The following is a 288,358-nucleotide window of genomic DNA, read 5'->3' as shown; positions in this document are numbered from 1 at the left end:
GAGCAGACTGGGGTGGGCAAGAAATGGGGAGTGGACACAGCTGGAACAACTGACCTGAACTGACCAAAGGAATGTCCCATAATGTCATCCTCAGCAAATGTAATGTTGACTCCTCCAATGTGCCAGTTATCCATGTGTCCACTAAATCCATTCTCTACTACAGAGTTAGTCAATTTTCACAGCTGAGTCCTCAGATTTACTGCTAGGTAGTCCCCATGTTATCCTTCAGGATCCTTGATGTCAGGTTATGTATTTTCATAGCTTGTAATACAGAAACATTCTGGCTTGGCAGGGGTAATCACTGAGTTCCTTTAAACTCACTGGTAATTACCATCTAATTATAGAGACTCAGTGATTTTTGTAATTTTTTTCCTCTTTCTTGAACAACATAATTCACTCAACTCTAGCTTGAGACTGTTCATGCTCTGTGCAAAGATTTGACACAGGAGCCTCCCTCAAGTTCCTCAGTATTTCCATGATTGTCCTAAGTGTTCCTTCTCTATTTCTGCATTATAGTCTTCCAGGCAAGCTGTTCCACTTCTGATGCTTCATGTTTCTTTCAACTTAGAGAAGTTATTAATCAAACTAATCAGATATTATTCGACTTTTTTTCCACTTTTCTATTTGAACACAACCTCAGGTTTTTGAAAGACACCTCACTTCTTCATTTTATGATATTTCTTGTCAGAGTTTCCTGTAGCCTTTTCAAATGGAGCTTTGAAAATAGAGGCACATTTGCAGAAAGCTTGCCTCTTTAAGTGGCCATTCCTGAAGCTGGACCCAAATATAACATCTTATTTCCTTTTACTTTGTTGTTTGACCATAAAGACAGTGTGTTATTTTTATCATTTCATTATCATCATCCATCCCCAGGGTCATTCCCTTTCACAGAAACTGGTTGTAATGCAGGATGTGGATAAGGTCAAGTATGCCTTGAAGCATAAACTATGTTGAGGAGAGCTGTAACCCCATTATTTTCAGATCTGGGTTCCCAGTAAAAGAGTGATATGGATATATTGTAGTGAGCACAGAGAACTTTTCAATAACAATCACTAAGGTGATTTGGGAGCAGGACAATCTGACATATGAGGAGATTGTGAGATAGCTAGAATTGTTTACCCCAAGGAGGAAAGGCTCAGTGGGGATCAAATCAAAGTGAATAAACACTAGATAGGTCCAAACTCTTCTCAGTGGTATCCAATATCAGGATAAGAGACAGTGGGAACAAATTAAAATAAAAGAAATCCCATTTAAACAAGATTTTTTTAAGAAGTGTGATAAAACACTGGAGCAGGTTGTCCAGAGAAGTTGTAGAGTCTCCATCCTTGAGGGTATTAAAGGCTGATTTGACATGGCACTTAACAATCTGCTCTAAGTGACCCTGCCTTAAGCAGCAGAGTGGACTAGGCACCTCCATAGAGCTCTTTCAGTCTCGGCTATTCTGTGTCTCTGTGATTCTATTATTTTCCCTATTCATCCTGCCACCCCTCTAAAAAAAAACCCAAAAGCAAAAAAATATCAACCTTACCCTTTTCCCATGTTACTTCATTCCCCCTCTCCCTCCTGAATTCTCTCCCCACCTCAATGGTAGACACACAGAAAAATGCCTGTGAAAAGAAAGAGGAAAGAGCCCCCCCCTTAGCCTGGCTGCAGCAACCCTCTCCCTCTCCCTCTCCACCACTGCTGTGGTCATTACCATCAAGCAGGCATCAGGAAGAGGCACAGGCAGGAACCTGCTAGCAGCTGGTAGAGATTAATTAATCCCTTTTTCTTCCTTTTCCTCTTACTTTCTTCCTGAACACATTTCTCACAGGAAATGGTGAACCTTGTGCTTGCCACAGGCAACATTCTACCTTAAGAGTGCTGTCACCTTTGGAGCAATGGAGAGATGGGGGAAATACATGTAAAATAGACCCTTTAGAGGTCAGACCAAGGGCATTGGCTTTATCTCTATCTGAGGTGCAGATGCTGATGGATTCAGAGTGTCTACAAATCTCCTGCCCCTCACTATGCAGTGGTAGTGTAGTATTTCAGTTACAGCCTCACTGAGGTCCCAGGAAGCCTGATGTTATTGCTTTCCCTCCCTTGGGAATACCAGGTGGTGCCAATCTCTGTTAAGGGCTTAAACAATCTGGCAAGCAGGCAGTGCTGAACTGAAAGTGATGTAGGAATGCCTCAACTTGTAGGGCACAAGGTGACAGGGAGTTGACTCCTCAGCCATGCTGATATTAGGAGATGAGCTGCTTTGCTCCCAGGAAGAAATTAATTGTTTTAGTAGAAAAGGAGGCCAGACGTCCCTGAGCGGTGGGATGCTGACCTCACTCCCTTGTCTGTAAAGGCTTCACTTGAGGAAGGGAAAGTACACATTGCTCTGTCTCAGCAGACCCACAACTTCAACATGTGTGTCCCTGCCACCGGTGACAATTACAAACTGCATGGCACCACCATGACCAGGGACAAGACTGTCCATGACCACGGGGACACTAACATCTCCTTTCACCCAGTGATATACCTGAAAAAAAAATCTTCTCCATAATGGGATCTCTTGGATTCTTCTCAAAGATGAGGTACTCTCTAAGCTTTGGGAAGGAGAGAACTCTTACATTTCTGCAGGATACTTGCAGCAACCTAACTATGAAGCCTGGGTAGAAGCCAGTCACCTCATCCTCTGTTGTAGAGTGCTAGCTTGTTATTGCCCAAACATTTACTCAAAAGTTCTGGTTTTTTGAATTTATGTGCTGTGTCATGCCACACTTCCTTGCAAAGCTTTTTGGAAATTCAAGTAGCATATATCAACCACATGGACATAATTTTCATGTCTTTCTAACACTTGACAGAACTCAAGGGCAGGATTATTTGTGGGAGCAATCTTGGCTGAGGGGTTTGTATTTCTCCCAGCATCCCCTAATTCAGTCATTGCACAGATATTTCACATATATTGTCCTTGCCCATGGCAAGGGGCCTGGAACTAGATGACCTTTGAAGTCTCTTCCAACCCAAACCATGCTATAATTCTAGGATTTCTACTAATTCACCTTGAACATACATAGGGCCTAGCGACATGTACTGCTCTGGGACTCTACTGCAATCCTTTTCATAGCCTGGCACCAAGATTTCTATCATGAAGTCTTCAGATACCAAGGCCAGTTTGGAACAGGAGGTTACACACTACCGCAAGCGATTTGGCTTCTTCATTCATGAGTTAGATGAAAAAAAAAAAAAACAAAAAAAACAAAAAAAAACCAAAACAAAAACAAAACAAAAAAAAAAAACACAAAAACCCCAACACAACAGGGTGAGCCACTTCGGTATTTTTAGGGTTCAGCGTGTTCACTTCCACCACAACCTCTCCTAGAGCTGTTCTTATTTCAGATGGATCCTCAATGGAGTGCAAGTCCTGAGGGAAGAAGGCGTTCCTCGCAGAGAAATCTCCCCGCGGCGTCCGGGCCGCCGGAGCTGGACAGCGGCCCCGGCCCCCGGCCCCGCCCGGCCCGGCCCGGCCCCGCCCCGCCCGCCGCCTCTCCGCGGCCACGCGGGGGGCACCGGCACGCCGCGGCTTTAAAAGAATGGTTTGCCTGGCTTCTTTTTCCTCCCGCCTCTCGATCTGATGTTTTTATGTATTCATTCATTCGCCGCTAAGCAGCTGCTCCGCGATGCCCGGCGGGCGAGCGGCGCGGTCGGAGGGGCGCCGCGGCTGCGCCAGGTGGCCCCGTGCCCTGTTTGGCCGCAGCATGGCGGGCTTGGAGCCCTTCACGGCCGTGCTCTCCGCTCTGCGCCGCTGCTACGCCGAGGCCGTCCCGCTGGAGACCTTCGTCCGGCGGCTGGGGGACGGCGGCGCCGGGGACGCCGAGGTGCTGCGGGCCGACGACGGCCCCGGCTACCGCACCTTCGTGGGGCAGTGCCTCGTGTGCGTTCCCCGCGGCGCCCGCACCATCCCGCGGCCCTTCACCTTCCAGCAGGTAGGAAGGGGCCCAGCGGCGAGGGGGCTGCCGCCCTTGCCGAGCACGGAGAGCCCTGTCGGGGCTTCCCGGGGACAGCGCTTCCCGCGCCCCGTGCGTGCGGGGGCGGCGCGGCGGCCCTTGGCCCCTCGGTGCCGGCCGGGCCCGGCCCGCTCCGCTCCCTCAGCCATCCGCCGCTCCGTGCTGGCCCCAGGGCCAGCGGGGAGCCGTGGGAACCAGCCCCTGCCTCTCCCTGGGGCTGGGAGAGGAAGGCCCAGGTGCCGGCCCCGGGCGGGCGGAGAGCGCTGCGGGTCTGTGTGCGTGGAGCTCCCTGACTCCCCGCCTGCCCGTGTGGCTGGGGATGATCTAGCCCGATGTGGTCGGGGAGCGACTGGCGATGGAGAGTGCCCCACTCGCGAGAGATTAGAGAAGAGGCGGGTGGAACGGGCTGCTCGTCGCGGTTTAAGTGGAGGAAAAGTTTTTCAGTGAGGGAAGACCGCTTTTTTCTTAGCGCCGTATGGGCAAAACTGTGCTGTGGTAGGAAGCAGATGTCGCAAACCCAGGACGACTTGTTAAATGGATTTTGGAATTGTGTGCCGAGTCGCTGAAGTTGGATTTTCCTTCACATAAAAGGAAATGGAGGCCTCAAGAAAATCAAGAGTTAGTTCCCTGGAGGTTAGAGCCTGCGCGAGCATGTATATAGTATGGATGTGTGCCTGCAAACGTGGATCTGCGAACACGGATTCACTGGAGGCATTGGAGTCTGAGGGACTCAAGGGGAATAGTGCAGGGCGTTTCCTGGGTGTAAAAGCCAGGATCAAAAGGGCAGATGTTAAAAAGACTTCCTTCAAGTCATCGGCTAACATTGCTGCACGTTAACATTGTTAACATCTTTCATTGCTCTTGGAAAATCTGAATTTTTTGAGTATGATGCTTGTGAATCATTAATACTGTTTAGGAAGCTGATGTCTGGGACTGTGTATCTTTGCATGTTTTTATATAAAGGGTATCTTGTGGTTTATGGAGGAGTAAGTGAAGAAAGCTAATTTTCTTTTTCCTTTGTTTCTTCAGTTATCTAGTCAGAGTGAAGTTACCTCAAGAGTCGTTCAGAGGCTGTGTGAAAAAAAGAAGAAGAATGTCCTTGCATATGGATACTCCTTGCCAGATGAAAACAGTTCTCAATTCCCAGTCGTTCCATTTTCAAAGATACACAGCTACCTACCCAATACTGCCACAGAAACTCTTTGTATCAGCGGCTTCTGGGAAACGCTGTTGAGCCGGATAGGGGATGATGTGATGATGTATTTGTTGGAACACTGTGCAGTCTTTATGCTGGTTCCCCCTAGTAATTGTTACCAAGTTTGTGGTCAACCACTTTATGAACTTATTTCATATAATATAGACTCATCCCTGGTATTCTTTAGACAAAGGTTCTCAAAGTATAAATGTACTACCTTGCTTAAATATGTGCGAAAAAGGATTATGTTTCATAGAAAATATCTTTTAAAGTCATATGACTGGAAATACAGACAAAGATATGAAGATAATGTCTCCAGAATGAGAAATGAAGGAATGAACAAGAGACAAAGCTTAGTGCCCACTGACCAGTGTTCTGCAAAAGCTTTTTCTAAAGCAAGCAGACAGAGCAGAATGGTTACTGAACATCAGGAAAAACAGAGTAGCTCTGGGTCATGTGTTTCAGCTGCAGCTCCATCTCGAAAAAGGAAGATTCACAGAGAACAACCTGAAATTCCAGCCAAGAGGGCAAAAACTGGGGAGAAAGTGAGACAGGAAGAGGCTTGTAGTCTTGTTCCTGATCTAAACCAAAGCAGTTCTGAGAGATCTGAAACTGAATATGTAGCACCATGTTCTGAAAGTGTCATTAAAACCCCCCAAATTCCTGAAAGAAGTAGCAGTGGTGTGTCTGGTCCTTCTTTAGTTCATGCATCTCGTGGCAGGAAGAAGTTTGTGGAATTTGTGGCAGGTAAAAGCTATCTTCTGCAGGGACGTCAGCATAACAAACCTGTAGGCTCCAACACTGAAATGCAAGCAGATTCCCACAGAAAAAGAGTAGAGATGCATACCTGTGAATCTCAGTTGCCTTTGGGACAAACCAAACCTGTGGAGGGCACTTCAAAATGCAGAGGGCAGCAAAGTCCCCAACCTCATTTATCAAAGAAGTTACCAAATAGACTTCTGAGTTCTGCAGTATACATTGAGAGGAAGTCTCTTCTGTATTCTTGCAGGAGTTTCCGTGAATGTTTTCCTAAATCGTTTATATTGGATCGCTTGCAGGGCTCTCAGGCAGGTGGAAGACGGCTGGTAGAAGCTATATTCTTAAGCCAAAATCAGGTGCAGCAAAGGCATAACCAAAGTCTGCCAAAACGCAAGCGGAGAAAGAAGAGGTTGCCCAAACGCTACAGGCAAATGAGGGATACATTTCAACAGCTGCTAAAGAACCATGGAAAGTGTGCTTACTTTGCTCTCTTGAGAAAAAATTGCCCCATTCGGATATCTGAAATCAGTATGAGAAAAATCAATCTGTTTTGTCAGGCACCTTTGCCTGGGGAAGCAGAGGTTCAGAAGCAAGCACAGCATTTTGGGAAAGAGCCTGCTGAGTGTGTGACAAGCAGCAGATGTGAATCTGGTCACACTGATGTGCCAGACAAATTAGGAGCTCCCCTTGCAGAATCTGTGCATGGGGAGTCACTGCCGAGTGAGGAGCAAAACCCAGGAGAGGCATGTGATTCAGTCCTCAGGGAGCTCCTCAAGCAGCACAGCAGCTACTGGCAGGTGTACATGTTTGTGAGGGATTGCCTGGAGAAGGTCATCCCTGCTGAGCTTTGGGGTTCAAACCACAACAAGTGCCGGTTCCTGAAAAATGTCAAAATGTTCATTTCCAGGGGGAGGTTTGCTAAGGTTTCGTTGCGGGAGTTGATGTGGAGGATGAGAGTGAATGACTGCATGTGGCTTCGTCTAGGCAAAGGTACTTATATTAATTAAGTGGTGGGAGCTGTCAGATAATTGGTCATCATGTTTAAGGTGGAAAGGGGAGGATATTGAATCTGAACTGAGAATTGCTGAGTTCGTTGGTAATAACCCTAGCTGAGAGAGCAAACTTGACAGTGTTTGTAACTGATGGTAGGACATTTAAGGTTGCCTTTCTTCCAAAATTTGTTTGCATTCATGCTGTTTGTGTTTAATAGAATGATGCTTTCATAAACATGAATTTGGAACCTGGGCTAAACAAAAAACAAAGCTTTCATATCCACTCCGACTATCCAAATTGCAGTAACTCTGGAAATCCATTGAAGTCTGACCTAAGCATGTTAGGGATAAACGCTGTCTGCCTGTTTGTTACTTTAAGAGTTCAGAAAGAACTAAAACCAAATCAAGACACTTGCAGTGGCATGTGTTCTTCTGCTATGGGAGTGAAAAAAAACCCCAGGTTTGTTTACTCCCTCACACTCACATCAACCCTATGAGAAAGATGTGAGTATGAGACCTATCCAATATAGGGATTTTCTACTATAGAATCACAGAATGGTTTGGATTGGGAGTGACCTTAAAGATCTAGTTCCAGCCTCCATGCCATGGGCAAGAACACCTTTCACTAGACCAGGTTGTTCAGAACCCCATTCAGCCGGTCCTTGAATGCTTCCAGGGATGGGACCTGTGCAACTCTGGGCAAACTGTTGCAGTACCTTACCACCCTCACATGAAAGAATTTCTTCTCAACATCTAATCTAAACATACTTTCTTTCAGTTTAAAACTTTTCCTCCTTGTCCTATCATTGCATGTCAGTGTAAAAAGAGCTGTCATCATCTATCACCTTTTCAAGAGCCTCTCTCTAGGATAAACAGAGCCTTACTGAGCATTGCTTCAGCCTGGCTAATTGGTGATGCAGAAGTCCCCAGGTCAAGCGGTCCCTAGCTAAAAAGCTTTCATGTGGGAAGCAGCTGATTGCTCCAGAGTGTGTATGAATCCATGTCTGTGTAGTGTTCTTTTCAAATGACAGGTGAATCTTCCTTTCCTTGAGTTTGTTCTTCAGACACTATCCTATGATTTAAATCTAGGCTGAAGCCATGGTTCTGGGGTTGGTTGCTGTAGGATCTAGTGTGTATTTTAATTTTTCTGTGCTTCTCTTCTTCATCTACTCATTATGGATTGCCCTGCTTGGCTGGTATGCTTCCAGTGTTTATTCTTCCCTAGTATTGTACTCGGATCCTACAGTAATGTGAGCTGAAAATGGTATTCTTTTGGTAAAAGGTGCAATAAATTCTGAAACTGTTACAGGTTCTTTCAAGTGTAGGAAAAAAATCAAAAGTCTGATGTTTGAGAACTGATGTCAAAAATAAGGGGGTCTATAATTTCATAAGAAACTCTTAATTCTAGGAAACAGTATTTATTTGTTCAGAAACTGTTGGTCAAAACCATACTTTCCAAAATGCTGAGGAATTAAATATTTAAAAAGACTATTGTAAAATATGTGTTTGATTCATAGTAATTTGGAGCATGTTATCTTTGGAAAATATAATGCTCTCTTCTTCTCTGGCCATGTTCCATGTAAAGCAATACATAGGCTTATTTTAATTTTCATGGAAGTACTCCCATGTGCTTGATGTTTAAACATGCTCTGAATTGCTTTGCTGCACTGTATTGTAGGCAGTGTTGCTTTTTCCTCCAAAAGTAGTAGTGGTTTTTTTGACAATTTCCTGAACTGTAGTCATTGTTCACATCTGTTGTCAAGAACTTAGAAAAGAAATAATGTATTTCCAGGGCAGTTACCTATCAGTTTCCTGATTCAATATGCATATTGCAACTGCATTATTGCAATTCTTGATTTACAGAGTTTTCCAACTCTGAAATTTTTCCCTGATGTTAACTGGCTTCTATTGAAGTAGTACTAGTCTTATTTTAAGTGCTGTAAATACATGAAAATGTCTCTGCCCTGGAGCATGCAAAAACCAAACAGATTAGAAAACTGAACATGTAGTAAAATATATAAAATTAAAATGTCAGGTATGTTGCATCAAAATTAAGCTGTTTTTAACACACTCATGCCATAACCATGGTTTGTACTAAGTAGCTAAACTAGTATTTCTGTGTAGTTTATTTAAGAATCCTGTTCCATTTGTGCTAAATTCTACTCTTTAAATGTAATTAGAAAAAATATTATTGGAGGTTGGCCAAAACTGTTGTAGCCCAGGGTCTTATTCCCTGTTCATCTGTATTTAGACATAATTACAGATCTCTGTGACCTTAAATTCAACAGTAGTTAGGAATGCTCTGGGTTTATAATTGTTCTCCCATCTAAATGTGGGAAGTACTGATGCACTTTGGGTGAGTTGAATTTTTTCTTTGACTGCAGCAATACATTTTATATAGGATGTCTGAATAAAGCCTAACCCTGTAGTTAAGTAATTTTCATGTAACTGGGAAATCTGAATATCATTCTTATCCCCAAATCATACCAGTTTAATTTTGCTAATTTTTACAGTATACCCGAGTTATTTTCAGTCTTTTTCTTCCCCCTTTTTTTTTTTAAAGTTTTATATTGTAGTAGACGTGTTTCTTTTTATTTTACATCTCCTTTCACAATAATCTTTAAGCATTAAAAGATCTTGCACAATCAGTATTGGGGGAAGAAAGTAAGTTTTTGGGCTACTGTCGCATGTATTTGTATCTTCTATGTCAGTTTGTCACTGCAGATTAGTTCCTGTGTTTATGCTTTAAGCTTGGGTCAGTTGCATTATTTAATACCCTGAAAATTTGGAGTGGCATCTGTGTAATTGTACCTTTTTTCTTTCTCACATCCTCAAGCTAAGGCAAGAATGTTGTGCAAGTTTCTTGTTTTTGCATTCTGTTCTTTAATCATGCTAAGAATTGATAGTTGCTATAACTACCTTTGAATTGTTTATTGAAGGTGATTACTTTGTTCCTGCTGATGAACACTGTTTCCGTGAAGAACTTTTGGCCAAATTCCTGTACTGGTTGATGGGTACCTATGTTGTTGAGTTGCTCAGATCGTTTTTCTATATCACCGAGACGATGTTCCAGAAAAACATGCTCTTCTACTACCGAAAGTTTATCTGGGGCAAGTTACAGAACATTGGAATTAGGTAACACTAGAAAACTAATTAAACATTAATGTATATGTAGAAATCGTGTGTTTTGTAGTGTGAAGGTATATCTCTGCTTTTATTTAGTGCCCATTTATCTTCACTTTATTTGCTTCATTTCCCAGAGGAAAGTTCAGCCTGTGATTGTAGCATGCACAGTGTGTAATTTCAGAAATATTTTTTGTGTCAAAGCTAATTCAAATTTAGATTTCTTTATTAGAAGATAAATCCTTGCACTAATAAAATGTAGTATGAAGAGGATTTTATGATAAGTCCATTTTTTATACCTTTTAACAATGAGTAAAGCACAGTGATAGAATCCCAAGTAACCTTGTGAAAGTTCATTTAAAAAATATTCAATTTGCTTTAACTACTTTAATTTAGAAACAACAAAACAAAAAACCAGGGCTCTGCTGAAATGCTGTGCTACTCTATTCATAAAAATTAGACTGTAGCCTAGTGAGTTTAGGGATTTTTTTTTTTAAGGGATTTAGAATCTGCAGCTCCTTTTTTAGTATGGCTGGAATTCTGTGCTGGTTTTTTGTCTTAAAAATGCATGCACTTAAGTTAGAGTGTTATTTAAGGTAAAATTTTAAACAATTAAGAAAATAGGAAAGGCAATTTTAATGAACAGTGTTGTGCACCTGTCTCCGTAGTTCACATCTTTCAGGTTTTCATTATAAATTGCTGGTGTCTTGAGAGAGCTTTGGACTGTGAAAAGTTAGCCTACTTTGTCTTTGTGTATTATTGGCTGTTTTGTATGGTGAACCTTTTACTTTTACTCTGATTTCTTGGTCCACAACGTTATGTGTGTGATTTTTGCCCTCCTGCCCTGTCACTCAGCATTTGTATCTTCAGTGCCACTCTTTGCATTTGTGTTTGCAGTTAATGGGCTTTTGATCTTGTTTGCAGTTGTAGCATACAAAATGCACTTTGAATAGCAGTAGAATGTAATTTTCAGTCCCACACATTCTGTTTGTCTTGTCTTCAAATTAACAGCTGTAGTGTTGCAATTAGTGTTTTAATGTACTTAAAGACTATTCTTTGGGTACAAAATATGATCAAGTATTGACTTTCACATAATAGAGATAGAATAAAAAAATAATAGAAGTAGCGAATAATAGATTTTTTTTTTTGTGGGGTTTGTGATTAAAAGAAAGCAAATAACTGGGGATTTAGTTCTTTTCTTCATGTTCCCTGTTTTCCAGAAAAGGACAAGGTACTTTGAACTCATAGGACCTTAATCTAGGATTTGTTTCTTCTGATTCCCTCCCCACGTATTTCCTTACCATGCAGGAAGCCCCTTCTCACCTTTGGCTTGGAAGGTCCCTAAACTGCAGGTAGTTGGAAACTGGAGAAGCATTCCAAGGAAGTGTTGCCAAGTGCTTGCAAAAGGCTTATTGTAAGAACAGGATGTTTGCTCTTGGCTACATCAATCATAGTTTATAAGGACTTTGAGTCTGATCACAGCAGCTGCAGTTAAGCTTCACTGACAGGGCTTTCAGCGCTGCTCTTTCAAGTGTGATGTGTTATGTGAAGTCTGCCACGAGTCCAGCTTTGTGCATTCATACAGGTGTCTAGCTGCCAACTTCACATAGGAGGAAAGAAATTGAGATACTTGGATACAGGTGCTTCTGGCAGCCTTAAGCCATTTTGAGGCTGTTCAGACACCAGCCAGGCACTGCTGGTGAAGCAGTGCCAAAGGCTGTTGAGGTGCTTCTGTCTTCTCTGGAGGAAGAGTGTCTGGTGACCTCAGTTGTTGTCGTAATGGATGTTCAGTGGTCTTTTCTGGTTCTCCTCAGCTGGAGCTGCTCAAGGCAGTAGCTCTGAGCTGTTTTGCAGGAAGGCATTGGTAGCCACTGATCCCTGTTGAGTTCTTTTGCATCCTCCTTTGGAGGAAGAGAATGGATGGAACCGGCTGGACTTGAGTGGACCTGGACTTTACTTGTGAGCTTAACGTTGCAGAGACTGTGTTGTCATTAGGGAGTTAATCCTCATCTTGAAGGACTGTCCTTTTGAGTTAATCATCCTGGGCACAATCCCACTCAAGGATATTGAGCAGTGTTCTGAGAGGGACCCTGGATATCTGTATTAGCCTTTCTGTATTGGGGGAGATCAAGCGTGTGCTGTCATTGTACACAGACAATTTCGTATTAATTTTTGAAGCTGTACCAAACTTCATTCCCCAAATTAAAAGCAGAATTTACTAAGAAAAACTCAGTATTTTGAGATACAGTTGTTTAGAGTTAAATAACCTGCAGAATATAAAGCTGTGTTTTAAAGATAATTAATCTGGTGTTGCAGTGAGAGCACCTCTTTTTCTGAAGTTCATGCCCTCCCTGCCCTCCCAGCCACACAGAGTGGCTGCTGAGGATTAAAAACAGTACAGAAATTCTGAATCTTCCCCATCAGATTGATGTGAGATGTCAAAAGACAACAGGACCATCCAGTCAAGTTCCTTGAAGTTTCAGTGTTTACCAGCATTGTGAGTGCCAGTGAGGGTAGCATGGTTCAGTGGCTGCTGGATTAGTGTACATTCAAAATCATCAGCACTGCTATCAATGCCATGAAATAAGCAATGAATGTTGCTACAGGCAAAATGACATCTACTTCTCCAGCTGGCCAGAGGTAGTAGTGAAGATCTGCCAGTAACTGGCCTTTCTCTTCACTTTCAAAGGAAGACATATGTGTTTAATACAGTCATAGAGGTTCATTGGCTGTTGGGTTTTTTTTTTCCTTCCAGTCTTGAATATGAGCTGTGAAGGGTTGGAAATTTGATCATTAAGTTTTTTTCTGTTGGAGTTTCTTGTTTTGTCCTGGTTATCTTTCTAATAGTATGGTAGATGTTGTGTTCAGCAAAGAATGTAGTTCTATAAAGAATAGTGATCCCTCACTGTGGGAAAGTAGTCATTTCTGCTTTCCTTTGGGCAGCATCTGTACGGAGTTTAATTTCAAATTTTGGATATAAATCCTCAAAGCATTTTTCAGTAGCTCAACTCACTGACCCTACATAACAGCATGCTTTCTAGGTGTCATGCTCTGTATCCCTCAGACCCCAAGCAGCTGGATCATGAGCTTGTATTTGAGTTGTGTAGGTATACAAAGTAAGTGCTTGTGTGCCTCTTATCTGCATTTTTGGCTTCTCAGGTGTCTCTTAGAGCATCTTTGCCAGGTTTCTGCCATTCACCCACTGTGTTTTGTAATTAGTGTGGCCTCCTTTTGCTAAACCAGCCTGTTGGAATGTGTGGGATGTAAAAAGTCTTCATGCAGATTTAGATTGATGTCCCATCTTTTGTGAGGACTTGAATTGCCTCGCTTGCTTCCCAGGGTAATATCATAACCATTAGTCTGTAGGGCACATTTTGTACATCTGAACAATAGAAGCAGTGCAGGAGGTTGATCCAGGTCATTTATGTTGCAGGTAGGATATTTTTACATTGCATATATTTAACTCTCCATCTTAAGTAAAAACGGGCTTTTGCTCCACTGCTATTTCCTGATTCATTGCATGGAAAAGTATTTGCTTTGATGAAGCTTTGTAGAACTGTAAATCTTGAAAGGAGAATCTGAGAGGAAAACACATTTCCCATTAAGGTGAACTTGGGAAGCTCAGAACTTGATTTAGGTGCCTTTGGTTTTACATTATTTTCTGTTGTTCGCTTCAACTGACACTTCCTCGTCAAAGTCCTGGATACCTAAAGCCCTTATGTTGTCTGTGTATCCCAGCACCTGAATTAACTATAATTCCTAATAAGTGGTAGATCCTCTAACTCTTGGGAGTAAAACAGCCATTACAGTTTTTAAGTCCTTCCCAGGAGCTGTTTTAGAATAGTTTTCAGAAGTTTCTTTTCAACTTTGTTAATGTCTTTTAAACTCCTGAAACCATGAGCAATATCCAGCTTCCTGTTTCTTACATAAAACATACTTCATAATGTTCATATATATATTCCACTAATCTGTGCTTAAATTCTAATTTGTGTTAAGAGGGGGTTTTATTTGCATCAAGCAGAAATGTATGGTCTCTTATTGTATTACATTGTCATTAAGATACACTGTGGTATTGTTCTGAGATTTGGAATTTCATGTCACTTTCTGTAGAGGTTAGTATTTGTATTATCTTAGTATTTTTCTTTAGTTATCATAAAGACAGTAAATGTTTTAGTTTTCTGCCTTTCCTGTTGCTTACACTAAGTGTGTATTTGTATTTTAGAAACCATTTTGTCAAAGTACAGCTACGGCCTCTGTCTTCAGAGGAGATGGAAACTATCCGTCAAAAAAAATTTGTTCCTATGGCATCAAAGCTCCGGTTTATTCCCAAACCAAATGGGTTGAGACCCATAGTAAAAGTGGGCGGTGTTGTTGAACCACGAGCACTCAGCAAGGAAAGCAGAGAAAAGAAGGTTTTTATTTACTTCATTGTTTTATGTGTATTTGATGTAGGTTACTAATAAATAGAGTAAGGATTTTTGTTACATAAAGCTAGTTTTAACATGGTGGACTGTAACATTCTGATCAGAATGGCTGAATGCTTAATTACTACAAGCCTCCAGTTCCAGAATTACAAACTTTTGTTTGCCAACCTATCTTAAGGAAATGAGCCCAATAGAATGGCATGGCTTGTAAGGTAATCCCGTTATTTTGATATGGGTGAGTGTGGCCTGTTGGGATTTGCCTGAAAAATGATAGTACATGTTGATCTGTGAAGTTGCCTGTGGAGCCAGTGAACAATGGTGAGCTGGGTGCATTACGGAAGAAGGTCTTAAGGAAGGGCAAAGAAGCTGGAGAAAGCACAGTAGAGAGATTGGAAGGAAGGTGAGAGTAATTGCAGTGTGGGAACAGAGACAGAACACTCAGTGCACAGAATTATTTTTTTTAACAGGGCAGTTAACCAGAAGACATAGTGGCAGCCCATCACTATCTTGCATGGCTGCATTAAGTGCTTTTCCTTAGGGCTGAGTCTCATTCACAAGATTGAACTTTCCCCAAATGGGTAAGGTGTCAACAGCTTCTTAGCACTAACTGTTCATACCATGTGATCCCAGACCAGATGAAAAGAGCATCAGCTAAAAGCCCTTCTGAACTGTGAAGTGTTACTTCACATAATATTCCACATTATGGTATTTACAGAGCTAATCGACCGGCACACTATCCCCACAGCTGAGTTAAATCTTTGCTCAATTACTTGGATAAAATACCTCTAGAGGCCCAGTTGATGGTGCAGCTGGACTTAGCATAGAATCTCAGAACACACCTCTTGGCTGTTCTTGTCAGTATCTCCAGCAGTGAGAATGAATTATATTTACAAAGTTATTTTCAGTTCAATGGTGGTTTTATTTGCTGTGTTCATCTGTTTCTCACTGTAACTATTGCACCTTGATTTCCAAGCGTCAAGGATAGGAACTAAAACATTTTCGATAGGATTTTACTGTACCAAAAAAAAAAAATATCTGAGACTGTTTTGCCACTTTGAAGTAGTTACTGCAGTGATATTCAGGCTTTCTGAAAGCTACAGTTGAACAAAATAATATAGTAAGTGCATAAATTTAATCCCAAACTTCATGTAAATTTGTCATCTTTGTATTGCAAAGAATTTAATGTGTTTCAGCATAATTTAAGGTGATTCTCTTTGGTCTCTTTAGATGAATCATTACAACACTCAACTAAAAAATCTGTTTAGTGCATTAAATTATGAACGGACTCTAAACACCAGTTTTATAGGCTCGTCAGTGTTTGGGAAAGATGATATCTACAAGACATGGAAGCAGTTTGTTACAAAGATTCTTGAATCTGGTGGTGGAATTCCTCATTTCTACTGTGTAAAGGTATGTATTTTTAATTGCATATTCAAACCAGCTTTTCAAAATCAGCTTGTGCAGATACTACTTTACCTGTATTAGCTGTAAACTGACTGCAATTTTTTTTTTTCCCCTAAATAAAATTTTGTGCATACCTTACAGACTGGTAAGTTTTTTGATGGGGGTGGTTGATTGCTTTTTGTGGATGGGTCTCCCTACAGTAGAGCTTCCTTTACTTGGGTGTTTTTCTGTCCATCTTTGTCTTGCAGGAGCTCCTGCTTTGATGCATGCATTGAATTTTTTGCAGTAACATTTAGCTGGGTATAAAAGTGGGAGAAAGATGGATAGAAGCTCAGATAGCCTTTTGAGCCATATGAAAACTATAAAAAGTTTTTCTGTGTGCATTTGAATAAACAGTGTCTTTTAAAAAAAATTAAGAGTCTCTTTTATCTCAATATCATTAGTTTCTGTTGAACATACGACTTCTGGTTGGTGTCTATCCAAGAAGTTTCTTCTCCCACTTCGAAAAAATTAGTGCTTGTGGTAGCCAGCTATTTAAAGGAGTTTGTTATCATCTTCACACTTTCGACAGTTCTGTCTAGCAGGCAACATTTTGTTTGATTTCAGTTCATATCTTTGAACTGGGGCAATGTATACAGAAATACGTAAATTACAGAGATTTGTGTGTGTTGTAGGGGGGGCTCTGTTCTCATCTCTCCTGTTGCTTGTCATCCTGCCTTGAAATAACTTTCATAATTTTGTCATGTTACCTTTTGAGCCAAAGGGTCATGTCATTGACATAATTTGTGTTATAATAATCCTCAAATTGTTGCTTCTACAGAATGATTTCTGGTTTTACTACAAGTAAAAGCAGAGGTAGGTTTCTAATATGAAAAGGAAAGGTAAAATATGTAGGTTTGCTGCTTTCCAAAATGTCTAAAGTGTCATCTCCCTGGCCATATGGTGAGGCAAGTTCCTTAAAATACTTAAACATAAGAATACCAGCTATTAAGTTAAATGACTGGGGGTTCAGTGTTAGATTTAAGGTTGCATATGGTATAATCTTCTGTTAATAACAAGAATTGTTGAAACTGATGATTTGGATATTCCTTTCTAAGGGAATACTCGATGAGCAGGAAGTGTTTTTTCAGGTAAGCGCAGTGAGTTTTTAGTTTGTCACAGATTTGGCCTGAAATTCTACTCCCATGTGATCTATCCTTCAGCCTTGCTTACATATTACAACAATACTTCTTCTATACTACCACAATGTTTGCAGCAGTATAGATGAATATGTAGTGGAAGATATTTCTTCTATTTCAGGCTGATTTGTCCAGGGCTTATGATACCATTCCTCACAATAAACTTGTGGAAGTGATTTCGCGGATCCTGAAGCCTGAGAAGAGAACTGTGTACTGCATACGGCGCTACGCTGTGATAATGATTACCCCAAGTGGAAAAGTCAGGAGGCTCTATAGGAGACATGTATGATTTCCTGGTTGCTTCCGTTTGCTGTTGCAAACTTATTTTGGTCCAAGGAAAACTTTTTCCATTATAGCTTTTCTTTCACAATTTGAATGGACTAAGTACTTAATAAACCCTTTTAAAATACTGTTAGATATTTTCCAAGGGTAGAAAAGCTTGGTTTTAGTATATAACTTTAAAGTTTTTATTCGCTCTTAGTAAAAATAAAGGTAAATGTGTTGTGGAAATAGAGATTTGTGGGTGAGACATTTCATTTTAATGGTAGAAGAACTGTTGGATTAAAGTAACACAATAAGGCTGGTCCTTTGACCTCCATTGAGTAGAAGAGTCAGTTACTGAATTTTCTGTTGCTTTTATAATTTGTTTCTTTACAATTTAAACAATTATACAGGTTTCTACTTTCAAGGACTTTATGCCAGACATGAAGCAGTTCGTGTCCCAGCTTCATGAGAATGGCTCATTGCAAAATGCAATAGTAGTTGAACAGGTAAGTATTCTGAGGCTTCTTTTCAACCAAAAAAGAAAACTACAGAAGAATTGGAGGAAGATTGGGTTTTTTACTTGTATGTACATATTATGTGGTGACATTACTTCTCATCAGTTAACCAGCACCTTCTGTAGAAAGACTTCTGACATCTCTTCATTGATGTTTGTAACAGGCTGAGTGTTCAGTGGGAAGAGTGAACCAGACAAGAAATCTGACAAAAAATCCTTCTAGACTTTTCCCAGATTTTCTCATTATTTTGCCAAACTTGTATTTTAACCAATGTTTTCTTTTTCCTTTCCTAATTTCATTGTTCCTTGCAACAGTCCTCAAGTGAGAAATTATCTAGTACAAGCGGGCATCAACGCTTCCTATCTCATATGCAAGTAAAAATGAGCAAAATGTATTATAAGCCAAGTAGCTAAGGATGTGGGATCTTGACTTGCAAGCTGCACAGCTTTTTTGTTTTAAGATCTTATTTTAGGACTAATTAAAAATATTAAAAAACTGTTTTTAAGGATTGCCTGTCAAGGTTGATGAGAAGGAGCTCTTTAGGGGAGTGAAGTGCAACACAAACAAAATCAACTCTTTAAGTTTGTGTTTAAAGAGATTTCTTGCTTCCAGTGAATTAAATAAAGTATTAAAAATTACAAGTATTTTAAATACACTCTGTCTGATGCTTCTTTGCAAGAAGCTTCGGTTTTAATCCTTGTGATACAAGTGTTTGTTCTCAAGACTTCCTTATGTGCAAGGAGAATGACAAAGGCATAGAAGTAAGTGATAGGCTCAGACAGTTTCTTCATGCATTTCCTTGCTTGCAATCATGGTGTTCCATAATAGCAACCTACAAGATTTCCTGAGCATCAAATGAGCACATTCTTCCAGGCTAGTAATTCCTCTTTAAATTTTTCTTCTCTAAATCTGGCAGTGGAAAATGACAAGGTTGGCAAAAGGTGATTTCTGACATATAAGTGAAATACAAGAATGTGTATCTGTGAACATAAGAGTAGACTGTATGGTGTGACTGGTGTACAATTCCAGGATCCTACAAAAATAAAGTCTGATGAGTACCTGGATGAAAATAGAAACTAGCTGGATCTCTGATGCATAAGTACATTTTGTTATCTTTTTCAAACTGATTCTGAGAACTATGCTAGATATTGCATGAGCAGCATGTCCTGTTTAAAAATACTCTTTGAAAACAATTTGTGTGTCATCTTAAAAGAACAAAGCATTTTGAGCAAAGTGTCATGTCAGGCTGGGTGTCTTGTCGTTGGTACATCACGCTATGAGTAATCGTGATCTTGCATGGCTCTGTCAAAAGCTGGGTGCATTTGTCTGCTGTCTGATCTATGCAAGTAGTAAGTAGTTTATTCTAATTTAAATTAACTCAGTGTTAAGTATATTTAAATTGTTGCAAATGGATTTTTTTATCTTATAGTTTTAAACAAAATGTTTCATAAATATTGTGTGGACAGCAGTGCATGGAAGTGTTGGTAATACCTGGAGAAATGTGTGTTTTGCAACAGAATGGGCAAGTGAGTGTATCAAGACTTTGGAATATTATGAAGATTGTGACATACAGAAATTGTCCTGCAGGATAGAAAGTGGCCGAAAGGTCTTATATGTTGTAATAATCCAATATATTATGCCAGAACTTAAAGTGGGTTTAGATGTTATATTTGATTTTTCCTAACACAAAACAGAAAAACCACCAACATCCAATAAAAATTAACTTGTTGGATGTGAGCAGCTTTTAAGTATGTATGTTCAGATCTTGGGTTTAGGGTTTGTCTTTTCATTTACGTAGAGTTTGAGCTGCTACTGTCTACTTCTTAAAAGATTTTTGTGTATCTTCAAAGTTATAGTGTATTTTTTATTTCAAATCTTGTTTTGTCACATTTCTAGAGCTTAACTTTCCATGAGACAAGTGCCAGCCTGTTTAATTTTTTCCTTCAAATGATACGTAACAGCATCCTGAAGATTAGGAACAGGTAAAAAAGAAATTAGTTATTTTTTATATGGCATGCTTGGATGGTTTGTTTGTTTGTTTTCTGTTAATAGGATACCTTTAATTGACTCTTTGATAGCTGTCTTAAAGATTTTTTTATTTCATATTAATGAGAAATTTGTGTATTGGTTTAGGCTCCAAAAAAGCATGAAGAGTCAACTTTATATTGAATAAAATTTCTCTTCCCTACCTGGATGATGTTAACTATTTACATAGAATATGGAATAACCTTCATAATGTATTATTCCATAGAATTTGGAATAACATTCATTTAAAATTGCAAGTGTAATTCCGAAAGGAATATACTTTAAAATGATGGGATCCATAGTGGTAAGCAAAAGCAAGGGTAACATCCAAGCAATCCTGCAAAGCCTTGCCAGCTGTTTCCCTGTAGTGCAATAAAAATAAAAGGCAGTAGCAATAGGAATTTAAATTATTGGCAAGTCCAGAATTAAGATTGAGATGTTACAGAAGGTAGTAGTGCAGATTGCTTCTTGTGTTGGTAGATGCACTTAGTGCTTATGTTTTGCCTCTAGGTGGCAAATATGTACCATGTCTAAAAAAGGAAGTACTTATATGATCATTATTTCTAAATTCAGAGTGATTTATATTAGAATGAATGGCTTCTTGCTCTGGAAAAAATACCTTTGTTTTAGAATATTTATTTTAGAATCTCACAGGACTGAGGGAGACTGAGAAATGCTCTGAGTCACATAGAAGCGTGTTTATATTTTTTCCTACCATTGATGCTTACGCTCCCTTCGGCAGGATCATAAGAATGCTCTTGTGGCATACTTTAATAATGACTAACCCTTAATAATGACTAAATTTAATAATGACGTATGTTTCATGGAATTTTAATGGTTTCAGAGAAAGCACACCCTGACAAAATTAGCTTCACACTTTCAAATTCAGTCCCAACTTGACTGACAAAATATTGTTTGTCCTGAAATGAGCTTAGCCCTCTTAAGTAGCTTGTTCTTCTTTGTCCAAAAAAACCCCCCATATGTTCAGTAAATAAATACTCTTTTTCTTATTTAAAAATCAGTCAACATTAACTTGGTGTTTTAAGAAAAATGCAGATTATTGAGCTGGGGACCTCTAAGGAATCTTTTATACCATTTGATACATTTAAATAAAGTCTGTAAAAAAAAAAATTGCTCCAAGGAGTATTTTCAGATGGCTGAAAATACAGGTTAGATCAGTGCTCTAACATAGTATGTGGTCTGAATTTATTCTCTTCAGCTTCACCAAGTCTTTCATGTAATAGTGGTGAAATGGACATTTTAATTTCTCACTGATTCAAAGAAGTGTTGTGAAAATAATTCCCTTGGGTTTTGTGATCCATACCCATTTGGTTGAAGCCAGCATAGAAAATTCTCCCAGTGTGCTTTATTTTATGTATAAGAATGCTTCTTTTGAAGCTGTCACAGTAAGATGTAACATAAAGAATTAAAAAAACTTCATTGAAGGATGTGTCTGCAGCAGAAGGAGGCCTTGTGATCTGACATCAGTTACATAATTACTTTCATTTAAAGGCAGTTAGCTCCTGGAGTTTATTAATACAAAAGGAATATGTATGCTAGTGGGGTTTTTTCACCATTAAAGTTAAAACTAGAACGAACAAAAAAACTTAAGGCTAACTGGCAAGCATATAGCATATTTCTTAGGTTGTACTTGGAAAAAATATTTAACAATTTTTGTGATCTTGTTGAATGTTTTGATTTTTTTTTTTCTTTTCTTTTTTGGTAGGTACTACTTACAGTGCTGTGGAATTCCACAGGGCTCCATTTTGTCAACCTTACTTTGCAGCTTATTCTATGGAGATATGGAAAACAAATTGCTCTCTGGAGTAAAGCAGGATGGGTATGGATTCTTTGTTCTGTGCTCTGTTACAGTAATTCATAGTATGTAGTACATGGGTTAGTCACTTTCTCTGACATTTAGTTTTGAATTTTAAGGATTTCCTCCTGAACTTCATTAGTTCAGAAACTAGTTCAGAAGAATGCACTCTTTAATGTAGCAGCTGTTTTTATGTAGAACAGATTTTAGAATGTTGCTTAGGTGTCTGTTGAATGATCTTGATAATTTGATTTGTCCTTTAAGTCAGAAGAATAAGATGGATATTGACTTGGTTGGGCCAAGGTGCAGCTGGTCTGATCAATGATGGCAAAACTCTTGCTTTGAAGATGAGACTGTACATCATCATCTCCAGAGCTACTTCTCTGTGATCTGCTAGGCAGGATTTGCCAGGAAAATAATGGGCATGCTTGGGGTCTGAATTCTGTTAGATGATTTCAGCCTTTACAGTGGTAGATGGTATTTGTTTTACATTTAAGCTATAGCTTCATAAACAAGTTATTATGTGGTACACGAAGATAGAGTTGGAGCCCATCAAGAGTCTACTTTTGTACCTGGTCTGGCACCTCTATTCCTTGTCTTGTAGAGAAAGACACTGCAAATTCTCCCTTGGAAAAGTGTAAACCCCTGTGTCCAGGGAAGCCAATGCGGAATAGTTTGTGTATTGTAAATTCCTTCACATTTCATCTAGCCAGTCTCATTGCTTTTTTATTTTTTCATTTATGTTTAGGAAAGAATCAAAACTGAGAATTTCTTCATGGGTGTCAATTTGGAGTTCATATCAGCCTCTACCATCTTGTGAATTACAATAGGCAGGCACATTGTTGCTCTGAAGTGTATGAAAAAATCTTGAAAGGATTACGTGTTGAAAAATCTAACATTGGTTTCTTCTTGGTTACAGAATGCTAATACGTCTCATTGATGATTTTTTGCTGCTTACACCACATTTAATGAAGGCAAGAACTTTTGTAAGGTATGCTATTAGAGACAGTCTTAAAAGTAGTAAGCATTGTTACCTTTTATGTAATTCTTTTTGCATCTACGTGCATCTTTATGCACGTAGGTGTATTTGTTTTATTAGTTAACAATCAAGGGCTGTTTTGGAGTCCTTGGTAATAGCCTGTGCTTGGGAAAAGTCCTAAAACTGCCTTCTTGATAGCCAGTTGAGTCTGCTACAGTTCATATGGTGGGCTATTCCTACTTAAGTTTGAATTAGGGACCTACTTACTAACGTTGGTGGAGCTTGAAGCAAAAATTAGTATTGCAGCCTGACCAAAGCAGCTGACAGTTGTCTTTCAAAACCATTTTCTCTGAGATTTTTGTGATGCCTTATTTGCATTCTTGAAATGTTTTAATTGGGCACTCATGGTACTGCTTTCTGTTCCCAGGGAAGGAATGCAGTTCTGGTCTGATCCAATATTGCTAAGAATTTTCTAGTCATTAACATTCCATGATGTTTACCTGAAGATACCATTAGCATGGTAGTATGCAGTTCACACAGAAGTTTTAAAACAGTAATTCTTTGTTGTGCTTCAGAACTACCTTTTCTTTAAAGATTGAATCTCAGAAGAGGCTCCTGGTTACTGTGGGTAGGAGTGTACAGTCAGTCCTAAGGGAGTTCTGCTGATGCCAAAATCAATTTAAATTGATCCAGAGGACAGGTCTTGAAGAAAAACTTAGCATGTGCAGTGTAGTCAGATGCATCATGTTTTTCAGTAGTCAGAAAGTTGTGAGCCTGAAAGGTTATGAAGCAATCAGTTAAGTATGGTTTGAAGTATAAATTATATGAAATAGTGGGTAGTGTATTTTGAAGACTTGTTGCCCTCATTTCCTTATCAAAACACAAAGAAGTTTCTAGAGACCTGTGGGTTTACATTTCTGGAAACCATAAATCAAACTAACAATGAGGGCCTCAAGCTATTAATCTTTGTAACATCTTTTCAGCACAGTATCACTTGAGTAGCAGCGCAGATATTGTTCTTCTTGCCCTTTGAAGCTGTTTGCATCTCTGTTCTGTATCAACTTCAGCTGTGTTGATTTTCTGTAGAGAAGTAGCCTTTTCTGTGAGAGATTTCCAGAACTGTTTACAGATCAGATCCTATCAGCTCTCTGCCACAAATGCAGTAGTACCAGTGTTTCCTCATGTACTATTAGAACTGGGGGACTCAATAAATTAGTTTTAAGAAGACGGCATTATGACTATGACTCCCCAAGAAGAAGAGCCTACCTATTCTTCTCTTTGAGAGGATGAAGCCGGCATATAAGTGCGTTGCCAAGTAAGACAAACTGCTCCTTGTCCATGACACTGCTGATCCAGTATGTCGCAGGTAATTGGCAGGCATTCTGGCAGTGAAAACATTTTTGGGGAAAATGTTCCTCTGAAAGTTCAAAACTTTTCATCAGATAAGTGAGGTTCCTGTTACGTGGATTCTCCTTAGTTTTGTTGACCTCCAAAAACAATAACTTGTCATCTGTCTTTTTCCAGTGATTTTTGTTTCAGAGATTTCTGTGAGTGTGGTTTATACAGTTTGTCTCAAGTATTGCATTGCTGATGTGCTTAATTTGCATTAATCTGTAAAATTTTTTATCCATAATTCTCAAGTTTCTGTATTTTGTGTATTTACTTACCTCTAATGTCTTCACTGTCTTTATTTCTAGCTGCGTTCCTTAACCTGAAGAGTTGGCTGTGGTTCCCTTTATTCTTTGATTTCTGCCTTTTTTGTTCAAGATCTTGTCTTGCAGCATGGTGCCAGTTTTTGTCTGCTTTGCTTGGGGGGTGCTTGGCCTAACTGTTTATATCTGTTTTAGGACTCTAACATCAGGTATTCCTGAGTACGGCCTTTTAATAAACGCAAATAAGACAATGGTGAATTTTCCTGTTGATGACATCCCAGGATGTTCCAAATTTAAACAGCTGCCAGATTGTCGTTTGATCCCGTGGTGTGGTTTGTTATTAGATATAAAAACACTTGAGGTTTACTGCGATTACTCCAGGTAAATAGAGTTGTATGCTCCAATGTCAGCTTTCCAGTATCTTGTGCAGAGTGGGAGAAGCACAACGGTGTGTTGGGAATTGTGTAGTTGAATTAATTGCAAAATAGATTGGGATTCATTTGGTATAGAGGGACTTGGCAATCCTTTTGACATCACAGGTGTTCCCTCTGGTACACCTCAGATGGGAAAGAATATGGGGGGTAGAGAACTTCTCTTTAAACAAGCAACCTTGTTCATTTAGATGAAACAGTCTGAAGTGACATAGAACTCAGGACAGGATAATGTATCTTACTGAAAATTTGTGTAGATCCTTTACATAGACTACTAGAGATGGCATTAGACATTTGCTAAAGATTGAAAAGAAAGAACTGTTTAAAGTCAAGGATAATATTATTGCAGTATTGACCATTTTTGGTAGAAACAGCCCTTAAATATTTAGGTGGAAAATTAGGAGGAGGTTTTCCACTGATAGGGTGATAAAGTTCTTCAATAGTTTTCCTAAACGGAAAAGTTTGGTCATTTTAGGAAAGGAATTTATATGACATGATTTCACATAGTAAAGGACCAAAGCCAATAGCCAAGGAGATTTTTTCACTTGCTGAGTTCTTGAAAGAAACAGTTTATGTGGAAAAGGGTACTGATGCTACTGGTCTGGGAGACACTAATCAGAATCATAAAATCATAGAATTTTTTATGTTGGAAAAGACCTTTGAGTCCAGCCACTAACCCAGCACTGCTAAGCTCACCATAGTGTTTGTGTCAAGGCTTTGCTTTTGATAAGCTTGATTTAAGTAGCTGGGACATCAGGATTGTTCCAGTAACTAAGATGCCTTCAAGCCTAAGCTCCTGCATTGCATGGATCATCGATATAGATAAGATGATTGTCACTGGAGTCATTAATAATGTTCCAGCTGGACCACGTGTTTAAGAAATACATTTAGTTTGTTTTTAAGGTTATTGATTTGGCTTTTTTTAGCAGGGTGATTTTTTTGGCTCTGAGGAATTGAAGTCAGCCCTTAGCTAATACCCTTAATGCCACATTAAGGACCTAGTCTGTTTCAACATTCAATTTAATTAAGGTCATCTTTTAGCTACTGGCTCATTGATTAGCAGGAAATCTCTGTAATGTGGGAAGTTAAATGAGGTTTACTTTGCAGAATTTAATTTGGTCTGTTAGCCCATGGAGTTTAACTACTTTTTTTACCTTTTTTTCTAGTTACACCTGTACTTCCATCAGATCAAGTCTTTCCTTCAATTCAAATATGACAGCTGGGAAGAACATGAAATACAAACTGAGTGCAGTCCTCAAACTGAAATGTCACAGTTTATTTCTTGATTTACAGGTGAGAATATGAAAATGGATGTTTGGCAATATTGTGATTAGTGATGAAGAGCATTAAAACTGCTTTGAGTTCTAACATGAAAGTTTATTTTGAGAGGAAATCCACATAATCTGGAAATGCTGACATCAAATAAAATGTTGGGCTCCAGAAGTGATCCTTCACAGCATTGTTAACTTAGTTGCATAAAAGTTTAGCATAAACTGTTTTTTGTCTAGATCTTCAACAGATCCTCTTATGACACTAAAATATTCTTATAGCTGTGTTTCTGTTCTGTTCTAGATCAACAGCCTTAGAACAGTTCTCATTAACATCTACAAGATATTTTTACTCCAGGCTTACAGGTAGGTCGCTGTCTTCTGAAGGAAGTGTAAGCATTTCATTACTCTTTCTTGACATGTGGAGGAGCTATGAATTAGAAAAAAGTGTGCTATGTAAGTGTGCAGTGTGTATATATACATGTGCGTGATGGATGCGGTGGTAAATGTCAGTAGTAGGTTAAGTTATTCTTGCTTCAGCACTGTTCTTAAGTAATACTGTGAGGTTTAGGATACAGGAATGTATTTGATGTGTGTGCTTAAGTGATACTTCACCAAATGGATGTTCAGTGTCTTGGTTTTGACAGCTGACCTCAAGATAACGAGTCTGTTTTGCTTCAGGAGTATTACAAGAAACCTTATTTACCATTTTATATTTAGGTCAGTTAGGACTTTTTGTATCTCTTAAAGTCATATAGAACTTTGACCAGTATAACTTTAGGTAAAATGAGGTTTCATTCTACCAAGTTAATTGCAGTTTCTTATTGCTGATAGTGTTTTAATTGCTCCTTAGCCGGTGATAATCTTGGCATTTGTGAGCAGGGCTTGATCAGCAGAGGAAGTGAATGTTTCAAACAAAGATAGGGGAAAGAAATCAAAACTAAGTAAGTTGGAAGAAAATGCTAAACTATGAACATTGAAAACTTTAAATGACTGGCTGCAGCAAGGAATTGGATTTTTATTGCTTTAACACAGAAAATGTACAAGAAGTTCTTCATTCTTCACAGAAATCAGATGTTGCTTTTTTGCTATGCTTACATTTGTTATGAAAGGACATTTTGGTTTTGTTCTTAAATTCATCTTGGTCCACATTCAAGCTGTATTCTTGTCCAAGAAGTGTTATTGTGTTTGTCTAGTACAGCACTGATGTGCCCAGCTCTTAAACTTTTGTGTTGTGGGTGATGTAAGATTTTTATCTTGATTTATATGATCACTTAGTTACTTGTGTTTGATTTTATGGTAACACTCTTAACAGTGGCCTTCATATGTTATTTAAAAGACTGTCCACTATGATAACTGCATGTCAGGCTAATTCAGCTAAAGACCTGTTATGCAGCATGGTACTTGGGTCTATCCTTTAAATGTTGAAAATTTCAGTTTTTGTAAGTGATTACAATATGCTGGGTTAATTTAATAAACAAGTATATACACTGTTGAGTAAAAATCAACATTGTAATTGGCTATATTCAGCATAAGCAGGATTATAATGCCAGAGTCTAAAGGTAAAAAAAAGTCAGCAGTTTTAAAATATTTTCAAGCAGGTGTAAGGAAGCATACAATACGAATAATTTTACAGAGTTGGCTTCCAGATAGGCAAAGGACTGAGTATGCTGGTCTGTGGAATCATTTGAAAGTCTATTTTCCTGCATACCTAAACAGAATTTATTGTGGGGTTTTGCTTTGCTTTTTCTTCCTCTCACACTCTCTCGTGTGTTCTCTGGTGGCATGGTCTGCGATATGGAATTGGTGACAATAGGTAGTTTAATTTTCCCTGCACATAGCACAGTTATGCTGTCCTCAGAGGAGAAGTCTGTTACCAAGGCAGACGGCTTCAAGATCTTTCAGCATAAAAGTTAGAAACAAATGTCATATATGTCTGACACTTCAGGTATGTGTATATATGGGAGAGGTATCATGCGGTAACAGTGTTGATACAGCTAAAGACTGATGTTTGCTTTTAAAGTTTGTGCAGGGCCTAAGCTATGTAGTCATAGTTTCACTTGAAATTGCAAATGGCTTTTGATTAAATAGGCTGTTTTTGTGAACAGGTTCCATGCCTGTGTTCTCCAATTTCCATTCAACCAGCAAGTTAGAAAAAATCCTCATTTCTTCCTAAGGATTATCTCTCAGACTGCATCATGCTGCTATGGTGTCCTGAAAACAATAAATGCAGGTATAGGATATTAACGGCCATGAAGTAGTGGGTTTGGATTTCTTCAGTAGTGGGTTTGGATTTGTGTGGGGCTTTTTTTAGAAAATAGAACATCTTGAATGTGCAGTCTGATGGTGTAATTTTGGGATAAAGATTAGGATTTGATATTGTGAAGGACATGATAAGAATCAGTGTAATTCTCTTCTTAAACTTAGTTTTCTGAAGATTGAGCTTCAGGCACTAGTTTTTGGTTTTCTACTGATATACAAGACTTCACTGACTACACAGGTTTCTAGAAAAAATCCTGGGGTGATTTTATAGAAAGAGAGGGAAGACCAGACATACTTTTGTAATGCTCATCATTTTAAGTTACATTATTTTTTTTTCTATGTCTAGGGATTGCTGAAGGTGACAAAGGTATATCTGGCATATTCCCTATTCAGGTAGCAGAATGGCTCTGCTACCATGCCTTCACTGTCAAACTGTCAAATCATGAAGCTGTTTACAAATGTCTGCTTACATCCTTACAAGTCTGTAAGTATTTAGTTATTTTTGCAGTTTTGTCTATGGTTAAGTGTAATAAAACTTAGAAACTAATGGATTTTAAAAGTTTTCTAACCCCAAAATTTGTTCTCAGATATACATTAAGAATCTTTTCGATTTTATTCAAATTTTACTAAGTAGACAGATTAAAATGTTTTCCAGCACTGCATTTTCTAGAGCGTTATTCTCACAGGACAATTGACACTTGGCACTCAGTAAACTTGTACAGTTCAGAAGGCTTAATAAGACTGTTAATCATGTAGGTATTCTCAGCAGGTTTAACTAAATAAAATACAAATGCTCAGGCTTCTATTTTAAAAAAATGTAGATTAACTGGCAGCTAAATAAACTCGTCCTATAATTTAAACTCTCTTACCCAAAAAAGTGTCACTAGGCTCACTTGGAAACAGAAGCACTGCCTCCACTGCACGTATATTCTTGTAGTGTTGTGGTGTTGGCATATCTCTGACACTTCCACTTGGTGAAAGAAGCTGTGTCCCTGGCTCCTGGGAAGCTCATTCCTTAAATGCAGGCCTGCCCCATAAATAATAGAATTTTCAGTTTTAAGATATTAAAAGTGGACAGCAGGAGGTTTTCCTGAAGCACTGTGGGTGAATTTAGCTGCGGTGATGGCCAGACTCTTGATGCTGACTCTATAATTTGCACTCTGAACGAGTCATTGCTTGGGCAGTTTTGTTATACAAGACCAAGAAATTCTTGGTCTCATTCCAGATTAACACCTATTTGATTTGAAATGTATCCTAAGCTTCCTTTGATAGCTGCACGGAAGTCAATTGCCCCAAAAAGAAAGCAGCTCTCCTTTTGAAAGGAAGCAGTTTCTTCCCATTCCAAAGGCTTGTAGCAATGCTTGAGTGTAGAGCTTGATTTTTGGTGGTGCAGTGTGAATGTATCAGGATAACACTTACACTGGTAAGAAACTGATGGTTTGGATTTTGCCAACCACATTCTTGAGAGCTATGGACTTTGTATGGAGAAGAGTTCTAACAGCCTTTCCCAGAGGAACTCCTCCTGAGTTTCTCACTTACACCAAGACTAGAGGCCCTAAATCTCTCACTGCTGCTGTGAAACCAGGGCGGGGCTGCTTGCTTCACTTGGAGGAGACAGTAACTGAAGGACTAAGCAGAGAATGCAGCAGACACAACCAGTAGGACAGTGGATTCTCTGAGAGCTGCAAGATCCATATAGGGCACATTTGAGTTTTCATCTCTAATGCTGAAGGTTTTGCTCTTGGGAACTTTGACTGGCAGACCACAGTCTAAGCCAAAACTCCTCCGTCCTTCTCTGTGCATGCTTTGCTGTTTGGTCTGACAGTATTTTCAGGGTGGAGGCACAGCCTCAGGCAGCTTAATTGCTCAGCGGAATCTCACCTTCCATGGCTGCATGCATCAACTGTAAAAGTGCTCTCTGCTGTCCACAAAGGCATGCCACCACAGATGCCAGGAAAGATTGGCTGGGAAGTAGAGGCAAAGTTTTCCCAGTTTGAATAGTAATTGTCAGTAGGGTCCTTCTGCTGTACCCATAGAGCTGCTTGCCTAACTACAATACTGGCCTGAAACTTGCATGTGGTCCAGGCCTAACTCTGTGCAGTTTCTAACCCAGGAAGGGAAAGCTGACCACCTGTCACTTACTTGGCTTCTCTGGCAGTGAGAATTGCCCTTGAGAAAGCGAATAATCTTTGTTCCAAAATTCCTGTGGAAGGTAGGAATTTAATGTTGTACTTCCTGAGTATTGTGAAGGTGGAGCAGGAAAAGTCCAAAGGTCTGTAGAAAGTCAATGGTGATGTTCCCTTGAAAAGAATAATTTTCAGGTATCTTTTCATAAATCTTACCTTCTCTGAGGTAGAATCTGTTCTTGACATCCATAGTGTTAAGACAACCCACTCTTTATCTACAGAGTCCAGTTTCTTGCGGAAATACTTCAGACTTCAAGCACATTACTGAGAGATGAGGGCTTCATAGATCTTTAACAGCTGCCTGAACAATTAGCAGGCTGTGACTTGTGATTTTAGTATGTAACTTTTAAGATGGAAACTTTCACTGATTTGTTGACAGATCACTGGGGTCCGAGTAATTCAAATGCTCTCTCCATTTGCTTGTAGCCACCTGAAATCTTACCTGTACTTCACTAGTCCTGTTCCACCAGTGCAGCAGTGTTTGATACAATAATTGGTGGAGCTTTACAAAGACATCTTGTGATGAGTCACATGCATACCCTTGGTGTGAAGGGGCATAATTATTTCTGTATCCCCAAGGTGTCTGTCATAGGTGAAGGCTGCTTTTCAGTCCCTGATTGTACGTGATGTTTATGTTTGTATTTTCTTCTGAATTTAGTACAATACTAAGTGTCCTGATTCTTTGACCATACACTAAAATCCACTTACAGAGGTATTGATAGCTTTCTATGCAGTTACAAGTTAGTTTTGTTTGCCCTGCACCAGACCTAGTCCTGGGTAATGTTACTGTGATCAGAACATCATCTTGTAAATGAGGTTACTAGAGAACTAAACATTATGTAGAGATATCAGAGCTAATTCTAAACACGGTATTTTAAGTCTCGTGTTCTAGAAATCAGGTAGCATGTGTGGATGTCTGTAGTGATGACAGGGAAGTCACTGACTTTCAGGTGGGATCCTGTGAAGTTAGCTCAATATCTCTGTATGCTGCATTTATCTGCAGCACAGAGATAAACAAGGCTGGTAAAAGCCCCTGTGTTGACTTAACAGCTGCAATTTTTGTTGTCATTTTGGAGTTTTTGTTGGCTGAATAAAACCTGTTACCTCTGTAAGATCATGTTATTGACAGGAATTGATATAAATTTGGTTTTCTCTTGTCCCTGCACATGCCTTTCCATTATACTCTGTGGGAATCGATACCAAGCTCATAGGTTTTGGGGAGGAGATTCTTCCCACTATTCCCAAACCTATTAAATATCAACATCAGGCTTGTCATGAGTTGTCATCATTCTTCAGAGTTAAGTATTTAAAACACAGTTATTGTTTAACATCCCTCCTATTATTACCAGTAGGGAAAGGAGCAAGAGTCTTTCCTTATCATGATAAGATATAAATACATCATCTGTCTCCTTTCCAGATACAGAGCAAATGTTTATTGAGTACTTCTGGCTTTCTGCACCATTGACAATTTTGCTGATTCTGTTTAGTGATGGACTTAAACTGTTGCTAGGATTTTACATGTTCTTCCTAATCTGTAAAAAGTCCTTTTGACTGTCTGTATTTCTATTGATGGGACATTCAGTCTTTCAAAGTAACTGTGATTTAATGGAAGGCCTTATTTGGTGGGCAAAGGTGTTGAACAAATGGGCTTATACTTTTCAAAATTTAATGAAGTTCTCAAATCTGAATAAAAAAGTCACAAAACCAAGAAATTTATAGGAAGAATTTGCTCCTTGATTTTCTTTGTTAATATTTTCACATACAATTTTAAACCTTTTTATTTTTTAGCCTGATTTAAGTGTGGAAGAGGAGTAGCATAATTTATTGTAGCTTTTTTTGTCCCCGTTTTCTAGGTGTTTCAACTTTTTTAGTTGATTTTAGCTAGTATTGATTTCATTGCTTCATTAGCATTTTCCCTAAACCAAAATTAACAGTTATTTGCAGTTGTAATAAATTGTTTCTGATATTTTGGTAGGTAAGAGGCGGCTAATCAGGAAGATCCCAGGGGATACTGTGATACTACTGCAGGCAGTGACAGAACCATCTCTTTGTCAAGATTTCAAAGCTATCCTGGACTAACTGATTGAGGTTTATTTCATAATTTTCCCAGGTTTGAAAATAAATGCTATATCTTTGTGAAGTCTTTAGGTGACTTCTCTGTAGTTTATTTTAATAAAGTGGGCTAAAAGCAAGTTCACTCAGAAGTTTTATATGTCTGTTTCTCTGATACCATACAAGGACATAAAAAGAGCAGACAGTTTTGTTAGTACCTTCTTGTTTGGGTTTTTGATTGTGTTTTTCTTTTTTGGAAATCCACAGGCTGTTTAAAGTAATTTACGTATGTTCCATGACTTGTATCTTCTTGATGAAGGAATCATTAAACTATGTTCTGTACAGAATTATTGACTTTCTTGGTTCAGCAATGTCCTGGTTTACAATACAACATACATATTCTATTACCATCTGAGAAGTGTGATCATCCTTATCTCTGTGGGAAATGTCTTCTGTTGATGGGCCATCACTGATAAGGGTGATCATCCTTATCTCTGTGGGAAGTATCTTCTGTTAATGGGCCATTGAGTCCTACTGTAGAACTGATAAGATTACTTCATCCCATTGGGAGATGCTCCAGCCAGGAGGATGAGCCAAGCCTTTCCTACCTAGATAAAAAACTGAGGTTTAGAACGCCAAAAGCAGCCTTTCTCCACTGGATTCCAGAGGAAGAACCAGGTTCTTATCCACATCATCGCTGGACCCTTTGGAGGAAAACTGCACCAGCACCCTGACTGACAGGGTATCAGGTTGTATTCTGACTCTGTCAGTGGTTTTATTTTTATTATTGCATGTATTTTGTTTTTTTTTTCTTCTTTTTTTTCCTCTTCCCTATTAAAAATTGTATTACTGACTTGAAGTCTCACTGGTTTTGCTTTCCAAACCAGTACATTTATTGGCGCCCAACGTGGGGCACGAAGGTACTGAGAAAAAAGTCAGCATTACAATTTTGAATTTTGCCAGCCACCTATTCACCATGATTCTCAACATGCTTACGTGGGTTTTATATCTTACTCTCTATATTTTTCCGCACATGGGGAACTATCTGCCGGTTGTAATGCTCCTGTGTAGACCAGGGTATGGTATAAAAATTGCTTTATTGGTCTATTATGTCTATTGCATGATAACCTCTGAGGCAATGAACATCATTCGGAATATATACTCAACTTTGTTTGTTTGTCCTAGTCTAGGCTGCTACATCTGGGGTCTCAACAATCGCACCCAGCCCCTGGGGGGAGGGGAAAAGGATGATTTTTTCCAATCTTTCAGGCATGGCACAGCAGTTTTTGGAAATGTTGAGTTCTCTCTGGATGCCAAGGACAGCATAATATTGTTGTTAGTTCTGCTTTGTCTTCTCTGCACAGCCTTCACAGCCTGCAACATGCTTAGAAACAAAACACTACATGGTATAGTGCAGCGTATTCTTGAGGAAGAGGAAAAAAGAAACAAATCTACTGCGTCCATGTCTGCACAGACTGTCACAAAGGAGAAAAGAGCCAAAAGAAAAGCAACAGCATCCGTCTCTACACAGACTTTTATCCAGGAAGAAGGAACCAAAAGTGCCACCAGCATCTCCACACAAACTGTCACCGAACCAGAACAGCCCAGACCAGTAGCAGTTGCCCCCGTTCAGAAGAAGAAATCAAAGAGCAAATCAGTTCGCATAGTCACTGATGAGGACGTGGCAGGACCTTCGCACCCAGCAGAAGAGACAGAGCCAGAAATCATCACTCGCTCTCTATCCCTGGGTGAGCTGCGTGACCTGCGGAGGGAATTCACCCGCCAGGCAAACGAGTCCATCCTGACCTGGCTGCTCCGCATCTGGGACGCTGCAGCCAATGACACAGTTCTGGATGGAAGTGAGGCCAGGCAACTGGGATCTCTGTCCCGGGATGTGGTCATTGACCAGGGGATCGGGAAAACCCAAGAAACCCTCAGCCTCTGGCGGCGACTGTTGACAAGTGTGAAGGACAGATACCTTTGTAAAGAAGATCTCCAGGTGCACCAAGGAAAATGGAGCACAATGGAACAAGGTATCCGATGCCTGAGGGAATTGGCTGTGCTGGAGATCATTTTCTCAGAAGATGAGAGATTTCCTAAGAGCCCAGACTGTGTCCGGTGCACCTCACAGATGTGGTTGAGATTCGCACGGCTTGGACCAGAGATATACTCCCGTTACCTGGCAACACTGCAATGGAGGGAAGGTGAGGACATGGTAGGCGTCTTGGCCAATAAACTAAGAATTTATGAGGACACTGTCACTGCCCCATTTCGTACCCATGTCTCAACCGTGGAAACAAGGCTGGTTGAGCAAGTCCGGAGCTTGATTGAAGAGGGCCATCAGAAGCTAAAAAAAGAACTTAAGGCAGAAAACTACCAGATCTCACCAGAACCAACAAGAGTCTCTGCCATTAGGAGCCGGCGTTTCCCAGCCAGGGAGAAAGGACACACTCCACGAGGTAACCTTTGGTTTTTCCTTCAGGAGCATGGAGAAGACATGAGGAAGTGGGATAGAAAACCCACCTCCTCCTTAGCAGCCCGGGTACGTGAACTGAAAAGAGGGACACCGAACATAAGAAGCTCACCTAGAGTCAACGCTGCTCCAGTCTCTCGTGCACAGAACTCCAAACAGTATCAGAACGATGATATGACTGATCCTCTTGAAGGGACCTCAAGAACCTATCTACAGGAAGAGAGCAACGTGTACCAAGACCAGGAATAGAGGAGCCCTGCCTCTAGCCAGGTAGAGGAGAGGGACAATCGGATCTACTGGACTGTGTGGATCCGATGGCCTGGCACATCCGACCCACAAAAACATAAGGCTTTGGTTGACACCGGCGCCCAATGTACCCTGATGCCATCAAGGTATGTAGGAGAAGAGTCAATCTCTATTTCTGGGGTAACAGGAGGATCCCAGCAGCTGACTGTAGTAGAGGCCGAAGTGAGTTTAACTGGGAAAGGGTGGCAGAAACACCCCATCGTGACTGGCCCAGAGGCCCCATGCATCCTCGGCATAGACTATCTTCGAAATGGGTATTTCAAAGACCCAAAGGGATATCGCTGGGCTTTTGGGATAGCTTCTGTAGAGACAGAAGACATCAGAAAACTGAATACCTTACCTGGTCTCTCAGATGACCCCTCTGCTGTGGGACTATTGAGAGTTGAAGAGCAACAGGTACCAATCGCCACAACAACAGTACACCGTCGGCAATACCGTACCGACAGAGACTCTGTGACTCCCATCCATGAGATGATTCGTAAACTGGAAAGCCAAGGGGTGGTCAGCAAAACCCACTCACCCTTCAACAGCCCCATCTGGCCTGTGCGCAAGTCTGATGGAGAATGGAGATTGACTGTGGACTATCGTGCATTGAATGAAGTGACTCCACCGCTGAGCGCTGCCGTGCCAGATATGCTGGAACTCCAGTACGAGCTGGAGTCCAAGGCAGCAAAGTGGTACGCCACCATTGACATTGCCAATGCATTTTTCTCCATTCCTCTGGCAGCAGAGTGCAGGCCTCAGTTTGCTTTCACCTGGAGGGGGGTGCAGTACACCTGGAACCGACTGCCCCAGGGGTGGAAACACAGTCCCACCATCTGCCATGGACTGATCCAGGCTGCACTGGAAAAGGGTGAGGCTCCTGAACATCTACAGTATATCGATGACATCATTGTATGGGGGAGCACAGCAGGGGAAGTCTTCGAGAAAGGAGAGAAGATTATTCAGATTCTGCTGAAGGCTGGTTTTGCCATTAAGCAAAGTAAGGTAAAGGGACCAGCTCAGGAAATTCAGTTTCTAGGAGTCAAATGGCAAGATGGACGTCGTCAGATCCCAACAGAGGTAATTAACAAGATCACCGCTATGTCTCCACCAACCAACAAGAAGGAAACACAAGCTTTCCTAGGTGCCATAGGCTTTTGGAGAATGCACATCCCTGAGTACAGCCAGATTGTGAGCCCTCTCTACCTGGTTACCCGCAAGAAGAATGATTTCCACTGGGGCCCTGAACAACAGCAAGCCTTCACCCAGATCAAGCAAGAGATCGCTCATGCGGTAGCCCTTGGTCCAGTCAGGACAGGACCAGAGGTAAAGAACGTGCTCTACTCTGCAGCTGGAAATCATGGTCTATCCTGGAGCCTTTGGCAGAAGGTACCTGGTGAGACTCGGGGTCGACCACTGGGATTCTGGAGCAGAAGCTACAAAGGGTCTGAAAACAACTACACTCCCACAGAGAAAGAAATTTTGGCTGCCTATGAAGGAGTTCAAGCAGCCTCTGAAGTAATTGGCACTGAAACACAGCTGCTTCTAGCACCTCGACTACCGGTACTGGGCTGGATGTTCAAGGGAAAGGTTCCTTCCACACATCATGCCACTGACACTACATGGAGCAAATGGATTGCCCTCCTCACTCAGCGCGCCCGTATTGGAAATCCGAATCGCCCTGGGATTCTGGAAATAATTACAAACTGGCCGGAAGGTGAGACTTTTGGGTTATCTTCTGAAGAGGAGGAGCAAGTGGCACGTGCCGAGGAAGCCCCACCATACAATGAGCTACCGGAGACTGAAAGACGATATGCCCTCTTCACTGATGGTTCCTGCCGAGTTGTAGGCACTAACCGAAAATGGAAAGCTGCAGTATGGAGCCCCACACGACAAGTTGCACAAGCTACCGAGGGACAAGGTGGATCGAGTCAGGTTGCAGAGTTAAAAGCCATCCAGCTGGCTTTAGATATTGCCGAACGGGAGAAGTGGTCAAAGCTCTATCTCTACACTGACTCATGGATGGTAGCTAATGCTCTGTGGGGATGGTTGGATCGCTGGAAAAAGGCCAACTGGCAGCGCAGAGGGAAACCCATCTGGGCTGCTGAGATTTGGCAGGACATTGCCACCCGAGTAAAGAAGCTAACCGTGAAGGTTCGACATGTGGATGCGCATGTACCTAAGAGTCGAGCTAATGAAGAGCATCACAACAACGAGCAGGTGGACCGAGCTGCCAAGGTAAAAATATCACAAGTGGATCTAGACTGGCAGCACAAGGGAGAATTATTCCTAGCTCGTTGGGCCCATGATGCCTCTGGTCATCAGGGGAGAGATGCAACATACCGATGGGCCCGTGACCGAGGGGTGGACCTTACTATGGACAGCATCTCACAGGTCATCCAGAACTGTGAGACCTGTGCCACAATCAAACAGGCCAAGCGGGTGAAGCCTCTGTGGTACGGTGGACGATGGTCAAAGTACAGGTATGGGGAAGCCTGGCAAATTGACTACATCACCCTTCCCCAAACCCGCCAAGGCAAGCGCTACGTACTGACCATGGTGGAAGCAACCACAGGATGGTTGGAAACCTACCCTGTGCCTCATGCTACTGCCCGCAACACCATCTTGGGCCTAGAAAAACAAGTCCTTTGGAGGCATGGTACCCCCGAAAGAATTGAGTCAGACAACGGAACCCATTTCAAGAACAGCCTTATCAACACCTGGGCCAGAGAACATGGTATTGAATGGATATATCATATCCCTTACCACGCACCAGCTGCCGGGAAAGTTGAACGGTGCAATGGACTCCTTAAAACTACCCTGAAGGCACTCGGTGGGGGAACCTTCAGAAATTGGGAAATGAACTTGGCAAAAGCCACCTGGATGGTCAACACCAGAGGGTCCATCAATCGAGCCGGTCCTGCCCAATCTGAACCCCTGCACACAGTGGATGGAGACAAAATCCCTGTGGTACACATGAAAGGTATTTTAGGAAAGACTGTTTGGATCAATCCCACCACAGGCAAAGGCAAACCAATCAGTGGGATTGTTTTTGCTCAAGGACCTGGTTACACTTGGTGGGTAATGCAGAAAGATGGAGAAACCCGCTGTGTACCGCAAGGAAACCTTATTTTAAGAGAGAACTGTGTGTAGGGTTTCATTCTGTATTATATGTAAATATATAGGGTATTGGTTTGGGTATAATGTAGATGGTAATAGAATAAGGGGTGGATTATGTCCTGGTTTACAATACAACATACATATTCTATTACCATCTGAGAAGTGTGATCATCCTTATCTCTGTGGGAAATGTCTTCTGTTGATGGGCCATCACTGATAAGGGTGATCATCCTTATCTCTGTGGGAAGTATCTTCTGTTAATGGGCCATTGAGTCCTACTGTAGAACTGATAAGATTACTTCATCCCATTGGGAGATGCTCCAGCCAGGAGGATGAGCCAAGCCTTTCCTACCTAGATAAAAAACTGAGGTTTAGAACGCCAAAAGCAGCCTTTCTCCACTGGATTCCAGAGGAAGAACCAGGTTCTTATCCACATCATCGCTGGACCCTTTGGAGGAAAACTGCACCAGCACCCTGACTGACAGGGTATCAGGTTGTATTCTGACTCTGTCAGTGGTTTTATTTTTATTATTGCATGTATTTTGTTTTTTTTTTCTTCTTTTTTTTCCTCTTCCCTATTAAAAATTGTATTACTGACTTGAAGTCTCACTGGTTTTGCTTTCCAAACCAGTACAAGCAAGTTGACTCGAGGGGTGTTGTTTTTAACTTCTCTGTGTTACAGACTATTTTATAATAAATTGGTTGGTTAATTGCAATAACATGTATTTGTTTCCAAGGCCTCTATTTTATAGTAATCTTTAATATGCTGGTTTATGTTATGAAAAGCAGTTACCTGCACAGGGCAAATGCATTTCATGACAAGATGCAGAAGCTAGAAATTTTATGCTTTGCAGATCACAACTAATATATGCCAGAATTTCGCTGTCTGATCTGATTGTTTGATATATTTATTTTGAATACTTAGTGCTGTTTTACTGCAGGGTTGTACAGAATGATGCTGGTGCATTTATAGCTACAAAACAAAAGTTCTCATTAGATAATGTACCAAGTATATTGCTTTTCTTTTTGCATATCTTTGGCTCTGTAAAAACAAAATTTTTACAAGGATATTTAGTGATAGAAAAAAAGGAGAATGGATTTAAACTGGGAGTTGGTTTACGTTCAATATAAGGAATAAATAATTTACTGTGAGGATGTTGAGATGCTGGAAGAGGTTGTCTGGAGAAATCATGGTTGCCTCATCCCTGGCAAATCCCCACCACAAAGGGACTGGTGATTGATTTCCAGTATTCAGTCTGTCCATTAACATCATAACTCAGTTCGAAATGTAGAGTCAGTCATACAGGTTTGGGTTTTTTCTGTCTGCAAAGTGGCACTCTTAAAATTCATTTAAAAAATGTCGCAGAGCAATTGTTCCTACTAGAGATGAAGAACAGCACTCCTGCTCTCCAGCCAGCAGCTTAAACATTTGAACACCCCCATGCCCCTCAGTGGTCTGCAGTGATACTGGATGAGGGAGCACTGTCAGGGACAACATTGCATGAGAGAGGCCTGGCAGGGCAGAAAGCTTTATTTTATGGAGTCATGTGGCAGGAAGAGACAGCCAGGTGGTCTAACATTAGGAACAGAGGGAACGTAAGCTTCACCAATGGCTTGGATTAGCCCATTTTTCTCTGTGTTAATGTAAACTTGTGGTGTGGTCTCAGCTGAAGATGTAATTTTATAAAAATTGTGTAAATTGTATAATGCTTGCAATTCTCTGAGTTGATATTTGTTTCCCAACAATTACTGGCTGAGTCATCGGTTTTAAAGAGTAGCTGTTTGTAAACAGGTACAAATACAGTGTAGAATTCACAAGAGAAGATTATTTCATTCAAAATAGCCTTCCCTGAAAAAGACAAGTGAAAGTAAAGCTAAAACTGGTATGTGTTTTAGCAAGTGGAGAATTTGGAGATTTGAAGGAGAGCTGGCAGTCTATACTGGAAACTTGAAGTTGCTGCTATGGCTTATGATAATCGGAAAGAAAATACTATATGTGTAGGGAATACATTAACCATGGCAGAGACATACAGTTTTTGCTCTAAAAATAGATGTTTATAGTGTTGTGAAGGTAGAAATACTCCATAAAGCTATTCTGGCACAGAACTATTCTGAAAGAAATAGTGTGATCCATTGTGGTGGTAAAATACATTCTACTTAGTTGGTAGCAAGGCAGTGTGTTAAACAGCAACTGCTGACAGGAGACATATGGGTAGAGTGAATAACTTGAATCTAGAAATATTAAATGAATTACCGTAGGAGCATTCTGAATCTGTAATGTGGATTTTCAACAATCATTGTACAGCTGGGAGAATTTCAAAAGATTTGAGAGGTTCCGGTGAAGGTTAAGGTCTCAGTATTTAAGAGAAGGTAAGTAGAGAGATTGAGAGCTAAACCACTGATTGTAACTCCCTGCTCAACCTGCCCTGCAAGTGTTGCAAACCACTTTTGGAATTTGAGCTGGCTGGAGGGTTTAAATGGGGAGAGGGAGAAATAGGGCTGAACATTGTTTTTAGTGGGTCTACAGAGCTGTAAGGAAGGAATTTGACAGAAGCCCCTCTAGGGGAATATCTTGGATGCCTCCATCAAACACATCCTTATCTCCCCACTGTTTCCTTTTGGGAAGGAAATGTGGACTGGGAGTATCAGGTTGAGGTAGGTATCAAATTTCACAGTGTAGGAAACTGCCTGTGTTCTAGAAGGATTGTGCTTTTCTTTCTGCATCTGTTTTCTGTTTATTATACTATGCTAATTTGGATTTGTCCTTATTTATAGTGCTGTTCCAGTGCTCATTCTGAGGCTTTTACCTTTAATAGGCAATTGATCTCCTTGTTTTAGGGTTGTGGATTCTGATTAAGGCTGAACATCGCCATAGCTGCGTTTGTGTGTTTTACTGATTTACCCCCAAAGAACCCAGGTGGTTCTTGCAGACTAGACAATTCTAGGAAAGCCTTATCTGTCAGAATGTTTTGAGTTCATGACAGTGTATTAGAGCAAAGAAGATTTGATGGAATATGGACATAAAAGATTGGGAAAACAGTGAGGAGAAAGTGTTTGCATACATGTGCTCACTCAAGTAACACAATTGAACTATTCAGAAGCAAAATGTACCTATAGGATATCATCTCATTCTTCATGAATAAGAGGGGGAACTTTATTGAAATAAGGCTAGAGTTTTGGCACAGGAATCTTGGTAGAAGTACATCAGAAGTGCATTGACAACAGAAAAGCAGTGTTTATGCAGGAGTTGCTAAACACATTTTTCTACATGCCTACTTGAGCTAAACAGTAACTTCAGCTTGTGTTTCCCAGCCATCATTTGTAGTTACTGGAGCTGAAAATTGTCCTCCCTCAGAGTCCTGTCCTGGGCTGACCTGCATGTCCGGTGATCCATAAAGTCTCCCTTCTGGTCAATGGAAGGGACAGCTCAAAAGTCAAGTCTGGATACCATGACAATGACTCAAGATGGATTTATAGACTTGAAAGTCTTCTAGATCTAGTTTAATTATTTTCTCTGTTCTGTCTCTATTAGCTGAATGTGTTTTTTGTTTAAGAACAGAACTCTGACTACCTAAACCTGCTGAATATAGTTGCCTATAGGATTATAATGAACTTTTAGCTAACTGTAGTCAGAAACGTGAATATAAAATTGATGCTTTAGTTAGTAAAAAATTCTTATTTATATATTTACAGGTGTATAACCCTAATCCTTTCTCTTCCTTGACTTAGCCTGGAGGTGTTATCATACTTAATTCTCACATACTTTCCCCACATTTTTTCAGAGGCTGCTGGTTCCTCAGGTATCTTGACAAGAGGAAGCCTCATCTCCCAGCACTACACAGGGGCCAGGATCTGCAGCCAAGTACAGGAAATCCTGTTTTTCAATAAGGATTAATTTCATGTAATGTAAGGTTGCAGCTCACTGAAAGGCTGCTATGCATCTGCATTTTTGTTATGCTGTTCAGCTATTGTGTTCAGTATTAGAAATAAAGGAGAAAAAATGCAGAATTTTTTTTACAATATTTTCCACTACAATAAATTCTGGAATATACTAAAATAAGATATTTGTGCACAATTAATTGCTCAGACTTAACTTAACATACATTATTTTGTCTGCTGTTGCTTTATCTTCTTGCAATGCTTGAGAATATGAAATAATCACAGAATGACTGCTATTTTAAGTGTCTATAGGGATTTACAAAAATTAGAGTGTAGTGGAAAAAAACGGTCCTTATTCTTAAAGAGCTTCCATTCTGCCTCTCCCAGAGCAGGGGGGCAGGGCAGTGAATGAAACTGAAGGTGCTTGTGTTTATCAGTTTATGTTGCTGATGCTTAGGAACAGACCAGTTTTTTAAAAGTGAAGAAAGACAAGCCAGCAGCAATACTTAACAGGCTTTCCAAGTTTAAATTTTGGCTGGAGAGATACATGAAGCTGTGAAATTGGTTGGAATTGAAGGAAACACAACAGCATTGTTTACAGTGTGTAGTGATTGCTGTAAGTGTATGAACTGTGTTTACCAGGTTGGTTGGGTGATACCAAATGACAGCTAATTATGTCTAACAAAGGTTGTCTTAGTTTTGCTAACAGACAGGCACAATGGATATTTATTCTTTTGGATGAGAAAAGTTGATGTTAGCCCCCTGACAGGAGAAGACTTCTGGTGGTACAAAGCTTGGGTCCTTGCTCCTGCGCTTTCTTTTGACCAGGTGAAAGAGTGCTACCAGAGGTAGGCACACACAAGGAAGTGCAGCCAACAGCACACAGATGGCTTGTACCCAAGGTGGATAAACTTTCTCCTCTTTCATGGGAAAGCCTTCCTGCGGAGATAAAAAGGCAAACAAAGCAAATAATTTGTAGGTACACTTCGATTTTGCTATGATTTCTATTTTTATTTTCTTACGCTGTTTTAGTAAGGATAGTGAAAATTTTACTCTGCAGTAACATTCAGTGGCTGTGTCCTCTGCAAACCCTTCTTGTGGGTCTAGAGATGGCTGTAAATGCTTTAGTTTCATAGATGTATAGCTGGAATTGTGACATATTCCTGGGGGTATGGGGAGTGCCCAAAGTGTTACCAGACCTTCACCCTCTCTTGGTTAAACTATGATCATTCTTGTTGTACTCAAAGCTTACCTGGTTTCAGCAATTACTGGGCATGTTCTTTGTCAAATAGGGAAGATGTGTATCAGAGATTTTGAGAGAATTATGATAATTTCTGCAAATCTGTGGCTGTAAGTTTTATTTGGGATGATAGATACTTGATGGCGTTTGGTGTGCAATTCTCATATAGTTTAAGACCAGAATTGATCTTCAAGCCCCTACACAGGGTGTATTTGCAAGGGGTCAAAGAAATTGCAATTGATGTGAGGCAGTGACATCCAGATTAAATGTTTTCAGCGTGGACATATCTTTGTTGCTGAATTAACCAACACTCAGACCACTGCCTTCCTGTCTGCCTGGCAAAAGTACATGTTCATATATTCACCAGGGCCCCAGTGATAGTGGTTCTTCTCACTGAGAAATGCTTTCATCCCTGATGTCTGTTATGCAGGTCTAAAGCTCTGCTCAGGCATTTGTTCTGCCTCTGAACCCCCTGTAGTTATGGAATGTCTGTGACATGTTTCACTTCAACACTTCTGAGCAGTACATACATCCATAAGAAATACTGAGCATGGGCTAAGCAGGATACCTCAAGAAGAGGCACTTGTTAGTATGTGTAACCTCTTTGCACACTGGAGCCTTCTCATTCAGAGCACACTTCAGGCTATATTCAATGGGTAAGCAATAGTTAGCAATGATCTTGAAGGATCTGGTAAGGGAGGAAGATAATTCTTCCTTTTATTAGAAGTTCTGAAAATATTTGAGAACATACATATTTAGGGTTCCAGGCTGTGTAGCTTGGTGGCTTCTGCATTTGGAGAGTAACGAAGGCCATGAAGACAATTAGCAGGAGCAGAGGGCTAATAAACCTCCATGTGATCTGCCAGTAGAGATTGAGTTTTCGTCCGGTCATCCATTCCACATCTTTACTGAACCTTGTAAAAGAAGGCATGTTTATGATGATAATAGATCTAGAGTGGTAAGCTTCCCTTCTTTATAGTTTCCTATAAGTTGGAAACACAGAGTACAGCACTGTCAATCTTTTCTATTCTACACCATTCTTTAATGATGCACTACTTGCTCAAGTAAATAATAATATCATTCAAGTAGGTCTTTATTGATCCATACCAGAGATGAATGACCAATTTATATTGTCAGTTTAATTATCTGAGCACCTAGTATAAGGTTTCTAAGCATAAATTATGAAAATATTGAAGCAGTTTTGTAAACTATCCAGATATTTAAAACAAAAAGATAAAATTGCAAAGGGAACAAACATAGCATACTAGGAAGAAGTCTCAGTTAATCAGCACCAAATCAAATCAGGTCAAGGCCAAAGTTACTGCACCCTGAGCTGCATTTATGTGTTACAAGAAAAATATTCCATCTCTTTTCAACATACCTTTTAATTTTATAGATGTACACAACTCCAATTACTTCAAAGAAAGCGATCACTAGAAGAGGCACTGAGCCTGCATATCTGTCAAAAATGTCAATCCAGTAACTCCCTGAACCCAGTGTAAAACACAGAGCAATGAGGAAGCAAATTAGACATATTATACCTGAAGAAAAAAAAAACATCTTTGTTACTGAGGTGCTGAACTTGGTAGGTTTATTTTTGTCCTAAATTGCTTTGTTCTTGTTGTAAGAATTTTTATTCTCTCTCCCTCTATGGACTTGCAACAAGCTATTTTCTCCTTTAGAGGAACTAATACCGCTTTCCAAACTCACTTTTCACCTCTGTGTTGGCCAAGAGCACCGCTGTTGCAGGAGGAATGCATTAATGTGACTCAGAATATCCTTCAGTTGTTGGTGCTTCCTTCCATTAGACAGCCTGGGCTGTGCTGTGACTCAGTGTTAATTTCTGATTGCTGTACTGAGTTTCAAGTGGCTCATTTCCATGCAGCCATAAGCTTAAATTGCAGGCAGTGGCACTTTGGAGATACAAGGACTCCCTGGATTTCTGCCCCCATTTCCTCAGAAAGCTCAGAGCTACAACTGTGTGTCCCTTGTGTTCCAGCATGTATCATTTGGGCTTCAGCACACTTCTGTACAGCCAGTTCTCCTTCAGCCGAGATTTAGATTTGCGGTAATAGAGAGGAAAAAGTGGGAAGGAAAGGAAGGAATAAAGGTATTGCTGGACAGAGACATGGGCTACAAATCAATTTCTGTCTTTCTAATGTCTTGCTAATTGCTTCTAATTCTGAGATGGCCTTCAGTTCAATTCAGTAAAATGTTGGCTCTAGATTTATTTTTTTTTAAATTCACAGTTGGAAAATCAGTTTTAAAATTGTTAACTCATCAAGTTGGGAATAAATTTGTTTCTACATGAAAAATTGTAACATTAGGAATACAATGTAGATGCCACAGGAATACTCTGCAAAAGACATGACAGTAATATTTCCCATAAGAATTTAAAAGGGCAACTGCCATAGATTTTTTCTAACCAGTTTCACAGTAGGATCTCTCAGACTGTCATCAAGTCTGTTTTCTTAAGGAGCAGGTTTCATTCAGTAGCCATCTCTGGTTTAAATGACTCCAGTTTTAGTGCCAAAACAGAATCACACACCTTCATTCCTCATTTTTCAAGCGGCAATTTTCAAGTGGTAAACGATCTGTAGCAGCATAAACCTGGGTGAAATAGGGGTGAATGACCTCTCTTAACAGTGGTAAGTAGTGCAGGTGATTATGGCAGACCAGGTGATGTCACTGGGTGCTTTAAAGTGATTTGTATCAGTGCCAAAGACTTAAGGGAAGACAAGGCTCCTCCTGATGACTGCATCAGCTCAGAGTGATCCTGGCTCCAGGAATAGCAATTTAACAAGCTTTCTCTGACTGGGACAGCTTGACTTGCAAACTTAAGAAAAAAAGCTGGCAAAGGCAATATAATATTGTCACCTGACATCTTCTGCCATAACTGCTACCTCATCTCTCTGCTTATCTTCTGTAAACACAACCTGCTGCCCTTACACTGTGAGATTCAGCTAAATTAATACTGTAAATTATTAATTCCTCTGTGATATTAATTAAACAGTTGACAGTTTGTGTCTCTGTAAGGAAGCCACCTTCTTTGAACAAAGCAAATACCTTACCAGATAATAGCTCTTTAGGTGCTGATTTAGGTATAATCTGAAGCTCTAGAAGAGGAGTGAAGACACCCTCGATGTTTCCAAACATTGAAGAAAGGCCCAAGCTGAACAACATTATGAAAAACAGGATGGCCCAGGCTTGGGAGCCTGGCATGAGGATGATAGCTTGAGTGAAAACGATGAAAGCCAAACCAGTTCCTGAGACACTCTGCAGAATTCACAAACACATAGAAGCACACACTACGGTGTCATTTCTCATGCATAAAGTAATCGTAACACACTGCTGTCCTATACTGGAGTCTAGGTTGCTGGTCAGTCTGTGGCCTCTGTGGCCGGCAGCAGTTGAGAAAATGGGCAGTGCAGGGTTTAATTTTAAATGTTCTACTAGAGATACCTAGACTGTCATGGAGCAGGATTTTAGTCTGCAGAGAGAAGGGTTCGGGGTAAAGCAGATTGGAGAATTGTAATTGTAATAGCAGTTGTTTTGCTAATACCATCTTAAATGTGTGTTTTAAAAATCTGCGATATAGTACCTTCTGGAAAGAAAGAGATGTAAATAAGGATGTGATCACCAAGAGAATTGGTGAATCATTGGTCCCAAAATTCCCTATAATGGCCAAGACAGAAAAGACTAATAGGGAAAAAGCCGATTTCAACCAAATTTCTCTTGATTTAGTCTCCAAAAGACAAGGATATTTAAATCTAACTTGGAAAAATCCTAATGTTGCTATGATTTGGAAGTAAAGTATTTAAAACTGTAAATCAGAAATTCCATCAGAAGAAGTGAGACAAAAAAGCCTGACTTGTGCCAGGGCTGGAATGTTGTCCTTGGATTTCACCATGTGAGTAAAATAGCCTGCTTTACCATTATTATGGTATGGTAGCCCTGTTGTGCATTGGCACACACTGACTGTACCAAACAGGGTCCCTGGAGCAAGTGGAATGAGGTAGGACAAGAAAACGGAGAAAAAACATCTGTGTTTAGTGGTAAGGGAAATGTTTTAGGAGGGTTGACAAATAAAAAGAGGAAGAGGATCATGATGTATTTTGGTGATGAACAGTGTACATTGTAATGGATTTTTTGATACTTCCCTAAATACAGATTTAGGAAATTCCCATTCAGCATCCTTTTTCTATAATCTTTTGTGTTGAAATTTTGATGTTGTAAACTTAATCTGTAACCAACAGTTTCTGCCCATGTAGCAGAACAGAGTAGATGTACTTAAAAGAAAAAGGAAGATACCAATCCTTCTACATGACTTTGTTTAAGGGTTACCTGTTGAAAGCAGTTATGATACCTGATCAAGAAATTCTTGAAGATCACAGCTTTTTAGTTTGAGTCCAGCAATTTTTTCTGGATATGATGAATTCAAAAAACTAATCCAGGATGTGTAGTTCTGTCGCATGATGCTTTCTTCTGGAAGATCAAATTCATTGATGATATTGATAATGTTCCTGCCAGAGAAGCCACCATACAGTTTAAAAGTTTGCAGATGATGTGGTGGAAATGCTATGCTGTGTATTCAGATGATACTCCAAAGCTGTGTTTGCTTTCTATGCTTCTATTTACAGTATAAAGGAAAATATTAGTTGACAACTTGTATATAAAATAGTAGAAAATATTCAGATAATTTAATGTCTCAGACAAGAACTCTGATTATTTTCTGCAGATGCAGTCTCTAAAACATTATTGTTTTATCAAGTCTCCAGACCATTTCCACTACTTTAATAAGTTAGTGAAATAAATTTCTGGTGAAATAGAAAAAGGTGGGGATTTTTTACTGCTTCTAATGCTAGCCTGAGAGTAGGGTGCAAACCTTGATGCACCACTTGAAATGGGTTGTTTTATAATTTGTCTTCCTTCTGACAAATGATCATCCTTGACTCAGTCCCATAGTACTATTTTTACATTAAACTTCTCCACACAGATGCTTTTCCTTTCTAATGAAAATAAATTCTCTAAATACATGTCTTTCAAATAACACATTATCAATTTAGGCACTGAAACCACAGTATAACTTTGGGAACACAGCTTTCTCACCTGTCCAAGCAGTCCCAGTAGGCTGTAGTTGCTTTAAACCCCAAAACAGAAAAGACTGGGATGGAAGCATAGAGGGATGTCATGCTGTTCACAATTGCTACTGTCACAGCATCCTTTTCACAGTCATTTCTAGAGATAGCATTCAAACAAGTGAAGTGATTAAAAAAGGCAGGGTTTTTTTATCTGTGATAAAAAATTCAATTCAAGAAATTGTATTTTTGCGAACAATTTTTTAAAAAAATTATTTTCTCCCTCCCCTTCCGTCTTCTATTAGGAAATCTACTGGGCCTTTTAGAAAGACAGATACTTTTCAAAAGATCTTTTAGAAAAATTAAGGAAAGCATTTTGAAAATTTAAAGAAGTTGCACAAAATGCAGTAAGAATTCAGCCAGCTAATAAATGTTGTAGCTCTACTCACTTTGTTGGGTTGTAGCTTGCGAATGCAATAAGCCCTCCAAAAGCCAAAGAGAGGGAGAAGAAAATCTGTGTAGCTGCATCAAGCCATACACGGGGATTTTTCAAAGTATTCAGCTGAAATTATTGGAGGAAATGCATGCATTAGGCTTAAATTACAATTTCTTTTTCTCTTGCAGTTCTCATAGCTGACCTGTTATTTCACTTCTGAAATTTTGAGCTGTGTTGCCATATAAATACTGTGAAAATGGGAATAGGTATTAAACAGGTCAGTAAATCAGTTGTTTTTTCAAGAGTATAATTGAGGCTATGTAAATGTGTGCAACAGTTATAGAATCTTATTTATTGTACACTTTGTCTGATGATGAAAATGTGGTTCTAAATGACAGATGCTAGGAACACAATAGGAAAAATACATTTTTTCTCACTTTTTTTTTGATTCACATATTCAACCTGCAGTTAAAGAACATTTTCTTCCTAAAACTGTGTAAACAAATACCAAACCTTCATTGTTTAAAGGCAGAAAGTCATTCCATAACTTGCCAAATTTTCTTTAAAAATAATTTAATAGAAGCGACTAAAAGCACAAGCTGACAAGAAGAGAACAGTTAGTAAAAAGAGCTTTTGCGATTCAAAGTGCTGAGAAAACAGCAATAAAGATAGAAGGTCAGCATAGGAAATACAAGAAAAAAGGTAAACTGACAATGAAATTTGAATTTTGTTGTAATGGGAGTGTGATACAGGAAGGTAAATTAAAAAGCAATGATTGGTGGATTACAGAGAACATTAAGCGGTTTTAAAAAGCTGCACTAAGGAATCTTGACATTGAAATCAATATAAAAGAGATAGAATACGAGTAATGCACAAAATGTAAACGTGATCATTGAATATTACTTTCCTGAAGAAACTACAAAGTGATGTGTTATTCCCTACCATGTGAATTGCTCTCTGATCCATTATCAAGGAAGCGGAATAGAAGAATGTTTTGCTAAGAACGTTTTAAAAGCCAGATAGTTCAAAAGTGGTGCTGGGGCTGTAGACTATTTCACTTTATTTTACAACAGTCTGAGTCAAATCTGCATGCCAGTCATGCAGAGGACGACTTGTGTGTTTTGTGTGTGCCTGTGCTAGTGATCCAAGTCCATGACTGGGAACATATGTAGGAGTGAGAAGTAAGTATACCAAAACACCCTTCACAGCATTTTGGGTTTTCTGTGGAGCTGGCCTGAGCTTGAAGAGCAAGAATAATGGGTCCACCTCAGTGTGGATGGATTCAGGCAATGCCATTACTGCAGGTGCTCTCTCCACAGGGAGGCCAGTGCTTTGACCACAGCAGAACTGCTGTCACCTTTTGTACAAAACAACATAGCAAGTAGATTCATGGAACCATTGCTGGCCGAAATGCTTCAGCAAAGGCAAACCCTTCTAGAGGTTTATTTTGAAGGATCATAGCCAAGCTCTCAAAGGCCAGAGTGCTCCCTGGCAGGACCTTGTGAAGGTGGTGTTGCAGCACAGAAATGGCACTCACATGGCTCTGTGGCCTTCACACTTTGATTAAGTGCTGCCAAGTCAGCTGGTGCTGACAGATGTGACTCCTAAAAGTCTGGCTTTCTGACTGGGAACTTTGGCAAATGAGTCTGGTGTTGGGTGCAGTGTATTTATTGACTCCAAAAGATACTAATCAACCCCCAAATTTGAAAAGATAATGGGCAGGCAAGCATGCCATGGCAATGTCATTATCTGGTCTTCAGCAAATTATTAAAAGTGTTATTTTATATTTATATGGCATACAGATTTTATAAGCATATCTTCAGAAGAAAAAAATGTGCTGATGCCAGAAACATGTGGATGAATATATACAATCAGTGTTAATGAATGAACAGAGGAGTAAGAAGGAAAGGTGATATAATTGCTCCCTTGGGAGCAGTAAGATGTTTGTATTCTTGAATATGTGAAGCACAGAGAGAAACAGAATTTAAAATTACTGGGGTGGCTGTGATGTGTAATTTTGGTGTAAAAACAGCTAATGGTTTTGTCAATAGATGATGCGGTTTTTTTGGGTTTTGGGGTTTTTTTGGCTATCCTCACTGGTTGTTAAATAGCTGCTGAGTTCTGGGCACAAGCAAGTTGCCTAACCAAGTTCTTCATTGCCAAGAATTGTTCATTGCCAGAGAACCTCCAGATATTTACAATCTCTGAAGCTCTTTCAAATGTGAAAGAGACTGGAGAAGGAGACATTTGTATTCCTTGGGTGACACAGGTGTCCCCTGAAGCTGAACCATGCAGGCTGTTGCTACTGTTGCTGATGCATGATAGAATCTCATTTCTGCTGCCTCTGGTTATTTATTTTTCCAAAAACCTTTCCAAAAGTCTGTTCCAGCTCATGTGTGGCTTCATCATTGTACAACTTCTGCTTTCCCCTCAGGTGTCAGTTCAGAGTACTGACTTTGTTTTCTTGGCAGCTTCATTTTCCAAGTAACCAAGAACTTCAAGTAGGTGAGTGAATCATCAGACTTCTCTATGTCTGAAAGTGAATGAGAAAAAGTAGTCATTATTTATTCTGAAATTTAGGGTGGAAAGTGTGTCAGATGACAAAAGGTGATTATGTATTTTTGCATGAAAATAAAAACACAGCCTCACATAATTAAAAATCACATGCATGCTTTTATTATTTGTGGTACTTACTAACAAGAAGTAAAATACTAATTTGGAAAGTGAACAAACTTTAAAACTTGTGGTTTAGAAAACCAAATTCAGTTCGGTGACCGTGATGTTGAAACTGGGTAAGATGGGACTATTTGTGCTAAGTATTTCTTTCACAGACTTCAGAAACAACACTGAAGTGTCACAGTTACGAGATAATGGATGTAGCAGCTGTTACAGAGAAACTACAATTTCTGCTGCACTGTAAAGTTGGAAAGAAGTTGGAAAATATTGACTCCAGTCAGGGAAGAATGCCAAGAAAGTTGATTTTATTTATTTTAAAAGCAAGCTGAAACAGACAGTAGGTGATTTAATTCTTACATTATTTTGATAAAACCTTTTCTGCAAAAAGACAGAAAAAGAAGAAGAAAACATCACACATGAAAGAAATATGCTTTACAGTTTTGTAAACTGATGTGGCCTGGGTGGGCCAAGTAAATCTCTGCCAAAAAACCTAACAGCCCTCCTGTACAACTAACTTTGGGACATCCCCTGTGGAGAAGTATAAAAGAAAAACTGGTGCTTGCTCACAGCAGGGGTGGGAATAGCCTAAGTACTGCAAAGGCAGTACTGGTACTGAAGTTGTGAGATAAGGGCACAAAGAGAGAAGGGCAGTGCTGAAGCTGTGTGCTTACTGTCCTTTTGAAGTCCTTGAAGTGCCACAACCCTGTGTAGCAATTGGTAGGTTAGTTTAACAAAGCCATCTGTCTTATACTAACTTTCTGTGCAGGTATCACTTACCAGGCTGTTACATCAGCTTTACCACATCTGCAGGTAAGAACATCACTAAAACCATCTTCAGATGCCTTTTCAAGGATGTTCCCAGGATCTGCTTCCTCAAACCAGCTAACCATCAGCTGCAGGTTGACCGCAGGCAGATTTTCATTCTGACTTCTGTTGCCAGTGTACAAATCCATCCGGCTCTTTTATGATGATCTGCTCCTCCTGAGCACTGCAATACCTCCAGGCTTTGTGAGTACACACAAATCTAGTGTTCTGCATTCAGTTCAGGATCATTGCAAACTAAATCCCAAAAATGCCTGAGTTCTTCCAGAGAAACCTGACAGCGCAGCAGAGACCAAATTATGACAGGCCAAGGTGTGTTTTGTTTGTGTTGTCTAAGCTGCTTTCTTCCCTAAGACATTGCACCAAGCTTTTACAGTCCTGTCTGGGCCCTTCAGAAATGTAAGTGTATGTCCTGATCTTCTGTAAAAACCAAGCTTGTCCTGGAGCTCTAACAGCATTTAGTTGGGTGTCTGTGCCACTGGGCTTGTAGAAGGAGGGATGAAAGGAAAGGTGTCATATCTGAGCTTGCGCTTGCTCTTGTCCCTTTCCAGCCTGGCATATAAAGTATCTTTGAGCTTCTTGGCTTATGTTTTCTTTAATGTCTGTGTTCTTGGGAAAGGGAAAGGGAAAGGGAAAGGAAAGGGAAAGGAAAGGGAAAGGAAAGGGAAAGGAAAGGGAAAGGAAAGGGAAAGGAAAGGGAAAGGAAAGGGAAAGGAAAGGGAAAGGAAAGGGAAAGGAAAGGGAAAGGAAAGGGAAAGGAAAGGGAAAGGAAAGGGAAAGGAAAGGAAAGGGAAAGGAAAGGAAAGGAAAGGAAAGGAAAGGAAAGGAAAGGAAAGGAAAGGAAAGGAAAGGAAAGGAAAGGAAAGGAAAGGAAAGGAAAGGAAAGGACCCAGTGCTCCTGTGTTTGAAGCTGTGTCTGAAGGGGCAGCAGATGCTCAACAATGTGTCAGTGAGTGCTCCTTTTTCTCCTCCATACCCACCACTTCACTGAGCTTTTTAGCCATGAAGGCAGAGCTGTGAGGAGCCTAGAGTGGATAGCAACCACTTAGTGGGACAGTTTGACTTTGTTTTTGGGAATGCTGCCAAGGACAATATAGAAAAGGTACTTCTGAAATGGCCAGCATGTGGAGGGATCTGGAACTCCTGTCCATGTAAGAAGTTTAGAAAAATGGGAGAGGGGCTGTTCTCCAGCAGTTCTGTCTTTTAGGAAGAGATATGTGGGAGGGGAGAAAAGCTATGAAGAAACAGGGGCAGGAGAAAATTACTTTCAACCTTCCAAAAAAATCACTGTGCATTGTAATTCCTCAGTTGTTCTCTGTGAATCCTTTAAAGCTGTGTGAATTCTGTAGTAGTGGCAGGGAAATCCCATCTTTCTGATGTACTTGGGGAGTACATCAGTTTCACTTACACATTCAAGACTGAGGCACCCAAAACATTCTTAAACTTAATTTTCCAGTATTTTCTAATATGCTTACTACTGAACCGTTAAATTCTTTGCTGCTTCTTTTCTTGTGAAAATATATTAAAATACTTAAGTCACTTCATCTCAGAAAAAGAGCTTAGCTGAGCTCTTTGATAGACATCGGAAACAGGAGTTGTTGGAAAATGGGTATACAGTGTGAAATCTGAGGGGGGGTAAAAGGAAAAATATTACTAATACTTACATTAGGGGTGAAGAGGTAAATCAGACCTTCAGTGGCCCCTGGTAGAGTGAGTCCTTGAATAAGGAATATAGTCAAGACCAGATATGGAAATATTGCTGTTACATAAATTGCCTAAAGTAAGGAGGTCAGAAGACAAACAGTTACTGGCAGTAAGTTCGACAAATCCTATTTAAATTATTGCAACATACAATCATAATAATATTAGATCAGATAGCTACTGATGAATATGGCTGTCTTTCAAATAAGCAGGGTGTACTTTTGCAGAATGTATTTGTAACAAAATGGCTCTTAAAGCTGTGTGAGGGGAGGCTGGTAGAGCAGAAGTGTTTGCAATGGAAAAGGAGAGAAGCATCATTTTAAGCCACTTGTACTGCTTTTCTCAGTTTGTTGGACAAGGAGCACATGAATGGTGCCAGTGTGGTAAATGGGGAAGGCTTTCCTTGTGGTAAAAACTCAGTGTCTGGAGGGCAAGATTTCAAACTGTGGGATAATCACTTCTCTGCCCTTTCCATACCTTCCCTGTGGTTTCAATTCCTCGAATGGTGCAGAGATAAACAATTGCCCAGCAAGCTGCTAAGCACAAAATGAGCCACCACTGTAACCTGCCACTCTCAGCAATATCAGGTGTTATGTTCAAAGTTTTCCTGTACCAAAAATAATTTACTGCAGTGCTTTCATAACATTCTTCATGGATCCCTGAAAATAAAAAAATGGCAAGTGTTAGAATAAATTGTGGGCTGCAAAATCAAATACAGAGATGGACTTTCTGTACTCTCTCTAACATACAGCAAGGCAAGCTCTCACAGCAGACTGAGACTATGAGACTTAGGCGAGACCTTCACCAGAACATCACCAGCATTTTATACAGGGGATAACTTCCTAATTAGAAACAGTGTTGTTCTCAGTGCAAGGTAAAAATCTAAACTAATTGTAGTGAAAACTATGTCTTTTTTTAGCTGTATAGCTACCAGTTGGTGGGGCCATAACAAACTTCAGGCACTTGAGGATACATCTAAGTCCAGGCTTCCCAGGCTATGTCATGACCCTGTGGTGGGGAAAGACTCAGGTTTTGGCCTCTCTGATTTGAGTTTCCAGGACTTCTGTGAACAGGAACCTCAGGCATCTGCATGCAGGGGAGTGGGCATTCCCCAGCCAGGCTGTGTCTGAAGAAAAGGGAACTGGGAACATGGTGTACACCACAACCTGTGATGTCTATTTGTCTTCCTAATCTAGAACAGTCCCAAGGCCTCCAAAAGAAAGTTTAATTTCTCTATGTTTTATCTTTTTTCTTAGCCTTTTACTCAGGTGATATTTCTTGCTGTGCCCTGGAGCTTGTTTTCTCTCATGCTCTCTGAAAAAAAGGAAGCTGAGAAATAGTTTTATAAACCTGAGAGCATTCTTCCTTATCTTTCTAATGTACACTGTCTCTCTTTAGTCTTAGTAAAGGTTTAGTAATGGATAACTGGACTTGATCTTTATTTTGTATCCCATTTTAAAGTCAAGCTAAAGGACTCATGGTCTTTTTGGCTGTTGTTGGTCCTGTGAGGATGATGGATTTGAGTAGGCTAGCATGACTCTTGTACCTTTTTAATAGGCAATCAAACCACACAAATTGTGCACAACTCAGGGCCAAATAAAGTGTGGTTTCCTGATAAGCCCTGAGTCTGATGTTTGTGATCCTTCTTTTGCTAGCAGTGCTCATGGAGGTGTACTTACCTGTTCTGTTTTCGTTTAGAGGACAAACACTCCAAGGAAGAGGTTCTTGGAAGGAGTTTATGAAATACCACATCACCCAAGTTAAAACAGTGTTGTAGTATAAGCTCACCAGAACTGACACCATCCACGAACCAACTCCTGCAGAAAGCCCAAGATCTCACTTTAGAAAAGCTTTGGAAAAAGTTATTAGTCAGTCACAGCACTAGCTCTTAAAAGCTTGCATTTCCTATTTTTTCAAGACTTTGTTTTCCATCCTCCCAACCCCATCCTGAGATTTTCCCCATGAAAGATAGGTATTTGTGTTCTCAGTAGCCAAACACTTGTGCACAGTCCCCCAGATCACCAGCCCTACTCTAGGAATGCTGAGACTCTCTACTTACACAGAAGGTTAGGGTTGAAATCTTTGCTCTAGTATGTAATCCATTGTTCTCTACAATACTGGACAACTGTAATAGCAGAAGCAGAAGAGACCAAAGTTTTATAGTGTGCTGTAGCTGCGTGAGGCCACTCTTGTCCCAAATCATGCATGTATGCCCTAAGTTGGTAACTGTTTTACTCCTGTGATGAGGAGGGAAGAATATCAACACCACAGTTTCTGCTTGCTTGCATTTTTGCAAAGGGAGTTTGAACATGCTTGACTGTAGGAGATGGTTTAGCTGGAAGCACCACCTGGTGCTTGGTATTTCTTCCTTGTTGCCCTCTGGCCCTCAGATGACATCTCTTACCCACCTCTTCTCCTCCCACACAGGCCCACAGGCAGGGCTGTCAGTGCCAAGCCCATTTCAGGCACCTGCTTAAAGCAGGTCCATACAGCAGGGCTGGCTGAAGCACCTAGGCATTGCCCCTTGCCCTGCAGGCACAAGGATGTTATCTCAAATACCCAGTAGAGTCAATGCCTTAAACTTCTCATGGCGGCTCTTCTGGATCACTTTTTACAGCCTAATGATGGACACAGGGCACCAGATGTGTTTTTTCATATATTCAATGAATAGAAAAGAATTGCACACCAGTCTGATGCACTCTACCATGTGGACTGCCCCTCGTGCCCAGCTATGTTGATAAAGTCCCTTCAGTAGCCCCACACTCTTGTGGAGGGGAGCCTTTCCATGTGCTTGGGACTCATTAGGAGGTACCAGGATCCTTGATTTCCTGTCTTTCTGTCCTTCTTCAAGTCTGACTATTAATGGACAGAGAACACTGGGTCCTAAAGGGGCTGTGAGGGAGGACTGTGGGCAGGCAGCCCTTGTTGGTCACCAGAGTATAGTTGGAATGGGGCAGCACTGAATAGTGGAGTCCATGTTCATTATGCTCCCCCCAGCAAAGGTTATTAGGTTTGCATTCAAGACTCCTAAAATGAGCCTGAAATGTGCCTGGAGTAACGCCTGATGAGAGCAATACAGAATTACAGAATCACAGAATGGCTTGGGTTGGAAGGGACATTAAAAGATCATCTAGTGCCTCCTCCCTGCCATGGACAGGGACGTTTCAACTAGACCAGGTTGCTCAGAACTCCATCCAAGAGCCCCATCCAACATGGCCTTGAATGTTTTCAGGGAAACCACCCCTCGATATCTCACCACCCCCACTGCAAAATATTTATTTTTAATCCTAATGCTAATTTCTTTATATATCCTAAAAAGCATGAGGCACAGGTCTGTAGGAAGTGAGTGCTGGGTGGGAGCTCTCTGCAGTTCCTTGAGCTAGCCCTGAAGAGACATACCAACACCTCCAAGGTAAGGAGAGATGGTGTTCCAGGCTCCAATGCTGCCTTTCCTCAGATACTGCCCTAGGGCCAGCTCGAGATGTAGCAGTGGGATTCCTTCGAAGAGAAGAGCGATGAAGTATGGGATCAGGAAAGCCCCTGAAATGACATTTAAGTGTGATCAAGCCATGTGATTATCTGCATCTCACTGAAATTGCTGATTTGTAATTAATCTGCTTTATGAGCCTAACAAAGTTCTTGTAGGATGTGTTGAGAGAGGGATCATTGCTACCAAGTAACATCTGTTGCTGGTAATTTTTGTAGTGAAGATGGAGGGACTGGGATGCTTAGTGCTACAGGACACTTGCCTCAGGCACTGCTACAGCCCATTATAAGTACTCTCACTATTTCATCTATTTCCCTTTCTTTTACGCATCATCTTTGGCCCCCCTTCTTATAAAGCACAAGGGTTTGCAAGTCCCTATACCATGTTTTCCCTTCAGTGCATTGCATTGTTTCTTCTTGCTCTCAGGCCTGTGCCCCCCATCCTGCACTGGAAAAGCAGAATGATGTGCTGTATACCCCCAAGAGACCAGGTTTTTTGATTGCATGATGCTCTGCTCAGACCACAAAGCTTCTAATGAAAAACTGAAAGCAAGGCTGAAGTTGTTTTCTGAGATGTGTGAGCCATGAGACTTCATTTCTTCCCAGTTTGTGTCCTTTATGTCTTTTCCATTTTCCTCACAACATCTCCCTTGGGCCAGAAGCAGCGTGTCCTGTTGGTTGCCTGTGGGAAGGGACCAGTCCTACCAAGGAATCAGCCTGGCTGATTCCTGCTCAACTGTGTGCAATGCCTCACTTCCCCCACCTTCCCTCAGAAGGGTCACACGTTTGGGTCTCCTTTCTTTTGTACTGATGCTGATTTTCAAGAGATCAGAAGCTTCACCAGTATGTTTGTACCACCTACCCAAATATCCCATTAAATTTAAATAGATTGATGTTTATTGCCATGGCCAACAACTACTGTGGCCACAAAGACTCTTTTCTCCAGGGAAACAAAGACAGGAATCCTGCCTCAGCCACCTCCTAATCCTACAAATGTGAACAGATTCTGTGTGCCTCAGAGCTTTGTCAATAAACCTGTGCCTTGTTCTACCATTCCTGCTTTGCCTCCAGACCGCATATCTGGGTCTGCTCAGCTCTGGTCTTCCAACTCTGGAAACGTTCTTTATGATCTGTCTTCGGCCCTGGGAGAGAGGTGAGGGAATGCACAAGGATTTCTGGTCTCCACCTGGAATGGCGCCTGGGTTCTGCAATCACTGGCCATTTAGAAAGGCTGGGCAGATAAAATCTAATCTCTTCAGCTAGTGTAGTATTGCAATAACTTTGCTACCTCTTGTTAGGTGCTGCAATAAATACATACAGCACCCATAGAAGGTGTGTTGTTGGATGGTTTAGCCTTTTATCAAGTTATGCATAGGAACAATCACAAAGCTCTTCTAAGCAAAGAACTGTTCATAAACTGCCAAACTTGGAAATAAATGTCTCACCTTAAGATCTCTATTCTTAAAATGCTTTTAACTGAGAAGCAGATTTGATAAAGGAACTTCACAGTTAGTTCCCAGCATGTTGAATCCTCAGTTTGAGGTCCCTTCCGTAAGAACCCAGTAATCTCTTGCCTTGCTCAGTCCTGTGGTCTCTTTCAAACCTGCTGCAGTATCCCTCTCCACAGCACATCTGAGGGTGCCAGCCCAGCCCTCCTGACAGTCTGATGCCTTGGACTTTCTCCTGGGAAGAGCAAAATATTGAGGCAAGTGACCAGAGCGCTGCAGTATGGAGCAATCTACTTCTTCATCCGTCTGCCTGGCCCTCCACTGGCTCTGGGCAGCAGCTGTCTCACTGCAATCCACACTGAGCCCTCACTAGCAGAGCACTCTTTAAGAGACCAGCCTATCTCCCGTATCATATCTCCTGGGAAATAACTGCATAATAATTAGTGCAAGCTGTTATCTCTCTCCCTTTTCTGTTTGCTAGTTGAACCACTGGCAGCAGAGTGTGTTTAGACATTCTGCTGATAAAAGCATGTTTACTTTGTGCTGGCTTGCGTGTATCTCCAGGCATATTTACAGCATGGCAAAACATGTCACACTTGGAAAAAGAATACTGTTTTTTCATGAGAATGATATAAAATAACATGCTATCTGCAAATATGAAAATATGGCAAAAGAATGGGTTAACAATAAATAATTTATGAAGCTAATCTTTCTCAAACCTAACTCAAGTAAATGGTTTTTAGTGTAAAATAAGTTTTTAGTTATTAATTCATTTTCATTACAATATTTTTAGGCAAAAAGAAAAGAGGAAAAGAACAGACAGTGTGCTGAAGCACTTGAAGCTTAGTCTTTTCCATAATAAAATCCCCTATCTATAGAAAAACATGGAGAAACATTAACAGTAAGGTATCAGATATGAAATAGTGAGTAGGAGCCCTCTAGCATTGTATAGTCAAAGGCTCTGATTAATAAATAGAGGATATGCCAGAAGGCCAAAAATTAGTACCTTTTCAAAAAATGCCATGAGAAATCTAACCATGGAGAAAGTAAGCAAAAAATCCAAGCAACAGAGAACCTAAGATATTGCAGGTATTACAAACCAGAGCATTTAAACACAAGCACAGCAAAACCTCAGCAGAACCCATATGACATTAAGTACAGGCACAGCAGAACTCTGTAGATTTGGCTTCCATGGGGCATGGGAAAAAGAAACTTTAGCAGAAAAAATCATAAAGCATAAAAACCAAATTATCTTGTATCTGTACATTCTACCTAAAAAATTAAAATAAATTTAAGAATAGAGATTAGGGCTTTTATTTTCTCTCAAAAAGTGAAAAAGGAAGATAGTTGTGAAGCATTTTTAAGTACTTTAAAAGCCTGGAGAAATGCCCATAAAAATCAAAACTATTGCCAAACCATGATTTAGTTGCATCCCTGGGGTGTGACTTAGGAAAATTTTAATCTACAACATTCCTTCTGTCAGAAAGACCCTGAAGATTCATGAAGTATCTATCCTGCAAGTAGATACACGTGGTACTAAAAAGAAGGTCAAGGGAAAAAAACCCCAGAACTCTCCAAAACTTCCATGAGTTAAAAGTTGTTTTGGAAGGAATCCTGCGCAAGGATATCACAAAGCTGTGGAGCAATCCCCTTGCACGTGAGAAAGCAGGGAAGGCATACAAAAGCTTTTTCAAATCAGGCTATCAACAACTGCAACTACTGCACTACTGGTAAGCTGGTGTCATTAACAAGAGAGTCCCAGGGGATGAGGAGCACCAATGTGTAACAGGATTGCTGAAGAGCCATTGGAGTGGAGACAGCTCCACAGCCACAGCAGTAGGAGAGAAAGGAGCAGGTGCACTCAGCATGCACAGAGGGTTTTTAAAACCTGACCCCTCGACGGCAATGCACGGGCAAGTCAGGTCAGAACAGCAGCAGCCCGACCTTAACCAGCAGAATGAGACTTGAAGGGCACAACCTCTGTTATATCACCTGCACATGATGCTCTGGGTGGGAAGAGCATGAACCACTAGGCAGCCTGGGGGATGCTGCCAGTGCTCCATGGGACAGAGAGAGCAGAAGGCTCCGGAAGGAGTGCAGTCTAAAGTTGGTTCTCAGTGACCAGCAAAGCAGAGTGAAGCAACCAAATTGGGTTTGTCACTTGGAAAGAGAGACCAACAGAGCAGACTAGTGGAAATGTAAAGCAGTTTGAAGTATCAGCCAGACGACCTCCTAATCTACGTGAACCAAGACCAGCAGAAATCTATGCACCTCAGTGAGAAGCAGAGAAGATCCAGTAGGTTTTCTTGATGTTGGGATACTAAGACTTCCTAAATGGTGGAGAAAAACTTGGAAGGACTGATCCATGGGTTCAGTCTTGCACCTTACCAGTGCCTGTGGATCAGCTAGCAGAAGAAAAACAAGTGACTTGAAATGATGATTTGAAGACACAACAGCATTTGAAAGGCCAGAACATGAATAATACTTTCACTTCAGATAGAGATTTAGGAGTAGAAAAAATTATAATAAAGACTGACATGACCTGGAAAGTGGCAAAATAGTAACTTTGAAGGAAATGCATCTGTAGAGTCTGAAAAATTCAGAAAGCATATCTCAGTGTGATAGAATGCAGCAAACATTCAGAGATCCACTTCATCAGATCTGTTGGTGGAATGGCAATGGGTGCACTGTTCCAAAAGACTAAGAACTTGATAGCAAGATACCTGTGATAATTTATGCAATTTTATGCAATGGGTGGGAACTATTTGTGCAGATACAGACAAAAAAATATCAGCTATTGAGATGGGATCTTCTGACCCGCCCCACTCTCTCCATGGTAGTTGAGCTAAGCAGTGTGGTATAGTTAACACAGCAAGGAATTACATCAAGACATCAGGTAGGAAAAAAATCAACTTAATCACACTCAGCCCTTTCTCTAGAAGATCGCATTTCATGACCTCTTTTATATCTTCTGCACTTGCCTCAATCCAGATGAAAAGTGTGAGCTACTCTAAGCGTTGCATTTGTGCAGCACACTTATAATGGCACTGACATTGCCTTGCAGGCCACATTACACATCTTACTGAAACTTGGCAGGGTTGAATTTCCCAGGTAAACAACTGTATCTCCTTGAACAACAGTGAGTGAGCCAAGGCCATGTTCAGAAAAACAAAGGGGCAATGGCCATTTCAAATGAAGGTGGGTAATACCTGCAGACAACAAACTTGGTGAACTCCCCTGTGAGATGTGAAGGATGCAAGCAGGCAGCTTTCAAATACAAGCATACAACCTGAGATATAAAGGGCAAATATAAAAAATTATGAAAGGATTGATTCCACATGTCACAGCTTTTCACCATGGGTTTAAGCAGGACATGGCAACAAACCAGAAAATGAAGTTTGTTACTTGCTGTAACCCAACTTTTCTGTCAGAGAGCGAACAGTTCTGAACTCTTCCCAACGTACTGTGTTTGTTTAGGTTGGTTGGGGTTTTTTTGTGTGCTTTTTTGTTTGTTTTTGTTTTGGTTTGGTTTTCTTTGGGTTTCTTTACAGTATCTTCCAGTTATACAATTTGTACCTCTTAGGTTTTGTTTTCCTTTTGAGGACACAGAGAACCAGGCATTTCACAGCACGTTGTAGTTCAAATTTGAGCAAAAGGTCAAGTAGGCCATGGGTTATGAAAGTCTGTAAATGGTTGTCCCAGAAGTAAACAATTCTCCCTTTGTATCATGACTATAGTGTTTATGTGTATTTATTTTCCTAGAAAGAAACTGTGTTTTATATTAAAGATATTTTTCAGCCACTTTAGAGGCTCTGGCACTATACACATTTTTAATACCCATGGGTTAAGCAAGCATGTATATATATGTGTGTGTATATATATATATATATATATATCTGCACTAGTTATAATCAAATGTAAACCACTGCAGTCAGTTTTAGCTAGAATTGGGTTGGTTTCTCTTAAGTATACTCGGATGACTCAGTGTGTACACATATAGATGTGTGACTTGTTAGTGTCTGTTTTAAGTGACAAACTCTATACTGGGCTATTAGAGACTTCTTTTCAATCCCAGTTGCCTGGGAACATTTGTGTTTGTCTCCACCAACTTGTGGCAAGCAACCTTCATACCCATTAGTCATGAAAAGTAAATAGCTAACTTAACTTGGGCAATAAATCCAAACAATCAGTAACGGCAGCAGGTGATAAATGTCAGCAGAACTGATATTATATTAGATCCAAGTTACTGAGTAACGCTAATGTGCAATGAATCAGGGCCAGAGGTCTGACAGGAACAGCTGACATGAGACAAATGCACAAGCACTGTTTTCATCTCTTGTTTTGGAAAAGATGCAGAAATAAGGATATCACCTGAACCAGCTGTAAAACTGCCCTGGAAGCCATTCAGCCTTCAAGTATGTCCATGCCATATCCATACCTGCTTTCTCCATGCTTGTGATTGTGGCTGTGGGCAGAAAGCCTCTCAGGGCTCCCAGTTAAACACAGTGCTGCTGGTCTCTCCCATGTGCACATCTTCACATGCACACACGCAGGATTTATGCTCCAGCACCCCTGAAAATCTATTGGGCTTTTCACCTGAGCTGTTCACTTTTGCAAATGCAAGCCCAAACCATACCACTGTTTTAAATTAACAGAAGAAAAATGCAGCTACCTTACACACAGATGTAAATCCAAGAGCTATGTCTTCTCAGTGATTTTCATAACTCACTCAACTTTTCCAATGCCAGCTTTCTAGGATAAATTATTCACAAACCTCACTGCACTCTGTTACAGAGTCCAGCCTGCTATTGAGCTCTTCGAGCCCTGCATTGAACCCCAGTGACCAAACACTGGATGCCCATCCATACATTAACCTTAATTCACCACTGCCTTGTGCAACTGTTGGTGGTGATGCAAAGCAGCTGTTTGCCATTACTGAGTCTGGTGGCTATTTTAAGCTGGTTTTTCACTGGCAGCATTACTACTCAGGGAGCAAAGAAGCAATTCAGCCCTTGCCCCTGCAGCATTTTCCTGTTTTTATTCTCTTTAAACCTGCTGTATCCCCTGTATTTTTTGTCCCTAGACATTCCCATGGGAAACAGTGGAGCAGTGGAGTTCTGGAGCTGGATACACAAGCAAGCAGATTTTCTGAGCACTGTTAAGTCTGTAAGACAAGTGACCTCCTTGCAGTCACTTCCCTTGGGGTGGTGAGGTCTGTAGGGCAGGGGTGCAGGGGGACTCCAGAAGGGAGGATGGAGGGGAGAGTTCACACCTCAGGAGCAGATGAGCATTGCTATCTGCTAAAGTGAGTCTGGGATCTGAAGATATTGAAACACCACTGGCCACATCTGGCCACAGAGAAGCGACAACTGGTGCTTCATAGGAAAGTGTGAGATCCTTTTTAGGGCCAGTAGAACAATATTTCATCTTAATCCTGATTTTGCACAAATTTTGTGCAGTCTCTTGCAGCTGGTGGCTCCAGAAGGTGCTCTGTGCAATGAAATGTGTGGAGGAGCTGCATCTTTCTATGGCCCTGTCTGGGGTTTTCAAACTTTCCACTGAACACTTCATTCACTACATTACAGAAACATTACATTATGTTTGCTTTATTATGTTATTTGTTAATCCTGAGTGCTTTTTCCCTTGCCTTCCAAGATAGAAAGGCCACCTGAAATGTTGTAAAGGATTTGACCTACAGCTCCTGCTCCATAATGATATTTTCCTTGAAGGTCTCATGCCATATCTTCTATGGGGATGTCTCTCAAAAGATGTTCATCATGTCTCATTAATGCCAGTATCATTAACTGAATCGACAGGTTTTTTTTCTAGTAATTCCCATGGACAAACACAGAGAAACATTGTGCATTCCAGGCTTTCTAGCCACCCAGTGATGGTACTTTTCTGCAGGAGTTTCACTGGGTGTCACATTTTTAAAATAAATTATGGAAACCATCAAGTGTCCTGGGAAGAATCTAAAGTACCGCTTCATGTATTTTCTTATTTCTATTTGTGTAACTGCAACTCTCAGCTGTTGCATAATCAGCCTTTAAAAGCTCCTTGCCACCAAAATCGTTTCCATTTTTTTTGTTTATAGGCTATGATAAACATACTCTTTAATTTTCAACTTCATGAGCTACATAGATTGAATTAAGTTGTTTCTTGTCCCAGAAGTTTTCTAACCCTTGAATAATTGCTGGGGCTTTTCTGCATTTTGTCTAATTTTTAAAGTTTACTTTGAAAAGTGGGCTTTCAGAAAAACTCAGAGATTCAGAAGTTGTCCTACTATAGACAGCAATATCTCTACCTACTTTCCAGTGTTCTGCCTACATCTGCCAAGGTTCTTTCTCTATATAATCTGCTATAGCTCATTCACTAAGCCACTTACCATGGTCCCTAAGTGGCTACTTCTGTTCTGAAACACCTTCCATTACAGGCTACATCCATTCTTGCTTCCTTTGTTGATTGAAATAGGTGTGGTTCATCAACAATACCTCAGTAAAACAAACTTGGATGTGATAATGTTTTCTGTCATTTGACAGTTTCTCCAGGTGTGAATTTTTGATTTCTCCAATTCATTGAAAGATAACAAATAATACTGGGCTGAAACAATTTGCTCACTCTTCTTTAGACAGCTTACTGTGGCAGATTTCAAAAGCTTCTGTGAATGGTGAGTTACCAAGTACTCTTTTCAGATCCATTTATATTTACCAGATTGTCTGCTCCTAAAGCAATTCTTTGTGGAACTGGTGCCCAGGCACAGGCTTGGGCAGCTGTCCATGACACCTGGCAGGCTCCTGTTGCTGCTCCATCAGTGAGCATTTTAAACAGCCTCACAGACAACCCAAAGCACAATTTAGTTTTGTGCAGGGGCAATTCCAGATGATGAGATAGCTCCTCAGAGCATCAGAGGAGGGTGCAGAATTACTCACTCACCATTCCAAAAGGAAGTTCAGTGGCCATTTGTCTAGGGGCCAGTTCCCTCAGGCCTTCCCAAAACTTCTCATTTCTCCTTAAGGTAGCCAGCTGCAGGTTCAGTTTCCTGCTTCCTTTGGGACTGTAGTAGCAGTATAAAACTTTAACATAGATTTGTTCTATCATCAGTCTGGTCACCATCACTCTGGTCTTCCTAAACGAACGTGTCGTTTTGCAATTAAATATACTTCTATAGAAAGAGCTAATTAACTGGTGCAAAACATTAATGACAATTAGTGTTTTTATAAAAGGGATATAACTGATACAAATTATGTAATTTCCATGCCCATAGTATAGTTAGTATAGTTGTATGAGAATTGCAGTTCAGTATTTTGGCAAAGCCCCGTTCCAGTCTTACCGCCTCCATGTATCTGACACAAGTATGGAAATCGCCACACATTCCCCAGGCCAACAGCAAATCCGATACAGCTCAGAATATACTGGAACTTATTGTCCCACTTGGGTCTGCCATCTTCTTTAGGGATTTCAGGTACTGCTGACAAATCTTTTGACATTTTAATGAAATATCTGTGGCTCCTTAGCCCCTTTCCCTAAAAGTGGGAAGATGCTTCAAAACCTGTCTCTCCTACAGGTTTTATGCAGGGTGACAGAAGGATCTTGGAAGAGAGGTGGAGCTTTCTTTTTATCTGATGCAAAGGGATGTGTCATTGCCAAGGCTGCAGTTTAAAGACAAAACCAGGAATTATTATTATATAGAGAGTTACCACTCTTGCCTTTTTTGCAGCTCCTTCTATAGTTAGACCAGTTGGGAATATGTTGTTAATGGGTAACTCAGGATCAAGCAGATTTTTATTTTCTGTTCTTATGTTCTCAGACTCTGTCACAGAAGTGTGACACTGAATATAGTTAAAAAGAAACCTTTGCAGTGGACTAATTAAAATTGCAAAACACCTGTAAAAATCTGTGAATAAAATGTTGGCATTTTCTTTCTTAGTTTATTAATAGAATCAAATAAATGAAGGCATCTTTTCCAAATGCAAAAAATCAATTAGAAAAAAAAGCCAAGAAAAATTAGACCTTATATGTTCAGACATTAGAATTTGGTCCATTTTCACAATAGTTGCTCGAAGTTAATGACTTCTCACCTGTAAATGAATCCCCAGTGACTATTTTTATTATTCATTAAATAGTTACTGATGAATGCAAGAACTAAATGTTTTCCATCAATTGAAAGTATGTGAGAATTTTTCTGTTTTCTCTCAGTCATACCAGGGTTTTGCTGGCTTGCATGCCAAATCAGTTCACTCCACACTGAACAGAGCAGCCAGCCAGATTGCTTGCTTCAGTAAATCAACAATTTATGCCTGGATTCCCCTCTCTAAAGGGGAAGAGTTTCTAAGTGAAGGTGAATTATTTTCCCCAAAATAAAAGCCCTGCTCTGCAGCTAAGCACACAAATGTGATCAGGTTGCAGATCACCCAACCAGAAGCCAGTTTCAGATCAAGGCTACACAGCTCTCCCCAGGCTGTCACAGCTCATCTACAAATATCCAGACTCACAGATGGAGCAACTCAGCTTCCCAGCGTCTTATCGGGGTTGTCTCAGAGGGCACACATGAGCTGGACACACAGGGTGGTTTGGCACAGCACTTGCACATCATCAGTGGTACCAGGGCACACACCACCATCGCTCCTTCCCCTGCTGCTTTCCTGATCAGGAGATGCCTTGGGCTGGGCTTGGATCCTTCCAGCAACACCCTGAATCCCACACCTGGCACCTGGAGCCAGCCACTTCACACATGGTGTTACTCATTCCTGGTGGCTGAGTTTTTATCAGCAGAAAAATTGGACAAAAAAATGTCATTTCCATTAAAGAGCAACATCTTCAAATAGTTTAAATAGCTACTTACATTAATGTAATTTTTAAAAATTGAAAATTGAATATAAATTAATTTAATCATTCTGATTCTGTGCAATGGGCTGCCCACAGAAGCTGTGGATGCCCCGTCCCTGCAAGTGTTCATGTCCAGGTTGGATAGAGCTTGGAGAAAACTGGCCAAATGGAAAATGCCCCTGCCCATGGCAGGGGGGTTGGAACTAAATGATCTTCAAGGTCTTTTCCAACCCAAACCATTGATTCTATGATTCCATGAAGTACACGTGCAGTGTCAGGCACTACTCTCAATTTAGAGGAGATAGGCTACACTAAAGATACATTCTGGAGTAAATATACCCTAAGTGTACCTCTTTCTTTTAAGAGAGTGTTTAGATTACAACCAGAATGAGGGTCTAAATTGGATCCATTCTCCTTTCAAAAGGTGGGAGTAGGAATTGCTGCAAGGTGATACAAGTGTATCACCATCCATATACACAGACAGCTGGATGAAGAGGATCACCCATCCAGAGGGGACTTGGACACTGTCTGCTCCAGTGGGAGCACTGCTCTAACAGTGCCCCTTTCCCTCTCTGGTGGCCACATGAGAAACGGGATCCTCACTGAGCTCCACTGGGTCACATGAAGTTAAAAAATTCAAATAGTTGTAAGACGTGTGTGTGTATGTGCATGAACCAGAGCCACCTACCTTAATGTCAACAGAGGAGAGCAAGATTTGCATCTTTGTGTGACTTGGATCTCCCATCAGCACAGATCCCACAGGCAAGTGGTGCACCCCTGGCTCATGGGTGCCACAGAAAGCAGATTTTGCTGTTTCCAGAACTGCTTCTGCCCTACTGCAAGATTGCCTCTGCTGTCATCAGCAAAAGCAGCACTATCTGCTAGGAACTTGGAAGTTAAAGGCAATTTATGAAATGTATAGAATTCTAAATTAACCAAGCTGTCATTCTCATACATAGAAATATTTTTATTAAATATTTTAAACTTCTGTATTAGACAAATAATATTAGTGGCTTTGTGCAACATAGTGGCATGTAAAGTAAAAACAATTTAATGTTCAAGAGAGGACAGCATTAAGTTACCCTTCATATTGGCCACCCAACCAGAATGATTACACATGTAAGAGTCACTTATGACATTTCATACACAGTGCATCCCCAAGCCAGGGATGAAAGCCAATTTCAAACAAACTGGCTTCAGAACTAGAAAGAGGACAAATTATTTGGCCTGGTGCCCCAATAACTTGCAAATGTCACTGTTTTGCTTCCAGGAGCCAGGCCATCAACTCTTCACAGTGCATTGCATTGTTATGCAAATGTTTACCTGGAAACAGCACATGGTTATCCTTTCACAAAAATAAAATTAACTTTGGATTCTTTAAAAACAAAAAATTTTTTTTTACTTTCCCCACTGACAGAACATCCTTCCACATTAAAAAAAAAAAAGAAAAAAAAAGAAAGGTTTTATGATGAAGACTTTAAGTTTCCATTAATGGAAGTCTCAGATGTAGCGATGAGACCAGCACGATCATTTTTTTTCTGACAGTGGTTCCTGATGGCTTTGTAGATAGCAAAGGTAGGGATGGTCAAACTGGGCACTCCAGCGAGGATTACAATGACAGCGTACACCCAGGGGGGATATTCAACCTTCTCTGTTTTGGGGAACTCCTCCTGAAACAGCAAACAACCAAGTTGTAGAAAGTCATGAGGAGCAAAAGCCTGGGAACGTGCACACATTCAATAATTCAAGTGATCAAAAATGTAATTGGAATGCTGGCCAGCCATAATGGCACAACGGTTTGCCAATTCCACAGCAGCTTTCATCTCAAGGGTTTCCAGCCTCAACTGTTTCGGACTTATTTTTACTGAAGAAATGACGTAAAGAAAATGGCATGAAAGCAGTAAAAGCCAGGAAGGGAGACTGGGGGACTGGAACACTTCCTTGGCACAAAGGAATGTGGGAATGGGGAGCCTGACAGGCCACCAGGGCATTTTGGCCAATCAGCCTTTTTGTGGGAAGGCTGAAATCAAAGGGTGAGGGGGGGCCTAAAATATTACTAAGAGGGAAATAAGGTTGCAAAGGAAGAGAAAAGAAAGGAGTCCCATTTCCATGTCTTGTGGCAAGTTTGTCAGAAAACTGTTTCAGATGGAAAATGAATATAACTGACAATGATACTCTCATTAAAGAAGAATACTTTAAATAATCATAAATAAATATTTTGGTTTACACACTTACATAGCTAGGGTTCCAAACACTGTAGAGCAGTTCTTCATTGACTTTCACCACAAAATAAAAGAAAAAGATAACTAGCATAATGAGAGGACTGACAAGTCTCCAGGTAACCTGCCAGAAGATGTTTGGCTTGTGTCCAATCATGAACTCAATATCCTTGTTAAACCTAGAAAGAAAAACAGGAGGTTCAGGCTTTAAAGCTGGGCCGGATCAAAGAATGCCTGCTCATAAACAGGGAAGCCCAAACTACCTCTTAACTGTGGTTCTCAGGAATTTGCTAATGTCAGTTTGAGACCAGAATTGACAACATCAGGAGTTGGCCCTCAGTAGTTCAAATTAAGGCTCATATCATTGCAAGTCTGGAAAATTATTTTTGGAAATGTACTATCTTGAAGATGTCTGTGAGGCATATGTGAAATAGTTTCAACAGGGAAGAGTCTATGCTGATGGATTTCTCCCCAGAACATATTGCAGTATTGCTTCACAATTTTTTGCTAAGTATCTCAGTATTGCATAAACTAAAGGGAGTGACACAATATTTTAAAAAGAACAAAAGCAAATAGAAGTAATTTAATAATTAGACTATAACATAATGCTTGCCTAATTTGGATATCTACCATTTTTCTCAGACTGAATAATGAAACAATATTTAACTTTTCACGTTATTGAAAACACATAAATAACAATTGTGTTATTTAGAGTATTCAGAGAACATGCAGTGGTCAGTGGGACAAAAATATTTCCAAGAAGAAACAAACCCTGCATTGAGAGTGGTACTGTCTGCATCAGTCCTGCATCAGAACCAATTTACGGCCACTCCATATAATGCAACATCTTGTGCACACACTCCTTAAAAAATAGTTAGTTTGGAAGTTTGGAGTTTCTGTTTTAGTCTTTTTGTCTGCATTTCCTGCATATCCTATGGGGACAAACCTGAGGGGACTATTCAGTTGGTCCTTCAACTATGAACAACACACTGAATCCACTTGGCTCTCAGTTACTATGTAAATTTATTTTATCTTTTCATCCCTAACTTCTGAGATCTAGGTGTCTTAAAATGATATGGAGCCCCATGTCCTGACTGCAGTGCAGGTTCAGGTGTAGTTCATGTGTGTCATGGATAACACACGTGTTCTCCTTCAAGCAACAGAGCCATCTTTCCACCAATGTTCCCTTCTCAGAAAAAGGCCACAGAAACTCATCTGGAGCAGATAGCATCACTTCTGGGCAGCCCTGAAAAGCTCTGTTCTCAAAGAGGGCTACAGTGATGTGTGCTGGCCAGGAACATTAAAGTTTGGTATGAGGCTCTTTTCTGAATCAAGCACAAACACACAAACGTTGCCCTCACTTTATTGACTCAACCCATGCTTGTGTCCTGGGAATAATTTTAATTTACTTTGTAAGGAGTTCTGAGATCTTAAAGGGAAGGAAAAGTGATCAACATAGACTTTTCCATCCTTAACAAATTAAAATTAGTCTTCTTTCCCAAGGGTACACCACCTAATTTACCTAACCTGATTTATGCTTCCTCAAGCAGTATAGAAGTACAGGGAAGTGGGCCACGAGGGCATTCACCCCATTGCCAGGAGCTGCAGCTGAATCTGGCACAAGTTCAAGTAGAACTTGTGGGTGACTGAATTCCTGGTACTTTATTTTCATGTTTCTTATGCATTAATTATAAACATTAAGATGCTGGAACTTGATTTATTACATCTGTAGAAAGTTGAGAGGATAATTACTCACTGCTACAACTGATAAAGTCTTGGATTTATCAGCTAAGAATGTATATCAGTAGCCTTGGATTTGCAAGGTGCTGTAAACCAGTATCTGCAGCCTGCCTGGAGATCCCTGTGTTGGACACAGGGATCATTTAGCACGCCCTGTAAACACTCCTGGGATATACTCTCTGTGTTAAACCTTCAGCTCAGTGCCAATGTGCTTGTACTTTGCTTCTGCTAATTAAATGTTTAATGCAATTGTCCCAAAGAAGGAAAGCTCTTATAAATGTCACCATATTTAAAGGCAAATGAGCTACAGTGGCTCTCAAGTAACTCTTGCAAGTATCTATATTCTGATGCCTACTTTAAAAATAAATTATTTGTGTTCTTATTATCGTGCTTCAGGGCTCTTGTTGATGCTTAATATTCTCTTCCAGTATCTTAGGGACATCTTTATTTGAACTGGCTGTTGAAGAGCATTATTTAATATAATCTATTAATAAAGTAGAAAGCTTTAATAGACAAATTCTTTACAAGAATTATTTCTTTAAGAAACCTGAAACATATAAGCAACTCTAAATTATAGCTACATCCTTTCACTGATTTCTATAACAAAAATTCTGTGCACAGAGATGCAGCAAGATTGTAGCTGTACAACAATAATCATTTTATGCATTGATATCAAGTAATGGTTAAGCTGTATTTCATACCTGTCTATTCCATAAATGTAGACAACTGAAAACATCTCACAAAATGCAATTATCAGCAGGGGAATAGAGCCAGCAAAACCATCAAATAGAGTCAGCCAGTAATTACCAGAATTCAGCACAAAAATGAAAGCTATAAAATAACACACCAAACAAACGAGACCTGTGGGAAAAAAAAACAAAATGACAGCACACTTAGGTAAAGAAAGCAAAACCAAAATGAGAAAGAAAAGTATTTCCCCAGCAGCTATAAAGCTTAAAAAGTAACTCTTGCAGCTGGAAGGCCACCACTTTATTTTTTAATGGCACTCTGGGGAGGCTGGCTTCTATTTGGGTAAAACTCTCCTAACATTGCACAGGTGGCAGATGTTGTAAACAAAAAGGGAGAAAGCTGAGGAGGTAAAACAGATCCTCTCCCTCGTAGCTGATGAGATAATGTTGCTCTGAGAGAAATCCTGCCTGGGTGAAGCACTCAGGTCCTCCACGTTCCCAATGGAGGAGACAGTGGTCATCATGAACGGGCTGATGGGCAAGCCTAAGGGCTAACATCTGTCTGCAGGCTCAGAAGGAACCCCACATGAGCCGCCCCATTTGGGAACATGAGAAAATCTTCAGTAGGTTAACGGGGAGTCTTCAGACCATTCCAGTTCAGAAGGCAGAAGCAGGGTGGGCTGCTTTTTCAGCACACAAGCTGCTCTCTGGGGGGCAGGGCGGTCACTTGTCTCTACAAAAGCACTTACCAGTAATAAGTTCCTTAGGCACTCTGGAGGGTATAATCTTGAGATCTTGTAAAGGTACAAGCACACCTTCCATATTTCCAAACATAGATGACAAACCCAAGCAGAAGAGCATGATGAAGAAGAGAATGGACCACAAAGGTGAGACGGGCATTTTGGTGATAGCTTCAGTGAAGACAATAAAGGCTAGGCCAGTTCCCTCAGCTCCCTGGGGAAGATTTAGGATCATTAACATCACATAGCACTTAAATTTACATTGGTAGTCCGTCACTGGACTTGGCAGTTAACTAGTTGTTATGCATTCCTACCATATTTAAGGTATCAGTATGTGTTAGGGTGTTATACTTACGTCATTCAGGAAAGTTTCCAGATCACAGGTTTCAAACTTGAGGGTTGCAAAAGTTGCAGGATCAGTCATGTTGCACAGCTGCTTCATTTGTTCAAAGTTATCTTGGGTTACATTACCTTCTGGCAAATCAAATGCGTTCATCAGAGTAAGAATATTTCTGAAAAAGGGAAATGTAAGTAATTTGAAATTATTAATTTCAAAGGATTCATTTACTTCAACAAACAAGTTATTTAGAGTGCAATATCAAGATCAGATTTGACATTGGAAAGTCCAGCAGATATGCATGTGCAATTCTCTTTCTTCCAAGGTGAATAGAACACTGTCTTTCATGGCATATATGATTCTAATGGACACTCTAGAAACCTGTGCAGGATTTGAGAGCCTGTCTTAGCACTGCAGACAAAACATCAGTCCCCAGACTGGGCAGCCTGTGGGAATGTCTAAGTTGTCTTCAGCTATGAATCATGCAGTTTCACAGTTGAATGTGGAGGAACTAGACTGGAAACCACAGAGTCTGACTGCCCTAGTAAAATGAGACATCTCTGATGAGACTTAAGGTTTTGAGCTCTCCAGGAGGAAACCTAAACATGGAGCTAACACAGGAACCATATGTCAGCATGGAGAATAATGTAAAATATAGTTGCTTAGGCAACATTTATGCAGGAAAGAAGATGACTTAAACAATTATCACTTTCTATGGGATATGTTCCACAAGATTCCATGTTTTTATAAGTAATGAGTGCTTCTGATGCCATGTGGGTCATTACTCAGAAACGATAAATCCATTATCAGCAGGCTAACAGAATTGCCTCAGTCAAACAAACACCTGCATATTCTGTGGGGGATTTTTTCCCAATAACTCACTTGTCAAAACAGTCATCATATCTTTCTGTGGCTCTGAATCCAATGATGGAGTATATGACTGTTGCGGCGTAGATGGAGGTGAAACCATTGATCACTGAAACGATCACAGCATCTTTCTCACAGTTGTTGCTGCAATTCAAAGAGAAGAAACAGTGGATGTCAGTCACATTCCCAAAATAAGTAGTAAAACTGGCTACCAAGACTAAGAAAAAGGTAGTCCAGGATGCATAGTTACATCAGTGTATCCTCTAAAAGCACACAAGTAGTGCTGTTAGATTTAGTAAATTGAAACTTGGTGCCTTAAGGAATTGAATAGCTATGGTCTTGGTTTCTTTTGGTGTTTTTTTTTCCCCTTCAAATAATCCGGTTCATAAGGAATAATTGTCTGAGCTTTCATGTTTGCTCATGAGAAGTAAAGTATGAGGGGCAAAAGAGTCCCCTCCTTTTCAAGCTTGTCATTGATGTGTGCAGAAACACACGTCCATGGGCTGTGCCTTCACTGCTGGTGTATTGTTCTGCAAGGTGGAAGACTGGGGCTTGAATTCAAATACTCAGGAAAAGTGAGCAGAAATCCACTTTTCATAGCACTTAGGTATGGTGAAATTGCAGTAGCCAAGAGCACTTGGGAACAGTTTTGTTTGACTGTTGAACAAAAGATGGTTCAAAATATTCTCAAGTTTTGGAAGAACAATGAAACATTATGCTGATGAGATGGGACAGAAAAATTCTTTGTATAAATGCCTCTGCTGCAAGCACTTTTTGCCAGTGTGTCTGTGCTAATACGAAGAATTTGCAGAGCTGGAAACAGGCTTTCGTCTGAGGGACAAGATAAAATATCAGTATTAAATTAGTTAATGGTTTTAAGAGAAGGCTGTAAAACAGCAGCTACCTTATTTCTCCTGGGCAGGAGAGTGCTATTGAGATAAATTTGATGTTGTCATATTTAATTTTCTGAACATGTCAAAGAGGAGACACAAGCCTGTCCAACCAAGACCTATCACACTGTGTCCTTTCCCCCTTTGTAGCACTGCAAATAGGCTTCTGCTGGATGTAGGGCATTGAGTGGAAATTCCTTGCTGTAGTCTTGTGTCAGTTTTTGCAGTGTAACACCAGATACACAGTGGCAGGCTAGAAAAACATTTCCTTCTTTTAGAGAAAGTAAGATGCTCAAGCTCCTTCTCATTATGACTTAGTGAATCCTTGACGGCATTGAAACCTTACTGTATTTTCTGGTGTTTTTGTACTCCCAAAACATCCAGGGGCAGTGTCAACTGACTTCTGGTCCAACTAGTGCTGGGTTGCAGGCGGCCCAACACCGCAGTGTAACATTCTGGAATTTTCATGGGGATTTTTTAATTATATTTCTTGGGATTTTAATGATTTTGTTCAGTTTCCTCCTTAAGTCACGAATCATTGAGCATTGAACGAACATGCAACTGCCCTGTGTGCTGGAAAACCCAGAGCACACTGCTCCTTTTCTCTGTGTCTTTGGAAAGGCGGACACTCTCAGTTCTGACCCCATGGCTGTAGGACATTGACTTGGACCTTAAGCAGGGCTTGAGACTTGAAACACCTCACACTGAGACTTGCAGGCACCAAAAATTCCAGGTGATCTTTTCAAAAACACCTGAAATCAAGAGCAGTGGCAAGGAACTTCCATCAGTGACTGAAAGGCTGCTGTGGTGTAATTGAACCCAAGCCAAAACTGAAATACAGATTTCTGAATTCATGACCAAACCACATATCCAAAACTTAATTCAGAGGTGTTTATCAAAAATATCAGGTTTAGTGAATGCCACACAGTGCTAAAGGAATGGCAGGCATCAGGCATCAAGAGGCATTGGTGTTGCTCTGATATTTGGTGAGGGAGAGTGTAGAATAGAGCACTGCATCATAATTTGCTGGCTGGCTCAGTCTCTGGGTGATGGGATTTCTCACTTCCTAGCCCCATAGCTCTCATATAAAGGAACAGAATTAAAATTTCAAGATTAGATATATCTCTTCATCTCAAAGCTAAAGTTTTAAACTGAATTCTGTGAATTGATTTGAAATATGTTCTTTACCACTGAGACCAAGGGCATCACCATGCACTGAGCACTTCCACAGAGGAAACTCCTGCTCATCAGCTGGAGGTGGGCAGCCAGTCCTCTTCTTCTATCCTGCATCACCACTTCTTTCTCCAGCAAGTGAGAACAGGGACCTGAAATCTTGGTTTGGGAGAGCTAGGAGCAGTCAGAGGAGATGCAACCTACATGTGTGAGGGGAGGCGGTCCCAGTCCCAAGTGGCACAATAGTAGGGCAAAACAGAGGTGTTCCATTTGAAAGAATGAAATATTCATATAAAATTTGGTTTTTGCCTGGATACTTACTGAACAGAGTTGTAACTGGAGAATGATATGAGGCCTCCAAAGGCCAGGGAGAAGGAGTAAAACACCTGAGCTCCTGCATCCAGCCATGTCACTGGGTTTGCCAGCTCAGTAACCTGAGGCATCAAACACACAGCTTTAAACACATCCAACACTGCTATTTAAAATGAGTATGAGAGATTTAAAACAACAATTAAAACAAGAACATTAACCATACAAAACTCACTGCTCTTGAAAAATTTCAACAAATATTTTTGTCAAACTTACTTTTTTTATATATAAAAGAAAACTATCTAAAGTGTTTATGTAAGTATTTTGAAAATTGATTTTAAAAATGCTTTGTATAGCTGATAGCTGCCATGCCTGTTTTCAGAAAAGTTGTTTATTATTTAACATTAATAATAATCATTCAGAGATCTGCTTATGGAAAATGATCCCTCTTTTAATTTTGTTTAAATACTGTTATATAATTAAGCCATTCTCTTAGGTTTTAGTTCATATGGCAGTTAGGTGGGTTCTACTCCCAAACACATGATTTATGCTTTAAATTTATGCTGGTTGCTAGGTGGAATATAGGAAAATAAATCAAATTAAAAAATGAGAACCCCACTGCTCTGTGATGATCATTCAATTCATTAGAACAGATTTTGATGGAGGATGAAGAGAAAAAAAAAAATTTGTGTATATGTACACTTGTTATATCCAATGCAGAGGATTCACCTCACAGAATCAAGATTTTTAAGGTGTTTGAGGGATAGTTAGAAAAGCACCAATGGGAGGTCTAATTTCCAATTAGTTATTAATGACAGAGAGAATTACACCATGCTTCACTGAGCAATGACCCAAGCAGTGACTTACATTAGGGGTGAAGAGATACACAATTCCATTGGTTGATCCTTTCAGGGTCAAGCCACGGATCAGGAAAATGGTAAGCACCACGTATGGGAGAGTTGATGTCACATACACAGCCTGCACCAAAGAAAAGAAAATGTAAATAAACCACTCAAATAAAACAAAGCACTGAAATAAAAAAGAGAGAAGAAAATAGAGAAATATGTGTGGTGTGGTGACTAACAATAACGGCAAGTTTCAAGTGAGTCACAATTAGCATACTACAGTAATTTAACATACTTTCAGTAATGAAATAGTATTTTTGGTACATTTTGACAGTAAACATTGTTTTGAACAATGGTAGTCTGTTTAAGAGAAATTGTCATTGTTGAAATTCAATTCAGATCATTCAAAAACAGCCCCCTGAGACCACACTGATGCAAGGATGGACTCTCAGGTCTTTGCTGGGCACAAGAACATTGGTCACCCTTCTGTAGAGATAACATTTGTGACTTTAACAAACCCAAATAAATCTGTATAGGTATGTTTTGACGAGAATAGCCATAATAAAAAACAGTCCCTTGATCCTGCATTAAAAAATAATATTAGTGTTGAAGTGATAATACTTAAAAATGTGTTGCTAGGACTTGTAAGGACAAGGAAGACTCACAACAAATTGGCTATAAAAATCTTCACATAAATCAAATCAAGCCAGATTCCATTTCATTCACATTTATTCTTCAAAAAGCAGTCCTAGTGATGACACAAAATTTTGGACATGCTTTCACTCAAAAACTAGACAGATTCTACAGCATTATTAATTACGTATAAATAAGGGATCACAATAGCATGATTCATATAATCTCATAAAAAGTCCCCCCAAGACAGAATACCTTTCCTGTTGTTTCAATGCCTCTGATTGTGCAAACGTACAACACACCCCATGCACATGTTAAACACAGCAAAAGCCACCACTGGATACTGCCAGAATCCTCAATGGAAGTGGAGATGTTCAGTGTTTCTCTGTACCAGAAGTAATCTACAGGAGAGCTCTTGGCACACTCTTCTACATAATCTGTAACCACAAAATGGTTGTCATTCTGTATGTCTTTTATTTACCGGGGGAAAAAAAGGAAGCTAAGTAACAAACATCAGTGTTTTAAAGTGTTCTACTTAATGCCAATGGATTTATTGTTGGCATATTTTCAGATCTTTGGAGGCTAGTTTCATGGCAAAATGAGAGATTTAAAAGACAGTTGTCTAATAAGTATTTTAATACAGTGACTCTTCCTCTCCCACACCTCCCTCCTTTCCCACACCTCCTTCAGCAGTATTTTGTCTTCTGTTTCGTGGGGCATTGTTCAAGGTCTTGTCAGCTCAAGCTGAATCCTCAGCTCCCTCCACTGCCCTGACCTGCCTTTAAATGAAGCTTTCCATGCTTATCCTGGGAGGAGAGGAGCAGAGCACTCTGAACAGCTGTTCCCAGACCCAGCAGAAAAACCTGCCTGACACAGTGTCATGCAGGGCTGACTATGGAAAACAAAGCTGCTGTCACCAAGCAGTCTCCAAGGAGCTGTCGAGTTGTCATGTTGAGAGATGCAGGTGTTTCAAATGGATTATGCATTGTTTTTTTCCCTTTCCAATGTGCTAACAGAGGGCTGCTGGTGAAGAGATGGATGAAACACATTGCCTAAATCTGGAAAATGTTAATGTTCATACTAGATCTGGACTTAATGAATATTCTGTATATGAACATATCTGTCAAAATCTACCATGAAGTTTTATTAAAAAACCAAAATTTGTCTCAAAGATTAAGTGCTGGCCACATTTTATTTAATGTGAGTTTGTACAAAATACAAGTATCAAATAGTGCAATGTGCCTGACAGGTCTGCCATGCCTCACTGATATTTCACAGAAAGACTCATTTAGGGTAGCTGTTAGAAACAGAAACCTGTGCTGGGAAACAAAATACAGTATTTTATAAAATATACCTGTTTTGCTATCATTAAGAGGACACGTGCTCCAAGGCAGGGGCTCTTGGAAGGAGTTGAAGAAATACCACATCACACAGGCAATAATAGTATTATAATATAAGCCCACCAGGAAAGATACAAACATTGATGCTATGCCTGGGAAAAAAAAATCAGAACACCCTGTAAATTGCAACACTCTTATCTTCAAGATATGTCAAAGTACATGATATCAAACTCCACCGTTCTTTCCTCCCCTGCTGCATTTTGGATGTAGGTTTACCACTGTGAATTTGTTCCCAAAAGGTTGGAGAGGTGAGTCCTATGCAGAGTTACAGCCTAAAAACTCCCTGAGACTGAAGGTGATGCCCACTTAGGAGCCAGATTTATGAGAAGACATACACACACCACACAATCTGGTTCACAGCCTTGTCAGTTGATATCCAGGGAGTTTGGGATGCTGTACACATGTAAAGCTCAACTGACTTGGGATTTTGATTAAATGAGACTGAAATATTTCCTTCTTCCACAATGTCCCTGCAAAGGTCAACAAAGGTGAAGTTGTATAGGATGGTTGGCTGCCAGGAGGCACAGTCTGTGACCAGGTACAGAATTCACGCTGGTATCTGTCCTCCTCTGCCTGTTCCCAAGTAATCAACCTCTGATGACTTTTCTGGCAGACACTAAGTGCTAATCATTAGCTCCTGAGAGCTCTTGGGTTCTAAAGAATCTTGAAAAATTGCAGATGCAATGAACAATTATCTTTCATAACTGATTTACAAATGCAGTGGATGCCAAAACAGTCCTCTTTCTTCCCTTTCAAGTGTGTGGTTGAGGTTGGAAGGGACCTCTGGAGGTCACCTGGTCCAACCCCCTGCTCAAGCCCGGCCACCCAAAGTGGTTGCCCAGGATCATGTCCAGACAGACTTTGAGTATCTCTGAGGCTGGAGACTCTACAACCTCCCTGGTTAGCCTGTGCCAGCCCCTGCTCACCCTCACTGTGTTTCCTGATGTCCAGAGGCATCTCCTGTGTTTCCTGTGTAATGAGGCAGCTGTGGAGACTTCTATGCTGTGTGCATAATTCTGCTTTTAGTACATTTTCAAATGGACTGTTAGAATACTTGGAAGTTTGGTACAGAGGTGAGGAAATATTTTCTGTGAAATACTGTTTCTATGGCTTTTGGAATGGTAACTCTCAGATGCAAAAAATTAAAATTAGGTGGATCTGAGGTCTATCAGATAAAGATTCAACTAACGTTTATCCACAGGACAGTTGAAGAACAATTTTTGGCACACCTAAAGACTCATCCTAATGGTAAAAACAGCCAGTATGGATAACACAGAAAATATCTCTGAGGCCTGAAATTGGTCTCGGATTAGATTAGGGTTTTAACAGGGCCCATGGTACTTGGGAATATGAACACAAAATTGTGCTTGTGCTTTATCATGATTAATTTGACCTACCATCGATGATTAGGAAGAGGGGAAAACTAATATATCCTGAAATCTCTAAAACTAAAAATAAAACCCATATTTGTTTTTTAGATCATCAGTTCAGAGACTTGTGCTTTCTCAGGCAGCTTTTTGACTTACCAACCCCTTTCAGGGTAGGGTGGATAGAGCTCCATACGCCCACACTACCTTTCCTCAGCCTTTGACCAATGGCAAACTCAAGATGAAGCAGGGGGATACCCTCCAGGACTAGCAAAATCAGGAAAGGGATCATGAAGGCTCCTGGAATGGATAAGAAAAATAACGATTCCAATCGGTGAATTACTAAAACAAACAAAAACCATTAACTTTGTGAGAAATCAACATGGTAAGCAACCTGCAAGCATCTTTGTGGAAACCCTTCCCTGTTTTCTGAGCAATGCTTTTCCTGATTGCCCAGGCATGGTACTCGATTACGTATGTAGTTTCAGGTAGGAATTCATATTCTTCCTGAGTGACACACATAAATAGAAATTATACACTCTCAAGGTTAAAATTTGAAAAAGCCACCTTTGAATTGCAAGTGAAGGAAAGGTAGCTACTCTCCTGGAATTACTTAATTACTTTCCTCCCCCATGGTTTTTTTTTTTTTCCCTGCTAAATATTATGGTTTTATAGCTGTGACTCATGCAAAGTATATGAAATAGTTGAATGAGGTAAACAAAGTACCTTTAAATATTAGGCAGGAGCCTTGGGTTGTCTGCCTGAAAAAACAGTAAGATCTTGGCATCTGTGTTCTACAACTTTTGTGTTTGATTAGAAGATATTTGAAGTACAGGGTTCAAACCCTGTTAATTACAATAAAACTGGTTAGGATAGGACAAGTATTCTTAATTAATTTTTTCCTGAACAAGGTGTACCTTGGATTTGGGAGGTAACACACTGGACTATGAAAGTGCAGAGTCAAATGCTTGAATATTGCTACACATTAGAATTATGGTTATCTGTCATCACAAGATGGCTTTAACTTCCCAATCTAAATAGGAGCAAGTAATCTGAATGCAATGAAAATAATATAGACCAGATTGTTAAGGGTTCGGGTCTGGGTATTTATCGACTTTTTCTCATGTGTGCAATGAAATCAGATAGTAAGTGAAAAAGGAAATTTGAAGAATGAAAACCATTCCAGAAATTAAAATTTACTTCCTGGGGATTCCAAGCTGTCAAGAAGGCAGGTGAGCTGTGAACACCCAGCACATCTTTTAATTTTTTTTTCCTTTCTTCTTTTTGTGTCTGTGCAAGGATGGTCATGGGACCCCTTTATCTGACTGCTCTGTCATAGATACTCGAAGACATCTTGTACAGCATCTTAATAAAGGTACCTCTGTAAGCATCTGGAGGAAGTCCCCTGAGGCTGATAGAACACTCTTGCCATGTCCACCATAGAAGGTGGCTCAACTCTGAGAGTTCTGCAGCAAATTTTACACACTGTGCTCTCGACAGGGAGAGCTGTGGTGTTGGGACTGTGCTGCTGCTGCTGAATCTCCCCGTCCTGGAGGGAAAGCCATGTCTGCTCAAACTGCTAGAACTGCGTGAGTGGAGGTGAACTGTGCATTTAAGATTAATGATAAAAAATGGAGCCTAAATCAGATTATCAGTCTGCCTGCTGTGTGCTGAAAGCAAAAGGTTTAGACTACCTTTGAATGCTTTCTAAGGCTGCATAGGAAACAGCCTGATCTTCCCCCCTCTTCTGCCAACAGAGATGGTAGCTATCAGAAAAGATTTTTCTTAGGTATGATAAGGAGTGATTGGTCATAGCTTGAAAAGACTATAAAAGTTGTACATTTCCTTATTCAATAAGATCTTTGACCAGGGAGATAATTTCTAATCAACTCCTCAAGTGTTCTTACTGTAACCTGAGCAAAAAAGGTGATGTATCTCCATTAGGAGCACCTTAGCTGAACTAACTGCCAGTCCATGCTTAAGTTTCAAGGCATGATCTAAAATCACTGGAACCTGAGTTTCAAAGAGTGACAAGGACTTATCCTCAGTGCAAATAGGGAGTGTTTGGATCAAGTAGCTGTACAGATCCGTCTTCTGGACTTAACTGTTACCATTGCTCAAGAGAGAATTGAGAATTTATCACAGAGAATGGAGAGTGTGGTAGAGCAGAGACCTATATGGCATCTGAAAGGGCAGGTAACAAGAAAAGATCCAGATAAGGCATTCATACAAACTCTTCAGGGTCAGATTTCAGACTTTTGTGAGGTGTCTTCGGCTTGAAACAGAAAGAATACTCTGGAGTTTAAAACTGCTGGTATAAAAACAATGATTGTGTCCTTCTCTGATCTTACCCTCATGAGAGCTCCTGGTCAGAGTGTGACACGAGGGAAACCGTGTCAGGCTGACATGGGGTTGGAGCACAGGGCATATTTATGGCTGCTTGCACTTCCATGCACTGGTAAGTAGCTCTGTCTTTGTGAAAGGCCAGAGACTCTGTGTGTGGAGGTTGTTCCCACTGACCCTCCCATCAGGAGGGGGAGGATGGGTTCCCTCCCATCAGGAAAGGAAGCCATCAGGATGTAAGGGGATGGAGCGCAACAGTGAGGGTGTCCTCATTGCATACACTGCAAAAATCTTGTTTACTATGAAAGCAAAAGTAAAATAGTTATGAGAAGTGTTATTCACAGAAAGAGGGTGGAGAATCAGCAGAGGGCAAACTATTTGAAGCCAAAATTGCATGCCCTGCATGTTCAGTCAGATTAATAGGGGTCCTTAGGTGCACATTACTGCATGTTCCAGCACAGCTAAGGAAGTCCATAAAGAAAAAAATGGGACAAGCCTTTAGAAACTGAAAGGACAAGACAGTCAGTTCCTTGCAGTGACAGAGTTTGACACAGTTTTAGTGAGTCCCAGAACCTTTGACAACACGGGCAAAACCTTTGCACTGTCAACAGTGATGCCAGGCACAGGTGGATGAGGAGTCCATTGCCATTTCTGGCTTAGAAGCCTTTCAGCTGCCAGTCAACAAAGCATGGAGAGAGGGCTGCCCTGTCACATCTGACAGTAGTAGCTCCTGCAGCCAGTAAATTTGTAGAGGTCCCTGGAGGGCTGGGAAACAGAGGAAAGAACCTTGTTTCGGAAGAGCTCCTAGGTCCTCACAAATTGGAATAAGCCCTCTGTGTTTCACAGGTTTGTGACATGAAAATACATAGTCAGAAAGACATGAGTCAGGAATTGCCCGCTTTAGCACTGACACCATTTGTAACAATATCTCAACTAAGACCACGATGCTAAACTTGATTTTGAAAATAGGTGAGTTCACTTTCCTCAAAACTAGGGTGGATCATCAGGGTTCATTCTTTCCTGGCATTACAAGGTAGCCACTTTTCTGCAAAGTGAGACAGGACCAGCCTGAGGTTCCTAGATCTATCACAGAGCTGCTCCACACTAATGCAAGGCTGCTCTTGCAAGGACTAAATGGTCTCTTGAGAAGAGGATGTAGCTGAGATGTGAGAAGTGAGGAAGAAAATAAATGAAATACTCTTATTCTTGGAGACGATGTCCACATAATCCTTTTCTGGAAGGGATAGACTGACAGAACAAAGAGAAGAATAGTCAGCAAAGTTTAGCAAACATCTCTACAAATAACAAATCATAATGAGTCCTTCAGTCTTTGACTAACAAAAAGTATATCTCAGTTTTTCTTCTGGCTTTCCTCTGAAACATTTTCAATTTGTCAGTCTTAATTATTACAGTAGTAACTAGGTTTTAATTCAAGCAAGGTTTTTAAAATCAATGAACAACACTGATTTTACAAATTGTTAATTTTTTAGTAAGAAGGTTTTTGTGTGTGTGGATAAATGACATGCTTTATAGAAGTCTGATAATACCATGTCTGTACAGCTACCTTTGGCAATCAGCTTCAAAAAAATTACCAAAAAAAATCACTTTTCAGTGATTTGTCATTAATCCTGATGTGTGGAATGTGTCACAAAGAGCTCAGCATTTTATGCATTTGAAACTACCAATATTTAGCTGTAGGAATATTTTTATACTTGCAAGAGAAATAAAATAATAACTCTCAATTACATATGACACTTCTCTTTCTTGGGGTCCTTGGTTTCTAGGGTTCAATTCTAGCAGTCAGCTCAGAAATCCATATCTGCTGCATTTTCCCTTTCTCTCAATTTCTCCCCAAACTTTCAGGAAGAAGCTATAATGGAATAATTTGACTTGGACAAGCTGCTGTATAGAATCATAGAGTCATTATGGTTGGAAAAGACCTATAAGATAATGGAGTCCAACCACTAATCACAGTGTTCACCACTATACACTGTCCCCAGGTGCCACACCCACACACCTTTAGAACACTTATGGGTTCATATGGGACACAAAAAAATAAATTAATACTTTTAAAGATGCCACATTTTTATGATCTTAGCAAATGAACCAATGATCTGAAAATAGACTCTGTATAGATGTACACAAACAATGATTGATAGTCCAGACCAAAAACCTTACAACTGAGATATTAGATTCTCATCCTGGTTCACTACTGTATTTCAAAACAAATAATATTTGGTTTGAACATCTGTATAGCTGTTATTTGCTCTCTAATATAAAAGCTTCTTATGTCAAATTGAAAAATATCATTATTGCTTGCACATAGTTCCTCACAAAGGGAAGGCAGGAAGACTTAGATGGAGATGTTTTACTATACTAATATATTCTTAGACCTCAGCTGTAGCAACACGTTATTTCATCAACTGCTAAGTGAGGAATTGCTGATGTCATTATTGTCCCTTCTTTCAATGTGGCATGCACAGAGAGAAAGTTCTCCCTCATGCAGTGGCAAGGTTTCCATACGCGGGCTGTAGACTGAGATACTTCTTTTTAAATCAATGGTTTAAACATTAAATATGCATCCTCTTTTTTTTATAATGGTCATCAGGGATAAAATGAAAATGTTTAACAGTTGATTAAATGACATGTTGCTCAATAAAGATTAAACAAAAGCTATAAGCAATGTCAGAGAGCTATCAAATGAAGGGAAACTTCAATCTCATTAAGCTGGTGAAATCACTGAGGCAAACACCACACCTTTTAAATTGTGTGCATATCGGACTCTATTCCACCTTCGGTAGTGATGGATTTGTCAACTTTTAAGACATTAAAGAATAAAATGTGCTTTGCTCTACTAATTTTCACTGGAGTAAATATTCTATTTTAAAATACAAAAACTCATTATCTGTGACAACAGAAGTAGGTAACCACCAATTTATTTTTGTGTGTTGAGGTAGCTCAGTGTGAAGAAACACTGTCATATTGTTGTGCTTAGGAAGAAGCAGCTCTTTGACAATACCGGATTTAAGTTCAACATTTGAAAATAAGCATTACTTATAAACTCAGTGCTCTTAACTACCTTCACTGCAGACAATTTGCAGAGGAAAGATCCACCTTTTTTTAAGTCCAAGTACCCACACAAGGGTAAATTTTTTACTTCACTGTATTCCATTTATGTTTCATCAGGTATGTAACATGTACAAGGGCCAGTTCACAAAGTAGGAGGACATCCAGACACGTTCAGGAGTGTCCTTGGCTGAAACACTCTCCACACCATTGCTACCAGACCTCACTCACCCAGAATGATCCAAACATTCATCCATATAACTCATATTCAAAAAGAAAGAAGTTAACATAGCAAAACCAATCCTTAGAAACAATTTTCAGGAGATAGTCTATGTAACCTTGATTCTGCACACACTGATATCTGATATGTGGTCACACAGGACTCTTTCACATCCTGCAGAGCAAAGAGCTGGTTGGTTGTCTTTTTTTAAAAAAAATCTCTTAATGCACAACCACAATCCACCATCATATCCAATGTGAGCTTTACGACTCTAAAATAATCACTCCAGGAACGATCTGAGGAGGAACAGAATCCCCATTTCCAGTGGGAGAGCAGGAACAGGGATTCCTCTTGCTCTGGACCCAGGATTCAGTGAAGAGATATCTTGAGGACACAAAGTATGAAGACAAACACCATACAGGGTAAAGGCAATTTAACTACTGGGGCAGAATGGTATTTTCTCAGTGAACTCATTTTTGCTTTCTAGTGGATAATTTGGAAAAAGGTGCATAATGTTACAGCTTTTTCCTTACTCTGTTATAGAGGCACATCTGTGCCCCTGAGTGGACCACATAAATTCAAAGATGAATGAATCGTTTGGCCACCATATTGAGGGGCAAAGACTAAGGCAAAACTTTCCCAAAATGTCTAGTAAATACACTTTTCCAGTTGGATGTAGGTGAAACTGGATAGAGGGAGCACAGCTGAGGTAGGGTGTCATACAGAATGACTACCACAAGCATCCTGTTCTGGAGTGGTGTCAGGGAGTTTCCTTCATCAGTCTGACAGCTGCAATCCAAGATGTTGCAGTGCTGCCTCTACTGGGTCCTTGGTTTGCTGCAAACATGGCTGAATGGGAATTAGAGATGCAGGAGCCAGAAAATCTCATGAGGCAGAGATTGTCTCAGGACCAAAATATCTTCAGAAATAAAAACTTTGAGATATTATTATCTTATTGTTTTTACAATGCAAATGTTCAAGTGTTCAATCACAGGTTCAAATTCAAAGGCATCCATCCAAAAAGCAGGCAGTCTTTTTTTGTTTTTTCCCTGATTTAAGGGAGAAGCCTGAGAACAGAAACTGTAATGGGAGGAGAACAGTGGTGGCAAGAGTTGGATTTAGAGCTATCATGAGAGGCTGAGGTGCACTGTACAGCAGAGGAGGAGGAGGAAGAGGGGGCGAAGGAGGAGGAGGGATTGCACAATAGCTCTCCATCCTTATGTGCGATGAAATTAGGGATTCCTTTCTAAGAAGTCACAGGAAGACATTTTTCTTGTGTTTATTGATACGAGTCACAGCATTTGGTGCTGTGCAGAAGAATATTAGAGAAGGTAGCAAGTCTAACTAGAAGGACACGTATTGAGCATTAGCTTATAAGTTCTTTGCCAAGTGCTCCCTTTCAAATTCTGCCTAAAATTTGAGTGAGAGAGTCCCAGGGGAAAAAGAAGCCAAGGTTAACTGCTGTCAGTGTTCCTGACAAGAGAAAGGACAGTTTACAGGATGATGAGAAAGAAAAATAATTGCTGCCAGAGGATTGACATACATACAAGCAATTCATAAATCTTCACTGACATGAGTGATAAAATCATGATTCATGCCAAGTTCTTTGCATTTGTTAGGTACTTGCTTTTCAGCTGTATTTCACATGACTAGAACACAAGAGAAAGACCAAAAAGCAGGGAAGTGCCTATAAATCCACCCTGGAAAACAGGACATGTCCACTTTCTAAAACTAAGTTTAAAAACCTGAGAAGCCAATGAGTGCCATCAGTTTTGAAGATATACATCCACTTTTTTCAAATTAAAATTGTCAAATATAGAAAACAGCTTCTGACTGTGTGTGTTTTGTACCTTTTTTTGCTTCAAGGGCTGACTTTGCTGCAAATGACCTCAAGTTTGCACTGCAAACTCTAAATATCAGCCCACGTTAGAGAAATCTTAATGATAAATCATCTCTTCTTGCAACTGAGCCACCTGTTGTTCCATGCCCCTGAGTCTGTGTGAGCAACTCCCAATAGAACCCTCACTTGCCCCTACTCTAACTAGGAGAGCTATTTTTAAACATCTCACCATGCACATGTGAAAGAATATTACTTTGAAATACTGTTCTTAAGCCAAAATTTTTCTTCCAAGACCAAACATTACAAAGGCACAAATACATTTTACACATATCACAGAGTGAAACATAGACAATAACCAGATAGTAGACAGAAAAGTCTGTAAGAAAATAAAAAAATTATGTTGTTGTAAAATATTTAAGCAATGATTCATCTTAAAATTATCTTTCGAAACAAACAGCAAAAGAAACAAAATTTTTAATATGGTCATTTAGTCCTTACCCAAACCTTAAGGAGTCTCAGTAAATTATACAGTAAATAATATACGCTTGGATTTTAAATTATTTAATAACACCAACTGCTAAACAAATATTCTTAATGTTAACTTCATTCATTATGTTAATCCTAGCACAAATTACATAAACACTGACTCTACAGGTAATACATGGATCAGTCTGAACCCAATGAAAAACCTATTGTAAAAAGGTCATTTGGTATCATGATCAGAATCATAGTCCCAAGCAGTTTATTAATATTTTAAATACACACTATATATATGTATTTATGTAAAGCAACATTGGGTTTAGATTGAGAAAATAAACTATGCACATGACAGTGGAAGACTTGCTTGATCAGTCCTGTGTCCTGAAATAAAAAAGACCCTTCCTTTTCTTCCACCACTAAGGTGACTTCAGTGGGTGATCATGCCCTGTGAAATTACCTTCTTTGTTATACAGTCTTCTAGGGAGAACATCACTGTTCTCACAGGACCTGAACAATTCTAAACATATTTCATTATTTGCTTATCAATAGAGAGATTAAACATGGTTTATACCCAAAATTAGTTAAGATGTATTAAAGACATACCTCCTCCATGGCTCTGACAGAGATATGGGAATCTCCAGACATTTCCTAAGCCCACACAAAACCCTACACATGTCAGCATATACTGCGCCTTGTTGTCCCATTTCGGTCTGGAGTCTGCCTCTTCTTTTTCAAGGACCTCAAGTTCAGCACGGGAAGGTATCCTGTCCTCCAGGCCAGGATTGGGCAGTTTCAGCTTTACCATGTTTTAAATTTCCTGCCTGAAAGTGCTGCCAATGAGGAATAATGAGAAAGGCAGCTTGTCAGAACCCTGCTCAAAGAGACCATCTATTCACTCTCTTCAGCTATATATACTGAACCTTTGGCACTGGACCTGTAAGTGCAGGCTTGTGGTAAAAAGAAGCGTCAGCAAATCATTCAATTGACCAAGTCAGCTCTGACACTTATTAATGCTTTATCTGCCAAGGTTTTTACTGAGCAGCTTGTTCATCTAGTAGAATACATTGATTTCAGCTAATGTAATTCAGGAGATAATTTGGCTATAAACCCTAATCGCCTATAAGGATATGTAACACCCCTTGCCACTCCCCTGTTTAAACTCACTTAAATACAAATACAGCCCTAGCAAATGAGGAATAGTAGGATTCCACTGGCCTCAGACTAAATATAGAGATTTCATATAATTTTTTATTAGGAAGATAAACTGACTGTGACTCACCATCACGTTCAGTTTCCAATTGTGTATGCTTGCAAAATTGTATGCTTCATAATAAATGATTCTCTGTAATAGATTATACTCTACTAAACGTTCTGACCAAAAGGATGGAGAATGAAAGGGATTATAAAATCTGACCTTTAAAGTCATAAGCATAATCTGCTTACCCCAACACCTCTAATCAGTACAGAACAAGGTCTGAAGAACATCATGTCTTTCTTATAAATGGTCTTGAAATCAAAGGTCCCTTCACCTTTTCAGTGACCCTAGATATAGTGGACAAAATTAAAAACCAGGACACTGATTAACAAATATCACAGATACTAGTCCTATCCTCCTTATTTCAGCACAATCATAACAAAACTGTTCCCTTTGAACCTGGTAGTTTCCAAAAGATAAGTCACGTGTCACTGAAGACTATATCTAAAATCCAACACTGTAAATGTCATAAGAAATATTGTCAGCTACAGGCTCATTGCATGCAGTGATACAGGGTGAAAGTAAAGAAGTAGGAGAGATCTTGTAAGTCCAGCCCCTGGAAAAAGAGGTGAACACATCATAGTATCCCTTTGTAATCTTATCATGCTTATTCAAAGTTGATTTCAAAGGCTGTTCAATATCTTAGTAATAGGTATTAATATTTCCCTAACATGACATGAAATACCTCTCAGTCTGCCTAGTGATAATGCCTTTTTCACAACCCTGCTGGGTCTTTGGGTGTGCTATCTCCATTTAACCATTGGAACAGCAACTTTCTTCTCCTTTACTGATTCAAATTAAGTATTTCCTAGCTTGTGGCAGAACTTCCTTTCCTAAGTTGCTGAAAGTGTAAGTTCAATTTCACTCAGTTTCTGCTACTCCAGTGCATTGAGATGCACAGGTCTCCCTGAATGATACTATTACAGCGTTCCAAAACATTCTGAGAATATGCCAGGAACATTTAATTACCATGCTACTATTTTTTGTCCTTCGTCATTAGTAGAAGAATGACAAAATGCTGTTCCTAAACTGATCCTTCAGGAACTGTCTTAGCAACCTCCTCTTAGACCACTATTTCTGCTTTCAAGCACAGCTTATTATCATAATTAGATTTTTACCTAGTTCTTTGTTCCCAGAGTCATCACAGAATCATAGAATGCTTTGGAAGGGACCTTAAAGGTAATTTAGTTCCAACTTCCCAGTCATTGGCAGGGACACCTTCCACTAGACCAAGCTGCTCCAAGCCCTCACCCAGCTTTTTTTTGGGGGATGGTTCACCCACAGCTTCTCTGTGCAAACTGTCCCAGTGCCTCAGCACCCTTGTAGTGAAGAATTTCCTCCTACTATCTAATCTAAACCTATTCTCTTTAATTTTGAAGCCATTACCACTTGTCTTATCACTGCATGCCATGTCAAAAGTCCCTTTCTGGCTTCTTTGTAGTCTCTTTAGGTACTGGAAGGTGCTCTAAGATCTTGCTGGAGCCTGCTCTTCTCCAAGCTGAACAGCCCAACTCTCTCAGCCTGTCTTCATAGGAGAGGTGCTCCAGCTCTCTGATCATCTTTCTGGATACCTCTGGACTTGCAACAACAGGTCCACATCTTCCTTGGGCAGAGTGTCCCAGAGCTGGATGCAGCACTCCAAGTGGTGACTCACGAGTGCAGAGTACAGGAGAGAATCACCTCCCTTGGCCTGCTGGTCATGCTTTTTTTGATGCAGAAGTTGGTTGATTCATCTCCTGGGCTGGACTGTTGGCTCACATCCAGGTTTTTGTCCACCAACATCCCTACAGTCCTTCTCTGCAGGGGTGATCTCAGTGCATTTGCCACCCAGCCTGTATTTGAGCTTGGGATTGCCCTGATCCAGGTGCAGCATCTTTCACTTGGACTTGCTGAACCCCATTATGTTCTCATGTGCCCACTCCTTAAGCTTGTCCAGGTCACCGTGGATGGAATCCCTTCCTTCTGTTGTGTCAACTGCAATACTGTGTTCATGTTATATCTCCTATTTAGTTCAATTAATATAATTAGTTGTGGTCAGGTGGTAACTGGTTTACTGAAAATTTCTCTCTGCTAAGTCTCATGAGCAAGCTTCTATCAGGACTCAAAAATACAGTCATGATTGCCTTACATTGAGTAAGTCCTCTTTTTGAAGACTTTTATCTTGCTCTGGTAATGCAAGGTGCCAGTGGTTGTTAGTTATCTATCAGTTGTTAAATATTTGCAGAAGCAAATACGCTGGTCTGGCATCTAGCTCAAATGTCTTTATCAGTGAAATAGCATGGCTAACGAACTTGGAAGGAACTGTGCCTTTTTCTGAAGGGCTTACAGCAGCTCCAATACGAGCTACAGGTGCTCGGAGGTGTTGTCTCTATTGCCACCCTGTGGACTGGAACAGGCAAGCTGGGGCTGCCCTTCCCTCCTCACAGTCACCGATTTATTCAACAGAGCCCTTTCCTGCGCTCTAAAGCAAACTCCTCCTTTAAGAGATGCTAGGCAGGTCACACAGATTAATTAGGGCTAATAAATCTCTATGAAATTAATCCTTTAATGATATCGGCTACTACACGAGAATTGTATTGCATACTGCTAATTATAAATGCAGGAGAAAATGGATCTTACATTTAGATTGGATTTCTTGTGTTAAAACATTACTAATGACACATTTGTTTTTTTGTCTCCTACCCCTATATTTTTAATGTACTATTTTTTCAAAAGTTAAAAAAGGCTATTGAAAAAAACGTAAGCCAACTTGTCTGTAAATAACGCACAGTTTTAGAAAAACCCAATCAAAAGGGAAATATTCCCCTTATAAAACCCCTACATTTTGCTGGAACATACACACATAGGCATTTGTGGAAGAATGTGGACATACTCCTTCTCTTAGATGAACATGTCTTTCACCTTGCAGGATGATGATGATGATGATATTTTGAAAGAGTATGAGAGAGGGTGGCAATAAAGAAAAATAAAGTTATTTGGGATATAAATAAGGGTCACAGGAAGAACAGAGCCTCGTTGCCTTGTGTGGGACCAGGTCTGGTCATGGTGTGGTACCACCTGGGCCAAGAGACTCCTGGCTATGGGCAACCTTCAGAATGTCATGGCAGCCTGGCTCCACGGGGATGTTCCCAGCTGGGAGACAAGCTGTCCTTCCCTGCAGCTCAGGTGCAGCCTGACACACTCTACCAAACCAGCCATCTGGAGCTCCTGCTCCTGCTGTGACCTCCCTGTGCCAGCATGGGCACCCCTGGGCCAGCACAACTTACTTCCAGCCCTTCAGGAAGATATCCCATATGGAGAAGGACAGAAAGCTGGCTGTAATGAAGCAGGAGTTGGTCTCTTCTCCCAGCTAATAAAGGACAGGACCCAGAGGAAATGGACTCAAGTTGTGTCAGAGGAGTTTTGAATCAGATACTTGGGAAAATTTCTTCCTGGAAAGGGTGGGCAGGCTTTGGAACAGGCTGCCCTGGGAAGTGGTGGAATCACCAGCCTTGGAAATGTTCAAAAGGTGTGTGGATGTGGCATGTGGGGACATGGTTCAGTGGTGAACCTGTTTGGGAAAATGATTGGACTCGATGACCATAGAGGTCTTTTCCAACCTCAATGATTCCATGATTCTGTGGATCTAAGGAGAGGTTCTTCTCTTCCGTGAGAGAGTGGAGGTGGCACACCAAAGGACCTGGCTGAAGAGCTTGTCTGGAGTGTTTGACCCTCACCACCTCCACCACGAAGGAGCCACAGCCATCTCCAGGACATGCACTGTGCCAAGGGTGCCAGGGATCCTGCAGATGTTGGCAGAGCTGAGCCAAGCCAGACAAGTGCTGGCCAGAACTATGGCAGCAGCTGGACTTGGTGTGGCAACTGTTCCGTGTATAATTTCCACCTTTGGAACTTGCAGAATTTCATCGTATTGTAAAAGGAGGATTTGAACAGAAAACAAGTGCTCAAGCAGCTTGTCTTCTTTTAGGTGTGAGTCCATTTGCTGACAAGGACAAAATCAGAGCAGCTGACAGAATCAGCAGGATTTTGAAACATCCTGATAAAGGTGGATCACCAGATTTAGCAGCAAAAATAAATTAAGCAAAAGACTGGGAGTCCAGTGCTAAAAACTGAAGTTGGAAGCCTTGGATGCTAAAAGATTCAGCAGATTCCTTGTGCAATAGCTTTCAGATCAACTTGCTCTGCAGTTTCATAATAGTGTATTAATTGTTCCTATTTATTGTCACAATCAAACATTTGAGATAATTTAAAAGCAAACTGAAATAATTTACAGCTGTGTAAAGTTATGTGCAGCTATGCTCCTGTGAGGGGCAGGGAATTGGAACTGATGTTCCTTCCAGATTCCTTCCAATTCAAGATATTCTATGATTTTATGATTCTTCTGCCCTCCATCACAGGCTGGAGGAGACTGCCTCGGGGTAAGATTTTTTTCATCTGGAGGATCCTGTGAAGGGGAGGACAAATAAGAAGAAGAAGGACAGGACAACTCTTTTAAAAAAAATAATTCCTTTCATACAAAGCCATTGAGAAAAAAAGCAGAGACCACTGGCAATACACATTGTTTGCAACTAGGTTTCAGGTTGCAAGCAATAGTTTCAGGCATGAAAAGCAGTATGATCCTTTCATTGTGGTTCTACCATGTCTGGTATGACATAGGACAAATCTGTAACTCTCCAGGTATTTTCATCATTCCTTGCAATACACCAGGCTATTAGGATTATTAGTACTGCAGCAGATACTGGAGTGAAATCTCTTACTCTAGTAATTCTGTAGCAATATTTTACCAGCCTCAATCCCATTTTCTTTCCAGTCAGCTTCTACTTGGTAGTCAAAGCACCATACAGAGCAATACAATTACTCTTGCTTGTGTAATAAGCCTAAACCGGGAAAGGATGGAAATGTAAAGATGGTGAGGAAAGAGAAGGAGGAGAAGAAGGAATTAAATTAAATAATCTCTGTGACAGCCCATCCTTTAAAATATGTGGAGAAAATACAAAATAATTTTACAAGCTGCCAATGGGTAACATCCTTGAATTGATGTGCAAAAGGGGAGCCCCAGGCTCAAGAGCAGATTCAAAATCTCCAGCCCAAGGGACAACAATGATCATCTTTGAAAGGGAGATACACAGGCAAAATATTTCAGAGTTGCTTAGTTTTAAGGGTAATAAACAGTCACAGGTGGTCATGCAGTTTATCTTGCCAATAAATGATCTGTAGATCTTTAACTTGATCTAAGTTTTATGCTCCATTGTTCTCAAACTCTACCTGATAAGTAACCAAAAGTCATAGTTCCTCACAGGGATGATTGGATTTCCTGTGTGAGTGCTTGAAAGCTGCTGCCACCAACCCACAGCAGCTCAAGAAGGGATACCTAAACACTTTGGAGCCTAAATTTCTTGCCATGAGATTGTAAACTTCTCCAGATTGGAGAGAAGCTCCAACTTGTGCCAACAAGTATCACTGCAAGGGAGAAGTAAGACAGCACCGAACTGTTTTTGGAACTCTGTCCCAGACTGCTGGGAACATGACAGAGGTAGGAATGTCACGCACAATGACTTCCACATGCATCCCATTCTGGAGTGGTTTTATGATGTCAAGGAGTTTCCTTCAGCAATCTGACATGCCTAGAAACTTTCAGTTTATGTTTATTGTGGAAGTAGCAGTGTCCCTAGTTATAGAAAAAATAAATAGAAGAGCTATGAACGGCATGTCTGTTGTAGTTCATCCAGAACTGAGCTTACACTGATACCCAGATGGCCTCTTTCTCCTTTTTATCTCCCAGAAAGAAGCACAATCTTTATGTTTGTCTATACTGCTAGTTTGCCTAATATTTACTTCAGTTTATATATAAATATTTAACTGAAGTAGTATCAGCTCCAGTAGCAGCATGCTTTGTTGTTTTGTTCCTTTTTTGACACCAGGGAGGGACATGTGCTGTCTTTAATATTTTACTATATACAGTCAAAAGATCACCAAAATATTGCTTTCATCTTTCAACACATCTCACCTTCGGAATATCTTCGAAGGTAAATACAGGTAAAGAGCATAGGGGTAGAAATGCTTTTGTGGACAGCACCAAATTGTCTGATCTCATGATCAGAGGGCTGGAGTGCTTCTTCTGTGAAGACAGGCTGAGAGATTTTGGGTTATTCAGCCTGGAGAAAAAAAGATTCAGGGAGACCTTACTGTAGCCTTTCAGTACTTCAAAGAGGCTTATTATGAAATAGGGATATATTTTTACCAGGACCTGTTGTGATAGGACAAGGGAAAATGGTTTTAAAGTAAAAGAGGGTTGGTTTAGAGTAGACATAAGGTAGATTTTTTTCACAACAAGGGTTTTGAAACACTGGCATAGGTTGCTCAGAGAGGTGGTAGGTGTTTCATCCCTGGAAACCTTCAAGGTCAGGTTGGATACGGCTCTGAGCAATCTGGTCTGTTTGGAGTTGTCCTTGCTTATTGCAGATGGGTTAGACTAGATGAGTTTTAAAGGTCACTTCCTTCCCAAACCATTCTATAATGGTCAGCCGCCCCCTAAGTTTCTTAGCCAGTGAAGTGCTGTTCCTTGGGATCTGTCTCACCTCAAGTGTCTCACCACCAGCGGGCAGCAGAAACATGTTGACAGTCGCAGATTGCTTCTTGCCACCCTCATTAAGCAATGAACAGTGTTTGTCAAGGTTTTCTTTTCCAGTGCTGCAATACACAATGAGGTGCTAATATATTGCTGAGCTACACCCAACCCCTGCTTACTGCCTTAGTACAGCAGTCTGCCGCAGCACCCACCTCAGTGGAGACAAATTCATTCTGCTCTGGTCACCAAACACGGTTTTGCTCGCCTTTCTTATTATCACCCCCGGACGCGTTTGGGCCAGAGGGCTCTGAGTTTGTAACATTAGGAGACGTGCTCCAGCGGAGCTCATGGAACAGAGGATGCAGCTGCAGCGGGAAGAGCCATCAGCCACAAGGGGGAAGCAGCATCCAGCGGCACAGCACCAACCACAGCCGCGGAGGATTTTGTTCTGATTTGCGGTAAGTTTAGAGGTTGAGCTACCTCAGAAATATAAACCTTTTATGAACACAAGAGTGAAGAGGCATTTTTTCAGCAGCTGGACAGCCCGGGTGATCTCAGCGCAGGGCTGTAGTGGTGCATGACTGCGAACAGCTGCCACCACTGCTCCCACAATCCACGAGCTCTCTTCAAACTCTTCCATCCACAGACTCCTTGTGCCCAGAAGCATATTCACTTTCAGTTTACTTCCGTTTACTTTCAGTTTTTGTTGCAGCAATCGCTCAGCTGTTTTGCTGTGAAGTGGCCATTGCCCCACTGCTGAGCTACACTAAATTTCAGTGAATTACTTCTTAGCAGGTCCATCTGATGTCTCAGATACGCAGCAACCAGGGAAAGCTCCTGGACCAGGCAGTAGATTAATGACCAGCACGTGTGGGGCTTGGAATGCACATCAGCAAAGCCTTCATATCCAGCTGCACCACAACTGCAACTATAAACCTGCCTTTCATCCTTTTTTCACAGCAATAACTCAAATTCCTTTGATTTCACCACAGTAACTGAACCATTGACCACTGTTTCTGCCTTGTATCCTCCACAGAGGAACACTCAGTTTTCTCATCCTCACCCAGGAGTGCTCAAACCCACACTTTAAAGAGCCAGAGGATGGTGAAGGATTGTGTCAAATACAAATAGATGGTACAATAGACGGAACAAGGATTTCCAGAGTGTCTGAACACTGTCCTGGAGCAGCTGCATTACAGTTCTTCACAGAGAACAGGAAGATGAGCAAAATGAAAAGCAGATGACATGCAGAATGAGACATATGCATTATTCTGGAGGAAGGCAGAATATCCCACACAACATTCTGTTGAAGGAATGTCCCCAGTCTTTCAGAGGGATGGTCACCTTTAACCCCATGTCCTTAGTTAATGCTCCACACTTACCTGTTTAACAGTGTTCTTTCCTATGAAAAAAAAAAAAAAAACTTTAACATATTATTTTCCCTGTACCAAGACCAAAACCTCTTACACGCCAATTTAAAAAATGTACAGTTCGTAAAACCTAAAATAGTGTGATTAGTTTAGAAAGTCTGAATAAAGTAGCAAATTCCAGTTCTCCCACCCACCTTGCCCAAGTTACAAAACAGCGTAGAAATATGTAAAGGTTTTTATTAATTGCTATTGTTTAACAGCTGAGTGACAATTTTGTAATAAAAATAAGTTAATTAAATACTTTGAAAACAAATTATTCTTGCATTCTACATATGGATATGGGCAGTTCCAAACAATTAACCAATGCAGAACAAGTGCTGGGCAAGATAAAACTTACATTAGAATTCTCAGTATAACAACCTACAAAGGGTAAACATTTAAAAAATACATTGCATACCCACAAACATGAGTTTTGGTAGACCAGTGCTTCTAAATCAGTTATACACTTTTTAAAAGCCTTCTGAAACAACCCTTCTGTCTTGATACAATGATCTTCCAAGAGTCCGTGAACAATTGCTCTATTAGTTGTACAAATAAATTACACTTTTAAAAAAGAGAAAGTGAATACCAAAACTTCACTACATTGCGTCCAACCCCGAACATTCAAGTGTGTAAGGCTTCAGTGTACATATTCATACTGAAAAAAATGGTATTTTACTCTTGATTGTATTTTCCTTAAACGTTTTCACTGATATGAGTGACAAACTATGAAAAAATGAAAAAGCATAAAATCTTTGATCTTTTAATGCTAACTTGTCGAAATTCAAGGCATGAATCTCAAATACACTGGCACCTGTATTGGCCGTAATGGCTCTCAGTCAGCTGAGTGGCTTAACTGCCTGCAGGAATGTGTGAAGTGTGCCACAGCTGGACAGCCACTTTGCACATCCTGAAGAAATGACACACGGGTTGTTATTCAGACTAATTTGTTCTCCTGGGCAATTAGACCGTGTGCCTATGTCCAGCTGCAGCAGCTTGGCTCAGGGTGTCACACACAAGTAGCAACTCAGTTGTGTTCTCATCTCCCAACCTGTATACGCTTGGCACTCAAACTGTGGCCCTACTGTGATGTCTTTTTTTTTTCTCCAAGTTTGTCTACTAAAATTTCATTTAAAAAATCTGTATGAAAAAAGGATTAATAAGTCAACACAACAGTATAATTAGTACTACCCAAGGTGAGCAAAATATCAACTGGAAAACTGAGTAGTTGGGAAACATCTGTTCTGCTCAGGAATTTTGTTCCATGTTAGATATTTCTGTTTAGTAACCGGATTAAGTCGTGCACATTGTTTCAAAAGATTTATCTGCTGTCTTCTGTGCTCAGACTAAAATGAAACCAGGAGAAAACAGTAAGAGAAAAGCCCCACATCCGCAGGAAGATGGGCATTCACTTAGCTTGGATTGCTTCCATGGTTCTACATGATTGCCTAGAGCAAACGCATTTGTCAAGTCCAGGCCTCAGTAAACAATAAACTGCTAATTAATGAACTGACAACCTACCAGCACTAATCAAAGTCAGGTAACAGAGAAGACTAGATGTTATAAACGAAAGGGTAAACATTGCCCCATTGAGGTCTAAGGCTGGATTAGAAAGGGGGAAGAAAAAAGTTGTTATTCTTTTAAATACATGGCACATTTGAAAAAAGGTGGCTCCTACTTCTAAAAGGACCCAAAGTATACCCAAAGTTCTAAGAAATTGAAGTGCACTGGGTTTTTAAAATTTGTTTGTTGTTGGATTTTTAAAATCTGGATCCATTTATTTTCCTGTATTATTTCACTGTGCTTATTATTTTATTTTTACCAAATCTATTTTATTTTACTAGCTAAATTAAAAAGCCCCCTTTCTTAAAAGTTTGCAAAGCTTGTATATCTTTAGGCTTTCATGGTCACGTGTATGTAAGGTGGTGAACCAAAAGCACAAAATTTCAGAGCTGCAGAAAAGAGTATGTACTTCAGTTCTGGGAGAAGAGAGATTGGTGCACAGGGAGTAGTGGCTACCAGTGCAGGCTTCATTTAGGTTCCCATCTGCAAATAACCAACAATTTTCCAAGGTGCAAAGCCAGGTGCAAGGGCAAGGAGGTTCCTGAAAGCAAGCCAGGAGGCAGCCAGTGCCCTGAGGGGCAGAGCAGCAGCAGCATGGGTACATCCATAATGGTAGCACATTGTTGGGCTACAACGAAAACCTTGACTGTGGGAAAAGCAAGTATTCATAAGGTATCTCCAATACATGAAAATATAACTTCCCAATTTATATACTCCCTAGGATCTGAGAATGGATCCCAAGTGCCAATGAAACATCAGTCTGTTTCTTCATGTGTTATTTGAATTAGCATCTTTAGGATGTTTAATTCATAAAGCACTATTTGTATATTAAGCTGGAAGACAATGCAGGACGGACTAATCTGAAATGGGATCAAACTATTCCCCCCCTCAGAACACTAACACATATACTTGCACACGTACACTCACGTATATATATATTTATATAACTGTACATACAGACATGTAGGATTTATGTGTCAAGCAGCCGGCTCCAACACCATCTCTCCCAGACATCTGCCTCAAAAATCAGTCTTGCTTAAACAATTTTTTTAAAAATAATAGTAATGAGAAAAGACAGGGTTGAGACACCATGTAAAATGTCAGGGATAAGGAGCACAATGTGCTGCTGCACCTGGAGGACACAAACAACCATTCCCTGTTCCTGGAGTGTGACCATCAACGAGGCAAATCCCTCTGAATTGAGATCTTTTCTGCTGCTTCTGATACCTGGGGAGTTGGCGTATCTCTAACTGCAACACAAACACACTCACAGAGTTTAGGAGCATGCACAGCTCACCAGAGCATCTGTTGTTAGTGAGAGGAAAGGCACCAGCACCGCACGTGTTCCATGCAAATACAAGTGTGAGGAGGAGAGACAGCAACACAGCGGAAGAATTCAACAGCTTCAGACTACAACTGTGATTGTCCCTACCACGCACGGTGGATCACATGGAATCCCACTGCATCCCCTAATTAGCGTTTTCCTAACATGGCCTTTTCTACCCTCTTGAATTTCTGCAGCTCAACAGCTAGTTCCCAGTATCTCAGATACAGCCACATAAGCTTTCCATTTTGACTTCTGGTTCTGTTCAGCACATTGCCACAGTAGTTATCATGTTTGAAAATATCTTTTAAGCCACTCTCCACATCTAAAGCCATAGCAACAGGATTAGTTGCTGCTTTAACTAGCAGATTTTTCTCTATTTCTAGTCTCTGACTTCTGGGTACAATAAGACTGCAGTAGATGTCCTGTCTTTCCTTAAGTCCCTCTTCAAATTCTTTTAGTAAAATATTGGCTCTCTGTTGCCACTCTTCTTCCTTTGCCAGGCAACTCTGGTACAAGGTACCCTCTGCTCCAGAGTGCATAAGGACTTGTTTTTCTCGCTCCAACTTCTCCTGCTCCTGTTCTAGGAGCTTCCTCTCTTCTACTAGTTTGCGGCTCTGGGACACGAGGGCTTCACGGTAACTCAGGGTCCTGTTGCGTTCCTTTTCCAGCTCCACCTCCAGATGAGCAACAGCGCGACGATTCTCAGTGATTATATCCCGGTATTTGCCTTCCAGATCTCTCTGTAAAGTTGACTCTTTTCTGTAGTACTCCTGTTTTTCTTTTTCTATTTCTTTCTGACATTCTCTGGTCCAGATCCAACCTATTACATATAAATGAGACTTCAGATGCAAGTATAAGATGTAAAAAAGAGGGGTGTGATTAATTAGCTATGCATGAAATGAAGCTACTAAGTGGTAAAAAACTAATTTCCCAGTGATACTCACTTGTACTTACATGTCCCCACAAAATGTATTTCTATGGTCCCTATTTCATAGTGAGTCACTTTAAATGATCATGCTTCCTCAGAAATAAAATAGCTGTATTCTTTTATTGTCTATACTAGCACTACTTAGATTAGAGAAGGAAAATAAAGTCATGGAGAAACAAACTGGAGGTTTCCAAAGCAGACATTGCACGGAGAACTTTCTAGGCCCAGTAAATAAATACATCAGCAACATCTGGCGTTGTTACCTCTGGGCTCCCCAGCACATCCTGTGTCTATTTTTCTTGAGAGACCTTTGTATATTGGAGCTTATTAAATATGGATTCAACTCCGCGTATGAAAAGCGGTCTTTGCCAACAGCGCTGGCTGTTTACAGCGCTACAAACAGAAGGCCCGGGGAAGTCCCCAGGCGGGGCATGGATCAGCACCGCACTCTCCGGGAGCTCCCCGGGCCGGGGCCCAGCGCTACTCACGGAAGGCGGCCAGGCCCAGCATGGGGACCAGCAGGGCGTAATTCCACCGGCTGCCGTCATCGCCGGGATCGCGCCGATTGGGCAGGATGTTCCAGTTGGGAGGGTCGTTTAAGTTATTCATGGAGGCACCTGCGGTACACAGAGGGGAGACGCGGCCTCAGCAGCGCGCAGAGGGGCCGGGGCCGCTCCCGCCGCCACCTTCTCCTCCCGCTGGGGGACTGGGAATTCTGCCCGAGCCCCTCGAACGGCGGCCGCCACACTTGGGAGCTTGGCCGCGACAAGGCATGCCGAGCCCAATTCCCATTGCAGTTCCCATTCCCGGCCCCGTCCCGCTCCCCCCCACGGCGGGACCTCCACGCACGAGCCCGGCAGCGCGAGTACCCCTGCCGCTGCCACTCACCTGCCGGCCCCGCCCCCTCCCGGGCCGGCCCATCAGCCGGGAGAAAAGGGGGGAGGGGGACGACGACAGCAAAAGGACTTGGCCGAGCCCAGAGCGCTGCCGGACGTCAGTCCCGCCCCGGGCGGGCCTTTCGTATTCCAGCAGGGCCGGCGGCCGCACGCAGCCGTGAGCGGCATCGGAATTGCTCCGTCTGGAGCTGCTGAGTCTACTTTTTGTCTTAGACAGAAGTACGGTCTTTCCTTCAGCCTTCTGTCCAGATCTTGTGTCTGTGAAATGGTCTTTCCTACTACTTCAGAAAATTATTCTGGTCTGTTTATTACGCAAAATTTCAGGCGCTGTCAGGGAGAAAAAGAGGTTGAATCTTACAGTGTTGGATAACTACATGTTTCAATATTTCACCAAGGAAAAATAAAGGCAATAACACAATTCTAGGTTGCTACTCTTTTATGTTCTTTACGCTCAAAACAGGAGCTGTTTAGGAATCTTCCATCGGGCGGCTTTCTTAGGGGGAGTGATCGCCCTGGGGGCCCCCCCTTGCGGCACTGTTGGTCTGTCCCGCCGTTCCCCGCGCGTGCGCCCTTCATGGCCTTTTCCCCCTCCTCTCCCCCCCCGCCCGAAGCCTGCGGTGCGTGATGGCGGCGGCGGCTGCGCGGGGTCTGGCGAAGCGCTGGCTGCGCCCGGCCGCGGCTTCCCGGGCGGTGAGTCCGTGCCTCTGCCTTTGTCCCTGTCCTTGCTCCTGTCCATGGCCCTGTTCCTGTCCTTGCCCTTGTTTTTGCCCTGCTTTTCCTCCGGCGGCGGCCCGGCTCCGTTGTCTCCTCCGTGACCTTGACCCGCCCGGTGATTTCTCCAGCCCCGTCAGGTTCGGTTTTTCCGGTGCTATTTTGGAGCGGCACAGACCTCGCAACTCGTGTCCCGGGGGCAGGTTCCTGGGAGTAGGTGGCTGTGGGCATGGCTGGGCCGCGCCTCCCGGCTCGGGAAGCAGCGCCGTAGCCTGAGGCCCTGAGCACGGTTTTGAGTGAGCCAGCGGGATTGGGGTGTGCTAGGGAAAGGCCCTGGAGGAGCCTGGCAGGTGCGGCCCGAGCACCGGGATAGAAAGCTCACCCTAGCTTAACTCTGTATCAGCCGTAGTGTGCACAGGAAGACCAGCGAAGTGATTGCGCTCCTGTACTCGGCTCTGCTGAGGCCAAACTTCGAGAGCTGTGTGCAGTTCTGGGCTTCTCAATTCTGAAAGGACATGGAGGTGTTGGAGCGAGTTTGGAGAAGGGCAAGGAAGCCGGCGAAGGGTCTGGAGCACAAGTCCCGTGAGGAGTGGCTGAGGGAGCTGGGGTTGTTTAGCATGAACGAAAGGAGGCTTAGGGGGGAGTTTATCACTCTGTACAAGTGAGGAGAGGCTGTAGCAAGATGGGGGTCAGTCACTTCTCCCATGCAGCTGGTGACGGGAAGAGAGGAAATGGCCTCAAGCTGCACCAGGGGACCTTCAGGTTGGACATCAGGAAGGATTTTTTTCACAGCAAGGGTGATTAGACATTGGAATGGGATGTCCAGAGAGGTGGTGGAGTTACCATTTCTGAAAGTGTTTAAGGAAAGGCTGGATGTGACAATTAGTGCCATGGTCTAGTTGACACGGTGGTGTTTGGTCACTGGTTGGACTCCATGGCCTCAGATGCCTTTTCCAGCCTGATGCATTCTCTGATTCTAGACCTGTGTGGGAAGCCAGTGTATATCTGAGTTACTTCAACCTGGCTGGTGATTGTGTCCAGAAAGGACTGTTGAGGAGTCTGGCAGGTTTTTGTTAGAGGGCTGTAAGCTGTGCGTGAAGGCTGGTTCTTCTCATGGTGAGGTGGGAGTTTTCAGTTTCTTCCCACTGTTGTCAATCTGCATGCCCATAACAATCTTGGGATTACAAAATTTGGCTGTAGTTGTACTTGTGTTACAAAGCAAGTGCAGAAAAGACAACTACAGAGAGAGGGAAAGGCTTAAAGAGTATCTCCATATTTTAGATGGCAGTGAGCTGGCCCTAATTGGACCTTTAGTTTCAAAAGGGCCATGATCTTCCTGGTGGCCTAACAATTCAGGATTACTGCAGTCAGTGTTTCCTTTAGACTTAGTGACATCTTTTTCTGCTTTGTGGACTTTCGTTCCAACTCAAAGCCTGGTAATAGCAGTGGGGAACAGGGAGAGACGAACTTCCTGGAGGAGAGTACTGATGGAACTCCTTATGAATAGATGTTAGGAACTGATCCCATTCCAAGATGACTGCAGAAACCAGAAATGTGCTAGCAGGTATAATGACACAGTAGATCTCCTGTTATGAAAGAAGATAATTTGAGGAAACTGGTGTTAGAGATGTTAAAACTAGGTTGAAAAAAGGGTACTGGAGTTCACTTCAGAGATGGGGGAAGAGTTGGATGTCTGGGGAGGGAAGAGCTGCTTGTTGGCATATTGTAAAGTGGTAGGACCATGAATGTAACAGCTGCAGACATCACTCCAGTACATTTTAGGTTATATTTCAAATAGGGAAGTGCTGATGTCATGCTGATGTCACTGGAGAGGTCTGGCTTTGTGTTGTTGTTCTCAGCAATCATAAATGCTGAGTTAGGCTTGTTTTTTGAATTGTGTAAAGAAGGCATACCAAATTCTGATACATTGGAGAAGTGGAGACTGACATTTTGATTGTTTTAATCTATCAAAGCAAAGACTGCATACTGAGCAGGGCTGGGTGTGGTGTTTGTTGGTTTGGTTTTGAACAAGTCAGGGGGTAGGGAGTGACATTGCAGAAGCGTAAAACTTGCATCCTTGCACTAAGTTTATGTATTAATAAATGGTTCTAAATTGGTCACTAACTTCATAAAGAAAAAGAAATATCTCTGACTTCTGAAGCAATGCTCAGCTGAAGGAGCATTCTCTACAACCGTTTTTAATTTTCAGTATTGTGACCACCTGAAATAATTCAAATTCTGAGGATTACTTGGCAGGAGAGTAATTTTCCATTGCTTCTCATGGTTCTCACAAAGCTTCATCTTTGCTTAATTATGAAAAAAACTGCAAGAATACTTCAGCATTAATTGCAGACTTATTTTTCTGTCTGTGCAGTCTCAGAAAGGTCTGAGAGGCTGGTCACTGTTGGTGAAGTCAATAGTGGATAGTCTGTGACACCCTGTTAACTGCAGGCAATTCTCTCATCAGCCAAACTTTTGTTTATATGGCATGATTATAGGAAAGGCAGAACTTCAGTGCAGGTAGCTCTGAAATACGTTAATACTCTTGTACATGTGCTACCAGTGGTAAGTGAAGATTTCTTATAAAAGTAGGGCAGCTGAGAGTGCTGCAAGTCTATCCTGTGGAAACATTTGTTCCGTAATGGTTGTCTTTGCTTCTTTCTGTAGTGGCCAGCAGCATGCCAGGCTCCTGCACGGAACTTACACTTCACAGTCTATGGGAAGAAAAATGCCTCCACGAAGGTGTCTGACTCGGTATGTCTGTACTTTTTATATTATGATTCAATAATGCACTTAATGCTTGACAGACACAAAACTTTCAGGCTTTTAGTGGAGTGCTGTGTTCAAGTGCTTGTGAGACTGAGTTGCTGAAATGCGTGGCTCTTTTTATTGACTGTTTCCAATCAGGAGAGTATAACAGATGTAGCAATTGCTGCAAAAGTCTGTGCAGAACATTACGTTGATCCTGCTTGTGTTTTTATGAAATTTGTTACACTTGAACGATTTGTGGTCATAACAAAGTGATTTATTTTTCCAGATTTCTACACAGTACCCAGTAGTGGACCATGAGTTCGATGCAGTTGTTGTGGGTGCAGGAGGAGCAGGTCTGCGGGCGGCCTTTGGTTTGTCAGAAGCTGGGTTTAACACAGCCTGTGTTACCAAGCTGTTCCCCACTCGCTCTCATACTGTTGCTGCACAGGTGAGAAATGAGGCAGAACGAGTGTTTAAAAAAATGCCTGCTGTCAGAAAACTGATTTGGATGTAGAATAATCATAAACTGGTTTGGTTGGAAGGGACCTTAGAGGTTGCCCAGTTCCAATGCCCCTGTCATGGGCAGGGATTCCACACATTACATTAGATTGCTCAGAACCCCATCCAACCTGGCTTTGAGCACTTCTAGGAATGGGGCATTTGAACCTCTTGTTTCAAGGCCATGCTTCTTTTTATAAAAATCACATTTTTACTTGAAACTTTTTTAGACAGTAGTATATAATGAAATCAGAGGATCATTAAGCTGTAAGATGATAAGAACCATGAACTTATCACTGCCAGACTTTATATTAAGTAACAGGTACATTTAATTTTGCTTCCAAGCTAATGACATTGCAAGATACATTTTTTTTAAATCTCACTTGCAGTTGTTCTTAAGATCCTTATTTCCCCTTACGTTTTTATTTCATTATACTGTCTCTTTTTTTCTTTCCCATGTCTGAACGTTATCAAAGTGGAGTGCTGCTTCTCTGACAGTAGTGTAACTGTGATTCACTGTGTTACACAAAAAAGCAGAACAAGCCATTGTGAAGCTGAGGAGTTTCACAGGTTTTTCACGGTCACATTAAATCTGGCTTGACTTTATTTCTTTTACAGAGGTGCCTGTCTGGTATGTGATTTTTAATAGAAAGGAGGTAAACCTACTAAAGCTGTATTTGAGTAATGTAATTCCAGGAAAATGGATTTTCATTTTCAGGGAGGGATCAATGCTGCCCTGGGGAACATGGAGGATGATAACTGGAGGTGGCATTTCTATGACACGGTGAAAGGGTCGGACTGGCTGGGTGACCAGGATGCCATACACTACATGACTGAGCAAGCCCCAGCTGCAGTAATAGAGGTGAGACTCATGGGATTTGATGTCAGCTGTAGTTGTAAATAACACAGGCTAACTTCCAAGGCGATCTCCTTAAAATAACATGTCCTATTGTGATGCATGAGAGTTTCTGATGATTGTATTTGGGTTCAACAGCTGGAAAATTATGGGATGCCATTCAGCAGAACTGAAGAAGGAAAAATCTACCAGCGTGCATTTGGTGGGCAGAGTCTTCAGTTTGGAAAAGGAGGACAGGCCCACAGATGCTGTTGTGTTGCAGACAGGACTGGACATTCACTCTTGCATACTCTGTATGGCAGGGTAAGCAGTTGTGAAGTTAACTTGGTTTGGATTTTTGCATTTGCATTTACTGTTTATTTTTTCCTTTTCCCTCCAGAATTTGAAAAAAAAAATCAAAACCAAACAAACATGTAGCTGTTCACAATATGAATAAGGAATCCAGGGGAATGGCTTACAGCAGTTCTGGGTTATTTTCCTTCCTGAGGCAATGTGGAGGGATGAAGACAATAGATGTTAATTAGGGTACACTGTCAGCCTTGTGGTCTGGACTAGTTCTGCACTATTAGTTCTTCTATGTCTGTTAACTAGACACAAAGAGAATTTATGTAAACATTTCCTCAAAAGCCCTTTTTTTTCCAAAAATTTGATACAGCAGCATTGGGGAACTGTGAAAAGAGGTACAAGCCAACATTTTTTTTCACTCATTTTCAAACTGGGAGGAGGTGGAAACAAGTTGTAAATGAATTAAGGCTTAGTATGCATTCCTGACCTTGTTCTATGGCAAGTGACTAGTGTTCCAGCATGTCTGCCTATTAATTCTACAAACCATAATTGAGGGAAGCACTGGCTGTTTGAAAATGGTAGTGAGAAACTTGAAACCTGAAATCCAAGTACCCGGTAGCTACTGTTTTTTATTTACTTGGTAGCCAGCTAATTGCTGGAGAGGTTTGCACTGTGTGTGCTGCTGCAATACAAATTCTCAGTGCTGCCAAACACTGCTGTAATCCCTGAGGGCATGAAAGGATGTTTGACTCGGTGCCTGTTGCTCCTGCTGGTTTATTGGGCTCCTGGAGGTGTTTCTCATTTCCTCTGGGCGACTTTAAGTGCAGCATGCTTGCACATGTATGGGGCACTGCAGCTGGCTAACTTGTTGCCAAATGTAGAGTGAAATGACAAGTCCTGCTGCCTGGCTTGTGACTGCTCAGTTAGGTGCTTTTGCCGCTACTTGTATCTTTTAAAGCTGGAATAGATTAATGAGCAAGTTCTTTAATAAGTAGTCTTCCCTGAAACTTGGTGGGGATGTTTTTTATCCTGATACAGCCCATGTGCATTGACAATTTTGAAGAGAGGTTACTTTTCTAATTTTCCTCCAGTCTCTACGATATGATACAAGCTACTTTGTTGAATATTTTGCTTTGGATCTACTTATGGAGAATGGAGAATGCCGTGGTGTTATTGCTCTCTGCATTGAAGATGGAACCATACATCGTTTCAGAGCAAAGAACACAGTCATTGCCACTGGGTAATGTAACATTTGTGATGAAGGACCAAAACCTGGGAGTGTTACCAGCTGGAAGTTTGTGTGCTTGTACATGGGATCAGATCCACAGTGTGGAGAACGTATATTGACTGACAGAACATAATTTGTAGGTTCATTCCCCCCCACACTAAAAGCAAAATAACCAAATTCAGTCATTCCCTTTGAAAGAAGGCGCACATTAATTTTGTGACCAAGTATAAATTTGGTATGTGGTCTAACTTTGAATTCTAGAGCAATGACATAAAGTAAGAATGTGTAAGAGTAATATATATGATTCAGATGGTCTTAAATTTTTAAAAACATGCTGTTTAAAATAGACATTGTTGCAATACTGCCAACATGTCTGTCTGTAGAGTCCTGGATTTCCTGTAGGAAACAGCTTTTGTCAAAATTCCACAGACTCTTATTTCATTAAGATACTACCACTGTAATTCTAACTGTTGTAGGATAAAATTACCATGCTATGAGTGTAACGTAACATAACTTGGTTGGAAAGTTTGTATATGTTTATTAGAATGCTATTTGAATTAGTCTTTTGCTGCTTATGGCTCTCTCCTGTCTATTTCAATATGAAAAATATTTATAAATGTATCTGTAAAAGATACAGTTATAAATAAATTTGTAAAAAGTTGCCTACATAATTTGTTCTGACACGTTTTTCATGCTTGTGTACTTTGAGGTACGTGGAAAATGTACATTGCTATTTCTTCTGGGAGTTTGTGCTGAAATTGGGCTGATTGGCTATTCTCAATAATGTTGAGATGTTTGCAGCATAATAATTCAAGTACAATACCCAGACAACTAAGTTTTTAAATCTAAGAATACAAAACCAGGCCCATATGGGCAATCTAAACCATCATTATATGCTATTTTTTATAAAACTTCTAGTGATAGTTCAAATGGAATGGAATGGTATGGGTTGAGAAAACTTTCTGAAATAACCATTTTTTTTTCTGGCAGAAAGGCTTCGATATTAACCTAATGATCCTGGTTTGGAATTGGTTTTCTTCAACCTTCTGTCATCAGCCATTTTTCAAGTATGGTTGAACAAAACTGAGCTAAACCAGTTTTGTTTTCTTTTAGTTGAACTACTACAGGAGGTGGTAAAACTTGAGTACTTATTAACTCTTTCTACTGTTGTGCAAAGAGCATCATTTAGTGGTATGTTGTAGCAATGTTTTAATTTTTCTTCCTGTTAATTCTGTTAACTTTTGTGTTCCGCAGTGGGTATGGCCGCACTTACTTCAGCTGCACATCTGCTCATACCAGTACTGGTGATGGCACTGCCATGGTCACACGAGCTGGGCTCCCTTGCCAGGACTTAGAATTTGTGCAGTTTCACCCTACAGGTACAGAATATGAAATAGTGCTTACAACGTTATTTTTAATTAGTTGAACAGATTTTTATGTTATTTTAAAATGTCACAGAGTCACACGTTATGCTGAGTTTGAAGGGACCCATCAGGTTCATTGAGTACAACTCCTGCACAAGACACCCCAAGAGTCTCACAATTTGCCAGAGATCAGTGTCCAAACACTTCTTGAACTTTATCTGGCTTGGTGCTGTAACCACTCCCCTGGGGAGCCTGTTCCAGTGCCCAACCACCCTCTGGGTGAAAAACTACTTTCTAGTACCCAACCTAAACCTCCCCGACACAATTTCAGGCCATTCTCTCGGGTCCTGTCACTGGTCACCACAGAGAAGAGATCAGTGCCTGCCTCTCCTCCTCCCTTCACAAAGAAGTTGCAGACTGCAGTGAGGTCTCCCCTCAGTCTCCTCCAGGCTGAACAGACCAAGTGTCCTCAGCTGCTCCCCATTCAGCTTCCCCTCAAGGCCCTTCACCATCTTTATTGCCCTCCTTTGGATGCTCTATTGTTGTTTAATGTCTTATACTGTGGCACCCAGAACTGCCCCCAGCACTGGAGGTGAGGCTGCCCCAGCTCAGAGCAGAGCAGGACAATGCCCTCCCTTGCCCAGCTGGCCATGCTGTGCCTGATGTCCCCCAGGACAGGGTTGGCCCTCCTGACTCATGGGCAATTTGCCACTGACCAGGACCCCCAGGTCCCTTTCCATGGCACTGCTTCCCAGCATGTCCTTCCCCAGTCTGTCTGTACATCCAGGATTGCTCCATCCCAGGTGCAGAATCCAGCACTTTTCCTTCTTTCACTTCATACATTTGGTGATGGCTCAGCCCTCTTAATTTGTCGAGGTCTCTCAGGAGGACCTCCCTGCCTCCAAGGGAACCAAACCTCCTCCCAGTTTTGTACTGTCTGCAAACTTGCTCAGTATCCCTTATAATCCTGTGTCCAAGTAATTTATGAAGATGTTGAAGAGCACAGGACCTAAGACAAGGCCCTGCGGAACCCCACTAGTGACAGGTCACCAGCATGATGTCACCTCAAGCATGGTGTGCTCAAGTCATGGTGTGCACTTTTCTGCAGCATCTGAGTAGTTGCTTGTGACATGTATTTAGGCTTGTCTGTAGCTGTTGCTGAATATAAATTTGAGAGTAAGGCATATAATGTGAGAATGGTCTAAGCTGTTCTAATTTACAAAGCAGTATTTAATTAATTTTGAGGTGCAGTCCTGACAATACTAAGAAGTTTTATGAATTGCAAACTGAAACTACCTCTTAAACTTGTATTTCCATTGTCCTTAATATTTTATGGGATTTGATATTAGATACTAGATACTAGAGCAATGGGGTAGATGCAGGTGTTAGGGAATTATATACTAGCATCTTCATTGAAGTGGGATAGTTGAAATTAAGGTGTATATTTAGAACTATGGTTTTCTAGCACATCATCACTATCTAAACTATGAATAACAATGATCACAAACTAGATTTGTAGCTAATTAAATGCTTCATTTTAACTCATAATGTGATTTTTTTTGTACATAATTTGCATTATTTTACAAGTTATTGTTATATCATAGAGATCAAATGTTCCTTTGACTTAGTTAAGGTTTTTGTAGTTAAAGGAGCTTCACTGCTTGTATGATAATTCTGTAGCTTTTAAGATAATTATCAAGTGCATGTGTCAGTTTCCATTTTTGTTTTCTGTGATGACCAATGCTGCAGAATAACAGGTATGCCTTCCTTCTCTGAAGGAAAGGGATACCAATGTTAGGATAACAATACCTATGTTCCACAGGATTTGAAGCCATCCTGTACTGCTTCAGCACAGAAGAGGGAACAAAAATGAGCAAATGGACCTTGAGTTAATCAACTTCTAGTTTATTAAAAATCTTAAAATTATTGCTGAAGGTCTTCAAGGTCTTAATAAAATTCTCCTGATGCATTGATAGGTGCAGATCACTTCCAGTTTTGATATTTGAAGTACTGTGGGTGTTCCCAAATCAACTTGCTTACCTTTCAGAAAGAATGTTTGAAAGGAATAACGACACTTGAGGGACAATTCCTAGAAGCACAATTAGGATGGAATAAAATCCGCACCTCTTGCTGTTTTGAGAAGACCTTGTTTATTCAGTGTTCATCCTGATTGTGAAGCTGTGTGGAGATAATCTCCTTGGATGACGTTTTCATTCTTGAACAGGTATCTATGGGGCTGGCTGCCTTATCACAGAAGGATGCCGTGGAGAGGGAGGTATTCTGATCAACAGTCAAGGTGAAAGATTCATGGAGAGATATGCACCTGTTGCTAAGGATCTGGCTTCCAGAGATGTAGTGTCTCGTTCTATGACCATAGAAATTCGTGAAGGAAGGTTAGTTAAATGTTTTTAACAAAGCTGCAGAGTAAACTCTTAATCATACTAGACTGTGAAGTGCAATAGTTCATTTGATAAGCACATGGTAATTCATGAGAGTGAGCTTTAATGACTGTTAAGCTGATCTTTGTGTGTAGGGCAGAAACCTTTCTTGCTAGTTTCTAATTATACTGACAGAGAACAGATGATGTTAAGAGTCCCCTGTTTGAATTCAATGTGTCTAGAGACAGTTGCTCAAACAAGTTTAATGTATATGCTCTTACTACAAACAAAATAATTTGGTTCTCTGTTCTCTTGACTAATTACCAAGTTCTACATGTTTCTGCAGAGATGTAATAGTTGAAAGTCCTAAATAATGTGAATTACTGTGAAAAGAAGGCTGGGAGTTGGAAAATGGTTTTAATTCATCCAAGTGCCACAGTCTTATTAAATATGCTAGATATTAATTTTTATCAGATAACATTTGAAAAAAGAACTTATTTATTTTCACAAATGAAACAAACTGGATTAGAAATGCTACTAGTGTTTGTAATTTCCCCAGAGGTATTCCAGTGTTGCTTTTTTTTTTTGCTAGGGGTTGTGGTCCTGAAAAAGACCACGTGTACTTGCAGTTGCACCACTTGCCACCACAGCAGCTGGCAACCCGTCTCCCAGGGATTTCTGAAACAGCCATGATATTTGCTGGAGTTGATGTCACTAAAGAGCCTATCCCTGTCCTGCCTACTGTGCATTATAATATGGGAGGTATTCCTACTAACTACAAAGGACAGGTGAGCAATACACGTCACTTTTGGGCTGTCTTTTCATTATCATACTAAGAAATTACTTTCCAAATAGAAAAGCATTAAGAATGTTTTTCATAAATATAAGGTTGATTAATACAACTTTTAATATAATATAATACAATATAATGATGTCAGAGAACTTAAAACACACAATCTTTTTAGTTTTTTGAAATAACTTGGTAACCATGTTCCAGTCCATTTGGAGATGGGAGTTCCAAGAAACATCTGAAATGAAGTTACTGTGAGGTCTGACAAGAATTCTCTGTTAATTGAGCTGAGGATAATATAATTGAACATAGGTCAAAGTAGGGCTCTATTGTATTCTGTGACATGAGTTAATGTGTATTAGTCCTCTGTAGTTCATGCAATCTAAACACTAAAGCAGATCCTTGAACTGACACTAGTTGGAAATCAGTGTGGTGATGTCAACTGAATTCTTCTCTTTATGTACTTGTTAAATTTCAATGTAAAAGTTTGCCCTAGAAGCGTGTGCAGATCAGACTTTATTCCTTTGCATTTTTGACTTGCTGCAGAATTGTGGTGAAACAGAACTATGCACTCTTAATGAGCATATATAAGGAAATCCTGGGGTTTAGTAATGTTTGTATTTACGTACAGATCTAAATGTATTTGCATACATTTCTGCTTGCCCTTCAGAACTAAGATAATTCTGTGTTTAGAGTTGGAAGAAACTCTAGGTTGCTGTGTTCGATCCTTACGTGCACATGGCCTTTGCAAATAAGGAGGTTTGCACTGTTCCAGAGTGTTTTAAAAAGCTGAGTGGTAATGGAGTGTGTGCAATGTCAGGTGATCACACATGTGAATGGTGAGGACAAGGTGGTGCCTGGGTTATACGCCTGTGGGGAAGCAGCCTCTGCATCTGTCCATGGAGCAAATCGACTTGGGGCAAACTCCCTTCTGGATTTGGTGGTCTTCGGTCGTGCTTGTGCCCTGACTATTGCAAATACATGCAAGCCTGGTAAGTCTCACTTTTCTAGAGACGTTTGCCTTTATGATGTAATCTCTGCCCAACGAAGAGTTGTTGATAGCTGATTCAAATTTTGAATGATAGACATAGGCTCTTTCTTGTTAGAAAAGGAAGAAATCGGTGTTCATGCTTTTTGTAGGTATGTTCTTTGCCAGGCAAATATTTTGACATTACTGTTTGCTTAGTAATTGATCTTTTAAAATTACAATCGGGCCAATGCTATTGGCAAGTGCAGTTAGGATTTTTGACAAATTAACACAGAATATTGAGTGTGAAGACTGTATTCTCTACATACTGCACCATCTTTGACATCAAAATGCAATCTGTCTTGCACTTGGCGCTTTTGTATAGTGGAATTTGCTGCCACCTTGCTGCTTTATTTATAATAACTGACATGCAAGTGGTGGGAGATACTAAAAATGGCTATATCTCATGGATTCACTGGATTCTCACTACTGAATCTTAAATATTTTAAAATAATCTGGTTCAACAGCAATTGTTGACCTGAGAAAACAAAGAAGCAAGCCCTCCCTTCCAACCCCCAACAAAATACTGGAAGTGGCAGTTACATTGCCAGAGCAGCTGGAGTCCACAAGTAGTCATCTGTTTTCTTACTGCTTAATGTCCAAACTTCACCAACTGCAGAGACTGATGATTCCCCATAGAATCTGCCCAGATCTTGTGGTGCCTTATTTGGTCTGGCTTTGTGCCAACTTTTTTTGAGTCATTCTGTGGCTCTTCAGAGTTAGAAATTGTAGAAAGGGGTTTATTAATCTGGATGCAAAGCTACATGTGAGATGAACTGTGCTGGTAAGATGCTGTGTTTGCTGTATTGCCCAGTAACATGTGGCTGCCAGTAGTAGAGGCAAGATTCAGAGCTCATGTCTAACTGCCAGGCCTATTGACTGGCCCTGGTTCCTTACACATCCAAGAAAAGGCGGGAGGTTTTGGTGTGAGGAGACAAGGAAAGCATACCAGAAGGTGGTAAGTACCACAGGCTTATTCCATAGTTTAGATGAATTTTCATCAACTTCTGCTTGGAAGGAATGAACAGCAGAATTTTGCTGAACCTATAAAATCTTTATTAATAGTTATAGGAAAGAATGGGATTCATATTCCACTTAGAACATCAAATATATGGATACAATTGGTGAAACTTCAGGAAAGTGACACTTAGTGTGCACCTCAGAGGAAGAAAGCATAATCTATGTTTTACTCAAATCTGATTTTTAGTAATTGATACTCTCTGAAACTGCAGAAAACAAACCCAAGCCTGACTATCAAACTTACTGAAATTTTCTTACTTAGGAGAGCCAGTTCCCCCCATTAAACCAAATGCCGGTGAAGAGTCGGTTGCTAATCTTGACAAGTTGAGGTTTGCTGATGGAAGCATAAGGACTTCAGAATTGCGACTTAGCATGCAGAAGGTAAGCCTGGGGAAGCTCTCAGGGATAGGGTGGGACAAGCTGCAAGCAACCTATGGGGTTTGGCAACTTAGCAAATTGTGCTTTGGGATTTGCCCTGCAGAAGTAAAAAGTGTGTGAGAAGATTGTGTGTGCAGCAAAGGTTGTGTCACTTGTGTTAATTCCTTCTTCACTTCATGGTAATTCCCAGTTTACCTGCTGTGTGATACAGTGGAGTTTCAGTTGTTTGGGGTGACTGGAAGAATTTGGAGTTTTTCAGGCTGCAGACAAGTTTGAATTCAGAACAGCTCTGTTTCAAGCTCTTCTGGAGCTCAGGAAGTTCCATGCTTTCATATACAGCATATCAAACTGATTTTGTTTTACTGTGTTACAGGCTATGCAAAACCATGCTGCTGTATTCCGTACTGGTTCTGTACTCCAAGAAGGCTGTGAGAAACTTAGCCAAATTTATGGTGATCTGGCTCATCTAAAGACTTTTGACAGAGGTAATTTGATAGCACAGAACACACCTTGCCCAGAGTACTCTGTGAAGAATGTTGGTGGCTTTGTGTTTTTGTGGCTTTTTGTTTTCTTCTTTTTTTTTTTGTTTGGTTTGGTTCTTTTTTTTGGTTGGTTGGTTGGTTTTTGGTTTTGTTTTTTTTTCCCTTTCTGTAAACCTGGCTTGTTTCTTGAATCTTTGGCTGAAGATTTTGACCATTTTGAAGCTTTCAAAATATTTTGTAGAGTCCTACTTAATAAATGTGGTAATCAGGTAAAATACTTGACCTTAGCAATAATTTTCTGGTTGGAAAATATTTCAAAGAAGCAGAGACTGAAATTGGATTTAAATGTGTAAGGCCCTCAGAACATGATGTGAAGTTGTCCAAATACTAAGATGAATTATGAACTCTGTCAGAATCTTCTGAAAAGGCCAGGGAGTTGCAGAGAAGTAGTAAGACTATATAGACTGAATACTTGGTTTCCATTCTCCAGCTGAGCAGATAATGCAGACAGATTCTGCCATGTCTTGTGATATATCTTAAGAGAACTTGGTGATTTAAGTGCAACTGATGATGCACCTTTGGTTCACTCACATGTATTACTCTTGTTTGTAGACAATCTTCCATAGTATTTTAATATTTTTCCAGGTATTGTGTGGAACACTGACTTGGTGGAGACTCTCGAACTGCAGAACCTGATGCTTTGTGCTCTACAAACCATTTATGGTGCTGAGGCTCGCAAAGAGTCCCGGGGTGCCCATGCCAGAGAGGATTATAAGGTATAAATATTTTCTGTGATCTGAGTGTAGGATTGAATCTCTTTGTTATGTGTCCTCAGATGGAGTATCTTAAAGTTGTAACACCTTCAAAGTAGTCTTCAGTGTTAAGATTAGTGTAGTATTTGTTTGGGGTCCTATTCTGCTCTGTCTCTTCTTATTTGTTATTTATAAAAGGACCAATATATGGAACACTGAGGATGATCTTGAGTTGTTCCATGTGCACATCTGAGTAACTAGAAACCTGTAAACCAGGACCATAGTAATAATATTATGGATGCATAAACAGGATGTAAAGATGCATAAATAGAATAATTGTCTATGCAAGGAAAGTTACCTTAGAGCCCTTGTTAAGGCTGAGCATTTCAAACTGGACATGGGCAGTGTTAAGAGGAAGCTTGCTGTCTGTTCAAAGACATGCTGGCTTACAGGTGTAATTGAAATGCAGCTAATCTCATGTTTGTGATGTGATTTGCAGATACAGCTTCTGGTCTGTTCTAATCTCATTTTCTCCCTAGTTACGGGTAGATGAGTTCGACTACTCTAAGCCACTCCAAGGCCAACAGCGGAAGCCATTTGAGGAACACTGGAGAAAGCACACCCTGTCATACGTGGATATCCCAACTGGGAAGGTACTTTGAGCTTGGTGCTTGAGAATCTTTTTTGCTGTTAAAGCTGTTCTCATAAGCAGCCTTGGAAATTGTGATAATCCTGAACTGTTGATCTTTGGGAAGTGACTTCGGTATTTGAGCTGGAACTGTGTTTTCCCTTGTGTCAGGGTAGTTCAAAGGCTTTTTTCTTCTGATGGTGAGAAAACCTGTTGCTGGGTGTTTAGTAGAACAGCTTCATAGTATTCCAAAGATAGAACTGAAAACTGAATTCTGACCCTATAAAAATCTTAACTGTTGGGGTTGTTTGGATGTCATTCTCTGAATCCCATTGCCCTGAAGTTCTTTGTTCCCTTTTACTTTAGGTTACCTTGAAGTACAGACCAGTGATTGACAGAACTTTGAATGAGGAAGATTGCCAGACCGTCCCACCAGCAATCCGCTCGTACTAGCAGCTTCCATCTCACTTGAAGCCCTCTCCCAGAAGGGCCAGTGTACATAAGCATAGCACAAGCAAACCAAAAGAATGTTGGCACTTAGCAATTAATGGAAAATGCTAACAAAACTTTTCTCCAGCTTGTATTCTCTTGTAGCTTACTGTACATTTATTAAATGTGGAATGCGGAACAGCTTATGTTCTTTCACCCATGTGTCAAAAGGGACAGCAAAAACACAAAATGTGTCTAAATAAAGTCATTACAAGTCTTGTATTTGTTTGAATATGCTGATCTGCCTATAATTACAGTGCTCTTATTGTGAATGCGTAGTTACTTCCATATTTTAAGAGCAAGAAGTATGCTCAGTGACAGGACAAGGGGCATTGGGCACAAACTGTAGCACAGGAACTTCCACCTAAATATGAGGATGATGTTTACTTGGAGAGTGGTGGAACAGTGGAACAGGCTGCCCAAAAAAAGTTACGGAATCTCCTCTGGAAATACTAAAAGCCTGCCTAGATAGGATCCTGTGCAACCTGTTCCAGGTGAACCTGCTGGTGCAGGGAGGTTGGACTACATGACCTCTGGAGCTCCCTTCCAACCCCAGCTATTCATTGCAATAGTTTTACACAAGACAGATGCTGAATTTTGTGATATGAGGACTTAAGCATCTTAGTTGTTGACTGTAATACTTGAAGAAGATGATGTTTTAGTAGTAGTTATAACTTTCTAGTTTTCATACTGTTTTATTTAATGAAAAAGACTTTCACTTACTTCCTCTGATACAGAATAATATAGATAATAATATTATACCAAATCTTAATTGTGTCTGGGATTTCTGAAGCCATTTTAGTGGCATACCCTGTGTATTTCCTAGACTGCCTCTTCTCAGAGGAGCCAAAGGGCAGAAGACTTGCCTAAATATTAAAGCTTACAAAACTCGAACTCAGTGTGCTTTTAGTACCAGGATGTAATTTGTAAGGCATTAAAACCGCAGTTTCTGGCAGCATTTCTGTGAATAACAGATCTTGTAGGACTGAAGGGTACCTATGTAGATTGCAATGGAATGAAGCATTCTCCATATTAGACCAAAAAATTGTTTTCTTACCGGCTGAATGTTGGCTGCTCTTGGAAAAATAAACCACAATGTCGGAAAACTTGAAATGTTGGAATGTTGAGGCTGGTGGGTGGAAAAATGGCATTTACCTTCTTTCACTCTCAAAGGGTTTCTACACTTGACACCAGGGCGAGACGTCGTACGTCGGAGCAGGAAGTAAGGGCAGGGGGCTGCACCTTGACTTGGCTTTTTTTATAAAAGGAGCCTTGACTGTCATTAGGAAGGAGGGAATAAGGTTTTATACATCTTCGAAAAGGCTACAGTAAGGCAGAACAAGCTCATACTTTTTTTTCCCCCTCGCGGAGAAATCGCTGCTGCAGCACTTTTCCCCCTGCCCTTCGCCCGGGGCAGGCGGGTTTTCCCAGATTTTCCCAGGTCGGACGGACCCGCAACGTGGGGCGTTGCTCCAGCAGCCGCCGATTGGCGCGGCGGAGCCTCCGGGGCCGGGCGCCGCCGGCACGGTGACGCTCATCCGGGGCGGTCCCGCCGCGCCTCCCGCCCCCGCGGTGCTCCCAGCCCCCGCCACCATGCACCGCTCACTCCGCGCCTGCCGCCGCCTCGGCCGCTCCGCCGGTCTCCTCCTCTCCCGCCCGCCGCCTCCCGCCACCCCCGGCCGCTGGATCCCGGCGCCGCCCCGCGCCGCCATGGTGAGCTCCGGGCGGGGAGCGGGGAGCCGGGAGCCGTGACCTCTAAGTGCCACCGCTGGCCGCCGCCTCCCTCGCTCCGCCCCCGCCCTGCCGGGAACGGGGAGCGGGCGGTGACCGCTGGCTCGGGGCTTGGATCTCGCGTGTCGCTCCGTCGGGAGCGCCCCGGCACCGGGAAGACGAGTCCGCCGTCCTCTGCCGGGCTCGCTGCGGCCATTTCCCGCCTCCTTCCTGCGGCCGGGGCCCGCTCGGCAGCCGCTCCCTCCCGGGCAGGCCGGGATGTGCAGCGCGGAGCTCTGCCGAGGCGCTGCCAGGGGTGGGATTCACCGGGCTCCGGAGCGCGGCCCTGAGCTCGGGTGTGGACGGGCAGGGCGGGCATCCTGCTGGGCAGGAAAGGTGTTGGTGCAGGATCTGCTTCACGGAGCTGCGCTGTGTGCCAGCTGCTTCCGCAGGAATTTTAGGCACTTTCTTGGAGCTGTTGACGTGCAAAAACAGAAGGCTGTATCCGAATGGGAATGGGAATATTCGTCACTCGAATAGCTTTGGGGCTGCCTGAAAAGTAGGGAGCTTTCAGCTGAGGTCTGCCCGGTACTTCTAGCAGGCATCGTGAGTAGATACTCGTGTATAATAACTTGATTGTCGGGCTTGATTGTTGCATGCGGTTCAGCATAGAAGTAGAAACACTATTTGGATAAGGAACTTCAGATCTCAGTACTAACACAATGGATGTTGCACCGAAGCCTTAGTCTCGGGTGTATCTTTGTGAGCTCGCTCCTTAAAACGAGGTAATGTAGACTGGCAAGAATTTCAGCAGAACGTGGTGTATTTGGGATTTTATTGATTCCTTAGTTTACTGAATTAGTTAATAAACTTATTTAGAACATCAGTTTCCAATCTATAATGTTGATGGAGGTGTAAAAAGTAGCATTTAATAAAACAAGCTTTCCAGCAAGTGAAAAACTTCATGGTGGATGAAAACTGCATAAGAAAACTGCTGTCAGAGCAGAATATGTAACTCAAACCAGTGGCCTGTTGGATGGTTCCCTTTTCTATTTTGCCATTTGGCATCATCTGAGAAAAACATTATAAATTGTGGCACTTCATTCATTTGCTGAAAACCTGGTATTCATGAGTCTGGTCTGTAATCGTACAAGAAAGAGATGTGTTTTGCTTGTTGCAGGTCAGAAACGTGACCAGTCCCGTGTGTGTTGTGAGTTCCTTGAGTTTAAATAACAGCACTACTTAAAACATCCCTCAGTGGGCTTGGAAGTCAAGCGGCTGTTGAATTCTTACAGGAGAAGTTCTGTATGTTTTTATGTAAAAGAGGAACCACCAAAAGATGTACTAACCAGTATTTAAATTAAAAAAAAAAAAAGAAAAAAACAGCCACCCAACAAACCCAAAACCATCACTTTTTGATCCTCATAGAGATTTTTTCAGTAGCAAAATTGTTGTAATTGTGTATGTAGGTATTACCAAATATTCATGCTGTCCTGGTATGTTTATTGTGCCACCTTTACTTGAAGCTAAATTGCTGAAGATGTTTTAAATGGAATTGTCATAATGGTCCTTCTATAGCTAAACATTATATAATATAATAATATATATAGATGTTTGGGTTCTAAAGGGTAAATTTCTCAATTTGTGACTCAGATTATGTTATAAAAGAGAAACTATGCTTAAAAATGGAAACATTCTTCATTTGCTAAAGGAGAGCAGTAAAACATAAATTGCACATTCTGATGGCCTCAAAAGACTGCTTTTGACATGCTAAAAATTATGGTTCTTTGAATTGAAATGCTTACATCCAAAATTTGCTGCATCCATAAATGAGAATGTAATTTTCCACAGGAAGCGTTATTGCAGCAGTTCTGCTGTTTGAGAATCTCTGGTGTGTTATGGTGCAATCAGTTCTGATCAGTTCTCTGCAATAAGGCAAAAGTACAGTTCTGTTTGCCTAACTGTAAGCTTTGGACTGTTTGGGTTCTAGGGATTTTGGAGAGCTGAGCACATCTTGTCAGGCCTCCTAAGGGGGGAAAAAAAAAAGTTTCATAACGTGAGGAACAGTAGTTGTGAGCAGAGCCTTGCGTGTAACTGGGATAGAAATTGGGTGAGCACAGGTGCTTGCCTTGGCTACTGGCAGAGGTTTCCAAGTCTCCTTTTGGTTTCTCCTGAGGCCCAGGGATGGGGGAGCAGAGGGTTGATGGTGTGTGCCACTGATGCACCATTTTACAGCTCGTCCCCTGGGTCAGGGGGTGACTCCAGAAACAGCTTTACATGCAGGAACTGGGACCTTCGGCTCATAAAGCTGCTCTAGAGGTTGAATTCTGGCCAAAGAGCGAGGGAATTGTGTTTGTTACGTTCACACTCAAACAGTGGCTGCTGCACCAGTCTGAGAGTAATGCTGCAGCTCAGTTCCTTCAGTCTGCATGAAAAACATCACTGTGCTTTTTTACCTAATGGCGCCTGTCACACTAGGAATCAGCAAATGACATTCTTAAAGCACCTTGCCCTGTTAACTTCATTGGAATTTATGAGCACAGAGTTGGCTAGGAAAATAGGGTTTTTTAAAATAATGATTTCATTGTTGAAAGGTACTTTAATGAGAATGTACTGGTCCTATTTATCTTTGTTTTATCACTGTTGACATTGGAATTATGTAAGTTTGAGGAATCAGTTGTGCAACTGCTAGCTTTTTTGTCTGTAAGGTTACAGGTAGTTTACTTTTTTATCTTGTTTGAGGGTAGTGGTTATTAAACCACTGGTGATCTCAAGACCTAGGCTTGGAGCTGAATGGGTTCTGCTTATTCAGCTCTGTATCAGCATGAGGGTGATGGAGTTCATCCTAGCCATGCACCGAAAGGGTCCAGGACAAAGACCAGGAACTTGGAAGGGTCTCCACGAGTGGTGGAGAATGGGACAGGGACCAATGGGAACAGGGAAAGTGGTGCATGGGGGGGTGAGGGACTGGGGAAACCATTGGGGTAATGGGCAGAACAGTGCAGCAAACTGGGGCCAATGGGGTCAGGGAAAAGGAGAACATCCTAAGGGAATGCTTTCCCATATGGGGGAAATGGGCAGTCTGGACCAACGGGGAGAAGAGAACAGGCGTACATTAGCATAAAACTGCAAAGGACTCTGGGGAGAAGCCTGTTGTCTCCATGCCTCAAGGTCTCATTCACAACTTAGGGTCTTTCCTTCCAGGGCATGGAGACTGTTGTCTCTCTGGCAGGTCCCAGGGCCTCCACAGTGAGCTTTTGCAAGGTGTTCAAATGTCAAAAGCAGAGATTTCGAAGACAGTGAGTCAGTGATCCCAACCGTTTGAATATTAATGTGTGCATATATACAGTAAGACCCACAACCATCCCAATTAAACATTTTTGGTAGTGGTACACTGAAGAAACATTTACTATATTCTGTTTCTTTTTAGCATGTAAATGAATGCTAAGTGACTCAAGCATGATAAAGAGGATTAAAGAACATAGGAATAACTTATATGCTAAACTTTTTATTCTTGAGGAGTCAGTACTTGGGAGAGCATCAGCCAAAACACAAGATTTGTGGAGCGGGACAGCTATGTGAGAGCTAGCCCTTGTTGTGGGCTGGGCTGCAGTTTCTTTCAGTTCACAGACACCACCTCCTCTGGAGTACTCAGAGTGAGCAGGGCTGGTGTCTCTGGTATGTGACTGATGGTACCTGATGGCAGAGTTCTCCATCTGGTTGGGAGTGATGCTTAGGACAGTAAAAAGACTGGGACACTTCCCTCTCTCTGCTGCAGCTTGTCATTCATGCTGATGCAAACAGAAGGTCAGGGCTGCTGGAGGGGGTGTTCTGTCCAGTGACACTGAGACCCACTAGAGAAGGAGCAAGTAAAATGAACAAGAGAGGGGAACAGTCTGACTTCAGAAGTAGACTCCTAGGGAAGAGTAAGACGTGTGTGAACACAGACTATGCTTTCCTCATTTTCTAACCCAAACTCTTTTAAGTACTTAGTGCTGCTGAGGCCACACCTTGAGCCCTGTGTCCAGTTCTGGGCCTGTCAGTTCAGGAAGGACATTGAGGTGCTAGAGTGAGTCCAGAGAAGGGCAACAAAGCTGGTGAAGGGTCTGGAGCACAAGTCCTGTGGAGAGCAACTGAAGGTTGTTTGGCTGGAGAAAAGGAGGCTTTATAAAGGGGCGACCTTATCACTCTCTACAACTCCTGAAAGGAGGCTGTAGCCAGGTGAGGGTGTAGCTAGGTTGCTTCTCCCAAGCAACCAGTGACAGGATGAGAGGAGATGGTCTCAGGCTGCACCCCCGGGAAGGTTCTGGTTGGACATCAGGGGGAACTTGTTCACTGCGAGGGTGATCAGACATTGGAACAGGGTGCCCAGGAAGTGGTGGAATCACTGTCCCTGGAGTTGTTTACTAAATGACTGATGTGGCACTTAGTGCTGTGGTTTAGTTGACATGGTGATGTTTGATCAGAGGTTGGACTTAATGATCTTGGAGGACTTTTCCCACCTTAATAATTCTATGACTTTCACATCAGGGAGTTTCCTGAGGCTGTGGTTTGTCAGTGTAATAACCCAGATTAGACCTTTCTTCTGAGGGCTTATCTCACCTTCCCTGAAGTCTTGTGGACTGCTTGGAGTTTTGTCAGTCTGTGATTTGTGAGAAGAGCTGCTGCCTTTCCTTTGCTTTGAACCTCACTCCTACAAGCATGTTAGGGCTCCTGTGTCTTGCATTGGAAGAGACAGGGAGCAGTTAATACTGGTTATACCTAAGTTTTCTTTCAATCCCCAGGTTATCTTTTTTTGTCTGAACAAAAAAGTCACTTGTCTGAAGAAAGCTATTCCTTACCTTTGGTCATCTTTACTGCCTTTGAACTGTTTCCAATAATACACGTTTTGGAGATGAAAGAACCAAATCTGCACAAAGACCTCAGACTGCCAATGAATTATGGTGGCACAGCAGTGTTTCTGTTTGTATCCTCTGCTTCTCTCTCCTCTCTCTCCTCTCTCTCCTCTCTCTCCTCTCTCTCCTCTCTCTCCTCTCTCTCCTCTCTCTCCTCTCTCTCCTCTCTCTCCTCTCTCTCCTCTCTCTCCTCTCTCTCCTCTCTCTCCTCTCTCTCCTCTCTCTCCTCTCTCTCCTCTCTCTCCTCTCTCTCCTCTCTCTCCTCTCTCTCCTCTCTCTCCTCTCTCTCCTCTCTCTCCTCTCTCTCCTCTCTCTCCTCTCTCTCCTCTCTCTCCTCTCTCTCCTCTCTCTCCTCTCTCTCCTCTCTCTCCTCTCTCTCCTCTCTCTCTCTCCTCTCTCTCTCTCCTCTTTCTCTTTTCTTTTCAACCCAACACTGTGTATGTGCATACCCTGCCTACAGTGCTGACATTGTTTTACTCTAACTATGATAAATGAAAGAGACTTCTCCCCCTTCCTGAGGACTATGAAAGATGGTAATCTCCTCTCCTGGGAAAGGATGAATACCTTTGTCATAGAAAATTGGGACTTAGCTGACCAAGGTGTGGGAAGAGGAAGAGTAAACTCTCTTGCTTCCTGTTAATTCCATCTTTGTAGATCTGCATATGAATGTGATCACATAATCATATATTAAGGGCTGTTCTACAAAAAGTAAAGAATTACTTTTTGGGGGGTCTGTCAGCTAAAATCAATTTAGCTGTGTCTGTGTTAGGTAATGACAGATTCTAGGTGGATACATTACATAGGAATATTACCATACATATTGCACTAAATATACCTTGATATAGTTCCTTTGTATTGCACACCTAGAGAACGTCTTTGTTACTGGTTTATTAGGCTAAAAAGGACAATTAATGGTCAGTAACTCAGTAGTGGATTTGTCAGTTGCTCCCTTCCAGTATTAAGTGTCCTGTGCAGTGTGGATTTCAAATAGGAATTATGTTACACATATGTTGATTGCATGGATGCTGCCCAAATTCTTACCATGCTACTTCTTCAGTTGGGTTCTAACAAAACACGGGTTCTGTAGATTGTTACTGAGTTACTGATTCTTTGAAAATGAGAAACAGTCTCTCATCCACATGAGGTTTGTGCAGTGGGCACTGAGGTCTTAAGCCTTGTAGTGCTGCCTGTCACCATGGGTCAGCAATGGCACACAGTTTGTAGCTGTGGCTTTTGGTGAGACAGCTGCTCAAACTACAAGAATGTCTCAACTTTGAAGATATAATTGGAAACATACCTGTGACTAGCTGCATATCTTGGCTTTGTATTTTTCCATCTTCTTTTTCTTGACTACCTGATTTCAAAAAGAATAGACTGATTGCCAGTGTTTGATTTTTTTTTTTCTTTTCTGTAGTCTTCTCAAGAGGCTTTCAGGATAGAATATGATACCTTTGGTGAACTGAAGGTCCCAAGTGACAAATACTATGGTGCCCAAACTGTGCGATCTACAATGAACTTCAAGATTGGAGGTGTTTCAGAAAGGATGCCAGTAAGTAATTAAAATCTGTATTCTCTTCCTCTATAGAGTATGAATTGTAAGTGGAAGTGACTACTTTCTGAATACCTTTTTCTTAGACTTTTGCTGGAATTGGGAGAAACTTTGAATTTTAATGAAAGGTATAAATTTCATGGCAATATATTATTGTGGTAGAAATATTTCTTATTGTATTTAAATAAATTGAATATTGCCTATGAATAATTTTATGGTGTTGCTTTATTTTTTAATAACCAAGATGAATAGAAATCTGTCTTCCATCTTTACAAAGAAGAAAAAGCAAATGGAATAATTTGCTGTAGCATTTATACAGTTTGTTATAGAAATAGTATAGCACAAGTTGATATAAACTTAATTTGTCACATGTAGCTGTGTATAGGTCATTAACGTGAACGTGCTTTGTCATATACTGACTCTCCGTGTACTGAAGTCTGTCAGTTTTCCCTCAAAAAGGCTGTTTTAGAAATGGAACCAGTTCAGTTCTAATGCCTGTAACTTTTGAAACACAGAGCATACCTGGGCTTGCAAAAACAGTGGTGTGCTGCCCACTGGGCTGTTAGGATGAATGTTACTGTTAGTGGGAGGATAGGTCAGATGACGTGATTGCTCTCTGGCTTGGCTGAGGGACTACTGCTGGATTTAAGATCAGAAGGAGTTTGGTTTAGAACTAGACATGCACTATAAATTGATAACATGTCCTTTGGGGGAAATTATGTGTTTAAACTTACCCTTATGCCTCAGGTCCAAGTCATAAGGGCTTTTGGCATCTTGAAGAGAGCAGCTGCTGAAGTAAATCAAGACTATGGTCTCGACCCAAAGATTGCTAAAGCTATTGTACAGGCAGCAAATGAGGTAGGAATGAGCTGTTCAAAATACTGCAATTGCCACTGTATTTTTGTTAAGCTTTTCACAAGAGGTTGGGGGATTGCATTTCTCAGATTGTTAGAGGAAAGCATTTCCTGTTTGTCAGTCTTGTTCTCCAGAGATAATTTCCTTACTATAATATTTGATATTTAATATTTACTATATTTAATATTTTCTTTCTTGCATGTAAAGAAATGATAGAATGTTCCAATGCATATTGATAAATGCCACCCAAGTGCAGAGAGTTGTGAGTGACCATTATTGGAGGTGTGATAATACCAGGTGTTTTGCTTTAAATAAATCAACAGATTTTTTTATCTAGAAGCATTTTTAACAGAGTTTTATTGTCCTGACTAGCTTAAAAATATTTCAGTGGTGGCAGAAGCTTTATCTTCTTCCTACCAGCTGTAGCACCTTAAGTCGCAAGACCCATTTGCTTTGGAGAACTCCAGAATATGTCCAGGCTCTTTTGGTTTCTAGAGTTCCCCTAGTTAAAGGTTGATTAGAAGTTTTGGTGGATTAAGGGTTCTTACTTTAGAGTTGTAAATTCTGAAAGTTGTTTATGGCTTTCTTTATTGTGTTTTATAAACACACCTGCTATTATACCCTTTCCCTCACCTCCAAAATAATTTTCTAATATAACTTAAATAAAAAGAGGAATCAAGTTACTCTTGGAGGTGGGAACATTGCCATTATATAAGATGGGAAATACAGAAGATCCTTTCTTGAAAAGCATGATTCCAGGAGGACTGATGTATCCTGATAATCTGATTGTCTAGTTCTCAGAGTTGTGACAACAGCTCCTTTGTTTTTCTGAGGCTAATATAAATGGGGGTGGGGGGGATGTGATACTTCTGAGCAGATTTTGATACTATCACAAACATGTATTTAGGAAACTCTGAATGTGTCTAAGATTCAACAGGCTCCAAAAATGTTGATCAAACAGGAGAGTGCCTTACAGGAAGGTGGTGTTTGATACTGGCAGCCATCTGCTGGCTTCGTTGATGCAACCTGTAATGTCTACAGGTGTAAGAGGTCTGGAACTTCCCTGTATGAAATTTCCTTATTGAGAGATACCAGAGTCCAGTTACACAGAGAGAAGATGTAACCTAAAGTACCTTTAAAAAATATTTTCTATGTCTGTAGAACATGAAATCATATTCTGTATATCTCTGTTTTTCACAATTCAGTGTCCTCAAAAAGTATGGCAATTTTTTTCCCTTTTAATACCTGGTATTACATAAAAATGTCCTAATTATTCTAGTGTAAATTCACTAATTGCTATATGTAGATTTAAAACTATAATGGAGAGCATAGTTTTAATTATGGCAATAAAATTTTCAGTTTTACCTTTTTTTTTCAGTAGAAAAATTTTTCTCTGTTTTTTTCCATTATAGGTAGCTGAAGGAAAATTAAATGATCACTTCCCTTTGGTGGTGTGGCAGACTGGGTCTGGAACTCAAACCAATATGAATGTCAATGAAGTAATCAGCAACAGAGCTATTGAGATAATGGGAGGCACACTGGGAAGCAAAAAGCCAGTGCATCCAAATGATCATGTTAACAAAAGCCAGGTTGTTACACTTGATTTATACTGCTTTTCATTTCACAAGTTTTGTGTCTTTGAATTGTTAATTCCGAGTTTTCTTGTATCCACTGTTTAGGTTAAAAAAAAAAAAAGGTTTGTGGACAACTTCAGCAACAATTTTCTGGGTTTTTTTCAGTTTAAATGAACTTTAAGATGTTTTTCAGTGACAGTGTGAGCTTTTCAGATTAAAAACTTGGAACTCATTCATGATAGATAAATTTACACATAATGTGGAATTTATTCACATTAATAATGTGGGTGGTCTTGTGACAACCACTGCTACAGTCTTAAAGACGTTAAATATAGGTCCAGTTTCAAAAAGTTGGATCATGGTAGACATTTTTATTATACTTCTCTCTTAAACTTCTATCTGAAAGGAAAGATTAAGTCACTGACTTGATTGTTTCCCTTCCTGATCCTTTGTACTTACTCAGTATTCTGTGAACTATGGATTTAATATTATCAAAGCAACATGTGTGTTTCAAAGTCACAACTCCTTTGAAATCATCTGTCCATTTGTTAGCCATCTCTCATAACTACTAGAGTAATTCTTTTTTTTTGTCCCAGGGTTGTTGTGAACAATCTGTTAAATGTAACTGTCTGTGGGTGTCATCATAAAATGAGGAACTGACCTTATGGAACACTCTTAAGTTGCTTACTCTTAGTTTAGTTTCTAATAGTTGGAGATAAAGAGAATAAAGCTACACATCTATAAATAATAAAGCTACATCTTACAGCAGCAACGGTGAGAAAAGCTTGTAATTATTTTCTTGAATTTTCTCCACAGAGTTCAAATGACACTTTCCCAACAGCAATGCATATTGCTGCTGCCCAGGAGGTTAATGAGGTCTTGTTACCTGGACTGAAGAAGCTACAGAATGCACTCGAAGGGAAATCCAAAGAGTTTTCCCAAATCATAAAAATAGGGCGCACTCATACGCAAGATGCTGTTCCACTTACACTTGGGCAGGTAAAACAAAATAAAAAATTATGCATTCCTTTGGAAAATTCAAGCTAAAGTCCAACTTAAAGATGCCTAAATTAAGTTGATAGTTTAGGATAAAATATAGGAAAATGGCTGAATCTCAGCCTGAGTATTTTTAGTCTGTAGTGGAGTTCACTGGATATGCTGTACTCTAATACATGCATCATAATTTTATTATTTTTTTCCATATGTGTTTTATTTCTAACAGTAGTAAAATAAAAATTTTAAATTATATTTCATTAGCAGATAGCACAGCACAGTTTTTCTGTTGCACTGACATTGCAGGGTATTTGTTGTCTGTAATTTGTAAATTTATGTAAGTTATTTTTTGCTAACACACAAAACTACTAACTATTGTGAATGAAAAGTTTCAATGCATAATCTTGTGTGGTATAAATGTGTGTGTGTGTGTGTATATATCTATATATAAAAGATGGCAAATGTTATCATATTGTTAGGAAGGGCTTATATTACAGTAATTTAATAATGAATTCAACTGAACTGATAGAAAAGCAGGTAGAATTTATAGATTTTTTTCCAAGAATGTATGCGTGGGGATTTTACTAACTAAAATAAGGTGAACAAAGCCCAAGATCCATTTCTCTATTTGTATTTTGAGAACATCCATGTAATCCTGGAGCTGATTTACTATGGAATCAGATCCTGCTAAGTAGACAACTAAGATAAAAGGTGAAAGATGCATTATGTATATGCTATTGTATATTAAGATTAGTTTAATGTACGATTTTTTGTAGTGTGGGAGCAGTCCTTTAAGAGATTGTATACTTTCCCTCTTAATGAAAACATGCTTAGATTTAGCATTTGGGTGAAGTTCAGTGCCTTCAGGTTTTTAAAGGATTTAGTCAAATAGTGTTAAAATATAATCTGGATGCTTATTCTTGGTTGTTGTCTTTTTTCCTTAACTTTGTCCTCCTTTCTTTCAAAGGAATTCAGTGGCTATGTGCAACAAATTAAATACGGTGTGGCTAGGATTGAATCCACCATGCCCCGGGTGTATCAGCTGGCAGCTGGTGGGACTGCAGTTGGCACAGGATTGAACACAAGAATTGGCTTTGCTGAGAAAGTTGCTGCTAAAGTGGCTGAACTGACGGGTGAGCAATGTTGTTTGGGAGTGAGTTACCAGTTAAAGCAGTGGAAGAACATGCAGTCAGATTCAAACTAAATCTGTCCAGTTTCCATACTTCTCATAATCTTGAACTGTATTTATGTTTTAATGTGAAACTTTTGTTAATGCCATGTGTTATATGCCTTCTACTTCGGATTTTTCATGCAATGTATTTTTATAATTATATTCAGTGCATTGAAAGTGACTGAAATTATGGTGTTTATCCAAGCAAGACTCTTTGGATATGGATACAGTTTCAGACTTCTGTTATTAGTCCAACTATAATTCTTCTTGATATTAGCTCCTCTGGCTCTCTTAATTTACAGTGACTTGGCGCAAAGAAGGAAAAAAAATGCTTCCAAAGCCACTTGGGTTTTTTCATATGAAAGAGTAAAAGTTAACTTGTCTGATTTTTTTTTTTTTTTATTATGTCTTTATAGAACTTAAAACTTAATTTACAGTGCAATTGAGTTTTTTGATCTGGAAACCAGATGGTTTGTGTCACAGTATCAGTTTTCAAAATGCCCCCAAACAAATGCATACCTCTGTAACTTACATTTGCTGTAAAATATGAAATTGCTTAGTTACAGTATTTGTGTTTTAATGGGTCTATTATTCACAGTCTTTCAGAGAGTCAAGACTGTCTTGTACCCTGAAAGAGAAGTAACTTGCTGTAAACAACAGCTGCCAGGAGCAGTACAGAGCATGTTGTAATGGTGCTAGGAAGCTATTCCATGTCAGTGGATGTTTTGTGTCCTGTATGGACAGGTTGTATGGGTAGAGCAGACTCCTGGTGTTCCTCATGCTCTTACAGAGGGTGGTTATTGGCAAGAACAAAAGGAGAGGATTGGGTGGATCTCTGCAACTGAGAAGGCAGCTGTGCAGTTCATAGGTCCAGGCAGATTGGGTGGGATTTCGTGTTTGTCAGGAAATGCAAAACACTGGAAGTTATGGGAATTATACTGCTCTCCTTTGAACTGGTGCTGAAAGCTCAGATGAGTTGTTCTGGGGGGCAGAAGTCCAGCCCACAGTCAGTCCTTAGAGATGTCTGTAATTTTTTACAGTTCTGTTCTGGTGGGACTGTCCTTCCAGGGGAAAGTCCTGAAGGAATGTTTTTCATCCTGGAACCTAGGTTTACAAGTTAGGCATTTAATTAACATAAACAGAACTGTTCTTTCCATTGCTCCTGTACTCTTTCTGTTGGTAGGCATCCTCCTAAGTCTGATCCAGCTTTCCCACGTTCTGGCTGGTTTATTGTTCCCTTCCCATGTGATTACTTCTTATTTAACCTAATGCCTGCACTGTGCTGCAAAATTATCTATTTTTATAACTGAAAGCATCACAGCAATTAACAGTCTAAAGTATATAACTTGATTTAATGCAAGAAATGCCTAAGTTGGGCTAACTTTTGAAAGATTATTGACATTCACAAAACACTGTGGTGCAGAAGCAATGTTTAGAATGCAACACACTATGAAGGCTTGAAATTTGTACCTTTGTTGTAGGTGGGTGCTAAAATTTTATACTCTTTTGTATTTTAGTGACTTCGATTGTGTCTTTTTGTATTTAATTTACTTTAAGAAATATGTTTGTGAAGAAAGCTCTAGAGGGAAGAGATGATCTTACAGGGTTGTTAATTTTTAATATTTTATTAAGCTAGTTATGTGTTTGATTATCCAGTTTATGTTTGCAGGGAAGTGCTTCACTGGTTTAATATTTACACCCTCTCCCTGTAGGTTTGCCTTTTGTCACTGCTCCAAATAAGTTTGAAGCTCTTGCAGCTCATGATGCTTTAGTGGAGCTCAGTGGGGCCATGAACACAGTGGCATGCAGTCTGATGAAAATAGCTAATGACATTCGCTTCCTGGGCTCTGGACCACGCTCTGGGCTGGGAGAGCTCATTCTGCCCGAAAATGAACCTGGGAGCAGCATCATGCCAGGTACAGAGAACACATATGGAGAGAAATGACCTGTTTCTTTTTAATTTTTTTGACCACTGTCTCTTAACAAATGTTTGTTGGCTAGTGTATGAGGGAGAGTAGTATCTGTATCTATGGCTTTATTAACACAAGTGTGCTTCTCAAAGCTTTCTTCAAAATTGCAAAATCTCTAGAATTTTTAGGTAAAGGCTTTTCTGAAATTATCTTTAATCTGTGAATTGTAGCAATACTGTCATTTAAATTGAGTACTCCCTAGCATGATTGTTATGCACTCACATTTTCCTTCTGCAATGATCTCATTGTGTATGGGAGGATAACAAAAAAAGAAAGGAGTAATACTAGTAATCGTTCCCTTCCTCTCCTAAAAAAGTGTGTACATATGAATATTGTACATCCAAAGCTATTCTGAGATTGTTCCTCCTGTATGATAAACTATAAAAGAATCAGGTTATGAACGTATCTGACTTTAAAAAAGCAAACTATGAATGTTCTTACTAGAATTATGTCTAAAAATTAAATGATAAAACCATAAAACAAACTTGCTTGGAGGCCACTCTAACATGGTGTGTTTGTTTGGTTTGGCAGGGGTTTTTTTTTGGGGTTTTTGTTTTGCTTTTTTTTCTGACAGAGTGTACTAACTTTATCACAAAGTATTTCTAACAAATCAGTAATACTTTCTTTGAGCTGAATGAGATTTGCTAGTGGTGTCTCAGAAATGCCAGTTTGCACATATAAAGGCAGGTTACCTCTTGACTATTAAAAACTGTGGTAATGAACAGCTGTTCAGCTCTTGCACATGTTGAGCTCATGCTCAAGCTCTCAGAGTCTTCAGAAACTGCTGAAGCAGCCATAGCTGTTTCACAAATCCTCGTTGAAAATACTGGAATAGTACAGTCAATATCATCTGTGGAAATACCTTATTTTCTGTGATGTGCAGATACAGATGAGCAAGACAAGTTAGCTCTTACAAAACACTTTCTATTGAATGTGATTTAGTAAAAGGCTTCTGTTGGTTGCTTGGTTGGTTTTTCCCCTTCCTTCTCCTTTGGTAACCTTTTTCTCTCCCTTTCACAACCAGGAAAAGTGAACCCTACCCAGTGTGAAGCTGTGACCATGGTGGCAGCCCAGGTTATGGGAAATCATGTTGCGGTTACTGTAGGAGGAAGCAATGGACACTTTGAACTGAACGTCTTTAAGCCCATGATGGTAAGTTCAGAAAGTTTTACCTATTTAGGATTGCTTAAGTCATTGTTTGTATAGTCAGATAACTTCTGGACAGAAAAAGCCCTCAGTGAACACTTGAACACTGCCAAGGCTGGGGCATCTGCAGCGTCCCTCGGATATTGTTCCAGTATCTAACCACCCTCACAGTAAAGAATTTTTTCCTGATGTCGAGCCTATATTCCACCTCTTTCAGTCTGTACCCATGCTCCTTGTCCTATATCTACAGGTCCTGACACAGAGTCCCTCTCTGCCTTCCCTGCAGGCCCCCTTCAGATACTGGAAGGAAAATAACCTGTTAAATAGGTTGAAATTGCAGGGAGGGCACTGGTTATGAACAAATGTGCCGGAATGCACAGCTAGCAGTATCTGAATTAAGTAACTGGTATTTCTTTCTTTGTCTTGTTAGATTAAAAATGTTTTAAACTCTGCAAGACTTCTAGGAGATGTGTGTGTTTCTTTCACTGACAACTGTGTAGTTGGAATCCAAGCCAATACAGATAGGATCAACAAACTGATGAATGAATCACTGATGTTGGTAACAGCACTGAACCCACATATAGGTAGGTTTAAGGCTCAAAAAATTCTCAGAACATACAAAAATATTTTGTGGTAACATTATTTTGTACACAGTTTGTATTGTCACAATGCTTGTGAGGCCAGTTCAGGTCAAAAGTTAATTTACTTCAACATCACCAGTGGCTGTTGTAAAAGGTGTGTTCTCCTTGCAGTGGCCATGCCAGGGTATTAGAAAAATAACTGATTAGAGTCAAAAGGACATTGGGAGAGTTTATGTACCTGTTTTCCTAAATTATTGTTATTAGAGGTCAAGTGAAAGATTTTGAGGACTTTTTTAAAAGGAGGAGGTCCCATAAATTTTTGATCTAAATTCATTAAGACCAGAATAACAAAATTCAAGTAAGGAGTAAACATTTGGTGTGCATTTCCTGCAAATTTAGTTAAGCTGTAATAGTAAATAATTTTCCAAAGACTGTGTCCCACTTTTCTGTCACCTCTAATGAATCATCTAAAATTGCAAATGGATAACTTGTTGGTTTTGTTTTGTAACAGGATATGATAAAGCAGCCAAGATTGCCAAAACAGCGCACAAAGAGGGGACAACGTTAAAAGAAGCTGCTATAAAGCTGGGATTCCTTACATCAGACCAGTTTGATCAGTGGGTGAAGCCTAAGGATATGTTAGGTCCTCAGTAACTTCTGTAAAAAAAAAAGTGTTAATATTAAAAAAAATAAATAAAATAAATATAATATAATCCATTAGTTGGAAAAGGCCTCCAAGATCACTGAGCCCAACCTATGGCTGAACATCACTGTGTCAGCTGGAACATGGCACCGATTGCCACATCCCATCTTTCCCTAAATACCTCTATGGACAGTGACCCTACCACCTCTCTGGGCACTCCATTCCCATGTCTAAGCACCCCTTCTGTGAAGAAATTATTTGAATGTCCAGCTTAAACCTCCCCTGGTGCACCTTAAGACTGTGTCCTCTTGTCACTTCTTACCTGGGATAAGAGACCAGCCCCCACCTGTCTACACCTTCCTTCCAGGCAGTCATAGGAAACCATAAAGGTCGCTCCTGAGCCTCCTTTTTGCCAGGCTTAACACCCCCAGCTTCCTCAGCAGCTCAAGGGACTTGTGCTCCAGCTCCTTCAGCTTCCTTGCCCTTCTCCAGACTCGCTCCAGCACCTCCATGTCCTTCCTGAATTGCGGAGCCAAGAACTGGACACAGCGCTCGAGGTGTGGCCTCAGCAGAGCCGAGTACAGGGGACGATCCCTGTCCTTACCCTGCTGTCCACACTACTCCTGCTTCACAGCGCAGTTTTGGTAGACTTCGCATGTTTTCCTGGCATTTTTGTTAGATTAGCTCAGCTGACGTTGTGGGGGTGATCCTACACTGCCAGCAGGCACTGCAGGCCCAGCACTTGGCTACGTGGGGTGTGCTGACGGAGAAAAGCCTCCCTGTGCGCGGCTGCTGAGCCTCCGTGCGGCCCGAGGGGAGCGACCCCGCCGCCGGCCAGCGGGGCTGGGACAGCGCTTCCCGCTTCCCACGGCCCTTCCTCCGCGGGGCGGGGCGGCCCGTGGGCTTCCGGGTCGGCCGGGAGCGCTGCCGCCGCTGCCGGGGCCGGGAGCGACTCGGGGGCACCGCCGCCATGAACCGCTTCTTCGGCAAGGCGAAGCCGAAGGCGCCCCCGCCCAGCCTCACCGACTGCATCGGGACGGTGAGTGCCCGCCCCGGAGCGCCTGGGCCCGCTGGACGCTGCCCGGCCCGGCCCGGCCCGGCCCGGCCGCCTCGGGAGCGCCGCGGCGGCCCTAGGGACGGTACCTGTGCATAGGTGTGAGAGTGTGTGTGCGGGGACACTGCGGTGCGTGGGCACAGTGTGTGCGCGTATGTACATCACAGAACCGCGGAATGGCTTGGGTTGGAGGCGATCGTAAAGATCTCCCAGCTCCAGCAGTCCTTCCCATGGGCAGGGACACCTTGCACTAGAGCAGGTTGCTCAGAGCCACGCCCGGCCCGTCCCCGAGCACTGTGATGTGCGGGGATACACGGTGTGTTTTGGTGAGCGTGTCTGTGTGTCTGCACACGTACACGGCTATGTACCTTTGTGTGTCCATCCAGCCATGGCCGCGTTTGTGTCCTGTGCCTCGGAGCGCATCCCGTGAATGGGCGCGCGCAGTGAGAGTGGAAGGCATGGCTCTCCATGGCTCTCCTTACATCCTCACGGCTGTTCTCAGCATTTCCAGCTGACGACTTCTCTGGTTGCACTAGCTAACTCCTGCCGCGGCAAATTGTGACAAAGCAGGGCAGGAGCAAGATCGGTCTCCCTGTCCAATACAGAAGAGTGTTCTGTCTTTTAGGGGTGAGTAGGCTTGCTGTAGGTTTGATGCCAAAGGTGCGTGGACATGATAATATATATGGACAGATAAGCAAGCTGAGACCAAGTAAGAAACGCTCAGGAAACACGGGGCAAAACACTCTACAACTGTTGTTGTGTTGGCCTGCCTGTAAAGAGGGTTAAGAAAAGGCGTTAAGATTTACCTTGTACTTTTGTAGTCTTTTTTTGACTACATTTTTTTAATGAAAAAAAACTGCAGCATGGTTTTACAGCTCCTTTTGTTGTAAGCTAATTTTAAGAAGTGAAGAAAGAAAATGGAGTTGCTTGGGTACTTCTGTCAGTAAACGAACATCAGTAATGGTTGTGGTATAAAAGTAGGTTAACTAAGCTTTGCCACTGGAACCTGACAACAAACAGTTTCCATGGAAAAATCGCAGTTTTCCTCTCAGAAGATTTCTTTTGCTACCCAGTAAAGAGACTATCTAAATGAAATACCTAATATTTGTCAGTGCTACCTACACATCCGTCTCTTTTGTATGCCACTGGCTGGTATGGGGAGAGAGAAGAGCTCATAATGTTTGTCCTGGTACTTTATCTTACTGTCAAAAACCTGTATTGCTATTTAGCAGTATTAAGCCCAAACATAACTCTAAATAAAGTTCCTTTGAACAGTGAATAAAGCATCTGAAAATCAGGATTAATTTTCCCATTGTTGCCAGTAAACACTTTGGTGGATGACTTGAACTCCAAAATCCATCTGAGATACTATGTGCTTAAATTTGCTATTTTGGCAATATAAGTGGAAGAGCAGGAAGCCTTGTTTCCCTCACAACAACTAACTCCTTATTAGTCTGTTAGATTTTTCATGCTGCTTTTGTCAGTTCAGGTTAATGTCCCGTTTTCTAATGTTGAGTAAATCAAAATTTAGATAGGTCAGCAGTCTGTCTTCTGCTAAGAGCATATTAAATCCTAGAGGAGTTTTGGGGTACATAAAACTGTAATTTAAACAGATGTTTTGATTTGCAAAACCAGGAATTTATTTTTGTTGTTTTTTTTTTCCTTGAAATATCCTGCTGAACGCAGTTTTGATCCTCTTCTAGCTGTTTGTAATCGCAGTGTCTGAAAGTTGGACTATGCAAGACAGCAGATTACTGAAGAGTATTTTATGCATGTGATGACTTTGGCAACCAATGATGAGTTAAAGGGTGGTTACTAGTAAACTTGGGGAGTAATGCTTTCTTTTACTAGTTTGAAGTTAATTCATAAACTTCTTGTGCCAAGTTATACACAGTAACCTGTCTGATTTGTGAAAGACTTTTCACAATAGTGGAGTCTCAATGATAGGTCCTGCTTAAACTACAGACATGATTAGATTGTTTATTTTAAATTACACAGAAATTAATTATTATTGAAGAGAGTTGTGTGAGATATTAAAAAAAAACTTGTACTATTTCTTTAAAATGTTAAATCTTAACAGTTTGGAGGCTCAACTGCTATTCCTCCTGGGGTGTTTTCTGTCTTAGACACATTTTGCTCTAGCTTTTGAAAGATTCAAATTGCTTTGTAAGATCTCTTACCATGTTAGTTCAGTGTTAATTAGCCATCAAATGGCAGTTGGGAATGTATTTCGTGAGCAGCGATTAATGCAACATTTGTTAAAAATACAGACAACTCTTTAGCAGTAATCATGCCTATGTTTTGGATGTTCTTTCCTGTGTAGACAAGTTTATTTATCTAAAATTCATGCATTTAAAGGCTGGGTTTTTTATGCCTGCTGGCAGAGCACAGTCAGATGACTCAAAGCTGTCACGAGGCCAGTAGGAGGAAGGATGCACCAGTAAGTGAAGCATTAGTGATGTTTTTACTTTTTCTTCTTTGAAAAAACACTCAAAACTTATTTTTTTTCAGAGTGGTAAATAGGAAACATAGGAGCAAAAGGCTAATAGTTGTGACAATAGTGTTAAAACTCAGATTCCATTTCTTTCGTGTACATTGGGGTCCTTCTGTAGCAATGAAATGTTCCTCAGGGTGCCTTATTGTGAGTAATAGTCAGAAGCTCTTCAAGTCCTAATACACAGTCTAGTTTTTGGGTAAGTTAGATCCATTCTTCCCTCTTCTGTCCAGTCTCATTTTTTAAAAATGAGGTCCCGTGTCATGTGTGTGTGAAATTCTTACATCGTTAGTTGATGTGGGAGGTTCTGTCTCTGTTTCCTGCTAGTACTGTGTGAAAGAATCATTTTATAAATAAACCAAATAATTTTTTCCCCCTGTGGAGGCTGACCTCAAAGATGCAGTAAGCTGATAAAGATTTTTGAGGAGAGGCCACGCTTTAAACGTACCGGAGTTTTAAAAATCCCAAATTTTTCTTGCTATTAGTAAAATATTTGGGTAATAGAAAGCTTAATACAAATTTTTCAGTGCTGGCTGTGCCCAAGCACTTTAATGTCTTGTGTGGAATGTTCATATCAGATGTTCTGCTCAGGATACCTCTGGCAAATGTATGTTGCTGTCAGAGAGCAGGGTTTCAAAAGGGTAACTGAAACACTGAAATTAAAATCCACATAATTGTACATGCTTAGCCACACCATTAGCAAGGCAGTATTGTAAATTTGCACTGATCTGTCTTATACTATAACTGGAATGTCATTATAATCTAATCCCTAGAGAGGCTCCTTGGAATTAGAAGTTAATAAGCTTTATTTTGTTGTTTCCAGAGAAATGCTGGAGTGGTCAGCTCATTTTAAAAAGGCCTTTTATGAATTTGTGTATGCTGTTGGAACTACCTGTACCCATGCTTGGTTATATAATTTTTAACCCTCTTTTGGTGAAGGGTTAAAATATATCCTAAATGAGAGCTCTGTGGAATGCCAGCAGGGCATGCCTAGAAGTTTTCCATTCCATTTTAGTCCCTGGCACTGTGTGTTACTGGAAGTTCTGGAATAGAGAACTGCCTTGAGTGGGTTTGCAAGGGAGCATCTCAAAATGATGAGAACATGTTATAGTGGCAGAGCTTCCTGCAGCCTCAGAGTGCTGTTTCTTGTGCTCCTTGTAGAAGTTGTTTCACTTGATTTTGGTTCTGGGGTCTCACAAAATCTAAATTGCTTATGAAACCACTGAGTGAAGAAACAATTCAGTTAGAAACACAACAAAACGTGTCCCATACCTGAATAAAACCTTAATCAATGTTGTTTTCTTTGTTTTCCCCTCATGTATTAAAGGTGGATAGCAGAGCTGAGTCAATTGACAAAAAAATTGCTAGGCTTGATGCAGAGCTAGTGAAGTATAAGGATCAAATGAAGAAAATGAGAGAGGGACCTGCAAAGGTAAGAATCTTCTCTGGAATTCTTCTGTGGAATTTAGGCATGAGAGGATGTGACTCACACTTGTTGTCATGTGATTTAGCCAGTTTGTCAGGTTCTTAAAACTGCATCTTGTGCTAGGGGTGAGAGATAAGATCCTACAGGTTTACTTTTATTAGACATACATATTTGAACAGTGTTTTCATTGGTTTTTATTTGTTCCAGAGTGTAAGGTAATTCCTCCATGAGAAGTAACTTGTTTCCCTTCTTCCTCATTACCTGAATTAAGTCTGGCAGAGAGGGTGTTTCGTTTGTCTTCCAAAATAAAAAGCTCCACACTATGCCTAAAGGGAGCAGGGCAACCCATTTTTAAGGGGATGAACTTACAATATAAAATGTATCTGAAAATAAACATATATGATATAAACAGGATTGTTGCAGTATTATTTTATGCTGGTCATTAAAATGTGTTAATGAAAGATAGTTCTCATGAACTAAGTTTGACGTTTTATTCTCCTTACTCAAAACATAAATCAGAAGCTGGAAACTGAAAGTATTTTCTACAAGAAGCTTTGTGTACTCTCCTCTTTTGTTAATCGTGCCAAATGCTGAATGTAACTATAGTTAAACTCTTGGCACTAGTAACTGAGGAATCTTTTGGAAAACTTAAATCCAGTGTATTAGGTTTAAAGAGCATAATCAAATGTAAAGTCAGATGTTTTATCTAATGTAACACTATTGTATATTTCAGAATACAGTAAAGCAGAAAGCATTGAGAGTGTTAAAGCAGAAGCGAATGTAAGTTGAAACCTTTCTCAGTTTGTGGTTAATAAAGGGTTGTTTTCTTCAGGGGGCAGTGGCACACTTTCATTTCTCTTTCCAGTACTCTCCTGAGCATTGTTTAAAGAAAAATGCTGAAGAAGCCTTTCAGAAGTGTCTCCTTACATATTTTACATCAGCATTTTTATGATTTATACATCAGTATATAAATTTGGATTGGTACAAGATGACCTGAATCTGCTCATTATTACAAATATATTTGGCTCCTAAAGTTTCTGAGAGATTGCCTCATTTTATATTATTAATTGATTACTGTAAATTGTGTATTTGATGACCTTGCTCTGGTTTACTGGAAACTTTCCTATTTGCTATGGACACCTTTGAGGACTTGAGCAGATGTAGTGCAGGTAGTTATGTCTATGCAGAAACCCCCAAATGGACAGGATAGATGATCCTGTGGTATGGTCTTGTCTAGTGTACTGTCTTGAAAGTGTCCAGCAACAGATCCAAAGGAAAGAATTATCACAACCTGGCAAGTTCAGGAATGTTTCAGCACGTTCAGGAATGTTTCACTGGAATATTTCATAGTCCATGAACTGCAAATCTGAGAAGCTGTCTGAGCCAAAGCTCCCATCATCTTCTATGTCACATCCCTCAGATGAATTGTACCTTTAGGGACTCATTCAATTACTTGTTAAGTATTATTAAACTCTTTCAGTCCAAAATATCGTATGGCAAGGAATGTGGTACTTCATTTACGTGTTGTGAGGATGACTGCTTGATTCTGGCTTTAGGTTTTTTTCCCCCTGGGTTTTGACTGTGCTGCCTCCTAATCTTCCTTGGTGGGATTACTGGGCCCTCATAATATGTAGGCTATTGTCATGTCCCTCAGTCATTTTTTTCTGGTCTTGTGGAACAGTAACAGATGCAGTCATTAGTTGTCCAGAAGGTTTTGCATGTGGATCCTTCTTGTCTTTCAGACCTCCTGCTTTGCATGTTAGGACTCATGGTTCATTTTTATGCTTCTGTTCTTTTGCTTAACATAGCTTACATTCTTGATTTGATACAAGCTTAGCTTTGAGAAAGATGATTTCATAATTTTTAAAATCTCTCTTTTCTCTGTGGTTAGTCTTAAAGGTTTCCTTTTGGTACACTATCCTCCTCCTCTTCCTCCCTGCCCTGAAAAACTCCAGTGTGGAGCCACTGTGGTTTGGATAATCTGCCAGCTCTTCCATTCTCTTTACAGCATTAGTGAGCGTGACATGCATGTCTACTTTATGGTGATTAAACTTTTGCTGTATCCTCACCTAGTTTGTCAGTCTTGGCAAATACAGTGTTGCTGTGAGTTAAAGCTTAGTTCAGGAGTAACTTTGTCAGCTTCAAGTACACAGAAATGCATAATGGCCAGATTTTTATGAAGCTGTTTATTCTGCAGTTGTGTATAATAAGTGAAAAAAACCCAAAAAAACCCCCAACAAATCTGTTCCTATCTTTAGACTACTGCTGCTGGTTTTTTCAACTCTTAAAAAATCAGGAGTGTTTGTGGTAATAAATAGTACCTTTTTCTTGCCTTTTTTTAATACAGGTATGAACAACAGAGGGATAATCTGTCACAGCAGTCTTTTAATATGGAACAAGCTAATTACACTATTCAGGCACTGAAGGATACAAAGACAACGGTACCAATTTGTTTATCACGCTTGTTTAATTTGTTTAATCTGTGCAATCTGTACTACATCAGATACAAGAATGATGTTTGACTTTTCTAGGTGGATGCAATGAAACTGGGGGTGAAAGAAATGAAGAAAGCTTACAAGCAAGTCAAGATTGATCAAATTGAGGTGAGCTTTTATAGTTTAAATAATTAAAGAACAAAAGTAATGTACTGAAATAATGGTGAGTAGACTAAGAACTTGAAGGCAAGATGACTATTTTTGTTCACATGAGTTTGTCTGCCTTTTTTATGGGACCACCATCATAATTCCTTCCTGATTTTTCTGGTACTGCACAATCAGTGGTTTGCCTTATTATAGTGATTATTGTTTCCTTGCTGACTTAATCTTTAATCTCACCTCTCCTTTCTTTGCATTTCAGCATAAATGTTAGTGGATAGTTCCTCCTATGGCTTTTTTTGTCCTTTTTTGTTTCCTTATATGAGTAACAGATTAGTCCTTTACCCCCCACCCCCCCCATTTCAAGATGTGCCTGCTGAAAAAGAACAAAATCTAAACCAAAAACAAACAAAACCCAACAACAACAAAAACTTCAAATCACTAACCAAATGTCAACAAGGCCTGGCCCTGACTTCAGAAAATGCATAAGCAATCTCCCATAAGATCTCTAAGTATTATTTCAAGTATGCTGCACTTAAGCTCTTACGCAGTACCAGTGCTGAATTCCTTTAAGTTCTCGTTCCTATTCTGTTTTTATAAATGGCCTGTGTTGTAAACCTTTAGGCAAGTATTGTTTCCTTACCTGTACTCGAGTACAGTACCAGTAAATTTAGTACTAATCTTCTGAATTCTGCTGTGGCACAACTCAGGTTAGTGCTTATTTAGGTGGTAGATTTGTCTAAACTTCATACCTTTTCTGCTTTTCAAGTACTCCTGTCCTGAATGTGTGTGTGTTGACTTTTATTAATACTGCTTTAAAAAATGGTTTATGCTTTAAAAGAGTTGAGTGCTTTGTATTTTGGAATTATTAAACTGAATTTGAGTAATTATGGACCAATTGAAAATGATTCTTGCTTCAGGACATACAAGATCAATTGGAAGATATGATGGAAGAAGCCAATGAAGTCCAGGAGGCACTGAGTCGTAGCTATGGAACACCAGAGATTGATGAAGATGATTTGGAAGCAGGTTAGGAAGGGGAAAAATGTTTTTTTTATATCACTGAATATAAAAATCATCATATTGTCATACAGTGATTGTTTATTTCCTTGGTCAAATGCTTTAAATATGTTTTAAAGAGCTTTGATAGCTTTTTTTAAACATTAAAGCTGCATTTCCTGTAAGAGAAGTAACAATCATGAGATATCAATGGAATGCTGCAAGGCAGGGAAGAAGGTTCTCTCCAGTGTGTGTGTTTATTTCTGGATGATGAATAACACTAAGTGAGTCTGAATGTGAGCATCCAGTAGGAATCCTGAATTTCTGTAAGAGCAGCTTTTCTCTTGCAAAAGGAACTTCTTGCATAATGTTTCAACCAGCATAATTCAATTTCAGAGCTGGATGCATTAGGTGATGAGCTTTTAGCTGATGAAGACAATTCCTACTTAGATGAAGCTGCATCTGCTCCAGCAATCCCAGAGGTCACTCCTACGGACACAAAAAACAAAGTGAGTCCTTTGCTTATTAACAGCTAAATCTGTTTTTGTTTGGTTTGGGTTAATCACATTTGTGTTGGTTGCTTAATATTTGGGATCCTTAATATTTTGAACAAAAAAGTGTGCTTAATGTTATGTATGCTATTTATGTATTATAAGTATGGATAAATACAGAGAATTTGAGAATACAGTATACAGTGTACTGAATGCTCTTAACTGTGTTTAAAATCAGTCGAATGACATTTTGTCAATCCTGTCAAACACTGTTAGACTGCCAGTAGAATTTAAGTGTACCATTATGGCTGTAGTCTTAAAACTAGAAGAAAAGCTTCTGAATGTTTGCTTTTGGGGCTTTAATCGAGCCTCATAGTGAGGAAGAACACCAGTGCTCTTGTTTTGATTCCAGCTGTCACACAGTGGCAGTTTCAGATACAGACACTTTATAGAAGTGGTAAGGAAGCTTCTGTGAGATGTTCTGGTTGCTGGAGAGTTGTTAACCCATTGCTTCTCTTTCTTTCCTACAGGATGGCGTATTGGTGGATGAATTTGGGTTGCCAAAGATCCCTGCAACATAAATGTTTCTAAAGCACAGTGAACTATACTTTTCCAATTGTATTAAGAATCTTTTTTAATTTAAAATTCTGGAGAACTTGTCCTTCCAGTGTAACCTTAATATCACTACATCCTAGAATGCAATTATGAGTGGCTGGTGGTGTTCTTTCTTTGGAGAAAGTTGTTCTACTACTGACTTCTGTTAAGGGAAAATTCATCCCAGTTCCCTTCAGTGGAAGCAGTCAGTCTGATAGGTTTTGATTTCTGTATCTTATGGACAAAGTAACACGTGAAGACTAGTCGTGGCCGTCGATAGCTGAGGTTTATTTTGACTTTGTACCATGTTTCTCTTCTTGAGACTAAGACTATACATTGCTGCTTACTCTCTGTAAAATAGCTCCCTTATTACTACGCCTGTTTGATAAAAGAACTGAAAGCCATTTTTAAACTACTGCAGTCCTGAGACTTTCATGCAACTGTACTTGTAACCTTCTTGAAAACTGCTCGGGTTATCATTGACTTTATGTATTCCATGGAGACATAAAATCACGTAGATTAGCAGATCCTTGTGTTGCGTTTTTGGCGATTAGTTCGATCCGAAGAAGGCGGCGGGGGGCAGGTTATCAGCGTCACGGGCACAGAGTTCGCCAGAGGCGGAGCCTGGTTTGAGATGGGCAAGACCAAGTTCCCTTCACGCCAGTCCTGCCCCAGCCGCGTCCCTGTCGCTGTCGGGAGCCCTCGGCTCGGCGGCGCGGCCGCGAGAGCCGTCCAGGAAAGCGGCATTCCCGTTTTCCTGCTGCGGAAGTGACGCGCTCCGGGCGCGCCCCGGCTGCGGCGCTGACGGTTCCTGTGGCGGGGCGAGATGGCGGCGCCCGGAGCCCCGGTGACCGTCACCGTCACTTACAGTAAGCGCCCGGGGCAGGGGCAGCGGGCGGGGGGCGCATCTCCGGCCGCGGGGGCCGCTCCCGGCCCTTCCCCGCCCCGCTGCCCGCGATCCCCGCCCGGCCGGAGCGGCCCCGGGAGCTGCGGGGCGGGCGGGCCGCGGCGGCACCGGCGGGGGGGAGGCGGCGAGCGGGGCGGCCTCGGCGGGGCACGGCACGGCACGGCCCCGCTCAGCCTGGGGTCTGTCCCGGCTGCTGGCGTGAGGCTTCGCTCCTTGCTGGCCACGGCTTGCAGGTGTCTTCTCCAGCTGGATCGCAGGTGTAGGTGTGCTGCAGGGATGGCAGTGGGAGCAGGTGAAGCGTCGCCCTTTGCCGGGGAGCGCAGAGCAGAGGTCGTCTGAGGGCGACGAGAATCATGGGGGGCTGGAGCGTATCCTAAAAGGAAGAGGTGAGGGAGCTGGGCCTGCTCAGCCTCGAGGAGACATGACAGAGGGACCTCATTGATGTGAATGAATATCTGGAGGGGGGATGCCAAGGCTCTTCTCAGCGGAGCCGAGCGATAGGACAAGAGGCAGTGGGAAGAAACTGATGCACAGGAAGTTCCACCTGAATATGAGGAAGAACATCTTTATTTTGGGAATGACTGTGTCTTGGTGCAAGTTGCCTAGAGAGGTTGTGGAGTCTCCCTCACTGGAAATATTCAAGAACTGTCTGGACACAATCCTGTGCCGGTTGCTTTAGGATGACCCTGCTTGAGCAGGGAAATTGAACCAAGACCCACTGTGGTCCCTTCAACCTGACCCATTCTCTGATTCTGTTGTTTGGGTAATCTTCATTTTGATGAAATATATTGCTGAAGTCAGCACTGCATGTTAGCCTACAGGGTAGCACCTACTTCTTTTTCTGGTTTGTTGAATAGACTTGGATGTTTGCAGCTAGTGAACTGCAAGGCTGCAACAGAGAGTGGTTTCTTCAGTAGGACAGGTGGGTGCTGATCTGATGGAATGGCCATCTCAAAGGCCAGCTGACACAGCTGGGCTTTGTTCCACCCCAGAAAGAAAAACTGGAGGAGGGAGAGGAAGGTGGAGAGGAAAATAGGCTTGTATAAATAAATGAATAGGAGATGTTACTTTAGAGAGGTGAGAATAGCTTGGACTCCACAGTTCTTAAAAATAAGATGGGAAACACCATGGTTAAATTTTGAAGTGGATCTAAGTGTGACAGAGGGAGGAATGAGGAGGAGAGTAAGGTATTAAATCAGCAAGATGTTCAGCTGATGTTTGTTAGCAAAACTTAGTAATGTTTATTGTGTTTTTTAAAAAATTACTGGACAGTAATTTCTGCCTTTGTTTCTTTTGCACTATGTTGGTAATGTTCTTTCCATCTCTAAAGCTTATTGTTTATTTCTTTCTGCTTGCTCATTCATGTTTTCAAATTGTGTTTCAAATTGTTTTGTTAAAATGTTACCTTCTATCACCTGGTAGTTTTGTTTAAGAGTCTTTGCTGAGGAATTCTGTAGAATAATCTGTTTGAATCCTCATGATTCATGTGCTCTCTGGTGTCTTCAGAGAGTTCCATTTGATCTGAGGGGTTTTAATTTTTCAAAGATGTTAGAAATGGAATGATTTGACATATATATAATTCCAACATCTTGCTGTTTACCAACAGCCTGCTTGTCTGAGAATGTTTTTGTCTTCCCAATTGTTTTCTTACCTGATAATGACTTTGTCATGAACAGATAGCAAACAGAAGCCTTTTTTCAGCTTCATCTGTCTGATTTACACCTGCAGCTGTCAGATGCAGCTTGACCACTTTGCACAAAACACTTTTAGTAAAGTTTTGTGTGCATGAGTGAAAGTGGGGAAGGATGGAAATCAAGGCTGAGAAATGGAATGGCAGTAGACTTACATGTGTGCCTTGACAATCTGCAAGTGTGGTGGGTGGACCCTGGCTGGACATCAGATGCCCACCAAAGCCACTCTGTCACTCCCCTGCTCAGCTGGACAGGGGACAGAAAATACAACGAAAGGCTTGTGGGTTGAGAGAAGGGCAGGGAGAGAGCACTCACCAGGTCATGGGTAAAACAGATTTAACTTGAGGACTTAAATGTTGTTTATTAACATTCAAATCAGACTAGAACAAGGGGAACTAAAAGAGAAAAAAACCTGCTTTTCTCCCAGGCTTAATTTTCCTCTTGAATTCTCTAATTCCTCTTGCTGAGCAGTGCAGGGGAATGAGGGCTCTGGTCAGTTCATTACACTTTGTGTCTGCTGCTCCTTTCTCCTCAGGGGTAGGACTCCTCACACTCTTCCGTGCTCCAGCATGAGTTCCTCTTACAGATTGCAGTCCTTCAGGAACAGACTGCTCCAGTGTGCATCCCCCACAAATCCTGCCAGCAAACCTGCTCTAGTGTGGGCTTCTTTCTCTATGGGTCTGCAAGTCCCTGCCAGGAGCCTGCTCCAACATGGGCTTCCCATAGGGTCACAGCTGCCTCTCAGGCAGCCACCTGCTCTGGTGTGGGATCCTCCATGGGTTGCAGGAGCACAGCTTCACCATGGTCTTCACTGTGGGCTGCAGGTGGATCTCAGCTCTGGCACCTGGAACAACCCATGAGTTGTTTTTTATGGTGATTTCACTCTGCTGTGAATGTACAGTAAAATTTGTTTACAGTCTGTCCAAAGTTGTACTCATAATTTGTAATTAAACTGGTTCTATCGTTAGACAAACTTCATAGTTTTTTCTCCCTTGGTTAATGTTTGTTTGTTTGCTTTCTCTCAGCTGCTTATGGGCAGAGCCCTTACACAAAGCAGTTGTATATATCACAATGACCTTTTGAAACATACTGAGGTTGTGTTTTGTGGCTTGTTTTTTTTTTCCCCCAAAACAAACTGATAAGAAGGGCTCTTTATGGGAAATGCTTGAGCGAGAAGGGCATAATGCAATTTTAAGCTTAAAATTGTCTTGGAATAACAAATGTAGTGAGCACTTTAAAATATTTGAGGCCACAGTGTCACTTGTCATGTGACTATGGGAGGCTGGAGCATTTTAAAATCAATTTTTCTAGCACTCTTCAGTGTGAAAGATATGTGCACTTTAAATTAGTGGCATGAGAATAGTTTTCCTTCTGGTATGTGTTAAGTTCTCTCTTCCTGCACAGTAAAAAATGCTTATTTTGATTTCCCTTGCACCCAGAGGTGGTTGATTCCTGTGGGTGCTTTCAGATTGACAAACTTTAAGTGTTGGAGCCAAGGGTTGTAGAAAGGGTCTGTTGCAAAGCAGAGATTAATAGGCATACTCCATTTTTTTTCCCCCTAAGAACTACCTCCTGTTTGCATGCAAGTAATCTTAGGGAGTCTGAATAGGATGCTCTGTATGTGGGGGGTTGTCAGATAAGATGGGACTTCTCCAAGTGGTTAAGTCTGCTTATCAGTAGTATAGGGGGACAAATAGATTTTGTACTCTGAGAATTCTCTCTGGTTGGTGGTGGAGATGATACAGGGTAGACAGTGATTGCTTGTTGCTCATGTTTGAGGAGAAGAGAGCAAGGGGAGTGATAAATTGTCTCAGATACCAAAGACTCATGTCACTAGAAGTTACTAGAAGTAGGAAATGGGATATATAAGGAAAGTGTAGGCTTTCATGCTTTAGCTTGTGAGATGTCTGGACACCATCTGTACTCTTAAAAAGAGATAGGGAATAATATTTCACGGAAGCTAAATTATGCCAGTAAAAGACACCCAATCTAACTCTTCAGGTTATTCTGGTGTAAACCAAAATTTTCAGCTGGTGTCATCTCTTCAAGAGGAAGGAAATGTAATAGAATAATTTGATTGAAAATTATGATTCTACATGAGAATCTGTGATTTGAGAACTTTATGCATTGATGGTAATAAATATTACAGATTAATTTTCTGTAATATTTTCTAGGTTACATTAAGTATTACTGTTATACTATTTTTCTGCTAGGTAATGAAAAGCATAGTATTCAAGTTGCTTCTCAACAAGAAGATGGTGAACCTACACTACAAGATATGGCTGTACTTATTGAACAAGTCACTGGAGTCCCAGTTCCTTTTCAGAAACTGATATACAAAGGTAACTTATAAATCTGCCACGTTTCTTATAGATGATAAGCTTTCATCTTAGTCACTTTCAGGTGTCCATATTTTCAGTGTCTTCAAAAAGACATTCCTATGGCACTAACTGTACTTTTAACTGTTTTTTCCCCTCTCTTATTCTTCATTTAGGAAAGTCTCTGAAAGAATTGGAACAACCATTATCAGCACTTGGTGTTAAAAATGGTTGCAAAGTCATGTTGATTGGGAAAAGGGTAAGCATTGCCTTTGGACTTCTCTTCCCCCTTATACTATTATCATTTTCATCAGTAAGTCAGCTGCTGAACACAGAAACAAGCTGCAGCATTAACCTAATTTTGTATACCTATCCACAAAGTTGAGTTCAATCTCATGTTACACTGCAAATAACTGCAGTTTGTACTTTTCTGAAATTACATTGTTGACTGGCTTCTGCTTTACATTATTGACAGGACTGCCTAATTTATAGTCAGTGCTCATGAATTTTCTGTGCACTGATGACCTTATCTGCTCATCTTAATTTTCTGGTTTAAAAAAACTTCCCCAACTTTAGCTACTGAGTCTTGATCATCTGAGTTATTTCTGGCGAAATAATTTGTGGCTAGATTTGCAACTTGAGGATGAGGTAATAATCTTATGATGTAAACATTGCCTATGCTTTAAAAAATTAAGTTGACAGAAATAAAAAAAAAATGGCACTTTTCCTTTTCCCTTCCAATTAATCTCATTAAATGTGTTTATATAAATTGCTGATTTAAGTATATTTGTAATTAAGTTTTGGAAGAAGCTTATTTGGTAGGTACTGAAATATGGAAAGAATAGCCACAGTGTAGTATGTATTCTAAACCCTCAGAAGCCTTTATGTCTGTATCAGCCCTGCTGCTTTTTAGCTGCATTGTATCTTTGTTTGTTCCTTAGTTGTGAATGTTGTATTTTTGAATACACAGAATAGTCCAGAAGAAGAGGCTGAATTAAAGAAGTTAAAAGATTTGGAGAAGTCAGTGGAGCAAATAGCTAATAAGTTAGAGGAAGTTAATAAAGAGTTCACAAGTATCCAGAAGGTATGCCGGTTTTGTATCACTTTATATCTTTGAAAGGCAGTTGTGTAGGTGTATCTATTTTTAAAAACCCAAACAAAACAGTTTGAAGGTTTTGAATAGTCAGTAATAGGGTGTCCCTCGTAAATGTCCAAGAGTCAGTAATAATTCTTAGTCAATTCCAAATGCCATTTATGAGTTTGCAAAATAAAGACATGGCATTGTTTGGAAAAAGGTAAATACTGTTTCATATGGGATAAGTTACGTTCTTTATATCTGAAAAAACTTAAAGAGTTTTCTCAAAGTGGAGAAAGAAGGTCTATCACATGCTTATCATTTTAGTAAACCTAACAGATCTGACATTTACCATGTCAAGAATTGATAAAATACAGAAGAATACAGATAAGATTGGAGTCCCTATCGTGCTTGCAAATACAAGCAAACAGTAAAGATGTTTTCTGCTGTTGTGGATTGACAGATTTTCTGAGGTGAGTATTGTGTAGGAAGGTATGGAATAATTTTGGTTTTGCTTCTTCAGGGATTTTTAGCAAAGGATCTCCAAGCAGAAGCACTAAAACAGCTGGACAAGAGGATAAAAGGAACTGCAGAGCAGTTCATGAAGACCCTTGAACAGATTGATGCCATTGTAAGTAACGAACCACAGAAGAGGGTCAAATCCCAACAGAAACTTATTTGACATTTTAATGTACTAAGAAATTTATTTTTGGCTATCCAAGTTCTTCACAGTCATTAATGAATCATAACTTCACATTACATTTCCAGAGTATAATATACATTTTCCTGTATCATGTAGTAGTTGAGAGCTAGATGAGAGTAAGGGCCTTGTACAGAGATAAATAGAAAAATGCCCCAACCAGGCTATTTCCTTACTCTTTTTCTCTGTCTGCTGGTTGTTCTCTGTGAGCCTCATTATATAATTATGTTGCATGTCAAGATCATAATAGCCTGCTCTGAAGGAAAAATGCTGCTTTTCTGTGGTGTGGTATCTTTGGGTCTCCTCCTTGGTACAGTGACCTTTTACTGGATTTTTTTCAGAAATATGCCATGGAAATAGCTATAATAGGTGAAACAAATGTAGTTTAATTTGAATTTTGATAAAGTTCAGCAGTGGACTAAGAGTAATAATTTGAACTGGCCATCATCAAATGCTAGGTAATATGGATGTGTTCCTAGGTGGGAATCTTACTAATTTCCTGCTTTTGTACTGGGAGCCTATGATGATAACATAGTCTTTGCTGCTTATAGCCAACAGTTCTAAATACTTTCTAAAACAATTGCTGTATTCTAAGTATTTTGAAGTCTTCAAATTTCTCTTTCCTTTTGTGTCTCATATAAAGGAGTATATTGTGCTGACTGTTACTGAATGCTGTTAGACATGAAGACTTCATGTAACTGCTTTCCTGTTTGAAGTGGTAGATTTACTATGTGCTGTCATGAAAATATTAATAAGCTGACGACTGTCTCAACTGGATGGGATTAAAGCTTATTTCTGACCCCTGCCATTTTTGAAACCAAATCCCATTTAGAAAAAGACTCATTGCTTGTATTCTGGTGTGCAGTTCTGGAACCCAGCAGGCAGCCTTTTAAAACTATTTCACTACTTCTTGAATAATCCAAACTCAATTTCCCAAGTTTACGTTTAATTCTGTTACTTTTTGCGTGGTTTAAACAGAAAGCATGATGTAATCTCCTTATCCAAAATACTCTAAATAGTACTGAGCAAGGGATTTTAGGTCTAGTACAATGTTTTGGAAGACTTACAATCAGTGACTTAGTGTTTAGATTTGGGAAAGAATGGAGTTTCCTGTACTTTGTTTCTTGAAGTTTTCTTTCTTGAGAAAGTAGAGCAGCCAGAGCTAAGACTAATTATAATTAATAATAAATGTTTGTTATTTTATTGTATAAGGGACTGTGACATTGAGTGAGAAGTTTTTTTTGTTGTTGTTGTTTTGTTTGTTTGTTTTTTTAAAGTAAGTGTGGGTTTGGATTACCGGTTATTGCAGTTACATTGCACATACTTGCTTCTTTTAATATACGAAGCTGGCTGTGAGATTTGTCATGAAAACTGGACTAATGTGCAGTCTTGCAGATGAAATACATGTAGGTGGGGGGAATCTTTACATAAAATGTGGGAGTTCAGAGTGCTGGTTTTACACCAGGTCGGATGAACAGGCCAGCAGTTTGCTTGCCAGCACTCAGCTGTACTGTGGTTGTGCAGTGTGTGGAGGCAGCAGTACAGACTGGTGGTGAGGGATGTGTATGAGCAATAAATGAGTTCTACTGAAGTAAAAAATGGCAAATAGCAATGCAAAGCAGTAAAGTATTTTATCTTATCGTAGAATTGGTTTATACAAGTAGTTAGTATTCTTTTCAGCAGCCAAGTAAAAAGTTAGTTCTGACATATCTCTTAAATGCTATTGAACATGCAGATGTGCTGCTGATTGAGTCAACAGCATGTTAAAAAATTCAGAGGGGAAAAATGTGACTGACTGAGAAGAATGGATAATGCATTGTAGAAGTCAAACATACCAGCAAATTCACACTATAAATATTCCATTTTTTTTCTTTGGCAGAATTGTCACAGCTCATTAAGTTGTCTCAGCTGCCATGTGTTATTTGGATCACTCAAAACTATGCAGCCTGATGCAAAATGAAATTTGGTTGGTTACAGAGAGATAAGGGTGAGGAAGCCTGCATACTGTTTTCTTTCTATTTTAGGTGTATCACTCTTACTGGTAGCAGACAAGCTCATTAATTAGAGGAGCTGAGTTTGGTACTAAATACTTTTGCTAGACACCATGCATTCAATAATTGTGAATTTAAAAGGTGGGATTTGGAAGGTGGAGAAGTAAATTTATAATGATACAATAGTGGGGTGTGTGAGAAAAAATACAGTGTTGTCACTGCCAGAGGTGTGAAAGAAAAGATGCCCTACCCAAAAGCATGAAGGGATGCTTTTCAGTAGAGTGTCTGTAACTTAAGCATTGTAACATAAATGTGTTTAAGCAGCTACTGCTTTCACTTCATCGTACAAAATTTTAATTTGTCTGACACAGTCAGACATTGCCATTAGCCATAGATCTTAAAAGTTTTCTTTGGGAAGAATGCAGTTGAGTCTTGTTCAATACTTAAAGATTTGTGTGTGTGCATTCACAGGTGTGCTGTTTATTTCATCAGTTAAAACATTTGGTCCAGGAATAGAAGTCAAAATACACTATTTATTACAAATCTAAGTGAGAAGAACACAGGAAATGTTTTACTTGGTCATCTGACTCAGGTTTTTAAACACCTGAAAGGTTTTTTCAAGAAAAAGCAAAGTTTTACTGAGATCAGTAGGAAGATTTGAATCCACAGTCATGAACAGTATGTACTTGTGAACCAGCTCTGATTTAATGAATGTTTTCACCAATATCGCAGTGTGAGCACTCACTTTGTCCTCAAGGTGGTCTCCTATTAAATGGCAGATTTTTTAATCCAGAAAGACAGTATTGCAGAGAACAGACTGTTCTAAGAATTGAAAGAAGCTTTCTCTTCTCAAATATTAGTCACTGATTTTGTTAGCATAAGTTCACAACAAATCTGCCAAATTGCATCTATCAGTATTGAGGACATTGATGGTGCTACTGACTCACAGTTATGCTCTGGTGGTCCATCCTCCTTTCCTGAGGATTTTCTAAAATTATAGTTCCTCTGTAGAGCTTACTTAAATTGCCATGCTCTTCTGATGAAATATAACTGTCTCCTTGTCTTTGCTATACTTGTCATTGGATAAATCCAAAAGAAAGTAGTATTCTGGAAAAGCCCCATCACTGTTCCTGTAACAAACATTTCCCAGATGTCTATGAAGTTTTTCCACTTACAATAAGATGAGATCCTATTACTAAACTTTTTGAATTTATCTGGATCAATAAAAATGTGATAAGCCTTTCTTACTATAATTCTTTAATCTCTTAGCATGAGTTGTAAACATGAAATCAAATCTTCAGAGAAAGGTATTTCTAAAGCTCAGGGAGCATTGTCATGTGAAAGGGGAGGTTTTCTCCAACCCTTTCTGTTTGGTTTGTGTGTCAGTGCCCCAGGTTAGCTGAGACCCCTGTGTCTCACCAGTCTGTCAGCATCCTGTTATGGGGGTCCTTCCCTCAGCGGCCCACTTGATGCAGGGGTTGTTCACATGACTTGCTTGGCATCACATGCAAACAGAGAGGCCCCTCCTGGACCTCCACACCTTTAATTGGTCTGTTGATGCCCAGGCAAGATTCAGGGACAAATTCAGGACACAACAGCATAGGAGGGTCAAATCCACAGTCAAATATTTTACCTGCTGCCAGTGACAGTAAGTGCCCTTGAAGGACTCACTTCACCAGTTTATGGAATAGCCCTCCTTTATTAATACAATAGAAAACTTTGACAGGTTTGCTGGTGGTAGTATCTGGCTGCAAAAACTTCCTTAAAGCAGTAAACTAACCAGCTCTAATCCCCAATAATGGAGTCTTCCCTATTTTTATGCCATTTTTAACTTAGTTTTATACTATTTTTACATTTAGGTGGAGCTAGAGTGACTCTAGTCATGCATCATGTTCAGTGGGGGGTGGTTGTACTTTGGAGGTGGGTAATGTCGGTATTACATCTGAGGTGACCTTTGAGCCTGGAGCTATACATTAGTATAGGATCCAAGGTGAACTTTGGAATGGAGGTGGGCATCTGTGATCTTGCCATGGTTGCTGATTCAACAGCAGGAAGTATTTTTCTTTCCTCGGCAGACAGCTGTTAGGTGGCTTATCAGCTACAAGGTACCACCGTGTTCCCTCTCTTGCAGGATTTGGACAGACCGTGGCCATGGTGTCTCCAGTCCACCCTCTCTTTAGACCCCCTTAGCGTGTACTGTGTGGGGGAAGTTGGGCACACTGACTGCTCTCCATCCAGGGAGCAGCAACTAAATTTTCTCGCTATAATTTTCCATATTGTTATGTCTGGATTGGTAACTTTCCACCCTTCTCCATCCTCCATTTCATCCCCCCCCCCCCTTTAGCCTGTATACTGACTACAGTTTTTGTAACTTTCCTACCAAGTTTCAGTAATGGAAACTGGGTTTTAGCTTTCTACTCCAGCCATCATGCTGTTGGGGCTCACGAGGGAAACACCAGTGAAATACCTCTGAGGAGATAAGGTCGTTCTGGTAGGGAGGTGACACGACCCACAGCTTGGCTGAAGTGCCTCACACCAGCACACACAGCATGGGCAGCAAACAGTAGGAGTAGAATCCATTTGTCTGAACAATGAAAGAAAAGAGCACCTTTTTTTTTTATTTGTTTCTTTGATTTTTACAAAAGTTTATGTATCTAAACCTCCCAGCTGTGCTCGCATTTTGGCTGAAATGAAACAGATTAGGTTAGGGAAACCTCTGCTCTTGGTCTGGAGTTAAGGTGGAAAATAGACTAGTGAGAAACTTCCAAGATTTTTATGCATCTTCACCAGTGAGAGCACAGTGTTTTTAAGAATGTTCACATAAACTTTATATAATGATAATCATCGGTACAGGTGTTATACCTGTTAAAAAAAAAAATCATAAACCTGAGCACCATTCCTCAGCAACACCCCAATTTCACATTGCTCAGAAAGGACAAAGCATGTAACACTAGCCAGAATGACATACATGAAAGTAATGGGTGGTGGTAGTATAGAAAATTATGCACTTTGAATTAAATTAAAAGCAGACATCGTATAGCACTTCACATGTTGCCTTCCGTGAGTAAGAAGAGATGATCAGATGTAGAGCTTAGACTGGCAGTGGCTGCATTACTAATGATGCATTCTAGTGATGGGAAGTGATTGAGTTAATGTATTTGTAAGAAATTTTTTCATGTTATAATCTCTGAAAAAAACCCTGAAGATGAAGCTCAGCCGAACAGTTAACAGACATCACAGCAGAAAAAGCAGTGTGTGTAGTCTGTTGCTGTATATTCCCTAAAGACACATGGTAGATTTGCTAGCTCAGTTCTTTGCAGTCAGAATGCTGCATCCTTGACTTTTAATAACTTTTTCTTATATATTCTTTTCTGTGTCATCATCCTTACTGAGCGGGCATTGCATTTTCAGGATGCCTATTCAGAGGATTCTTTGATAATTCCAGTTTTTGCTGTAAGTCTAATACATACATTTCAGCATTAACCTGCATTAACTTGTTTGCTTATTTTACTGTAGAATCTGCCAGAGAATTTCAGTGACTGTAAACTGAAAAAGAAGGGGTTGGTGAAGAGGGTCCAGGTGAGTTTTCTTGGTTTGTTTTTGGTGGGTATTTTTCCTTTTTTTTTCCCCTCCATAAATGCTGGGCACTTGTATACCAAGAGTTTGTGAAGATGAGCTGTTTAGATTTTTTCAGTGTTTGTTCTTACATTGGTATTTTGTATGACCTCCCATTGAGAGACAATAGCTTTGTAAAACAGCACACAAAATAGAGATTTTCATAGTTCATGCTGTTTTCCGATAATGTTTGTCATTTATATTAATGGTGCCTGATGATGTGAAGTAATCCTGATAACTTGTAAAGACAAGAGAATTGATCATTCCTCCTGTTCTGAATCTTGGTGGACTGGAGTAATGACTGAGGTCTGGGCAAAGCATGCGGTCAACTGTAACTTCTGCTGACCTACTCCTGACCTTGCCAGAGGTCTTCTTTGGAAAACTTAGCTTCTATTGCAGTGCACCAACTTTCTTTGGAGAGTAGGTCTTCAGGATCTACACAGTAGAGTATACATGGAGGGTTTAATTGCTTTGCTATGGTATGATGCTTGTAAATTCCTAGGCATTGTTTTCTTAGAGACCTTGAATTGAAGGTGTGTTAACGGATACTGGAATTCAGCTCCCTTCACTCCAACTTCCATAAATGAATGTTTATTACTGTTTTTATTTCTGTTGTGCTTGCTTTAGTTCCAGGTTGGGCTCCTAAAAATAGTTGGTGGAAGTACCTTGCATTCATATATAGAATTGAGTGATTTTGTCTTTTACTGTAACCTTACTAAATACTTCCCATTGATGTTTTGCAAGTTTTTTAGACTAGCCATCTATTTGAGAGGAGGGCCCACCAAGAAGTACTTCATAGGAGAAATGGTTTTAGTTACAGCTTTAGGAACAAAACACTTTGTGCTCAGTTATTGAGATAAGTTCAGATAATGCAAATGGGAATGAAGGTGGTTGCTGTTGTGGCTGTGTTATGTGGGGGTTCTGAAAACACTCCTGATTCCGTGGCTAACCAAGGCAACAAAAGTTGTAATAGACTGATGGCTATCAACTTTGTGGAAGCTACTGGATCTCTACTCTTGGGTGAAGTTACAGCAGAAGTAAGTGGGGCTTTGTGTAAGAATTGCTGTTAAAGCATAAAATGGATTCTGTTGAGCAGAGACCAGAATTATTTATGTGCTTTTATAGGCACAGCATTATGCAGCTGTGGCTTATGAACCCTTTGAGGACTGCAGAGGAATCCTATGGGGTTTCAGAACAGAGCTGTCAACAACAGTTTGTTTTCCCAGAGCAAGATCAAGAAATCAATGACGAGTTATGCTTATTATTCTTAAGTATCCATGAAAGCAAGGGGGAGTATTAACTGCCTTCTACTGCTACAGTCACACATCTTCCAGGGTGGGGAGATAAATATGAAACAGTAGCAGTCAGCAACTGCAGTTCTTACCACCTTCACTTTTTCATCACTCAAGTTCTTACAGGCCTGAGTTGATGACAGCTCAAGGGATTGGTTGGAAACAGATGATTCAAAGCAGTGTGATGGTTGAGGAACATTCACGTGGCCCACAATTCAACAGTTCTCTGCTCTAGAAGGAAAGTGCTTTCGTAGTGTCATTGTAATGTAAATAACATGAAATGTCTGGTTTCACTGTCAAGAGTCTGGTGCAGACATAGCAAAAACAAAGGCAATACATGAATAGCTAATGGAAGAATCTTTCTCAGGAAGTGCAGTATGCTTGCATACCTTGGGGTTGGCCTAAAACAGTTTATTGGCTTAAAGTGCTGTGTGTTGTGCTGTGTACAGGCCAAGCAAAAGGGGCTGCTGGCTCCCAATTGCTCTCTGTGTGTTATTCTACTTGTGAGAATTCGTGGGCATGTCTAAGAAAGTGTAAGGTGCTGTGGACTGCCTGTGTTGGAATGGAGCCTTCTGTCTTTTGGGGAACACCAGCTACTGATGAAGATGAAGGTTCAATGGTGGCTTGTAGTCTTAAGAAGTAGAAGAGGTTTTGGTTTAATGAAAGCTTGTTTTAAATTTGAGCAGATTTGTCCATCCCAGCCTTGGCCTCTGAAGTATGTGTTTTACAAAGGAGCTTACAAATCATGTTCCAAACTGAATGAAGCACTAACTTGTCTGAACCTTTATGTTTCCTATTGTTGTTTATGGGCTTTGTATCAACTGAAAATACATCAGCATCAGGACTGGTGGTGATGGGCAGCCATGCTATTACCCTTATTAGCCTTGTCCAGTGCCATGTTTCTGTTGGATTCTGGGTAAATGCAGGTGTGTATAAGCTGTTACCAAAACAACTAGAAAGTGGCTGTTGAGTTGACATCTTCAGATTCACAATAGCTGCACTTTCAGTTCTTCAGAAACACCTCCCAGTGCCAAACTGTGTATCCAATAACATTTGTTTGTTTTTTATTCTCAGGTTTTTCTTGCCCAGTGTGATACCATTGAAGGGAATATTGGTCAAGAAATGGACAAGCTACAGTCAAAGAATTTGGCTCTGGCAGAATGAGGCATTGCCTTACATAATTAGGAAACATAATTGCTCTATGAGCAAGAAGAAAAGTTTGCTCTTTGTTTTGGAGCACATATCCAGCTTCCTTTTTTTATTTTTTTTCCCTCAAAGCCCAGTCTGTTAGACTGGTACCAGTCAATCATTTCTTGCTGGTTGTCTTGTTTGCCGCTTGGTTAGAACTATTATTTTGAAAGGAAAATCCTTCCTAAAGAATGGCTGAACTAATCTTTGTGATGAATTGTGTATCTCATGGACAGTAAGATAGTTTAGTTAACTAAGTTATGAAGTTTTCAGTGGTGGGCAATTTTGTCTGATATATCTTTGAATTTATTTACAGCTCAAATCAAAGAAGGTCTATAATTGTACAAGTGCCATAAGTTGCAGTTGTAGGACTTCAGCTTGATTGAAAAAGGCAAACTGAGACAACATCTGGGAAAGTTGAACATTCTAGTAGACAGTTCAGAGCAATAAAAAAACTCTACACATTTGTATCTACTTAATGTTTGTATGCATTTATGAACATAAGAAAGCTTGACTATAAGGGAGTCTTACCTATTTTAGCCTTAAATTGTCATAATAAATGGAATGTACTGTAACATGTATGGTACTTAATTTTGAGTGGTGCTTTAAGTTGTTACTGAGCTCCTTGATGCAGACGTATGTTTTTTACACAGATTTCTGATGTACTGTGGTTTTTATAGATTATTTGTATTTTTATTATTTGTGTTCTGTCTTGAGTTATGTTGAGAAATGAAATGAGATGACTCATGCTGCACAAACACCAAGGGTTCAGTTCAAGCAAGGTATAACTAAGGAGCTATTTTGAAAGGGTTTTTTTATACTTTTTTCTGAATTTACTGAATTCACAATGCTATATTTAATGGGAAGATGCAGTGATTATTCCAGTATGTTAAGGCAATCAGTGAATTTTTACGACACGTTGCAAAGAGACACAGGTATATTTTAGCAGTGCCATCTGTGTGAGGGTTATGACTGAGTCTTGCAGTCAGATACATGCCGTGCTTAACTTTCTCTGTTAGGTGAGAAGTCAGCTTTTGCAGGAGACAGAAAATTTGAGTGGGTGCAGCCAACTTTGCAGTGGTTGTTCAGAGGTTCTGAGCAGACTGTGGAGCGTGTCAGCCTGTAGGTAACATAAATGTACAGGAGCTGCTTTTTCACTGATGCTCCTCATTGGGAGGTCAGCCAGATGCACAGTGGCTGGCCACACAGGGACTGGTGAGGAGCCTCTTCTGTGCAAGAAATAAACTCCATCCCAAATGAGTCAGACTGAGAATGTTTAGAATTGGCCCTTAGGTAGTGAGCCATTATCCAGATGTTTTAAGTTATCTACAGTTCTAGCTATCCTTTCAAGATAAAAATAGGAAATGTATGTAAAAAGATTTTAACTTCTGATAAGTTATGAAGCTTAAATAATACCTAAAGTGTTACTATTACAGTATTGTCTTTGATGTTCGTAATTGGAGGAACTTTTTTTTTTTAGTGAAAAATGGCATTGAACAAATGTAGTGATAGCTGTGCATTAGAAAGGGTAATTTGTATTCTAAAAATGCTGGTTGACCATACCAAGAGTTGAGTTGCCATGTTTTTTGTTGTTAACCAGTTACTCCAAGCTTGTATTTTTTTCCTGATGGAATTCTCTTATCAGCATCTGTGGAGGATTTAATAGTTTAAACTCCTAGGAACCTTATCTGTCATGTTAAGATTTGGTATGGTAGGACTGCAGAAGTTTTTTCCTAGGCTAACTTGTCTGTCATGCTGCAATTTCCCAGCACTTTAAGAAGAAGAAGCATTTGTGAAGCCCTGCCTAGCCTCTGGCTGCTTCTGTACTAGATTCAGTTGACTCTTAAGCCACCAGCAACACTTGCCTAATTCAGGGAATGCAAAATCAACCACTTTCCTGTGATGGAAAGGATTCTCACCCTCCCAGATGTGGTTCCTCTTATGTGCTGAGCTTTCACAGGGGCATGTACAATAAAAGTATCCTCCTGTGCCCACGGAGAGAACTGGGAGCTGTGGTCATGGCTAGGACTGTGTCCATTTCTGCTGTTCCTGTGTAGTTTTCTCTCTTGGGTGAGAACATTTACAGGCAGACATTGTCTTCCCAGCAGTCTTTCCCAGAAATTGCTGCTTCCTTAGATGTGCTTGTGTGAGTACATCTCAGAGCAAGGTAGATTAAGTTCAGGGTATTCCATAGCAGATCTTTTGATTGGTCTGGTGCTTTGAGGTAAAGAGAGTGATGGTGAACCTCCCACACTAGCACATCAGTATTCAGCAGAGGGTGGATGTCTTGAGCCAAATGTACCTTGCAGTGCTAAGTGCTTTGGTTTCTAGGACAAAAGTCTGTGTATGAAGACCAACTTCTGCAGTATAAATTGCTTTGTCTTCCAAATATAAAAATGAGTTGATTTGTTTTGGAAAACAGGTGGTTGCTTTTAGATTTATCCAAGACATTCTGGAGTGAATTGACTTTTATATTTGGTTCTGGAGAGGGGAGCCGCAAATATTTTTTTTTTGTCATAATAGCCTTAAATTCAGTAAAAGCAAGCATCTGTGCTTTTCAAAAGTGCAGCAGACTGCAATTGTGGAAGGAAGGGGAAGGAAGAGGTGATTTAAAATATTCTTCAGAATTTGTAAATATAAATAATCAAGCTTAAGCCGTAGTCTCACTGATTCTGTAGACCAGGTGTACTGTGATACCTGTTTTACTACTGAATCTTTTCCTCAGCCCAACAATCTGCCATGATCATGTCAAAACAGAAGTTCCTCCCTTTTGCCGTAGTTGCACTTATCCCATCGTCTTCCTCCAGTTGCTGTGTTGCTCTGGCTGTGTTTACACACCTTGGACTTGCCATCCTGGCAAAACGTACCACGGGATTTGTCTTTTATCAAAATGGAAATTGAATTGCACATGCCCTTGGCCCATTTTATCTCCCAGATCCCGTGGGCTGGTCTGAAATGAACCAAACCCAACTCGGGGAAATGTGGAGTCTGGAGCCATGGGATGGGTTGCTCTCTGGGAACAGCACAAAATTATAGTGGCATCCTCCATGGCCAAGTTCTCTGGAAGGTAATGTTGCTGTAAACCTGGAGCAACACCTTTTGACTTCTAATGGACACTCGTGGTTTGGAGTGGAGCACTTGACACCGTGGAAGTTGGCACTAGATTTTTTTTTTTTTTTGTTAACTTACGTTATTGTACTGTGATAAAAAGATAAAAATAAACCATGGAAAGTTCTCTGCTGTCCTTGGTCATGTTGTAGTCACTAAATGCTGTATTTGGGCTGTATTTTTGTGGGGAAGGCACACCCTGCTCTGGCTGGTGCTGTGCAGGGCAGGGGGACGAGCGGGGCCTCATGGAGAGTGCCTTGATTTTTTGGGGCCTCCAGTGTTCCCAGGACTGGCAACGAGACAGCTTAAAAAAAAGCTGGGTTAGTATTTTCTTTAAAAAAAACCAAAATAACCCAAAATACTTTACACAGTTGTGTTGCATACCGTGCACTGGAACAGGTTCTCCAGAGAGGGTGTAGAGTCTTCCTCACCGAGGATATTAAAGAACCATCTGGACACAACTCCTGTGCCAGGTTGGACCAGAGGACCCACTGGGATGCCTTCCAACCTGACCCACCCTGCGATTCTGTGTTTTCTGGATCTGGATGTACGGGATTGTAACGTTACTTGTTTTTCACTTAACTAGATGGCTTGGCGTGAGGGGTAGGGTACGTTTCAGTCAGCTTATTCAGAGGCGTGTCCCACAGCTGGACCGCTGTGTCTAGCGAGCTCTGTTGGTGCTCCAAAGGCTTAACCAAGGAACATCCCGAGGAAGGCGACGAAGGAGACAAATCCATTTCCACTTCCATTCCGCCTCCTCCTCCTCTCCCCCCCGCCCTCCGCTCCCTTCCCGGCGCACTCCCGGCGGCGTCACGGCGCGCGCCGGCCCCGCCCCTGCGCCCCGCGCGCCGGGGGAAGATGGCGGCGGTCGGGGCGGGCGCGGGGCGGAAGCAGGTGCGGCAGGAGGAGCTGCGGCGCCTCATGAGGGAGAAGCAGCGCCAGAACGCGGGCAAGAAGCGCATCGACTCGCCCTTCGCCAAATATCCTCGGCACCGGGCTCGCTAGAGCTCGGCGGGGAGGGAGGGAGGGAAGGAGGGAAGGGGTCCGCGTCCCGCACGGTGCTTCCCTTAACGCGGCCGGCACGTACAACAGCCTGGGGCACCTGAGCTGCTCCCTGTGCAACGCGCCCGTGAAGGGAGAGCTGCTGTGGCAGACCCACGTCCTGGGCAAGCAGCACCGGGAGGTGAGCGGCGGCGGCGCGGAGGGTGCGGGTCTCGGCCGGGCTTTGTTGTTTGGGAGCACCGGGACAGCATTTGGGAAGGGGAGGGATTGGGGGGGAGGCCGGAACGGCGGAACCGGGGCCTGGCGTTCGCTGCTCCGGGCTCTGGAAGTGCGGCAGTGGGAGCAGCGGAACGTCCGCCGGGATGAGGCTGGGAACCAGCCTGGCTGTTCCGTCTGGGCTCTGTTGTCTTAATGCCTGTGCGGGGATTGGAAAGGCAGCCCCCTTAAGAAGGGGTCCCGTGTCTTCCAGGGGTTCGCTCCTCAGGTGAAGCAGCTCCCACCTAAGCGACGGCTTTTGGCTGTCACTTGTCTGCAGCTCGGACTTGGAAACAACTCCCGCCCCTGCCCCCGCCCCGGGCTTGCTCGGGGAGCTGTGAGCTGATAAATGATGGTTTATGCTGGGTTAAGAAAATACGCTTTTTTTTTTTTTTCTTTGTAATTCAGCAGTAAAGATGAAGAACTTGTTAAGCAAGTCAGGGAGTTTGTAACTTGGATGCCACAAGTTCTGCTGCTAATTCTTAGCAAAAACTGAAAAATTTAAACTGTGTTTAAATTTACAAGTACTCAGGAAAAGACCAAAGGAATGGAGGGGTTCCATTTCATTGCCTGCATTCAGACTGGATGACTGCAGCAAGGCAGGATGATGTCTTTCATGCTGTTGAAGTGCTGTGTTTTAATTTTAAAACATTTACTATTCGAGGACTTTAGAATAAATCCTGCCTTCCTGCTCTTTTCTCCAGTGCCTTACTGCTGTCAGTGCCACTGCTCTTTTCTTTCTTACTGGTACAGCCTCCCTTGTGTGAGTGTCAGTTCCTCTTCCTCCATGTCACATCATTCCGGAGGCTGACTGAAACACTGGTGTTTGTTCTGGTACCTGTGGTGTCTGTTTCAGTGATCTTGTTCTAGAGAGGTATTAGCTCACTTTGATGAGTTGTTGCAAAAGCTCTGTATTTTAAGCTGCAGTCCGGAAGTTACTGCTGGTAATGTGTCCTAAAATTTTATTTCTTTACAGAGAGTTGCAGAATTAAAAGGCACAAAGCAGACGGCCACTGGGTCAGCTGCTGGCACATCCTCTCATCCTGTCAAGAGAAAAACAGTTGAGACGGAAAATACAGACCTAAAGAGAGTAAAAGGTAACAAGATAGAAATACTTGCCAGAATCCATCCATTTTACATCTTGAATGGTTTTGGTTTGTTTTATTCCTGTGGATGTGAGTATGAACACACCAGACTGTTGAGTTAACAGTCAGCCCGTTGCTGCTGAAAAGGGAAAAAGTTTGCTTGCTCTTTCTCTGTGAGTTCTGTATCAGGAGAAAACTGTGCTTTTGGAAGTTTACCTGGTTTTCTTCTGGATTATTGGGTTAAATTAGGGTGTGTAACTGCAGGCTTGGCCTGAACAGATTGAGAAGCAGTGTAAATGAAGCAGTAGGAACACTTCCCTAGGAGTGGTGTTACTCCTTTTCAGTGACATCAAGTCACTGGTTTTCCTCAAACCATGCACCAGAGTTCTTGCCAAAGAACAGTTAATTTTATCCCTTGGTGCTACCAGATGTGTAAATGTATGATATGTTAAATACACATGCATTTGGGGACTTGGTGCTATCATAGAAGTCTTAGGGATGTTTCTTTTCAAAGTGTGGATTTTAACAAGTGACTCTTGGCTGTTGTACAGGTACAGACAAAAAGCCACACACGTCTTCATCGGGGTAAGTAGATCTTGTTATTACGTACAAATTTTTTTCTAACTGCCAGTGGCTGCATTCCCACCCAGCTCTTCCTTGTCTCTGCTTCCTAGACAAGGGCAAAGGTTCAGAGAGTCAGCAGATCCCTGCTTCTGCCCATTTTCTGACAGAGCTATATGTTCCTGAACATGGCAGCATTTTCCTGGGGGAAGATAATCGTATCAACTCTTAAGACTGTCTGAGAAAACAGGAATTCTTTTACTGTCACTGACAGACTTTAAAGGATTGACATGTTGTGCTATTACATAGCTTGAACATAACTAGATTGTAGCATGAACTCTAATAATGCTGACATCCTTCAGAAGAGGTGGCAGTCTGAAATTAAGACAAATTTTGAATGTATAATTAAATTATTTATTAACAAAAAACTACTAACAAATGACAGATCTTCATTAGGATGGTTTTTGTCACCTAAAATTCATGTGGGTGCCTGTGCTGCAGTTGAACTTGTACCAATATAGGACTGTATTTGACTTAAAGGGGTTGGGTTAAGCATTTCAACTGCCCCTAAAATTTTCTGATGGTATTTGGACATCTTTGCAGGGTTGGCAGATGTCAGGTGACACCTGTGGGTCTCCTCTACACTTCACAGGATAAATTGCTATCTTGCATAGTACTATATGCTGTTTCCTTGTAGAAATTTGTGTGTAAAATTAATACTTGAGAAGTTTGTCCATTTTTGGACTTCATTGGTATGATTAGGTTAAAATATAATGTGGAAAAATGTTTGGCTTGCAGTCTGCAGCTATTCCAGCAAATCTGTTTTCTCATTGCTGAGCCTGTGTGGCTGTTCTAAACTGCAGTCCTGGACAGCAGTAGGTACCCAAAATAAGTAGCAGATTACTTAGAGGGTGGAAAAAGAGTAACCACCATTCTGACTTGTAACAGGTTATTTTTATTAATGTTTCTGATAGTGAATATGCAAATATGCAAAATGAATCTAAAATGTGTTTTTAGAATTAACCTGGGCATTTCTGGGGAACTGCAAGTGGGAGCCCCAAGTGTGTGCTGCCTTCTGACAGTGGCTGTGTTGGCAGCTGTGCAGTTCAGAGTGTTGCTCAGTATCTCACAGCCTGTACTGCTCACAGAGGGACTGCTCACTGGGCTGCTGGTGCTGGACTGGAGTCATTGGTGTGAAGTTTCAAACTGTTCTGTTGTGGGCTCTTTACCAGGTTGCCAGCAGATTTTTTTGATGAAGCAGAGCAAGACAGCACCAGTGTACAGCTTTCCAAGGGCCCAGGTCCCAGTTTATTGTCAGGGAATTACGATGATGATGATGATGATGAAGAGGAGGAGCAAGAACAGTCAAGCAAATCTTTGGTTGTGCATAAAACTGAAATTCCACCCCCAGCTCAAGAAGTAATAGCTAATTCTCTGCCTGCAGGTAATGCTGATTGAAATAATAAGGTAATTCTGAGATTGTAAGGAGAACCTTTGATTTTACTGACAATGAAAGGTTTTTATTTTATTTTTCTAATTATTGCCTATAGGTGATGGGTAACTTGAGTGATGATGAGGAAGTTTATCTCTAACTGGAAGTAGAGATAAACTAGCAAAGAATCTCCTGTTATTGTATGGTGGTTGCTCCTTGATTTTACGTTCAAGTAACATCTGGCTGTTCTTCCCTTGATTCAGTAACTGAATTCCTGTCTAATAGGAATTTTAGGAAATGCCTGAACAGCCATTCTTTTTGTCACAGACTTCTGTCCTTTCCTATAGATTTTTTTGACACCAAAACTCCAGCTGCTCCTATAGTTTCCCATTCAGGATCCATACAGAAAGCAGAGATACAAGAGAAGGTAGTCGAAAGGTAAGCAGTCAAATCAAGTATTGATAATCTTAGGAATTGTAAAAAAACATGTATCTTCCAGGAAATAGAGACTGTGATCACTTGGAAATCTAAACTTACTGTTGCATTCAGAATAGTTTGTATATATGTCAGCCTCAGGCATTATTTCAGACAGTTATCTTACACCCTAGGGACAGGAGAAGAGATGGAGCACGTCATAGAGAGTCTGTTTGACATCTCTTTGCAAATTTTAACATGGGGTACTGTGGGAACTTAATGTCAACCACTGCTCTCCACTGTTTAAAGGAAACTGCTTTTCTGTAGCAATGGTTCAGCTCACTTGAGCACTCCTTTAGACAGTTGCTTTAGTCTTTCAGAAGTAGCAACTGCGCCATTTCTTTAAGAAGCATAAGCTCCAGTTCTTGTTTTATCAGTAAGATTTAAACCTTTCTGTGCAGTTCCTTCAAAGTGAGGAAAGAACAAGCAGAAGGAGGAGATTTTGATGGTTGTAGATAAAACTAAGGGCTTAAAAAACTTCCTGTGTTTCTACAGATTTGCACAAAGGATTATGAATTTAATTCTTGACTCTTTTTAACTCCTCAGTAAAGCAGACTGTAAAGTGTTAGCTTGGGCTAATAGTAATCAAATATTTCAGGAAAGAAAACACTGCTGAAGCTTTGCCAGAAGGTTTCTTTGATGATCCTGAAGTGGATGCAAAAGTAAGTGATCTACTCGTTTTGTTACTGGATTTATTTCTGCCAGTTATTACGATTTTCTCAGTAGTAAGGATGCTTTTCCATGTAATCTAGTCATACTGGCATATAAGGAAATGACTGAATATTTAGACTAGAATAGAATATTTCAGTTGGAAGTGACCTATAGTAATCATCTAATCCAACTGCCTGAAAACTCAGGGCTGAACAGGAGCTAGAAGTTGTTATTAAGGGCATTGTCCAAATGCCTTTTGAGCACAGACAGGCTTGGGGCATTGGCCACCTCTCCAGGAAGCCTGTTCCACTGCTCTCCCACCTTCTTGGTAAAGAAATGCTTCCTACCTACCAGTCGGAACCTCCCCTGGTGCAGCTTTAAATGTTCATTCTGTGTGAATTAGAAAACATGCACAGGGATGGAGGTGGGCAGGAAGAGCTTGTTAAAATCATCTCTTGGAAAGTATTTTTGATTATGATTCCTCTGGGGCTCTTAAAGAAATGTCATTTGTTGATTGGAATACTGAACTGAGATTTGGACAATCTACCTTTATTTCTGTGAGTTGTCCCAGGAAAAGCAGTTCACTTAATTTGTATGTTCAATTTTGCTTTGGAATTGGGGATATAACAGTTCTATAAGACCTTTGTGAAATCCTGCTGAAAAGTGTCGAGTTAGTGTGTGACTGATGAGGTGCATCCACTTGCAATGAAAATAGCTCCGTTACGCCATGCACTGTCATCTGTAGAACTGGTTACACAAGAGTGAACTTGGTCTTCAGCCCTCTTGTCTCTTACCACTTTGGGGTTTTATGATGCTCAGAAAAGAAAATAAATGTGGGCATTCACCTTGTTTCTCAAACCCCCACAACTAAAAAACTTGAAATTGTGATCAAAAACATTCATACTTCCTTCAGCTTGCACAGTGCCACATGAAGACCAAATAAACACTGGTATTTGAAAAACAAACCTTTTTTGTTTTGTTTTGTAAAATTTGCCACAGATTTGATGGCTTTCTTGCTTTCTTTATTGAAATATAGTGTTGTAGGCTTAAATATTTTTTATTTTCTTTGAGTATATTTCCTTGTTCACACAGTGGAAGGCTGCTGGTGTATTTAAATGGCATTGTGATGCCAAGCCATTAGATCTAGTTTGGAGACCTTCCAAATAATGCTTCTTCATGTTCAGTTAGTCCCACTGGCCCAGCTAACAAGCTTAGGTGTTTTATTTGCTCTGGCAAGACTCATTTGGCACTACTCATGCCCATTTGTTGCCATTGTGAATAGTTTTGAATAATGATACTCCAAATACTGAAATAGGTAGTTGAAAAAGCTATGCTTTGGCTAGTTGTTTTTTTTTTTTTCAAATACTTAGTTTCATTATAAGTTGGGAATGCAGGAATACCTAGCAGGCAAAGGAGAATCTGCTTAGATCTGTGAGGACCCTGGTTAGTGACCTTTGTTCTGGTTATTGTTTCTGTTGATAAATTTACAAGTGGTCCAGTTAGCTATTCCTTGAATTCCCTTTCTGAGTGTAACTAATACTCAGAGGAAGGAAAATGTTTGTGACATCACTTACACTGAGATGGCTGCGGTGATTCTGTGTTGGAATCATACACAAAATAATTATTTTAAGAATTCACTGGGCATTTGAAAGGGAGATTGTGGGCATGAAAAATGCTTGTTATTTGCATCATGCATATGTAAAGCATATAAATTCTGGAATAGATAAATATTTCAAGAAAAAATAATAACTTTAGTGTTTAAATTTATTGTAAGAAATACAAATAATTATGAATTACAAAAGACAACCACAATGCATAATAACACAGTACATACACATATGATAGAAATAATAACAGAACAGAAAAATGAAATGATGACTATTACTTCCCAGTATGAGTTTGCTTGGAAGCTTCTAATTTATTCTATAAACTTAATTCATACTACTTGATTTTGTATAATCACTCAGGAACAAAATTTAATCACTCAGGAACAAAATGCACCAAACTGTTGTCTTTACTAAGGTGATGACTGACATGTCACCAAAAGAGCAGAATGAATAAAGGGAAAATAAAACTAATGCAAAAAGATGGCGTCATGACTTCTTATGTTCAAACTGCTTAGTTCTCCTAGCTATATAATTTATACCCAGTCCTGAGTCAGGCATAATCTGTCCTCTAAAATACATTATATGCCACATCTTCCAGTCTTGAATTGTGGAAGTTTCAATTACACAGGTAGACTATCTTGTTTATTTGTTTGCATTAAAAGAACAATCTGGCTTTGATTACCTTGGCTGTAGATTTTAAAACACATTCTTACCACTACTACTTTTTCAGACTTGATGTCTTAGTACTAAATGCTGTCTACCACAGAATAAAAAGCTTTGCATGTCATTAAAATTGGTTTGTAGCTGTACAGTTTTTCTGTTAGCCAACAAAATTAGACTAGATTTGAAATACAGTCAGACTACCTAACACCAGCAGACTAGACTGAAAAGTTTGATACTTTATATTATGCCAAAGGCAATAAATTCACTGCTTTTTGGCTTGTGAAATGGCTACTGTATGCAATTGTACAGGCAGCTTACAGAAGAATTTAATAGTTATCACCTGACACAGTGAAATGACAGACCATCAAACTCACTTTTGTTACTCCAGATATTCCACACCAGCCACTTTTAGTCAAGAATTATTCTTTAATGCTGCAGTCACGGGTGTTGTTTTAATCCAGGAGTAGAGTCAGATTTTGTTTTCAAAACCATTTTGTAGCTGCACTCTCTCACTCATATCCATTACTTAAACTGAAGTACATCAACCAGACTTCTCCAATAACACAGCATGATTTTTCCTATTTCTTCTGGGTTTTTTAGTGTCCCTAAGAGTCATTAGACTTAAATTGTTAATTTATAAATTTTCATGTTCCTTAGGTGAGAAAAGTTGATGCGCCAAAGGATCAGATGGACAAAGAATGGGATGAATTTCAAAAGGCAATGCGACAGGTCAACACAGTAAGTAATGGAATCTATATTTATTGATTCTAAATACTATACACAAGAAGGAAAACAACAGTTTCATGCAGCTCTGCAGAATGGCTGACATCTGCATTTGTCAGCTGTTGTGTGCAGTGTGTGGTTAAATGCACTTTATAAATGAGCAAAGGGTTCTTTGTATTTTCCCCTTAAAGGAAATTAAGTTGAAAACTTTTTATCAAGATCCAGTCATATGTATCTAGCTACATTTGTTACACTGTATTTTATTTAAATACTATTTAGCTAGCTTATACCTCAGATTAGTGTCCTGTATCCAAACAGGACACAGTCGTGGGTTCTTCTTTAGATCTAAATTCGTATTTTAACTTCTAAAAACACTACCCATTTGTCTGTCTTTTACGAAAAGTATCTATAAAGTGTAGGTAACCTGGATTTCATGTTTAATTTAAATGTACTGGAATGGAACTCCAAAATCTGGGAAAGTGACAAAAGAGTTTGAGACACATAAATTAGCCACAGTTTTTCTGTACTTCAATTTTTCACTCTTTACCATCGCATGGAAAGTCTTCCTGCAGCAGGTGTTTATCTGCCCTTTTGTACAATATAAAACTGTACTACAGATTACCTGGTGTTTTCAGTCTTCCCCTGGAGTATTTACTATCCTTTTAATTAATTATAAATAGTTAGTCATATGTCAATTGCTGAGAAACGTGGTGCAGAAAAATGTATCATTGCTCATTTTAAAGCAGTCAGCACTATAAACAGAGCGAATGTTCATACAAAAGCGGTGGTGGATACATTTTGCTAGCATAAGCCATTCAGATAATTCTTCAGCTTAGGAGGAATCTTCTCAGTTATGCGTGGACCATTGATTGCATAGCATCTCCCAGACATTCAGATTTGAGAAAGTATATGCTGAAAAAAATAACAGGTTAGAAACACTTCGGGATCTAGTGGGAATATTTAAACAGTATGTTCAATAAGTGGTGTGTATTTAAGTCCCAAGCACTGGGATAGAGCTCCCGTTTCAGCCTCAGACTGTGGGTGTGTGTAGTGTGTTGAAAATTTCTGAAGATTAACCCCAAAGCAGCTAGACTACTTTTAAGAAAAAGCATTTCCATTTCAAATTAAACCAGACTTTTTTTTTTTTTAGTATTTGCCCTTGTGAAGATGGGAATATACACAGAGGAGGTTGACTTGAGGTAGAGGGGAACAGGGGAGAACACGGACATTGTAAAGGAGCAGAAGTGGAATTTTGGGTGAAGGTGAATTTTCTCAGTGCTTTTCTGGTTTAGATTTCAGAAGCAATAGTGGCAGAAGATGATGAGGAGGGACGACTAGATCGCCAGATTGGAGAAATTGATGAGCAGATGTAAGTAGATCAATTTTTCCTCAAATTCTCTGTTCTCTAGCAGTAATGGATTGCTCTTTGACTAGAGTGATAAAAACACTTTTAATCTGCGATACTACCTTTCATTAATCATCTGAGTATTTGAAGGACAGACTCCCTCAAATTGCAGAAAGATGCCTAATAAGGACATGGATTTTGGTACAAAGTTATGTAACTTCTCCAAAGAGAGAATGCACTGAAGGTACACAAGGCAAATTCTTGGAACAAACTGTCCCTCTTCCCTGTCCAATGTCTTAATTTGTATTTCCCTCGGAATTTTGATAGATATAGAATTTATGTGAACATATTTAAGAAACATTTCCTGTAATGAAAATGTCCTGTCCTTTGGCAAAAGTGTCCTTTGATTCTAGTAGGAGTTTGCTTTAAAATTTTTGTGGAGTGATGCACTTCATTACATGAAGTGGTTGTTTTGCTGAGAGGCTGGCTGTGGTGGTTGGATGTGCATTGGTTTAAACTCAAGTAACCTGAAATTCAGCTTAGTGGAACAGTTTCTTACCATTTTTGTGTAGCTCAACACACTGATATTAGCAGTGATAATGGCAATTGCAGTGACTGAAAAGGAAGAGATGCAACAAAAAGAAGACACTATAAATTAAAGCAACACTTCAACCATGTGGGCAGATTTACATGCTGCACATAATCAGTGTATGGTAACAACAGCACTGGGTTAAAACTGAACTTTGTTATTAAGGAATGTCTTTTAACTATGTTAGTGCAATTCTGGAGAGGGCTTGAGCTGAACCTGCCTCTCTTAGAGAATTTATTTTTCTTACTAGCTAAGGCTGCTGTAGGTACATAGAACCAAATGAATAAATTTGTAGAGTATTTCAAGTTTGTTACTGGAATTACTTTTCCCCAAAATAAAAGTTCCAAATAGATTTTTAGAGACTTTTTGCAACTTTTGACTTCCGAGTATATTTCAAATGCAAGTTGAAAATTAAATAAGTTTCTTGGCCTTCAGATCTTCAGCTATGACTGCCTGTAAGAATCATATTGGTGATATGCTAGGGGGAAACAGTATCCAGATAGTAACCCCTCCATGTTGACCCTTCTGAGCAAATAAGAATGAAAGGGGCAAAGGTGAATTTAATTTGGGCTGGTACTACTTGGCATTTTCAAAAAAATACCCTATTTGAAATGGCTAGAATAGTTATAAAACACAGTTCAAGGACAGAACTTTTTAAGTAAATGGAAACCTGAAACTTCTGCATTGTGTTTACTTAAAATGTTCTGTTACAGCACAGAGGAAGCAGATAAAGAATCTGAACACTCTGTGCTGTTTTTTTTATTTTTAGAGATGCCACCTCTAAGCTATCAAAATTAATAATTGATGTTACACTGTTCTCTCATGAAAACCATAAATGGAGCAAAGAATGATGTTCCTTCTTGTGTGGATGTTGGTTCTGTGCTTTTTGAAGAATGGTTTGTGACTGTAATGCATTTAAGTATTTGGATTAGATCTTATTGCTAGATCTTATTAGATCTTATTGTGATCAGAGAACTGATCACACCTCTTGTCACTTGGTGAACACTGAGAAAGTGCACTAACATCTTCAAAGCTTATTTCTTTTTCATTGATGGGAAGCTGTAAAGCTTCTTTATCCAAAGTTGTGGAAGCAAAATCCAGCAATGGAGATGATCAAATTAATATGGAAAGGCCCCGAAAGTTAACAGGCATTTCACTTTCCAACAGTGAATGCTACCGCCGTGTCGAGCTTTTGCGGAACCGCCAGGATGAGATGAAGGAGAAGTTAAAGGAAGCCATGAGATTAAGAGCAGCACAAGAGAAAGAGGAGGAAGATGTTGGTAGTGAAGATGAAGAAGAGCTGCAGGATTTGCTGTCACAAGACTGGCGGGTGAAAGGGGCTTTGTTGTAGCATTTCTGCAACATGCTTGATACTCTTTTTAACTGTGGTCTTACTTCCATTGTTAGAAGGGAGATTCTTTTGTTAAATACTTATTTAAAGAGGATCGTGAGGCAAAGAGCCAAGCTTATTAAAAAAAAAAATTGTAGATCTACAGTGGTGTATTATTATAAAAACTGTATATTGTAAATATTTTACAATGCTGAATGCACCTTTCCTATTAAAATGACTGGTTTCCTACCAGAAGTATTTTAATGGGGTTAACAAATCTGTAAAGAATCTCTAGGGTTTTGGAAGCATTAGCTCAGTTTATTAATTTTTGAGACTTGGCTTATTGTCTATAGAAGTGCATAGTCTACAAAGTTTTCCCAGACTGGGAGTTTTTGGGAAAGGGAAATATTAAGCATTTATGTTTTCTTAATATTTGTAGGTGCCCTTCTGTCCATTGCCCTAGCTCCCAATAAAATATGTACATTTTTTTTCTGGGTCCATTACAGTTTCTCTGTGTCTGTAAGGACTAAGCTCAGAAATGCTGGACTACATCTTCTCCACAATGTATATCCTGTGATGTGCCATAGCACTGCTGAATATTTTTGTTTATAGTCTCCTGTTTTGCTGAGTGCAGCCATCATGTAGCATACCTCACATTTCTTGAACCAGAGGGATGAGAACACAGTGGCTACATATTTGCATCGCTTAATGAATGGGTGACAAAATACCTGAGTGGAAGGTACTGCACTGGAAACTGAGGAGGTAAAATAGCTGCAAATACTGGAAATTTTCTTAAAATGCTATCTTAGGCACAAAAAGCATCTACAATTGATTCTGTTCTGATGAACACAGATTAAGTAAAATCAAGAACAAACAAACTTGACAAGACTGGGACATGGAAAGCAGAACTACCTTTGGTAAGTGTCTATTTTATTTTTTTTTTTTTTTTACTTTTGCAGATCTTCAAATATTTCAAATTTGCTGAGGATTTTTTAAAAATAAGAGGGAAGTGTGGCTTGACTGATACCAAAAAGTAAAGTTGTTAAGGTTAACCTTTTTTATTTATATTCTAGATTTAAAACTAGTGAGATTTTAACGGGAGAAAACAAGCTTTGGTCTTATGAAAACACTCCAGTTACTTGCCTCAGAGATGGTTATCAACCAAGTAATAAAGATTAGAACTAAACTTAGATGTTTGATTTTCATGTTTTGGGGGAAATATTTGATATGGCAGAAGCCCTTTGCTTATAGTGAGATGCTTTTTCATCACTCCCAATTTCCATAATCCTTGGGTTCAGCTCTTCCTATTTATAAAGCTGTCAAAATTCAGGCAATGGCCCTTAGTGGTTTATACTTATGGCATCCACACTTTCCTCCTCTCATGTGCTGGCTTACAGCTCTTAGTAAGAGTAAGTGTAAGTAGCTGTTGCTGCTAAAATGTTTGATGTGACACTGAAGTCTTACATGAATTAGGACTGCCACTGAAATAGCAACATTCAGAGTATTAAAATACAACCTAAGTGTTCAGAGAATATTGAAATAAATAATGCATGTTTGGACAAGTTGGAGAAAACTTAGTTGGATCAAAACTGAAATAAAATGTTTTTGTATAGCATGAAGCATTTGAACATCAATGTCTAAGGTGCCTGTCATGCTGCAGTGGAAGATCTCTGGAACCATTTATAACTGAAAAGACAACTTCTAGCTGAGCGGGTGGTGCAGTATTAACAGGACAGTCTTTTTCAAAACAAACCAAAAAACTCACTCCCCTAATTTCCCTCATGAGAAAAGCTAAGCTAAGTTTCTAACCATTCTGTTCTGTATCTTGGCTTTTCACTGACCCCACTCACCAAAGCACACAAGTTTGTTAACACTGAACTTCAGAACCATTCTACATTTGGCTTAATATCAGAGAAACTGAGGTAATGAATGTCAGGTTACACTGAGCATCATGGACATACATGTTTGGACAGTATAAAAATGCTAATCTCTGAGTCTATTAATGACACTTACTTTTGATACATTTTTCTGTAATTCTACTTTCATCTTACACATAAATCTGGAAGTCATGGTTTCAACTGTGGATGAGTAGGAAATTAACAGAGCATTAAAACAGTTCAGCTGTTTTAGTCCAGTTGTCCTCATCTTTAGGGGTATCTTGCAGTAAGAAGCTAAAGGCAGTGAGTTTAGTTACAGTTCAGGGATCTTGAACATTCAAATCCAAACCAGTGCAGCGTATTGTTACTAGGAATAAATAGATGGCAGGAATAAACACTGGATCACTCATCATTCTACTTGTTCTCCTTGCATAACTTGTTGGAAGAGCAAAGATGGACCAGCCAGGGGATGTGTGCATTGCTGGGGAAGTGACAGCATCCATCCCTCTTGGTTGCGTCTACCTTAGGAGGTGGTGTTCTTTTCCTTGGAGGAATCTCACAGATCTCCAAATAGTGTTGTATCCAAGTTTTTTACAGCTTCCTGCATACAACTGTACCTTTCTTCAATATTTGAAACAACGCTTTAAGAGAGCTTTGTGAAGTTGTTGATAGTGACTTTATCCCTTGTGACCACTGCCATGCATGTGCTTTTGGGTCAAGAGGGCAAGAAATCATCCTGCTTTTTAGCAGTGAAAGTAGCATGGCTATAAGGGAGAAGAGGGAAGTATCCTAACCTCATTTAGTAGTCATGCTAATTTATTAAGGGAAGTAGTCTCCTGTATCTTAGAAAAACATAGGGATAATTAGTTTGTAATCTTAAGTATGTCTTCAGGTTTGGAAGACAATTTTATGTACTTCTGATGAGCTACTCAGCTAGATTATTAACCTGAGGAAATTACTGTTTTTAAAAATATGTACTTCCTTAATTTCTTTCTCACTTCTTAACTTCCTTGAATTCTGTTTTTTAATGATAAAGATTAAATTAATTCTAATAACTAGCTCTGTCAATAGCCACTATTCAAAATGAATTTTTAATTTTAATTTAGGAAGACTATTTTAAATCTTTGATCTCCAGGACTTGTAGAAAACTGAAGTATCTGAGTTAGGGAGGAAGACATCTGTAATCTTTATTTACTCATATAATAATGGAAAGTGTTGTCCAAACTTAAGAATTGTGGGATTTCATGCCACCAGAAAGTAGTTGATATTCCTGAGTTCGATGGTTTTGGAGCTGGTAAGTGACTTCCAGGGACAGAACATGTGTGCCTGCATGTTTGAAATGGAATTCCAGGGAGCAGCTCCACAGGGAGCAGCTCGCCACAGCTACAGCTCCTGGCAGTGAGCTCTCCTCTGGCAAGGCAGGCAGTGGCAAATGGTAATTGCTGTGCTAACTTCTCTCCTGCCCTTGAAGAAATAAGCTGCTGCTGTCATGCCTTAGATCTGCATTTGGTACAAAGGAGTCCAAAAGTGACCATGCAAAACAACAAATAACAACAAACCACTGTTCTCATTTGCTAACATGATTATTTTTTCTCTATGACAGCATTTAATTTTAAAACTTGCTCCAAATTGCAAATACTTGCTCCAAATTGCAAGAACATTAGCTTTGGCCAGGCCCCCTGCCAATAAATTCAGTTTGAGGAGAAACAGATTTTGCTTATTAAATTCCACTATAATTAGATTCTGCATTTTATAATCTTAAAAACAGTGAGCTAGAAATTATAAAAGCCGTATTACTAAAATATTTTCAGCACTTAAAAATACTTTTTTCTTATAATCCATAAAGATTGCCCTAGAAAATCAGACATTCAGCCTGCATGAATCATGTAGCTGTCATTAGAAACCAGTGTGAGTATGTAATGTTACAGAAATTCCCTTTTGCTAGGTACCATCAAATGACTGTGACTAATTTAAGTTACTGTTGTAAGACACATGGCAGTCTGTAGGACACTTATTGATGGAGAAAATGATTTAATCAACATCACTTCATTCCTTCCTGGAACCAAGGGATTAAGTACACTTCAGTGCCAAGAAGGGCAGTGTGTACTTACATCCCTAGAAAGTGTTGCTTGGGCCAAGAAATAGAAATTTCAGGTGTGAAGCAGTTTTTCATTTGATTCATTTGATCTGTTCATCAGTTCAGTTAGAATTATCCTGGCCCAATAGCCGGGAAAACAAATGTGAGCAGTTCCTTTGTGTAGACATCTAAACCAGGTCTTTCTTCCAAAAATACAGTGGAGGCACTAATGCCTTGCACCATTGGTGGCTGCAGAAGTTACAGGGGATAGAAGAGATCTCTGTTCAAGTCCCTCCTTTTGATGCTGTCCTTTGAACGCACACTTAGTGTCAGTCAGTTGAGGAGCCTGATAATGAGTCTTTCCTGAAGAAGCTGTGCCACTGTTGAACCACTGGATCAGTGAGCACTGTGATTTCTAGGTAATCATGACACTCCTTCCAGATGGGGAAGGTCCTGTCCCAAGAATACAAACAGTGCTGAAATACATTCAGCTGATATCAAGGCTGTGGAAGAAGTTGGATTTTCAGACTGTCTTCTGAAACAACAAACAGCATCTTGCCTGTGCAGCCTTCTGAGGCTGAAGCACTTCCCAGGTGTCTCTATGTATGGCACCAGTGAGACTGTGCTGCTTGCTAGGAACTTGACAGGCACAAATGTGAACCTTGGAGCCCACAGATGCCCTCTGGCTAGGCCTGAGAACAGAAAGCGCTCTGTGTATTAGCAGAGGACTAACTTTGTTTATTTTCCTTCTGGTTCCAGCTAGCATTCATGCTGCTAATGTTTTTTTCACTTGAGAAACACAACAGAGCTGCTTGAATTCATTTGAGATGTTTCCAGAAACCTAATTCCAATTTGCTGACGCAAAAGCTGCGGAACTTGTGCTGTCTTTCATCTGGAAACTCACATTTGTGTGGGCAGTGACCTTTTCACAGCGAGTGTATGCTTCCTCTTATCTACCTTTGGGCATGAGTGGTTTACTTTTCTGTCTCGGTTACTTCTTTATCCTTTTTTTTTGTTGTTCCTTTTTTTCTTTGCCACCTTGTCTTTTGTTTGTCTGTTTTGTATAGTAAAGCTATTAGGAGTTTTTTCTTGCCATTCAGGAATATTTTCCAACTAAAATAATGAAATTAAAATAAGCCTAGATTTTATCACATTTCTGCCTGCATTTTTGCAAAAACCCTCTCAGAAGAGTTCCTTCATTGTCCATGTGTCTTTATTTTACCTCTCCTCATTCCTCACACAAACATGCCCCTGCATTAGTTTGTTTAAATCTTTCAGTTCTGCAAGGCATGCATGAATTATTAATGTGAAAGATACTATACACCCCAGAGCTGCTGCTGTCCTTTGCCTGGCAGCTTTACTGGGAGACCAAAGCTTTGACCTACTTAGTGTTGAGCTGCAATAATGTTCTTTTTTTTTTTTTTTTTAATTTTTTTTTCATTTGCAGTAGCCAGGCTAGCCATAGAAATAGCCTTTGCAGTTGAAGGAATGAAGACTTAAGAAGGTCTCTGCTGTGAAAGCAGCTTCCTCTCTCAAGAATGAGAGGTTAAATACATTTTAAGTAATAAAAATATATTAAGTAATAATAACACAGAATTTTATCAAATTAGTATTGCAATCTACAATTTTTCTAAGGGTTGGAATAGCTAATTATCAACATTGAGTAAGGCCTCCTGGGTGCTGGGGTGCAGCGAGCTATTCTGTAATGTCCCTTGGCACCCTTCATCATGAGGGGTTGTTCTATGGCTGCATCTGTATTGAGAAAGCTGTTGATTTCTACAGATCTCCAAGTCTGCTGCACATCCTGGTCATGCCTGGGTTCCAGGCTCAGACTCGAGAGCTGTCTGTATCCTGGAGACCACGGAGAATAATTGTGATATGCCCCAAAAGCTCAGTGGGGGCAGGGAGGGGAAGGAGGAGGACCCCAAGCTAAATCCCTGAAGGCAGGTAGAGACCTTTAACAGAGTAGGGAGATGGAGGCTGTACAGTCAGTCTTGTGTCATTAATGATGCTACTCTTGCACTGCCAAGAAGCTGCTTTCTCATGAGGCCAGAGCAGTACCTGTGACAGTACTGCCAGTGCCCTAAGGCAGTGGCTGGAACACAGCCAGGGGTGCTGTAATGCAGCAACAGCTCGGGGCCAGCCCCGTGTTTTGCCTGTGTGTGAAGAGAGAACTCGAGGCTGTGAGTGCAGTGCTTCAGCAGATCCTAAGGAGGGTTTGAACAGCTGGAGCAGAGTGTCAGGGCAGGAGAAGACAGCTCCTGGGCCTGCTCGGCTCTCCGTTCCCCCTCCTACTGCATATTGCCATGCTCCTCCCTGCTGCCGGGCTGGCTCCTGGCAGGGTGGAAGGAGCTGACTAGAAGCCTTGCCACTGGGCAGTGCTGCTGGGAATGGGGAAGTATAAAGGGCCTTAGCAATACAGCACTCAGCATCCAAGTTCATTCTTTTGTTCCTGTTTTTCTTACCCCAGTATCTGATCTATAGATCAGTCTGGGAAAGACCAGGCATACAAATCAGTGGCTGCTTGTAACATGAAGCCAAATTTGTCTTTTCTGTGTGGTGTAAGAAGTTCTCAACGAGCAGCTTCGTTAAAAACCAAATCAAGTTTTATAGAAATACTGCTTACTCTACTAATTGCACAATTTGGCTCCCTCTAGCCCTGAAGAGACTCATCATCCCTGACAATGGGCTAACATCCTTACTAAGGTTGCCAGTCTTGCATAGATGTTACACTTTCCCAATGAGCACTGGGACCTTAAGCGTGATGATATGAAACCTTTAATCATTAATTGAAAACAAGCAATTTGTCTGTGATCTTAGTTTGACAATCCATAAAATAGTGCTTCTTCAATGACAAGTTAGCAAATCGGTTACAAAGAACAAAGTTTAAACAACACAACAGTTGTATGCACAAAGCTACCACGTCTTTTTTTTGTTTTTTAATCAGGAAAAAATTTATTTATAAAAACGTCTCATTTAACTTACTGTCGAGTCTCTAGCTGAATACAGTGGTTTAGAACACTAACGGCCCATGCTTTTATACAGATTAGCCAAAGCATGAACATCAATGAAAATTAACCCCCAAAAATAACTTGTCTTTGCTTTATGTTATGAGCCACAACAGTGTTAAAACTGGAACAGTAATGAAAGCAACACAAGAGTTAGGAAGCACAGTTGCTTAAAGAATAAAGGAAGTGTTTTCTTTTGATGTCTCAGAATAATAAGAAAGTTAGAAATGGCAGAAATTCCTCTGTAGATTAGTCCATAGAAAGCATTGTCTCATGGGGCTTTGGAAAAGTCCTGTCTGGTGGCTAATGCACTAGGGCATGATGAGATACATTACAGAGCCCCCAGGCCAGTAACTTCTGAAGTCAGCCTAAAATGTAGGAACAAAAATGAGGAAAAGAAAAGGAAAAAAAAAAGGAAACAAAAAAAAAAAAAGGAAAAAAAAAATCTTCTCACTATTAAAAAATACCACTTGAGTACAACCAGCATAGAACAGCATTTCAGTGCACGCAAGTTTTCTCACACAGAGGTTGGTATTTTGTTTGTTTGGTTGTTTTTTTTTCCCTTAAATGTCAATTACTGAAACAGTTACAGAACAATTAGTCCAGAAAATAGTCCAGAACAATTTTACAGCAGTTTTCTAGAGCTTTTAAATAGCTGTGGTACCTTGACATTATTCCCAGTTTCTTCCTTCATTATATGCAAGAAAAAAAGAAAAATAAAAAGAGGAAAAAAAAAAGAAATGAAGCCACAAGCAAACAAAAGAAACACAAAACCAAAAAAAAACCCAAAAAAAAACCAACCAAAAACCCCATTCGGATAAGTGAAAATTGTAACAATGGCAGTTCTACAAATGGATACAGTGACAAAACTTAGTGCAAAGGTGCTAAGGTGAAGAAAAGCCCACAGAATACAGAAATGACACAAAATACTGAGATAGTACTTAGCCCTATACAATAACACACTTTGAAATACCATGTTTTAAAAAGTATTGCATTTGCATTGTCTTTTTAGTTTATATTAAAATGCACTGAATACAGTTCAATTGTTAAAGCTTTGTGTCCAAGGAGTGCAGAGTGGATGAACATGGCAGGCTTATGGGACTGGATTTGGAAGTGGTGAGGAAAACAATATTGCATTACGGAGTTATGCAACAGAAATTAAAAAGAAGGTGGATGGACAAACATAAAATGCAGTTAAGAACTAGTTCCAACAGCTAGCAACCAGCCACTCCATTTCCCAGCTCTCTTGGCTTTGGCTGACATGACCTGTCTCATTTTAGTTAATCTGAACATCCTGAAGTGCTTGGTAAAGGGATAGGATCTGTCCAGGCAGCAGCCTTTGAATGACCTCTAAAATGCTGCATGTTTTTCATGATTGCCATACAGCCTGACTGCATGATTATTGGTGAGTTAAACAGGGATGTATTTTGTACAGAAACCTAACGAGGAGTGGTCATTTTGGCTGAATAAAATAGACACGAGAGGAAATACCAGATAGTGACAGCATCTGGTTTGTACTTGGTCTGAAGTACTTACAGAAATAAGTACTGTGTCGGTATATGTAAAACATCCGAGTGCAAAAGGAGAAGCCTGCACTCTCTGTCTTTCCCTCTCTCTCCCTAAAGCAGAGATCTTAAAATTACGTTTTCCCAAAGCAGAGAAAAATGGTTGCACCGTTTAAAAGAATCACATGGAAAGGCACAGGTGCCTGGTGTTTTCTCCTTACTGTTTTACAGTCCTTTTAATTTAGCAGTTCCTCAGACCAGAAGGATTTGTTGTATGCAAGAAGTACCTGAAGTTTGTACCTACTAACCTCCATCTCCTGCTCATGGGCAGATTTTGGGACAGGGAAATGGGACGGGTCTCCAGGCCTTTTGGGAGCAGCAGAATGGCTGAGTGGGCCAGCAGCACTTCACAGGGCATTGCAGGGTCACTAGTGATCATCAGAAGTGCTGGATTTGCACATTCTAGCAATAGAAGAAATACACCAAAGATGCCAGTTTGCCGTAAGGAATTGTTCTGTAGTTGGAGGGATCCCTGCAAATCTGAGTGTATTTTTATGCTGGGCAGTGTTGCTGGAGCAGGACCCGGCTGTCACCATTTTGCCCAATTTACATTTTTTCCTTCTCTTCACTGTATCTCCCTTGAAGGGCTGGAGGCAGCCCTGCCTTGCTGAGGGGCTGCCGAGGACCAGCCGTGGCCAAGCCAAGCCTGTGTCCAGGGAGAAAGAGCCCGGGCTGGCACCTGCTGGCTGTTGGAACTAGTTGGTAGGTGGTGCCTGGTGTTAGGTGTTATGGAGAGCGGAAGGCGACTTGAGTCTGCAACAGTTAACGCTAGCAATTGAACAGAAAATAAAAGATGCCGTATTGTTTCCTTGATAACTAGGATCTACCACAGACTCTTGGCAGAGCTGGCAAAGCTTGCATTGTGTCTCATCCCTTCAATATGGAGCAAACTTCTGGCGGTCAGATTTCTTAACCCCGCTCGTCGAAGGAATTTTGGCAGTGTAAGCGGACAAACTCCCCGTGGCCCCCGCGGCGGCCGCGGCATTTAGTGCCAGCAGTGGGACAGTTTTCATGCCAAGCAGACTGGAGACAGGAACGGCATAGTGGGTGGTTGGCAGAGTTGGTAGGGGAGGGGGGGTACTGACGGTAGCGGCGGAGGCGGCCGCCAGCACGGCCATGGAGGTGGGGGTGGAGGTAGGGGTGGCAGACTGAGAGAGGTTCATGTTGAGGTCAACAGGGGTCGTGACGGAAGCGGTCTGGGTGCTGACTTTAGCCATCTCTAAGCTGCAAACGAAGAGAGGAAGAGGAACAAACAGGTTGGGAGGGTTCAGCCAGGGTGGTGGGGCCAGGAGGAGGAGGAGGTACAGAGGGAGGGAAGGAGGGAGGGAAGGACAGCAACCACGAAAGGGCAGGATCCAGGATTAGATCGGTGGACAAGGGGGACAGACGAGTGGGAGGGAGAAGGGGGAGAAAGAGAAAAAAAGGGAAAATGAGGGTCAAAGGAGGAACATGTTATGTGTTAAAGAAGAGAAATAACAAAAGGGTTTTCCATGATTTGATGGGGAAAACATTACTGAGACTCTAAAGTTCTTTCAGAACAGAAAACAAAAAAGAAAAAGGAAGAGGTATGGGGGTGTTGCTAGTTCATTTTACATATGAAAAAGAAAAAGAAATCTAAGGAATGCAGGTAATGGCAAAAAGATGGAAAAAACAAAACTTAAAAGAAAACTTAAAATAACTATGAAGTTTACTCCCCAGCACTGATATGGTGAATTTTGCTTTTCAAAATTAGGGTATTTCTGAAAGGGGGACGCGGGGGGTTTTGGTAATTTTTTTCAATTTGTCAGTTTTTGTGACATAAAGAGTATTCTTTGTCATTTTGCTAGGATGAGAGGAGATTGAGCAACAATGTGTTGCTCCCATTTAAGGCATAAAATTTTGATTGTTTTGGTTTTTTTGTTTTTTAAGCAAGTTATTAATTTCATTCACTGTGAGGTCAATGTGCATTTTTCATATAAAACAAACCAGATTAGCCAGTGTGTTCGCTTTGGTTTGTACTTTCCCCAGACTTTTTTTCATATCACAACAAAATATTTATGCAATCTAATTATAAGTAAATTAGTAAAAAGGAACACTGAAGAACACCTCAGCTTGCACAGCAGTGGTATCCTTCCTGAGCTTGCGCAGTGGTTACAGTGAACATGACAAAGCTTTCCAGCTGACAGACAAGGTACTACATGGATACAACAGACACATCCTCAAACAGACCCCGCCAGCACCAGCAACTATGAGACTGACCCAACCTCTGAGCTCAGGGCAGTGATGGCTCTTGGGAGGGTGTAGGAATCAAACCACCTTCACTTTAATTTAAGTCCACCCATCAGCAGGCAAGATGAGTTTGGCCCACATACTCCTGCTTTTCTGTACATTTTCAGACATTAAAATACAGTAATTCCAAGGACACCTTTTATTTTGCAAGGCAAAATGTTTGCCTAGGTAAATCCTTTCTTTGCCCATTTGCTTGTTGCAGCTTGTGCACTGGCTTTTGGGTTGGCAGATAACACAAATACTAATTTCAGGACGCTTTTTGCAGGTGAGCTGTGGCAGCCTAGCATAGAAATAGGACTATGGGTTAGAAAACCTTTGCTAGCTACAGTCATATGTGTATTCCTAGTAAGTTTGGGGTTGTCTTTTCGGAAATTACTAACTTATCAGGCTTCTGGGCTTTCTCCTGAGGTGAGCTGAGGAGCTGTAGCAGCTCCTTACTTTCAGAGTGAAGTGCCAGCAAGCTGCTGGCTGGCCATGCATAGGACTTGGTGCTTTCTTTCTACACTCCATCAGGCCCAGTAAAGCTTCCCAGCACATGGTTTGTGCTGGTCCCTGTTGGGGACTGGGTGAGCAGGCTTGGAGAGCAGCTGTAGCCAGGCTGCAGGCTGGGAAGGAAACATGGTCACCCACACAGGGCTTGGAAAAGCCTCTCTATTCCTCACCTTAGACATATTTTTGAGTGCAACAGACCCATGGCCGTTCATTGCCAGAGAAAGGCAATGCCTGCCTCGTGCAAGGATGCAAGGATCAACCAGCGCTACGTAGGGAATGGAGAGGCTGGGCTAGAGCTTCCCAGAGCACTGCTGCTGATGGCGAGTCTGAATGACACCTGAAGCGGGTCTGAGCTGGGGAGAGGAGTGTGGAGGAGAGAGGGAAATGCTTGAGCACTGAGCTTCTCTCTTCTCCACAAAGGAAAGAGGGCTCTTGGAGCATAAACACCTCAGCCCCTTTTGCTGGGAAGCTGGAAGGAGCGCCATCTTCTGTGAGGAGCTGGGAGGGAAGGAGGGTGAGTGCATTAAACTCAGCCTCCTTTGAAGGAAGTGAAGTTTTGATTTTCCTGCCCCAAAGTCTTTATCTGCCCCCATGGATGATCAACTCCTAGCTTTTCTAAGCAGAGAGAAGTGCACCCTTGTGCTGTTGGTCGTGCTACTCGCCATCTACTCACACAGAGGGGTTTATGTCAAGACCACTGAATCAGAGACTGCAACTCCACTGTACATCCTTGACTTGTGGGTGTAGGAGCTACATGTGATACCTTAGTATGTTTTGAAAAACTCAGTTTATACAGTTGGATTTTTTAGTATTACTCAGTATTATTCTGGGAGGGAGGCCCATAGAAAGGTAGGGCAGGACTCAGTGTTTCAGTGATTCCAAATTTGTCTACTGTACACTTAAAAAAAAAAGTCCTTACTGATATGGGGGGGGGGGGGGGGGGGTGGAGGAGGGAGGGGTGCAGTGTATGAGCCTAAGCTTTTTCCTGCATCAGCATGGAGAGCAGATCCCACAGGCCAAAAGGCTGGTGTTGATAGCAGCCATTCCAATTCCCTCTCTCTGGTTTACTCTCACAGGTATGACTGTAGTATAATTTGCCCTGTTTCCCGTTTATTACTGGTGGCAACACAAAAACTGGGAGTTCATCAGGTTAGCTATCAGCTGTCCTATGGCAGTGGCAGTTTCCCAAACCAACTGTGGATGCAGCACATTGCATCTGAAAGCGGCTGAGGCATACTTCATACAAAACTTCACAGTGACAATTTTACGCTGTCCCTTTGCAGGCCTGCACCTTCTGAATACATACACTGAAGGCCAGCCACATCCTGCATTAAAACTGGTGAAGGGAGCAGGTAGGGCTTTGGCAGTCCTGTTGGGTCTGTGAATGAACCTCTCACAAAAAAATACCGTCAGAAAACTGCCCTTCAACAAGGAGCAAGTGCTGCTGGCTAAATTCATTTATAATCCAAAGTCAGATATTACACAGGAAAACTAAAATGCAGTTCAACCTTAATAAAAGCAAGAAGATGAAACTGGGTAATGAAAATCTAGTTACTACAGTTAAAGAGGCAGAAGGCTTTACAGGAAAAAAGACATTTCTACTGCAAACAAGCTAAGACACACTCTATTTGTACAGAGGCCAGCGCTCGGGTAAGCAATACAGAATCAGACCAATACTTTATGAAGATTTAAATCTCTGTCTTGATATTATATCAATATATTTATATATCTATAATTTAGAATATACTATGTACATATCCAACACCAGATTGCAATAAAATTCTTAAAGCAAGGTGATAAATTATTCTATAGATAGCAACTTTGGTTGGAGGATAGCTTGAAGATACACACAGTATGTTTCAGGATAGATAATTTTGGTTTTTTACATCTTACGTTGCTGAAAGACATTAGTTTATGCAGAAATTACTGGACCTGGAAACCAATTCCCATGAACAATAGATCTTGTAGGGGAGAAAAAGATCTACCTTGTGCTGAATGCTTATACGGCTGTTATTTCTTGTAATTATTATATTCACATACCACACTACACTTTGGGCAGTCTAGGTGCTGTAATCATCTCTTCCCCAAAGCTGTTTTATGCCACCGTCTTTAAAAGAGATGGCATCACTTGTGGCAGGTTTAGGAGGTGGCTCCCAGCACATGGAGGCAGCAGCAGCAGCAGCCTGGCTCTGCACCTCTGTCCTACCCCAGCACCTAAACCTCACTAGAGCAAACCTCCCACCTGCCTCACAGCTTCTCAGTCTTCCTCCAGTGCGACTGAACTCGTACTGCTGCTGTGGTGGCACCTGGCTGGACAGCATTGTCTCATGTGAAAGGAGACGTCTGGAACAGTGTCATTTTTTTTTTTTTAAATGAAAAAGTTACCTTAATTGCCTATGTTACCTTACAACTTAATTTATTACACATTAAGAGTCTTCATTTACAAATGAAGTCACTTCATCTAAATACAGTTCCAACACAAGGTACATAATAATATATGATGATTTATTGTAGATGAAGGTAACAGATGACTTCTATCTAGAAATTTAACAGGAACAAAATACTTTGTTTCTGGTTTTACAGGGTATAGATAGAGATCCGTGGTATATGACTGCTGAGGAGTTTTCTTCTTTGCGAAAGCATGTTAAAAGAAGACCTCATATAGATCCCATTCCACCACAAGAATCATTAAACAGTAATCAACAGAAGTGTGAGAGTTCACAGACTTTTCTAAAGTGAGTCAAACAGTTTTGTTCACTAGAGTTTCTGTCTCTGGTGAGCAGCTCACTGCAACTCCATTAATAAGTGCGTTATTTTATTTGCATGCTTTAGCTGTCTTCAAGATCCTAAATTGTTATCTTCTGAGATCCAGATGCATGCCATATGGTGTTTGTGCAACTAAAAATGAAGGGGTCTATTCTCGTCTCGATGTGTGGGGAATCCCTGAACACCAAGAGAAGAACATATCCTTAAGGGTTAAAGGAGGGAACACATTTTTATTTGATTACAGGGCTTACGGACGTGACTTACATTTGCTACAAAGAATATAATTCAAAAGAGCTGTAGGTTGCTTTAAGATTCTGGAAATGGTTTATCTTAGTTTTCACAGTGCCATCCCTATATATATCTTTCCCTAGGAAGCTGCTTTCAGACTAAATTATAAAAAGCAGTATTTTGGTCTGCTATAACACAGAGCTGCAAAAACATCCTGTTCCTCCACTCCAACCATTGCAGTGGTGCTCTACAAAACTGGGATGGAGGGGAGGCTGGACCACAGGAAGCTGTAGACCTGCTGTGACTGCAACTCCCACATAAATCACATACTTTGTACTACCTTAACAGCAAACATAGTTAAACACAAAGCTTGATTCATATCACAGTATTTTTTCTTTTTTTTTTTTTTGGGGGGGGGAGGGGGAAGAAAATAAAAGAAAAAAGCACCATAAAATACATAGCTACTCCCCCTCCCCCACCACATATTTGCCTCAGTCCAGCAATTATAAGTAGATCTATGAGACAGCACTATATCCATTGCACTTTCTTCTCCACGTAATTGCAAATAAAAGTGGGATCAATTTTGGTATTCTTCTAAATAATCATATAAAAACTGTTAAGAGAACTAAGCCATCACCATGGCAGCTAAACAGCCAGTGCTTTCATTAATTCTGGGACCAGGAAGTGGAGAAGCAGATAGTCTCACCCTGACTCATTAGGGAATGCTTCTTACAGATTTGTTGTGCTGTCTCTGAAGAAGCAAATCCTGTGCCTCTTCAGCAACCTAATGTCAGTTTATCAACTCTTAGTGACAATTTCCACCTGGTAAATTAAATCTATTTTGCAGTCTGTTTCACTATAATTGCTATTCAGGACAGTAAAATGGATCTGTGAAAAGTATTTTCCTCTAAACAATTCATGATTGTAATTTAATTTAACTTATCCACTGATATTTTAGGTGGATGCTAATATGAATATTCAGATTTTGTGGCTTTTGTCATTCAACATGTACCCGGAATCACACTGGATTAAGCTCCTTTCCATATAAACCAACAGCAAACACAGGTTCTAATGACACAGCCTTTACAAACCATTAGGAATTGAGTAATACTATGCAAAATGGACACTGCAAAGCAACTTTCTGGATCTACCCAGGACAGACATTTGCTGGAGAGCAGACAGAGCAATCTCGCAGAAGCATGATCACTTACAAAGCCAACTTACCTTGCATTAATGAGGTACTGTGCTAAGCTGATGTTTGCAGGGGATCCTGTGATTGTAACTTGCCGTTCTGCGGAGCCTTCTGTGGCATTAGCAATCTTGATCTGCGCTCCTGACATCTGCCTGATTTCATTTATCTTACTGCCTTGTCTGCCAATAATGCAGCCTATTAACTGGAGCGGGACAAAGACTGAGATTAGTGCCACAGACACAAGCAAAAACCACTTAACTGCAATCTGTAGTATTGCTAAAACATGGTTATGAGCAGCTCAGTAGCAAACAAAAAGATTTTTGCTCTGCTGTTTGGAAGGAATCTTTAGTGCAGTCTACTAGCTCTATGGTCATATGCCTCTAGATCCAGTTTTGCTGCTACATGGTTAAGTCAGTATCTTGTTTCTGGTATTTCAAGACTGTTTCACTGTCTCCCATGGTAGAAAATGACAACGCGCTGTGATGTTGAGAAAACCAAACCACAGCCCCGCCTGACTTTCCAGGGGCAGCAGCAAGCCAAGAGCAGGAGCTGGAAGTCAGGCTGACCATCCACAGCTGCTGTGCATGGCTCAGCACCTTTCCAGAGCACTGACAGCCCTACACCTCCCTGGGTACACATGATTCTTGCTTGGCCAGGTAATGTGCATTAAAGTCAGTGGGATTTACAGCTCTCTGACTGCAGGCAGAAGCAGGCATCGGAAGAGACTGAAATTCGTCTGCCTTCCTTTACAGAAACTTACCCAAACTCTTGTGAATAGAACTGAGCCTGAGCTGTATGGGTGTGCATGTGTGTCCCAGGGTGTTGTTCCTCCAGCATGGGAAGCCCCCAGGAACAAGTGGGCATAGAGCCAGCTGCTGAGGCTGAGAGGTTTTGGTTTCTGTAAGGGTGATAAGGGGGGTTTTGTTCTGTGTTAAGGAAGGATGGGTGCTGAGAAGCTCAGCCATGGCCAGAATGAGTAGAAAACGGAAACTTTGCTCTACAGGTCTGTTGATACTGGGATAATGGTGCCAGTTTTGCAGAAGGATATGTCAAGATGCAGAGACTGCCCTTCCCCTCCCACTCTTCCTGTTGCTTGAGGCCCTGACCTGTTGCCCTTTGTGGTACTGTAGTACTTGGAGTAACTGGCAAGAAACAGATTCACATTGTCCAGACATTTTATCAAAAGAAGAAAAAACCTCCGAACGCAATCCTTGCTTCACACTCAGGGACAAACAGAAAGCCAAAGTGGATACCCAGGTAGCTGAAACAAGGACCAAGATGTGACGAGCACAAGAGGAGCAACCACATGGGGGGGAAAATGGGTTGGCAGAAAACACACACAGGATTTCCCATCTCGTTACAACAGGAGGGCCTTGCTGAGCTCCCTGTCCTTATCCCAAGAATCTCTCAGTGTGTGACTACACATGCCAGTGCAGAGGACTGGTGTGAGCTTCACCAGGAAGCCTCTGGCCTGTCTGTGTGTGCACCAGTGTGCCTGCACTGGCTACCTCTGGGCAGCACAGGGATCCTTTAGCCTCCGCTTCTGATGCCTCAGCCTCACTGGCCTCCATGGTCTGCAGTGAAGCTGGCACAGGCGAGGAGAGCACCAGAGCACAGGCAGAGAAGGCACCTGCTGGGTCACTCAGCAAGCTGCCACTTGTATGTGCTGGGGGTCCTCCAGAGATGCCCAGCTTGTCACCCAGGTGGGTCAGTGCAAAGAATGTGCCATCTCCTAGCTGAGTGTGAGTTACGTAGTGAGGATTCAGTTCACACTGGTCAAGGACATTGCTGATGCTGTGTCTGGAAGACAGGTTTGGTAACTTTTGGCCTGAAGCTCTCCAAAGTCACCTTTCGTTGCTGTGACAAGATGCTTGGACAGCCTCTGCAAGCTATGACATGGCCCATGGCTCATGCAGAACACACAACTCCATCTGCCATGCAGGAAGGATAGTAGTGCTGGGGGCTTGGGCTCTCTCTGGGGTGCCTTTGTCATTACATGTTACTTACACTGAAATTTGAGCAGGACCTGAGTATTCAAGAGCTGATGTGTTCTTGAAGAAGTTCAAGGGACATTTGGTTATGAGCATTTGGTTTCACATAAAGACACCTGCCTGAGATGTCTTGCTCTGAGATGGAATCAGATGGAAACCGCATCCGAACATCTCTGGCCCATTTGGGAGAGGAGCCAGACCTACCACAGACTATACCAAGCCTACTATATTCTGTACTCTAATACTAAACTTACTAATAAATACTATCATCAGTGGCACAGGGTTCAGCTGAAGGCCTGTCACTTGTGTCCCCCAGGGTTCTGTACTGAGCCCAGTATTGTTTAACTTGTTCATCAATGACTCAGATGAAGGGGCAGAGGCCTCCTCAGCAAGTTCCCCAATGACACAAAGCTGGGAATAGTGGGTGATACCCCAGAGGGCTGTGCAGCCCTTCAGAGGGACCTCAACAGGGTGGGGAGATGGGCAGAGAGGAACCTTCTGAAATGCAACAAATGCGGGGACTGACTTGCTGGAAAGCAGCTCTGTGGTGAAGGACCTGGGAATCTTTGTGGACAACAAGCTGTCCATGAACCAGCAGTGTGCCCTTGGGGACAAGAAGGACAATGAGATCCTAGGGAGCATTAGGAATAAATAACACTGGCCCCAGATCAAGTGAAGTCATCCTGCCCCTCTACTCAGCCCTGGTGAGGCCACATCTGGAGTGCTTTGTCCAGTTCTGGGCTCCTCAGGACAAGAGAGACATGGAGCTCCTGGAGCAGGTCCAGTGCAGTGCCACAAAGATGAGTAAAGGACTGAAGCACCTCTATTATGAGAAAGGCTGAGAGAACTTGGCCTGTTCAGCCTTGAGAAGAGACAGCTGAGAGGGGACCTCATGAATGTCAGGATCTGAAGGGAAGGTGCCAGGAGGGTGCATCCAGAAAGAATTTCTTCTTTTTCTCAGTGGTGCTGAACAACAGGACAAGAGGCAATTAATGGGCAAAAACTGATGTAGAGGAAGTTCCATCTGGATGTGAGGATGAACTTCTTCACTGTATGGGTGACCAAGAACTGGGACAGGTTGTCCGTAGTGGTGGTGGAGTCTCCTTCACTGGAGATATTAATGAACCATCTGGACACAATCCTGTGCCTGTGCTCTAAGATGACCCTGCTGGAGCAGGGAGGTTGGACCAGATGACCCACTGTGGTCCCTGTAACCCTGACCCACTTTGTGATTCTCTGAATACCTGTATTATTAGTATCTTTAATATACACATATGTACATACACACACACAGAGCATGTACATGTATATGCATATATATTTCTTTCAAGACTCAGCAGGAAGAGCTCATATCAGATGTGCATCAAGCCCAGTGGTCTGTCTCTGACTGTGGCAGTAGCCTACCCTTGAAGAAAAAAAAAAAAAAAAGATAAAACAAGTGTGAGGCATAAAACAAGTGTGAGGCATAAAATAAAGTTTCTACTGGAATTTCAAGCTTCCTCCTAAGGCTTACAGACCACCTGAGCAGTAGCTGCTATCTCTGCCTTTATGCTCCATAGTCCATCTGTCTGACAATTTCTTTTTGAACCTGTTTCTCCTTTTGCTGTCCAAGGGCAATGGCAATGACTTGCAGAACTTGCTGATGTGTTGTGCGTAAGTATCACCATTTGTTTGGACATCCTGAAATTTCAGCTGGTGTACCCTCCTCCATCTGTGAGCACCAGGCAAAAATGGTTCCCTTTCCACTTTCTCTACACCACCTGTGACTGTCTTCCCCTTCAACATACCTCATTTCTACTTGTCCAAAAATCCTCCAAACAAACCAACCCTAAAACACATGTTCTGCTTCTTGCCTTTTTCTAGCTTTACTCTGTTCATCAATAAAGTTCTGCTGGCACGAATGGAAACAGGACTAAGTCAGGAGTCTGGACTCTTAAAGCATGGGATTTGAAGGTGTCCTATAATTCCTCTCACCTCCAAATTACTGATGCTGATAGTTTCTCCCAATATGCTATGGCATCTCTGGTTCAGGTACCTCTCTTCCATTTTTTATCTTCCTCATAATGCTAAATATAAATGCTTTACATTTATTTACTTATTTACTTATTTATTTATTTACTTGTTTTCCTGTAATGCTAGAGCACTGACATTGACTGCCACAGGAAACTGCCTGGAGATTTTAAACACTGGTAATAAAGAATCCATTTCCTTTCTTAAAATGTAGTGCTTGTAAAAAGGGCCAAGAATTAGCCACTGCAGCTTGGTATCTGCTGTTAGGAGCAGAGGGGTTGACCACACTTGTCCACAGGTACTCAAGGCTCCCCCTAGTTCCCTGCTGCCAACACACAGCAAGTTCACTTGCTTTGGCACAGCCTCTGCATTAGTTCAGCAAGCAGGTGCTCATCATGAATGAGACTCTTCAATCTCTTTTCAAAAAGATACAGGCTGGAACTCCTAGTTTCAGATTTGGGTTGGTCTGTTTTTTTAACTAGAAGGCCTGGGGCAGAGTACTGTATAGGGGGAAATATCTCCTGAGGCAGGTTATAGTTCTTTACAAACTTGCAGCAGGGCCTGGAAAAAGATGCTTAAATACTCTGTATCTCTTAAAAACAAAACAATAATAATGTTAAGAAATTTCCTTGTGACAACAATGCAAAATCTGGACCACAAAACTTGCACAGACTTTGCAACAAGCCATATAGTAAACTGAGAAAATGTGGGCTGCTCCGAGAACATTTTGCATGTGTGGGTCCCACACGTTGGCAGGGAAATATTTAAGGTACCATAGGAAAATAAAGGCAATTCTTCAAGCTGCCATATCCATCTTGGATGGATGGACACTTCTGTTTCTATGGAGTAATGATCAGATTTATAGCTGCCTTAAAATGTTCTTGGTGATTTCTCTGGGGTAAGTTGCTTTCCTGTTGATTGTCCCTGGCTGCCTCTCCCACATATATGCAAAATATGCCTAACTTTTATGACAAAGATTTTTAAATTATTGGTTTGTTCATTTACTCTCAATGGATGTTTTGGAGTATTGACTTAAGAAATCTTAAGACATCTGCTATCTACACCCAAGGGTACCATTTCTTTCTTTTAAGGTTCTTTTAAGGACCCGTTTATGCCATTTTATTCTGGGATTTAGGTGAAACACACTCATATTGTGTAACTTCAGCAGCAGTGGAAGGACAGACAAGATCCCAGCAAGGAAAGAAAGACAACCAAATGCCCCTGTAAGAGGCTTTGATAAGCAAAATGAGATACTAGATAAGGACCAAGATGACTTCTGAGATGGACTGGGAGGATGTATCCTCTTTGTTCTCTTTTTGGAGTTATGTAGAAGTTATGGAAAAACCTAGAAAGGCAAATCTTCTGAATTCATTATTTGAAGAGGAAGCCTCAGCTTTTAGCATGTGGAAAATAACTTTCTGTAAAAGAAATATTTTTTTATTCTCCAGTATTGCTTTGTTATTGAGCAACAGGGTTAACTGCAATTGTCAGCATCCTGTATGAAGAAAGCAGTATGATGTTGTTACAGAAATTATTAATAATAGAAAAATAAATTTCTGACACTGCCTAAATGCCAGAGGGAGTGAGGAAAATTTATTCTAATATGAAGCTATGTAATTTGTAAAAGGCTATTAATATCTATTTGCCGTAGACAAGGGTAAACTCTCATCTCCTCATTGTCTTTATATCTGATTTTGATCTATCATGTTCTTACTGAGGCATGCTTAACATTATCTTGGTTTTAAAAAGTATGTAAAAGTATGCAGCACATGTAGCTATACACTGATTTCTCTGGTAGCTGCAAAGTATGTAGGTATTTGCAAATCTCGTGGTGTTCTCATGCGTGCTGGACTTTTACACAGATAAGCACAAATTATAAGAAAGCTGTGGAACTCATGCAGCACAGGGGATCCCTGGAGCCCCTGGAGCTGGAGCAGGGGACAAACCATGGGCAGTTTCAGGGCTGCACTGCAGTTCCATGCCAGGACCTGCAGCTTCCTTCACCTTCAGCCAGATAAATAATCACTGAGCCACACTGACAGCCTGTCCATCAAAACTGGGACTAGGAGATACTTATTGGGAAAGCAAAGTCAAATTGCTTTGACAATTGCTCCACACACAGCATCTGATTGATGGTGCTGGTGCCTTCTCATCCTGCTCCCTCACTGCTTCATTTCCCTCTGTCTCCCTCATATCCTTATTTCTCTTTGAATCGTTAAGGTTGTAAAAGACTCTAAGGTCAGGGGGCCCAATGATTAACATGGCACCATCATTTCACCCTAAACCAAGACCTCAAGTGCCCTATCCACAATGTCCACTTGAAAACTTCCACGTGTCCTTTTGAACACTTCCAGGGATGAACACTTCCCTGGGCAGCCTGTTCCAGTGTCTGACCACCCCTCCAGTGAAGACATTTCTCCTAACATCCAAACTAAACCTCCTCTGGTGCAACATCCTGCAACATTTCCTCTCTTCCTATCACTCACCTGGGGGAAGAGAACAACCTCCACCTGCTTACAGTCTCTTTTCAAGTAGTTACAGAGAACAAAGGGGTTTCCTGAGCCTCCTCTCTTCAGGCTAAACAACCCCAGCTCCACCAGCGGCTCCTCATGGGACTTGTGCTCCAGACCCTTCACCAGCTTCACTGCCCTTCTCTGGACTTGCTCCAGCACTTCACTGTCTTTCCTGAACTCTGGGGCCCAAAACTGTGAACACAGCATTTGAGGTGTAGCTTCACCAGAGCCAAGCACTGTCCTGGTCCTGCTGGTCACACCACTGCTGATAGAAAGAAATACATTTTTGGCACTGGGCTGTCTGGAGAGCAGCCCTAGTGCAGCTGTGATGGGGACACGAGACACCAGTATGCATGGTCACAGTGGGAGGCATCAGGGAAGGCACCTGCAAAATTCCCAAGCAGCTCCTGCTACCTGACAGGACAAGAGCCTGCTCTTCCCTCTGTTCTGCAACCCTGGGTGTGCACACACAGATAGGTGCACACAGAGTTCAGGTGGGCAGCACCAACCTTTTGGTCCTCTAATGTACACCTTGACACCATGCAAACATCAGAACTCCCTCTCACCACCTGTAGAGCTCCTGCAGGCTCTTCCTAAGCCTAACCCCATTTTGATCTTGGCTTTGCTCCTTTAGCAACAACAGCAAGACACACTGCATAGCCAGAAAAACTTTCTATGAGAAGCATTGTGTGAATTAGTGTTTGTTTTGCACTGACAGTGCTGAGCTGGGGCATTTCACACCTCATGGATGAGAAACTGATGGTTTTTAAAAATTTTCTATTGCACTACAGGACCCAAGGCAAACTTTTTCCCTCTCCTCTGCTATGAACCCTGAACGAAGGTAAGTCAGAAGGGTGACCTTGGATTTACATCTCTGATGGCAAGAACAACATTTGCCTGAAAGTGAAATTAAGAAACTTGTGCTGTAAGGAGAAAGAAGGTGCTCCTAAAAAATTCTCAACAGAAAATGAATCCGGTTGCAAAGCAGCAACTGATGAATCAGCAGTGAATTTTTTACAAAACAGAAAGCTTAAGAACTCTCAGCACTCACACCTCCACTTCTTCATGATTCTGTATCTTTTTCTTACTGTAAATCATTGCCACTGAGTTTAATAGGGCTTGCACAATACTGTAAGTATCTCTTAAGTAATATTTAATATTTAAATAATTGTTATTTGTGTTCCCGCTCATGCTTCAAAGCTTTTCTTACTGGAGGGGAAAACTTCCATTTTCCAAGTGACTCATATGTAATGAAAACTGAAAAAAGACCACAACCCTGTCTACTATGAAATTGAATTAATTAAGGCATTTTTATGTGATGCCCAGCATATGAGTTGGGCATTTTGAACTGTTTTAAGATTCAGCACCATGTTGTTCATGGACACTGAGTCTGTCGATCACAGCCGACCCAGAGCTGCTGGAGCAGGAGTGTTTCTAGCCCTTGTTTTTTAAATAAATCCTTATACTGCACCTTTACATTTCCAAAGTATCTTTTTGGCTAGGGAAAATTCCATCTTGGTTAAGTGTGGAGTTCAGTGGAGATGGGCATGGAGGACTCCAGCCCAACACACAGCACACGGAGCTGCAAGTTCTTCCATCCCCTTTGGCCCCTCTGCTGAGACCACCCGTGTCAGTGCCACCCGAGAGATGAGTTTTGGGAACCCAGGCTTTCGTGAAGCCAGTGAAGCCCCGTGGCATTGTCACCAAAAGGCATGAGAGGGGACAGTCACTCCTGCTGCTGCCATCCAGCATTTCACCAACCCCTTGCACCCCTCCCCACAGACTGAGTGCTGCACAGTTTATTCTGGGGCTGGTGTTCACAGATCAGCCAAAGGTTAGAGGTGTCCCCTCTGGTGGCAGAGGAGCGAGAGAAGAGAAAGAGACACGGACTATTGGTCCACTTACATCATTGGGAATAGTAAGTTCATGGGAACTGGTTGGAGTAGTGGCATCCAGTCCTATTCAGGGGACAGAGGGAAAATGTTACGCCAGCTGTTTGCAAGAAGGGCAAGACACAACAAATGAAATTTTAAAGAAGGAAACATACAGAAAGGAGAGGGAAAAAAAGGAGAGAAAAGAAAGGAGCAAAGAAAAATAGAGAGCTGCTAGTGAAAAAGAAAAGAAAGCAAAGGATGCAAAACTCAGAGGGCTGGACAAATTTTAAATGAGTCTTATTTTAATTAACCTTTAACCCACCAAAGCAACAAATGTCACATGAGATTCCACAGGGTCATCATAAAAAGCTTCTAGAAAATGAAGGGTTTCCTCTAAAACTAGTCTCTGAAGCTTGTTCTAAGCACATCAATTGACAAATTAACGGATGGCTGAGATTGGACCTGTCTACTAGGAATTGTAGAATATGAAAAATTAAATCAGATGCCAAATGAACAACTAGCTGAACAAAATAAGTATTTATGAAAAATAACAAAAAAAAAATAAGGATGAAGAAATTAACCTAAGAAAATCAGGAAATTATATGTGGGATTAGTTGCTGAAGAAATGTTGGGAAGGGTGATTTTGGAAGGGAAATGGACAAAGTACTCTAAGCTGCATACATTTGTTTGTAAATTGGGTGGACAAAAGGAGAATGCTCAGGAAAAATGGAATTGCTGCTCTAACACACGGTAACATTACAAAAACGTACATCTCACAAATATAACCAGGAAAAGATTAAGGAGCAGGATGTTAATGACAAGAATAAGGACAATACAAAGCTAGGAAAGGCCATTTAGTATTACTAGCAGCTATTTTATCAGATACACCACAAAGAAACAAAAGTATGTTTTGATATCATGAATATTTCTCTTATTTTCTCATTTTTTGGTGTTTATTGTATTATCCGTAAAGATATTCCAAAATAGTAATTTCTAACTAGAATATTAAAAAAAAATTACATAAAAGGTGACTAATTTTATTTGTTTACATTCAATTATGAATTGCATGAGTTTATGTCACACTGTATATAAAATATTCAAGTTGCTCAAAGAATTTGTGATGTATGTGATAAAATGTTATTTGCCATACAAAGCATGTACCAGTACAGATGCACTTCTGTTCTGTGAAGTTTTTAGATGCCAATCGTGTATGTTGTGAAGCACAGTAAAATTGTTCATTTGCAGTTTTAATTGACTTCTCACTCTTCAATCAAGAATTCAGCCTCAGCTTTATTAAGTATGGAGCAAATTTTAAGTCCTTATCTAAATTTCCACTGCATTTTGTAGCTATATCTGTGTTATCTAGCAGGAAGTGAGGCACTTGTCCCAGCAGTGATGATTACAGAAGCTCTCAAGACATTTGGCTCTACAGGAATTCAGCTTTTAGCATGCCATAGTTTTTTTAATTGGTGTTTCTGTGCCATGAGTACAAACTGTTTTCCCATGTTTGCTTCTCTCTGATCCATGTCACCAAAGCATGGACAAGAAGCACGCCCAAGCACTTCCATCAGAACCAGCTGGTACATACTGTATGGTCCACAATAACGTTGCAAGGACTGAACAGAAGAAACTCAGGGCTTTTAGCCAAGGGCAGAAATGAAGCAGTAGTGATTAATAAAAGTAACAAACAAAGCATGTTTTAAGTAATGATGAAAGGAAATGTAACAGAGGCATGGGAGGGAAGAAGAGAGATTAATGTGTAAAAAGAGAAGGATTGCTGGCCATTGACCACATTTATTATTAAAATGATGTAATGACCACGGGAAACAAAGCTGTTAAGAAGAAGGACATCCCCAGGGGGTCATGGGTACGTACCAGGGAAACCAGGGGTTGTCTGCCCAAGGGGAGTAAAGGGGGGATGCTGCATAGCCAACTGGTGAAGCTTGGTCAACTGCAGGGCAGGATGGGAAATTAGAACTAACCAATCAAATGGAATTATTTCAGAGCAGAGAAACCATCTTACGTGTTCTAAAACTGGATTAATTAAAATTATATTGAAAAATAAAAGGTTTAATCATTCATTCTAATCTACCGTAGAGAAAAAAAAAAAACAGAACTGGTTATAAATGACATCTCTACTGTTATTACATGTAATGGCTATTGTTAATATTAACTAATTACTGTAGAATTACATATTAAAAGAACTCAAATATATCACATGCAAAGAGACCAAGATAACTGTCATTTGTTCCTGGGCCATTGTACTTTCTAGCAATTATTACACAAGGTGAGAGGTGCAGCTGGGCTAATACTTGGCTATACAGCGTGTTGGCCAGGAAAGATGTCCTTAGGCCATGTCTTTATTGCTAACTGCAGAAAGCAAATGCTGCCCAGAACAAATAAGAGAGAGAGGAATAAAACGGGAGTAATTTACATGTGCTGGACTCACGTCTGGATGAGGGATGGCATACTGCCCCTGAATCGTGAACGCCTGCAAACAAGAAGCACAGTTAAGACACAGGTTAGTCAGGGGGGACAAGCAGCATTCCTGTTCTCATCAGTAAAGCTTTTCATGGCCCCTCCCAGCAAATGCCACCTGCACTACTTTCCACACTGAGTGAGGTTTAATTGTCTTGTGCTTCTTGATAACCCTTGGCATGGTACAGAAAGGTCTCTGTCAGGCTGCCCATGTCCCCCTTGCAAGCGGAGAACACCAAGAGCCACTGCCCAAGCTCTGACGATCTTGGCCCTCAGGACCTCTCTTTAGTCCAGTACTATCTGCCAGGAGCAGAGCTGAGGACACTGACGGGGTCAAGGAAGGAGCAAAGGGGGTGGCCAGTGACACCAATGCACCTAGGAAGATGCTGATGCCAGAGCAGCAAGAGGCATGGTGAGGCGGGGATGGACCTGCTCAAGGGATGCCTGGCCCTGTCCTCTAGCCCCTGACTGCCACATGTGTTCAGGGCCATGTGTGCCAGCCAGCTCTGAGCCACCTGGTCTGACATCCACAGATGCCAAGCACCAGCAACAGTGTGCCCTGGGGCACCTCACAGAGTTCATGCCCAAGCTGCTGTGCCAGTGGTACCTGAGCATGTGTGCTGATGGAAGCCTGTCCTGCAGTGCCTGGGCAAAGGGCCAGCAGGCAAATTTGGAGACAGAAGCATCATGGACACCCCCAGCATGGTGGGTGGCCATATCTTCCACAACAAGCCACGTATCCTCCCTCCAAATCCAGACACTCTGCACCACAAGAGCAGTGCAAGGGATGTAGTTTCTGGTATCATTTCTGGCAGCACTGGGGTGAGGTGTGGGGCAAAAAAAGCACAAGTGAGGAGGGATAGGGTGGCATGCCTGGCAGCCGTAAGCACAGCCCTTTGTCTCTCCTGATGGTCCTGTTCCACTCTCTGGAGTGCCTTACAAAACACCAACTACAGAGACTTTATGATTTTCTATTACATAAGAAAGGAATGGCATGTCAGAAAAAAATTAATATGCTTGTTCTTAGACAGGCAGGAAAGCAGAAGGACAAATTATAACATAAATATTTGTAGTGGGAGAATTATAAACAGGAACAGAGATGATTAGTTTAGTTTGCAAAATGCTTATTTGACAAAAGGCCTCTTAGAAAGTAATGAATCCTCTGCAAATGATAAAACAATTCATTTAATGGAGTTCAGATATTAAAACCTTTAATGTCTCAACTGCATGATGCACATTTCTGCAGTGAAATTTCCCTTCTGGAGCAGAAACATTTAATTTAATTTTTAAATTAGTTACAAAGCCAGGCATAATCTGGCAAACATCATGCACATGAGCAGTTTTGAGGGAGAAGTGTGTGTGTCAGGCTCAATGGGAGGTTCACGGGCAAACATGCATGAGCATCTAATTAGGATGATCACTGAGGGGTTAAAAATCACAAGAAAAGGTTCCAGTCCCAAAAACAAGAGATCACTGCCATCAGTGGGTCTAAAGGAAATGTAGTCAAGCAAGTGAAACTTGTTTAACTGTTTCACCAAATGAGGAGAACCTGAGTGAGGAGGGGCTCTGTGCTCAGCCAAGGACAGCAGCATCTTCAGGGAGGTTACAGCTGGGTCCATGAGCAAACAGTGAGTTTGGAAACCATGCTTTGGTGTCTGAGCATCTGTGCTGGATCACAAGTGTCTTTTCTGGTCTCAGCTGAACTTCAAACCCATCTGAGAAAACATCTTTTATATGGCTGGTTTCCAAGCAATGGTCTGCAAACCAGCAAGAACCCATCACAAAAAAGTCACCAGCAAACCTAACAGAAGTCACCCCTCATCATTCTGCTCCCTCATACTTCCATGTATACATAGGAGGAAGCAAACAAACTGGAGAACTAACAAAAACAATGATCATTCAGTGCTCAGACCAGATTTACTTGGTTGCTTGGTGTTCCATGAAAACCATCAAACCAGAATGGACAAGATGGGCCTTGAATTTTCTTCCTCAGTAAAAAAAGAGAAAGAAAGGTTTTAATTTCTCAGGCTGCCAAAAGGTAATTTGATTGATTTAGCTTGAGAAAACAGTCTCTGCCTGCTTTACCCCTTCTCAGGGGATCCATGTGTTTTTGGGGCTCAGGGCTGGGGCTTGATTCGCCTGATTAGAGGCTGCTGAGACATTTGTCCTGTAATGTTCTGCTGAGCACATGGGCTATGGATCTGCTTCCATCAAAGTCAAGGGCAACTTCCCTACTGACGTAAGTAACAGCAGGGATGACCTGGTCTGCACATCTTCCTCAGTTTAGACCATGGTACTGGTAAGAGACATAAAGCAAAGCTGCACCCTCTGAGTACCCATTTAAACACCAATGTAGCACACGGGGTAGAAATTTTCAATTTAACCATTGCACATGCTAAATAACAGTAGGGGCAGAGCAAGGCAGTGTTCAGTTTCCTTTTAGTTCTGTTATGCAGTGCAGTATCAAAGAAGCACAAGAGAATTAAAAGCAATACTTAGAGTGGAAGAACCCCAACTTCTTAAGGAAAACTAGAGATTATATTTTGCTAATGTTATCGATTGTATAAACAAAATCCTTTCAAGATAGCCATGATGTAATTTAGAATAGAAAAATAACTTCTGATAGCTTAGCTGAAAGGTTGAATGGAACTAACAGTGCTAATAAATTGTTTTTTTGGTATTAATTTCCACTTATGAAATCTGGTTAAAGTGTCATTCCATACTAGTGTCCAAACACACCTTAAGCACTCTCTTAAAAATTCTGCTTAGTCAGAAGGTGTCTGCCTCTTACACCCTTTCTCACATCAACAAGGTTGCATTAGAAAAGTGAGAATGCTTTTATAACTGATAAAACTGAAGATGACAAGAGCTATTAGACCTGAACATAAGGTAGTTGAAACTATTTATACAAACTGCTCAACACCCTCTAGCAAACAGTTTCAATGGTTTTGAGTAATCATATACAATCTTTGAAGGCAGGGGCAATTACAACACTGGTAGAATGGGCTGTGGCATATATATACACACACATTTTTTTAATAGGAAAGCACTGCAGTGTAAATTTACATATATGGAGTAAACGATTCTGAACTTTTAGTCATAGACCAATTTCTGGCACATTATTTTACATTTCAATTCAGCTTTAGTCACTAAGGAAGCACATTTCTTATTCTGATGACAACAAGTTAACAGTACTCAAGCACGATGAAAGCTCCTACATCCAGATTATGAAAATCTGGATATACATCAGAACAAATCATTACAGAGTAGAAGGTAAAACCCTGAGACAAAGAAAAAAAATCAGAGATAGTTCATGACAATGGCTGTCAGAAGCATTTTGGCATATACTTGGGAGGTGCAAGAGCTTCCTTATACACCAGCAGACTGTGGTGGTGTGGGTTGTCACACCAACAATGCCAGCAGCACCTTGGGCACTCAGCCCCACCAGGAACTCCATGTTCAGCTTCTTATATGATCTCCAAATTGCCTGAGGTGAGACACAATCTGTGCCATCAGCCCACACCCCTTGACACCCAAGGTGATGATGGATGGGTTGATGGTGTGGGAGGGGGGACCTGCCTGCAGATGTTCCACTGTGCAGTAATTGGGTAACTGCTTAAAAAGAGACCTTGGCATCACCTTGGGTTTCCTTCAGATGTTGGTTGGGTGGGGGTCCCTTACTGCCAGAGAGGCTTTACATATGTTAATCCTGAATAGAGAGATGTCTGCCTTCCTCTAGGCTGGGTTCCCCTTGAGTTAGGCAGGGCCTGAAGCATCTCACTCCTCCACCACTGCTTGAAGTTTGGTAGCTGCACAGGTCCCCTTGTGATCCTTCCATGGTGTTTTAAAAAGGGTATTTATCAGCTCTGTTCATCACTGGCTCTTCAGTGAAAGCTGCATTCCCCCTGCAATGGATGGTGGCAGAGCATTCCTGCTACGCCTCTGTCACACACTGCAGACCCATTTCTGACATTACTAAAAAACACAGAAGAACCAATTGCATGTAGGTTTTTAAAGGCAGATGAGAACCCTGACTGATACAGCCTAAGGTGAAGCAGGAACTTCCTTATATAAAAGAGAAACAGGAATGCTGTTCTTGTGTTATCAATCAGGCTGTTCCACACCATGATTGGGAAGGTCTCCACTTGCATATAAGTAGCTCCAGCCACCTTGGAATTCCATTGCTAATTGGTCCCGAGGGACTACAAGCAGTGGAAATTATGTGTGTGTAAATCCTTACTGCAAAATGCACTGTTTGGTCCCAAAAACTATGAAAACTATGAGAGAAAAATCACACTTTTCATTAGCAGAACTGTCCCGCTGTTTCATCTTCTCTGAAAATTGACAAAACTGCTTTTATTGCTAGTGAAGCTACAAGTTAAGGAAAAAAAACCCAATCACTACAATAAGCAGGGCTGCCCCATTCAATGAGCTCCTGATTTGGACACCTCTCAATCTGCAGAAGGGAAAACTTTTCTTAATTACAGAAGTTAAGGTTAAATCTTGGTAGAATATGAGATTGTCACAATTTTGTGTAAAGTTTGCAATGCAGTGTTCTCCTGTCCTGCAAACTGTAAGCACACACAGTAGACAAAGCACATCAATACTATACCAGGCAAGAAAGAGTAAAAGTTGAAAACTAACGGGCGCTGGCTGAGGCTGGGCCAGGACGGTGTGGTTTCCAGCTGAAGCCAAAATGGTGTCTGCTCTTACCTGGCCACCTGCAAAAATGATAGGTGCAGAGGCAGGTTTGGGACGGTAGGGGATGGTGGCACCTTTGGGTGGGGACTGCAGACAAAAACACAAAGCAGTCAAAATGCAGAACAAAGCAGAGCTTGTAATAAAAAGATGTCTCTTTTTATAAATACTGGTCATCTCAGACAACAAGGCATGCAGAAAACCCAGCCCAGCCCACCCTGCCCTTCACCCCATCAGACCAAAAGCACGCTAAAGGCCTCCTGTCTGGGCTACAAGGGAAGAGCTGAGGACTTGAGTGCATGGCCAAAACAAGCAATAGTGACACCTGTGGTTTCATTACTGCCACTGTCAGATGAAGTTACGAAGCTTCATTAAGCATGTTAAGGCATTACAGGAAACGGGCACAATTTTGAAAATGGCCAATGGTTTGGAAATTATGGGCATTTTCAGCATGGGTTAAAATGCCCAGACTTCTATGTAAATTTATTTTATGCATCATTTAATCAAAGGGCTAAAAAACTGCCAACAAAATGAAACTTACTGGTCTTATGCAACGACCTGACCCTAAGGAAGCAAAAAATTCTGGCTGGTCAAAATTATTTCTATTTTAAACAAGACCTGGATGCTTTCTGCTCTATTCTATATCAGAAAAAAATGTGTTTCTTTCAAAATGACTGCAGTTCTGTGCTGGACCTGGTTGCTGTTCAACAATGTCATGACAGCCTTTGACTGCTAAACCTTGCTGCAAGAGGCTCTCAAACACCAGAAAAAGCAGATTTTAACAGAGCCTCTGGAAATCCTTGGCATGGGAAGGGCAGACAGTGCCCCAGGGGAACCCACAGCAACTGACAATTAAAAATAATGTGTTTGAGCATCTCCTGAGTGAGAAGGGACAAGCTGGGCGCCCACTTACCTCCAGCATCACCACACAGATCTGCTTCACACACTGGATGATGGCGTCGGGAGTGCCGGATATGGTCACCGCGCGCTCCGTCGAGTTGGGCAGCATGTCCCCTGCCACCTGCACCTGGGCTCCTGTGGACTTCAGCACAGACAGAGCGAAGACACTGTCACTGCCATGCAGGCAATGGCACCTCTCCAGTCATTCACTGATACAACAGAGGGGGTGCACCCCTCAACTTTTTGTCTTTTATTTGCTGGACGTGGTAGAGCACGTAAGGAAACTCCTACCCCAGACACGGATTTGGATGTTCAAACCAATTTGCTAACACTACCACCCTAGGGAGGTTAGTTCTCAGTAGCTGTTAGTGAATCAAACTGGGACTTGAACTTCAGGAGAAGCATTTTAACCCTCTCAAAGACAGACAGTTGCAATGCTGACTAGAAAGTGAAAACGGTGAAATGAAGTACTCTTCAATGATTAAAAAAAAAAAAAGGAAAGAACCCCAATAATTGAAGAAGCTCAGCTAATCAAACAAGTCACTCTTTAATCTACTGATAAATGGCTCTTTAATCTGCTGATGGCTGACTTGTGTCTCTTGTTGAAATTCACGACTTCCTTATGCTATATGGTACAGAAGCACTTCTAAATCATAATTAGTGTTGATTAAATATGTGCATATCATCAACTTTTAGCTCATTAATGAATGCGAGAAAGTAATGAGCCACTTTTGGGGAAGTTTTTTGCTCTTTTTAAAAAAAAATTGATCTTGTGTGTCTTAGTTAAACAAAACAAAACAAAGCAAAGGAAGAAGAAAATACAGGAGGCCCAAACAACCCTTGACATTATTACACAAACACAGAAGACCTTTTCAGTCAATAGAGAAAAACCCAGGCATTTGATGTTAACTAAGCTCTTTAACATACTGCACTGAAGATCTATTCCTGACTGTTATTGCAATGCAGTACTTGGGCTTTAAAATACAAGTTTTTTCAGTAACCATTGACTTTGCATCAGTCAGCAAGGAGTTAATTTGTTTTCCTGCTAGTTATACACAAGACATGTCTTAGCGCTCTTTCCAAAGACTGATTAATGTACTGATTTAATCTTCTGTTCACTAAGAATCAATTCCAGGCCCTATAACAGGCTTTGAAATTTCACCATAATTTGATCAATCCCTCATGCTTTTGTCTTCTTTTCTTCATAATCTTATCTCAAAAATAGTACTGCAACCCCACATTTTGTTCCTGGATGCATGACTGAACAAGGAGCAGTTGCTCCTTTTGCAGCTGCTCAGTTCACTGTGTGATGATGAAATCAGACCACATCTTGGGCTGGATGCTCCTTGATTTCCCCCTCTTTCCTGGTATTTGCTTTTTAATGTACATTCCCAGGTATCTGTACATCCAGCACAAAAGACTGTAAAACACCAGAGTCATTTATACATTTACTCCCAGTGCTAATCTTGTCTATTCTCTAACTCTGGTCATATATCAGTAGCAAGGAACAAGTAATATTTTGTCCATTACCCTTCTGCTTAGGAAGATGTGCAGTGGGACTTCACACTACATTAACCTTATCAAAACACCTATTTGGCCAAACACTATCCTTTTACCAGACTATAGGCAATTGCTTCTGAAACTATGCTCATGAGGATAATCACATCAGTCACTTCATTTAGCCAACCAATCTCACCTTTAAAAACCTGTCCTGAGCACATTCCCACAGTGCTCTGAGTGAGGTTACTGATATTGAATATAAAATCCAAAGTATGGACAGCTGTAAAACCTAGAGCTAAGCAATCACTAGCACACAGTTCAAACTATGCCTGCTCCTATTTTAAGACAACTAAGAAATTAACTGAGAAGCTCCATAAAACTTGTTGTCTTGAATCCACACTTGCAATTAAGCAAAAAAAAAAAGGAGTTTCAACTTCGCAGAGCCTGTCAAAACCCTTTTGTTTTGACACAGGTAAATTAAAGAAATGGATCAACATGTTATCTTAGTATTCAACACTTCATCCCACGCTGGAATGAATTCAAATTTGGAAGGAATATTGCCACTTCCTCCAGAATAACAATTCATTTTTCTGGAATGTCTTATTCAGATTTTCTCTATATAACTGAGCATGTACTTGGTTTTCTTGTATGAGTGATTAAAAACACCAGATCCTTGGCTTGGCATGTGCTATATTGTTACAGTCGTGCATGGAAGGGTTAAAACAGGCATTGTATGATACTTTTTGCATTTTTTGGTTAGACAAAGAAATGGCTCCTACCACACTGAATGAATACCTCTAGCTGAAGTCTCGAGTAAAACTAAATTCTGCATGTGTTTGGAATGCATCAAATCAGGTCACCTGTGGCCCAGTGACATTAAGGAGAAACAGGGAAGGGGCACTTTTCTAGAAAGTAGATCTACTAGCCTGGAGTCCCCAGTGCTGCTTGGGCTTTTGTCTGACTGTAAGGGTGGTAACTAATTTGGAAATGGCTGCAACTCTTTGACTTGGGGTCCCCTGAGTATTGCTGGGCAGGGATCTATGCTGGAAGAGAAACTTGAAGAGCCATTTGTCACTGTTGCTTTGCTTAACTGTGCACGAAAGACTTTATACATTGTAAAGCAGTTTCTCTATTTCACACATGGTCATTAGTGTCAAGGAAAGTACAAGTCCAGCAGTGCTGGAGCTGCTGCTACTCCCAGAGCAAGGCTTTTCCAGGTTTTTCAGTCGACATGTGCTCATGTTAGTGTGATCAGCAAAGTGCAGTGGGTGATGCTGGCAGGGCACACTGCAGTAGGATGCTGAGCTAGCCGGTGCCCCCAGCACACATCCCAAGACTTACCTCCCTGATTTCTTTGATTTTGGAACCTCCTTTTCCTATAAGGGATCCACACTGGCTTGCTGGGACGACGAGCCGCAGTGTTACGGGCGGTTTGCTTGTCACGGAGCTGTTTGTCATCGAAGCATTTATGTCCTGTAATCACAGTGTCAGCGAGCATTAGCAGGGGATTTGCCAATCCTGGCGAGCACTTCAGGGCTCAGAGAAAATGCCCAGGCTGTCTGTGGAGACGTGGGGAGAGTGCTACCAGCTGTGGCTGGTTTTTGTGGTAAGGAAAGCCCACCACAGCTCTGCTGGTGATACACTGTAAGCAGGAAGCAGCTTGTGCCAGAGGAAACCTTCGGACATCTGGCATTGCAAGATCCATGCTGTGGGACAAGAGGGCAGGACTAGGAGCAGGGGGAGGTGGTGTCTCCCATTAGACCAGACAAAATAGGTGGAAGAGGCAAAGAGGCTTTTGGATTCACAGGCTTCCAAAACCTGGTCTCTTTTTCACCACCTCAGTTAGAAAATTTACACTGTGTAATATGTTTCTACATCTCACATGTCTCTTCCCAGATTTGATTCAAAGAAAAATGGCTAAATAAGGATTGACAAAGAATATATGAATAATCTGAAGCAGAGGAACTCAGATAATTTTGGTAAGTCTGCCACCCTCTAGATTTAATTTCTCTCTTTTGTAGCAGGTCCATAAATATTTGTACCACTACAAAATTTCTAAAATCTTTTCCATTGTAGTTATGTAACCAGAGTACAAAAAGCTCAGCAGACCAGTAATTGCCTGTGTCCAGGTAAAGTAACATACACACATCCATGTATGCCACTAGCTAATGAGACTACATTACACACTCCCATAAGTACTTCAATACTTCAAGTACTTCAAGTACTTCAGTACTTGTTGCAAGGTTTAAATTGTTTTAAATATATTTTGTTCGTTCAAAATCTTGTAGGCAAGACAAAACAATCCCTCTAAAGACCTCATCAGAGAGGAAAAGACAAAGCTTATCTTCCCACTGATCAGTGGGATGCTTTGAGAGAATTTAGGATGAAAAAAAAAGCCACAAACTGCACTGCAGCTCCTCAACACTCATGAGAATCTCAGAGTGTTTTGGTAACACTAGCTATGAGCTGAGAAGACACAACCATTAGGTGGCATGGCACAGCTATTATACTCTCCACAGGAATGCTACCAAAAGATTAGGACAGGAATGAGAAAACATGCATTTCATATTAAGTAACTTATGATGCAACGTAAGTTGCATTGAGCAGAGAGAACTGATGTGATTTCCTATGCTTATAAAGACTATCACTTAAAAAAAAATAGTGCCTATATTGTGCAATCAGGACCCCACATTATAAAAAAAGCAACCAACAACAAAACGACTCAGCACTTCAAGGAACTCTGCACATCTCACTGAACCAGAGTGGGGGCCCGGTGACACCAGCACTGATTCCTGCAGTACCTTCCCAACTGTGATGGCAGCATTCTTCCATCCAAGAAAGGTATGACCTTAATTAGCTTAAAAGAGAAGAAAATAAAATCTAGAATGGAACAAGGCATTGCTGCATGTGACAAGACATCTACCAAATAATTCCTCTAGCCAGCCAGTAGCAACTCACATTCTGTTTAGTGGCTGTGTCAGTGAGAGATTGCAATCCAAAATAAAGCCAGAGGGACAACAGAATTTTGCAGTACCCATGTATCTGAGATAAAGCTACGCTGATTTTTCAGCTGGAAGATGACATCTCACTGTATCATGTTTGTGTCAGGTGGAGGTGCAGGTGAATAATCCTCTTCAGCCACAGAGCAAGAAACTTAATAATGTCTCCTACTTCCATATCATACACAGCCTGGCCTCAAAGCCTTCACTGAACTTTCTGCCTTCAAAAGCACTTTGCAGGAACTGGAAGCCACTGTTCTCTTTATTTAGTCCTCATCATTTAAGAAGAGCAAAATCTAAACATGGGGGCTCAGCAGCATGGAGTGCATACAGGAATTATTCCAGCTTAAAAACATGGCAAAGGAGAAATAAGATGAAAAAAATCCCCTTAAGAACTACAGGTTTCTGAGTAGGCATGGCTGGAGAATTTCCCAAAGAACAGTCATCTTTTAAACTGTGAGATTCCTATTTATTTAACCTCTAACTTTTTGTGGCATTGAGTCCATTTCTTCAGGGCTTTGGCAGACACCACAGCTGGACCATGCATGGCTTTCTCCCTGCTTGGCCCTCAGCCAAGACAGGCTAACTGGGAGCCTGGAAGTGCTAAAGAGCCAGCAGCATCTCTAGCTCTTGGCATCCCAGGGTCATAGCTCGCAAGGCTTCCCAAGACAAGCTAACCTGGCAGCTCAGAAATATACCAAGCCTCCAAGTAAAAAACATACCAAAATTCTTTTTCTGGTTTCAAAGGAAATGATAAACTGTCCAATTTTCACAGTAAGGAGGATTCTGTGAGGTGGCTCCTCACTTGGAAACGACCACCAAAAGACAGACCACAGTTGTACTGGCAAGAATTAATATTTGCCAGAAAGGCAGCACCCTGATTGCTTTTATGACCTTCCTTTTCTCTTCTCCTTCTTCCTAGAGCTAAGCAAGTTCTCCATAGATGTTTACAGAGGAATAAGGATTCCAGAAACCCTTTACTTATTTATCTGAGAAGGTCTGACTACTGAGCTGTGCCTGCTGGTTATTCCAGTGCTTAAGTACCACATGCTTTCAGAGGATTAGGCAGACTTACAAGCAAAGCTAGAGCTGCCCCACTCACCAGGTGAAGTTACAGCTGCATTTCTTGGGTCTCAGCCTCCAGACTAGAAATGACTGCACTCAAATGTCCCCTCTTGCAATTTCAGTGGTCTGCCTGGGTTATTGTAATTTTCCAACAACTCTCTTTCTCCCCTGCAGTGAATATTTTGGTATTTATGTAAATAAATAAACCTACTTAGCTTGTAAATTCATCATAAGACTGCTAAGAAAGTATCTTCCATTGGGAAGATTGTCAAAGCAGACTTACATAAGGCTACAGAGCAACCACAAGACAAACACAACCTTTCTCATTTTTCTATCTAACACATTTTGAGATTTTTACTAACATTAGAAAGGCATTCTAGGACTTCCTAGACCTGCTTATCTCCAGGTATGAAGCTGTAGGGTGGATATTAAGGGACCAAGGTCTTCATGTGGGCCTGCATAACAAATACCAAAAAGATCCTTCAAAGCAGCAGTCTCACACATGCATCCTTTTTTCTTCTGTTTCAACATAGCTACAATAACCAAAGCTGTACTGAATTTTTTAAATGGCTGAAGAAATCACCAGCAAAAAGATATGCATGAAAAATAGCGCTTGGTAGTTAGCTAATTTGCAGGTTTTGAGACAGCACTTACTTTTGCCTCCAGAGTGTTACAGTTACCTCATTTTATTGGCAGGAATATTTACAGGAAACCTAACTGATTTTGTGTGTGTATATATATATATATACAAAATGTATTATATATTCATATTTCTTTACTGCTGTTCTTTTAAATATAGTACAAAACAATTATGTTAAAACTAAATACAGTTATTTCAGAGCAGTACTTGATCTGCAGGGAGTGCCAATACTCCTTTGCTAATGCTCATATGAAGAGCCCAGCCTACCCTCTAAAACCTGCAAGTGCAAATAAACACAGACTCCAGCCATATGCCTGATTTTCAGCTTTCTTTGCCTATTGCTACCTAGAGCACTTTCAAAGACTATGTCACACTGGGTGGTGATGATGCCATGCAGTGTTGGAAGTTTGTATGAAAAATGCAGCATTATTTCCACTGGGTACTCATTTTGGTGGGGACTGGCAGGGGTTATCTGTGCTAATGATTCTCTCAGCATTTTATAAGATGAGGAACATGTTTTTCCTGTAGAAAGCAGAGACGCTGCTCTCTCCAGGATTCTCTGGACTGTAGGGTATGGCACTGTATGCCAAGATACCTCTTAAACTAGAAGAAACAGGGATTGGTCCATGATTGGTAGGAGATGAAGAAGAGAAAGAGATGACAATAGGAGGTTTTGAAATTAGGTTAGACAGAATTACTTGTGTGGCTCTGCAGGCTTAAACCTCAAAATCATTATTATTTCATTAATTAACTGCAAAAAACCCTCTGAACATTCTTATAAAATGTGCCATGCCAGAAAACTAAGACATTTTATCAACATACTGAAAATTTGGAATATCACACAGGAATACCTGAAAACCCATGAAGGATTGAAGAAATATAAATGGGATTAACACTTGCAGTATTAAAACAAAAAGGCCATTTATCTGGAGCCTGACAGGAATGTCTGCCAAGACTGAAGAGGTAAAAACACCTGAGCAGGAGCTGGGGACACCCACCAGGAAAAGCACGGGTGTGTGCAATGCATTACACTAGTAGGAGGTGAGGCATTTCTAGCAGTGGCAGGGATAAGACAGCGTGATAAATAGGACAGGGGACTGTAAATGTCATTAAATAAGACTTTGTGTAACTTCATTTTCAACCTGTCCACAATTAACGCAGACATTTTACATAAAATGTAACTGGAAAAAGGTGGAAAGGGACTACTAGAGTCACAAGAGGGGTGGGGAATGCATCCTCTGAAAGACTGTGCTTGGATCACTGTCTCTGGCAAAAGCAAAGGTGTGCAGGGATAAAATCAGTTACTAAATATATATCTAGATAGTGAATCCTCAGGGATGAAAAGGCTAGAAGTATCTAAACTAACAGCCAGTGCTGGCATAGAAACAAAGCTGCATGAATTGTTCATGAACGAATTCAGGTGAGCAGCAAAAAGAAGGCGTCTAATTATAAGAGACCTGAAGCTGTGGACCCAGTATCAGGAATTTGAAAAAGAATCTAACTGGTTTTTAGATTATGCTTTGAAGTCGTAAATTCAAGACATACAGTTGATGCCAGAAGACAAGTGCATCTGGTGACTTATGAACTCTCTTCTAGTCATGTTGCTCTAAACTTGAAACATTGCCATGTGTAAATAAAGGCACATGTTGACAATTCTCATCAATTCCACTATCTCCCTGTGCTATGGGCAGATGTGGAGACTAACCTTGCTGACTTGGAGAAATAAGAACTCTTAAGAAAGGAATTAACATCCCTCTAGTTCAGTTCATTCTGGAGAGACCCTGCCCTTTGCTTCTGCTGCAGGTGACTCAGTCTACCTGTCTGCAAGCTCCTCCATTTGGAGAAGGTGAACTGCTTCCTGCAGGGGCATCTGCCTCTCCAGAGAGGACAGGAGAGTTGCCTGGACTAGACATATGATTTTCAAAAGCAGAGGGAGTTAAATCCTCTCCAGAGTGACCAGAGTTCATGTTCTGTACTCTGCTGCCTTTTCTGTGAGGCTCTCCATTAACATGGTGACCGTATCTAATTGTAGCTGTCCATGAAACTGAAGGAAATCTCAGCATTTTAGATACATATCTGCACAGAACACTTAGTCTACAGTGAACTGAGCTCCTGCCTTATTTAGAGTGCCTTTAATTTGTTTTAAAACACTAGCTTTAAATGCAGTAATTGGTAATGATATAGTTTGTTTTTAAAATAAAAAAATCTAGTTAAATGAGTTATATATTCATTTTGACATATATAAAATTTACATCAATACCAACTGGATTCATACAAAAACAGAGTTAAAAGTTAGGCAATTATTCTTTTCAAATCTAACCCACAACGGGAATAGAATTTTTCCAAGACATTTTTCTTACCATTAGCACACATTACTAGAAGCAATTGCTTTTCCCTGAAGCCTCCAAAAAGCAAAAGAAATGATCAAACATCTTGTAAATTGACCCATTATTTTTCTTCAGCATTGCTGCCAAAAGCATTTATAAAAATATAATCACTTTCATTGCTATTAAATAGAACATTAAACAAATCCTATTTAACATTAAAGCAAGAGAAAATTCAGTGTTTATATTTCGACTTGAAGAGAGAAAAAAAATTATTTGCTTACCTCTTCAAATTTTAGTGCAATCATAGAAAAAGCTTTAAAAATTGCATCTGTTGGGCCTGTTATTGTCACAATTCTCTCTGGACAAGTGCCTTCTGAAATATTGATTCGAGCACCACTCTGTCAAAAGGAACAAATATTTTACAAAGTTATACTTCCCAGGGAGCCAACTAAGTAGGATTAGGGATACAGTTTGGGAAGGAATACCTTGAGGCATCTAATTCCTTCCCTTACAACTGCAGCCCCAACAACATATAATTTCAGCATAAACTGATCACATTCCAAAAATTCATGTAACTGCGGGAAGCCGGATTCTGTCTGGGTACTTATGCAGCCTTCTTTGAAGTATGCAAATAGCACCTCTGTAACTCAAAGTTGCAAGTAATTGCATAATCAAGTCTTTTCCCTTCCTTCTTGTAGGATTAACCTTCAGTAGGAGTGGAACTGCAGAATTTAAAGGGTGGTTGTCTCCAGGGAGCACCAGCATTTCCCAGGAATGATGCACCTCTCTGGTTTGGAGACCTAAAGGTGGGGCTTGGCCTCTCTGCCTCTCTTCTGGGGCCTTGCTTTGCACTGTGGAGAAGGCTCCTTGTAGATGTGCCTCATGTGAAGGCAGCCAATATGCACAGAGCATCTCTTTAAAGGAGCCCTGGTAGGACAGGAAACACCAACAGTACTGTGTCCACAGGGCAAGGAGACTATTGGAATGAGTAAGAAAACTGGAAGTCTCATAGAGAAGCCAGGCTGGCTCTCAAGTATACTCAGTCCTCTTTATGCTACTGTGGCAGTGCAGAGAAAAAAATCTCAACCAGGGAGTTTTATACATTTAGAAATTTATACATTTTTAAATATATATTTAGAGGATCTTTAGTGTAGGTAATGATCAAATCCAGTTCAGGTAAGAGCCACCCTATGTGTTCTCTGAGGTTTCAGTGTTGGAAATGCGTTAATGCAGCCTAAGAAGTCTCTGGAGCCTCAACTCACCCACAGGCACTGACCTTCTTGGGGCTTAGGGCCTGAAGCAAATGTGAGACAAGCTGGGTAAGTTTGGCCCTTTGCCTGTAGGGTCACGACACAGGTGCTCATGTGCTGTGTCCCAGCCTTTATCCACACCATGCTGCTGCTCTACTGCGAGAGACTGTTTCCCCATATGACAGGACCACCACACAACATGAAAAAGACCAAGGCTCAACACCACTGACAGAAAAATTTTCCTGTCACAAACCTGGACACAGAACTGTACTTTTCTTTAGGTCTGAAATTGTCTCTGACATTTCCTCAATGACAGAATTGTCTCTGACATTTTCCCAAAGACAGAGCTACATTTCACACCATAAAGACAGCATGCACCCTGCCACATCTGCCAGGGAAGTCAAAATAAAAGTTATATTTTGCTTTTAAAGAAGTACTGAAGAAGGCAGTCATTTAAAGAGGGACCAAGTGATTATCATGTGGAGATACAGACTCTTAGTCCTATGCTGATATAAAGACGCATAAAATTCCATTACTTAAGAAAAAAAAAAAGGGAAAAAAACAGTGTCTTCTGACCACATATACATGACAGCAGGGGTCCAGGATTGGAAGAAGAACATTTGATATTTATCCTAAAAGACAGACCAAGGATCATAAGTAATCTCTAAGATGTTTTACTCGGAAGTCAAGAGCACTCTCCAATGATGGCTTCCCTTCTGTGCATACAATTTATATACAAAGGTATCTGCTCGTGATCATAACTAATAATTAAACTAAAATGTGTTTAATCAACTGTTAAGTTTACTGGAAACATATTTTCTTACCTTTTTTTTTCCTTTCAATCTTAGCAAACACGTGATAACATGGGTGAAAACGTCATCAAAAAAGGAGCTCAGAACTCAGTCAAACAATGAAATCCCTATTGTGTATATTTAGAGATGGATGTCTGCAATTTTCTTTACTAAAATACTTTGACATTTCCTGACACAGACCTTCTGTCAGAGTAGAAAACAACAAAGCAGCTGACACAGTAATGTACTGCAGCTTTACTAGATCCAAATTGACTTTTCTTGAGGCATCCTCTATACACTGCACTCCTAAAGTTTTAAACAGTAGGACTTGTCTTTTGACTGACACTTTAAGCAGTTGCTTCAAAGCAGAAAAATTACATGGGTCTCCAGGCAGGATGTGCTGCCTTACAGGACTGGTGTGGGTCTGCAGCCTCCACCTGAGCACACTCCTCTGAAGATAGCAAAGCTTGCTCTGTGGCAGGGAAAGAAGCCTGCAGACACTGGGGAGGCTGAGGTTTATGCAGTGCCCTATTTTAATCTTTTTGTGTCTTCAGCCCTTTCAAAGGATGCGAATGGCAGGTGTGCGTGTCTACCCTGCCCACATCCTACTCACAGCTGCAAAATGAGGAAAAGCCAAGGCTTTGCCAACCCATGGCAGAGAGGTGCTCTGAAGCTTGTGTCTTCCCTCAAACTTGACGTGAATCAATCTAACGCTTGGTGTCAGATTTCTGGAAACTCTACCAGGAGGCCAAGCCACGCACAGGACTGATGCTGGTATGTAAATGAAAGATACAGCAGGTCTGATGCACAGAACCACACTGTGAGCTGTTCCTGAGATAAGGCAGCAGCAGGCACATTGCTATGGGAATGAAAGACTCCAGACCGCTGCAGCGATAAGGAGGTTACATTAACAACAACGTTTAATTTAGGCCAGCATATTTATACCCCACCACTTGCAAAGAACGGGGATGTTAAACGATCTGCCCGCTTGATGGCAGCATCAGTCTGCACATGCTGAACTCACTGTTCTCTGAGCTGGAAAGGAAGGCAAGTGAAGACATCAAAGCTTGTCTTACCTCCTCCCTCATCTTCTTCACTGTCTCACCTTTCTGTTAAAGAAACATAAAAAACCGTTAGCCTGGGCTAAAAAAGGAGAAATGATATAAAATAGTTTGACATGAATATAAATAAAGTTATTTTCTGACCTTTCCAATAATGCTTCCAACCTCCTGAAACAGAAAAGAAAGAGACACCGTGAATGATACAATTTGTTACAGAAAAGCATTTGTGCTGTTCCTAAGCTATTTCACTATCATTTATTTCAAAGCTTCAGTGTGAAGCATAGCTCCCTTCCATTGTTGCTGTATACAGATATGCCATGTTAGCTACAAAGGAATGGACTAAAAAATGCAGCTTTGCAGCCAACTGATCGTGCAAGAAAAACACCTTCAACAGAAACTGATCTCGTTGCTACAGATCAATCCTGCTACTATAAACACAGACAAATCCCTATCAGGGAATGAAAAGTTAAGAAATAACAGAACTGCACAATCTACTCAAGAAAATGAGGTGTAATACAAGCATCAAAATAATTGCTGGTTTCTCCAAGGGCAGGCATTTACCCTCCTTATGCCTTGTAATAGTGAGAGCTGAATTTCCACGCTACTGAGTGTTATTGTGCAAACACCTGGTGGCCTGTCTTAAGCTTCCTATTAAGCACTTAGAGAACAATAACTGCTAATCACCTTTTAGGGATTTGGGAATTGCTACTGGGCTCCCACAATCTTCCACCAAAGGAAAGAAAATACTGAGAAGCATGACTGTGAACATACAGTATGGGAACAATGTGGCAGTTCTGGCAACATCCCAAGGGTTAAAAGCTTGGTGAATAAAACCAACAAAGTAGCAAAAATGAAACTATTAACACTAAAATGAATAGTCTGGACATGTTACACAAGTCATGCAGCTGTGACATCAGACTGGAAATCATGTGATAGAGAGACCATCTAAAGGAAAATAAACTCTTCTCCTATACTATAATTGTGAAATCTACTTCTACAGTTAAGGACTGCCTCAGATGGTTGAGCTGTCCATGAGATGTATGATATACCATTTCCCCCACCCGGTCCATACACTTCAGTGTGATCCATCCTGGAACACAGTTCAAAGTGCAGAATTTTTAGATTTTTTTTGTCCTCCAATGCTCTGTCCAGTGATGGACTCATGATGAAGTGGTACTGACTTAATTCTGCAGGAAAGAACTACCTGCAGTGACCTTGAGTTATTTTTGCCATTTTTTTATAAGCTCATAACACGAAGCTGTTCTTGAAACTCCTCATCCTGCTCACAAGACATGAAGACTTTCCAGTGAGAAGTTACCTATTTCAATGAACTCTGGCATACGTTCCTTTATGCTCTCTGCAAGTCTGCGCACAACATTCGACTGAGGGAAACAGTAACTACACTGCTGGACAGGCTGGAAAACTGGGCTGAGAGAAACCTCAGGGAGTGGAATGAAGTCAGATGAACAGCCCCATGTCTGCAAGGGAAAAAGCCCATGCAGCAGGACAAGCTGGACAAAAACCTGCTACCTTAAAACTGACTTTGCAGAAAAAGTCCCAAGGGTCCTAACTCAGAACTTCAACATAAATAAATGAGTACATCAGCAGTGCACCCTTGATCAGTGAAAGTTGGACTGTATTAGCAGGAGTGTAGCCACCAGGCTCTTGTCTTCTTCTCTCAATGGCTCTTGTCTTCTTCTGTTTGTGAGACCATGCCTGGAGGACTGTGGCTTGTTTTGGGCTCCTAGTACAAGACAGACAAGGACACACTGAGATGAATTCAATGAAGGGCCACCAAGCCATCAGGGGACCAGAGCATAGGACCTGAGGACATGAGGATAGGCTGAGAGAACTACATTTGTTCTTTAGAAGAAAAGCCTTGACAGGGGAGTCTTATTGCAGTGTATAATAAGGAAAGCAAGCTACAATATCAAACTCCTACTCAGTGTGAGGGAAAAAATTTATAATTCGGATGACTGGACATTGAAAGAGGCACCCAGAGAATCATCATCCTAAAAGGTGTCCAAACCCAGCCTGAGCAAGGCCCTGGGTAACCTGCTCCAATGCAATCTGCTTGATTCAGGAGGTCAGACTGGACACCTTTGGGGGTCCCTTCCAACCCTCAGTCTGTGATTCTTCAGTCATAGCCTTATATCCACTGAAATCCTTGCTTTATTAGCCACAAAGTTCCTCAGTCCTGTGAGGGTCAGGTTTAATTTCAAGCTCCTGTTTCCCATTTCCCTTTTTGATTTCTCTTCCAACTTCCATCTTTCAAGATGGCATTCTGCACTCTTTTACACACTGAATTGAGAACAGATACTGTGGAGACAGGAGCTGAAAATCTTCCAGTGGTATCCGCTTTACAAACCTACAGTTCTGCTGGATGATGTAGAGTAGACCTTGATACTTCACACAGCTGTGTGTTTTTGGCTGTGTGAGTGTTTTTTGTGTCTGCACCTCTGTACATACAATGCAGAGAAACAGCTCTGTGAGAATGGCAATGAAAGGGCTCACTGCAGTTTTCTGTCCTGTAACTAAATTATTGTAATATTCTCTTAATATGAGGGTTTAGGTCACACCTTTTCCTGTGGCTGAGACAGCCATACCAGCACGCTGTGCAGGTTCTCAAATGAGATGCAGCTTTTTTTTGCTAGCAGTGACACAAATCTGGGACACCCATTCCCCCAGATTTTTATGATCTTACTATTTTTTATATTATCATCATAACTCTGCCAATCTGCCAGTAATTGCTGAATGGGCAATACAGGGAGCAAGGCCCTCAGTGATGACAAGCCTTGGGAATCCCCCATGTCCAGTAATTCCTATCTGACCACTTAGCACATCCGCCAGTTTTATCTTAAAAACTTCTTCCATTCTTCTCAGTTCCAGCTTTCAGAAATAATTACTTTTCTAAAACAAATTCTTAGGAGGTAGAAGGACCTTTTGCTAGGTGTGAGAGCATTCTGTTTCAGTTGCTATAGACAAGAAACTATATTTCAGTCCGTGGTATAATTTCAGGTTTTGTATACCTGAAGTTTCAATAGAATATGTAGGCCTGGTCTTGAACCTCCAAGACTCTGTCAATATAAACTTAATATGAAATCTGTCCCCCAATCCATTTGATCATCTTGGGTCTTAATGAGATACACCATTCTTTCAGAAATGAATAGTAGGTCACGGGTAATAAATGAAAAAATATCTTCCTTGGAAATAGAAGAACATACTCTGCTTTAGGAACAGAAAAGCAGTGCACTGTTTGTAACACTGGTAAAAAAAGATGGTCCATTTCCAAAAAGGAAATCAGGAGAATTTAAACAAGCAAAGGAGAGCATAAAAGGAAAAGATTCTCAAGCTGCTTGTTTCACTGAATTCTCTGGGAGTTTTGCTTTGGATTTCAGGGGGGACAGGAATTCTACATGAGCGATCATCACATTGTTATTTATTAACAAAGAGTATAAGCTATCAAAGAAATGAGTGAAAGAACTCATTTGTGAATAGCACTGAGAAAATAATATTTCAGTAAGACTGGTGACCAGGCTCTTGGAACATGATAGCAGATGTCACTGTAATCATATGGAGTATTTCAAATCTCCCCCTCATCAAAGGTCTACTTTAGAGCTTATTCTATAAGTCAGTTTCAAAACATCCAAGCCAATGCCACCTCTTCCAGTACCCCGGGAGATCAGATTCTGCTTGGCAATGTGAGGTAAGGTCAAAGGGGCAGAGAGAAGCACTAACTTTACATGGACATTTCAGATTTTTTTCAGAATTTTGTTTTATACAAATAACTGGAAAAAAATAAAAATACAGAATGGTTTTAAACTGATCACTTCAGACTTTTCTGACACTTTGTCTAGGAAAGCTCCTAGAAAGTACTGGTGACAACAGATCATGTCTTTAATTATGATGAGAAACTTCATTTAGCAGCAGATTAAATCAAAATATTCTTTTTACCTCATTCTTCAAACTACCGAAGCTACTTCACCAAACCTTTAATGTTTCTTTATACAGTCCAATATTTGTTTCATACAGTTTCTTACATCAACATGAATTAAGTTTAATGCCAAATGAGATACCTAACACCATTTTCATGAAACTCAAGTTTTAGCATTATTTCTAACCAAGATTACTTTAATGGCTTTATTTTCTTCAGAAAATGTTTCTGTATCTGCCAGACACCAAATATGCTGTAGTTAAGTGCATAAAATGCCTGTCACCTACATTGATTCTTTACAAGTTAGGAGTTCAGTGTAAGTCAGGCAACCAACCCTCACTGCAGTCCAGGGAGAGATAATGAAGGACATTTTGTTCCTAAAAAGGAAGGGAAGAAGTGTACTCCCAAAGGTTTTTGGCTTTTCTCATCTGCAGTTGAAACAGCTTAAACTGACACTACATATGGGAAGTTTGGTGAGAGGAGCCCTACAGCTGATGTCAAGTTCAGCCTCAGTGCAGGTCAGACAAGTGTTTGATTTAGCTGCATTAGCAAATAATTGCCTGTTACAATATACTAACAACTGAACTATTTGCTATTTTCCAGTGCTAAGGAATATAAGCTAGCAGTAACTATTTATCATCAATTTCATCAGACTGATTTATTGACTAACCATCCACACAGAAATATAGTGGAAAAAGTTACATGATGACAATTACTGAGTTTCATATGATCACATTTCAACAGCAGACCAAGAAGAAGTGCACAAAAAGAAATTATAAAGGGGGGAACTACAATTCAGTGGGAAAAAGGTGGGTCCAAGCCAACCCATCTGGCAGACTGATACCAGAGCTAAAAGTACCACCGAGGCTCCTTGGCCTCAACATGTAAACCCACCCTCCAGAAGCAGCTGTGCCACAGCACCCATGCTGGATGACTCCAAAACACTGCTCTGTCTGCCTACACCCACTGATCCATACTCATACACATATAGAGGTATATTTGTTTATTTGTATTTAAAGTCAATATACACATGCAGGCACTAAACAAATGGGTATCAACTTTTCTACAAGAAATGACAGCAATTTGGCGTGCCTGTCCTCAGATTCATCAAAGGGGCCTGAGTTTCAGATGGTGCTGCTTACCCAGCCCAGGTAATGCCTTCCAAAGGGTATTACTACCTGGTGACTGCATCTCAAGCAGGAGAGTCTCACACTTGTGCTCAAAGAGTCGTTTTGGAAAATCCCAGGAAAATCTGAAATCTACATGATGATTTCAAGATAGCCTGAAGATAATTCTCAAGCCTGAAGCAGTGAGTTGTCATTCTGACTTTCTTCAGTAGGAAATTTTTAATCAAGTAGATAAAACAAGAGTGGAACCTTAACAACAAACCCTGGGAGACTGCCCACCAACACTAAAATATATTGCTAACCAACCAGCCAATTCATTGCAGAAAATTTGAGGAAAAGCAATGGTAAAATCAGGGTTTCTTTCATGCTGAAATGTAGCATATAATATTATTTGCACACCTTATTCACAAGAATGTCATGAATTTTATTCTTAATGAACACTTGGGAAGTAGTGGACCCATCAAAGAGCAGAAAGCTATTTCTGCAGATTTTGCATCATCTGTGATGAAGATGAGGCAGCACTAGCAGAACAAAAGGTGGCAGCAAAAATGCATGTGAGTCAAGGCTTTTGCAGGGCTCTTGATGGTAAGAATGACTGAACAAAGATATAAAACTGGCTGTAGAAGAAACCTATTTCCTAGTCAATTATCTGGCGTGTCCTTTGAATAATAAGAGAAAGAAATCAGTCATTTTAAGAAAACAAGAAGCTTAACAAATGATGACAAACCTTGGTTTAAAGATTAACCTTTGATCTGTAAACATAAAGTGTGAAATTCCATGACTTTTTCTATGTGTGAGGTTGGTTTAATAATTACTGAGTCCTGGAAAATCAAAACAAAAACAGGTAGCTATTGTGGGACCATAGAAATGCACAGGGCTTGCTCTATTATCATTAGCTTTTATTATCAGTGCTATGGGGCAAATGGAACAAAAACTTCATAGGATCCCTGAGATAAAGCCACATCTAAAGGGAAAACACATTTAAGAAATAATATAGGAATATATGCTTTCACCTCAAAACATCCGATAAAGCACAGGCTCCATCCTAAAGCCTGAAATTCCTTCAGGCAATGTTCTGATTGCACATGCTAACTTGCTTTCTCTAAAGCAAGGGCAAGGTAGAACCAGTAGGGCCATAGTCTACAAACAAAACAGCTTTGAAAGAAAAGAAATACATCCTTCCATGGTGGGGAAACACACCTGTCATGGGACAAGGAGGGGTCCTGGCAAGAGCACGTGACAGCTGCGCTGACAAAGTTTTCTAGACCCAGGCCAGCTGTCTTTCTCCCATCCATAAGGAGGCATAGCATAACTGAACTCTCTCTCTCTCTCCACCTTCACCTGAGGACAGAGTTGCCAACAGTCAACTAAACTCATGAATATGCTTGTGTGGAAGATCCCAAGAATATGTGCCACAAAGATGTTCTGAACAATGCATTTGCATGGAACATGTGGGGCATCAACATTTTTCAAAGACTGGAAGAGAAGTCAGTTTTTGGAAACATGACATAATGTGTTAGCCTCAGAGAAAGAATGGCTACCTTGGATAAACTGAGCATCTGATTAGTGTTCTGGGATTATGTGGGATTGGCCTCACTGATACGGGAGATCTCATGTTCCAAGGTGATGCTTCAGTAGTCACTGTCTGATACCCACAGCCCTAATTTAGAAAGGCATTGTGGTCCAAGGCCTTCCATACTGAGGCAGATCTTATGCTAACAAATATGGCAGTGTATAAGGAAATCTACAAATCATTGTTTTTCTGATGGAGATTCCAGTATTATCCATCTTCTGCAAGTACATCTAACATTTTTTTTTGTGCCAATGGGCATTTATCCCTTGCTTTTTGATAACAGATGGGTAGCCAGCTTACATTCAATTTCACACCTAAGCTCCCAGCCTTCCCTACCAAAACCAACCCAAAAACCAGTTCTGTCCCTGTGCCTGTCCCTGCACCTGTGATGTTGAAGGAGCAGCACTGAGTAGGGCATGTGCCTTCTGCAATCTCAGTTCATTACAGTCATGGACCGATGAAGAGATTTTCTTTGGTAAAAGGGGGGACACTCAGTTATGGAAATTGTTTTCAGGAGCAGAGAGTGCCCAGGGGCTGGGGGAACTCTCTCTTCCTTTCTGCTGATTTTTGAGGCTAGTGAGAGTAACTTGGCTGCTCCTACAAAAACACTGAGAAGAGATCCATCTTGTGCTGTGCATCTGCATGCAGAGTTTTGTTCCATGACCAGGGCTCTCAGGTATCACAGTAATGCAAGCAAACAAAACAGGAACTATAATAGCAATAGCCAGGACAGTCAATCCTCATAATACCCTGCCAGTGTTTGTGGAAACTGGAAAGAATAGAACAAACATTGGCTTGATTGGCATTTTATGGCTTGGATTGTACTACTGACAAGGTGATTCTTAAAGTTACTTTGTTGCATTGTGTATTTCAAAAAGTAAGAAATAAAAAATGGAAAAGAAGAAGATCATTACCTTTAAGGTGGGGAAAATTAATTTCTGTACTTGCTTTATGGTTTTTCAGGGAGGCTATTAAACATGCACCAAAAAAGCAGCCACTAAAAGAAATCCCTGATGCTAAAATGGTATTATCTGTACTAATGAAAAAGGCAATTTTTCTTAATGGTTTTATTCCATATTTGAGCTGTTCAGTGTAAGCCATCACTTTATGAGTCTAAATTTTCTTTTTTTTTTTCTTGTAAAAATTCTGTATGTAGCACCACAAAGTAATCACCAACATGTCTGAAAGTCACCACTGAAACTGGATGTAAGTCACTATAACCAGTACTTCCAGTGTCACAAGTCACTCTCTGGTCTTGCTGAAATAATTTCAAACTCAGATACCCTGAATTCCTTAGGGAATGTAAAAGTAAGCTGTAAGTACTGGAAGTTTAGCACCCAAAAATTAAGGCACTCATAGGGTTTTGTCCAAACCCAAACATTTGACGGCAGGTACATCTTTCTAACTGCTGCTGAATGAGAAATGTATAATTGAACAAATGGTATCAGGGAAAGAAAAGCTCCACTTGGTCATCAGATCCTTCTGCCATCAATGCAGATTATACAATCTAATAGTACATGTGCTACTCTCTACTGGACATTTTTAAAATTTGCATAGGAGACTTAGAGAACATAAGAATCTCAGTATCAGATTTTTTTTCTTGGGATTCCCTTATTAGATTTATTTTCAAAATAGTATTTTATACCATTATTTCCAGCCACAAGCAATTGCAGCATTCAAAATAACTACACTGTTAACATTTGTATTTATTCTCTCCATGTATTTATGAGAATGTTTGAAGAAAGCTAGGCCCAATCTCCTCAGTTTCCTAAAACTTTAGTTATTTTTCTGTGAATTCCCCCACTGTCAGTCTTCACCATCACTCACACATGTGGCACCTGCTGCTGAGCACAGAACTGCAGGTGTAATTCTGCCAGTAGAACAGTAAGGTAATTACCTTTTCTTTGCCTCATGATGCACCAATGCCATACATCCAAAATTGCACACACTTTTGCTGAAATAGATTTCCTCTCCAACATAGCATATCCCAAATGTGCCACTCTCTAGACACTGCCACATCTGATGCTTTTTAGCCTTTCATGCTTTCCAGTTTTCCCTCTGTCACTGAACATGTATCTTCTAAATTACCATCTCCAGTTAATTGCCTCAACTCTCCAATTTACACCTCTCAGTATTTGGCAAGAGTCCTACTTCCCTGCCAGTTTTCCCTTCACTCCTTCATCCTACCAGTAAATTATTTCCTTGTTCTTCCTAACCATGCAACTTCATTAATCCATTTTGGTTCTCATTGCTGAACTCCATTCTCTCTCTCTAAAAGATTCTTCAGACTCAATATATTACTGCATTCTACTTTGGTTTCTTGCAGACTTCACTGCACCCAATATGACTTCACCAATGCACACATTCACACAGCGCCTTTGGAAACAATGCATTATTTCTCCTGCAGGTTTGTACTGGAGGGAGGAAGCAAAGATTCTTGCAGCACCACTGTGAGATGGAGGTGGATCTCACAGCGGATTTGTGACCTGCTGCCCTTTCTGTGCTGGCCCGTTTGAACATTTTCTCCTGTTCCACCTCATGGACTTGGCTTTTAAATCTCCATTAAGCTGCTTTCCTGAGATTTATGACCTTTCTACTGGCACAGTCTCTTTACTATCCACATCTAAAATTAAACTTTAATGATGAGTCTCCAGAGTCTTAACCAGCCTGTTAACACTGGCTATGTACAAAACCAAACTAGTCCAAAACCATGTAATCATAATCTAATATAGTCAAAATAGGTGCTTTTTCAACAGTTATTTCTTTCTGGGCATGAACTGACCAAACCTAGTTAAAGACCACTGCAGATGTCAAGTGCTAAGGTATTTTGGCAGATACCTGTGGGCAAGGCTACAATTTTCCAGTCTTTCAACCTCATTACCTGTGGCAGTAAGCAAGGAAAACACATCAGCCACAAGTCACGGGAATAGAAAATTAAGCAAAAGGTGAGGAAAGAATGTAAGAAACACGGAGCTCTACACACCACGACATGCAAAGAGCCAAAATAGTTTTTATCTTGACAAAAATTTAAAAGGGAAGAAAAAGTAAAAGACAGTTCTTTTGGGGCCTGAGCTCTGCCTCTCCATACAGAGGGCTCTGAGGGCTGGGGGCTGTTTGCCCATGCCTGCATGTACACTCCATTTGTCTTCCTTATGCTCTTCATAAACAGTGATCTGATCTGGGCAAATATTGCTATTCTTGCCCTTGCTGGAAGCAGAAATCTTGCAATCCCTGCAATACTCCAATCTTGCCCAGAAATTATACTTTTGAAGTAGACAAAGATGATAAAATACCCATATTCATTCACGTCTCTTTCCTACACAGTGATTTCACTTATTTTACTTCAAGAAGCAGCAAGAGCCAGATGAAAAATACAGAAGTAGGGCACTGAAAACAGCCTCATTCTCTGGTTTTCTCCACTGAAATGTATGACACAGCTTTATTTCTTAATGCGGTGCATCTTCCTCATTAATAAAGGATGAAAATGCATATCTGCATTATTTAACATATTCTATGTATCCAACGGCATGTCCTTCAAAAGGCTCTTCTGTTTCTGACCTCTCTGGAGCAGCATTCAGGTAACTCGGCCAGAAAGGTCCTGAGCAGCAGAGGCTGCAGCGCCTGTGAAGTGCAGTTTTACAGGATGAATTCAGTTTTGTCTGACTTGTCCTTAGAAACTTTCAGTGATGGATGGTGCAGCATGCCCAGGCAGCCTCCGTTCCTCCTCACACATCCTTGTAACAAGTTTTTCCTAATCTTGCTTTTGAGATTTCCTACAAACACTGACAGTTGCTTCTCTGTGGATGCAAGGAATGCCTAAGCACTGTCCTTGTAGCATCCTCACCAATACCTGCCCTCTAACTCATCACAAGAAAATGTGACAAATGTTTTGCGCTGCTCATGATTTCTCTTTAGGGCTGTAACACCATCATAACTTTTTCACTGATGTAACATGGCACAAGATGAAAAATAAGCCTTTCATTTTACATCATCACAAAATCTCTGAAGCCCCAGCTCAGGAGGACACCTTTCATACCAGGCCATAGAAACACTGAGGTAACCCTGAGGTTAACGTTTTATACATCGCAGTGGTTGACTTTTTGCAGAGCCTGCACAAATTCTTTTTCCACTTCCACTGATAAAAAAATTGCTCCCTTAACACCACGTTTTCTGCCATAAGAATATCAAGGCTGCGCCTTGCCTTGCTTCCAGCTGGCTGCTCCCAAACCTTGCTATGCTGTGGCTGAGTGGCTGTGCTCCCAGGGGCTATCCCAGCCTCTTCAGCCAGAGGCTGGACAAAGCCCTGCAGGAACTCAGCTGGACCTGCAGACACTCCTTTCCCCAAAGCAAGATAAAGCAAAGGTGCTGATCAGTGGTGTCCTACCTGCACTGGAAGGACACTGGCCCTGGTTCTCTCAGAACTCAGGACTTTTCCAATTTCTTTTCCTTTCACTGCATTATAATGTCTATTGGTTTTGCCACATAATTTGTTTGTTGTGGTGGTTTTTTTGCTCATTACCATCTTGCAGCGATCTGTCCACTCATACAAATCGTAATTTTTCTGCAGGTATAGAATTTACCTTAATTACCTCATTAAGAGGTCCATTCTTGACTTAAAGCCTCTATACAAATCACATGAAAAGTACATGCTGAAAATTTCCTAAGTCTGCAGGACTTAGAGTTAAGATAAGCAAATGCAGTAGCACAAGTTATGGATTTCCAATCAAAATGCATGCAAACAACACAAAGCACATAGGCCTTCCCTATGCAAAGGTACACTGGCAATAATGGTTTAGACAAAGAGGGTTAAGGTTAGTGGGAAGAGGTCCTCTTTTTTCCATGCAATGCATTAATAAGTAATATTAAAATTATCTCAGTTTAAAAACAGCTGAATCTAGTTTGCTTCTGCTATTTTAAAAACCTTTTTATTTTCCCTTTGCTCCCACCAGTTATTTACAGACCATCTTCTGCTTCTAGACAAACTTTTTTGTCTAGAAATATTCATTAGAGATCAGCAATTTCCACTGATGTCATTACCACAACAACTATCAGGGAAGATTCTAGAAATGTGTTTCTTCTTTTCCAGAGGCACGTACAGCTTACAGAATGCCTTCTCACACTGAGTTCATATTGATTCAGACATCATTCATTCCTCTGTATTATTTCTAAATCGCACAAATGATATCAAAGAAACGGAAAGCATCTGACTTTTATCACCAAAATAAATTCAGATTTAATGTGTGCTTTCCAATACTTAAGCACAATAGGATACATGATTAGAGCATAGTGGAGCTAACAGAATACCCATCGTACCTTGTTAACTGAGGACGCATGGTAAGATCCAGGCAAATTTTGAACTTTGCAGCTTTTGTGGGTTTAATTTAGACCCTTGGGACTACATATACATTGAAGGTTGGACACATAACATCCATTATTGTTAAAAGTGGTTGCACACACAATCAATGATGTTTTAACAGAGAAAATGAACTTGTTTCATTTCTGATTTTAAAAAATCCCAATAATCCTAGCCCACAGTTTAAATAAAATGTCCTGAAAATGACAGATACTAGTTTTTTTGCTTTAAAGGCATGATTCTGAAACAAGCAGACAATGTCTGACAATGATTAAAAAAGCCCAAAACACCATCACCTAAGCACATGGGAATTTGACTGCAACCAGTAGGGCAGTTTATAGCCACTGGGATAAGTATGTGTTCAAATGCTTTCATGGATTGGGAAAAGAACCCAGTAGAATCAACCCTGAAAACCTAATTTTGAGCACAGACATGCATACAGATTTTAGATGGGTTTTGTAGGAGAGAGTGTTATTAAATTTGTTTGACAGATCCCTATTTAAGATGCAGATTTACACACCAGATGCCTGCCTGAAGCTGAATATTTCAGGGGGAAAAATCAAACAAAATGGTTAGATCATTTCTGAGAAAAAACATAATTTGATCTGACATAACCTAATTTCTGAGGTTTTTAATTTGCAAACTTAAGCTGTACCCCCTCACACTTCTCCATAAGTAAAATAGAATGGCAGATAGATTAGTGTCCTGTTTGTGCTATGGGTATGTCATATGTGTTTTCATGCCACAGGTTGAAAAAATCCACTATTTTAAAATTTAAAAGTATTTTAGTTATAAAATTAAAACTCTAGGAGTAAAAATAATTTTTAGATTTATATATACAAATTCAATCTCCAGAATAATATGCATTATATATTCACTGCTCCCTGTTAAGGAAGAGACTAAACCACCTCCTTTCTATAACATTCATTCATTAAGCCTAAAAATACCTGGAGTTGCCTGATGTAACTAATACAAACAAACCTATGAAATGTGGTTTTTCTTAATTAAAAGCCCACTTTATAATCTGTCAGTGTGAAATAAGCAGTGACCAGACTTAAGTCTGACAATGCTGAATTGGCACTTTGTCTACGGCACAGATTTCCCACTTATCTGCATGCTTTAAATGTTGCACTGGACAGAAAGGAAATGAGAGTCAACCTTGCAACCCAAACTTGCAGGGATGTGGACAAATCCCTGGAATATCAGGGGCTCACGCTGATGAGATGTTAGATGCCATAGCAGAATAATGAAGAACTCCACCCCATTTGCATTCAAAAGAAATAGACAGTAACTCTGTGGCAATTATTTCACATGGGTCAATGTTCTGGTATCCTAAAAAAGCCCTGCAAAACCCAGCAAATGCTGAGAAAGGCGAGCTGTATGCAGGTCAGCCTCCTGCAAGGGTCTGCCCAATTTGGCTTACTATCAATGGAAGAACTTTTTTTTTTGGCGCCGGATCCACTCAAAACAAGTTCGTTACAGGCAGGGCTTGTTACAATGAGCTTGGGCTGCATTGTGAACTCCAGCAGGATTCCCTGAAAGGCAGGGGGTGATTTTCTGGCCGTGGCAATGGTGCTTTTGACTCAAGGTGGAGGAGGAGCAGACCCTCTGTCAATGTTACTGCCAGGCTCTGCTGGTAACTGCACACACACTCAACACACAGGCAACAGGAAATGCTTCACCTTGCCATGCATGAGAAGGCGAATGGTAAGAGTGACATTGAGACCTCCTTCAGACACTTTTCCGTCCTTCGTGTTCATCCTGGCCTTGTATCTTCAATACTTGAAAGTAACTTCGTTTTTCTTTTCTTTTTTTTCTCCTATTCACTTAATCAACCTACAGAAAAAGAAAAAAAAAGAAAAAGTACCATTGAGTGGCTGAAGCTACTCTGAACTGAGAATATCATGTACAAACCAATTAACATTCCTTCCTTTGATTTTCTGGACTACAGTTTAGTACTGAAAAGGCTCCTTTGATTATTATCCCTTCCCATCCAACTCTTTAGCCCTTCTCCAATTACAAGATAAACTCCCTTTTGAAACCTTTAAAATTTTCTTAACTTCCTGTATTTCAAAGTTGAAAGTACAGAGCACAGCAGAGTGAAATACAATGTTTTCATCTGAGGACCACTTCATTAACCTCTGCAGTGTGTATATGCTATATACATATATCTATACATACATTTTTTACATGTGCCTGGTGCTGTTTTCATTTCTCTCCTCGTTATTGCCTCTTTCTCTTTTTTTGCTCTTGCAGAAGAGATATTTTTGTTTTCTCTCTAGCTAGAGAGAAATTAATTCTGAGCCTAAACACTGATCCCTGCCAGCAACAGCAGTTGACACATTAGCAAAGACATCTGAATAACTAAGAGCCACTTGCTGTTGTAAATCTGGGCACTGTCTGACTTTGTTTTTGTCTATGAGGCCCAGAGGTGGCTCAGTCCCTCAAAGGCCAAAGCTTAGCTTCAGCCCTAAGTGGAAGGAAGATTTTTCTTAATTCCTAATGACAAATTGCAGATTTTCAGTCATTTACAAAGCCATAAATATCCTAAAATGCTAATGAAAGCTGCAAGGGCTGGCTTTGAAGGGATAAACAAGATGCATTATGAGTTTATTAATGCAAGGACATTTATCAGCACAAACAAAAATGTGGGAAGGAAGGAATACTACCAAGGGCAGGCAAATTTTGTAGTGAAAAAGGCTTAGTGACTCCTTACTTAATATTGTCCTTTTCAGGCTTATCTTATAGAGCATAAAACCCTTAGACATTATGCCTCTCAGTAACCATCCCTTTATGTTAGCCATCCTCTGTAACAACCCTATTAGCTTTGCATCTTTGGTCTTCCCAAAAATTTGCCTTGCATTATAAATAAATAGGGCACTGGCTCATGAGCACTCCTAGGGACACCCACTTTGTGTTTTGGAGTGTACGACTGTGTTTCATTGTTGTGGCAGGCTGCTCTCCCCTTGCCAAGATTGCTCAGGCATGGGACTAAACAGTTGGAAAGGTCTACGGGATCATTCTCTTAAAAACTCTGGAGGAAGCATCATGAGGCTGTTTCAGCACTTGATTAAGCTCTATCCTACGAGCCACTAAACACTTTACTAGATCAGTGGAGCCCACATGGGCTGAACATGTTATGTGTGAGAGAAGTCAGCAGCAATTCTTCAAGAAAGAGCACAAGAAATGTGTGGAGTGATTCCTGATGGACTTGCTGAGCTGCCAGCAATCAGTGGTTCATGGCACCCTGGGAGACTGCCTCCAGACCTACATTTTCCACAGCCATTGGTAGCAGCTCCATGAATTTGTCTAGTGCCTTCTTGAATACATACATCTGGTCTCCAAAAGTGATGGATTCACACATTTAATATTAGTCTAGAAAAATGTCCTCCATCCTATATGGCTTAAATTTGCTCACTGTAATTTCCCCGTTACATATTTTGCCCTGTGTGTGTTATCTTAAGATTATCACACCGAGTCACTCCTCTGAAACTGAAACTTCTCATTTCAGCCATGGCCTGCTGGCCACTCCTGATATTTTTGCCCCTGGGAAATACACTGGGTGACTTTTCCCTCAAGCCTCTGCAGGAATACTAGGGCCACAGAGAGTTCCTGTGCCTTCAGTGATTGTAAGAATAAGTGGAAGACATGCCTAAGAGAGATTAAAAGAAAGAATGAGAAAGAGCATCTTAAAGTCCTCATTCCACCTTCCTGATTTCCCCTAACCCAGCATGGACTCAGAGTATTTAATACCATGTGCTCCACCACCAAGACCACAGCCCCAGATTTAAATCAATTTATTTCAAATTTCTAGGATAATCACTTACACTACATATTCCTAATCTCACTGGTGAAAGGGAGACAAGAAGCTAGGTGCCTGGGTGAGAAGGCAGAAAACAGAAGCAGCCTAGCCATGTCTCTGATGCACTATGAGTGCAAGAAGGTGACAGGAAAACACTCCAAGGCAGAGCTCAGGGAATGGCAGAGAAGGGTATCAGCTGTACTCTACTTGTTTAAGATTAGACCAGGACTCAAGGGGAAACCTGCAACTGTATGACCATGACAGCTCCTTCTGACAAGTTCAGGGTGTTGAGCAGAGGAGATGACTGTGGTTGTTCCCACACTGAGAAAATGAATAGTCTCATGCAGCTCACCTGCTCCTTACTAAGGGAAATGTCCTGGCTCTGACAGACCAGCATTTTTTGAGCTGTCAAAGATAACCCAACCAAAGATAACCCAACCAAAGATAACCCTGGACTGTACAGGAGCAACACTGGCCATCTGAGACTTCTAGAAACTCATGGCAGCTCTAGGGCATGCTTGGAAGATTTCAAGAACAGCTGTGTTTCATGTAGAAGAAAGGTATGTAAGGTCTCTCTGGGTCAAAATTCAGTGATGAAGGTACAACTGTGTTTCTAATGAGATGTATTCCCATGTGGGAAAAATAATCCCAGTCTAGAAACAAGTTTACAGTTGCCATGGCCTTTTACTACTGCGATATAGCATCACTTTGGAAAAAAATGTGGAGGAAAATCTTTACCCCCAACAACAAACCAATCTCAACCCAAGCCTGACCTTTTCCAGATGAAACTTGAAAAAAATCAGTAGTAAAGGCTAACACCTTTTAGGTTCTTTTTAAAAACCCATAGGTAAGAAATGAAATTCTACCACAAATATTGTTTAAAAAATCCACTACTATCTGATTTTATGAAGGATTTTGTCACTGTCCCTCCTCCCAACAAGCTTAAACTCTGGCACCTGGCAATGAGAATCAGAACAGATGTCTGGGGGAGGGCTGGGAGTGTGTGTGCCTGCAAGGAGTTAGGCAGCTGTGTGAGATACAAAAGGAATTCAAAAACACAGTCTCACATGCTAAGGAAGAATAGCCAAAGCCTACACATACACCATGAAGAGGGAAGGCTTTTTACTATGCCAGGTCATTCACATCTGCCTCAGTTGTCGTTAGAGTGCAAGTAAGTATTCTGGGTAAAACATTTACAGCTTTACAAAGTAAACCTACAGTACTGTTAATGACCTGGGTGTTTTGGTTTTAAAGACTGATTAAAATAAAATGCCTTGTTGTACTTCATTATTTTTAACTAATTAAAGCAAATTTTTCTGCAGACAACACTGCAAACATCCTGATCTTTATCTCTGTGTGCATGCAGATGTCAGATTGTGGCACAAGGAAGAGAATGGTTCCCTCTATAGAGCCTCCTACCAGACAGCAAGACATCCATGTATTTATAAACCTACTGCTGTCATATACAAGTGCATTGTGAATATTTAATCAGTAAAATAATTTCCCTCTCACTTGCAAAGTCAGCATTTTGAACAATTTACTATGTTCTTGTCTTCTGTGTGTGTCTCTGTGAGTGAACAGGAGGCTGAACACAGAAGGCTTTCCTTTCTTCAGTTCTGTGCAGAGGTCCATGGCTACCCTGGGGGCTGGGAGAGCTGGGTCTCAGACTGAAAAAAAAATAAAATCAGCATTTCACACTTCTCCTGATGCCAGAGGAAAGTCAGGGGACTCCACAGGTGAGCAGAGTACTGTGCAGGGAGGCAGACTCAGTGGCATGGCTAAATGTTAAGAGTGAGGGTATTTGCATTTTAGCCTGCCTTCAGCAGAGAGCTGGCAGTGACAGGAGGACAGCTGGACAACATTCTCTTCCTGACCTTGGGACTCTGGACCAGAATGCACAAAATGCAAGATTTGGAGTTGTGCAGCTCCAGGTAACAAGCAAAAAAAAAAAAATATGATGCCCACAGAATAAAGGAAAGTAGCTCACATCAGACAGTTCCCAGAAAACTGCAGATCTTTGCTTCCTTTGGGAATTTTCCATTTCTATGAACATTTCTACTGCTGCTTATCATGTAAAAAGTGAACACTTTTCTTCAGGTAGAAAAAGACATTCAAATGCATTTTAAAAACCACAACCCTTTTAAAACTTCAACAAAATGGATGCAGAGTCATATGCAAATGCCTTTTATCTCTAAGTATATGTTTCTATACATTTTTAATATTAGCTATCCCAAGCTGGCATAAACCCACATGTCCTATATGCTCAATATTTATTCCATAAAATTTTTAAACATGGCTTTTCTGTAATTGTGGATATATTAGGCAAATAAAACAACAACCAGCTAAGCCACATGTTCATTGGACTACTATAAAACCCCAACAGAGCTCCTTAAGGATTTCAGTGAATTAATAAAAGCTACAAGATGAACTATATAGCTGAAGGGAAGTGCTACAACCCCCACACATGCACACACATGGAGGTTAGTAATCCTTGTGGCTGAGGGGATAGTGTGAGATGGCTGCTTGAAGCCTAAGACATGGAAAGTCAACCTCATGACCTCCTTTCTTCCTACCCCTAAAGCCTACTAATTCCCCCCAAGAAAATAAGCAGGCCATTGCAGAGAATATGGCTGCACACTGCTTTAAAAAAGATATGCACGTTAAGGCAACCACTTCAGGCATGCAAGATAAGAAAGCAGCAGGCAGGGATGCCAAAGGTGAATAAAATCAACATAGTACCAAGGCAGACATCAGGCAATTGATCTCTGAGTTTAAAGCCCAAATAAATTATTTGACATGTGCGAATATGCCAAGAGAGCGCTCATCTCAAAGATCCAGAGGGATGCAAGGGAGAAGGGAGAGTGTGCATGGGGTGAGGTGGGGCAGAGCTGCACAGTCACAGAGGTGTGCTGGAAAGCAAAGAGATGCAGAGAGAAGGGAAGGAGAAAGGCAGGGAGAAAAACAGAAATGAAGCTTCAGATAGCTGATACAGGGAACAGTGTGAGAAAAATCAATGTCGAAGCAAGAACCACCTCAAAATGTTAAAGGAGGAAGCCTGCTCTGCTATGTGAAATCTTGATTTTATGGTTGTTAAATCTGAGCTGTTGGGAAAGAGGAAACTGGCCAGAGCACCTAGCATAGCATTCTCTCTGTTTGGTTGTTCAAAACCTCTTGAACCTAATTATGATGCTTCATCACCACCAACTGAAAAAATGTAGTTATGAAGAAAGCAAAGAAGAATCTACTGATAAAATTGAAACAAACAAATTCCAGCTGTTCCACTGGAAGAAAAAAAATAAATATAAAAGGATGGGGAAATTATAGTGACTGACATTCAGGAGAGGCCACTTCTAATCTGCATGATGATATAGGATATATAGGATATATATTTGCATATAGTTTCTATGTATCTGTAGATTTAGAAAAAGGTAACTTCTGTAAGGGAAACATGAGAACATGCAGTTTCTCACAGTAAATGTGTCATTTTCATAATATATGGAAATATTCCAAAGGAGGGGTAGCTAGGCAGATATCAAGCCATAAACATAGGAGCATGAAAAGGAAGAGTAAGACTTCTGCAGAATAATGTGAAGATGAGCAGAGATGTATCATGAGTTATGAAGAACTGGAAACTGGACAGCAACACACTACTGTTATATGAAGAACTAGTTCAGAGTTCCATCTGTTTAGCAAGAACTCCAAAAATCAGTAATACCACAGGGAAAAAAAAAGATAAAAAAGATAGCAAGAGTGAATAAAAAAGAGCAGATAAAAATGAAACACAGGAAGCCATGAAAAGGCTGTAGCTAAGTCCTCTTGATCAGAAGACTCCAGGTGGAGGGAGACCTCCCAGGAATTGGAAGAAACACACTTCCAGGGATCATGATGAGAAGAAACAACCTATGCTTTCAGCAGAGCACAGCTCTTTGGAGGCAGATTTATGTTACTGACATGATTTTAGTCTTTGATTTAAACTGGAGGGAATACAGGAAGGGATAAGGAATGTAAGAAAATTACCACAGGACAAGAATTGATGACATTATCAGTAGAGTCAACATATTTGGCTATACAGTAGGGCTTAAAATTAGAAATAAGTTGTCTGCCACGGAAAGGTTTGTGCTATCAAAAGAGGAGATGACTACTTTGCTTACAAGCTCTTTGATAAGCTAGGCAGCTATTATCTATGGCTTTTCTTACTTGAAAGTAACATCTCTGGATGTCAAAGGACTACACAGTGCAATTACCCACAAAAACCACTGGCAAAAGTTACCCCCACCAGCCAAAAACCAACAATCACAACTCTAGGTGAAAGCCAGAGCAAAACCAGCTCAGCTGCAGTTAAGTATTAATTTGTTTCAAGGAACTTTTTTTTCAGAAATGATTAAAAGAGATAATGATCAGACAATATTTACAGTCTCAGCTGAAGCAAAAGAAGACAACTGGATATTTGCTAAACATATACTTCTTCAGTTTCTGTGTCAACTGAAGGATAAAGACATCCACTGTTACTAAACCATATTGTCGTGAGGTTACTATAAACAAAAAGCTCAGAGGAAACTCACAATAACATAACAGTTAACAATAATGACAACTTTTCAAAGGATTTCTCTCCCAATAATAACTATTTGCCAAAGATGAAATCAGGCTTTGGAGTACTTCAGTTTTACACAGAAGCCTCACCAGGAGAACCTGATTAATGAACAATAGCTAAAGAAACAGGTGCAGTATCAACCTTTCTACTTTATCACTTCCATCTCCCAAATTACTAGAGAGGACTCTACACAAAGAAATAAGATTATACATTTTATTCACATCCTTATAATTTATATCCCCAAAATAGATTTAATGCTAATCTCTAACTCTTTCATGAACAGAACAAGACCTGCAGATCCTGGCTCCCTTAAATTGTTGTATCATAGCCCATTTTAAGTAGGGGGATGGTTGGCATGAATCCAAAAATTCAGAAATGAGAAAATTAATTCCTTGTGTTATCAGAACAAAGCTTGCATGTGTCAGTTGGCACAATGGGTTTTTGCTAAAAAGGTAAAGTAAGATAAAAGAACAGCTCAAGAATGAAATTTAACACTAGAGAGAAGAAGGATTCAGGAAATTCATATATCAGATGCTCAAGGAGATACAAATAACAACTAATAAAAGTAAGCTGAATATGGGCTACTAAGAGAGCAGTAACTGAGTACACAAACAGATATAGAAGATACCTGCTTGTGGGGGATTGGGGTTAAGTGGTAAAATATTAGCTCAAAAGTCAAAGGAGATTAAAGAGCAACACATTCTTCTACCAGTTAACAGCCACTAAGAAAAAGCAGTTGCATAGCTTGGCAAGACCCATGCTGCTTTTACTAATTATTGTAAAAATCTCTTTATCTGTCATATGCTAAGCTCTGTACTTACTACAGATGGCCAGAATAGTAGTTTTGCCAAAGAAGTGAAACTGATAAAGAACAAGATGAAAAAATAACAGAACAACTTTTATAGGCAATTGCAAGTATAAAACCTGGCAAGACTCGAGGAATGCTGCCTTTTGAATGTAATTTTATGAAGTATGTAAAGCGACACTAGTTTTTCTTTGATATGTTTAATGGTGTTTTGCCTGAGGAAGAACCTATCCTGTCTATAGAAGAAGCTGCCGGCAGCTGCCTTTGTGTTCTCCCTAACACGAGAAATGCCCTCACCCTGTACAACTGACATCTCATTTGCTGAAGATCACTGGATGGCAAATAATCTTTGAAGACAACAGCAAAAGATTAGAGATGTATTTTTTCTCTTCTCAGCTGATGAATGTTTAGCTACTGAACTAGATGTATATGAGTCCTGCTCTCAAAATGGACCACTTTTCCTCATGCTAGTCAATAAGCATAAGCTTTAGGCAATTACACTGGTTGTTCCCTTTTTGATTTATTAAAGGAAGTAAACAGCAACATATTTATTGACTCTTCTACTAATAATGTTTTTTTAAAGCCTTTTGAATAAAAAATATGATGTATTGAATTTATTACAGGAGGAAAAATCACGGAAGCACAATAAAGACTATTGTCTTGTTCACAATTTTTTTACTATCAACAATTAATGACAAATTACTTATATAACATAAATTAATGTCAAAATATTATTCTGTGTGTGAATAGACAGCTACACACTGCCAAAATATCAAAAGTTATCCATTTAGAAAGCATCACATGCCAAACAGGTAATAAATGCTATCAAATGTCTGGAAATGAAGTATCAGGAAATCTAGAAAAGCTATATAATGGTGTTCAGCAAATGTCAAACAGATCTGAGATCTGATGGAAGTAAATAATTTCCAGGTTATGGAAAACACAATGATTCTTTTGCCAAAGGTATTTTCCATCTTTCTAATTTTTTCCGCTTCTTTCTGCAATTATTCCAGAAAGAATTACCCTGGCAGAAATGCAGAAACCATCTTTACAATTCCCCATGAACTACAAGACAAGCAATGGACAGAGAATGCCAATACTTTGTACAAGCCCAGTAGCCAACTAGCACTTCTGAATATGTGCAAAAGCCAGACAGATAAAAGCTCTTGCAGATAGAAGCTGACGTGTTGGACTAATGCAACATAAATGATTCCACATGAAAGTAGTGGCAGCCCACTATAAATTACTCTGCACAAATATTCTCCAAGAGGATTCAAGGATAAGCAGGAGGACAGAGCAGAAGGTGCTTTCTTTCCTTTCCTAATGGCAGCAATGAAATGAACTGTAAGCTTCATCACGAATCTGCCAGTTTGCAACATCAGGGAAGACAATTTATGCATATGGTAGACCAGTTATTTACTGAAGACTCCAAAGCTCTAATCACAGCTTTAAGCGTAAAATCAGCTTTAACTGCCACTTTATCCTGTGGCTGCAAACCCTCAAGTAAAGCACCACGTTTCTCAAACCTCTGGGATTTTTTATGTTGCTTGTTTCAAACAGAACTTTTGCCGTACTTGCTTATGTTTGACTAAGAAACAGCACTCCAACTAACTTGGATTAATCATTCCATATGGTGTGAGATAATAAATCTAATAAAGAAATGTACATATAAGTCACAGGAAAGGAGACAAAAAATTGCATAGACTGCCATCACAAGAAGCATAGTGGCCTGTCCAGCATAGAGTTGTTTACAGGAATAGCTTATCATATAAGAAGAGATTTTTGGTCCATACCTATTCCTGGAAAACCCCTATGTTCTTATGACCTAAACACTGTGTGCAGTATATTTGTTATATAATCTCTGCCCCCTATAGTCAAATGCCTCAATAAGTAATTTCATTCTGGAATAGTGTTTAAATTGTAAATTTACCTTAATATAATTTAAAACAAATAAAGCAACAGCTTTGCTTGTTGATTTAAAAATAAACGTACTTGCAACAAAAGTAAGAGAGTCAAGCCTAAGTCTTTTTCCCATTTTTCAAAATGTGTAAGAGAACAGAGAAATTGTTCACACTGTCTATTTCCAATATATTTAAAGTAAGATTTATGTGCATACATTAAAAAGAGATACATTTCAACACAGTATGCATATATGCACAGAATATGGTTAAATGGTGAGAAGCAAGTAAGGTATATTTTTTTACATGACAGATGTGGACAAATATCAAAACATTATGCACCACGTATTGCTGGGGTGTAATCTAATAAGAAAATATTAAGAATAGAATGATTTTTTAAATAAGATTTTTATCTTCAGTAAAAACAGTCTCACAGACATAGAGATCTATAATTTTCTTTGCCAGTACATACAGGAGTACAGACAGCTTCCTACTGATCAAAGCAAAAATTCCCCAAACCAGAAGAATAGTCAAGAAAATATAGAAGCTTCTTTAATAGGTAACACTAACCCATCAAGTATGTTCCCACTGGGCACAGAAAAAAACAGATATTTAAATATATTTGGGGTTTTATATTTCCATTGGTGTTGAAATTATATCTGTCCTAGAATATATCTTTGTCCAACCTATTGTAAATTAAATGTTTTCTAGACATATTTCATTTGATAAACCTGAGTCAGTTGCTTCACTCAAACAACAAACATGGTTGTTGGTCAGTGAAATGAGACTAATAATAATGATGGTAAATTTCACTTTATTAAACACAGAAATATTATATATTGATATAACTGAACTTCTGACACAAACAAGCAAAAATATCACTTTTGCTGTCACCTTAATTATGCTATTTGCAAGGCTGTGATTTGAAAATCCATTCAAGCTTCCCAGATGAATAAAATAAATACTAGTTTAAAGAAAGGGAAATTCACACAGCCTCTCAGAAAGGAAGAGGACGAGCTCCAGTCCTTCAGGGGCAAGGGGATGGGTACCAGCCTCTGGAGTGAGTCAAGGGCTCTCACTTGTGCTCACTTGAGGCACAGATGGAATCGTCTCAGAAACCAGTGCAACAGCAGCACAGCTGTAACAGCTGCAAATATGGCTGAGAGCTGCAAAGACTTCCATTGTTCACAGGGAAAAAAGGGGAAAACAAAAAGCAATGCAGCTATGTTCTGCCATGGTGTTGGAATTGTTGCCTTCAAGAGCCACAACCTGAATACTTAAGTTCTCAGCCACTGGTGGCTAGTGAAGACCTAAAAAGCATTATACAGATTACACTGCGAAATTAATGACTATGGAGTAGGTAAGAAAATCCAGTAAGTTCCAGAGCCTCATTTGAAAAAAGATTTAACAGAAAAAACCCACCCAATCAAAGAAACCAAAACTCAGCCCACAATAAACAATTCTTTTATGGGCAGTCAATACTCAGAGTAAAGAGCCAAACATATCCCAAGATTTAAGCCACTTAAATCAATATTTTTGTCACTGATTTAAACCAGGAGCATCTTTAAAACTCAGAAGCCAATCTAATTAATGAAGTATTCAAAACCAAAGAAAAACATCAAATAGTTTATTAGTGACTTCAAAGTGCCAGCTGTAAAGTGAAGCACTATATCTTGCTCTAGCACTGCATTTTGCTCTAGCCATCCATTTGTTCCTTCTGTGGAACCTTTAGAAAGGAAAGAGCCTATTTTTGAATAAACAACTCATTTGTTTCACCAAGTTGCTCAGCTGAAACAGTGCTTCATGAAGTGTCCTTTTGTCTTACTTTCAGTCTCTTTCCATAAAAAACACATGCATGCACGCATACCTGTATATATGTCCATGAATGAATACAAGCTTCCCAAACACTTTCAACATTTTTAAGAGATACAGGGATGTCACAGTGTCAGGTTCACACAACTGTCATTGAGACACACACTAAGCAGGTGCAAGGTCATGGTTCCATTGCAGGTCACTGAGAGCCTCTTCTTCCAGTGATAATCTTGAGTGAGCAAAGTGGAAGGAGGGGACTCTGAAAGTGAACTAACACAACCACTTTAAAAGCTCCCAGATTCAGAGAAATTTCCAACAAGAGGTGCTTTAAATGCTTTAAGCAGATACAGGACGCAGGACATACTTGTTTTGTTATTTTTTTTTCCCCCTACAGCTGCTTCAGTAGCTTTGTGGCTCATACACAGTCCTGTTTCCTTTAACAGATTTTCATGGACATAAGCAGATGTGTAATTTGGTGCTATACCTTCTTTATGAAAACAAGACAGGACCTTGGCTGATGAGAATGATTTGATGGTGCCCTTACCTTCCCACCTTTGGCTTGGGACCACAAAGTAATCCATTAGTTCATAAAAAAAAAAAAAAAGGTAAAGATCAGGAGGAGAAAATTGCTGACATACTGCAGAAATGCCAGATACACTGTGGATATACACCCAGGAATGGGTTACTACTAAGTAAATAAATAAATAAATAAATAAATAAATAAATAAATAAATAAATATCCTCCTCTAAAATAATAAAAAAAGAGCATTAATAAAGTTTTGGCAGTGTCTATATCAATAACGAGAAGAAGGTACTAGCATCATATTAATAAATGTCACTTGGATGAACTGCAGACACTAAAAAGAGAAGAGCTTAAAAAGGAGCAGAAAAATAATAACCCAAAAAGTAACAAAGTGAAAAAAAAGTGACAGTAAATCTGCAATACAAGCAGTACATTTACAATAAAAATACAACTGAAAAACCCAATTCTTCAAAATGAATCATATCTGGAAGGCCCTGATAATACAGAAGACCTGGGGATGACCCAAGGTAAAAATTAAAGGTTTAAAACCTGTACTTTGAAGCAGGGGAACAGGAAGCAACTATGTTCTCACAACCAACTCCTATTTTATATTTGCACCTGGACAATCCATAACCATAGCAACACAAAAAAATCCAATCCAATCCAATCACCCAAATGATCTCAAACAAACAAATAAAAAAAGAAAATGGAAAAAGAAAAAGTAGTCCATTGAGAGGAGAACAGAAAAAAAACCCTACTTACTAAAACTGACAGAAATATGGAGGTGCATCTTAGCCACTGTTCAGTCTAATGTAAAGAAATCAGAGGTGAAAGAACTTATGAAGTCTTATTAATCTCCAGTCTCCAAGACTTTGTACATTTTCTGTCTCTTTTCTATTTATACTAGAGCACTGGAATTATATTTATTGAAATTGGGGAGGGGGATATTTTAGAAATTTTTTTACTATTATTTAGTCAGTAAGTAAGTTAACTTGGTAAGAGGAAAAGGAGGTCATACAGTATTCAAAGAGATACAATACTTGTTTTCTTTTTTCCCCTCCAGTGCTCTGTATTGAAATCTGAAAAGCCCGTTTCAGATTCTGCACGTTGCTATTGCACACGTAATAATAGGACACACTGGCCTTTGATACAATTCTTTTCAGGGAACAAAAGCTTCCTTTGGCACAACTACAGCCACTGCTTGTTGTAGGTTACACATGTCTTTCCAGTCAAGCATGATTAATAACTGTTAAAAAAAATGCTCATGACCCATGGCAAGTATTCTTTCAACTATAATACCAGCATTATGGGCTCTGAATCTCAGTAATTTTAAAATGTGCTTCTACAATGGAACTATAATTTAATTACTTTTTCTGCAGCCTGTTCCATTTTGTTTCATCACTTTGATTGCACCATGCACTCGGCAGCTTATGGAAGACTGCATCTGCCTCCAGGATTATTTCACTGGGCTCTTTCGACATCTGTTTCTGAAAATGACTTTATTTGCAGTGGCATAAAGAATAATCAGAGACTTGTTTAATCCAGATAAATTGGAAAAGAGAGAGACACAGAGACAGAGCTGGAGACAGGGAAGAGACCAGGGAAAAACAGAAAGCAGATCTATGCTGCACGCTGCAGAAGACATCAAAATAATCTCTCCTCTTCCTGTGCTTCTACAAATGTTGTTATCTGATGGATGATATGATACATGAAAAGATGTGTCACTAAGTCAGTTCCTTTTAATGTTTAGGGGAGCTCGTAGAAGCAATACATTGTAGCTAAAGCTTCGTGCTGTGCTTGATCAGTTTAATAAAATTTTCATGAATTACATTTGCAACCTCATCCACTGAGAATCACAATGCAGTCTGAAATGATCCATAGCAGTTGACAAAAGTTCTTATAATAAATGAGCTAAATCCAGGCTCCAGCCTGACCTGACATCCTTCCAAAAAGGCAGCCACAGCCAACACCTGTTGCCGAGTACCACTGCACAGCTACAGACTGAGCACACAGCATAACTTCCCACATATCAGCCCTCGTGAACTGGGTCACCTGTGTATCAGATGACCAAGTGCAAGGCATCTGTAACATGCTCATGCCTGCCTGAGCTTTGATTCAACACAATGGAAACCACCACTGTTGACTCCTGTTTACTTTTGTGTTATAGATGGATTTGTTAACCCACAAACCATTTCAAGCAGTTAAAGACATGCCCCCTAAAAGATCACAGGTGTTGGCAAGGTTTTGTTTCGTTCTTTAGTTCTCTTTGCCTGTTTTTTTTCCAGAGGGTGAACACATATTTGTCAAGACACATCCACTGCCTCCCTAAGAAAGTGCTGCAGGAAGGCAGCTCTGGCAACAGAAGCAGACAGCAAAGCTTTAGGGACAAAAGCCACTAAAATTTTAGATGCTAGAGTGCTAGACCATAAGGATAACAAACAGAACAATTTCTAACATTGTCTTACTTTTGAGAGTTTAAAATCATGCCTCTCTTGCGCGTCTTTCTTTTTTGGGGATTTTTTCTGTTATTTTCTGGTCTTCAGGGCTATATTACTGCAGCAAGTGTATCAGAAATTAACTGGTTTGGACACATATTTCCTAGGAATTACTTAAAGACAACTTAAAGGAAGGCCTTGGAGTTCTCAGGAAAACAACGAAGAAAAATAATCGTCCCCAGAAGTAACAGGTATCATACAAACACACAACAGCAGTACATGCTCTTAAGTGGTGCCCATGCATTTTGCTGTTGTCCCCACAAACAGGTCACAAAAGGGAAAGAAAAAATTACTCCTCTTCTGTAGTGCACTGCCTAACCTTTGCTCAGCAAAATACAGCAGGTGAGCTGAGGACATGAAAAAAAATCAAAGCTTCCATATTGTCGATCTACTTACAGGCAATATGGGAAGCAAAACTCCTCTGGCAACCTGTGTGCTAGTAACCTGGCAAGCCTGACAGTCTACATTTGGAAGCCTGGTTATTTTCATAAAAGACATAATCCCCAAAGTAAACAACTCAAACTTTTGGAAGGAAACAGACCAAACCAAAAATTCACAGCAAAAAGGAAAAGAATCGTTAAGTGTATTTTGCTGATGAATTACTTTAAACCAAGTAGAACAAGATATTCTCCCCTCCTTCCTAACCAAGGTCCCTGACACCTCTCTGATGTCTGAAGATGAGGTGAAGATTTGATAGAAAATATCAGCTGTTCATAGAAGGTTTGCAGTTAGCTAATTAGGTAGGCAAGCTGCCCTGAAGAGAGATATGTTCCAGTGAGAGAGCATGCTGTGAAAATCCTATTAAGAGACTAGTAAAAATTATTTTGTTTCTTATTGTTTCTTTTTAGTTTACACAAATTTACTTGGTCCCCTCATTTTCCCTCTCACAACCTTTGGATGTAGCACAGCAGTTGTGCAGGGCCAGTGGCCATATGAAGGAATTATTCACTGCTTTTCTAGAGCTTCAATGTAAAATGTACACAGCATAAGAAACAGAGAGTCAGACAAGGATTTGTTGTCTTGTCAGTATTACCAAAGAACAAAAGCCATCATGCTTCATTAGCATTTCTCCCTAAAGAATTTGTAAGGATGCACTGTTTAGCAGCCAAGGTGAAAATTGGTTTTCCTCTGAAGCACCAGCTAGTGACCACTGTTGGACAATGAGTACATGCCTGGGCTGTGCTGTTGGTCAGATGTGGCTCCGCAGCAACTCTTCCATAAAAAGTGCTCTTAAGGACAAGGTAAGTGTTTGAACACACAGATGTTTACTTTAGCTCAGCCACATGAACTCAGAATGAAGCTTTCAAACCACTGGTAGCAACCAAAGAGAAAGAAGCCAAGGCACTCCCTTAAGCACTGACAACAAAAGCAGTTTGTAAGGTCAGGGTCAACTCAGGACAGGGCAGCATGGGGCAAGCAGCTCTTTACTCAGGATACTTACGAGAACAATAGAGGTGTCAGCTTGTTGCCTGTGATGATGCCAAACAAAACTGATTTTTTAAGAGGTAAAACTTTAGTTTCGAGCAAATTTGAATATCCAGCTTGGAAAGAGTGAAAATTCAGTGGTAATTGGTTTGGGTCTAGTCACATGATCAGTAATTCTCACCGGGGAAGAAGAGTTCTCCTCCTGTAACCACAGGCTCCTAGCCAGAGCCCTTGAGACCCATCTCAGAGAGTGGCAGGAAGAACAGCTCATGCTCTGTCCAAGACATTTCCACTGAACTCCAGCAACAAGGGAAATTCAGTTTATGCAGAAGCACAGCCTTCCTTTTACCCACCAATCCTGTCTTAGGCAGGGCACAGAAGCAATTTTTTGAAGACACTATAAAGGCTACACGGTACCATGGAAGAGCTTCTCCAAAAGTGAAATCTTTGTGTGTCAGCAGGAACAACAGAGACGGCTCTTGAGTGTCTTGATACTGGCAAATCTTTAGCTACTTAGCTGACTATAAAATCAAGTGATTTAGGCTCCTAGTTTCAAGCACATAAAGGATCCTGGAACCTGCCCAGTGTGGGCACAGACACCAAATCCTGCTATCATGAAACAAAATGTTGTCTGCAGTCACTCTATCTTAAAGATCTTATGTATAGGACAGTTGTCTCCCAGCAGCTGCCCACAGACACTGTCCAAGACTTTCTGGAATCCACTAGGTACACCTAACAACACATTAGAAGAGATGACCTGATCCATATTACTGCTTTTAGGTCAGCACCAAAGGAGGGCCTCACTATAGCATACTAACTATCCCTCATCCCTTTCCCCTTGACATGCTCTATCAAAATTAACCATTTTTCTTGCAGCATTTAAGAAAATCTGCTTATAACTGCTTTTGAAGGCAACTGATTTTCACCTGCAAGCTTATACATCCTTGAAGTAAAATCAGCTAAAAGTTGCTGAAATGGAAATGGACCCTGTTTGTCACAGGCAGACCTAGTTTCTGCTTGTGGCTATCCTTCAGCTCAGAAGTTATAAGATAAAAGAAGAAAATTATCTGTGTGGGAAGCTTCACTCTGCTCTGCTTAATTAGCTGCTGTTCAGTATGTGAAACACAGCAGTGCATACCTTCATGTCCACACATGTGCTTTTAGAACTAATGTGTACTGGTAATGGGACTGATGTATCTTCTATAAATTGGAATATGACACCAAAACATTGCCAAGAGGAAATAGACTGCATTACTTTATAAAACAAATCATGATTTTCCCAGACTGAACAGTCCCAAGCAGATCATCTAAGTTTTCAATTGCTTCCATAAAGTGGAAGCTCTGTCCTTGCAACAGCATTCAGTCATGCTATCTAGAGTCTTCCCAGACTGTACTGTAATGTAAAATCAAGATAATTGAGAGATCAGCCATGCAATATACATATACACACACATATATATCTGTTCATTCTGATGGAATCCTACACAAATAAAACTGCTTGTATCAGCCCAAACACTCCTCCAGTGCTCAGAGATATTATTCTGATCACATAAAATGCAGCAGGCAACCACTATTTCCTCACACAGTCATTCTATATACAAATGTCAGATTATGTATTGTCCTTGCCAGTGCAAATGTCAGTTTGCATCGGCCATAGGCTACAGACGTGCCCCAGATTATTCTGGGTCCCCTATGGAGATGAGGCACAAATTCTCAGCACCTCGCAGGATGAAAAGCCTTTGCCACAGTGACAGGCAAGGGTACACTTGTCTTGCCTTTCTGGCATGGAAGAATCACAAATAAAATACTAAGTCCATGCACTTCTGACCCAGAAACTGCAGCAACAAACAAAAGCAGGGCAGCACTACTGCAGAAGCACAGTTTCTGTGGATATATAAAAATAATGATCCAGCTTCCCTGATCTGTGAATACAAGGGAGTGCAGACTGAGAGGTCACAGGGTGGGCTTTTCGGGGCAGTAAACTGGACCTTTAAAGGAGCATATCAGTCATGTAAAAAACACATAAAGGAGAAAAGTACAACACTCGGTGGGTGCAACTTCTACAGAGAAACACTCCTTTACAATTTCTACAGTAACCTGTTGATTATGAAAGGCTGATGGTAGATGTCTGTGGAATAAGAGGGTAAAAATCAAGGCAATATAGGAAAAGAATGTATCAGACATACCTGATGTGTTAATTGTTTCCTTCTGTTTCCCTTGATTTCCCTGTGTTCTAAATAGGAAAGGTGGTGAACCAGTCTGAAGGATTAACTGGGCTCTACTGATAGCCTCCAGAAGACTCTACTTCACAATGTCTCATTGTGACAGATTTGGTTAATGGAAGAATTGAAGAAAAAACATGTAGACAGTCTGGAAACGTTGAAGTTAATAATTTTAATAATTTTATGTTTTTCTTGGTTTTTTTTTTTTTTTTGCTTAAGTCTGAGAGGCATAAATTCTGTTGAAATATTAGGACCTCAGAAAAGAATTACACAGGTAATTTGTTATTATGTCTAGTTAAACAAAACCCCCCAAAACCTCCATAATCCATCACTGCCTCCCCCAGAGTATTTCTTCAAAGATGTAGTTCTAAAGCTTAAGGCACCATGTTTTATGTGAGGTGTGTGTGTGTTAATATAGGGATATCTGCGATGCTATCCCCAAGCCCCAGGCAAACTCTCCTCACTCTGAGCCATGCTGCCAGCCTTCTTCCCTGCTAGAGGTGTCTGGCAGCTAGTTCAAGAGACTCAGAGCCAAATATTCCAAATTTCTGCAAGATGCTTTGTTAAGAATTCCTAAAGGAAAAACTAGTCTAAAAATCCTATTTCTGTTACATAAAAATATGCCAAATATCAGTTGCAGCTGACAAACAGCAGAAGCTAGTTCTCCAAGGAGTACAGAAAACCAAGATAACTGCAAAACTGAAATGTTACCGTACTCTTAATACTAATAGCAAAAATAATAGCAAAACAACAGAGAAATGCAAAGCTGACTAAATACTTAAGAAGCAGTACTTTTCAGGTCATGCAAATACATAATCCAAGCATTTCTATTCCCTGAATCACAGAAGCTGATGTAGAGAAATAGTTAAAGCTTACATGCTCTCTTCCTTTCCCCACACACCCCCTCACACCACTTCCCTGTTGCTGACATCCTGGAACTTCTGAAAATTACTGTTTTGCCATCCAACTTTTGGAAGTAAATGCAAAACTCAATGGATCTCACCTTCTCTGTACCAGTGGAATATTAACACAACCTAGCTAGCTTTACTTTAAGTGCAGACTGAATATACTAACAGCTTCATTCTTTCAAAAAATGAGATACGTGGCTATTAATTTTGTCACCAGAGTCATCAGACCAGTTTCTTACTTGTGGCCATGAAATTCCTTTCAGATTACATACTTAAAATAAAAAAAAAAAAATTAAGAATCCATGTAGTGGAGGATAAAATGACTCATGTATTGTAGGAAAATATAGGCTTGTAACTGAGACGTAGGTTTGGCTGAAAGCAAATTTGTGCACAGCCTATTACAAAAGGCATCTTGTTGGTCTCTCCCTTAAATGCATAAATAGCCGAGACAGGCTGCTTGCAAGATTTTCATGAGAACAGCTCTTTCATGGAAAACTGAGTTATTCTACTGCTGTTTCCTTTGTAATTTTAAACAGAGTCTTATTTTTTTTGCATGAAGGACATTCCAAATCCCACTTTCCAGTTTTAATCACAAAACAGTTTTGCAGCATATATTAGAATAACAATGGTTCTTCCCAGGGAGAGGTCTTTGCTGGGTAAAGTGGCAGCTAGCAAATATGATGTAGTTGGTAGAGCAACAAAGCAGGAACCCACGGCCACGTTCTCTCCCTTTCCTCTTTTCAGATCTTGCCCAGAGCAGTTTCAATCTGAGCTTTGAGGGAAAAGTCCCTTTCTTTGAGAAAAGTCCCTTTTCTCCTTGCTTAAACATAAATGCACTTCTCTGGACTGTGAGAGGAAGGAGTTGTGCCTCCATGTGGAAGAGGGACAATGTCCCCTGTCCCTTCACCCCACGGCTAGCAATGACTAAAGACAGACACAAAACACTTCACTGACAGCACACACACCACAGAAAATGGCAGAGTTACCCTGAAACCCAGGTTCAGATAGGCAAAAGCCCATGCCCAGCATTTCCTCTGCTGGGTGCAGACCAAAGTCTCAGGTGCAACTGAAGTCATCAGCCAGCTATGCCATGTCCTACACTGCGGCTGTCCCCCAAATCCTGCAGGAATTCTGGCCAAGCCCAGGCTTGCTATTTAGACCTATACCTCCTATAATTGCTACTTCAAGACTCACAAACTTACATCCCCGTGCTGCAAATCCTGCAGTCAATGAAGACAGTAAATAACATCCCATGGACTATCTGGGGAAGTATCAAGCTCAGAGCAAGGGCACCAAGGCCTCCAGAGCTACACAAGACCAAAGCAAATGGAAACGACATCAAGTTCTATATGTAGGCTTAGCTGTGAGAGCATTAGTCTGCTTTCTAGCAAGGGTTAACCAGATCAATACTGCAGGTTTCTGCCAACATGGGCCATCGAGGGACAAGAATATGCTGCCCTTGGGTGCTAAAGCTGTGCCAGTGCAACCTTCCAGGCCAATATATGGCCAGAACCACATACCAACCAGAAGCACTTTACTGTGCTTACTGTGTGCAAGCTATAATGTGTTCACTTGATATTCAAAGCTGTAAACACAAGAGGTGCCCTTAATTTCACTGTGACTGAATGTATACAGAACTGGGTCTTATCCTTGCTGTATTACCTTGAACTCTGCAAGGTGAAGAGCCATTTACATCTTTAGTGGATTAGAAGTGCTGGCTTCATTTGCGCTTGCTTTTCAAATAAATTTAATTTTGAAGATTCCATGTCCTTTTTGTTCCTGGTATGTAAAAAGCTAATCCACTTATTTTTGTACACATCCCTGCTTTAAGGTGCTTTATGACCACACACTTTTTGTGACAGAGTTACAATTTATCATATAATGGCACCAAAGAAGATTAAATCCAAAATTTTGCAATACTGGAGAAGTTAAGTGATCAGTGTGAACGATGGATCTAGATCAGCCACTGCTTGCCAGTAGTTTGACAAATACCATGTTTTTATCCTGTTGGTAAATTGTCTGTAAAGAAAATAAAGTTCTAAGTGTGTTTGCCATTCTCTGGTGTACTGGGTTAGATTTATCTAGCTCCAGGTTTATCCTGAACTGTGCACAGTGAATAAAAAACTGACTGGACAATATACAGCATCTGTCAATCAAAGATGGCTGTGCGTGCATCCAACTTGGTTTATCCCATCACAGGGCAATCTGGCTTGAATTAACATTACAAAATAGTATTTATCAATTTAATTTGACCTGGTTTATAAGTGCCTGAGACACTGAGAGTTCCAACCAAAAAGCTTCTCATTTAACAGTTTAGAAGTTACTGGTTTCAAACTACAGTTTCATGCATAATGTAACTACCCCCTAAACACTGATAAGTCTTTAAATGTGGCCATGAAGCTGAATTAAAATTTCCATGGCTGCAGAATAAAAAATAATTTCAAATCCCTCTATGTATATGTGTATATATATATGTGTGTGTGTGTGTGTATATATATGTATATATATTTAAAAACTGTAAGTGACCCTGAGCCGCTTACAGCTCAGACTCCCAATCTCCTGGTGCCACAGCAGGCAAGCCCACGTGCACATTGCACATCCTTATCTCCCATACACATGCACTACTTTCACATCTTCAGCAGCCTCCTTCCATAAACTGAAAGACAACAAGGAATATTTAATTAGAAGATGCTGAAACTGCTTTGTTTCCATAAACTATTTGAGAAGTGGCAGATAATGTTCTTTTTTCTGACAATTCCTCTTTCTCTTTCATTAGAAAACTCCTAAGAAGGTGCTGTCACATCAGAATAGTGGCATTGCACACCTTCACTCGGCAAAAATGAAAGCAGAGATACAGAAACATGTCATGTGATGACAAATGCAGTTTTAATAAGTCTTCATACTTTTTTCTTTATATTTGCTTCTTTCATGCAGTCCTCCATCCCCTCAGTCATTCTGATGCAACCATACACTGAACAAAACTGGAAGAGATTTGATTTGAAAACCAAACCAAACCAAAAAATAAACCAAAGTCTGTGTCTGCCTTGTAGCACAACCCTACAAATAATCACCTGGCACAACGTGGAAGTGGGTGAACAACAGTGCAGGAATGGTGCCTTATTACAATAGTTTTGCTGGCTGGCTTACTTGTGTAACTGTACTTGTCTATACGGAATGAATAGTACTGAAGAATCAGATGTAACAATTTTTCCATAGTCATTCTTCCCATTTCTAGTTGGCCAAGGCTAAAATTTTCTCCTGTTTTTATGTGGCCACATGAAAGCTTGTTATCTGTTCGTAATTCCTTGCTGTTTCTCAATCATGCTGACCCCCTCCATGAATGGAGGAGGACATTTGTGGTGTTGAATGTCTCAGCAATGTGCCATGAACTGTCTTTCTGCTGGCAAAACAAGAGGAGTGGTCATTTCTTACTCCTGCCACCTTCATCAGTCTTACAGCTGCAGTGTTCACTGTTAACCAAATTGGAAAGACCTGTCAAATCACAAGGCTAAATTACCCTGGAAAATTTCTTCAGCAATTCACACATTGAAACATAGATGTGATCTCTTTTCTTTTGAAAAGAGCAGCATACACTGTTTTCCAGTAAGCTGTGACAGCTAAATGCTCAACATGGACTGAAAAGTCAAGAGAAAAAAACCATATTTACTGTGCCTTCTTATATATTAATTATAACTTTCTAAGAAAATGAAAGCTTTATTGCAAACACATTTTGATTACTGAATGAAAATGTTCTTCCACGTTTCAAAAATGTTTCAAGATCCCAGAAAGAAGACAAAGTGTAAGCCTTACTGTTAAAATTACCACCTGCTCATTGAGAAACAGTACACAAAATGCTTAATTTTAATGCAGTAGAAATGCCAACACTATTTCTCCAAGACAACTTTTTTTCCCCTATTTTAGAAAAGCACTTGGGCCCAGATGTTACCAGGTGAAATTCAGCAGCAGATGTCCTGTCAAAGGCATGCCAAGCAACTTGAATTTATTTTACTGATCTGCTGGCACTCCAGTGTAAATGGCTTAGTGTTATTAACTGAATTCTCCTGGCTCACCTGGAGTGGATTTAAACCCATTTTTGTCTTGCAGGAAGAACCACACAAGAGTAATCTGATTAGTTTAGAAGTTCCTGGAATGAATACAGATGATACTTATACTGAAGTGTGTGGCAAGAACAACTACCAGCAGCAGGTTTTCTGCTTTTCCTGAAGACCCAAAACCAAACTTTACTGTCCTTTTTCTATGCCAGTATCCCAGCATATCTTTCCACAACCATCTTACTCCAACAATTTTACTAATGTGATTTTTGGAGATGGGTTGAAATCAAGACCTGAGCTGGGAATGTCAAACTCTGAAGTGTCGCTTCTTCCTAACTCTGCTGACAATTAGAAGTATTTCCACCAAAGCCCAACAGATAGATTTAAGCTTCAAAAGCTTAACTTTATTTCTATTTTTATCCTCCATCAAACAAGATAATTGCCTGCATTTTATTAATTTGAAGTGCCTTTCCCGATGCAAAATATCTGCAGTTCCTCACTAAGCATCTCTAGATCAGGAAAGGACTGTTGCTCTGGCCAGTTGGAGAGCATACATCAGTGACCACAAAACCACAAAGATCTGAGCAACCAAGGATTGCGTACTCCTAACATCTCCCAGTCGTCCTGCTGTCCTCAGTAGCCCTCTGATCCAACCTCATGACCCACATCCTGGCCACTCAAACAAAACCTGCATTGACACTTGTTCCTGGCTCTCGGCTCCAAACTCTTCCATGCTGCCTTCTGCAGGCATGGTAGCCTGGTGGCCTCCTGCCAACACTAGCTTTGGACCAACATGAATTTTTCCACATCTTCAAACCTGGACACACACTGCCTCGCCCTGCAGCATAACAAATCAGAGAATGATTATCCACCACTGACTTGCACCCTCCAGACTCGGGATACCAAAACATCCAAAGCTCAGCCTGTCCCACAGCTAACCCCCTCCCTGCTCGCTGCCATCACAGCTGTGCACACTGCGTTGGGAGCCTTGGGGACCAGAGCAATCTGGCTTGCCCATGGCCAGCAGCCAAGAGGGACAGATAAGCCTGGCTGCACTTCTCCCTTCCCACACTGCTCAGAGTCAGTTCCCAGCCCCACTGCGTATCCTTCTCCCTGCCACCCTGAGGCAGTGCCAACAGCAAAGTCTCCTGTCTCCAGTTCATCTGATTTGCACATGAGACTGTCATTTCCTTTCCTGAAGCCATCCTCGCTCTTCCTCACACCATTTTCAATTCCTAGATTAACTTCTCTGACAACATCCTCATTCATGACACCAAACTGATTCATGTCCTCAACACTGCACATCTCATACTCAGAGTGAATGCTGGTCCTCTGAAAAAACGGCTGCAATGATGTAATTTGGGACTGTAACACAATATGTGTGAATAATAAGGCCAAATTGGAGGCACAGGAGAAACCACACATCTGGCTTCTCCTAACTTCTAAGAGCTTGCTTCTGCCACTTAAAAGTTCTTTTTATGTTGGTTTTCAGTGCAATGCTACATACTCGTTGTTAAGCACTGACAGTGGGGTTAGTGCCACAGTGGAAACAGATATAAAGAGAGCCTCTGTCTTGAGAAATATCCTTTCAAGCAGAAAAGATGCATAAAGAAAAGGGACTGAACCCCTGTGGCCTCACAGAACTTCATGATCACCTCCCACCACCAGCCAAGTAAAATCTACAGGCATCACAACCCTGAACCACTACTAGGGGACACACAAGAATTCCTTCATCTGGAAAAACAGTTGAACACAAATCTATATTGTTACCAATGAAGTGTGGCAGCTCTTACAGCACGGACATTAAATCCCCAGTGTTCAACCAGTCTTCATTTATAAACACAGTCTGGGTTGGTTTGGTTTTCTTTCTGAGAAAAAATTTACACTGCAAGCCTCCTCAGTATGGAGGCTATGCCCTAGCATTTACTTCATTAAGCTTCATTGTTCTAATCAATATCACATCCACTTTTGTTCTGCTTTACAATTAACATCACATAACATCACACACCAAGACTTTTTAAAATTAGAGTCAGAGCTGCATGCAAAAGACCAATGCCAAAAAAAAGCAGCACTACCTTTGATTCTGCCCTCTTCTTCCTTGCAAGCCTTGCACCTGCTATGCTCACTGTTTCCATTTCTAATAAGTGCAACTTTAATATGCTGAGAATTTTAGGCACTCAAAAAATTCATAGACATGTTTGAGCCTCTCAGTATAAAGGGTCAGTCTATGCTAAATTAAAAAGGAGTGAATAATCACTTATTTTGAACAAAGACTCTCCTTGTTTTGTGAAGTTGTTGCTATGCAGATTCATGTGAAAATATAACTTGATCACAGGAAACAAGAAAGCTTTGTAGTTTGCATTTTTTTCGCTTACAACCGCAGTCCTGTTCAGAGTGGTCACAAAGACATCACTTGATTTTTCACCAATATAAGTAATGAAACAATCTTTTCTTGCTAATGTTTAGCGCTGCACAATTAATATACAATTGCAATACAAGTGACATGTCTTTGTGTGTCTGGAAGCCTGTTTTATGTAGAGTGTTTCTTGGTGTTTCAGATGCCAAGTGGTACCAGCTATGGGCAGTGGGTGATGGTTCACACTTTGTGCAGCTGTGCCCCTTCACAGCCAGTACACACAGTGCAAGCCACATCTCAGACCTGCCATGCTGTCCTCAGCAGCCTTCTACTTTGCATTTTGGACATAGCACAATGTCCTTCATAGCATAAGGCAAGGCTGTGTCAGACAAACCATGCTCTCAGGGAAGATTTGTGTCACGAGTGATACAACTGGAAGCAGAGAAGACCTACTCAAATCCTGGAATACATCACAGTGGGCTGCTGTCATGCTGTGCAGTTGTGAGCATGCACCAAAAGAGCTCAAAAGAGCTCTCTGGCCTCAGAGCAGGGCTGGGACAAGCCTGGGCATTTCAACAGCACAGGGTGTCTTCAATTGCAGTCATGTAGGTTTAAGTACTCACTTATATACAGGCCTTAAGCTAAGGAAAATTAGTTTACAAAGTGTATTTTGCTTAAGAATAAATAGAACAGAGACATGAATATGTGAAGTCACTCTAGAAAGTGAGGTAAAAAAACCTCAAAAATTTCTTGCTGTTGAGGGGGTTTTTAGTAAGATACTCAAAACCTGGGAACAGTATTTCTCTATTCTTTGGCCACAACAAATCACCATCTTCATTAATGCTAGCATCAAAAAAAAAACAGCTATCACTGTTCTTATCCAGCTACTGCTGGGCAAACATGGGAACCTGAGGCTGGAGAAGCAGGAAGAATTCCTCAATCCTCTTCCCAAAGAAGCTGTGCTAAGAGTCTGCTTTAAGATTTCCAGGGTGTGAAGCTATAGTCTTGCTCTCTATTGGAACATAGGCATGTATGATGTGAAGCACCAAAGTGGATCAGTAGCTCAGGAACAGCAAGCAATGCAAATTATTTCATAAAGCAGCACATACAGGGAGAATCTTTCTGCCATGGCACAATATCAACGACTCTATGGATGGAGCATCTTTCGTCTGTCACTGATCTATAATTCACTTTGTTTTTGTCACCCTGCATTATCATACAGTTTAACACTGAAAGCAAACTTCATCCATCAGTTACTCTCTTCTGACAACAGGTTGTAAGAAAATAGGGTATCAATTAAAATATTGTAATGGATTGCCTATATGAAGGACTTTTCTAATAAAACTAGATGTGTTTTTCTGGCATATAATACTAATTTTACTTTAATTAATTAATACTAATTTTCACGGAGTGTATGTATTTAGTGATGTTGTCTATCAGATGTCAGAATGCACGCAATTTGCTCACAGTAATTTGGTAAAATCTTGAGAACATGCAGACCACAACAACCTCCACTGGGTCAGTGGCAAAGTAGTGTCCACTTTAACCTGAAGCACAATTCCAAGTGTGTCACAGAGGTGATGTCAGGTGAGCCTTCACACATTAGTTTGCTTAGGCAGTGGGATTAGTGCAGCACAAGGGAGACTTTAACATAATGCCTTTACCCTATGGAGGCTCTATTTCCTTCTTATTCCTTCTGCTCAGGCTAAAACATGGATACCATTTCCACAACATAAAACTGCTTTGTTCACTTCCAAGCTTTGCAACAACTATAAATAATACCAGGAAAATAGAGGTATCCATTCCATTACATTTGGAACCTTGAATTAAAATCAGCACCAATATTTTCTTCCCCCCAAGTCCCCTGTCCCCAGGACAACAGCGAACTAGAAAAATGTATAAAGTCAAATTCTCAGGATGCAAAAAACAACAAGGCTCTTGCTTGCCTGATTTTTTGGCTGTTCAGTTTGGTTCTGCTCTGTTAAGCTAGGATGAAATCACAGCAAACACTACACTAACTCTTCTGTTAATTAAGAGCCCGCTTCGCAACTGCACTTTTCATTCCCACAAGAAGTGCTGCATTTCCACAAAGTATCACTTGTAGTAAGGCATTCAAACATGCTAATCGCAACTTTGCCTCCCAGGGAGATGTATGAGCTTACTCCGCATCAGTTAAAAGCTTCTGAGTTGATTTCCTTTTATTGCTATTATTACAATTTTGAAAAAGTAGAATATTTTTACCTTTGCCAACTTGCAAATATCCAGCTCAAGAACGGTGATGATGCTCCGACATGCTTTACCAAGTTACACATAACCCAGTTAGGTTGACAGCAGTGTCACAAAAATGCAGAGAGGAGGGGGCTGGGAAGAAAATTTCTTCAGGCGTCTCTGTTTTTTTTTCACACAGGCTTGTGTGCATTGACTATGATGGGAATGGGATAGAGAAGTGACCATGCACTGTGCAAAGCAGGTGTGATTGCAAATTGCAACATATGCAAATCCTCCAGTATAGCTTCCTATAAACCCTTTTTTGAAATGAACCTCACTTATATTTTTATTGGGTATTTCAGGCTTCATTCCTCTGCTTCATTTTTATTCTGCTGCTGGGTAGTTATTCAAAGATTGAAAAGTTCAGTCACAAGACAACAGGATTCAGCACTTGGTTATTGCAAATTCCTGTTTACTGCAAACACTGATGTAAGTGAATAAAGAATCTGGGTCAAAAAAAGCACAACAGAGGATGCTACCTCTCTTTGTACTGAATAGCAGGCAGCTGGGAAATTGGCAAGCTTTAGCATAAAACCAGTGTGAAACTGCTTCAATGAGATGACTTATTTTGTTTATGAAGGCATTTTAAATGTTCAGCCAAAGTAAGGAAAGTTGGTGTTTCCTATTGAATTAAGGCTTCACTTTCCAATAGATCTAAGCATCTGTGGCTTATATTTTTGTACCCACACGTCAGTGAAATTCATCTTGCTAGGAACAGCATCACTGATTGTGTTGCTAAACAAATTAGCAAGGGACTGGACCTGTAGGTCTAGGAAGAAGCACTCTTCAGAACAGTTGTCCACTGCTAGATAGAAAAAAAAAAGATGCTGTGGAGAACATATTATTAGGATACTGCCTGGGAAGAGAAGCCCCAGGGACATTTCTGCTACACTGATAACGTATGATAATCCACTTGGAAGATTCTAGGATAATGTTATAACAGGAATAAAATTCATGACGCAATTTTTGACCATGTGCAAGTGGTGGGAGATTATACAATATTAAGAAAAAGACAAAAAACAGGCCACTGCATGAAGAGAATCTCTGGAGTGCATGAGAAGTAAGTTAACGAGGCATAGAGAAAAGAACACAAAGGAAGCAGAGAGCCCCAAACCAATTTACAATGAGTCACAGTTCTTCAAAATAACACATCAAACTAAAAATATATCCAGTTGTCATCCAAACAATATGGCACTTTCTGAACCAGATCTTGAAAAGAATAAATTGTCTCCTGAAACTGAGCACTTGGATTTTTCAATGAAATATGTGATTAATACCTTTAAAAACAATTTCAGTACACGAACACACATGATGATATGATGCTGACTGTTGAAGGTGTTCCCCTCTTTGAAAATGTCACACACAGAGAGTAAAGGGCTCTTCCCTTTTTCACACATGCAGAGCACACTATGCATTGTTAATCTAATAGCTATATTTGTACACAAATTTGGTCAAACAAAGCCAGCTGAATTGTTGTTACAATTTTTTCCTGAAAATACATATCCAAATTACATATATAAAGCCATTACTATCTCAATCTTACTAGATATTGTTTTCACTGGGACTAATAAAACTCTAGAGTAAATTAATTTGTCTCATTGGTATTACTGCACAGGGATGGGAAAGGCAGATCAGGCTCCAATTTATAGTACTAAAAATAGTCAAATACACTTGCTGCAGGCATTTTGAAAATATAATCTTATTTTAAAAGAAAAGAAATATTTTTTAAAAGTTCCTCTAAATCTACACTAGATTACAAAAGCATGGATAAGTCCCCAAGACTCCTCTAGTGGAAAACATCGGGAACTCTGCCATAAGAAAAAATGGTAGCCACATCAATGGTAATGAAAATCATAGGTAAATTAATTGCCTAAAAACATGCCTTTATTGTAAAAAAAGAATTCAGGATAAGATCAATTTGTTACAATGTAGGTGTTAGATGTTACAGTGTCATTTAGTGATATAAAAAGTTAGAATAAATCCATCACTATCAATTAAGAAGTATTACATATAAGATTGTTTCTGGTGTTCTTACACGTGTAAAGGCACTTACCTTTAGGCTACTGTTAGTCTGCCTCTGTGTGAGAGCATCAGCCTGCCATCACAATAATACATTTTAACCGGGTTGTTTTCCTCATTTAAAGATGACCTGCTAAGCAAAAAGGTACGTCCCTAGTGCTGCTTTAGGACATATTAAAGAACTCAGCAGCAGGACCAAGCATTTTTGCTTAAACATTGTGTGCTAATGTGTTTTGTCCTGCTTTCTTTTCTGGTCCCTTCCCCAGCAAGCAGCTCTGAGCAATGAGTCATCTTGATTTGTATAAGTTTTATTGTTTGCTCCTTTTGAAAGGCACATGCTGCTTCATCTTGTTCTAGATCTTGGTGTTTCCATCACCTTGGAAAAAAAGGGCAATAGGTTTTGGGAACTCGCAGAAAGCCTGGATGCCTGTCAGCTCCCACTCCCACACCTCGAGGAAGGGATGTGTGAGCCCAGGCTGCTGCACTTGAAGGAGGTGCCCTTCCTGCCACCTCGGATGGAGTGTGCTGACAGCCCAGTGTGAAGAGGGACCCTGACCTGCTGTGGGGTTTGATACACTTCTGAAATTCCCTAGAATTTCTCTGGATGATTTTGTGCAGTTATTGTCCTCAAGAATCCCAGTCCTACTGCTTAACCAACAGTGACAAACAAGAGTGTTCCCACTGCATGATTACACAGATACAGGAGCAGAAGGTAAAGAACAAGAACCCACATTTTCCTGTAGGAAAGCAGTCCAGTTATCAGTACAAAGACTTCTATTAGAGGCATCACCAAGCTTACATAGGGAAGACAAACAACCCTGTGGATAAAAAGACATATTTCTGTAAATGCCACCCTGCTGTCCCCTCCCATCCCTGCCCACCAGCTTTGAAGAGGGCAAAATACAGCTCTTTGTGGATTCACAAGGCACAGTTTCAGCCATCTCAATGAATGAATGGGATGGTAGAAACAAAAGAATTGTAACATTTTGTTCTACACACTGAACCTCAAAGGTCTTGATCTCAAAATGTCACTGGTCAGAGATGTCCAAATAAATATGCTTCAGAAGTATTGTAACCTTTACTAAAAAGGTACAAGTACTTTCTAAGGATATATGTCTTCAGCACAAATACAATGTATACAAATAAAAACAAATCCAGCACCACAGATGGTCTTTAATGACCTTAATTTACATTACAAAAGCAGAACTGGATGTTTATGGACCTGGCAAAGGATTGAGAAAGACTGCTTTACCTTCAAACTGCTACTGAAAAAAGCCTCAATTTTCCTAGATGTGTCCCAATGCACCATCTTTTCAGTAATGAGTGCTAGATCTAATCAGACAGGTGAATTTCAGCACGCTGAAATACAAATCCACATCCAGTGGCTCCTCCAGACAGCAAAATTCACCTCAGTAATTTCCCCGTTTTGAAGAGAGCAAGCCAGCTTTAAGTCCCTCTTGAACTTTCAAACTAGGGTTTAAAAGAGACTGGGAGAGGTATAGTTGTTACATTGACCACCTGCCTGAATGCTCAACTTAGGTATGAAGTAGATTGTACAGCACACGAGTCAACAAGCCTTGTGATCAGCAGTGTCAAAGGTTGACAATACATCTAATAATAACCAGAATGGGCACCTCCATATTTAGCATTCATTGCCAGGAGTCAATTATCCACCATCTATTCAAGGGCCTTTTGAAGTCCTTCTTGTGTTACTTGAAAATGAAATTACACCAGGTCAGGTCAGTTGAAATGGCTGGATTTCTTGTTGGCTGAAGTCCACATCTCCCTGTGGTTTTTTTTTTCTTGCTTTTTTTTTTTTTGTTTGTTTGCTTGCTTGCTTGCGGTTTTTTTGGCTGCAGTATTGTAATTAATTAATTATTTATTTATTAAAAATAAGTTTTTTAATCCAAGCTAGCATTCACAGAGCTCAGAACTCCTTGGGACCAGTCAGTTTTATTTAGCTTTGGCACCAGTGACTCTACCTATAATTTCTTTAAGGTCAAGCTTTTAAGGGCAACTGCTCCTCAAGTACCCTGTTATAGCTCCTGTTTTCAGACTGCTGAGGTCTGTCATAAACCTCTGTGAGATGGGAAATCCAGAACCCTAACATCCCAGCTCCAGAGCAGGGAGCACCAAGTGAGCTGCATCAGAAGTGCTTTCGCCTGGCTGTCATCTAGCTTTTTTCTAATCTTTTCAGTTTCAGCATCCTCGTTCTGATATAAACTCCACATTATTCCTGTGCTTTCCTCTTCTTACCCATTAGAGTACAAAACTGGCTTTTCCTTTCAGTTACTTATAAGCTGATCTGACATCACTGTCAGAAATTCACACTCCACATAGAAAATCAATACAATTATAAGCTTTAGTATTACTTTGATGAAAAAAACAATCCCGAGAGATGAACTACTTTGTTAGGACATCTACCTAAATATGTTTATACAAGTAATCATTCCATTATGAGGGAAGAAGGATGTCAATTAAATAAAGAAACTATGCAGCTGAGCAGTGATATTCTGGCAATGAACACGGAAGTATGTGTCCATTCCATACATGCTGAAGAAAACATGATGTCAGAAAAGGGTAGGGTAGCCAGCCGAAGGAAATCTGGAGCAATTTTACTCTGTCACTGATCTAGGCGATCAAAGGTGACCACTGCTCAATGTCTCCTCCTGTAGGCATGGCTAACAGACCCAACACTTTCCTGTTCAAGGGACTGAGAAGTCTCTTGGGGAGACACACTAAGAGGTAAGTCAGGGTAAAGATAGAGATGTCACAGTAAAGGTCCAGAAAGAGAAATGCTCAGAAACCTCAGAGCTTCTCCGTGATATCAAACGATGTCTTATCTCATGGTCAAGGCCATTTTGCTGTGACTAGCTGAGAGCAGTTATACCAACACCTTTGCAATTAAGTAATAAATTTTGGGTAGATAATCTCTTTTCCACTCCTTCCAGGTAGGAAGGATCAAGAATATATATGTGATAAAAAATTGGAGGTATTTGATGTCCTGTTCCCTTGCCCCCCAAGAAAGTTTAAGACTGAGTCTTAGATGGGTGGATGTTGGTTCAGTCAAGAATATATCTGTATTAAAAACAAAGCACAACCTACATTTACAGTTAGGAAAGTTATTCTACAAAGCTGTGAGAAAGTACAACAATAAGACCTCATTGGGGAGCTCATTTTAGAGAAAGCACAGCAGGATGTGTAGCCACAGAAAATAATATTCAAAAAATCCGACCTAGATAACAGTATTTCCTTGTGACTAGAATTTATTAAAAACAACAGATTAAAAATGTACTGCACAGGTTTCTTTGAAGCCTGAGTGTCACACTCAGATTAAATAACCAAACTTATGCAAAAATTAAAGCAACTTCTATTTTTTCCCTTAACAGAAAAATAACAACAAAGAAAGCTGTGAGTACTGCTATTAAGAATAAGTTAATAGTAAGTCAGAATATGAAAAAGAGTTCTGACTTCGTAGGGTTTTATAGGAGCAAACACTGTCTTTGGCTATGAGTGAAGCTGATGGACTCACAGACCTAAGTGCTGTGGGATACCAAATACAAAAGCAGAACTCAGTATAAGTCTCAAAGTTTCCATAATATAAACCTAAAGCACTTCCACGTCATTTATTGAAAAAATATGATTAAATTATGCTGTCTCATGGTAGCAGTGTATTAGGATGTGTTAGGAAACATCCTTTCTTACTTTCCTGCTTCTCCCTGAGTGCTACAGGAAAAATCCTTAGAAAAGGAGGCTTGGGTGTGTCCCCTCACAGGGAAGAAATGCAAACCAAACCCTTTAGTCCTTGAGAAAGCTTCTAAGTTGTGCTGAATAATGTTCCAGGTTTCTGCTCCATTTCAGGAAGGTACTTCAATGCTTCTGGACTCAAAGTTAAGCAAGTACTTAAGCACTATACTAATGCCAAAGTGCCTTTCCATATCAAGCCTATATTAACCTTGCAAGTAGAGATGGTTTACTTTAAAAGCTTTACTTTTGTATAAGCTTGAATAAAGGGATGAGATTTATGAACTTACAGATTTTTTTTTCTGGAAAAATAACATGATGCATCACAAAACACCTTCTAGTGAAAATTCAAAACTTTAGATCCCTGAAGAAGGTCCTCTGGAAATCTGAAAGATACTCTCCCAAACCAACAAAAACAATAATCAAATCTCTAGTTTAAAATTTGCTAAAAAAGGGGAAGAATTACAGAACAAAAACATGCCTTCATGCTTACCACATTTGACAAGTTTGACAGTTTCTTAAAAATTACTCCAGAAGCACCTTTGAACTGTACAACTCCTTTACAGCTATTGACTGCATGGTTAGTCATTTGTCACATGAGAGTTTTTACTTTTGCCCTGAGTCAGTTACAGGAGCGAAACCAAGATATTATTTCTTAGAAGACACTAAAACAATGTAGGTAGATGAGCGTGCTCCATATTTGTTGTTATTTATTCACTACTTGTATTTAGTATTAACTTTCTAATTAACCATCAAAGGTTTCTAAACAAACTCATTAAAGGAGCTCAATAAGATGACTACAGTTACCAGCTAATGGAGGGCTCCTTCATTCCCTGAAGATAGCAAAGCACTGGTCAACCCTGCTGCAGGAAAGGAACGGTTCAGTGCAACTTCTCCAGTCAGGACTGTAAGCAAGCATTCTGCAAAGCAATTCCTACTGGATTTAATAGCGGTGACTGAAGAAGTTGCTATTCCTCCCATCCTATTCCCATACCACTCCACTGCTACAGTTAAATCTGATGAGTTAGTGCCTCCACGTTCCCCATTGCCTCAGCTCATGGCTGCTTAAATACCAAATAAAACCTGAAGGTGAATCACACTGCCCTCAAGCTGGGAGCTGCAGTGGCTGGGGAGTAGGCACACTACATTTTGCTATTTTTACCTCAAGGATAAGAAATTCCAGCAGAGGCAAGGCAAAGTAGATGCCAGTGAGTTCTTAAGCTGCCTCGGCCTGAATCAATGGATCTCTTCAATCACAGTCACAGAGCAAACCCCAGCCTTGTCCCTCATCTGCTCCATATAAGTCACCCACAATAGGATTTGCTAAAGTGTATTGGGATTTGCTTTCTTTGGTTCGCCAAATCACTGGCAAATCTCTGGAATTAAACTTTTTATAACTCAATTTCACCAAGCAGATGAAACTTCTTGGACAGAGAGTTCTGCTCAGTAAAGCAGCTACATGGATGGCTTTGGATTTTGGGCAAATTTGAAGAACTATCAGAATTAAATCTGACAGAAAGAACTTTGTGTGTGTTTTGTAACTTGCATTTTAGAGCTACTACTTTTAGGTGTCACAGACTGTCATTTTCTTGCTGGGCCAGTAATCTAGAGAAAAACAAGAATTATTTTGTAATAAATTAATTTAATTATTTAGGTATTTTGGAATGAGTGCTCTTCCACCTGGGATTTATGCAGATTGTCTCAAAAGTCCTAACACAACTGGCACCTGTGCAAGTGTCTCTAGTGACAGATACTTCCTGGCAGTCATCTGCAAAATCCCCCTAACATTTCCTTTCTTACTATCCAGAACAACACATTATTTCACTGTATTCAGACTTTAAGCCTACATGTTAGGAAAAATTGCTACAAGATCCTCCTGCTGCTTCAAAAATCTCTGGCAAGCAGCCTTTTGCTGGATGCTGATTTACTGTTTGGTATCTGACATTTTTGCATAGTTTCCATTATCTGGAAGTTCAAAACATGTTTAACAGTATGGATTGCTAACACAGGCTAGGCTGCTCTCCTAATGTCAGAGTGCATGCTGCCTTCATCCCTCTGCCCAAGAGCAGAAAGGTAAGGTAAAGTTGCTCCAGTTTTTACCTGAGTTCTTTCTACTCCAGAAGCTTTGAAAAAAAACTCGTTCCAAATTATTTTCCTGTTTTACTGTTCATTCAGAATAATGACTTTTTTTTTTCCTGGATGGATGTTTCTCCCATTTCCACTGTATGGTACAGAAAAAATAATTTCTCCCTACCTGATGTTCCAAATAACTGATTTGGGCTCTACATTTAAACTTTGCAGCTAAAACTGCCTAAACTATTTAATGCTTAATAAGGAAGTTTCTTCTTTCATGAATGAATCTGAGGGTTCTGCTTTTAGATTCTCGAGCACCAGAGAAGAGCAGTTTACTGTTCCTTTATAATTATTTACTTCATTTCACTTGAGGCACTTTTGTGAGGAACACTTCAGTATGAGTTCGGATCTTCAAAGCTAATTTACAGGTGAAGCTGACAAGGACAATAAAACATGAACAACTGCAATATGCCATGACATTCCAAGTAAATGGAATTATATTAGGTAAGGATAGTGCCACTTCAGCTCTGAAACAGGAGCTTGTTTTTTGGGAAAGTGTATCTGATCTCTAATACACTAGGGGAAAATTAGGAGCAACATCAGGACACTGAATGGATTTACGTCAGTGACAGAGGAGAAGATGACTGGTTTCATAGAATGTACCTAAAAAATGGAAGCGGCCTCTAGGTCTCCTATCCCCAGCCCTGAGCCCATACAGATCCTCAGGATGCAATTCAGGGGGAAAACAAACAAACCAAAACTATGACTCTCACCTGCACCTTTTTGTTTTTCCAAAGATTTTGTTCTGGTCCTGCCACATACTTTACTTTCACACTAAGGTCAACAAACATATACCCAAGCATCTTCCGTATTTCCCTGAATTCTCCTTTGTTTTTTCTCCACAGGGAAGTACAGGGAAGTCTGTCCTTACAAAGACTGCCCAAAATCTCTACTTAGGCTGTGACTAAGTATTGCTTTGGATCATGCAAGCCCCAAATTCACTAAAGCAGTTAAATTTGTATTTCGGCTTTTACTTCTGATCTAAAAACTCACCTATACATATGGGTCTCCCTGAAATCAGAAGGATTTAAATACATACTTCTACACAAGAGAGACAGACTAAAGCATTAAGTACAACAGCTCCTTGGAGATGGGACTTAAGCAGTTCAAGGTAAGTAACATATTCAGTAAGTACAGCTCTCTGCTTCTGTGATAGCACAATAATTAAGATATGTCTGCAGAAGTGACAAATCATACTCTGTACCCCACAAAAAATGTGTTAATGTAATTTAGGTGTACTTCAGACATATTGTTGGTTGTACCATGCTCCTGACCTTGTCTTTCAGGATTATTTTGTCTGATTTACTTCACCAGGAACAAGTGAGTCCCAGTTTCCACATGAAGACTTGCTCCCGTAATTGGGAGAGAACAGATTTTCAAGTTCAGATAAGATAAAATTAATGTGCCAAAATGCAGGTAACTCACCTGAGGATGAGCCCCCTCAGACTACTGTCATAAATCATCATTACTTCAGTTCCAACTCCAGACATTGGATGAGGCTGTCGTTTAAGCCATTGTCTGAAACACAATTTTGGCGACTGCAAAATCTTGTCTGATCCCCAAGTATAAATCCAAATTATCCATAGTGACTGACAGTTGTATTGTTCTCCAAAGCATTTATATGTCTCAGAAAAGGTGATGTATGTAGAATTTACCATCAGAAATAATATCTTAAAAAAAATTAAAATCTCCACTGCAGATGGATACAAGTAAATGACTTTCAAATTATTTTAGAAAAGCACTTTTCATTTACTAAAGCAATGACTTTTAAAACCCACATCTCAGGCTTGAAAGCACAGACATAGCTCTTTAGCAAGGTAGAATAGCAAGTGGAGATCAAGTAATAGACACATTTATAACCTAATTCTGCGATGATCATCGCATGATGATCTCCACATACATACACAGATTTTTAACTTCATAGTGTATATACTTTATGAAGACATTAAAAACACATACATGAATTATTCATAACAATATTAAAATTGAACCAGGTTGTGTGCATAAAATTAATTGAGTTTCCAATTATACAAATCTCAGAACTTCAAAAAAAGTAGCAAAAGAAGTAGAAAAGTACCTTTTCCTTTTAATCTTATGATTTAAATTAAAAATGTACTGAAATATACCTTAATCAAAACACAAAAAAGTACCAGTTTGACTGGCAAAATATAAAATATTTATAAAAATACCCTAGTATTTTATAAAAATACTCTAGTTTCTGCTTTGCTTGTGGTAGTGCTCCTCAGACTTATTACTGCAATTCTCTTGCAGTTCGGTTAAATGTCAATGCTCCAATTACTTTAATAGTCAAACTGTGTGCTATTTTCACCACAGAGTCATTCAGGCTTGTCATGTTTGACAAATCCAGTAATTGAGATGAACTCTTGGAGAATACTGACATGTAACCAGTCATTTCCTACTGCAGAACATTGACCTCTGCAGCACAAATCATAGAGGATTTATTCAGCAGCTTGAAAAAACAAACAGGCTTGTTAAGTTTAAGATCATCATTTCATACATCTCCATTAATTTCCTTGTTTACTTACTTTCTGTTCCACCAGGGTGGGAATTAAAACATTAGGGGCACTTTCAATAAGCACAAAAAAGGACTACATCAAATATTCTGAAAAACTATTGTGAATTAAAAATGGCCTAGCAGATTATAAGAGGCTGAGTATGCTGTCAAACAGCCTCAAATCCCCGCTCAGTGCTCCCTGCCCCCAAGCAGCTGCACCCCGCCCCAGCTTCAGCTCATTAACAGAAGAAAGTATTATACTAATTACATAAAGTATTTATCAACACTGATCATTTCAGTCGTTCCAGTACATTAACCCTTGCTGGGGCCTTTTTTTTTTTTTTCTGTATCTCACCCATGAAGTCCTGCAGCCAGTGTGTAACAATGCACTGGAACCTCAGGGCTCTCCTGATTCACCTGGGATTCACTGATCCAAGCACAAGCAGTGCAAAACCCACCAAGTGTGTACTTGCTGGGCTGGCAGGTCCTTGGGCGACACCTCTGAGACAACCATCAGTGTTTGCCAGATCTGAACAGCTACAAGCCCATCACATTTGTATCAAAAAACAAGTATTTTGCAATGACAGCTTGTTGCAAAGGTAAAATGCAACAAAAGTTTGGGATGAGGACGCAACCTAGTTCAGATACAATTCTGAAGCTTCCCTGTGATCTACATCAGTTGGTGACCTGATGCTACTTTGTTATGAAAGACACTACAGACTTTAGTAACAGAATTCAGCCTTTTTTTGGATGAAGCGCTACCATTTCAAATAATGAAATTAACCCCCCCTCAAAGGAGTATAACCCCAAAAAGAAAGAATTGTGATCAAAAGCAAAAAATGGATAGAAATATAGGAAGAAATAATTGACACAGACAATACCAGCTTCCAAGAAATGACCTTTGCAGTTGCCAAAATTAAACAACCCTTTGAATGCTTCTGCCTGCCTTCATCAGAGACAGTGGCTTATGTAGGATGCACATTACCAAACCAGGCTTATATGAAACCTTGCTCCATGTCTCCTCTCTCAAAGATTTTTTGCTTGATCTTTGTCAAGTGAATTCATTTATCTATTTTACAAGCTGATGTGTTTCTCCATGGAGTTTTTGAAAGAAATGTATTACAGGTCACTTAGCTTCTTCAGGGGATAAAGACCTCTTACATACTAAAGACAGCATGTCCATGTAGTTTTTTAATACATTCTAATTCACAAGCAAGTGTATGGCAACCACCAAGATGAAAGGACATCAGAAAATATCTGAGAAAGCAGAACTAAGAGCAAAAGAAACCCCAAAAACACCTTAGTAGGAAAAGATAAGCTAGAAATTACTTGTGCAGAATTCTACTTTCAGGAAAAAGAAAATGTTCAAAATACCAATAAAACAGGAAAGTGAATAACTAAGCAATTCTACTCTGATTAAATTATTATACATGTATTTCCATACTGTTTCTTCCCAGTCTAACTTTTTCTATTAGGTGTGCAGTGCCCACCTGAGAGACAGAGATCAGGAACCTACTATGAGGTTACTTGAAACACCTGGTAGTGTATAAAGCCTTGGAGCTGGGAGCAACAACAATGCTCCCTCTCAATGCTGAGGTGATGTAACCCACATCAAAGGAAGGCAGCTAACTGTCCCTTCAGCTGGACACTGCAGATTCCAGCCTTTTCCACGGGAATACACAAGATCTTCATGGAAGATGGTGGTTAGTTAGTCATACATCACGCATTCGAACAGAAATCAGCCTGTGGTACAGGGCACAGCTGACTGAAGCAATTCAGTGCATTTGCCTTGAGGAGTCTGACTCAAAGAGCAATAGGAGGACTGGCTCTCAATACCAGTCCTTTCCAGGCTCGCAATCCTCAGAATTTCCACTGGTCACACACACTATGTCCACCTTTACCCAGAGTGTATTTGCCAAGATCATGAATTAACTTTTGGTCTCTTCACGTGACACAAATCCAGCTGAGCCTTGTAACAAGGAACAACTGGCACCAAGAAGGTCACAGGGAAGACCTGGTGCTCTGCCAAGGCACTGCAAGCTGGATAGTAGTGCTCCCTGAAGGCACCACAGTCTCTTGCACCATCTGCAGTTGACTGCAGCTGCTGAAGGGGTTCCCCTCAGTGTCAACGCACTACAGAGTCCTGATCCACAGAGCACCTCTAGGCACCCCCACAGTGCAGAGAGGACACCTCCTTGAGTTTAGCTACAAGCACTTATGGATAATGTGCATTAGGAGGAAGGAGGGTAGCTACCTCTTCAAGGCAGAGCCACAAAACCTGAAGAACAGGACACGTGCAACACAGTGGTCAGTGCCCTGCCCTCCTCCCCACCATAGAAAAGCTCAGCACCCACCTTACCAACCGAGGGAAAATAGGTGATGCCCCACCTGCCCATGCTTGCTGGGCATTTATGTACTTTAAAATTTATTTACTTCCTCCTTCCCCATCCACCTGCTGGTACATGACCATATCACATTACTATTCCAGACAACCTCATAACCCATGCACCTGAGCAGACAAAGCTTTTTCTTCCAGAGACAGCAGCCTAGCTACTCACACTCCATGGCTTCACCACCTCCAGCAACACTGGGGCTCTGGCAGAAATCATTTGCCTTTCTGTCAAGGTGGAGAAAAGCAACATGCCAACTGAGCACACCAAAGATTGGAAGTCTGCATCAGGCTGCAGGCAGAGCTTGAGATGTTGGCTTTTGTATATGAAATTATAACCAGGCATCAGACAACTGCTCAGCCCAGCTTTGGGAAATGGGGGAAAAGGTATTCTCCTGTCACAAGATGCAGTAAATCCAAATCTTATTTCCCTTCCTTCTTCAGTAATTTTGAGCCTCCTCTGATGCATTCAGATGACTGTCCCTCTTCCCTCTTCCTGTACCTTTTTGCCACAGCTAGAGAGTAGATTCTCACTGTTGTTAAAAAAAAAAAAAAAAAGAAAGGATTGCAAGTCCCACACTTTTCATGAGGGCAACAAACTGTAGACCACAACAGGGAGCAAATTTTTCAAACCAACTGGAACATGATGACCTTCAGGGTATGATTTAGGAATGCAGATCCTTCTGACAGTGGGGCTGCACTGAATGCCCTTTTGAGGTGCCTTGCAGCACTCTTTCCTATGACTCTGCTTGCAAGCCCCATTTATTGGACAGCATTCGTGGCAAAGACAGAGCTAGGTATTACATTCAGTATTACTGTTAATTTGTTATTTACATAAGGTTATTTATCTCATTTGGTCGCTAACACACAATTCAGATTATTTTCCAAGACTAGTAAAAATTTTCTTCACAGGTAAACAGGGCCAAAAAGCAACACTTACTAGCTGATGACTAATAAATGAGGAAGTGTCTGAGACATGCTTTCCAACACTTCATTCATGTTGCCATAAAAAGAAACCTAATGTACAGGAGATGGTTGCTAATGATTATATTAAAAACATGCTATGGAAATCTTCAGACTTACATGATTATTTTTCTGCATAAACATCTGCTGCCTCATGAAATTTATCTTTTCTTTTGACAATCAGTATTTCTCAAGGAACATTTTAAGGCCTCAGAGATGGTCAAAGCCAATTTTGCTGACTGATTCAAAATCAGCATATTTCTTCTGACAGTCTGAAAACAGATTATAGCATCCTGTCTGGGTTTTTTTGAGGCCACATACTTCTCTGCAATCAAAGTCCCGGTGAGTCAGATGTTTGAACACCTAGTCTGAAAAGAACACTGTGCTCTTGCAAAAAGAGGCAACAGTGAGGGAGGAGTAAAAGGGCAGGAAGAAAACATTATTTAGGATTTAAAACTGGGAAGGAAGGCAACTCAGAGGAGCAAAAACGCATATGACTGAACTAGGAGGATTGTGGCTTATGCCTTCCAAGGTGCTACTTTACAGGGTGGCCTGCATGACAAGCAGATAGGTTTCTTGAATTTCAGGACACTCCAGGATGGAAGAAGAAGAAAATATTACTTGCAATATATGCTTAGGGATATACTTTTAACACTGTAACTCTTTGGGGACAAATACAGGACAGACATCTTGCTGTTTGGTGGAAGAACAGAGACTCTATTTGAATAGAGTATTTGCCCAAAGCTGTAACAATTTAAGGAAGCATCAACAGCCTTACATCAATAATTAGATCAACAAGGGGCAGGGAAAGGCAAGTTTACTTACAGACAAGAAAACAAATGCATGTTGCAAGCTCCTGATAATATTTAAATTTTAATTACACTGTACTTAAAGTGTAATTTTTTTATCAGTTACAAAATTAACAAACACTCATTTTCTTTAAAAAAGTGGATTTTTCAGAATATTTTAAATTAATTCACTTTTTTTTTTATTCAGAGATAGTTGATTCTATGCTGGTTTATAAAACATTTTACAAACACTATGACATACTCTAAGTGGAATGGTTACATCTATGAAGAATGCAATACATTGTGTTAATAGTACCTAATAAAGGACTTATTAACACATCTGGAAGGGAGATTCAAAGGGCCTAATGTCCCATGAACAATAATATATTCCTTTAAAATAACAGTAACCATTTAAGTCTCAGAAAGAATTCATTTTGATTATGCTCTGAATACATTTGCTCATGTTAGTACAAGTGATCTATAATAATCCCTTTACATTTACATTGCCAACAACTGAACTAAGTTCTTTACAGAATAGATGAAATCCCTGCTTTGGCAGGCTGAGGGTCTTCAGAGAGAAGAGTGAGAGTGGAAGGACCACAGGAACACTGCACACACATTACTGAACACACGTGTGTGCAGTGCAGCTACCAGAGTGTTTCCCTGAAGTGCCACTCACAGCCTCACGTGGAGGAAGGTCTGTTCACACCAGGCTGCAGCCCACAGGTTACAGGTAAAAGGGAAGATCCTTTAGGGTTGGTCCTAACAGGATACAAAGGACTCCATGAGTGATTATTTCCTCTCATGAGCATGGAAAACTGAGATGAAACACTCTCATTTACCTGTAACACTGCTCTCACAAACTTAGGGATGTAGAGGATGATAAAAGAATACAAAGTAGTCTGGGCTTTTCGTGATACTAAATGAGATCTTTTAATCATATTTGCTTTATGTGGCTCTGGTAGCTATGATGCTTTTGGCAAAATCTTATTTGAGTTGTTAAAGGATAATATCAAAGCCCAGACTGAGATTTTTTCATTTATTCTGAGAATTTATACCATTTGGGCCATTCTAAGACAATACATTCTATGGTACTTCTTATTTTTCAGCCATAAAATTTGTGATTATTATACAGAATTTTTAACATATAAACATACATACCTAATTGTAATCTGCAGTCTATTTTTGTAAGTTTAGTTGTATATAATTTATATTGTATGTAATGTATTTAATGTACATTCATACAGTATACTGTACTATGCCTTTTTCCTTAGCACATTGCAAAACTCTTTCTACTGGCTAAACAACAAGAAACAATAGAAGATGTTATTTATTTATTATGCATCTTGGGCTTGCTACTTTTTTCCCCTTTTACATCTATTTAATTGAAGTGAGAACGCCATACAATTCTAAAAGTGCAAAATCTGAACCATGAACTGTAGAAATAGGTGTACTGTACTGTGACCATCTAACACCTAACGTCAATATCATAATAGCATCTTACAGATTTGATCTGCATAATTATCTGTTCCCCTTTCAATCTGGAAAAGTGGAGTAGCTGTTGAAAATAGGCTGTTAATTGTTCTCAAACATCTGTTAAATAACTCTTGAGAAAATATGAAATCAAAGGGGTACATTTAATGGATGGTTTCTTCTTTATATCTCCCTCATATGCACATTTATAAGTGTATGTTACATATGTCAACCCTTAAAAACTAATAGGAAATATCAAATTACTTTGAGTAGAATCTGAATTTTATTCCTAAAGGCACAAACTTGCAGATACTGCCTACACTGAAAATGAAGCTAACATAAAAAGTTTCCAAATGAGAAGGAAAAAATGAAACAATTCTTCACACAATAAAGATAAATAATAAGGTGCAAAAACATATATATACACACACACAGACAGAGGAAGCCTGGCTATAATAAGAAATTATTTAGACTTACATTTCTGGTTGGTTTTCATCCTGCCAGCACTCTATAAATAAAATTGTAACTATGTATTACAGACTGCCTACTTACTGTTAACACAGACTTAATCCTGCCAAGGCCAGTTCAACAGCAAACATTATCAGTGTGCAAAACCACAAATGAACAAAATTACCATCTGCACACTAAAGAACAGAATTGCAAACTTAATTATATCTCTTACATGTAGTCAGTACACAGTTGTTTAAAATTTGGACTTACAACCTGTTTTTCAAATAATGGCTTCAGTCTGCTTCCAGGTCACCAAGTTAATGGTTGTATTAAGTAGCTATACCTCTTAATCAGAGAATGTCACAATAAGCATAGTGCATCTATCTATCTGATCTTTTCTGGCCATGTTATTATGGTTTATGAGCAGTTTTACCACCCATATGTTATGCTGTCATGTTCTTCTAAAAGCTGGTTATTAGCATTAAATGGAGAAAGTGAAATGTGAATGCCTGTATAAATTTCAGAGATGAATGCTGCTAAAAGCAAGGTGTCCTAGGTCAGAGAAAGACATGTCATAACGTTGCAGGGCATGCCACTTATTTCAGCAGGAAACCCACATAATTTACTTGGACTCTGTCAAGCTTTCTGACTCATTGCCATAGTTTGGCTTCATATGGAAAACAACAGCTGATCCTCATTTGTTTCTACCCTAACATGTACCATGGCCCAAAACACTAGAATCAGTCCTTCTTCTCACCAATTTTAAAGCCAGATGCTGTAGTGACTGTGTTATTCATCACATTAAGACCACTATACCTCATGAAAAATCACTGATATACCTTTCTGACCTTAACAATACACCAATATTCAGAGGACTACCTTCATTAGAACAAAAAGTTCACAATTAAATCAGACCTTAGATGCAGACCTTCACGTTTGGTACAAAATAAAAGAGAAGCACAATGGGGTATAACAAGAAAACAAAAGAAAACCCCAAACCCACAAAGAACCTTGGATGTGCAACTGACAATGAATTATGACTTGCATAAGAACCAATACTATAAGGCTGTTTGGGGTGAGAGAGGGACAATTCTCATTCTGTGACATTTTAGCAGAACAAAATGGGAAGCAATTACTGTACTCTGCTCAGCACTGAGGAGGCCACATTTGATGTTTTGGTGCATTGCACTTGCAGGAAGTGTGGCAAAACTGTAGAGAATGTATACGAAAGCAACATATTTAAGAGAGTTTTTGAAGGTCTGATCAGGATGGAGAGACTGAAAGGTGGGGTTTCCTTGTATTCATAAAAGATGAGAGCTTTCTAAGATAAAAAGGCTTTTATAAATGAGGACAGTGCTGGTTCTCTCCGTATCTAGACAAAAAAAATTGATTTAACTTGCAATTAAAAAAAATACAAGAAAAAGGGGGAAAAAAGGAGAAAACAATAATAATGTGGTAATTCTAATTAATAAGAGAGCAGACCTTCCAACTAAAAGGATCACAAAGAGAGAAATAGACTACTGCATGCAATCTACTTCACTGCAGATTTTTAAGGAAGAAATTCTGTAAGAGATAAGGTAGCCATAAATAATTATTCCTAGCAGAACTAGATGACCTTTAGAGATCCCTTCTACTAGAAGCAGTGTAAGATCCATGGTGGCCCACAAGGCAGATGGTAAGAGATGAGCCCCTCTTCTGTAGCACGGCTTTCCATCCCAGCTGAAGAAGGGCTGGTAGGGCTTGGTGCTCCCATCCAAGGGCCTGGAGGAGTCACTCTCACAACTTCTCTACCCTCCAGTCTTGTATTTCTGACACTGACAAGATAGGGCTGCATAACAGAGCTGAATGACAGATTTTCCCTTTTCCTGCATAGCAGGAGTCAAACAATATAATTTCTTCAGAAGTCCCTCTGTCAGCACATCATCCAAAAGCCATCTGCCATTTCCTAGAGCTGTTTTCCTGTAGGGCCCCCAATCCTCCCTGATGCCTTTGCTGTGACCCTCTGCCATGGCCTCCCAAGTCTTCTCAAATCTTTGCATGAACAGCTCCCTTTGGACTGTGGGAGCATCTCCAGCCCTTGTAGGAACCAGGCTGCATAGAGGAACTAAATGACCTCCTGATGACTATCCTGACAGCAAGACTGAGATCTACCCATGGTACACTATGGTGTATTTATCAGTAAAACACAAGCTAAGGCACTTCGGTGACATCTGTTGCTACATCACTATAATGACAATGTCATATCTGGAAGTTCACAAACTTCTCCAGGGTGAACTCTGTTCCCAAGTTTTACTATCCTTCCTTTAAGACATACATATTTTTAAATGTCTCTTCTGCTACTGTAGGAGGAAGGATTCCTTCAAAAGAACATAAAAGCTTTGAATTGAGAAGAGACTTTTTTGTTTTTTTTTTGTTTTTTGTAGCTGCCTCTCAGATTCTCGAAAAGGCCTTTGGCCAAAAATGGCCCTGTCCAGTTCCAGGGAGTTTCAATTCTGCCCCATGATGGGCAGCCCTGTACCAGAGGCAATGTGGCAATGTGTAGACAAACAGCATCCATACCAGACTTTTGGTGACCTTATGTGCTGAATGAGCCCGCAGCTGGCTGCTGAAGTGAATGGGATGACAGCTGATGATGCACAGCACCAGTGCTGTGTGCTTACAGTGCTGCACCTACTAATGAGCTAGGCTGCTGTACTCTGTGGTAGCTTAAGTTTCTATGGAGCTTTTATCTTCAGCTTCAGTGAGTTACAATAATCCAGCCTGGTTGTGCAGAACGTGTTCATCATACCGCTAGATCCATGCCAAAGTAAAGGAGGTTTAGTTTCTTGAACAGCCAGAAGTAGAATAATAATTTCTGACTATTTCTGGCATCTTGGTATTGAAGTATCAGCTAGAATAGAATGCTGCACAGAACTCATAATGCTTTGAAAAAGGAAGGTCAAGTGCTTTCCCAGAGAAAAGGGGTCAGTGCCTCTTCTGCTTCCATCAAATCACTCACACTAGATGCATTGCTATGCTGTGGCTTGGATACACGGCAAGCCAGCTACTCTTGCTGAGTAATTTAACAGGATATTGTGATCTACACGTCAAAACCAGTAGGAAGATCAAGTATGGATGTTAATATGATTTAAAAGGTACTTTGCAGTAGCAACAGCTAGAGACACAATTAGGTCCCTGTCTCTGCTAGTCAAGGAAATATAATGGAAGATTAGTATAAGTAATTACATTACACTGGTCAAAATAAAAGAGCTAAGCACTGCATTTTCTTTCATGTCTGTACTCATTTGCCTGCATGAAGTGGCAGTTCCTTAATGCCTTAGCTGTGATAAATACACTGTGGGAGCTTTATTGCCAGTGTACCTGTACCATTCTGTTCACTTCTTATGAAACAAAACGAAATAATGGGAGCACAAAAGGGTACTTTGCAACACATGCTGGAATAAACACTTATCTAAACACTTCTCACTTCTCACACAACAGCCAAACATTACGATGGAGATGTATGAGAGGATGGACAATCTTCAGCACCCTACTGGTAGCTAACCACCACCTTATAGTGATGTGACAGACTAAACTGTTCAATATAAACCATCTTAGCTGTGGGAAAAAAAAATCCCATCCCAGAAAATCAAAGTGGTATTTTAAAAGTGGTAACGCCCCCCCCCCCCCCCCCCGCCATTTTTCCAGCTGCCAGTGTTCCTCAGAAACAGCCTGCCTTGTTAGTGTATACTAAAGCAAAGAGAGGTTTAGCATCAGCCAGAGGTAGCTGCTGGCTTTTCATCCCAGCGGCAGGGGAGAGAGGGAAGGACTGGCTTTTCCCAGTGACAGAATCTAGAATATGGGCTGCGGAGGGGCATATGCTCACAGTATTAACAACAAAACAGGACTGCCAGGATGTTTTCCCCTCTGACGTAAGGCAGTGAAAAAGAGTTGTACATAAAAAGCAGGACAAACATCTGACCATCCACAGAGATGCCAAGACCTGCAGTATTTTCTGCAACTGCCTCGAGTATGTGACTGATGCACACACAGTACTCATACAGCCAGACATGGTCAAGAGCATGAGAACTTTCATCCTGAGCAGTGTGCCAAATGGGACCTCTCTGCCTTACTCATTGAGGCCTTTCTGGGATAAAACTGCCTCAAAATGCAATTTTGCTTGCAGAGAGGATACAGGACCTTTTGATTTCTCCCCCCACTGTGTGGCCTCCTTCTTTCTGTTACTAGCCATAATTGCAGTGCTGGTATGAAGCCACAAGCAGGCTGGCAGGGCAATGCCCTGCGCATAATGGCTGGACAAAGGTGAGTCAGTACAGCATCCACACCATTCCCACTCCAGTGAAGCAACAATCGTGACTTGGAGGCATCTGCAGACACAGCCATGAACACAGAAGTCCCCAAGGAGCAATTCACATTTTAGAGATCCCAGGCATGTCAGAAGAACACACACCTTTTTCTACAACCTCATTCCTAAGAATATCCTTCTCCCCATTAAGTCTTATAAATAAGATCAGAATAATCCAGGTATGCTGGTGATGGTCCACTGGGCATCACTTTCTAAAATGTTGCCAAAGATTAGGAGTTCAGGTTGCTTCCTCAGCCCATGAATTTCATGTAGTATTACCAAGCAGTACTCAGCAAATCTTCAACTCCTGCTATAAAATGAAATAAAATGACCAATAACCACAAAACATCTTACTCATTATGCAAGATATGCTTCTGTCATACTCTGAGGGAAAAATGCCTAATTACTTCCATTATATCTCATTGGAAATACAACAAATAAAACATGAAGGGCTATTGAAGGATGAAAATAATGGCAACATGTGGTACAGGGGCTGACCTTAGGAGAGAGAGGTATTTATCCTGAAGCAATGCAAATTGTAACAGGAGTTTTGAGAAAAGCACTGCCAATTAAGAAAACTGTCTGTCTCACATCAGGGAATACACACTTACCTAAATAATATTTGCTTAAGCTTAACCCATACTGTTCTGTTTATGTGTACAGGGCTTGAGAACAGTGGCAGAGAAAATAGATGAAATCCTGCCTTCTCCTCCCAATGTATTTTCTGCTGCCCTTTGGGACTATAGCTCAGTGCAATTCAGAAAGGTATTTTTCTCAAAACTTTTAGTGACTGTCACTTATGTCTGAATATACAGTCAGTTTGACAAAATCTTCAGCAGCCTTACGGCTTTATACCTGCATACATATATAAGCTGGTTTTATCTTAACATGCAATGGTATAAACCCCTGTCTTTTTTCCTTTCTGATGACTCCCTGTCACTTGCACACATTTACACAAAGAGGTGCATACTGAGAAAAAAAAAGGAAGTAGTGACATTACATTTCTTCAAACACAATGGACAGCCATTTCTGAGGAAACCTCTATGCCTTCCTCCAAATAAAACCTGTGAACCCCCAGAGCAGCAGCTACTACTAGTAGTCTATAAAGCTGCACTCCCATAAATGTGCTCGATATGCTTGGTTATCTATCAGATATGTGTAGAGGTAGTGGTGTGGCACACATTAGAATTCATTACTTCACTTTTTGTGGTGCTGTTTCTTTTTTTTCCCCCAGAGGTATATTCAGGCCAAATCAACAGCCTCCAGAAAGAGTAGACAATGCTGTGCACAGCTTGGAAATCCATTCATGAGGGAGAGTGACATGGAAAATGTATTACATCGCTGTACTTTATGGGCCCACAGTTGTCATTTTTGTGGAGAAGCACCTGTTACATGTAAAGTATTTACCAGATTTGACAAAATGTGGTATAAGCAGACATGAAGCCTTAAAAATCAGTACTTAAAATTGAAAGAGTAAATTTTTTCAAGGGCACCATGGCCATCATTCCTACACAAGCAGTACAGCACTGGGAAGAACACTCATGCACTAAGATTAGTGTGAAAGATTCCTAGCAATGACTACCTGCTAAATACAATGTAATTAGAGAACACTTCCCTATGAATTAAATGCAAATACTTTGATATGTGACTGAGCACATTACATTACATAGTATTAGCATATTAAGTACAATTTAAGCCCTGTTCTCAAGCATCTGAATTTTTACCTAAAATGGCAGTCGGGCAGAATACAGTATTTCCACACTAGGGGAAGGAGAAGGACTGGAAAGCTTGGTGAGGCATGAAAAATTGAATTTCAGCAAGGCAATGGAAAGGACATTGTTGGGCAATTACAGCGCTCCAGTGTTTGCCATCCGCCAAGGCTGCAATCATCTGCGGCGACAGCGTGGTGCACGGCTCCCCCAAGGCACGGCACTCCAGTTAAATCAATTTGTCAGGAGCAGGGCTGCTGCCTCCCTGCTGCAGAGGAGGCCCACTGGAGCGGGGGACAGCTGGGGTGCACAGCTGTCTCTCTGCAGCAGATCAATTAGAACATCAAAATTCATCTGCTAATTAGCAAGCATGTACAGAGGGGAAAGAAACCTCCCTTAAATGAATCATTTCTATGTATGAATGAATTCAGTGACATCCCACATTCAGAACCCAGCCCAACAAGAAGAGACACAGCCAGAAGAAGCACCAGCTAGCACAATGAGAAAATTTCATTATTGCAAAAGATGATCCTACTGCTGAGTTGAAAATAAAACTCCCTACAACTAAAAATTTGCACTTCCAATATCAGTGAAAGAAGACCCACATCTAGAAGAGCTACTAATGTCTGATCACATTGTAAACACGGATCACTGTGAGACTGCACTGACAGCAAATACAAGTGGGACCAGGAAAACCACAAATCATGATTCAGCCTGACATGCTGCTTGCTTTGGAACATGCTAAAAGTCCCTTGACTTCTGTGATTGAGAACTGGGCCTCAGGTCAGCAGCTCTTATCCTTGCTTTTATTTATTTTTATATTCAACCTTTGCATTGTTATTAGAACAACACTTACTGTTTATTCACATGTTGCAATGTTGCTGAGGGTGTTTTTACAGGCCAAAGTCAGCTGCCGCTCCAATGCCATTTCAAGGGGTAGAAGGACAAGGTCACTAATTTTTTTTTGTGTTAGTTTTAGCTTCTTTGGCACAGACAAGAAAACACAAACCAACAATAACATACTACATTTTTCATCAGAGCTCAGAGCATAGCTGTTAATTTTTGCACACAGAGCTCCCAAACCAAGGAGAAGCCAGGTACACAGGTAATACACAGAAAATTGATTTCTTCAGTTGGGAAGAACCCCATTAACTTCCTTTGTTACTTCCAATGCCTTGCCCATCACAGCCTAATTGCAATGGACTTGAGTGGCTCTTCTTTGGATACAGAGCACAAACCCTTTGTTCTTGATAGTTTGAGAATGTTTGCACAATGCGTATGTTGTTGGAAATGCTCAAGGAAAAGAGAACAACAGTGTGGAGAGGACTAAGACAAAATGACCTCCACAAAGAGCAGCATAGCAAAGGAAACTCTAAATCTGGCATCTGCAATAACCCTACTGTTCATCTAAGCAGCTGACTCACTAAATTCAATACATTTTCCCAAGGAGTTATCTTTTTTAAGGCTCTGATTTCCTACAACTTGTATGTTGTACATTTAGGAACCCACAACGGTAGATTTGATTTTCAGGCCATTTGGCATAACCAACTGCAAACCATTATTTTGAAACAGAATGCTGTAACCTGAAGCTCAGTGAATCCACAACAAAGAATTCCTACTTGGAAGCTATATTCTTTTACCTGACAAACAGGTGGTAACTGCTTACCTTTTTCTCAGATCTCTAGTTTCTCACCAAGAGTTTTCCCCTTTTATTCTTTTAAGGACACTCATTCAAACCATTCAATTGTTAAATGGCTGAAAACACAGAGCCACACGAGAACCCTCCAAGGGAAGGCTATGAAATTATATTGCCAGCTCTGCTGCAGTAAGACAAACTGCTACAAAGAACCACGTCCATTCTCATCTATTGAGGGAGGTCAGTTGAAAATAAGTCATAGAGGAAGTCAACCAAGATGGTAAAGTGCCCCCACTTACCTTGCAATAATGAAAAGTGTGTATGAAAAATGTTTAATAATATGAGGAAGCTTTATCACCACCCTCATATCTTTTCAAATGCTGCACCGGACTTTCATCTTGCACAATTTCCATTACACCCAATGATCCCAATGCATGAGCTGGAAGAGTGTGACCCACCAAGTATTACAGCTTTAAGCTGCCATTTACTATCAAAATTCTTTCTTAAGTGAGAATCGCTGAATACGTGAAGCACAGAGCCATAATACATACTCCATTAAAAGCAGCCCAGAGAATGCAACATTCTTCTTATCATATTACCTCAGTTACTGGCAGAATAATATAATTATGATTCACATTGGAGTGGCCTACAGAATGGATTTAATCAAATTGTAATATAAAATACGGCCACTTAGAGCATATTCCATTCAGTAGTTTGTTCAGTCAAGATGCTGGGTAGGGAGGGGAAGTGCAGTTATCATTCCCAGCAACAGGACAACAATTGCTTTTAAGTCAAATGCGGCATCAGGATGTCTAAGCACACATTAGAGGATGCATTGGTGTCACTGCTATTGTGCTGTACTTTGTATACAATTCGGCCTGGATCACTGCTCTGTCACTTTTCGTCCCTTAAGCTTATAACACAAAGACCTGAAAGAAATTGGTATCTGAGTGTGTCTAGCAAGAAATAAGTAGTTTATTCACTGAGAAAGACTCCTAAGCTTCCTACATTCACGCAGACCAAGTGGCTGGCTTCTGTTCTGAAGGACATCAGTGCAAATTCAGAGCACAGTCATCAAAAGTACACCAGTTCTGACTGAGTTGGTATCGCCTGATTTAATTATAAACAGATCACTTAGAAGTTCAGTATGTTCCATTGATTAGATCTTGAGTAACTCCAAATGCAAGGAGATGCTGTGGCAAGTGTGCAAAATTCTCACCTCATGGATAGTTTTTCAGAGAATCCACTTGGGAACTATAGTTTCAAGTGTTCAGATATGAAACTAAATGCAGAAAAGACACAAAGTATACAAGAGACAAGAGGCATTAGATACAAAAGGCATTTTGCATGAGTTTAGGATCATTCTTCACATCTTCTGCAGCACAGAAACTCAGGTTTGCTGCTGCTCAGTTTTAAGGTTCTAGCAAGGCACTCACACTGGTAACAGGAAGAACTGTCCCAAGCTAAAAATTTTGTACCAGCTACCTTTTAGTTTACTACACCTAAGGATCCACCCATGCACTTTACAACTATTCATATTTTATCCATTTGACTATGACATCCTATCTGTTTATGTGTTTTTCTTCTTGAAGGTAGATTAAGCCCACAAATTCCCCGAACATCATTAATGGGTTTTGTTGTTGTTTTATTTTCTTAGAGTTTGGCTTTTGGGGTTTTTGGTTTGTTGCTTTTTAAAAAAACCGTTGTCCATCTGCTAGTTTCTTAGGGCTCTCACTTCAAGCCTGGCTGCCCCAGAGCATCTGCTTCCTTAATTCTTTCCTTAGAGTAGATCCAACTACTCTTTTCCTTTTGCTTTCTTCTGTTAACTTCTTGTTGGTTTCTATCTGCTATGTCTGACCGCCTTTATTCATTCATAGAACTAGCACACAGTTTGGCTGAAAGACACCTTAAAGACCATGTAGTTTAAATCCCTCTTCCCTGGGCAGGGACACCTCCCATGAACTAGAACAAAACTAAAACAGGTTTCTCAAAGCACTATCCAGCCTGGGATGAGGCATTCACAATTTATCTGGGTAACTTCCAGTGTGTCACCACCCTCTTTGTAAATAATTTTTCCTTACATTTAATCTAAACTTACCCTCCTTCAGTTTAAGGCCATTACCCATTGTCTTATCACTATAGACCCTTGTAAGAAGTCCCTCTCCAGCTCACTTGTAGTTTCTTTAGGTAGTGGAAGGCCTAAGTCTCCCCAGAGCCTTCTCTTCCCCAGCCTTATACATCTTCTGATCTCAGCCAAAATAGAGCAACAACCCCTCCTCCCTGTCATTAGAAGTCTCACTGATTTTCAGGTCATGAACACTGATGTCTTTTTGCCTATTAGAAATTTACTCTTGCATTCCTTTGCCCCTGTGTGTGCGGTTGAAGATCATCCCTATTTTCCACATTTTTAACTCTCAACTCACCCCTTCTTCTGCCTCATCACAAAGCATGGGAACTGTCCAGATATCCCACTTTCCAAAAGCATTTCTAGAAATACTGTTTCAAACCCTTCATTTCCTTCATAACCTCTTGCAGTAGTCTGGCTTCTATTTCTTGTATAAATTCCTGTCTTCACTTTTTCTTCATTAAAGAAGGCTTTATTATCTTCTTTCTGATGAGGTTTTTTAATTTTTTTTTTTTTGTGTGCGGTCTTTTTGCTAGTTTTTACAGCTCTCTGTACACTCAGGATTTCAAGAATTGTTATCTTCTTGTGGTTATGACAGACCCTTCTTCAGATCTTTCACGTTTTGCTCCCTACCCCTACCTAAGCAGTGAAAGAGGCAGGCAGGTGAGCATGAAGAGATGGATTCAGCCACACCAAGTGCACGGGACATAAAGCCCTGTATTCCATCTAGGGGAGGAAAACATGGACAGGAAAAACAGAAAGGCGAAGATGAGAAAGACATGGAAATAATGAAAAGTACAAAGAACTGAAGAAATTCAAGCACAGTTAGAGAACAAGAATAAAGGAATGAAAAGTGTATGCAGTAATGGCTGAAAGAGAAAAAGAAAAAATAGCAGGAAAAGTATTTCAAACCTAAAAGGATATTTAAAACCCCCTAAAATTAGGTAGGTAAGCTCAGTTACAATTTTAGGAAAAGACACAGTGAAATGTCAATGAAAATCACCTTGTCTCAGCAGGAGGTATACAAAATTCAAAATATTTCTGAAGATTTTACTAATCTTTATCTCATTCTTGAAGACAGGGAAGGAATGGGTTTGGTTTGATCAGCTATTCCGAGTCAGTGGTGCATCTCTACAACCATGGCAACAAAGAGCTGACTTCCAGCTGCCAGGATCTCATATGGGAGCTGCAAAGGCAGTGCAGTGCTGGGATCATGATCAGCACCAAGAGAAGCGCTGTGGTTTTAGAGCTCTGTTATAGCACAGCTGCTTCTTGTGTTTGCTACCATGCATGCCAACCACAGTAGGCCTCACTTGGTTTAAGATTATTTTCCAAGTAATTTACACTTGTAACAGATTTTAAAATCTATCACTATCATACATTAAAAATAATTTTTTTTCTTCTCAGAGCTAGACAAATAGCTAAGGAAAACATATTTTGTTTAAAAACATGAGTCTTACCTCCAAACAGAAGATTTATTTCTCCCAGGTTGTTAAACACAAACAAGAAATCCACTATATTTTAACTGAAGAGTGGCTTCAAAGACCAACTCAAAAGTACTATAGATAATGTCAAACAAAATAAAACCTACTGAACTGATACATAAATTCTACTTAATTTAAATTATGCTCAATTGTTAGTATATGAACATAAGATTTATAAGGAAGACAGATATTAATATCTAAACATACTATTTATAATTAAGACAGATCATTAAATACCGTGATTGTTGTCAGAAATACTTCAACAAACAACAGAAGTGTGTTATACAAAATTAAAATATTAGATAGGCCATCTTCAAAGTTAATGTAGGATATCCCAGTCTCAAGATCATTCTTTCCTCTGGTAGAAGTTTGAGTTTTTGTTTTGCTTCCTAATTTACATGTTTTAGAACAATCTACAATGGAACTATAGTACTTCAATCAGTTCCAGGATATGCCCTTTCTATACTACCTTTCCATTTATCAAGGCCATGATGAATACAAAAATCAGAACTATCACAAATTATCACAATAAAGCCATTGACTATATCAGACGTTGAGTAAAGAAAGATGCTGAAGTAATCTGTCTTGCCAAGTGGAATGACAGAAAAGGAGCAGTGCAGGGGGCAATGCTATGCATGGAAGAGAAATCAATGGAAGGGTCTCTGTTTCCCTGACTTCTTGGTGTATTATCCTGCCCAGTTCTTGCTAGCAGGTTAATACTGTGCTGTCACAACTGTGATAGCCTTGATGATTGTATTGACAAGAAATCATGATCTACAGCAGATCTGCTTTTATGGAATGGCCGGATAAG

The 288,358-nt window shown here is 40.6% G+C and overlaps 10 protein-coding genes across 12 annotated transcripts; 6 read left to right on the top strand and 4 right to left on the bottom strand.

Annotated features, from left to right (window-relative positions):
• Nucleotides 1–2,640: 2,640 nt before the first annotated feature.
• Nucleotides 2,641–32,532, top strand: TERT (telomerase reverse transcriptase). The gene is given in 17 exon segments (XM_062500215.1): nucleotides 2,641–3,709; nucleotides 3,711–3,959; nucleotides 5,010–6,924; nucleotides 9,866–10,061; nucleotides 14,272–14,461; nucleotides 15,701–15,883; nucleotides 17,177–17,338; nucleotides 17,730–17,825; nucleotides 19,731–19,816; nucleotides 21,586–21,699; nucleotides 22,595–22,666; nucleotides 24,502–24,687; nucleotides 25,904–26,030; nucleotides 26,310–26,371; nucleotides 28,114–28,238; nucleotides 28,614–28,751; nucleotides 32,429–32,532. Coding segments are annotated over 17 exon segments (4,107 nt in total). The 5' UTR covers nucleotides 2,641–3,607.
• A 10,459-nt stretch (nucleotides 32,533–42,991) lies between these two features.
• LOC134048448 (sodium-dependent neutral amino acid transporter B(0)AT3-like) lies at nucleotides 42,992–66,639 on the bottom strand. Its single transcript, XM_062500204.1, has 12 exons — nucleotides 66,483–66,639; nucleotides 57,618–57,758; nucleotides 55,898–56,035; nucleotides 54,696–54,877; nucleotides 54,182–54,292; nucleotides 49,033–49,145; nucleotides 48,615–48,743; nucleotides 47,872–48,028; nucleotides 46,577–46,781; nucleotides 44,887–45,046; nucleotides 44,257–44,419; nucleotides 42,992–43,204 (listed from the first exon to the last, which is right to left on the bottom strand). Exons 1-12 carry the CDS (start codon nucleotides 66,637–66,639, stop codon nucleotides 42,992–42,994), a joined length of 1,869 nt encoding a protein of 622 aa, XP_062356188.1.
• Nucleotides 66,640–69,068: 2,429 nt separating this feature from the next.
• SLC6A19 (solute carrier family 6 member 19) lies at nucleotides 69,069–89,941 on the bottom strand. Its single transcript, XM_062500193.1, has 12 exons — nucleotides 89,740–89,941; nucleotides 81,347–81,487; nucleotides 79,775–79,912; nucleotides 78,676–78,857; nucleotides 77,810–77,920; nucleotides 76,955–77,067; nucleotides 74,586–74,714; nucleotides 73,722–73,878; nucleotides 73,376–73,580; nucleotides 72,639–72,798; nucleotides 70,214–70,376; nucleotides 69,069–69,648 (listed from the first exon to the last, which is right to left on the bottom strand). Exons 1-12 carry the CDS (start codon nucleotides 89,939–89,941, stop codon nucleotides 69,442–69,444), a joined length of 1,908 nt encoding a protein of 635 aa, XP_062356177.1. The 3' UTR covers nucleotides 69,069–69,441.
• An 8,613-nt stretch (nucleotides 89,942–98,554) lies between these two features.
• CCDC127 (coiled-coil domain containing 127) lies at nucleotides 98,555–103,166 on the bottom strand. Of its 2 annotated transcripts, none has more exons than XM_062514817.1 (3): nucleotides 103,075–103,166; nucleotides 102,675–102,803; nucleotides 98,555–102,078 (listed from the first exon to the last, which is right to left on the bottom strand). In XM_062514817.1, exons 2-3 carry the CDS (start codon nucleotides 102,793–102,795, stop codon nucleotides 101,405–101,407), a joined length of 795 nt encoding a protein of 264 aa, XP_062370801.1. In that variant the 5' UTR covers nucleotides 102,796–102,803; nucleotides 103,075–103,166; the 3' UTR covers nucleotides 98,555–101,404. The 2 variants fall into 2 exon arrangements, with proteins under 2 accessions (XP_062370801.1, XP_062370811.1); XM_062514827.1 differs by lacking the exon at nucleotides 103,075–103,166 and adding an exon at nucleotides 103,056–103,062.
• A 531-nt stretch (nucleotides 103,167–103,697) lies between these two features.
• On the top strand, nucleotides 103,698–118,941 carry SDHA (succinate dehydrogenase complex flavoprotein subunit A). Its single transcript, XM_062514794.1, has 15 exons — nucleotides 103,698–103,772; nucleotides 106,461–106,547; nucleotides 106,831–106,992; nucleotides 107,761–107,904; nucleotides 108,037–108,201; nucleotides 109,275–109,423; nucleotides 110,666–110,790; nucleotides 113,000–113,168; nucleotides 113,746–113,941; nucleotides 114,764–114,935; nucleotides 116,253–116,371; nucleotides 116,742–116,853; nucleotides 117,496–117,626; nucleotides 118,142–118,255; nucleotides 118,597–118,941. Exons 1-15 carry the CDS (start codon nucleotides 103,707–103,709, stop codon nucleotides 118,681–118,683), a joined length of 1,998 nt encoding a protein of 665 aa, XP_062370778.1. The 5' UTR covers nucleotides 103,698–103,706; the 3' UTR covers nucleotides 118,684–118,941.
• Nucleotides 118,942–120,312: 1,371 nt separating this feature from the next.
• FH (fumarate hydratase) lies at nucleotides 120,313–136,285 on the top strand. The gene is made up of 10 exons (XM_062500181.1): nucleotides 120,313–120,432; nucleotides 126,739–126,873; nucleotides 127,621–127,731; nucleotides 129,141–129,317; nucleotides 130,119–130,301; nucleotides 131,263–131,428; nucleotides 133,179–133,382; nucleotides 134,461–134,588; nucleotides 135,013–135,166; nucleotides 135,675–136,285. The coding sequence occupies exons 1-10, from the start codon at nucleotides 120,313–120,315 to the stop codon at nucleotides 135,815–135,817; spliced, it is 1,521 nt and encodes a 506-aa protein (XP_062356165.1). The 3' UTR covers nucleotides 135,818–136,285.
• A 450-nt stretch (nucleotides 136,286–136,735) lies between these two features.
• On the top strand, nucleotides 136,736–145,985 carry CHMP5 (charged multivesicular body protein 5). 2 transcript variants are annotated; one of them, XM_062514774.1, is made up of 8 exons: nucleotides 136,736–136,845; nucleotides 140,682–140,786; nucleotides 141,514–141,560; nucleotides 143,128–143,221; nucleotides 143,312–143,383; nucleotides 144,295–144,403; nucleotides 144,770–144,882; nucleotides 145,395–145,985. In XM_062514774.1, exons 1-8 carry the CDS (start codon nucleotides 136,777–136,779, stop codon nucleotides 145,443–145,445), a joined length of 660 nt encoding a protein of 219 aa, XP_062370758.1. In that variant the 5' UTR covers nucleotides 136,736–136,776; the 3' UTR covers nucleotides 145,446–145,985. The 2 variants fall into 2 exon arrangements, with proteins under 2 accessions (XP_062370758.1, XP_062370766.1); XM_062514782.1 differs by lacking the exon at nucleotides 136,736–136,845 and adding an exon at nucleotides 138,911–139,300.
• An 89-nt stretch (nucleotides 145,986–146,074) lies between these two features.
• Nucleotides 146,075–160,657, top strand: BAG1 (BAG cochaperone 1). Its single transcript, XM_062500169.1, has 7 exons — nucleotides 146,075–146,327; nucleotides 150,270–150,398; nucleotides 150,551–150,633; nucleotides 151,345–151,458; nucleotides 151,973–152,080; nucleotides 157,657–157,719; nucleotides 160,122–160,657. The coding sequence occupies exons 1-7, from the start codon at nucleotides 146,285–146,287 to the stop codon at nucleotides 160,209–160,211; spliced, it is 630 nt and encodes a 209-aa protein (XP_062356153.1). The 5' UTR covers nucleotides 146,075–146,284; the 3' UTR covers nucleotides 160,212–160,657.
• Nucleotides 160,658–164,200: 3,543 nt separating this feature from the next.
• Nucleotides 164,201–175,309, top strand: ZNF830 (zinc finger protein 830). Its single transcript, XM_062500157.1, has 10 exons — nucleotides 164,201–164,323; nucleotides 164,427–164,526; nucleotides 165,577–165,697; nucleotides 166,237–166,270; nucleotides 167,479–167,690; nucleotides 168,026–168,116; nucleotides 168,751–168,814; nucleotides 171,731–171,811; nucleotides 173,089–173,165; nucleotides 174,898–175,309. The coding sequence occupies exons 1-10, from the start codon at nucleotides 164,202–164,204 to the stop codon at nucleotides 175,079–175,081; spliced, it is 1,086 nt and encodes a 361-aa protein (XP_062356141.1). The 5' UTR covers nucleotide 164,201; the 3' UTR covers nucleotides 175,082–175,309.
• A 9,153-nt stretch (nucleotides 175,310–184,462) lies between these two features.
• LOC134048402 (poly(rC)-binding protein 3-like) lies at nucleotides 184,463–232,377 on the bottom strand. Its single transcript, XM_062500145.1, has 12 exons — nucleotides 232,300–232,377; nucleotides 218,775–218,798; nucleotides 218,646–218,678; nucleotides 215,810–215,926; nucleotides 209,839–209,970; nucleotides 207,011–207,139; nucleotides 206,044–206,187; nucleotides 201,356–201,412; nucleotides 200,797–200,872; nucleotides 198,953–199,005; nucleotides 190,566–190,735; nucleotides 184,463–184,811 (listed from the first exon to the last, which is right to left on the bottom strand). The coding sequence occupies exons 1-12, from the start codon at nucleotides 232,375–232,377 to the stop codon at nucleotides 184,463–184,465; spliced, it is 1,362 nt and encodes a 453-aa protein (XP_062356129.1).
• Between the last annotated feature and the right edge of the window lie 55,981 nt (nucleotides 232,378–288,358).

The sequence above is a fragment of the Cinclus cinclus genome, chromosome 1 (genome assembly GCF_963662255.1).
Source record: "Cinclus cinclus chromosome 1, bCinCin1.1, whole genome shotgun sequence".
Taxonomy (NCBI): domain Eukaryota; kingdom Metazoa; phylum Chordata; class Aves; order Passeriformes; family Cinclidae; genus Cinclus; species Cinclus cinclus.
This window is presented reverse-complemented; position numbering and strand designations above follow the sequence as displayed.

Bases quoted from the DNA above. Each gene is read 5' to 3' on its own strand.
- LOC134048448 (XM_062500204.1), bottom strand. From the start codon at position 66,639: ATGTCAAAAGATTTGTCAGCAGTACCTGAAATCCCTAAAGAAGATGGC. The intron at 46,782-47,871 runs GTATCATAACTG...TGAATTCTGCAG, and splicing joins TTCAAGAATTTCTTGATCAG to AGTGTCTCAGGAACTGGTTT. The intron at 43,205-44,256 runs GTATGTTCTCAA...TTATCTCCGCAG, and splicing joins CAGCCTGGAACCCTAAATAT to GAAGGCTTTCCCATGAAAGA.
- SLC6A19 (XM_062500193.1), bottom strand. From the start codon at position 89,941: ATGGTAAAGCTGAAACTGCCCAATCCTGGCCTGGAGGACAGGATACCT. The intron at 73,879-74,585 runs GTGAGTTATTGG...TCCCTTTTTCAG, and splicing joins TATGATGACTGTTTTGACAA to AAATATTCTTACTCTGATGA. The intron at 72,799-73,375 runs GTAAGTGCTTTT...TTTTTCCCACAG, and splicing joins GCCTAAGGAACTTATTACTG to GTCTCGTTTGTTTGGTGTGT.
- CCDC127 (XM_062514817.1), bottom strand. From the start codon at position 102,795: ATGAATAACTTAAACGACCCTCCCAACTGGAACATCCTGCCCAATCGG. The intron at 102,079-102,674 runs GTGAGTAGCGCT...TATATGTAATAG, and splicing joins GCTGGGCCTGGCCGCCTTCC to GTTGGATCTGGACCAGAGAA.
- SDHA (XM_062514794.1), top strand. From the start codon at position 103,707: ATGGCGGCGGCGGCTGCGCGGGGTCTGGCGAAGCGCTGGCTGCGCCCG. The intron at 106,548-106,830 runs GTATGTCTGTAC...TTATTTTTCCAG, and splicing joins CCACGAAGGTGTCTGACTCG to ATTTCTACACAGTACCCAGT. The intron at 113,169-113,745 runs GTTAGTTAAATG...TTTTTTTGCTAG, and splicing joins ATAGAAATTCGTGAAGGAAG to GGGTTGTGGTCCTGAAAAAG.
- FH (XM_062500181.1), top strand. From the start codon at position 120,313: ATGCACCGCTCACTCCGCGCCTGCCGCCGCCTCGGCCGCTCCGCCGGT. The intron at 131,429-133,178 runs GTGAGCAATGTT...CTCTCCCTGTAG, and splicing joins TAAAGTGGCTGAACTGACGG to GTTTGCCTTTTGTCACTGCT. The intron at 134,589-135,012 runs GTAAGTTCAGAA...TTGTCTTGTTAG, and splicing joins ACGTCTTTAAGCCCATGATG to ATTAAAAATGTTTTAAACTC.
- CHMP5 (XM_062514774.1), top strand. From the start codon at position 136,777: ATGAACCGCTTCTTCGGCAAGGCGAAGCCGAAGGCGCCCCCGCCCAGC. The intron at 136,846-140,681 runs GTGAGTGCCCGC...CATGTATTAAAG, and splicing joins TCACCGACTGCATCGGGACG to GTGGATAGCAGAGCTGAGTC. The intron at 144,883-145,394 runs GTGAGTCCTTTG...TCTTTCCTACAG, and splicing joins CTACGGACACAAAAAACAAA to GATGGCGTATTGGTGGATGA.
- BAG1 (XM_062500169.1), top strand. From the start codon at position 146,285: ATGGCGGCGCCCGGAGCCCCGGTGACCGTCACCGTCACTTACA. The intron at 150,399-150,550 runs GTAACTTATAAA...TTCTTCATTTAG, and splicing joins TCAGAAACTGATATACAAAG to GAAAGTCTCTGAAAGAATTG. The intron at 152,081-157,656 runs GTAAGTAACGAA...ATTTTACTGTAG, and splicing joins TTGAACAGATTGATGCCATT to AATCTGCCAGAGAATTTCAG.
- ZNF830 (XM_062500157.1), top strand. From the start codon at position 164,202: ATGGCGGCGGTCGGGGCGGGCGCGGGGCGGAAGCAGGTGCGGCAGGAG. The intron at 168,815-171,730 runs GTAAGTGATCTA...CATGTTCCTTAG, and splicing joins ATCCTGAAGTGGATGCAAAA to GTGAGAAAAGTTGATGCGCC. The intron at 173,166-174,897 runs GTAAGTAGATCA...ACTTTCCAACAG, and splicing joins GGAGAAATTGATGAGCAGAT to TGAATGCTACCGCCGTGTCG.
- LOC134048402 (XM_062500145.1), bottom strand. From the start codon at position 232,377: ATGAACACGAAGGACGGAAAAGTGTCTGAAGGAGGTCTCAATGTCACT. The intron at 199,006-200,796 runs GTACGTACCCAT...TCCCCTGAATAG, and splicing joins GACAACCCCTGGTTTCCCTG to GACTGGATGCCACTACTCCA. The intron at 184,812-190,565 runs GTAAGTTGGCTT...CTTCGTTTGCAG, and splicing joins CAGTACCTCATTAATGCAAG to CTTAGAGATGGCTAAAGTCA.